Below are 288,358 nucleotides of genomic sequence, written 5' to 3' on the forward strand. Positions count from 1 at the left end.
AAAGTAAAGCCCTCATAAAATGTCTAAAACAACAAGATGTCTGCAGCCCAGCCTACATCATTGAAACACCAACATCTCTGGGAAAGTCACAGAAATTTCACAAAGATAAAACTTATACTACAACACCACCCACTAGAAGAAAACAAATCAACCCCTAAAAACTGAATTTTTCCTACTATTTTCCTTTTTTATTTTTTATCTTTTGAATTTCAGGGTTTTTTTGTAGAACTCTATCATATTCAAAAAATTTTGAGTCTCTCTTCTTTTTGTAGCATATCTAGTTGTCTGTGTTTGATGTTAGTAATTCTCTCCTCTATCAGTCCTGTTCTATTAACTAAAATTGCTACCTCCATTCTCAATTCATGTATTGCATTCTTTACTCTGTTTTTAAAGTTTCAATCTCTTTGGTGAAGAACTCATTTTATTTATTCATTTAATTTTGAGTTAATTAATTTGATGTGGTTTTTTTGCATCTCATTGGGTATTTCCAGAACTTTAATTTTGAACTATTTATTCTTTAACCCCAAGGTTTCCACATGATTATGATTGTTTTCTAGAGATTTTTCATTTTCTTTCTTACCTATGTCTCTTTTTTGTGTAGCAATGGTACTCATTTTCTTCTTCCTTGATGGTATTTCAGAGTGGTATTGCTAAGAAAGATAATAAAAATAATTTTTAAAAGTACATTAAAATAGAAAAAATTTAAAATACAAGAGAAAAACTGTAAAATCAGAGCAAAACCAAAAAAAATCAAAAACACCCACAAAAATTAAGAATAAAAAATATAAAATAGAGAAAGTGTAATTCAGAAAAAAAATTATTTTTGAGAGGGTTTTCTGTTTGGTCAGTAAATAATGCTGTATTACAAGTTAAAGTTATGTGGTATTCCTAGGCTAACCTCCTCTCAGATGTTTCTGCTGCAATGACGGAGGTGGGATTATAGTTTTGATGATGGGTGGGATATGTTGTGAGCATTTTACTGCTTTAACAATGGAGATATCAGGACTCCAGTCTCTCCTCCCCATGTCTCAACAGTCCAGGGAACCAGACACAAAGTACTTCTGTTCTTCAGTGGAGAGAGTGACCTGAATAGCTAGCTGTGGTATAAGTCTCTGCCACTCTCCATACCCTGTGAGGTGTAGGAAGCAGGATCTGGGAGACTTGGGGACTGTACTTTGTTTTCTCTGTCTCTGGGCTAAGTGCAGGTTGTTGGCCTACTGAAGGAACACTGGCCAGGACCCCTCATCCTGCTGCCACCTTGGTTTGGTACCTCCCTCACTGCCCTTCAATTTCACCACTCCTTCCTGCAGAAAAAGGCCCAGTCACTCTGGGTTTCCTTTCTCTCTGGAGACTCAGCTGACAAAAACCTAGACATTCCAGGTTTCTCTACTCTCTGGATTCAACTGCAAGTGAATCTTATCTTCTGCTCCCTTTCTCAACCCTTCCCACCTTTCATTGATTTCATGTGCAGATATTTTCAGACAAACTTGCAAGCCCAGCTGGGGTTTCTTCAATGTGTTATAGATGTTTGAGGGGAGAGATCAAGGGTATCTCTCATACCACCATTACTCTGAAGTTATCACTCACAACAAGATGTTTTGTGTTGCTGGAGAGGAGTAGCAAGGGAAGGATCATTAGGAAATGAGAGCAGAGAAGTAACAGGGAACTGGATCTAAGGAGATAGATGGCTTTAACTTTTCCTCTGAAAGTGATAAAAAACCATTGGAGTGTTTGAAAAGAGGAGTTACATGACATCACTTAAGTTTAAATGAGGTCACTTTGATTACTATTGAAAAATAAACCTTGGGATCAAGATGGGGAGCAAGAGAAAAAGCATAAAGACCAGGTAATAGGCTATTGCAATAATACAGGGAAGAAATGATGGTGCCTTGCACTAAATTAGTAGAAGTAGAATTGGTAGATAGTATAAGAGTTATTGGATAATAAATATATTTTGAGATAGAGCCAATCATTTTTATTAATTAACTTTTAAAAAAAGATTGTAAAAGGGAGGAATCAAGCATGACTCTGGGATACAAAGGCCATAAGCAACTAAAAGAATGGAGTTGCTATTATTGAGATAAAGAAGACTGAGAAAAGCAATTTCTAGGGGACTAGATCAGGAGTTCTGGACATGTTAAGACTAAGTTGTCAATTAGCCATCCAAGTGGAAATATCTAGTAAATGATTGCATATGTAAATGTAAAGTTTTATAGAAGAGTTCTGCGATGATATAAATGTAAGAGCTAACAACATGGTTGTAGCACTTACAAAAGAGAAGTGGTCCCAAGATAGAGTCTTGTGAAACTCCAATGTAGAGAGGTCAGAAAAATAAGGTGGAAATAGCAAAGGTGTTTGAGTGATAATAGTCAGAGAGGTAAAATGTGGTGTACTGCAAGCCAAGCAAAAGGAGAGTTCAAGGAGGAAAAAATAATGCATTTTGTTAAATGTTGCTTATAGAACAAATCAGGTGAAAAACTGAGAATTAGTCTTTGGACTTGGCAACAAATAGGTCATTGATGACATTGTAAGTACAATTTCAATGGAGGAAAAGGGGAAGTGCTAATTAGAATGAGTTCAGGAGAGAACAATTGGACAGGAATTCAATACATGGAATATAGATAACTTCCAAGGAGTTTTGTTATAAAAGGAATGGGCAGTACATAGAGGGAGGAAGTAGAAAGACATTTTTTCTTTGTTATGTTTTTAAGATAGAAGTATTGAGAATATGAAAGCTCTAGTAAAGACAAAAATACTGAGGATGTCTGAGAATGAATAATTATTAGAGTAACATTTTTAAATAGGGGAGAGAACATTGGGTCTGGTGTATAAAGAGAGAAACTTTCTTAGGAGCAGGCCAGTGCATTAATAGTAACAGGAAAGAAGGTTGACCATAATGGGCACAGATGTCAGAAGGTGAATACATATAATGACATGAACCTATGAAAAATTTGTTATGAGTGCTTCTGTATTCTCAGTGAAATAGCTTAAGTAACAAGTAAAAGCATCAACTAAGTGTGAGGATGGGAAAGGAGATGTTGGAGTTTGAGGAAAGAGGATATGAAATAGTTGTGTGGGAAAGTGAGTAGGAGAGTGAATGGACTAGGAAAATGTACTGTAATTGGCAGCAAGGACCCACTTGCAGTTTATTGACATAAATATAAAGTGAGATAATTCCCTAAGGTTCTGTGCTTTTCTCCAGCCATATTCATCCAGGTTTCAGGCTACATGTAATTAATGTATGGTTCTTAACCATTTCTGGAAGCAAATTATATATATATTATTCACCAATAAAACTATTGAGAAGTGGTATTGGGAAAATGAATCAGCCAATGATCTCTTTTTCCAAAAGGGAGAGCTATAGCCCGGCTAGATCATAAGGTTAAGAGAACAAAAACCTGGTGAAAGTTGAGGGAGAACATTAATCTCCCACCTTTTGAAGATCCATGTAAAGAGATTTCTTAGACTTCAGAGAAATGGCAGTGGGAGAGATACTTTTGATCCCCCCCTTTAAAATGTCAACAAATCTAACAATTATAACACAGCTAAAGAACCTCAGCTGGATTTGCAGTCATACCTAAAAGATCTGTGCAATGAGCGGATGGAAGGTGCAACAGGTTGAAAAGGGAGGCAGAAGATAAAACACATCCACAGCTGGCTCTGAAGAGGAGAGAAAGCAGAGCACTGAATTTTTCTCTTTCCTTCCTGGACTCAGACAGAGTTTTATTTTGAGCCAGGAGAGGCAGAGAGATGGGGGGGCAGGGAGGAAGGGACTGAACTAAGCCAGGCATAATCAGACACATGGCTATCAAGGACTGCCCATGTAACTTGGCTTGTGATCAACTAGTGCAGGCCAGCACTCAGCCTGCAGAGTTCACTCCATAAGTGAGTGCTGAGCTCAAAGTGCCTGGCTTTCATGGCAAGGTGCACACTCTCTCAGTGGGTGCTTCACCCACAAAGATCAGCCCACATAGCACTGTGCACTCCCCAAAGCTGGTGCCAGTACTCTGCCAGCTGCCCACACTCTCTGCAGTGTCAGGGAAAACAAAAATGTGCACCCTCAGCCTCCCAGATCACACCTCCTTCCTCAAGTGGTACAAAAGGGGTGGTGGTGGGCCCCATACAGCTGACTTTCTGAGCTACTCTCTCCCCTGAAAGGTGGAAATGCTCTGCATATGATCCTCCTGATCTACTGAGATGTAGGGAAGAATGACAAGAAACTTGAAACTGCCACTGCTAAAGACATAAAGCCAGCCACAAAGCAGCCCCCCAAAATGTGACTATGACTCTGCCTACATCACTATGACAGATGAGGTCTGCCCAAGAATTTCACAGAGACAATACTTGTAGTATTGCAACAGCTACTGGAAAAAAAATTTAGTTCTTGTTAGGATTCTTAACCATACCACTCTCAAATGTCATCAAGGAAGAAGAAATCATACATCATGAAAACACAAGGTAGAGACATGGTTCAGATAGATAATAAAAAATCTCCAGGAAAAAAAAAATCTCAATTACATGTTAACTTTGAACTTAAATGACAGAAATTTCAAAATTGAAGTTCTAAAAAATACTCAGTGAGATTCAAGAAAACACTAATAGGCAATTTAAGAAGTTCAAAAAAATAACAAAAAACAAATTAATGAACAAAAAGAGTACTTCACCAATGAGACTGAAACTTTAAAAAAGAACCAAACAGACATGATGACTTCAATACATGAACTGAAATATGAGGCAACAAGTTTAGCTTAGAGAACAGGCCAGAAAGTAGAAAGAATCAGTGACATCAAAAACAGGCAACTATATATACCACAGAGAGAAGAGAGAGACTCACAAACTTAAAAAATGACAGAGCTTTACAAGCACTTTCTGACTCCATCAGAAAGGGCAATATAAGAATAATGGGTATATCAGAAGAAGAGAGGTAGAAGGGAATGGAGAGCATATTCAAATGAATAATTGATAAGAATTTTCAAAGCCCATGGAAAGAGTTAGCGCCTTGAATTCTAGAAGCTAAAAGAACACTGAGCTACCTCAACCAAAACAGACCTACTTCAAGGCACATCATAATGAAATTGTCACAGATCAGTGACAAAGAAAGAATCCTCAAGGCAGCCAGAGAAAAGAATAATATAATGTACAAAGGAAAGCCCATTAGGTTATCATCAGATACCTTAGAAAAAAAAACCATACAAGTCAGAAGAGAGTGGATCCAAACATTTAAAGAGCTGAAAGAGAGGAATTGCCAGCAAAGAATACTATATCCATCAAACCTATCCTTCAAACATGAAGGAGAAATAAAAACTTTTAATGACATACAGAAGCTGACAAATTTTATCACCAGAAAACCACCACTACAGGAAATACTAAAGGGAGTTATTTGACCGAATACAAAGAACAATCCAAAACAAAACTACAAGTAAAATCTCCAACAAGATCACAATAATAATAAGGATAATCTGCAACAAAAAATAATATAAAAGGGGTCAGGATAAAGATCAGTAATAACAAAGGAGGAAGGAGTACAGAAGCAGTCATATGATATCAGACTCTTGTAAATAAAACAACTTTTCTCTTAATAACTTAAAGGGAACCACCCATGAAAATGCCAGTACTGAAAAAATGTAGTTTCAAAAAATAAAATGGGTAAAAAGAATGGAATAACACCAAACAAAAACAACTGACAAAATAAAAAAGAGAAAAATCAAATGAGATACAGACCTATCAGAAAACAATACACAAAATGACTAGGAAATCCTCAAGTGTCAATAATTACCCTAAATGTAAATGGACTGAAGTCATCAAAAAAGAGACACAATGTAGCAGATTGGATAGAAAAGAAAAACCCAACCATATGCTGCCTTTAAGAGAAACATCTTAGCTGCACGGACAAAAGTAGGCTCAAAGAGAAAGGTTGGAAAATAATTCTCTAGCAATTTATACCCAAAGAAAAGCAGATGTAGCCATACTTGAGAATCTGACCATGCTGACTTCAAGATAATAAAGGTGACCAGAGACAAAGATGGTCATTTCATAATGATAAAGGTGAGATTGTATCAAGAAGACATAACACTTCTTAATATATATGCACTGAATCAGGGAGCACCAAAATATATAAAACATCTACTAACTGATCTAAAAATAGAAACAAACAAAAACATATTTATACTTGGAGATCTCAATACAGACATGAAGAACTGAATACATGAAGAACACTATTGACAGCTCTAGATTGATCATGTGAACATAAAATTAATAAAGAAATATTGTCCTTAAACAGCACACTAGACCAAATGGACATAATAGATATCTACAAGGCATTTCATCCCAGGACTTCAAACTACACATTTTTCTCCAGTTTACATAGTACATTCTCAATAGACCATATGTTGGGTCACAAAACTAACAACAAATTCAGGAAGATTGAGATTTTACCAATCACATTCCCTGACCATAAGCCTTTAAAATTAAAATTCAACTACAAAAAAGAAGTAAAGAAACCCATAAAAATGTACAAATTAAACAACATACTTCTAAAAAATGATTGGGACAAAGAAGAAATACAAACAGATATCAAAAGATACATACAAACAAACGAAAATGACAATATGGCATTAAAATTTCTGGGATGAAGCAAAAGCAGTAATAAGAGAGAAGTTTTATATCATTACAGGCTTATATCAAGAAACAAGAAAGATCACAAAAAACAGCTTAACATCACATCTTAAGGAACTATAAAAAGAGGAACAAAAGCAACTAAAATCAGTAGAAGAAAAGAAATAGTAAAAATTATAGCAGAAATAAATAAAATAGAGAACAGAAAAACTATAGAAAAAATTAATACAACAAAGAACTGGTTTTTTGAAAAGATCATTAAAATTGATAAACACCTGAATAGACTCATTCAGGAAAATAGAGAATGGATTCACATAAACAAAATTCAAAATGAAAGAGGAGAAATTACCACAGATATCATAGATATACAAAGGATCATTCTAGAATACTATGAAAAATTATATGGTAAAAAATTCAACAATCTACAAAAAAATGGATAAATTCCTAGAACTATACAATCTTCCTAGATTGAGTCATGAAGAAATGGAAAGCATAAATAGATCCAAAAGCAGAGAGAAAATAGAAACAACTATCAAAAACTTCCCCAAAAATAAAAGTCCAAAGCCAGACTTCTACACTACTGAATTCTGCCAAACATTCATAAAAGAGTTTGTTCCTATCCATCTCATATCTTTTAAAAAATAGAAGAAGAAGCAATACTTCCTAACACATTTTAAGAGGCCAACATAACCCTCATACCAAAACCTGGCAAGGACATTACAAAAAATAACAAAAAACCCGATACTGCAGACCAATATTTCTAATGAATACAGATGCAAAAATTCTAAACAAAATACTAGCAAATTGAAAACAGTAACACATTAAAAACATAATTCATCATGATCAACTGTGACCCATTCTAGGAGCACAAGGAGGGTTCAACATAAGTAAATCAATTAACGTTATACAACACATCAACAAAACAAAGAACAAAAATCATATGATCCTATCAATAGATACAGAGAAAACACTTGATAAGATACATCTCTTTATGTTTAAAAAACTCAATAAAATATGTATAGAAGGAAAATACCTCAACATAATAAAGATCATATGTGACAAACCATCAGCTAATATCATACTAAATGGTAAAAAACTAAAAGCTTTTCTTCTAAAATCAAGAACAAGGCAAGGCTGCTCACTCTTTACATTCCTATTCAACATAGTGCTGGAAGTTTTAGCCAGAGTGATCAGACAAGAGAAAGAAATAAAAGGCATCCATACTGAGAAAGAAAAATGAAGATTTGAGGTTTTGCAGATGATATGATCCTGTATTTAGAAAACCCCAAAGACTCCACAGAAAGACTAATAGAAACAATAAACCAATACAGTATGTGCACAGAATACAAAATCAGTATACAGAAGTCTATTGCTTTCACATATGCAGATAATGAAACTTCAGAAAATAAACCAAAAAATTAATCCCTTTTACAGTTGCAAAAAAAAAAAAAAAAATACCAGAGGATAAGCTTAACAAAGCATGGAAAGGATCTATACACTGAAAAGTACAAAGCATTATGAAAGAAAATTGAAAAAGACACAATGAAATGGAAAAATATTCCATGTTCATGGATTGGAAGAATCAACATAGTTAAAATGACCATATTTCCCAAAGCAATATACAAATTTAATGAAATTCCCATCAATATTCCAATATCATTTTTTAAAGAAATGGGGTGGGGGAGTAACCAGGTGTGTTTGGAACCATAAAACAACCTGAAATAGCCAAAGTACTCATGAGAAAAAAAAGAGCAAAGCTAACTTCAAATTATACTACAGAGCCACAACAATCAAATCAGCATGATATTGACAGAGAAATAGACACACAGCTGAATGGAACAAAATTGAGAGCCCAGAAATAAAACCACACATATATGGTCAAATCCTCTTTGACAAAGGAGCCAAACACACACAATGGAGAAAAGAAAGCCTCCTGAATAAAGGCTCTGGGAAAATTGAAAAGCCACATGAAAAAAAAAAAAAAAAAAAAAAAAATGATACTTTACCACAGTTTGTCCCCTTGAACAAAAACCAATTCAAAATGTATCAAAGACCTGAACATAAGATCTGCAATGATAAATTATATAGAAGAAAACATAGGTATTGAACTCATGGACTTTGGCCACAGAGAATAATTTTTGAATTTGACCCGAAAGGCAAGGAAAGTAAGACAAAAATAAATGAATGGGACTATATCTAACTAAAGAGCTTCTGCACAGCAAAGGAAACTGACAACAAAACAAATAGCCAACAAAATGGGAGATAATGTTTGCAAACAACAGCTCCGATAAGGGGTTAATATGTAAAATATACACAGAACGCACAAAGCTCAACAATAAACAAGCAAGCAATCCAATTAAAAATTAGGGAGAAGACCTGAAAAGACACTTCTCCCAGGAAGAAATACAAATGGCCAACAGATATACAAAAAGATGCTCATCTTCATTAGTTATTAGAGAAATGCAAATCAAAGCTATAATGAGATAACACCTCATACCTGTTAGAGTGGCTATTATCAACAAGACAGGTAATAACAAGTGTTGGAGAGGCTGTGAAGAAAAAGGAACCCTCATTCAATTCCAGTTGGAATGCAAACTATTATAACCATTATTGAAGAAAGTATGGTGGTTCTTCAAAAAATTAAGAATAGAATTACTTTATGATCCAGTAATCCCTCTACTGGGTATATACCCCCCAAACTCGAAAACATTGGTACGTAAAGACACATGCACCCCCATGTACATTGCAGCATTATTCACAGTGGCCAAGACATAGAAACATTCAAAGTGCCTCTCAATAGAGGATTGGATAAAGAAGAAGTGGTACATATATACTATGAAATACTACTGAGCCATAAGAGCTGCTGACATATTGCCATTTACAACAGCATCGATTTACCTTGAGAACATTCTTCTAAGTGAATTAAATAAATCAGAAAATGCTAAAAAACTAGGATTTCACACATAGGTGGCATACAAAACTGAGATGCATGGACATAGATAAGAGTGCAGTGGTTACCGGGGGAGAGAGAAGTAGGGAACAAGGTGGTAAATTGGGGGAAGGGTGTAAAAAGGGACTAATATAAGTGAATGAAAGTGATTTGGTGTTTAGGTAATGGATATACAATATAATTGACTACTCAAATGATGGAGTGTTGTTTGCCTGAAATCTATGTACACTTATTGATCAATGTCACCCAGTTAAAATTAATTTTCCAAATAAAAAAATAAAAATAAATGAGATTTCTTAATCATCCCCAGCCTCTTTCCTCACTTCTTATTCATTGCTCCCCATAGGAGAAGTGAGTTAATTGCTGAGCTTGAATGAATAACCTGGGCTTTGGCCTTGGCTCCTCCTCTGTTCTCTTTTGGGATCTGCCTGTCTCCACAGGAAGGTGCTTTCTGGTCAGGTTGCTCTACTTTTCCCATAGGCTTAACCATGCACACTGAGCCCCTGTTCGGTAGACCTGAAATGTGGGAGATGGTTTCAACTAAGGGAAGCTCAGGTAGTACAGGTAAGGTTCTCAAACCTAAGTACATTCTCCCATAAACTGTATACATAGTAAAGCTGATTATTTTTATTTCTGTTTACCTGATCCCTGGCTCTATCTCTCAATTATTTTTAACCTCAGGTAGGAAACATAAAAATACTTATCAATTTTCTTAAATCATAACATAAGTGTTTACATTGTTCCAAATAAAACTGATTATTTAAGGTGATGGGAATACAACCATATATTGTGAAACTATATAACTATGTAATAAGGTAAAAAAAAAAAATACAAATCTTCCTGAAACACAGTAGGTGCTCATTAAATAAATGTTGAATGGATTTTATACATAGGTACACCCAACACAAGATCTACTATAGCCTCATTTTTACTAAAAATAAAGATTTGGGGGTAAATTTTTACTTCATTGTTAAATATTCCATTAAAAAGTTATAAAGCATTTATACTTTATAATAATTTCACTTTGAAAACAGAATGGAGTCTAATAAGGAGAGGATTAGCTATAACTTTCCAAATGGTCTTAATAGTGATAGTAATAATAATGATAATCCCGTAAGACCTAACATTTGAGTGTTTTGCTTTATGCCAAACACTGTTTTCTGTGATCACATTCATTATCTCATTAATTCCGACACCTATATGAGACAGGTACTATTATCACTTCTATTTTAAAGCTGAAGGAACTGAGGCAGAGTTAAGTAACTTGAGTAATAAGATCAGACTGCTAGTAAGATGACACAGTAGGACTTCAAACTGAGGAAGTCCGATTCCAGAACTGCCTTCTTAATCTTTAAATTACACTAACCAATAGTCAGTAATTGAGCAGGCAATATATGCTTTCTACTTACAGTAAGAGTGCTATAGCACATACCATGGGAAATTACTAAAATCCATAGAAACAAGCCCAGGGTTTTGATGTCATTCCTAATCTACTCTAATCAACAAGAATGTATATTTCATGGATAATTGGACTATGTAAATATATTTGCTGACACTCAGAATATATTTCTTAGTTGAATAGGTCTGGAAATAGAAATTCTTAAAATGAATTTAAAAATTCTGACTTCTTATCTTTAGTGGATAAAGTGAACCCTTATCTCCCTAATTTATAAAACACCAGTGACTGAGAGGGAAAATCTTAATTTTACAGTTTAGATCAGCTGAAAGTGGGATTATATCAAACTGCAGAAATCCTGCTAATGTTTCTGGGTTCATGGAAAGATGCTCCTAGAAAAAATACCTGGACTGTGCATTATAAAAACAGCATTGCTCTAAATCTCCAGGTACTGCATGTTAAAGTGACATTGCCATTCTCATATTTAATACTCCATTTACACTAATTCACGGCTGCACATAGAAGGAAAGAAATAATAAAGAGAAATAAGAAGAAAACTAATAATCGCTGAGTTCTAGCATTTTGCTTGGTATTTTCTGTTATGCTCTCTCATTTGGAGAAGTAGGTCTTATATCCAATTTACAATAAGAAAACTGAGGCTTGTAATTGTTTTGTTCAGGGTCACTCTGCCACTGAGTAGCAGAGACATGAATGAAATCTGCATTTATCTATTTCTATTTATCTATTTGAAACACATATGTTTTCAATATTGTCTCTTCACAAGATCCTAAGATCTCAATATGCCCAATTTCTTTATTTTAGAAATGCAGAAATTGAAGCCCAGAGCGTGAATCAACTTGTCCAAGGTCACAGGTTTAACTCAACTTCCCACGGTTGGATATACTCTAAGGAAGCAGAGTGAGGACACTGGCAATCCCTGCAGGGCCCTATATAATAGAAAAATGTGCTGTATTCTTCAGATGGTGCACTTCACCACTCCCCTAGCCACTGGGGCAGAGTAGAAGCAATAGCAGTATCTGAACACCTTTTGGAAAGTTTTTCACAGCATCATGAAAAACACTTTCCATGTATGACTCACTGGCTAGTATTACTTTCCCATTTTCTGAGGAGAAAAAGACACTTTGCTGCTGGAACCAATTTTAACTGAGAGTTCTATTTAAACTGAATTTTAATGTGTGGACAGCTCTGAGAGTCCAGGGCAATGAAGGTTTAAGCTGGCCTTCACTCCAAGCCTGGGAAAGAAAGGAATGCAAATGGAGTAATGCCCCTTTTCATATCTCACGCCACAGCAAGTCAAGCTATTTCTTGTAAATAATTGGTGTGGAGGCCTTGCTAGACTATTTCAGGGAATTATGGAACTCTTTAGAAATGATCTAGGCAAAAATTTATGAATTTGCACCATTAGATCTTTAGGCTCCTGGTGAGGACCAGCCTGGGTTCCAATACTCTTCAGTTTCTGTGACTCCTTATAAAAATCCTGAGATTTAATAGTCATTTAGTGACCAAGCAGATACCATATACCTGAATGTATTTAATAGGAAGTAGAAATATGGATTGCACAGTCAGTCAGTAACTTAAAATACATTTATTGAATGCCCACTCAGGGCCAGGATCTATGCTAATAAACTTAGGTTATATGACCCTGAATATCAGAGATGTGTCTCTATCCTCATGGGACTTTCAGTATATCATATTCATCACCAATAAGACAATGGAAAATGCCCCATGCTTGGGAGCATAATTGAGATAAAATTACTGAACTCAGTGGAGACCATGCAAGAGAAAAAACATTCTGTGCAGACAGACTGAGGTGATATAACATTAACATATTTTTTCTTGGTTTTGTTTTTTTAATTTTATTTTTCAATTACAGTTTACATTTAATATTATTTTATATTAGTTTTACATTAATTTCAGGTTTATAGCATAGTGGTTAGATAATCATATACATTATCCCCTTATATTTCCAGTACCCACTTGGCTCCATACATGCTTATTATAATAATATTGACTATATTTCTTATGCAATACATTACATCTCCATGACTATTTTTAATTTAATTTATTGGGGCGATATTGGTCAAGAAAACTATACAGGTTCCAACTGTACCATTCCACAACATATCATTTGTGCAATGAACTGTGCATTCACCACCTTATGGCAAGTCTCCTTCCATCCCCATTTATCCCTCCTTTATCCTTTTCTACAGCTCCCGTACCTTCTTTCCCTACTGTGATCAGTGGGGAAACCACACTGTTGTCAGTGTCTGAGTTTGTTTGTTTGTTTGTTTGTTTGCTTTTTTGCTTAATCCCTTTAGCATTTTAACCAAGCCCCAAACCACCTTCCCTTCTGACAACTGTTAGTCTATTCTATTTATCTATGAATCTGTTTCTATTTTGTTTCTTAGTTTATTTTGTCCATCTCATCCCACATATTATTAAAATCATATAGTACTTGTTTTTCTATAACTGGTTTATTTCACTTAGTATAATAATCTCCAGGTCCATCCATGCTGACACAAAAAGCAAGATTTCCTTCATTTTTTTAACAGCTAAGCAATATTCCACTGTGTATATGTGCCACAGCTTTTTATCCACACACCTACTGATGTCACTTGAGCTGCTTCCAGATCTTGGCTATTGTAAATGATTCTGCAATGAACAAAGGGGAGCATATATTCTTTTGAATTAGTGTTTCAGGCTCTTTTGGATATATTCCCAGAAGACAAATTGCTGGGCCATAGGCATTTCCATTTTTAAAGTTTGGCATATCTTCATAATTCTTTCTATACTGGCTGCAACAATATGCATTCTGACTAATAGCGCAACAGTACTCCCATTTCTCCACACCCTTGTCAACACTTGGTGTTTGTTGATTTATTTATGACAGCCATTTGGGAAGGTGTGAGGTGATATCATGTTGTGGTTTTAATTTGCATTTTTCTGGTGATTAGTGATGTTGAACATCTTTTCATATGTCTACTGACAATCTGTATGTCCACTTTGGAGAAGTATCTATTCAGGTACTTTGCACATTTCTTAGATTCTTAGCCTTTTGGTTTTGAGTTTTATAAGTTCCTTATAAATTTTGGATATTAAACCATTATCAGATGTATCAGAAAATATGTTCTCCCATTCAGGGAACTGTCTTTCATTTTGTTGATTGTTTTCTTTGTTGTGCAAACTTTTTGGTTTCATGTAGTCCCATTTATTTTCTCTTTTGTTTCCTTTGCCTGAAGTCACATATCAGAAAAAAAATATTGCTACAAGAAATGTTCGAGATTCTATTGACTAACTTTTCTTTTAGAATATTTATGGTTTTGAGTCTGACATTTAAGTCTTTAATCCATTTTGAGTTTATCTTTGTATGTGGAGTAAGAAGGTAGTCTACTTTTATTATTTTGCATGTATCTGTCCAATCTTCCCAACACCATTTATTAGGTAGACTATCATTACCCCATTGTATGTTTTGCCTCCTTTGTCAGGTATTAATTGAATAGGTTGTCAGAGTAATGATGGCATAAGAGACACCCTTAATCTTTCCCATTGAAATTTTAACAAATTGAACAGCTATAACTCAATAAAGGAAACCCAGATGACCTCACAAGTTGGCCTGAAAGATCCACAAACCAAATGGACTAAAGATGAGAAAGATTGAGAAGAGGGGCAGAACATAAGATGTACTTGTGGTTGACTATAGGGAGGAGGGAAACCTGAACTTTCTGGATTTTTGTCTGCTGGGGCTCCAAAGAAAGGATAAAACTGGAGTGACTTGGAAATGCTGAGGTTGCCGGTTCAAAACCCTGGGCTTGCCTGGTCAAGGCACATATGGGAGTTGATGCTTCCTGCTCCTCCCCCTTCTCTCTCTATCTCTCTCCTCTCTCTCTCTCTCTCCCTCTCTCTCTCCTTTATAAAATTAAGAAATAAAATTAAAAAATGAAAAAAAAAACTGGAGTGATTCTGTCTACATCAGCTGGGAGTAGCAGAGAGATTGGGGAGAATGTGGAGAGATACTGAACCAAAACAGTTGCAGGACTAGGGGTCACAGCCAGTATTCCCACAGTCTGCCAGTAGCTCACACTTGGTCAGAGACACAAAAATGCCAAGTGCATAGAGGCTGTCTCCCTCCCTTTGTGGGTACAGAGAGTGGCAGAGACATATGCCACAGCTAGTTTTACAAAGTCACTCTTTCCCAGAGGAGCAAAGGTGTTCTGTGTCTTGTTACCTGGTCTGTTGTGAATCAGGAAGGAGCACCTGGAGCAGCATTGCTAAAGTTATAACCTCACAACATGGTTCACCTATCAAACTCATGCAGCCTGTCCATCATCCCAACAACAGCTTGTCCACAGAGGCCAGGTGGAAATTACACAGAGCTAAAACTTATGGCCCAGCAACACCTTCTAGAAAAAAAAATAGGAAAACCTCTTTTTGCTTGTATGTTGAAGGGATTTTTCTTTTCCTCTAAGTTTTCCTTTTTTTTCTAGTTGTTTTTGTTGCTGTTTTGTTTTTGATTACTATTTTTTGAGGAGAGGTTGCTTTTTGTTTATTTTCTGGTTTCTCCATTTCCTTTTTCTTTTTTATCTTTCATTTTATTATCAGTTTAATCTTTTTAGTTTATTTTTATTCTTATTTTTTCATTGTTGCTTTTTGCTTGATTTCTTAACAACACCACTCTCAAGTGCCATCAAGGAAAAAAAAAAAAAAAAGAACACTGTGGCCACCCAAGAAAGAGATGCAGTTCAGAAAGAAAATAAAATATCTTCAGAAAGCCATCTCAATCACAATGAAACCTTGGAGTTAAATGACAAAATATTAAAAATTAAACTTTGAAAATACTCAACAAGATGCAAGAAAACTCTAACAGGCAACTTAATGAACTCAGAAAACAAAATCAGTACCTCACAAGGAAACTGAAACTTTAAAAACAGAGAGGAAAAATACATGAATTGAAAAATGAGGTAGAAAGTTAACCTAATAGAGCAGGCCAGTTAGAAGAGACAATCAATGACATTGAAGATAGGCAATCAGAGATGAAACAGAGGGAAGAAGAGAGAGACTCAATAACTTAAAAAAATGAGGACTCTATGAAAATTGTTTGATCCCATCAGAAAGAGTAATATTAAAAAAATGGGTATTTCAGAAGAAAAAAGAGAGAAGAGAATGGAGAGCTTATTCAAACAAATAATTGATAAGCATTTCCCAAGACTATGGAAATAGTTAGATCCCAAATCCAAGAAACAAAGAGAATGCCTAGTTATGTCAAGCCAAACAGCCCATCTCTAAAGCACATTGTAATAAAACTATAAAAAAATCAATGACAAAGAAAGAATCCTCAAGGCAACTAGGGAAAAGAAGAACATCACATATAAAGAAAGACACATCAGGTCATTATCAGACTTCTCAGCAGAAATTCTATAAGACAGAAAGAGTGGATCCAAACTTTCAAAGTACTGAAAGAGAGAAATTAACAGCTAAGAATACTATATCTATCAATGTTATCCTTGAAATATAAAACATATACAAACTTCTGCAGATGTACATAACCTGAGAGAATTATCAACAGGAAACTCTAACTGCAGGAAATACTCAACGGGTTACTCTACTAGATACAAAGAACAAAACAATACAAAACTACAAGTAAAAGCTCCAACAAGGTTACAATATAAAAAAAATAATATAAGACAAAAAAAGGATAAATTTCTGCAGTAGCAAAGGAGGATGGAGTGCAGAAGTACTCATATGACAAATGTCTCTTGTATGTATAAACATTTTTTTTCTTAACTTAATGGTAAACACCCACAAAAAGGCCACTACTGAAACACACAGCTTAAAAAAGAAGAAACAGGGGAAAGAAGTATTGATACCACCAAACAAAAACAACTGACAGAAACAAAAAAAAAGAGAAGAACCAAACAAGACACAGAGCTACCAGAAAACAAAACATAAAATGGCTATAGGAATTCCTCTAGTATCAATAATTACCTTAAATGTAAATGGACCAAACACACCAATAAAGAGGCACAGAGTAGCAGATTGGATCAAAAAGCAAAACCCAACCATATGTTGCCTTCAGGAGACACATCTAAGCTTCAGGGACAAAATTTGACTCAAAGTGAAAGGTTGGAAAACTATTCTGCAAGAAAATAATACCCCCCAAAAAGCAGGTATAGCCATACTTATATCTGAGAATATTAACATCAAGACAACAAAGGTAACAGGAGATAAAGATGGGCATTTCATAATGGTAAATGGGATACTGTATCAAAAAGATATCACACTTCATAATATGTATGCACCAAATCAGAGAGCACCAAAATATGTAAGAAATTAACAGAACAACCCACAGAAATGTGAAAAATTAAACAACATACTTCTAAAATCTAACTAAGTCAAAAAAGAAATAAAAGTTGAAATCAAAGGATATATACAGACAAATGAGAATAAAAACACAAAATATCAAAACTTTTGGAATATAGCAAAAGCAGTAATAAGAAATAAGATTATTATCATTATAGGCTCATATGGAGAAACAAGAGAGATCCCAAGTAAACAATCAAACAGCACATCTGAAGAACTAGAACAATAAGAATAAATTAACCCAAAGTCAGCAAAAGAAAGGAAATAGTAAAAATTAGAAAAAAACTAAATTAAATAGAGAATAAAAAACTATAAAAAATATTAAAAGAACAAAGTGCTGGTTCTTTCAAAAGATCAATAAAATTGACTAACTCCTGGCTAGACTCACTAAGGAAAAAAGAGAAATGATTCATATAAACAAAATTCAAAATATGATGAAAGAACAAATGACCACAGACATCATAGATATACAAAGGATCAACTAGAACACTATGAAAGATAATAGGCCACCAAATTCAACTCTCTTGAAGAAAAGAATAAGTTTCCAGAACTATATAATCTTCCTAACCTGAGTGATGAAGAAGTAGAAAACGTAAATAGGCTTATAAGCAGAGAAGAAATAGAAACAACTATCAGAAACCTGCTCTAAAATAAAAGTTCAGGACTAGATGACTACAGTAGTGAATTCTACCAAGATGATTTGGTACCTATCTTTCTCAAAGTCTTTCAAAAAATAGAAGAATAAGCAATACTCCTTAACACATTTTTTGAGGCCTACATAATCCTGATACCAAATATGATAAGGGCAATAGAAACACACACAAAAAAAACCTACAGACCAATATACCTAATGAATAGAGATGCATAAATTTTATACTCATAAAGCAAATACAACAACACATTTAAACAATAATATATCATGATCAAATGGGATTCATACCAAGAGCACAAGGATGGTTCATCATATGCAAATCATTCAACAAAATACACTACATCAATAAAACAAAGACAAAAATCATATGATCCTAATTATAGGTGTAGAAAAGATATTTGATAAGATACAAAATCAATTTATGTTTAAAACACTCAAGAAAATGGATATAGAAGGAAATTACCTCAACATAATAAAGGCCATATATGACAAACCATCAGCCAATATCATAATAAATGGTGGAAAAATGAAAAATTTTCCTCTAACTGAGGAACAGGACAAAGATGCCCATTCTTTCCACTATTATTCAACATAGTACTGAATGTTCTAGCTAGAGCAATCAGGCAAGAGAAAGAAATAAAAGGCATCCATACTGGGAAGAAGTAAAGGTATCACTTTTTGGAGATGACAGGATCCTGTGTATAGAAAACTCCAAAGACTCCACCAAAAAACTACTAGAAAGCATAAACCAAGACAGTAAAGTCACAGGATACAAGATCAATATACAAAATCTACAACTTTTCTATACACTAACAATGAAACTTCAGAAAATGAACTAAAAAAACAATAGCAACAGCAACAATAAAAATATCTTGGAATAAACTTAACAAAAACGTGAAGGACGTATATACTGAAAACTATAAAGTATTATTAAAAGAAGTTGAAAAAGACAAAACAAAATTGAAAAACATTCCATGTTCATAGATTGGAAGAATCAACACAGTTAAAATGGCCATATTACCCAAAGCAATATAGAAATTTAATGCAATCCTTATTAAAATACCAATGTCATTAAAAAAAATAGAACAAAAATATCAACAGATTTGTATGAAATCATAAAAGACTTAAAATAGCCCAAGAAATTCTGAGAAAAAAGAATGAAGCTGGAAGAATCACACTATGTGACTTCAAATTATACTACAGAGTCATGATAATCAAAACAACATGGAATTGGCAGAAAAATAGACATACAGACCAATGGAACAAAATAAAGATCCCAGAAATAAAACCACATATATATAGAGAGAGACTAATAATCTTCAACAAAGTAGCCAAAAACACACATTAGAGAAAAGAAATCCTCTTTTATAAATGGTGCGAGAAAAATTGGAAAGCCAAATACAAAAGACTGAAACGAGTACAGTTTGTCCCCCTGCACAAAAATTAATTAAAAATGGACCAAGACCTAAATAAAAGATCTGAAACAATAAATTATATAAGCAAAAACATAAGTAATAAACTTATGGACCTTCGCCATAAAGAACATTTTATGGAATTAACCCCAAAGGCAATGAAAGTAAAAACACAAATAAATGAATGGGACTATATCAAACTAAAAAGCTACTGCACAGCAAAAGAAACTGTCAACAAAACCAAAAGGTTACCAACTGAAAAGTTGATATTTGCAAACAAAAGCCCTGAAAAAGAGTTAATATCCAAAATATATGAAGAACTAAGAACTCATAGAACTCAACACCAAACAATCCAATTAAAACATAGTCAGAGGACCTGAAGACACTTCTCTGAAGAATACATACAAATGCTCAAAAGATCTTTGAAAATATGTTCATCTTCACAAGCTATTAGAGAAATGCAAAACAAAACTACAATGAGATACTACCTCACACCTGTTAAATTGGCTATTATCAACAAAACAGGTAATAACCAGTGTTGGAGAGACTGTGAAGAACTAGTAACCCTTGTTCACTGCTAATGAGAATATAAACTAGTACAGCTATTATGGAAGAAAGTATAGTGGTTCCTCAAAAATTTAAGAATAGAACTATCATATGACCTAGCAATCCCTTTACAGGGTATCTATCAAAAAACTCGAAGACATTGTATGCAAAGACACATTCATTGCCATGTTCATCACAGCATTATGCACGGTGGGCAAGACATTGAAACAAGCAAGGTGTCCTTGGATAGAGCATTGGATAAAGAGGAAATAGTACACACACACACACACACTGAAATACTACTCAGCCATAAAAAGTGATGAGACATATCCATTTACAACATGAATGAACCTTGAGAACATAGTAAGTGAAAAAAGTAAATTATAAAAAGCTAAGGACTATATGACTTCACACATAAGTGGGATATAAATGATACTCATGGACATAATAAAAGTGAAGTGGTTATTGGAGGAGGCAACAGCAAAGGGAGTAAAGAAGGATAAATATATGGTGAAAGAAAATGATTTGACTTTGGGTGATGGGCACAAAATACAATCAATTTTTTTTTTTGTATTTTTCTGAAGTTGGAAACGGGGAGGCAGTCAGACAGACTCCCGCATGCGCCCGACTGGGATCCACCCGGCATGCCCATCAGGGGGCGATGCTCCGCCCATCTGGGTCGTTGCTTTGTTGCGACCAGAGCCATTCTAATGCCTGAGGCAGAGACCATGGAGCCATTCTCAGCACCTGGGCAACTTTGCTCCAATGGAGCCTTGGCTGCGGGAGGGAAAGAGAGAGACAGAGAGGAAGGAGAGGGGAAAGGGTGGAGAAGCAGATGGGTGCTTCTCCTGTGTGCCCTGGCCAGGAATCGAACCCAGGACTCTTGCATGCCAGGCTGACGCTCTACCACTGAGCTAACCAGCCAGGGCCTACAATCAATTTTTAAATGCTATAGAGATGTTTACTTGAAACCTATGTACTTGCAGCCCCATGTTCATTGCAGCATTGTTCACAGTGGCCAGGACATGGAAACAACCAAAAAGCCCATCAATAGATGACTGGATAAAGAAGATGTGGCACATATACACTATGCAATACTACTCAGCCATAAGAAATGATGACATCGGATCATTTACAGAAAAATGATGGGATCTTGATAACATTATACGAAGTGAAATAAGTAAATCAGAAAAAACCAGTAACTGCATTATTCCATACGTAGGTAGGACATAAAAGTGAAACTAAGAGACATTGATAAGAGTGTGGTGGTTACGGGGGGAGGGGAGAAAGGGAGAGGGAAAGGGGGAGGGGAAGAGGCACAAAGAAAACTAGATAGAAGGTGACAGAGGACAATCTGACTTTGGGTGATGGGTATGCAACATAATTGAATGACAAGATAACCCGGACATGTTATCTTTGAATATATGTATCCTGATTTATTGATGTCACCCCATTAAAAAAATAAAATTATTTATAAAAAAAAAAGTAAAAAAAAAAAGAAACCTATGTACTGTTATTGTCATTTCATTAAACTCAGTTCTTTTCTTCTTTTTTTCTATTTTTCTGTGAGAGAAGCGGAGGCAGAGACAGACTTCCACATGCACCCAACTGGGATCCACTTGGCAAGTTCACTAGGAGGCCATGCTCTGCCCATCTTTGGCATTGCTCCATTGCTCAGCAACTGAGATTTCTTAGTACCTTAGGCAGAGGCCATAGAGCCATCCTCAGTGCCCAGGGCCAACTCACTCCAATTGAGCCATGGCTGCAGGAGTGGGGGGGGGTGGAGAAAGAGAGAGAAGTGCAAGAGTGGGAGGTATGTAGAAGCAGATGGGCCCTTCTTCTGTATGCCCTGACTAGAATCAAACCTGAGACAACTAAACGCCTGGGTGATATTCTACCACTCAGCCAACCAACCAGGGCCAAATTTAATTTCTATATAAAATCAATTTCCTCTGTGATTCCATCCCTGGAGCCCAGAATAAGAAAGAAGATGGTCCTCTCTATGGACCCATGATACAAACAGGTTAGTACTGGAGAGAAAAAGAAGGAGGCCAAAATCCAAAGCTGTGTAGTCTGTTTTAGAGGACTATATATGACCTTAGGTGGTGGCAAGAGAACATTAACTGAAGGGTGCCCTAAATGTAGGCAAGCCCAGATCCAAAGGATCAGGGAAGTAGGCCTTGGCTGTCAGGTTGTCCCAATACTTCTGATACTGGTCATTGCATTGTTTCACTTGCCCTAAGACTGATTTGGAACCATAGACTATTAAAAGCAGAGGGGTCATTTTAAATTTTCTAGAATAATCATTCTTAACCTAATGATTCTTTTTAATAATAAAAAATTAACTTCTTCCTTTATCCTGAAATACGAAACACAGGTGATTCAACCTGCCTCTACATGTAATTTGAAAAATAAAATGTTCTATTAAAGGAGTTTATTATAAATCAATATTTATTTTTATATGTAAAGATTGGGAAAAAGCAAATATGCTCCAACAAATTTCCAAAACTTCTTACAGAGAGCAGTACTAGGCCTTGTTGAGAACCACTGTTCTGTAGTGACCTCAGTTCTTACCTGGGCAAACTGGATCTCGGAGAAAGGAATGATCAAATCATGGTGCTTTGGTTTTGTTGGATCATTACAGCCTTTCAGTGGGGTCCACTTAGAGTTTCTGGAGACATTCTGGAACCCCAAGCCAAATACCAGAAAGCTCGTGGTCTCTTTGGCAACTCTTGTTATCATATAGCCCAGGGATTAAGTTCATGGGAATTGGACTTAAAAATTGTCCAACTTGGCTGTCTCTCAGAAACTATGTGACCCTGTGCCAGATATGTACCTCTCTGACTCTTCTGTCATATGTAAATTGGAGATAAACTAGTACCTCCTCCATAGGATTAGTGAAAAATATAAAAATGGCTTGATACATGTAAACCTCAATAAGTGGTGGTTATTACTATTAATATTTGTATCACTGCTAACTGCTTCCAGAACTATTAATGCAATTTTCACCACTCCATTACTGCTGTTGCTGCCAACACACCTGCTATAGGAGACCCCAATAGGGAGCATCTCTTTCATTCAGTAACATTATTTTGACCAGACAAATATGATTTATTTTCATATGCATACTTTCCTGTTTTAGGAAAGGTATCCTGACTATTTTGGTTTTGTTCTTTCATTCACTGCAAGATAAAGAATCAGGCTGGAGGGCATATTAGGGTGGATGTCCAGTGTCCTATTAAATGCATTTTTCAATGCTCCCATCTGGTGTCACAGGAAAGAGCCCAGGGACATCTTAAACTTTCAAGTGAGTTCCTGTTAAACCCCCATCTTGGAATACTCTTTTTCTATCCTTCTTTGTTTATACTTTTAATCCTGCTATGCTAAGAAACCTATGTATCCCAAGAAACCTATATATCCTTACACTAATAAGACTTCTAGTAGTTCATCCTTCTTACCACAAAGTTCCCAAAATAGAAAGTTGAATTTGGTCCCCACTGTGACCCTTGTCACAGTAATTTGGATAAACCCTGTGATTCTTTTCAACAGTAATGAACTTCTGATTTGAGACATAGCCAGCTTGCAAGACTGCCAAGCTCACACTTACCAGTCTGGTTTCTCACAATAGGGGAAGAAGAAGTAGGGTTGATTATACATAGAAACCTTGGGCCTTGGCAAACAACTGACTTCCACAAGCAACTATGTCTTCACACAGCTGTAGAGACACCTGAACATACACTTTTTCTCCTCCAACCCCTTCTGCCCCTCAAGTGAAAACACATTTCCCAACTAATAATATAAACAAGGGCTCTTGGAAAGTGTTTGCAAGGCATAAGTGTGGGAAAGAGTACTATTTCTTATCTTTTCCATTTGATGCTGAGGTTAGATACTTGCATGAATTTTATATCCATGCATATTAATATACGTCCTAAGGTCCTAATAGATTAAAAATGTTTTTTCAACATTATTTCTCAAGTTTATTTTTCACAAATCTGAGAAGATCACACTACTAGTAGCCCTAAGGGTATCTGCCAGCTTCCTGTTTAAGATTGCTCGGTAATTTTTCAGTCACAGCAACCCATGGAATGGGGAGAAGCAGCATATGTGTACACATGCACAAACACAGCCACATACCTCCCAGCATAAAAACATAATTCTCATGCTGTATGCCAGTGGTTCTCAAACTTTTTGAAGTCAGGGCACATTTAAAATCCTAAAAATAATTTTGGGTGCTCTATATACAAATTTCTGAGAAATATGTTATAATAATTAAGTCAAATATTAAAGATAAAATATAAAGACCAACAGTGCTTTTATGGTAATTAAATAAAATATATACCACAAAATTAAATTTATTCTGACTTTAAAAAACATTTTATGTTACATTTTTTGAGTTATGCTATTTAGAATTCATAAAAAAGAGGGGTTCAGAAATTAAAAAATGACAAAAAAGTTATATTTTTATATATATAGATACATTCTTAGTAAGATTTAGTAAAGTCAGCAAGTCCCGGCATGAATATGTTAAGTTTTTTCATTCTTGTGTTTATGAGAAACATGAGCCTGATGTGTCTTAGAGATTTCTTCAATGTTTGGGCATATATTTGAAAGGCAAACTGTCATTTCCTCATCAATACATTGAAGAATTCCTCTCTTTTTACTCTTAATTGTGTGGAGCGCATAAAACTCCCACTATACATATCATCTTAACTTTACACCAAACAAAGGATAGAAGAAACTTGCCTCCAGTCTTTCTGGAGAACATGGGGGGTAGTGTAAAAAGTCCAGCACCACAGCTGAACAGCCTTTTGCAACCTAATCAGGCAAGTGAGGTGGGGGGTTGGGCAGACTGTCTGCTTACAGCCAATTCCCCACACTTCTGTCCCCCAAAAATCTAAACTCCAAAAACCCTGTTGGTTTTTTGGTCACCAACAGGCACATATTTCTCTGGAATACCATAAGGTGCACCTGGAAATCTTCTAGGGCACACCGATGTGCCCTGGCGCACACTTTGAGAACCACTGCCATATGCAAAAGCAGCTTTTCCAAACCCTTAGAAATTCAAAAAAAGAACATCAAAAATCACTGTTTTTACATTTCAAATATGCAATTCACCATTATTAGAACCTGTAAAGCACATATATTTGAACTAGCATTTTAAATATGATTTTCCTATTAACAGAGATGTATGAAATCAAAGAGAAATAAGTTGAGACACAGTATGCAAGCATGTGTGTGCACATAGGTACATAAACACACATGTGCATGCACCAAAACATTACCTAAATTTTGGCACAGTATAACTTAGAGCAGCATGGTAGAATGTTTAAAAAAAGAGTTAAACAATATAAATTGTTCTTGAGGGATGAGGAGGAAAACAAACTTGTAAGGTCAAGATTCCAATGAGTTTTGTAAAATCAAGAAATCAACAAAATATTGAATAACATAATGGCAGGAGGAAATAGAGGATCCAGCTCCTTTAAATTCACATAAGCAACAGAAAAGCATACAGCACTTTCAACACAGAACTCTTCATCTCTAATTGCATTATTCTTCCACACTTTCTCCTAAACTGGTTGATCACCCTTCCTGCAACATCTAATCATTCAGTATCTCCCATTTCACCTGAATCATGACCATATGGCTTGATCACATGAACTTCCCTTCATAGGTAACACTCTGTGTTGATCCAATTTTATGATGCCCTTGGACACTCTTGCTTTCATGAGTTTCAGCTAAGCTCATAAAAAATTTGAATGTCTGGCTATAGGAAGCAGCATCCCACCATGATGGTGAAGAGTTCAGACTCTGGAGTCACACAGAAATGGATTTGAAGCCTAGCTGTTTGTTCTTTGGCAAGTTTCCTAACTTCTCCAAGCCTCACTTTTCTCTCCTGAAAAATAGAGATCATAATAGCACTCAGACTGCAGGATTGTTATAAAGATAATTATATCACAAATGTCTGGCCCAGAGTAGTCATTCAGTAAAAATTTGTCATTACCACCTTCATCAACATTATCATCATAATCATCATCATCATTCCTGCTTCCATTAGGATGAAACTGTCCAGATGACCCTTATACAAAACTCTTCTGTTTTTAACTCAGAAACATTCTACTTCTTACATACATGGAAGTAAAGAAGCTTCTTCCTTTTATCCTCTGATTCTATGATTCTAGATTTATTTCAGTTGCGATCCTATGCTCCAAATTTTTCATAGTTGTGCAAATTAATTCCAGGAATTCCCTTACATTACATGTTTGGCCCATGGCTACAAAGAGTGTGGAGATCCTTGGGGAACTGTAGTGAAAGGTTTCCACTAAAATGACATGCGATTGGAAAGTCCCCCAAAGAGATACTGGGACACTATTAACTAGGAGGATATGTTGGATTGCCAATCCATGACAAATGTCTAGTATACTTGTGAATGTAATATGAAAATTACTGGCCTAGAACTGAGGAAAGGAAATGTTAGTAACTGTTGGCCAACTTCCTCCTTCTCCCAACATCCCCCATCCACACTGAGGAAGGGTAGCACAGCAATACAGTCATCAAATTCCAGGACACTGTATTGGTCTATTGTACTAGGAGTTCAGGAGTCTGACTTTTCCTTGGGATCTCCTCTCCAGGCAATCCCTTGCTTCCATCAGGTTAAACAGGTATCGGCTCTGTTCTCTTTGTCACCTCTTATCGCTTTCTCTCTTTTTGCTTCATTCTTCCCATGAGGTAAGGAGAGAAAAAGAGTGGGGCGAGTTGTTCTAGGTAGAGGGAAATGTCCTTGCTCTGATTATTTGCATCTCTTTCTCTATATTTGCCCCTAAGATCATCTAAATTATTAGGTATTACTACTCTGGTAGCAAGAAAAAACATGTCAGCCAGTGAGAAGTAGAGTAGAAGATTATGGCACACGATAAAAGAGCCAGATTCAGAGTCAATGCTTAGAATAAACCTTAGCCCAGTATCCCTAAATCCCATGGCATCAAAGCCCACTTGAGCTTCTCTTCATATAACAAGTGTTGTCAGAGCTCTACCTATATCCCTTTGACCTTTCCATGTGCTCAGACCAAGTTCCAACTGTCAGTATTTGCATGTCTGCTCGAGAGTTGTTTTTCTACAACTGTAGATCTTAGAACTGTATACATGTGCAACGATTTTAAAAATGCCAATTAAGTTACACTCCCCATAAGTGATGAGATGTGGCTCATAACTTGGTGTATAAAATATCAGCTCCGTTGCCCCTTGAGTGGTATAATTCTGAACTTTCTGTGTTGTACCATTTTCCCAAAATTTCCCTGTATAATTCTTAGTCCGCCATCATGATACCTGGCTTACTGGCACACTCTTTACTGACTGCTTTCATTTTATTTATAAATATCCCATCCCTTTACAGGTGTTATCTACAATTCCCAAACAAACCAATTTTATTCAATACCTTTGTCTCTGGGTATGATTTCTGGAAATTCCAAGCTAAGATTGCATGATTATACTTGAATCAGTTGAAAAAAAGCTCTGAATGACCTGGCCAGCTAGCTCAGTTGGTTGGAGCATCATCCTGACATGCCAAGGTTGTAGGTTTCATCCCCGATCAGAGCACATACAAGAATCATCCAATGAATGCATGGATAAAAGAAATAAGTCAATGTCTCTGTCTCTCTTTCTCCCCTTTCCCCTCTTTCTAAAAATAAATAAATTTTCAAAAATTTATATATATATTTAAGACTCCTGAATTAGATAGTAATTTTCCCAAAGTGTCTTTGCTATTTCATCTTACTATAATCTGGATAATTAAACTTTGGTTATTTTTTTAAATTTATTGAATTTATTGGGGTGCTAGTTGTTAATAAAATTATTTAGGTATCAAGTGTACAAATCTATAGTACATCATCTGTATATTGTACTATGTGTTTTGTTCTTAAATCATAGATTAATGAGGACTTACTAGCTAAATGAGATATACAGAGTATAATTATTGATCAGATATAGTATAATACACCTAAATAAATTCCTCTTCAAAATATCAATCTTCTAAATGTTAGAGATGTGAAAAGTCCGCATTTTATTATGGAGTAGAAATGTTGGGACCGTGTCATTTTCACACAAATTGCCAAATTAAGGCATTAGAAGTGCTACTCTTGTTCACAAAAGGAAAATAGAAATCTTCCCTGAATAATCCAAATAAATACAGAAATGCTTGCTAAGGTTTCTTGGAAAAAGTTGTTTGAAAAATTTAAGAATAAAGATTCCTGGAACAAATTATATATATTGAAAATAAAGTATAAATGTAACAATATATTATCATCTTCAACAATAGATGAATGAAAAAATCAACAACAAAATAAAACTCGTTTTTGAGCACTTAAAAATAGACAGTTTGCTCAATATTTTATGCACAGAATTTCACGTAATCTTTAAAATAACTCAAAAGTATTATTTTATCCACATTCTGTACAGGAGAAAACTAAAGCATAGAAAGTTCAAGTAACTCTTCTAGGGTCACACAGCTGGTAAAAGGTATTAATGGGATTTGAAACCATGTTTTTCAACTCCAAAGTGTATGCATTTTCTTTGCTTCTCATTTATATACATTTTTAGTGCTGTATATTTATTTTTTCAAGTGACAACTGGTTTCTTTTATTTTTTCCTTTTTTTATTAATTTTAATGGAGTGACATTAATCAATCAGGGTGCATATGTTCAGAGAAAACATCTCCAGGTTATTTTGACATTTTATTATGCTGCATTCCCATCACCCAAAGTCCAATTATCTTCCCTCACCTTCTAACTCGTTTTCTTCGTGCCCCTCCCCTCTCCCAACCCCCTCACTGTACTCTCCCCCACCCCATAACCACCACACTCTTGTCCATGTCTCTGAGTCTCATTTTTATGACCCACCTATGCATGGAATCATATAGTTCTTAGTTTTTTCTGATTTACTTTTTTCACTCAATATAATGTTATCAAGGTGCATCCATGTTGTTGTAAATGAACCAACGTCATCATTTCTTATGGCTGAGTAGTATTCTATAGCATATATGTACCAAAGCTTTTTAATCCATTCATCCACTGACAGACATTTGGGGCTGTTTCCAGATCTTCGCTATTGTGAACAATGCTGCCATAAACATGGGGGTGCATTTCTTCTTTTGAAACAGTGATATGATGTTTTGGGGATATATTCCTAAAAGTGGGATAGCTGGGTCAAAAGGTAGTTCAATTTTTAATTTTTTGAGGAATCTACATACTATTTTCCACAGTGGCTGCAGCGGTCTGCATTCCCACCAGCAGTGTAAGAGGGTTCCCTTTTCTCCACATCTTCACCAGCACTTATTCTGTGTTGTTTTGTTGGTGAACGCCATTTTGACTGGTGTGAGGTGGTATCTCATTGTGGTTTTAGTTTGCATTTCTCTAATGATTAGTGATGTTGAGCATTTTTTCATATGACTATTGGCGATCTGTATGTCCTCTTTGGAGAAGTGTCTATTCATTTCTTTCACTCATTTTTTGATTAGATTGTTTGTGTTTCTGATATTGAGTTTTACAAGTTCTTTATAAATTTTGGTTATTAACCCCTTATCAGACGTATTGTCAAATATGTTCTCCCATTGTGTAGTTTGTTTTTTTTATTCTGTTCTTATTGTCTTTAGATACACAAAAGCTTTTTAGTTTAATATAGTCTCATTTGTTTATCCTGTCTTTTATTTCACTTGCCCGTGGAGATAAATCAGCAAATATATTGTTGCGAGAGATGTCAGAGAGCTTACTGCCTATGTTTTCTTCTAAGATGCTTATGGTTTTAAGGTTTACATTTAAGTCTTTTATCCATTTTGAGTTTATTTTTGTGAATGGTGTAAGTTGGTGGTCAAGTTTCATTTTTTTGCAAGTAGCTGTCCAATTTTCCCACAACCATTTGTTGAAGAGGCTGTCTTTACTCCATTGTATGCTCTTATGTCCTTTGTGAAATATCAGTTATCCATAAAGGTGTGGGTTTATTTCTGGGTTCTCTGTTCTGTTCTATTGATCTATTTGCCTATTCTTATGTTAGTACCATGCTGTTTTGAGCACAATATTCCTGTAGTATAATTTTATATCCAGAGGTGTGAAACCTCCCACTTTATTCTTTCTTTTCAAGATTGCTGAGGTTATTCTTGTTCTCTTTTGGTTCCATATAAATTTTTGGAATATGTGTTCTATATCTTTGAAGTAAGTCATAGGTATTTTAATTGGTATTGCATTGAATTTATAAATTGCTTTGGGTAGTATAGATATTTTAATGATGTTTATTCTTCCTAACCATGAGCACGGTATATGCTTCCCCTTGTTTGTACCTTCCCTGATTTCTTTTATCAATGTTTTATAATTTTCTGAGTACAAGTCCTTAAACTCCCTAGTTAAATTTATTTCTAGGTACTTTATTTTTTTGGTTGCAATGCTGAAGGGGATTGCTTCCTTAATTTCTATTTCTGACAGTTCATTGTTAGTATATAAAAATATCTCTGATTTCTGACTATTAATTTTATATCCTGCCACTTTGCTGAATTCATTTATCAGGTCCAGTAGTTTCTTGACTGAGACTTTAGGGTTTTCTATATACAATATCATATCATCTGCAAATAATGATAGTTTTACTTCTTCTTTTCCTTTTATTTCTTTTTCTTGTCTGATTGCTGTGGCTAGAAATTCCAGAACTATATTGAATAAGAGTGGTGAAAGGGAGCACCCCTAATCTTGATCTTTAGAGTATTGCTTTTAATTTTTATCCATTAAGTATGATGTTGGCTGTGGGTTTGTCATAGATGGCCTTTATCATGTTGAGGTATGCTCCCTGTATTCTCACTTTGCTTAGAGTTTTGATCATGAATGGGTGCTGGATTTTATCAAATGTTTTTTCTGCATCTTTTGAAATTATCATGTTGTTTTTCTTCTTCCTTTTTTTTTTATGTGATGAATCACATTGATTTGCGAATATTGTACCAGCCTTGCCTCCCCAGAATAAATCCCACTTGAGAATGGTGTATGATTTTTTTATATATTGCTGGATACAGTTTGCTAATATTTTGTTGAGGATTTTAGCATCTAAATTCATCAGGTATATTGGCCTATAATTTTTTTTCTTTGTGTTTTCTTTGCCTGGTTTTGGAATCAGAATTATGCATGTCTCATAAAAGGAGCTTAGAAGTCTTCCTTCCTCTTGAATTTTTTGAAATAGCTTGAGAAGGATAGAAGTTAGTTGTTCTTTAAATATTTGGTAGAATTCACTTGTGAAGCCATCAGGCCCAGGACTTTTCTTTTTTAGGAGTTTTTTGATAATTGTTTCGATCTCATTTGTTGTAATTGGTCTGTTTAGGTTTTCTGATTCTTTCAGATTAAGTTTTGGAAGATTATATGTTTCAAGGAATTTGTCCATTTCATCTAGGTTGTCTACTTCTTTGGCATACAGTTCTTCATAGTATTTTCTTACAAAATTTTGTATTTCTGTTGTGTCAGTTGTTATTTCTCCATTCTCATTTCTAATTTTATTTGAGTCCTCTCTCTTTTTTTCTTGGTGAGTCTGGTTAAAGGTTCATTGATCTTGTTTACCTTTTCAGAGAACCAGCTCCTGGTTTCATTGATCCTCTGTATTGTTTCTTTAGCCTCTATGTCATTTATTTCTGCTCTGATCTTTATTATTTCCTTCCTTCTATTACCTCTCGGCTTTACTTCATGTTCTTTTTCTAGTTCTTTAGAGGCAGGGTCAAGTTGTTTATTTGAGCTTTTTCTAGCTTCTTAAGGTATGCCTGTAATGCTATGAACTTCCCTCTCAGGACTGCTTTTGCTGTGTCCCATAAATTTTCTTTTGATGTATGCTCATTATTGTTCATTTCTAGTAATTTTTTTATTTCTTCTTTGATTTCATTGTTAACCCATTCATTATTTAATAATATGCTATTTAGTTTCCAAGTGTTTGAGTATCTTTCAGTTTTTCTGTTGTAGTTGATTTCTAATTTTATGCCACTGTGATCAGAGAAAGTGCTCAATATGACTTCAATCTTCTTAAATTTGTTGAGACCACTTTTTTGCTCTAACATGTGGTCTATCCTAGAGAATATACCATGAGAAGTTAAAAACAATGTGTATTCTGCTTCTTTAGGGTGAAAGGTTCCAAAGATATCTATTAAATCGTGTTAATCTAGTGTGTCCTTTAAGTCTGTTGTTTCTTTGTTAATTTTCTTTCTTGAGGAATTATCTAGCAATGTTAGTGGGGTGTTGGAATCCCCTACTGTTATAGTATTGCTGTTGATCTCACCCTTTAAATCCATCAAAGTCTGCTTTATATTTTTAGGTGCTCCTATATTAGGTGCATAGATATTTATAAAAGTTATATATTCCTGTTGGATTGCTCCTTTTATCATTATGTTGTGCCCTTCTTTATCTTTTATTATATCCTTTGTTTTAAAGTCCATTTTGTCTGATATAAGTATTGCTACCCCAGATTTTTTTATTTTCATTTGCGTGAAATATTTTTTTCAACCTTTTATCTTCAGTCTATGTGCATCTTTTGTTTTAAGGTGTGTCTCTTGTAGACAGCATATGTATGGGTCCTGTTTTTTTATCCATGCAGCTACCTTATGTCTTTTGATCAGATCATTTAATCCATTTACATTTAAGATTATTATTGATAAGTAGTTTATTTTATTCTTTAAAACTTTATTCCTCTTTTGCTATATTCTTTTTCCCCTTTGATCTATTTACAACAGGCCCCTTAGCATTTCTTGCAGCATTGGTTTGTTTTTAATGAATTCCTTGATTTTTATTTTTTATTTTTTTTTGGTCTGGGAAGCTTTTTATTCTCCTTCAATTTTAAACAATAGCCTTGCTGGATAAAGTAATCTTGGTTGTAGGCTCTTGTTCAGCATTACTTTGAATATTTCTTGCCATTCCCTTCTGGCCTCAAGTGTTTCTGTTGAGAAGTCGGAAGTCATCCTTATGGGGGCCCCTTTGTTGTTGATAGCCTTTTTTTTTCTCTAGCAGCTTTTAATATTTTCTCTTTATCACTTAGCTTTGGTATTTTAATTATGAAGTGTCTTGGTGGAGATTTCTTTGGGTTTCTCTTTAATGGAGTTCTCTGTGCTTCTTGAACTTGTGAGATGTTTACCTGCCTTAATTTAGGGAAGTTTTCAGCTATGATATGTTTGAACAAAGTCTCTGTACCTTGTTCTTTCTCTTCTTCAGGAACTCCTATCATGCGGATGTTATTTCACTTCCTGTTGTCACAGAGCTCTCTTATATTTTCCTCAGACTTTTTTATTCTCTTTTCTTTTTTCTGCTCTGCTTCCATGCCTTCATTTATCTTGTCCTCTAACTCACTGATTCTATTCTCAGTTTCATCCATCCTGCTATTAATTCTTTCCATTGTGTTCTTCATTTCTGTTATTAAATTTGTCATTTCTGACTGATTCTTTTTTGTTTTTTCAATGTCCTTTTTTATATTTGCTTTCTTTTTAGGTGTTTGTAATGACCATCTATTGTTGTTTGAAGATATTTGAGCATCCTAACAATCATTATTTTAAACTCTGCATCTGGTAATTTGGTTATATCTGACTCATTCACGTCCTTTTCTGGAGATTTATCTTGATTCATTTGTGTTGCATTTCTCTGCCTTCTCATTTTGTCTGTGTAAAAGAAGGTTTTGGCCACTGGGGTCCACTGAGTGTAGCCTCTGTGTTCCCTAGGTGTGGTCTGTCTGCAGGCCCACCACCCTCTCTGCTGCTGCTGCCTAGGGCATTCAGGTATGGGTGTTGCCGGTGCCAGCCCACTGGGGCTGTTGCTGTGGTTTCTGCCTCTCCTTCACAGAAGGGGCTATGATCCTGTACTCGGGTGTACAAGCCTCAGTGGCCTTGGCCTTCATCCCGCCCCTGTGGGTGGGGTTATGCACCATGCCCAGGAGGCAAGCCTCCACCCTGAGGGCAGAGGTGAGCATCTTTGCTCAGCTGTGGGTCTCTGCCTGATTCCGGGCTTTTGCCCCACCCCTGCAGGAGGAGCCCACTCACCAGACGGCTGCAAGCCTTAGCTCCACGGGTGGCATAGGGCTGCATGCCCACGCTCATTCACAGGACTCTGCCTGTTCTGGGCTTTTGCTCCACTCCCACAAGGAGCCAGCTCCTGCATCAGGCCACAAGCTTTGATTCCCTGGGCAGGGCGAGGCTATACTCCTGTGCCCTTGTTCAAGGGCAGGTCTCTGCCCCTTCCAGGGCTCCTGTCCTTCCCCCACAGGCTGGATTGCAGGCGGCCCACAACTGAGCTTAACTACTTTCGCGCATCCCCTCCTCCCCAGCTGGGCAAGACTGAGCTCACAGTTGGGCCTCAGTGGTGGCCAGCTGGCTTCCACCCTTGCTGATAGAACCGCGCTTCCGCGTGCCACTGCCATCCGCCCTCGGGCGAGCCCTGAGCCGTGTGGGTGGGGGCGCTGCAGCTCAGACCCTAACACTCACTACTATAGTCCCGAAAGCTCCTTTCTTCTAAGCGACTTTGCTCTAAGTACCGTGGGAGAGTTTATTTGGCTGGTGTCCTGCTTCCCTTTGCTGGTATTGCTGTTTTCAGGGGAAATATTCACTTCAGATTTGGGGAGTGACTTGTCCCAGGAGTTAGGGTGGCTGTCTCTCAAAGTGTTTCTCCCTATGTTTCGTAGATTACACTTGCTTCCCTCTGCTCCAGTCCTCTCCTCTCTCCCCATCCCCCAGAGCCCCGGGTGAGTGGTTGTGAGAGAGGTTTTCTGTACAGTCCCTTTAAGAAGAATCCTGGGTCTGAGAAATCAGTCTTTTTCTCACAAACAGTATCCTGGCTTGTTTCCTGCTAAATACTGTTCATACACCTCTTCTAACCTCTGGGGCTGCAGGCTGGGGCTTTGTTCCTGGGACTCAGGACCCTCCCTTGTCTGCTAAACTCACTTTCCGCCACACAATTCTCTCCCGGCTGCCATTTGCTCCAGGGAGCTGGGCAGCCCTCTCCGCATTTCCACTTTTCCTACTAGTCTCAGTGTGGCTTCCTCAGTGTTCCTTGGTTGAAGAGTCCTCTTAATTTAGTCTAAAGTTGGTTTTTCCAGATGATGGTTCTTAAAATTAAGTTGTAATCCACTTTTGTTCTGGGAGGTGGAAGTTGGTACATCCATCTACTCCATCACCATCTTGTCTCCCCCAACAGGTTTTTTTTTAGCTGTGACCTGCTGTATATTGCTTTATGTGTGTTTATTATTTTCAATTAAGATCTATTGTAAAATGTACAACTAAATGTGATAGTATTTTTAATATTTTAATACTTTATAATAACTGTATGCAAATAAATTCAATCATGAGGAAAAATCCTTAGTCAGATCATATTCTGATCTAGGATTCATAAATTATAGTTTTCATATTCATAATGAGTCTACAGCACATCATATGTCCAAATAGATCTATTGATTCCATACTCTTGGCTTTCTGACAGAATCAAATCTGGCATTGTTTATACTCTTGATATGACTTTTGAGTTCCAAATTTATCACATTCCTTATTCAAAAACTAGCAGAGTAATTTGCACATAGTAGCACTCAATAAATGATTTGAACTGAGTCCCAAGTTTTGTTTTGACTGGTTTTCAGGCTCAAAGCCCTCACTTAAGCTTGAAACTGTAATCACCCCATCACTGGGATTTGAGGTAATTGCTTTTCCCCTCTGAAGTCAATGATGAGAAGCTCTTTCCTTGACACCCCGAACCCCAGCCCTGGACAATATTCAAGGTGTGCTTCTGGTTCTTGAAGCTTGATTCCTAGGTCCTCAGGTTACTATCTCCTCCAATTCCTGGCACTGACAACAGATCCTACCATGCCTCTGAAGTTCTCTATGCTTTCCTGTCTCTTTGCTTTTGTTTACAGTATTCCCTTGGTCTGGGATATCTCTCCTCCCCCGTGTCTTGGCTTCTGCCTGGCTCTTGTCTCAGATTCCTGAACCTTGCCTGAACCAGGTGCAGATGTAATTCCAGCCCCAGGCTTCAGCTCTTGCTCTCCAGACCAGCTGGGAGTACTTATTTCAGCCTACTAGGGTCTCCAACCCTAATCTGGCTCCTCAGATATGGTGGCTGGCCAGTGTGAGCCTAATAAGGAGGCATAGAGCCCTGAGAGGTAACCACCAGTATGTCTACGTCAGCTGGAGACCTGGTTTCCAGCATGTGCTTGCAAATAGCTAACCTATTTACTCATTCTGCCTTTTGTTTGAGTTCTTTCAACACAGCAAGTTTCCCCAAATGTTTTCAGACAGCGTAGAAAGAACCTTGCCCTCATCAGTCCATGAGTGAAATGGCAAGTCAGGTCTCTAAATAGGAGTATAACTTTTTGTAAGGTTTAGCTGCTTATAGAGACATGTGCCCCACAGCACACCATGGCAGAGACACATAGCTGGGATAGGAGGTGGTAATATGAGCATTGACATGGTTTGTGCACCTCTAGATATATGATTCTATTTGAAATGGAGACTAGATTCTTGATGAGCAGTGATGCCATATATTGAAATGAGGATCGTACTGGATATTTAGAAAATGCAGTCAGTTGGGCTGATCCATTCCAGCTCTTAGCATATATTGTCAATAATTTTCACAATCTCCTTTTTTATTGTCTTCAGAAACTGAGAGTATTATATATATACTTCTGGAATATAAAAGAGAAAAGGACTTCTGTGTTTGTCTGAATAGATTTTCACTCATGGTTAATGAAAGAAAAGTTTGAGACTTTCTTCTTGCTACACTTGAACTTTTAGCTGGAAATGAGAGCTCCAGGTGGTTGGAAACTTCTTTCCCTGATAATGGGCCAACCCAGCCCAACATATAGGCTCCTTTCCATTACTGTGCCCCTACAGAAGCACATGTCCTTATTCGCCTGGATGCTTGTTCTTTTGTAATTGCCTAACCCTGACCATTATGTCCCATCCTCACCAACTCTTCAACCCCTTGCACTCCTAATAATAATCTACACTTCTATCATTGCCTTTTAAAATTATAATAGCACATATATAATGATTGGTTTTATCTTTACATTTCAACAAGTTAAAAGAAAATTGTTGATTTTTTTTCCCAACATGTTGGCATTTTTTTTTCAATAGAGTCAAATCACATTTGTTAATGCTGTACTACTCTATTAACTGAAAATATCAAGGGGTCATATTTCCTAAAGCATCTCTTTACATAGTAAAGGGCAACCCAAATTGGAGTAGTTTATTTAGCAAGGGTGTCAGTTCTTCTCAGATATCAGTATCTTTGAGACAAGACCTTCCATTTTAAGTTATTATTCTTAAGAAAGTTAAGATCCCTTTGAATAATGTGAGATGTGTGAAATAAGGTTAGTCACAGGATTTCCTGCCACTAGAGCTCACAAACAAACTTTCTTCACTTCCTCTTTTTTAAAGTTCAATTTGGGCTCACTGATCTAGTTGCTTTTGTTTTAGTGGTTATAATCTCTACCCTGTTGCCAATGGTTAAATGGGTTAATGAAAGTTCTCTCAATCTCTCTCTCTCTCTCTCTCTCTCTCTCTCTCACACACACACACACACACACACACACACACACACACACCAGATATTATTCTATCTAATAGAAACTTAGACTCAGAAAAACTTAGTTTCCTCCAGTTCTGGCTTTCCCCCCTCTCTTTTCCTTATAGGCTTTGTTGTCTGTCCTCCAGTCCACAGAATTTACCATAGTATCCCTTTTTTTCTATCATCCTCTTCGTACCCCTTCAGATATTTTGGTTGTCACCCCTCGTGGAGCTCCAGGCTCTAAAGTTTTCTTAGCCTCTTTTTAATACTCTCTCCCTCTCTCTGTCTCCCATGTGGCCTTATCCCACCTGTACCTCCCCAGGAGACACATTTTCCTATACCATCTTCATGCAAGGCCATGGGCTCAGTTGACCTGTGAGCTTCTTGAAAGGAGGGATTAGGTGTTATACATATATGTGCATCCCCTAGCATTGTGCAGGCTCCAATGTTTGTTAAATGAATGGAGACAAAAACAAATGAATCAGATAAAGTCAATCGTCTCATGTAACAGGGTGAGGGGGCAGGAAGAGGTATAGGATGGTGAAGGGGGATAAATGGTAGTGGAAGGAGACTTGACTTGGGATGGTGAACACACAGTGCCATATACAGATGATGTGTTATAGAATTGTATATCTGAAACCTATATAATTTTATTAACCAATATCACCCTCCAAAATTCAATAAATAAAATAAAATGTCTGTTTCTATAAAGCCATAATACATAGAATCTAATGGTAGGAGTTTCAGACCCTGAGGCATGGTTTCCCCCTCTTAGACATATCTCAGATTTTTTTTTTGAGAGAGAGAGAGAGGAGAATGAAGAATGAGGGGGTAAGGGAGAAAGAGAGAAAAGCATCCACTTAGTTGTGTACCCACTGATTGATTTTCATACATGCCCTGACCAAAGCTTGAACCAGCAACCTCAGTTTTGGGCCCCAGTATCTTTGGGATTGACCCAGGGACCTGAATCAAGCCAGTGACCCTGGCGTTCCCAAGGGATACTCTAACCACTGCACCACTGGCCAAGGTAACATATTTCAAATTCTTAAGATGCTATGTGTGATGGGGTTAGAGATTTCCTTATTCGGAGTTAGAGGTTCACCATTTTCACCAGACTGTCCAGATTTTCCAGCAGCATTCCTCTCCTTCCACGTTGTCCGCTGAGGATCAGATGCACAACATGTAGTTTAGATTTATAACAAAATCTTTCTCTTTTTTTTTTCTTCTTTTCCAAGTGAGAGGAGGGGACACAGAGATACAGACTTCCATGTGCACACCAATCAGGATCTACCTGGCAACCCCCCTCTGAGGCCGATTGTCTGCCCATCTTGGACCATGCTTGCAACCGAGTTATTTTTAACACCTGAAGCAGAGGATCTGGGGAGCCTTCCTCAGTACCTGAGCCCAATGCACTCGAACCAATTGAACCATGGCTGTGGGAGGGGAAAAGAGAGAGTGAAAGAGAGAGAGAGAGAGAGAGAGAGATAAGAGGGAGGGGTGAAGAAGCAGATGGTCGCTTCTCCTGCGTTCCCTAACCAGGAAATGAACCCAGGACATCCACATGTTGGCCAATGTTCTACCACTGACCCAACCAGTTAGGACCAACAGAATCTTTCTCTAATACAAAGAAATTATAAGCTAAGTACTATATCCCAGTTAAGCTTTTCCCAGGTACAGCTGACATGATTCATTTTGAACAAATGTAAGTCTTAGGTGGATTCCATTCAGGATCTATCTGCTGGCATTTGTTTTTAACCCACAGACCTTTTCTTAAGAATGATAAGTTTCTGGTTTCAAACACCCTCTCCCCCTGCCTCCATCCAGGGTGGAGCTATTATCTTTGTTTCTTATTCTGGTTTCTGGAAGAGTCAGGTTCTGCTTTGTTTGAACCCTAAATCAAATCTATTTGCTTCTGGTAGAACCCATTTTTTTGTATGCAGTCTACACTTTCATTACCACCACAACTGGTGCATTCTGACTATTCTGCTCTATGAATTGTGCTTTTCTGTTTTTAACCTTCCTGCCCTAGCCCACAGCACAGGTCTTGCTCTCTCCATGAACTTTCCCATGTATTTTTCTGTCTTAGAAGGTTCTGACATTCTGACCACAATGCATCTAGTCTCCTCTGCTTTGGATCTTCCTTTTTTCTCTTATTAACTCTTCAGCCAGTCTGTTTCTCCTGCCTATATATTCTCCTATCATAGCTTCTCTGCTCTGTTTTCTTTAAATGCTTCAATTAATTATTCATAACATACCAGCTAAGGGTAAACTTCACCTTCTTCTCCCATCCCTGATCTAGTTAAGGGATTCCTGAACTACTTAACTAAACATTTTAAGAGCAAGGGCCATCATGTATGCTTCTGCATGTCCCACACAGCAATAAAAACAGGGTTTTACACATAGCCAATACTCAATAAAAATCTGTTGATTTGATTTTCTTGAGTATTATCTCCCATTTAGGTTCTACAATGTGCATCTGAATTGTAAAGACAATTCAAATTGACTTCAAGTTAACTAGAAAAGTACTTAATGTCCTACTTTTTAAAAAAAGTATTTTATTGATTTTACAGAGAGGAGCAACTCAGTTGCTTCACTTTAGTTGTTCATTGATTGCTTCTCGTATGTGCCTGACCAGCAAGTTTGGTGTTTTGAACTAGCATCCGCAGCATTCCAGGTTAATACTTTATCCACTGTGCCACCACAGGTCAGGCAGGTCCCACTTCTAAATGAAACTGCCTGACCAGGCGGTGGCACACTGGATAGAGCATCAGACTGGGATGTTAAGGAACCCATTTTCGAGACCCCAAGGTCGTCAGCTTGAGCATGGGCTCATCTGGTTTGAGCAAAGCTCACCAGCTTGGACCCAAGGTCGCTGGCTGGAGCAAGGGGTCACTAGGTCTGCTGAAGGCCCGCAGTCAAGGCACATATGAGAAAGCAATCACTGAACAACTGAGGTGTCGCAACGAAAAACTGATGATTGATGTTTCTCATCTCTCTCCGTTCCTGTCTGTCTCTCCCTATCTATCCCTCTGTCTGACTCTCTCTGTAAAAATAAATAAATAAATAAATAAATAAATAAATAATAATATTTTTTTTAAAATTAAAAATTAATGAAACTACTTCTAATTCTCTGTAAGGCTTGTTGGGGGGCTGTTCAGAATCATTTTTGAAGGAATACACATAGCTTCCCAGTTAGCTGATAGTGCAGGGAAACATTTATGTAGGTTGTGCAAATTATCACAAAAAGTGTAAGACATAAACAGGAAAACTACTTTCATCATATTCTGTTTAAGTGTAAAGGGAGACTTGGTAGTGCTGGCCTGGGGAAGGCAGCCAATTGTTAGCACCAAATATCCACAGTATTTTATCCAAATTTTGACTGTGTAAATAAAGAGCAAGTCTGTATTCCTGTAAATAAAAATAATTGGCACGCATTCCCTTAAAGAAGGTATTCCAACCAGGTCACATCCCAGCCAGGTAGAATTCTGCCTCCTTACACTCATAGGAATTTAGTGTCAATTTCTACGTACTTTCCTTGAGTCAGTCTCCTGGGGGATGGTATTTCTCCTTTAAAAAAAAACAAAAAAACAAAACAACAACAAAAAAAAAACTTCACTTTTTAATTTTAAGCAGGAGAGAAAGAGGAGGAGAGAGAAAGAGAAAGGAAGGGACAGACAGAGACAGACAGACAGACAGACAGGAAAGGAGAGAGATGAGAAGCATCAATTTTTCATTGCAGCACTTTAGTTGTTTATTGATTGTTTTCTCATGTGTGCCTTGACCAGAAGGCTGCAGCTGAGCCACCAACCCCCTTGCTTAAGCCAGCAATCCAATCTTGGGCTTCGAGCCAGCAACCTTGAGGCTCAAGCCAGCAATCATTGGGTCATGTCTATGAGCCAGCCCTCAAGCCGGCAACCCCGGGTTTTTAAAACTGGGTACTCAGCATCCCAGGGTGTACACTCTATCCATCGCACCACCACCTGGTCAGGCAAAACACCTTAACTTTTTTTTAAAAAACTTGCATTTATTAAATATTTATTTACAATGAGTACTGTGACAGCTGCTCAATGGCAAATATTCAATTGTTGTTGGCCCTACGTAATCATCATTTCTAAAGGAAACAGGTACCTCCCTAGTTTCAAATCTTAACTGCTATAGGTTTTCAGTCAGTACTACATGATATCTCAATTATAAAATGTGTTATATTGTTCCTTAACAAAATAAATTGTGTAATTATCCTTTGTTTAGTAAGGTTTGAACCTAGTATCTCCATACATGTCATAGATTTTGGCATATGACAGAGAATTAATCAGTTCTTATGTTTCATATAACAAACATTTTTTTTTAACTTTCTACTATGTTCTAAATGCTTTGTTAGACAAAAGGCTGGTTATACATTTTAGAAGACAAATCTTTGACCTTTATATCAGAGTCTAGTGGGTCAGATGTACATGCCAACTAATAATTACAAATAAATTTGTTAAATGCCATACAGGAGTTTATATGAAGGCTAATGGGACATGCCATCAGGATTAGACTATCTTACTGAAGACAGCTGTTATAGGCTCTTCTTATATACTAAAGTAGACAACAGGAGAAAGAAGATTTTCCACTTGAATGAAAAACATAGAAACAGCAAAGGTCATTGAGGTTCAAGTTAAAGAAGAAAGCTAGTTCTGTTCAGAGAATAGGATATACAAGAAAGAGAGGAGAAAAGGGATGAATTAAGATTTCATTTAAAGGTGTTGAGGAGCCACTATGGTGAGTTTTAAAGTGTCATGTACAGATTTGCATTTTTTGTGTGTGTGCGTGACAGACAGAGAGAGGGACAGATAGGAACAGATAGACAGGAAGGGAGATAAGAAGCATCAATTCTTCATTGCAGTACCTTAGTTGTTCAGTGACTGCTTTTTCATATGTGCCTTGACCAGGGGTAGGGAGCTACAGCAGAGCCAGTAACCCCTTGCTCAAGCCAGCGACCTTAGGCTTAAGCCAGAGACCTTTGGGCTTAAGCCAGCAATGCTGGGGTCATGTCTATGATCCCGCGTTCAAGCTGGTGAGCTGGTGCTCAAGCCCAATAAAGCAGTGTTCAAGCCCAATGAGCCAGCGCTCAAGCTGGAGACCTTAGAGTTTCGAACCTGGGTACTCCACATCCCAGTCCGGTGCTCTATCCACTGTGCCACTACCTGGTCAGGCCAGATTTTCATTTTTAATAGCCCACTTTAGCAACAATATGTAGAACAGATCAGAAGCTCATGAGTGGAATAGTTGGAGGACTATTAGAGTCACTCAGATGAGAAACAGTGGTGGCCTGGGCTACGGCCATGGGAGTGGGGATAGGAACTTCAATAGTGGATATATTTGAGAACCATTATGGAGGTAAAATAAATACTGCCTCATGACTAGTAGAAGAAAAGGTTTGAAGGAGTGTCAGACACACTGGGAACCTTGATAGATGGTGGTAGCATTAATCAAGATTAGGTGGGAGGTCAAGAGTTTAGAATTTGAAGTCAATGCTGGACTGTTCATCACTTATCAGCTATGAGGTTTAGGGCAAGGTTTTTCATCCCTTCAAACTTAGTTTCTTCACAGTAGAAACACAAATAGCTATGGCTTTCCTAATAAATCTGTCATAGAAATTAAATGAAAACATGTATGAACATATAGTTTATATGCTTGAAAGTGTTATATAAAAATGTTAATTATTATTCTGTTGACTTGAAAAGTCAACATTTCTTGAATTTAACAGAACCAAACTATGACCTTTTTCCTTAGGGCCAAATACTGGCACTATATTGGTCATAATTAAATAAAACATTGGGCCTTGGCCGGTTAGTTCAGTCAGTTAAGAGTGCTGTTCAGAAACAACAACGTTGCAGGTTCCATCACAAGTAAGGGCACACATGTGAAGCAACCAATGAATGAAAGACTGAGTGAGACAACAGGTGAATGCTTCCCTTTATGCTCCCCTCACTCTCTCCTCTTCTTTGTAATCTCTCAACTAAAAAAAAATAAGCCCTGGCCAGGTAGATCAGTTGGTTGGAGCATACTCCCAGAGCACCAAGGTGGCTGGTTTGATCCCAGGTCAGGGCACATACAAGAGTAGCTCCATGTTCCTGTCTCTCTCTCCCTGCCTCTTTATCTCAAAAAAAAAAATTGTTGCTTGTGCAGGACAGGTAAGCAGAAAGATTGAGTCATAATGATGGAATTAGGATTGAAAGTCAATCACCCACATTCTCCAGCCCTCTCCCTTATGCTGCCAAGCAGGAAGTAGTTGTCAGGAGTTATTGTGTAGGTGATAGTTAACAGCCATACTTTTAACATTCCATCAAACCTAGTGCTTGGGCCTGCTTTTATTCACATACCTAAGGAATTATTCTTTATGTCCTAAAAAAGCAACAGTTATAACTTGGTTATTTAAGATTTGTTTATCTCAGCTAATCAGCTATCTCTGAACAAGGAAATAGGCCAAAGGAGGATGCAAACACAAATGATATTTTCTCTAAATTGTAAAAAATCTACATAAATAATAATAAACATGACTTTTTAATTGGACTGTATTTCCCTCAAACTCCTATCTTAAAATAAGTTGTACCTTTATTCTCTTGCTGAAGGAAACCACCTCTTAATAAAAGTGGTCAGAGATTGTATCCAGTTTCTAGGCAAATAGGTAACGTTTGCTTTTGCTTCCAGCTTTCTTTCATCTGTTTACCTTCTACACTGCTCTGTGTTCTCATGGTACAAATTAATTTATCAACTTATACATACAAAATTTGATTATACCTCATATTTCCATAGTATGACTTTTGAGTCTCTGTTGGGAAGCAAGGACCCTTCTATCCAGTTATATTTCTTTGGCTTAATTTTTATGCTCATAAGATTTATTTCTTTTCAACATCAAATAAATTTGCTAGAGTTCTTATTTTGAATTGACATACATCTGGCTCCACTAAGGTAGTCTTTTACTGAAGATATATATATATATTTGAAAATAAACAACCTTAAATTTTGACTTACAGAGTAAGAGTTAACGTTTTTTTATTACTTACAATGTCTCAGACATTCCACTAAGTGTTTTACATGAACTATCCCATTTAATTTTTCAAGACAACCCCATATGGTAAGTACTACCATTATTTTCAAGGCTCAGAATGATTAAGAGATTTGCCTAAGGCCACACAGGTAGAAAGAGGCAGAACTAGAATTTCAACCCAAGTCTGATGTCAGAATTTGGTTTCTTAACCAGATAAGATGTTTTTAATATAATACCATTTCATATATTCTTTTTATTTTTAATTCAATTTATTGGGATAAAATTAGTTAATAAAATTTTATAGGTTTCAAGTGTTCAATTCTATAACACATCATCTGTATAATGTATTGTGTGTTTCATATATTCTTAATTACTACTGGCTTAAAGTCAAATGGGCATGTAAAATAAGCTTATTTTCTGGTACTGTTTTTTGCTTCTCTCTTTTAGAAGTATTTCTACTTTACCCCCAGGTTTTCTACAACCTTTGTCTTCACTATCTTTCCATCAAAATATATCAGTCAGGTATCTTCCTTAAGGCATCTCTTTTAGCTAAGTGTTTGGTAGAAAGGATTTGACAAATTAATTCATACCTAGGCCTAATGACTGACAATAATTTATTACTCCTTTCAGAGATATTTGCATATTTGCCTTAACCCAGAGTAAATAATAGGTAATTTGAAAATTTCCAGTCAAGGTTTTCTCAATGATGCCGTAGAGACAATTTGTAATGCAATCCGTATATAAGGTTGAAACTGATGCTTTCATCACATCTCTATAAATCAGAAAGCTAGTATAATCTGTACAATGTTGTGTTAATCATTCAGTAAAGAATGTAGAAGTTAATAAGTGGAATTACTACAGGATTTATCAGAAGCTCTGTTAGTAATTGTGATCAGTAGAGATGGAACTAACATGATTATACAGGAATTGTATAATTAGGAAATTACTATTGCCATCAGATATTTATGGAGCATCCGTTAGGGTCCTCAAAGTACCATTTTGGATAATTATAGTGTCTCTTTGTCTAAATAATTATTAGTAAAATTCCTTTGTATAACTGGATATACAAAAAATCTGTATAACACTGAAGAGTTACCATTATATTCAAGTTTTCGAGTAACAGATAGAGTCATGACAGAGATTTATTCACATTCTGTTACCCATGTTGCATTGGGACCTGAAATTCCAAAATATCTGGCTGAGGTTAGGGTTATAGATTATGTCCATGAATCTGTATGAGGCTAACTTAAACAAATGGGAATTGAACTGCCAACTTAACCTTGGTAACTGCATGCTCTATACAGCTAAAATCTGCCATATCTGAACAGATTTAACAAATTCAGTCTTTGTAACTAAAAGTTTGAAAGTTCTTTAAAAGTAACTAACTATTCAATTAACCAAATATATTAAGTACATATTTAAATGTTAATATATCTACTTGTAAAGCCAGTATCCAGGGCCACTGTCACAGCAGCCCGGCCCATGCAGGTTCGCATTGGATTCGGACAGTCGGTAAAGAAACCATGGAGCCAAAAACTGGTGGGCCATAGCCTTTAATCCTACCTTGCACCCGGCGGGCAAGTAAAAATACACACTGGGCTCCAAAACCCAGTCACACTCAGGGCTCACAAAGCCACTGACTTATCCGAGTTTCCTAGAATCAAAGGTTTCTAGCTCACCAGACTTATTCTCCTCAGTTCCCCATCTCCTTCCTTATCCCAGATACAAACTCTACACAAACTGGCATCTCACTCAGCACTCCGCCATCTTGGCTGCTTCTCCTGGCCTCCTCCACATGGCCTCCTTTAGCTGCTGGTTCTACTCTCTCCACTCTCTCATGCTAACCTCAGGAACCAAGAGCCAAACTCCCGCTCCGTTCCCATTTTATAGTGTAGAAATCCAAACCCTTAATCCAATATACATAATAGGGAAGTCTCTTAATACAAAGTCACTTCTCTGAGGCATGATAGGATTGTACCACCTTACACCAAAAAGGGTAGGAAAGGCTTAATCCCAAAACCAAGCCCCAGGCTACAATGATCCTGCCTGCCTCCAACGCACATTAATATCACCTGGGCGATGGCATCTTTAACAAAGTGAGCATAATACATTTTATCCGCCCAACACTACTTCACAATTATGTACCATTCAATATAAATAAGCGTTAAACTTTCTCCTCAAATATAGAGATACAATATTTAAGTCACAGGATTATTGTTGAAAATTATATGAGAGCTGTGAAAACATTCTAAAGTACTATACAGACATAGCATAGTAGATCAACATTATTGTCATAATTAGAACAGTGTATCTTTTAGAAAAACAGAATCATATGTATAATAACAGTCAGATACATATATGGGAATAAAAAGTATTAAGAGTAGGGCCCTGGCTGGTTGGCTGAGTGGTAGAGCATAGGCACGGCATGTGGAAGTCCCAGGTTCGATTCCCAGTCAGGGCACACAGGAGAAGCCCATCTGCTTCTCTACCCTTCCTGTTCTCCTTCCTCTCTGTTTCTCTCTTCCCCTCTCGCAGCCAAAGTTGCTGGAGTCAAAGTTCCACTGGAACAAAGTTGGCCTGGGCACTGAGGACGGCTCCATGGCCTCCACCTCAGGCACTAGAATGGCTCTGGCGAGACAGAGCAACAACCCAGATAGGCAGAGCATCACCTCCTGGTAGGCGTGCTGGGTGGATCCCAGTTGGTTGCATGTGGGAGTCTGTCTGACTGCTTCCCTGCTTCTAACTTTGGAAAAAATTAAAAAAAAATTAAAAAGGATTAAGAGGAGTAACATGATTAGATCTGTGCCTTAGAAAGATTACTTTGGCAGATGTGTGGAGACTGGATTGGTAGGGGATGAAGGGTTGCAACAGTGGGACCAGGAGAGAAAGAGACCCTGGCTACAGGTAGGCCAATTATTAGATACTATTATGGCCTTGGCCAGTTGGCTCAGTGGTAGAGTGTTGACTTGGCATTTGGATGTCCCAGGTTTGATTCCCAGACAGGGAACACAGGAGAAGAACCCATATGCTTCTCCACCCCTCCACATCTCACTTCTATCTTTCTCTCTCTCTTCCCCTCATGCAGGCATGGTTCAGTTGAAGTGAGTTGGCCCTGGGCACTGAGGATAGCTCCATGTCCTTCATCTCGGGTGCTTAGAAGAGCCCAGTAGCTGAGCAACAGAGCAACACCCAAGATGGGCACACTATTGTCCCTAATGGGCTTGCTGGGTGGATGTTGGTCAGGGCGCATGTGGGAGTCTGTTGTTCCATCTCCTGTCTTCTCACTAAATAATAATAATAATAATAATAATAATAATAATAATAATAATAATAAAATATAATAAAAGATACTATTAAACACAGTTCAGGAAAGAGATGATTGATTCAAGAGACATTATGGAGGGTAGAATTAATGTCTTTGAAATAAATTAAAGGATATGTTGTTGGGGAGAGGTGAATATAAAGGAGAGGAAAAATAAATAGTAATTCTTCACATCTGAGAAGTTAGAACTACTAAACAGTATATACTAAAATCTATTATTTTTTTTCCTCATGTACTTTTAAAAATATTCAGTTCATTCTTTTGTATATAATGATTGGGCAATCAAAAATTTTATTCCATTTCATTTGTTTTCTGCTCCTTCTGAGAGCAGTATCAAGGAGCAGTATCTCAAGCCTGAGTTCCGCTCTAAGGACTTGGTTTATTTTTCAGTGGTACCTTCCATGATGACTTGTGTAAAAGTCCCTGGTAATGGGTTGGCCCCAGTGAGGCACTCATCCTAGGATGCCAATAGCTGTCTAGTCAAGTGGGGAATCTGATTATCGTCTAAAGAGGACTGCAAAGGTTCAAGTTTGAGAAGTAACACCAAGTGCCAGTCCCTAGGATGAAGCAAGATGATAAGAGGAAAGATGAGTCACAAGGTCAGTAATTAGAACAGACCGCAAATGAGTTAGAAATGTGTATGAGATAAACTGGAATGAATGGTTCAGGCCAGAAATCATGAATTCAAAAAAAAATGTGTGAGGACTGTTTTCATGTAATGTGGGCAGGTTGGAACAGGTACTGAACAGACCCAGACAACCTATGTGGAATTCCTACTTTAAAGTATCTGTGCCTCAAGAGCTGAAACTTACATTTTTATAATTATAACATTTTCCTATCTGTATTTCAGTTTCTTTAGATTTGCAGTTAAAAATATATGTTCTCAACAAGTAAAACTACAGTTGTTTCACCCTCTTCAAATTCAAGGAACACAGGATTTCTAATCCAGAAGTCTAAATCCCAGGCTATCTTTCTCATTCTATTGGGTTACTATTTTCAAAGACAAATGCTCTAATTTATAAAAACATACTGATTCATTAACTGTATTTAACAGCTAGTGAAGGCTTAGTTACTGACAACTGCCAGACGCTGATTTGGAACACAGCCCATGGTTTTTAATTTTCTGTAACGTGATACAGAGTACAGAGCAAATATTTTACTTCAAGAGAGATGTCCAGTTTCATTAAACTTTTTGCTCAGACTTCCATAACCTGTGCATGCACCAGGCTCTTCAATAAGTTCGTACTGGCCTTGTGTTTGACAAATTGTAAAACAAAGGCGTTGGGAGAATACAAAAAGAAAATAGAGTGACACTTTCCCCACTCCCCAGAATAGGTGAGATATAAAATTGAGACTCATGGACATAGATAAAAGTGAAGTAGTTGCTAGGGGGAATAGAGTATGCGGGAGGAGGATGTAAGGAATGGGTGGAGAGAAGGGTGTAAAGAGGGAAAAATAAAAGGTGACTGAAAATAATTTGACTTTGGGTGATGAGTATACAACATAATCAACTGTTCAAATGCTATAGAAATGTTTACCTGAAACCTATGTACTCTTATTGAACAATGTCATCTTGATAATTATCTAAATAAAATTTAAAAAATAATAAACTTTAAAAAAAGTTTGTGAGAGAAAGGTCAAGCTGGTAAAGGCTCAGTAATCACAGCTCTTTCTGATTCTTTCCAAGCTGAGTTTTCACCCTTGTTCAGCTCTAAGTCTTTTCTAAGCTTTTTAGCTGGGGCAGTAACTGCCACCACCATCCCTGGTTTCCAGCAGTCCTCTGATTGCTCTAGCTTTTCTGGACCAGTTACGGGTTGCTCTAGTGCAATCGAATTAATGCTTTCCAAAGAGATTTTTACTAAAAAGGAAAGAGAAAACAAAAGCAAGGAAACTCTGTGGCCTAGACCTAGACAGGATTATTTTTTAATTCTAAGACAATGATTCTCAAAGTGGTCTCTTAAGAACACTGGTATCAGCAGCACCAGGGAACGCCTTAGAAATGCAATTTATTAGACCTCTACAAAGACCTTCTGAATCAGATATTCTGGAAGTGAGGCTTAAACATTAAACATCTATCATTTAACAAGCCCTTCAGATTGAGAAGTTCAAATTGGTTGTTACAAAGTAGTCACAGGAATGTCAAGTACAGCATAGGGAATATAATATAGTCAATAATATTGTAATAACTAAGTATTGTACCAGCTGGGTACTAGAAATGTCGGGAGGAATACTGTAAAATATATGAATATCTAACTACTATGCTGTACACCTGAAACTAATACAAAATAATATTAAATGAAACCTGTAATTGAAAAAAATATTAAAAATGTAAAACAAAACAAACAAACAAAAAACACAAGCCTTTCACATTATTTTAATACTGGCTCCAGTTTGAGAATCACTGCTCTAAGGAAACTGCAATCTACTCTTGGGTGTGTTGACCAATCCCACCTGCAGAACACACAGTCTCCTCTTTCTTTTTCTTTTTAAGTGAGAGGAGAGGAGATAGAGAGATAATTAACTGAGCTATCCTCAGTGCCTGAGGGTGCTGCTCAGACCAACCCAGCTATCCTTATTGCTCAGGGCAGATGCTCGAACCAATTGAGCCACTGGCTGCAAGAGAGGAAGAGGGAGAGAAGGGGAAGAGAGAGGGGAAGAGAAGTAGATGGTCATTTCTCATGTGAGCCCTGACCGGGGATCAAACCCAAGACATCTGCACACTGGGCCAACACTCTATCCACTGAGCCAACTGGCCAGGGATCCTTTGTTTCTTTGTGTCAGCTATGTTTGGCTTTGTTTGCCTGTGGCCTTGTCACTAGTGGCTAATTTGGCCTTTGGGCCAATGAACTCCATTTTGGGGGCTAGCAGGTGCAAGTATTACTACTACTAATCATCTCAGGAGCTTCCAATTTTTTTGACTGTTTCTCATGTGCTCTGCACTGTACTAAGTACATTACACTCAGTGTTTCACTTAATCCTCACAACAGATTTATAAGGTAGGCATTATTATCTGCATCTTCCAAATGAGGAAATGTAGACTTCAAGCAGATCAAGAAGATGACTTGCTCAAGGGATGCCAGGTAATAATGGGCAGGGCCAGAGTTCACACCTAGGTGTTTATGACTCCAAAGCCCATGTCCATAAACTTGGTTTCATATTATTTCTAAACACTCATATGGCTCCCATTGTTTGGGCAGCTTCCATCATCACATGTCAACTCACTGTCCTTGTTTTCTGACCCTTTTTCTTATGCACTGGGCTTCTCACATGTTACCCAAAGATATGTTATTTAACTTCACTGTGCTTCAGCTCCCTTGTCTGTAAAATGGAAAAATAATTCTTCTCTCAGATGATGGCTGTGAGGATCAAATACAAAAATGTCTGTGAAAGCACTGTCAATTGTAATAGAAATAAAAGACATCTCTATTCTACATATAAGAAAACACAAGGTCAGTGTGGTTACCTCACTTAGACAAAAAATGTTGCCTTTTCACCTCTTATTTGAGGCTACATAGAAGCCACTACTCCCATAATATCTCTACTTGAAACTAGAAGCAGAGATTATATTTAAGAAGTATTTTCCTGAAGATGAAAATCTTCTCAGGCTAGGGTTTAAAATAGGCAGAAAACACATACATTTTATTGCTTTTGTGTGTGAGAGAGAGAGAAAAAAAGACTGAGAGAGACAGAGACAGAGAAAGACACACAGGAAGGGAGAGAGATGAGAAGCATCAACTCATATTTACAGCATTTTATTCATTGAATGCTTCTCATATGTGCCTTGACCAGGGGGCTCCAGCCAAGCCAGTGGCCACTTGTTCAAGCCAGCGACCTTGGGCTCAAACCAGTGATCTTGGGCTTCAAGTAAAAGACCTTTGGGTTCAAGCCAGTGACCAAAGAGTCATGTCTATGATCTCAAATTTAAGTCAGAGAACCCACACTCAAGCTGTTGAGTCTGTGCTCACGCTGGCAACTTCAGAGTTTCAAACCTGTGTCCTCAGTGTCCCAGGTCGATGTTCTATCTACTGTGCCACCACCTGAAAAGGCTATTTTATTTCTTAATGCTTTTAAAGTTTATTGATTGATTTTAGAGAGAGGAATGGAGAGAGAAACAGAGACAAAAACATTGAGCTGATCCTGTATGGGCCCTGACTGGGGATCAAACCCACAACCTTGTTTTGGGATGACACTATTGACCTACTGAGCAACTGGCAAGGGCTTAATTTTTCTTTTCATACTTTTTTTCCCACAAATAAAGTTAGTTCTTTGTGAACTAGGTGTTTACTTTTAGCCTTTCTTCTCTTCTCTGTTTCTTTTGCATGGTGTTCCCAGAGTACTTACAATGTTTCTATAAGGTGGATGTCAACAAGCCAAAGGAGGATGGTAGTAGATTTGGGGAAAATGAGCAGTGTTATACCAATAATACAGAAGAAGATGCAAGCAACACTGAATTAATCTGTCTTTGGGTTCTGTGAGAATTGATGTGCCATAGAAGGTATTATGTAAACTTTCATGGGAGGGTTTTGTACACAGGGATACTGTTTTAAGCTCCTTTCCTATTTTTCCTGTGTGAAATGTATTTTCCCTCTAATGTAATTTCTTAAAGAAATATGGCATAAAATAACCCCAAATAAATGCTTACTAGTAGATGGTTGTTAAAGGGAAACCCTCTACCTACTCTCTTTGTGGCAATTCATTGTTCTGCAAGTTATTTTTTTTAACCAGGGGGACCAGAAGAGAGGAGAGGGAGGGGGTTGGGGGAGGGACTTAAAAAAACAAATAAAAGGTGACAGAGGATGATTTGACTTTGGGTGATGGGTATACAACATAATCGAATGTCAAAATGATCTGGAGATGTATTTTCTAAATCTATGTACTCTAGTTGACCAATGTCACCCCGTTAAAATTGTCTAAATAAAATTAAAAAAAATAAAATTCTCATTTCTAATGGGCAAAACTTTGCTTTACATAGATTTCTGTGTAATTTAGCTATCAATGAAGATAGATCTAAATAGACTAAAATTACAACTACGTTGAAATGCCCATAAGAAATTTATATGCCATTCCACTACGTGTGTCATAATGTATAAGGAAAAGCAACATTTGGGCAAATTTCTGGTTCATCCAGCCCAGAATTTTTATAGGCAAATTCAGAGACATGCTGACCAGTAGTAGTGAAGAGGGTGTGGCTGTCCTTAACAACAACCTCAAAGTTTAAAGACAATTTATAAGACTTTCTTGCCTGACCTGTGGTGGCGCAGTGGATAAAGCGTCGACCTGGAAATGCTGAGGTCACCGGTTCGAAACCCTGGGCTTGCCTGGTCAAGGCACATATGGGAGTTGATGCTTCCAGCTCCTCCCCCCTGTCTCTCTCCCTCTCTCTTCTCTCTAAAAATGAATAAATAAAATAAAAAAAAAACTAAAAAAAAAAAAAGTCTTTCTTAGTAAGCTACTTTGGTTTTATCTCCACAAATATAGTTCTAACTACTTCTAGACTCTCTTTTCAGCTCAACTTGTACTGCTGCTTGAGGTGGTGAGTTCCCTAGGTTTTACTGACCTCTGTGTAAAGTCTCGCTTCCTTTTGTTTGTATTGGACTTGATTCTCTTGAGTATGAAGTTCTGTGCTGATCTTTAGTCAGTAAAAACAGCTTTGACCACTATTTACTCTGTACATACCCTTCATGTACTATTAGCATGAACTTTGGTCATTGCCTCTATCTTCATGATTTTGGGTTAAGGGTTCTTAATACATAGAGTCTGCCTCAGTATAGTGCCTTCTCATTTTTTCATTCTTTTATTTAATTTTTTTAAATTAATTAATCTATTTTTATAGGAACAGAGAGAGAGTCAGAGAGAGGGATAGATAGGGACAGACAGACAGGAACGGAGAGAGATGAGAAGCATCAATCATCAGTTTCTCATTGCGACACCTTAGTTGTTCATTGATTGCTTTCTCATATGTGCCTTGACTGGGGGGCTACAGCAGACTGAGTAACCTCTTGCTCTAGCCAGCGACCCTGAACACAAGCTGGCGAGCTTTTTGCTCAAGCCAGATAAGCCCGCGCTCAAGCTGGAGACCTTGGGGTCTCAAACCTGGGTCCTTCCGCATCCCAGTCTGATGCTCCATCCACTGTGCCACCGCCTGGTCAGGCTCACTTTTTCATTCTTGCTGCCCATCTCTATACCACTTTGCACTCCATTTTACCTCTTGATTTATGGCCTCCTGGATTAAACACTATGTTCCAGGTATAGCTGCTCCAGGTTTTATTTTTATAAATACAATAATGTGTTATTCTGTATCTAGTATACCTTCTATAGATGCACAACATTTTGTTGACCATTTCAGCCAAAATGGCAGGGAGAGCTGATATTGTTCCAGAAATATCTACAACTCCCAGATCTCTATGATGTCCCAGAGCCATACATAACATCACATCTTATTATTTGTATTGTATAGTTAGAATTTCTTTATATTCCAAATGTTTTATGTTGCTGAGAATCTACTGTTTCTTTTTTTCCCATTCCTCCAGTTTTCAAAGCTTTATTTTTGCCACTTTTTTTTCTACACCAGCTTGGTATTTCGCTACTGAGAGAAGCTTAGTGTCAGCTACAAACACAGAAATAACAATCTGTATACATTATTTTACACCACTTGTAACACTTAAATAAACCTAGGACCGTGATAATCTTAGTGCTGACACTTCTCCACCCAGGGAAGCACCTACTTTTTCCTGGTCTCCATTTTATTCTTATAGCTCACCTTCCATGAAAAAAATGTTTCCCCAAATCCCATAGGAATTCATTTAATGACAAAAAATGTCAACAGTTTGTAAGCTTATCAAAAGCTTTTTGAAAAGTCTGTACTAATTCTATACCCTGGTTCCTCCTTGAGGAGCACTAACAGATTAATCAGACATGATTTTCCCTCACAGAAATCCTGCTGCCTTTCTTCTGAAAGGTTATGTTTGACTGTGACCCTAGATGTATCATTTAACTATAAAACAATGGTTCAGAGATTTCCGGATTTTCCTTTTTAAGAAATTTTTCTCATAATTATTAAATGTCCGTGCTAGAAAGAACCTTAGTGACAGCCTAATTCCCTTCACTTTACAATGAAGAATCTGAGGTCTAAAAAGGCTTCTGTCAAACTCATTTTTTACTTATGTTAGTTAACAATTTGAATGCTTATTTTGGATTGTGCTAAAATGTTTGGGCATATGTTTTCTCTGGTGTTTTAATCTGAATGTGTTTCCCTAGCATGGACTATACAATAGATATAATTTATGAAAGCAAAAAGTTTTCAAGAACTCAAACTTTTTTTAAACAGGCTTGTTACACTTAAATTTATTGTCTTACTTTAACTCAGAAGTTTGCTTTTAATTTTGTTATTCCTGTTAATAATTCCAACCGCAAAAATTACTGCTTTCTTGTTATTGTTAAAATCACATTGTTAAGCTTATATTTACTGTGTGCCAGGCACTGTTCTACGTACATTACATAGATTCTCATTTTAAGTTCAAAGGTAAGCAATATGAATTCACAATGTTAGAAGATAGTAGTGTTTTGATAAGAACAACCAAATGACTTCTAGGATCCTGGCTGGTTGGCTCAGTTGATGTAGCGTTGGCCCGGAGTATGCACATCCTGGGTTTGATTCCCAATCAGGGCACGTAACAGAAGCAACCATCTATTCCTGTTTCCTTTCTCCTTCCCCATTCTATCTCTCTTCCCTTCCCACAGCCAGTGGCTCAACTGGTTCCAGTCTCTGCCTGGGAGCTGAGAATACCTCCATTGGTCTGAGTGCATCAACTTCAGGTGCTAAAAATAGCTCAGTTGATTTCAGCATGGGCCCCAGACCAGGGTTGCGCAGTGGATACCAGTCAGGGCACATGTGGGAGTCTGTCTCACTATCTCCAGTCTTCTTACTTAAAAAAATGACTTCTGAGGTACAGTTAGTACTCTATTTCTTGGTCTGGGAGACAGATACATGAATGTGTTAACTTCGTGAAAACTTATTAAGCAGTTTGACACCTATTTGTGAAGCTTTCTGTATGCATATCATAATTCAATAAAAGATTAAAGAAAGAATAATACTCAGTTAAGTCCTTAAATTAACTTGATTGGGTAGGTGTTTTTATTACCTACCCTTGACAGATGAGGAAATGGGTAGAGAGAAACTAATCACCTTGATGAAGATTATAGAGGAAACAAGATGGTTTTGAAATTAAGCATTCTGGCTCCACATCCATGTTTTTAATTAGCATACTATATACCAACTCTCAGAATTGATTTGTTTCAATACCAAGATTATTTGCTTTCTAATCTTATGATGACTTTACCATTGACCCCTCGCTGCACTTAATTTTGTACTTGCCCTCATTATATATCACAACTCCTTGCTTCAATGCACATGCACACACATAACACAGGAAAATATTTTAATGACATAATTTTCCTATCCTTGCCATACCTTTTTATGACTCTCTGTATCCCTAAGAGATGTCTATGGTGAGTTTCTTCATAAGATTAAAATGTATAAATTCCAACCTGAAGCTCTAAGATCTATTGTCAATGTAAAAAACAAACAAACAACAACAACAAAAAAACATCCCCCTAAAAGTCTTTGCAACTAATTGCTAAGAGGAGAAATCACACTGTAGTCTTTGGTTCTTACCTAAACATTTTAGGGGTCCACAAAATCACAGAAGGACTGGAAATATTTTAGGCACACTGGATTTCAATTGACTCTATCTCTGATTGCAGTGTAGCTTCTGGGCAAGGCAAGATGCTTTTGTAAATAAGTATTAGATTTTTAAAGAGTCATGAAGATTGCTGAGAGTGGTGGAGGCTCAGAAGAGGCACAAGGACAGGGAAAAGAACTTACCACCATATTTGACAAGTCAGTTCTGTGCCAGATATTGCATTAGAGGAGTTTATGTTCATTATCTCACTTCATCCTCACCATTACCATTTGAAGGAGGTATTAATAATTTCCATTTTTCAGATGAGGAATATGAGGCTCAGACATCAAAGTTCACACAGCTAATAAGGTCTATATGGCTCTAAAGCCCATTTTTTCTACATTAAATTGCAGTGCCTTTCAAAAAGTAGATGCCCTTTTGCCTAATTTAGAGTAAATATATCAAAGGAAGAGAGAAAGAAAATGGTCTAAGTAAATATATCATATATTTGTGTTTTCAAAACTCCTTACAAAAAAAAGGAAAGAAAAGAAATTCTTACTTTTTATCAATAACACAAAGCTGCTTTGTGAAGGGGGAAAAAAGGTATTTTGAACAACAGTACTTACCAGTTAATTCCACTGATTACAGTGAATCATACTTTTTCTTTAATCTCCCAGCTTAGAAATCACTGAAGAAGGATAGTTTTAAAATGTTATGGATCTCACCAATTTTAGAACAAAAGTTCTCTCTAAAAATTTTGTGACCAAAAATAATAAGCAATTATAATAAATTATAATTAAAACATATAGACCTATGATCCTGCTCAGGCGATATCAATTAGTCTTGATTTCTTTCAACATTCCATATATATATCTATAGATAGATAGATAATGCAGCACTCTGTGCTCTGTTCCTTATAATCAGTAGCAGTATAGTGGTTAAAATCACAGCTGCTGATGTCACACTTCCTGGGATCAAATTCTGGCTCCATCCCTTAATAACAGTATGACCTTGTCTTGTAGGGTTGTCAGATTTAGCAAATGAAAATATAGGAGAGTCGGCCCTGGCTGGTTGGCTCAGTGGCAGAGCATTGACCTGGTGTGTGGAAGTCCTGGGTTCAATTCCCAGTCAGGGAACACAGGAGCAGTGACCATCTACCTCTGCCCCCTTCCCCTTCTTTCTCGCTCTCTCTCCCTCCTGCAGCCATGGCTCGATTTATTCAAGCATGTCAGCATGGGGGTTGAAGATGTTTCTGTGGAGCTTCCACTTTAGGCACTAAAAATAGCTCAGTTGCAAACAGTGCCAGATAGGCAGAGCATCAGCCCCAGACAGGGGCCGGTGGGTGGATCCTGGTCGGGGTGCATGTGAGACTCTGTCTCTCTAGGTCCCCTCCTTTCACACACACACACAAAAAAAATACAGGAGAGTCAGTTAAATTTAAATTCAGATAAATAATATTTTTAAATATAAACATGTGTCATGTAGAATTATTCATTACTTATGTAAAATCCAAATTTAACTAGATATCCTGTATTTTATCTGATAACTCTAACTTGGATTAGTTACTTAGTCTTTCTGTGCCTCAGTTTGGTCAATTGTAGAATGGGAATGATATTATGGATATTATGATAGTACCTAGTTCATGGAGTTGTGGTAAAGTTTACCTGGACATATATGTAAATTACCACAATGCTTGGATACAGAGTAAGTGCTATATAAATAAGTGTTATAATTACTTAATTTCTCTATTTACATTAATATGAGTTTGCTTTGGGTTTCTGCTTTAAAAAGGACAACAAAAGGCCTGATTTGTGGTGGCACAGTGGATAAAGCGTTGAATTGGAAGGCTGAGGTCGCCAGTTCGAAATCCTGGGCTTGCCTGGTCAAGGCACATATGGGAGTTGATGCTTTCTGCTCCTCGCTCTCCTCTCTCTCTCTCTCTCTCTCTCTCTCATCTCTAGAATAAATAAATAAACTCTTTAAAAAAGATAATGAAAGAATTACTTTATACTTCACTTGCTATGTGCAGAACCAGAGTAGAAGAGTGGTACTGAATGTATTGTTACATATACTCACATTGAATACCTTATTTTTTTTTTACCAGGAAACATGTTCAATAACTGACACTTTATAACCCAGAAACAGTTTCTTCTGCTTTTGTTCATATAAATGATTCTAAAAAAAATCCTCTATTTGTATATATTTTGTGAACCAAATCCATCCTTTACAATGTTGTAAGCATTCATTTCTTTCTGTATGCATAGCAGGAATCTGTATATTGTCAGATGCAAAAGTTACATTAAAATTTAAGAGCTGGTATATTTTAGTTTCTTGTCACACTTGAGAAAACCCCAAACACATAATAAAAGGTATTGTAGAAAACATTTAAAATATAATCTATTTGTATCTGCTTTCATGATCTCAGACTGTAGATGTCTACCACTATTTTTATAACTTATACAAAAAGCATGATTTATCTATGCTAATTTCAAGTTGGCACTTAGCCATTTGAATGCTTACATTCACATTTGGTAAGCTATAGGGATGTGTGAATTTTCATAAAAAGTCAATAGCACAGAAAGAATGGAAGAACCAGAATGGTACAAATGATTCTAAAAAACTGGGGAAATATTAACTAAAGTTGCTGTGCACTTTCATAGCAGGCAAATATCATGCCTTTGCCAGTAATCTGTGCTTTAGATCACAATAATTTGTTCCTGTTTTTCTTTCCATTGTGGAAGACACTAACTTGGCTTCATTAAACTAGGCATGCATATCAACTCCCACCTCATTTTCTTTTCAGAGTAGGAGGGGAAATATAATACAAACTGTTCCGATGCACAATAATCTGTTTTACAGTTGCATGCAAGGAAACCATCTTAGAAAATCTGGCAAGATAGCATTCAGATCTTTTCACTTCATTTCTGTCCTTTATTCAATTGCTTCATTTATTGTCATTATCATGCATGCAAAGGCCATTCTATATATACAGAGCAGAAATATTTAGTAATACAATATTATAGGCAGGAGATCAACAATCATTACTTTGAAAAATATGATAGGCTTGTTGCAGAAAGATATGATATCAGTGAACATAGGAAGTATCTGGACCAAAACATAAGGCAATTGCTCAAGAAGTGATTTTTTAAATAGGAAGTGTATGTTTCCAAACTAGTTTTTACTTTTTATGTTCTTTATTGACATTTTGCTCTAAAGTTACAGAGAATTTCTGTCCATAATTCTCAAATCTATATTTGCAATCTGATTTATTATTTTTAATTGAAATTATTAGAATGACACTGGTTAACAAAAATATACAGGTATTTTAAATTTTCTTCTTCACTTAGATGTCATACAGGCATCTCAAACTCAATGTACCCACATTGAATTACTTATGCTCCCCCTAAACCTGGTCTTCCTTCTGAATTCCCTGGCTTAGTTCCAGGCATCAAAATTTACCCATTTCCCTAAGCTAGATATCTCTGGTATTTTAAACTTCTCCCTCTTATCTTGTCCACATCATATCAGTTGAATGTTGTTGATTCCACCTCCAAATTGCTACTGAAATCTAACCACTGATCTTTATTCTTACAGCCATTAATTTAGTTCCACCTTCCTCTTGTACTTTTACAATGACTTACGAATGGCCTCTTAATAGGTTGTTCTGCTTTCAGTCTCTTCCATATTCAATTTATCCTTTATGTACAAACCAGAGTTTTGTTTGTTTCTTTCTTAATAGGTTGTTCTGCTTTCAGTCTCTTCCATATTCAATTTATCCTTTATGTACAAACCAGAGTTTTGTTTGTTTCTTTCTTTTTAATAGAAATCTGGAGCAAATTCCTCACTTCCTTAAAACAATTCAGTACTCCCAAGAGCCTACAGCATTGAGACCAAGGTCTTTAGAATGGCATGCAAGGCTCTCAGTCTTCTCCTTTCAAACTTCCTTCTCCTTCCAAACTCATTGCTAGGATTCCTCATATACTGTTTCTGCCTGTTAAACTGAACTACCAGCTAGTCCTCAAAGAAAGCTTGTCATTTCTTTAATACAGTGGTTCATAACCAAGAAGATACATTATAATCACCTGGGATTTAAAAAAAATAAAATTCAAAGGTCCCTTTTTAATCCCAGATCAACAAAATCAGAATGTTTGCAAATGGAGTACAGTATCTGTGTTTTAATCAGGTTATCCGGTGATGGCCGATACACGTGTCTGGTTTAGATATTTGTTCAGGATGTTTTTTCTATCTGGAATGCCCTCTCTTCTCCAATCCATCTCTCTTGTTCTCTACTTGGCTACTTCCTACCCATTATCAAGGCTTAGCTCAAACATCATCTCTTTTGTGAAGCCTTCCAGGATCTACACCGGTAAAATTAATATATCTCTCATGCCCTGTTGTAGCATATTTTAATGTACTGCTACTATAATCACATATCATTTTTAGTTCTCCCTGTTTTAATGGTGTTCTCCACTGACAAAGTAAACTCCTTTTGTTTCTGTGTATTCTCAGCCCTTAGCACATATCCTGGCACTGCCCTCAAGAAATGTGTGAGAATAAAAAGAAGGAAAGAGAAAAGAAAGGAAAAAGAGAAATCTGGTGTGGCCCAGGATGGCTGTGGGGTCTAAGTGAAAATATCAAAAGACATTCTGTCTTCTACCTCTCAGCAAAAATCCCCTTTTATTGTCTATAGTTGGATGCTGTGGTGGGCCTCATGGTAAAACATATTGAATTTTAACTAATCTTAAAATATCTACTTGGCACACAAAAAAGAAATGAGTAGGGTGGGAGCTTTGCTTGTCTACAATGTTGATTTTCTGCCCCAGAAACTTCTGATAACAGTCCTGCGAGGGGTGACTGCTATTCCCTTGCCCTGTTCATGTTCTCTTGAATATAGCAGTAACAAAATTGTAAGAGCTTTTACCACAGGATGAGAGAAACTCAGTGAGCAAGTCAAAGGGTGGTCATTTTACACAACTGCCTTTCTTAGAGGTCCTGGCAACAACTTCCTTTTCGTCAGTGTGAGCGATGGCATAGTCACTTCCTATTTGGTCTCAACTGCCAGTTTTTTTCCTGTTTTTAACTGCCACCTTTGACTAGAACTGTTTTTCTTGAGAAGCCTACAAATTAAAAAACAAGTGGTCAATTCAAGATATTTTTAAAAGGTAATTCAGAAGGAAAAAATATCACCCAACTTGTTTGTTTGGCATCCTTTCATGGTAACACATGAAGGGTTCTCCTGTGACTAAAAACATCACACTAAGCACAAAGAAGTTACCTGACTTCATTACAAAGAGGCCAGTCACTCAAAGAATCTGTCCAAAGAAACTCCCCAGTCTCTTCATGACCCTCTATGGCAACACAAAACTATCATTATAAGATGACTGGTATAGCAAACAGTGGTTTGTTACCACTTAAGCAATTGTGAGTGCATGCAGTCTTCTGAGGTGCTTTCACCTCAGGCCCAAGGCATATAAAGATCAACAGTGGAGTTCTGTAAGGATTTAGGCAGGCAGAAAAACTGAAACCAGGAAGATTTTCTTAACATTTCATCTTTTGACTCCTACCTCTACATCTGAATGAAATTGTTTGGGTCATGTTTACCTCTATAAGTTCTGTGACCAATTGGTAAAGGCAAGAAATTATGAGGTCAATTCTTTTGGATACTAAATGCAGATATTTCAAAGTAAGTAAGTATATATGTAAAGAAATGTAATAAGCAGGAAAACACCTGAGCAGCATCTGCTTACCCCCACCTCCTCTGTTGCTCTCTTTCCATCAGTAGCATCAGGAATTAAAGTTAGCAAGAAAATTCAACTGTACTGACTTTTAGATATTACTTTTTGTTATAAATGATACAATGGTAGAGTATTTTCCAAGCCCCCAAAAGTGCAAAGTTACTCAGAAGAAGCACTTGCATAGGTTTAATGCTCCTTGACCAAGACTCCATTCAATAGGTTTTCCCTTGGGATGCTTTGCTGGAACAATATAGCAAGGAAAAACATGTGCAAGAACTTAATTATATCATGGTTATCAATTTGGTACCTACAAGGAGTAAGAGGAGACTTGACGTGTCACATAGGCTTTTATGTAAAACCAAAGATAAAAGCAACCCTTGAATGTTGTCATTCCAAATATCAGTACAGAATCCAGTAATTGGAATAAAAATATTCCTATCACCAGATGATGAGCTTCTAGAATTACTCAGATAAGTTATTTTAGTTTTAAATAAACAGATAATTGAAATTTAGATAACTGTATCAATCACCCTTAAGCTTCATACATTTATTTACTTTGTGCATTTCAACGTAGTTATCAGGCTCAAAATATGAAAGTCCAAAATGTGAAAACCCAACTTTAATTTTATAAAGTGGAATAAGAAGTCAAATTTATCTCAATGAAGTATTACATTTGACTGTTACTAGGTAATGCCCGGTACATTAGAAAATGTTTCATGAGCCTGACCAGGTGGTGGCACAGTGGATAGTGTCGGACTGGGATGTGGAGGACCCGGGTTCGAGACCCTGAGGTCACCAGCTTGAGTGCAGGCTCATCTGGCTTGAGCAAAAAGCTCACCAGCTTAGACCCAAGGTCGCTGGCTTGAGCAAGGGGTTACTTGGTCTGCTGAAGGCCCACGGTCAAGGCACATATGAGAAAGCAATCAATGAACAACTAAGGTGTCACAACAAAAAACTGATGATTGCATCTCTCTCTGTTCCCATCTATCCCTCTCTCTGACTCTTTCTCTGTCTCTGTAAAAAAAAAAAAAAAAAAAAAAAAAAAGAAAATGTTCCATGATTAAACATTTTTTAAATAAACCATTGCATTCTCTTAAAGTTAAAGGTAGTTTATGTTCAATACTATTTTTCATTGTGTAATATTCACTCTTTGGAGCAGATGATCTACAATTTAATGCAAAAGTAATATGAACATACTGCTTTGTTTCCGTATCCCATTGATGAAGCCCAATATGTTATGTTGAAGAGGCACAACCACCAATCTGAGCTGTAATCCTCAAGTAACAGTGATCCTCAAGTCTATTTCTTGGTTAGTAACCCCTAATTCACAGAGTGTGTGGAGCATGGATTTTCAAACCTTGGGACCATTTACATTTTGGGCTGGGTAATCCTTTGTTGTAAGGGCTGTTTTGTGCATTGGAGGATGGTTAGCAGCATTTCTGGCCTCTATCCACTATCAGTAGCACCCTGTCCTAGGCTCTGAGGATACACCGATGAACAAAACACACAAGAATCTTGCCCACTGAAAGCTGGCATCCTACCTGAATAATTCTTATGTAAGAGAAGTAGGATTTCTGGCCTCAAGGACCTAATAGTCTTGTTGGGGGAGATTAAACAAATTAAATAAGAACCTAAATACAATGCAAGTGCTGCCTCCACTGACATACAACAGTATTTTGCAGGAGGGCTTGGAGCAACAAGGAAGCTCAATGGGTGTGGGATATGAGATGAGACTTACATGATGAAACTTGATTCAGACTCTTACTACTCAAAGTGTGGTCTAAGGATCAGCAGTGTTGGTACTGCCTGCAAAACTGTTAGCAATGCAGAATCATGGGCCCACTCCAGAGTTGCTAAATCAATATTTGCACTTCAAGGAGAATATCAGGGGATTTTTATGGACATTAAATTTTAGGTGGCCCTGCTGGTTTCTTGTCAGACTGGCATTGTTAAGTGTGAGCTGGGCTAGTGGAAAACAGATACTGGATTGGGGTTTATCATCATGTTAGAAGTAGTGAGGGCCTGGACTTGTGGAACTAGGAGTAAGGAAAATGTAATTATATCCTTTGTCATCTGAATGGATAAGATGATGTGGTATATACAGTGCATATACATGAAAAGGAATATTACTCAGCCATAAAAAGGATGGAAATTCTGCCATTTGCAACAATGTGGATGGATCTTGAAGCCATTATGCTAAGTGAAATAAGTCATACCAAGACATACAACTACTATATGATCTCACTCATATGTGGAATCTAAAAAATACCAAACTTGGCACTGGCTGTTTGGCTCAGTGGTAGAGTGTCAGCCGGGCATGTGGATGTACCTGGTGTTCAATTCCTGGTCAGTGCACATAGAAGAGGCACCCATCTGCTTCTCTACCCCTCTTCCTTTCGCTGCTCCCTCTCTTTCTCTTTCTCTTCTCCTCCCCTCCTGCAGCCAAGACTCAATTAGAGTGATTGGCCCCAGATGCTGAGGATGGTGCCATAGCCTCTAACTCTGGTGCTAAAAAATGGCTCTGGTTGCAACAGAACAAGGGCCCCAGATGGGCAGAGCATTGTCCCCTAGTGGGCTTGCTGGGTGGATCCTGATGGGGGCGCATGCAGGCATCAGTCTGCCTCCCCTCATCTCACTAAAAGTAAGTAAGTAAATAAATAAATAAATAAAACTTATAGAAACAGAGAATAGACTGGTGGTTGCTAGGGGCAGGGGATGAGGGAAATTGGCAAAGTTGGTCAAAGGGTACAAACTTCCAGCTATAAGATGAATGAATATTGGGGATTTAATATACAGTGTTGTAACTATAGTTACCAATATTTTGTATACTTGAAAGCTGCTAACAGAATAGATCCTAAAAGTTAGAGGTACCTAAGTTTTAATTCTCAGCTCTACCATTTTTTAATTGTTTGAAATTTTGCATTAAATTACTTAACCTCATTGAACCCTTTTTTTTTAATTTGTAAAATTGGGGTGGGATAGACCTCAGAGGGCCCTTGTAAAGATTCAGACGATAGCACACACACACACACACACACACACACACACACACACAGCATTTAGAAGTCTTTGATACAAAGACAATGACATCCATTAATAGCAACTATTGATAACAATCATAGGTTATCTTTTGAGAAAGATTTAAATGGAACTAAATAAACATTATTTGAGTGTCTACTACAGCCCCAATGTTGTGTGTGTACAGACTTATAATAACTTTGAAGGCAGCGAACTTCGTCCTTATTTTAAACTAGCGCTTGGATATTATATTTTTAAAATGTTAAGTAACCCCCCAGGGATTCCTGGAGCTCCTTTATAATGAGATTCTTTGAAGTGCTATTATCATTGCTACTGTTATTATTAGCTTTACTCCCTCTTGTAGTGAAACTTAACATGGGGTGGAGGCCGGAAGTTGCTGAAACCACTACTGTGTATCCTGAGTTCTATAATATGTACTGCTACTGATCCATTCTCATGTTCCATGCCACTATTATCCTGACTAAATTTTCTATGCACGTACCGTCTGTTTTCCAACTTCCCTCTCGCTTATATGTGCATAACTTGTGATGAAGAGAAGCGTCAGTCTGGCCGCCCCCCCCCCGAAATGCTAGCACAAGAGGTAGGGGTAGCCTCATATTTAAGCCACCTGAAACATGTCTGTGGGCGGGGTATTGGAAAGCAGGAGAGTGGCTAGGGATCTGCCCCAAGGTGCGCTGGTTCGAGGCTGGGGAGACTAGACTAGACTGCAGAAATAGGCAGGGGTCCTTCAACTCGGTGGTTCTCTGTGCCCCCACCCTTTACCAGATCAGGGTGCCAAGAAGAATTTCCAGCACTCCCCATGTTTTAACTGAAGAGGCCTTCCGAAGCTGCATGCTGCCTTGCAACGTGGCCGTGTCCAGGACGCCCTCATACTCTTAGAGTCACCTAAATTCTTCCATTATCTCTCCAGACCGAACCATGTTCCAGGTTCGTCAGGACTTGGGTTTTCCTCTCCTTCTCCGCGTGCCGAGAGTCTCCACCTTCTCAGGATCCAGCAACCTCTAAGCAAATCTCTTCACATGGAGCCTTAGCTCCCCTGACACCGCCCGGCTACGGGGCGGGGGCAGGGCCAATGACGGAACCGCCCCCTACTGCCTCCCGGGCCAAACGAGCCGGCGAGTTGCTGGGGCGCCTCCACCTCCTCTTCCTAAAGCGGCGAGGCGCAGACGAGCGGCATCACTCGAGCCCAGGTCCCAGCCGCCACCACACACAGCACAGCGCATTAAGGAGTAGGAACAGCAGCTGAGACGGCGGCAACAGCGGCTATTGGGCGCTATAAAGGTAGACTGAGTCCCAGGGAGGTCCGCCGCGAAATGCCCACCTCCCAGCTCGAGGCTTGGCGCCACTAGTCCAGTAACCCCACTTCTGTGTGTCCTTTCAGGCCCAGGTCGAAAAGCCTGGGAGGGCCGCTGAGCTACCCCTGGAGGAGGAGCCAGCCTCAGCTCAAGGCGCCACCACCGCAGAAGCAGCGCGAAGCAGCAGTCGCCTTCATGGCCCACTCACCGGTGGCTGTCCAAGTGCCCGGGATGCAGGTGAGGAAGCCCAGGCCGCCCACGTAACTGCCTGGGAGCTGGGAACCCACTCTGCTGTGGGCACTGGCGTGGAGAAGCGGCCCCAGGGCTCCTCTGAAGGCAGGGCTGGGCGCTCTGGCCAGGTGACCTGGGAATTGGGCTCTAAGTGTTTCCTGGTGTTCAGGTGGTGCACGGCGCTGGCAAGGCGTGGAAAAACTTGAGTGTGCATCGATGTGGGGTGAGGAGGGGGTGGTCATAAAAATAGGCCAGAGCGAGACACCTGCGCCTGCTGAGCGTGGTACTCTTGGGTACTGGAGACGGAAGGACTTAAGTTGGGAGAGATGGAGGTGTCTCTGAATTAGTGGGGTAAAACGAAAGTTGTGCTGCCCTTCCCCCACCGCACACACGTTGGGGCGGAGCAAGACAAGAGGGTGGTGGCGGCGGCGGCATTGAATTGGGCTCTTCCTGTGTGAGTAGAGTGAAGAGCAAGGTGACTTCGTTTATCTTTTTGGTGCTGCTTAAGGGCGAAATTTTATCAAGCTCCCCAACCCTCTCCTTCTCATAGTGGAGTGAGAAATGCAGAGTCCCATATCAGAGTTACCTAAGAGACGACTCTCGAGCCCACTCCCCTGCCTTTCCCACAAGATGAGTGTTGCATGTGATTAAAAGAAACTTTTTTGTACTGGACATGGGGCTACTGCATGGAACCCAACTTCTTCCTCAAGATCTACCCAGCCCCCCAATATATTTTCATTTTATTAAAGAGGAAATCAGCTACGTTTATACTTTTTATTCTGTTATGGTTTCAAATTGGTGCATTTCAAGCTATCTACTAATGCTATTCAAGTCTACTAACTTTTAAGTATTCACATTTTATTTTTCCTTTGTTACATAGCCTAAACAAGCTATTTATGAACAACTCAAAGACTAAAAACTCTAAGTCTCATTACCTCATTATTTTCAACAAAAGTAAAAGCCAATTTTTTTACAGGTTCAGAAAAATGTTTCGATTAGTGAATAACTTATGTTTCTAATAACAATCAAAGTGCTATGGATTGGGGCCTCAATTTACTAATTGATGCGTGGACTTCATCCTTTTTCTTCAAGCAGTTAGTCAAATTTTATCACAAAAGAAAAGTGATTTTAAGATGCTTCCTGTTAGGTTTGCTGAAAAAAGGCAAAATAGAGCTACTGTTTGTTCTACCTGATACTTCCCCCCAAAGGACCTATGTGTTAGGCATATATCTAATTTAAGGACCCCAGTGTGTCCTAAGCACCAGGTCTTTTCACTGAATACAGGGCAAGTCTGTGTTAAGTCCAAGGAAGTCAGTGTGTATTTAATTTAAAAAAGGGGGGGGGAAGAAAAGTGAAAAATATTAAGGTTTCTGAAAAGATTAATCCATTCAAGCTCTACAAAATGCTCCAAACTTTTTCCTTTTCAGACCAAACCCCCTTACCTCCCTCTTTTCCCCATTTAAGCTACCCCACATCCCAGTTATTCATTTCTGCTTTTGATTGTTTTAAGGGAATTAGTAGTTTGCAATATTAACAACAGTTTTGCTCTGTCTGATTTGGAAAAAAGTGAAAAATTATCACTATACCTTCTTTTCCTTTATGTGAAGAGAAGATCAATACAGAGGTCAAGTTTGTCTGAGGGTTTCCATTGTGCACACCAGAGCCTGCTTGTATTTGTCAGCAGAGTCAATGCTTCCCCTACATCAAGTTTATGATCATGGAAAACTCTGTACTAAGGGGGAAATAGTTTCTAGTCTTTATTTTATTTGTTTTGACTTTATTTGATATATATGGTTTCTGGTCCTTATTCAGTTTGTTTTTATTTGCTTTATATGATTTAGGAACTGCTTGCTGTTGTTAAGTACTTCTTACTGCTCCCAGATTTGTGGAATTAACTGAGTTTCCTAGATTTTGAATTTCTAAATGTTAATTAAGGCGGTCTGAATAACGTATTTTAAATGACAAATTCTGCCTTTCACTTTATGCCTTCCAAAGTTGTGATTGCTTTGTTCAGTCTAGTTTGGAAAGGGAAATTATCTCAATATTAGCAAAGAATAGAGGACTACTTGTTACTTTCTCTGTCTTAATGAAAATGGTAAATTCTTAACTTCTTATTTCCACTTTCTTTGTAGATGTGGTAGTTCTTAAGCATTCGGTACAACACAAACGTTTTCTATAGCTAAAATTATACAGTACCTAAAAATAAATTTGATGGCATGCAGTGTGACTCTTGAGCCTAGATGGCTTTAGGCGACCCCTGTGTTTTGGTCATTCGACCCCCCCCCCCGGGGTCACGACCCACAGGTTGAGAACCGCTGTTTTAGACTTTTAGACTAGTAAGAAAACTTTAATTAGCCATGTGTTCTTGAAATTAATTTATAGCAAGTATTTCTACAAATCAGGGTGAACTGGTCAACTGGCCTATAATTTTTTAGCAGTTTATTTTAAATAATGATGAAGATTGGTGGAAAAAATGATTTTTCTAGAAATAAAAACAAAATTACTTTATACACAGTGTTTTTTCTCCCTGCCCCCACCTTAGGAGAGATATGAAGTAGAAGCTGAGCTACCTGTTCTATCACTTAAGACTTTCAGCATTCCTGACATTCAAACAAAGAAATTGCTGTTGCCACTAGTGTAAAATTGAAAAGAAACTTGGAATGATGAAAGAAAATTCAGGACTTAGTCCAGTTCAAACTTTACCCTATTAATTAATTGTTCAAAATCATTGTTGATATTTCTTAATATGAACATTTTTGCCAGATTACACCAAATGTTGAGGATATTAATATTTTTGTATTTAATTGTGCTTACTTCTTTAGTATATAACTAACGGAATTTTCCATACCAAGAACTAAACTCTTGAAAAATATTTAAAGCACAACTTTAAATAAACTGAACCAATAAACCTGTTTCTTTCCACTGAAATATTTATTCTTTAATAATTTAAAGCATGTTTTTTTTCTTTCAAGTTTTCATTTATAAATCATACTTAAGTTCAAGATATTCCCCCTTAGAACCTGCATTAGCATTTATGAAGACAAATTTTTTTTGTACAAAAATATTACAGATGAGATGAAGAAATGTATCATGGCCTTGTAGTTCAATGTATCATAACTGATTGTTAAATCGTTCATAAAATGTAGGTAGAAGAATAAAGTCAACTGTTGAAATCGGGTACTAAGTGTTATTATGTTATACTTTATGTTATGTTTTTTTTTGTGTGTGTGTGTATGTGTGTGACAGAGAGAGACAGAGATGGGACAGAGAGGGACAGACAGGCAGAAAGGGAGAGAGATGAGAAGCATCAATTCTTTGTTGTGGCTTCTTAGTTGTTCATTGATTCCTTTCTCATATGTGCCTTGACCCGGGGGTGGGGGGCTATAGCAGAGTGAGTGAGTAACCCCTTGCTCAAGCCAGCAACCTTGGGCTCAAGTGAGTAACATAACCTTGGGTTCATGTCTATGATCTCATGCTCAAGCTGGCGACCTCGGGGATTCAAACCTGGGTCCTCTGTGTCCCAGTCCAGCACTCTATCTACTGTGCCACCACCTGGTCAAGCTATGTTATGCTTCTTATGAAAAAAAGTTTTTAAGTTTCTGCTAAAGAACTTAAAAAATTAGATGTTATATATCTTTACATATGATCAAATTGGTACAGTTTTTTAAATGATTATTTGAGGTGTGAGTTGGAAATGAAGTTTAAGGATTAATGAACATTTTATCAAAGACTACTATCTAAGATGTAAAAAACGTTGCCTTGCATTGGTGAACTTAGTTAATGGGTTCTGGAAAGAATACAGAAATATACTATATTTCCCCATGCATAAGACCCTCTCATGTATATATATAAGATACACCTTTATATTGGGCCCCGAAATTTGAAAAAAAAATTATTACATGAAGTTATTGAACTCAAGTTTCATAAAATTCATACAACTCCTCATTAATGTCACAACTCCCATCCATTAGCTTGTCCTCATCTGTGTCTGATGGCGAATCACTGTCTTCAACAATGAGTGCAAAAACAAGTGCAAAAAAGGAAGTAAAAAATCTACAACTACTGCAGCAGCCTAGCGGGGGGGGGGGGGCAGGGGGATCTGTTATGCCCGGGGCGAGGGGCGCCAAATGGTCCCCAAGACACACAAGAAAAGCATAGTAGAAGTGTAGTTAGGGGGTGGGGGAGCCAATAAAGTCATGCCCCGGGCACCAGTTATGTTCGCTATGCCACTGAACCACTGTATAAGACACCCAGTTTTTAGACCCCAAATTCTTAAAAAAAAAAAAGGTGCATCTTATACATAGCGAAATAAAGTACTACATTATCTCCACCCTTAAAAATCTTAAAATGTTGTCAGGGAGTTACATCTAGCACATGAAATATTAACTATGTAATGCCAAAATCTGTGATACTGACTCTATAATAGAAGTTTCTGAGTGGAAAATTTGAAGGGTTATAGATGGTAAGCTGATTCCAAAGGACTCTTAGAGACTATATTAAGGAAAGTGTTTCCAAGCAGGGAAATACTGAGCAAAAGCATAAAGATGGGGAAGGGGTCACCACCTGCCAAGTGTGTGTGCACACAGTCTTTAAGAGTTGGCTAAAAATCACTTGGATTATGATGAAGAATTCCTCTAGAGATATAATAAGAGATAAAATTGAAAAATTGTATTAGGTCCTGATCATGGTGGTTCTTGAATGCCAGGGAAAGATTTTGGTCTTTGGACTAGCCATTATACATTTCTGAGTAAGGGAGACTCAATGAACAAAGGTATATATAGGGAGATAAATCTCAAGATTGGGTGAATGCATGCTCAAGGATTGAGAGTCTTGAAGCAGTTTAAGCTACTAAGGCTATCTCAGTGGGACAATAATATCAGTCCATATGCAATGGACCTTGCATTAAGTACCTTTCATATGTTTAATACTGTGAAGAAAAAATATATAGTTATGAGACTTAATAATTAGCCAGTTAAAGAAGGAGGAATCTAAGCCTTTGTGTTGAATATGGGGAACTTGGATAAATAGAGTATATCTAAAGTAATTGGAAAGTCAGGGAGAAGAGACAGATCTAGTAGGAAGTTAATGAAGTCTGTTTAATGGGAAGTATTTTAAACTGAAGTATGATTTATAACTGAAAACTTAAAAGAATGAAACATGTTTTAAATTATTAAAGAAGAAATATTTGAATGGAAATAAACAGGTTTATTGATTAATTTTTTAAAAATGTTTGTGAGGCTTGAGGTAGCAATAGGGATGACAAAGTAAAAATGTAGAAAAATGTGTTTGTTACCTTGATTGTGGTGATGGCTTCACAGATATATGCATATGCCCAAACTTAGCAAATTGTATACATTAAGTTTGTGCCTTTGTTATTATATCAGTATGCTTCAATTAAGCTGGGTTTTTTTAAAGGTCCAGCAAATACTTGAAAATGTAGATTTGATGCTTTGGTCATTCATTAGACATTTATTGAGCATTTACTTTATGCCAGTTTCTTTACTTGAAACTAAAGTATGTGAACCACCAAGGAGGGAGAGGGTAGTAATACTAAAGAAAATATGTAGAAGTTAGAGCTCTCATGAGACAGGAAGCATAGGTGAAGAGTAAGCTATGGTAAAGGTAAGGAATGGACCAGTGACTTCAGGGTGCATGGGAGGAAGAGAAAATGTGTCAGGATTCAGAGGGAGTCAACAGGGCGGAATTCTTTAACTGTTTAATGCTTAGCATAAAACATAATTTGGAGAAAAGGAATTCAGAATGGTGCCAGAATCTGGTATGTTGAGTTCTTACCTCACTTGCACCTTATGAAATAATTAGCTTTGCAACTTAAGGTGGAAGTGGAAAGCATTGCCTTGCATTGATAAACGCAAACCATTGTCCTTGTTGGTGAATGATTGATACTGAAATGTTTAATGTGCTAAGACCACCAGCTGGAACAGAATAATTCAAGACAACTGTTAGCTAGGAGAGTTGGAGGTAGTTGGAAGATATGGGGTTCGGGGGCTAGAAGCTATAGGAAGAGTAAACAATAGCTGAGTGTGGTAAGACATGTGTCTTGAACACTAATGAGGATCTAGAAATAGTACTTGACAGAAAATGTTCATCATTTTCCTCCCTTGCTTGAGTCATAGAAAATGAGAGATTATAATTTAGCAGGTAATTAAGAAACATTGGACATTATACTGTTTTTTATTTATTCTGTCTTTCATTTATTTAGTGATCCTGAGCTAATCATCTACAAGATGAAGAGTAATAAAAACTACACTTTTCTTTGTCTTGATCAAATATTATTAAGATGAGTTAGCTATCATCTGTGGAATATATTTTGAGCTTCTTTATGAAAGGTGTTATGATGTATTTGGGCAGTTCATCCTGTAAAACAACACAAGGCCAATCTCATGAAAACACTGTCATTATCTCATCTCTCTCTTCTGCATGATAACCCACATGTTCCTACTGAAATCCAGTTCCCCTGAAATTCACACATTACCACCACTATCACCACATCCTCTGCTCAGCTTTCCAGACTTTATAGCCCCTCTATACAGATATAAACTTAGTTAATTATCACTACTTTTCAACAGGAAATTTCTTTTGTTCTACCATGCCAGTTACAATTCAGTAGTAACTGACAGACCAAATCCTACCTGATTTTCAAGGTCTCCATCTTACTTTCTCCATGAGCTTTTTCTGAATGTTCCAGGCTGTAGAAATCTTGCCCATTTCTAAGCACCTATTGTATCTATTGACAGTAGCCAGCAGTCCAATCTTTGATTTATATGCTGCCTAAGATTTTCTCTAATTATATATGTTATCCTTGTCTTCCAAACTATGTTGTAAATTTTGTGAAGTCAAGGACCACATACTTTACCTTTTTTTAATACCTTTAGGTATGATTTATATGTAAAAGTGTTGGTTGAATGCAGTATAGATTAGACTTTTCTTTTTCCATTATGTTTCTTTAAATATATTGTGTGATGCTTAAAGTCTTATAGTTCATGAAAGCCACTTTATATGTATATAGTGTTAACTTTTTGTACTTACTAAAATGATTTGAATGTTTTATGTCTAAGAAAATATATTTTTAATTAATCAGCTGTTAACACACTGAAACTCTCATCCCTTTGCCTTCCAAGGCCTTTTAGAAAATGAGCCCCACTGTTTATGTGGTAAATAGGGCTGATTTCAGACAACTTTGTCTCTGGGAGGGAAAAAAAAAACACTCTTGTCTCTTCCGTCTTTCAACCCCTCCAAAAAAATAAACACAAAAAAGAATCTAGCCTGACCTGTAGTGGCACAGTGGATAAAGCATCGACCTAGAAATGCTAAGGTTGCTGGTTCGAAATCCTGGGCTTGCCTGGTCAAGGCACATATGGGAGTTGATGCTTCCAGCTCCTCCCCCCGTCTCTCTCTTCTCTTCTCTCTCTCTCTCTCTCTCTCTCTCTCTCTCTATTTCTCTCTCTCTCCTCTCTAAAATGAATAAATAAAAATTAAAATTAAAAAAGAATCTAATTTTCTGTCCCAGTTGTCATATTAGAAAGAGTCTCATAAATTTCATTCACAATAAGGTCTTTTTGATTAATGGCTTAGTGTATGACCTCTCCCGTGGATGTGTATATTTTACAAGGAATAGTGCCTTTAAAAAAGAAAATCTGATAGTAAAATTTTGGGCAGCTTAATGATAGCTTTAGACTCAGGTGTATCTTTTGAAAAAATGGTTGTTTTACTTGTTTCTAGAAACTGGAGTTATGAAAACAATAACTAACACTAGTATTAAGTGTGATGCAACAAACTCCATTTTTTTTTGTATTTTTCTGAAGTTGGAAACGTGGAGGCAGTCAGACAGATTTCCACATGCGCCCGACTGGGATTCACCTGGCATGCCCACCAGGGGGTGATGCTCTGCCCATTTGGGGCTTTGCACTGCTGCAGCCAGAGCCATTCTAGCACCTGAGGCAAAGGTCATGGAGCCATCCTCAGTGCCCGGGCCAACTTTGCTCCAATGGAGTCTTGGCTGCGGGAGGGGAAGAGAGAGACAGAGAGGAAGGAGAAGGGGAGGGGTGGAGAAGCAGATGGGCGCTTCTCCTATGTGCCCTGGCCGGGAATCGAACCCAGGACTCCTGCACACCAGGCTGAGGCTCTACCACTGAGCCAACCAGCCAGAACCTCCATTTTAATTTTTGTCATTAATTTCCAAAGAATTTCCACAACAGCGACATATAACATAATGTCTCTAGAGGAATGCCACTCATTTCTATTGTTTTTTTTCTTTTTTATTGAGTTTATTGAAGTGATCCTGGTTGACAAAATTATACAGGTTTTAGGTCCACAATTCTACAACACATCAACTGTACACTGTATTATGTGTTCACCACAGCAAGTCAACTCTCCATCCATCATCATTTATCCTCCCATACCATCCCCCACTTCCTCTGTGCCTTCCTCCAGCAATCACCACACTGTTGCCCATGTCCACACACAACTAACATTTGATTTCATCTTAAGTACATCTCTCATTTGGTCACCTGCCATTTTAGACTAAGGTGTTATATGGTAGGGACAACATCTTTGAATTAATGGTTATAGAAACCAAACATTTTTAAAAGATATCAAATAATTTCTCTCAACAATCATATGAAATAACAAGAGTTATCTGATAGGAAAATTCCTCAAAATCTAGATTTTAAAACAAAACAGGATTTTCCTAGATGGCTACAGAGTAAGTTGAAGGTACACTCACCTGACCCTGGCCCCAAACCAGATTTACAGCTAAAGTACAGACCAACAAACCTGAATAACTAACTGGCAGCTAACTGAACTGGAATATTAAAACCAAGGATATACAGAATAAACCATATAGAGACTGGTAAGAAGGGTGGAGATGTTAAAAGTGCAGTTGCTAAGAAACCAGAGTGATATCTTTTCTACAAAATGTTCTTCTTCTAGGAATATGGGACCTCAACCCCATGCAGAGATCCCCAAACCAGAGCAACAGAGATGATGGTAAAAACAAGTGGAGATTCAACCCACCTGGGAGACATAGAACACCCTAAGCAGGGAAGAGCACTCCTATTATTATAGCACTAGCCTGGGAGTACACTGCCTGTTCCTTCAACTGCTGGTGAGGCTGCTCTGTTGTGCTTGGGTCCTGCAGTGGGTCTGCTGACTACATCCAGTAGTGACATTTGGGGCATTCTTTTTTCTGAGGATGCTCTTGGCAGAGACTCAGAGAGGCTGGATTGTGTGGCTTTGGAAAGGGTACTGATAGATGAGGCAACCTCAGGGGGCAGAGTAACTGACAGGTGAAGGCCAACCTCAGGGAGCCTTGAACATTTTACAGATCTGCCACCAGATCTAAGCTGGAGGAAACTAACCCTTGGACACAGATTGGCCCTTCCCACATACATCCAAGCTCAGTAGACCCGGTTACAAATAGTGAAAAGCATGGTAGCTCCAGACAGGTAGCCCAAGGCCAGTTACACACAACATGTGACATTGACCTGTACCTTAACCCTGACCAAGTGGACCTCAAGCCAATACAACCAGTGATGGGCTTCAGACAATACCAGAGCTTGACTCAACTAGCCACACTACTGGCATACCCAAAGAAGGATTCCAGCAGGCACTGAACCCAACAAGGCACATTCATCATAAAGCTATCGTAACAAATTTGTAGTAGTAGTAGCAGATCTTCCTAATAAACAGTGACAAAATGGGAATACAAAGAAAAATGCCCCAGAAAAATGAATAATAGAAATCCTCAGGAAAAGGATTAAATGAAATAAAAGCAACAAAAATACCATATGCAGAGTTTATAACAATGGTTATAAAAATGCTCAAGGACCTTAGGGGAAGAATGGATGGATTTCAATGACAATTTAAATGACAGCATAGTAAGCATTAAAAAAGGCATGGAAACCATAAAAAGGTCCAATCAGAAATGAAGAATACAATATCTGATATGAAGACTACATTAGAAGATATAAACAACAAGTTAGATGAAGGAGAGAATCACATTAGTAATTTAGAGGACAAGATAACAGTAAACTCCCAAGCAGAGCATTGAAAAGATTTTTTTTTTTAATGAGGAAAGTCTAAGAGACCTCTGGGACAACATCAAGTGTAATAGCATCCACATCAGAGGTGTACTAGAAGGAGGAGATAGTGAGAAAGGGATAGAGAAGCTGTTTGAAGAATTATTAGCTGAAAACTTCACTGACTTGGTGAAGGAAAAAGGCACACAAGTTCAGAAAGTAGAGTCTCATTCAAGATGTACCCAAAGAGAACCACACTAAGACACCATGTTTAGAATGGAAAAGGTTAAAGACAAAGAGAATCTTGAAGCAGCAAGAGAAAAGCAATTAGTTACCAACAAAGGAGGTCCCACAAGTCTGTCAACAGATTTCTCAACACAGAAATTGGGACAGAAGGGATTGGCATGAAATATTCAAACTGACGAAAAGGAAAGACCTACAAACAAGATTACTCTATCTAGCAAGGCTGTCATTTAAAATTAAAAGTGAACTAAAGAGCTTCACAGGCAAGAAAAGAGTAAGGGAGTTCACCATCATGGAACCAGTTTTTCAAGATATATTAAAGGGCCTGCTTTAAGAAGAAAAAATAAATAAATCAAGAGAGAAGAACAGAAATATATAAAGAATAAAATGTCAAAAATAAGTACCTATCAATAACAATCTTAAATGTAAACAATTAAGTTCTTCAATCAAAAGACATAGGGTAGCTGAATGGAAAAGGAAACATAACCCATATATATATATTGATATATGTTGTCTACAAGAGATCTACCTTCAAACAAAAGGAATATACACACTGAAAGTGAAGGTATGGAAAAAAATTCAATGGATATAGAAATTAAAAAAAAATGCTGGTGTAGTAATACTTATATCTGGCAAAATAGACTCTAAAACAAAGTCCATAACAAGAGACAAAGAAGGTCATGACATAATCCTAAAGGGATTGATCCAACAAGAGGATATAACCCTTGTGAACATATATACACCCAACATAGGAGCACCTACATATACTGTATAAAGAAAATCTTAGTGACATTAAGGGGGAGATTGACAGTAATGTAGAGGGTTTTCACATCCGACTGACATCAGTGCATACATCTTCTAGACAAAAAACAAGGCAACAACAACCTTAAAAGACACACTGGATCAACTGAATTTAATTGATATTTATAGAACATTTTATTCTGAAGCAGCAGAATATACATTCTTCTCTAGTGTACATCTGACATTCTCAAAGACCAACCACATGTTAGGACAGAAGATACATCTTAATAAATTCAGGAAGATTGAAATGATATCAAGCTTATTCTCTGACCACAATGGTATGAAACTAGAAACCAACTACAGTAATAGTAACTTTAAAAAAATCTGAAAAACCTTTAAATGCATTGAGGCTAAATAACATGTTATTCAACAATGAATGAACAATTTGATTTCTTAATCAAAAGTTATCTAGAAACAAATAAAGGAACACACAACAACCAAAATGTATGGATACAGAGAAAACAGTCTTGAGAAGGCCTACTTCAAGAAGCAAGAAAAATTTCAAATAACCAATCTAACCCTACACCTAAAAGAACTAAAAAAAGAATAACAAATGAAGTCTAGAGTAAGTAGAAGAAAGGAAATAATAAAGGTAAATGGAAATAAATGATATAGAGACTAAGAAAACAATACAAAAAAATCAATGAAACCAAGAGGTGGTTCTTAGAAAAGAGAAACAAGGTTGATACATCTCCAACCAAATTCATCAAGAGAAAAAGAGAGAGGGCCCAAATAAATAAAATCAGAAATGAAAGAGAAGTAACAACTGACACCACAGAAAACACTACAAGAAATATATAGACCACTATCCCTTATTAACATAGATGCAAAAATGCTTAACAAAATATTAGAAAATTGGATCCAGCATACATTAAAAGGATCATACATCATATTCCACAACTACAAGGTGGGTACAACATTCACAAATCTATAAAAGTGATACACCATGTAAAGAAAATAATGGAAATAAGATTATATTAGTAAATGCGGAAAAAGCATTTGATAAGACTCAGCACCCATTTATGATAAAGACTCTCAGTAAAGTGGGAATAGAGGGATCACACCTCAACATAAAAGGCCAAATGTGACAGACCCACAGTCAATATCATACTCAATGGGCAAAAACTAAAAGTGTTTCCCTTAAGGTTAGTAACAAGACAGGGATGTCCACTTTCGCCATTTTTATTCAACAGAGTACTGAAAGACCTGTCTACAACAATTAGAAGAAGAGAAAAAATAAAAGGCATCCAAAAGGAAAGGGGGAAGTAAAACTGTCATTATTTGCAGATGACATGATGTTGTACATAAAAAATCCCAGAGATTCCACCAAAACACTACTAGATCTGATAAATGAATTTGATACAGTATCAGGACACAAAATTAGTATTTCAAAATCTGTGTCATTTTTATACATCAATAATGAACTATGAAAAAGAGAAATTAAGAAAGCAATTTAATTTACTATTGTAACACACACACACAAGGATACCTAGGAATACATTTAACCAAGGAGGTAAGTCAGCTGTACTCAGAAAATTATAGAATATTAAAGAAAGAAATTGAAGGAGATACAAATAAGTTGACGAATATACCCTGTTAATGAATTGGAAGAAATAACATCATTAACATGTCCACACTACTGAAAGCAATCTATAGATTCAATGCAATTCCTGTTAAAAATACTAATAACATTTTATAGATCTAGAACAAATATTCTAAAAAGTCATATAGAACCAAAAAAGACCCAAAATAGCTTCAGCAATCTTCAGAAAGAACAAAGTTGGAGGTATCACACTACCTGATGTCAAACTATATCACAGGGCTATTGTATTCAGAATAGCCTGGTACTGCCATAAAAAATAGGCATAGAGACCAATGAAGGAGGACAGAGAGCCCAGAATTAAACCTATGCCTTTATGGTCAATTACTACTTGGCAAAGGTTACAAGAGCATACAATGGAGTAAAGGCAGTCTCTAATAAATGGTGTTGGTAAAATTGGACAGGTGCATGCCAAAAAATGAAACTAGACCACCAGTACACCACACAGAAGAATAAACTCAAAATGGATAAAATGCTAAAATGTGAGTTGCAAAGCCATAAAAATTCTTGAAGAAAATATACTCTCAGACATCTCTCATAGCAATATTTTTGCCAATATATCTCCTCAGGCAAGGGAAACAAAGGAAAAATAAATGGGACTACATCAAACTAAAAAGATTTTTTACAACAATAGAAAACATCAACAAAATGAAAAAGGAACCCACTGAATGGGAGAACATATTTGCCAATGATACATATAATAAGGGGTTAATTTCCTAAATACAGTGTATCCTTAAAGTCATGGTGCACTTTCAACCGGTCACAGGAAAGCAATAAAACATGATAGAAATGTGAAATATGCACCAAATAAAAGGAAAACTCTCCCAGTTTCATACCTATTCAGTGCAGTTCGATGTGGGCTCACGCACAGATTTTTTAGGGCTCCTTAGGTAGCTATCCCGTATAGCCTCTACAGACTTGTCACTGACTGATGGCCTACCAGAATGGGGTTTCTCCACCAAACTGCTGGTTTCCTCAACTGCTTATCCCACCGAGTAATGTTATTCCTATGTGGTGGTGCTTCGTTATAAACGCGCCAATATTCACGTTGCACTTTGGTCACGGATTTGAATTCAGCGAGCCACAGAACACACTAAACTGAACTTTCCTCTGTACCGTCCACATCTCGACTGGCATGGCTGTGGGCTGCTCCGCTGTATACATGGTGTTACGTCATCATCTGCACATGTGCACATGCTGCCCCATCATCCTACAGAAACTGAGAGGGTTTTCCTTTTATTTGGTGAGATTTTACATTTCTATCGTCTTTTGTTGCTTTCCTGTGACTGGTCAAAAGTGCACCATGACTTTACGGACACACTGTATATAAAGAACTTATACAACTCTACACCACGAAGAGAACCCAGTTAAAAAATGAGTGAAGATGGAATGGACACTTCTCTAAAGAGGACATTCACATGTCCAATAGACATGAAAAACTGCTCAACATCTCTAATCATCAGAGAAATGCAAATAAAAGCCACAATGAAATATCACCTCATACTTGCCATAATGGCCATCATCAATAAATCAATATACAACAAATGATGGTGAGGATGTGGAGAAAAGGGAAACCTTGTGTACTGTTGGTGGGAATGCAGACTGTGCAGTCACAGTGGAAAACTATTATTTTTTCTCTCAAAAAATTCAAAATGGAATTGCCTTTTGACCCAGCAGTCCCACTTCTAGGAATATATCCTAAGATTCCATAAATACTAATTTGAAAGAATACACACTTCTATGTACATTGCAGTGTTATTTATAATAGGCAAGATCTAGAAACAGCCCAAGTACCCACTAGCAGATGGGTGGATGAAAAAACTGTGGTACATTTACACAGCGGAATACCTAGTGCAAAGCAGATCCTATCTTCCTCTGCTATTCCTGCCTGTCTCTCCCCACCACTTCTCATTAGCATTTACCTCTAGAGACAGAGCTACCCTCCCAATCATCCTTTTCTGAACTTGTTCTAGCATTTACCTGACAGCACCCCACTGGCCTTTAGTTCCTTTCATTTATTATGGATTAGAATGACACATATCCTAAAATCTCAGATTAGCAAATTTGTATGGCATAGCTCTGGATATTTTGGCAAAATTAGAACAAAATTGTGGTTAATACTTCTTGCAAACATGAGTAAGCAAAATTGTAGACAGCTTAGGTTAAAGGGTTGAAAATATTCTAATTATATTCTTACCTGTCCACTTTCTCCTTTTTGGTCAGGTAATTTAATATGTTGTTAAGGACATTCAAGGCATTATGTTTTTTGTCTTTTTCTTATGAAAAATGTTTACAGAAAAATTTCTCAGCTTTTTTTTGTGATCCTTCTATGGAGATTATGTGTTCTTAGTGATTTTTTTTCCTGATCTCACCTTTTTCACCTGTTTTTGTTTGTTTGTTTGTTTGGTTGGTTGAGGTTTTTTTTAGCCAGAAAAGAAATCTGTACATCCTACATAATTAAAAATGCAAAGGGCTGAAAAAAAAAAAGTAGGATTCAATTCCACCATCGGGTTTTTCAATTTGTTATTACAGAACAATAGAGTATCTTGCTAAGGAATCACAGTTGCTTTGAATTATAGAAAAAGTTTCCCAGTATCAATTTAATTAAGCTTTCCTGTATTTGAAATCCATACCACACTAGATGTGTTAGGGAATTTCTAAGCACCCTGATGAATTACTCTACCAGGTTTCAATAGTGTAGTAACACAATCCTAGAAGTGAATTTTAGGCAGGTGGAAGAAATACTTCAAGAACATCTAGTCCTATCCAGATTTCTCTTTGAAAATGCATTTTTTTACTTGCTCTGTTAGTGCCTTTTTATCTCCCTTCCCCAGCTTTCCATTAAACAATTGGCTTTGGACATATCACTTCACAATATATTATATTAAATTAAGATTTAATTTATTCATGCAGAATAGCATAAATAACAGCAATGGGTGAAGGGAAAGGGATGGCAACATAGATAATTAGGTAGGGCATAAGCTGTTATTAATGCAATAAATTTTGAGGGAGCTGAGCCAGTGGAAACCATAGTCATGATTTCTTCCTAAAGCCCCTGCCTCATCATTATGACTTCCCACTAGAGTTGGGAGAGTTTCTCTACTCCCTAGCCTCAATTTCCTCCTGCCTGCCTTAACCTTAAGCAGAGGCACAAAAGAAACCATCAACAAAACATGCACACATGGTACTAAGTGCGGTGATAGAAAATAGAACTTTGACCTCTTGTGGTTAAAGAGGCTATAGTCAGTGTAAGGTATTTTTCCCCACCGAGAAGGAAGGAAGCCACAAAGTGTGGAATAAGTAAACGGCTTTATTGAGTACAGAGCACACACCCCGCCCGGCAAGGTTCCCTGGCCCCGAGGAAAGAAACATGGAGGCTAGGGAAGTTGCAAAGATTAAACCGCGTGGCAGATATTTAAAGGGTCCCTCTAGGGAAGTGGAGCTACTATGACATGATAAAATTTCACTGGCTGGCAGACAATCACTTCTTTCCAAATGGTTCCTGGGAAGCTTCCTTTGGTGGGCTTGATTGTGGGCGGTCCTAGCCAAAGTGGGCGGGTCTGAGTCCCTACGTCACCATCCCTCCATCCACCGACCTTACATTCTGACCTTTTGTGTTAAATAGAAAAAGGGGCGCCGTTTATTCATCTGGCTACTTCCTGCTGAATAGGGGCGTCGTGGGGAGGGGGAGATCAGAAGGTGGTGGCTTTGAGGGGTGTTAAGAGGAACATCTGTGTGGCTGTGACTGGAGAAACTTCACAGATGCGGTCCTGTAAGGATTTAAAAAAAAGAGAGGAGTAATAGGGGAATTTGCAGGATCCAGCCTTTTGGTGAGCTGGAGGTGGATGAAGTCCAGTGGTTCCGACTGCCAGAGGTCCTATAAGGAGGCAAGCTTGAGGCAAAACTGCATGCCAGGAGTGGTGTAAAAAGGGGAAAGGAAGAGGGTCCCATCCATTCCCATAGCCAAAACCTGTGAGGGAACTAGAGGTCTAGAGTATGAAGGCAAAAACAGAGAAGGCAGCCCCCATGTCCACAAGAAATGAGATGGACTGACTTACCCACTTGTTGCAGAACCCTGGGTTCTTCGAGTCCAGGCCGTGTCCTAGGAGTTCGAGCGATGCACCCACCTGGCTGGATTGGCCTTCCATTTGGGCGGCTTGTTCTCCACGTAGAGGCGCTGAGGAAAAAACCTGTTGCCCAAAGAGGCAATCTCTCTGCCAGTGACTGGGCTGCTTACAGTCAGGGCAGGGCTCAGTGGGCAGCCACCGGCAGGGGCCCTGAGGGACCAGTGGTCCTGCTTGCCACACTTAAAGCAAGCTGCTGGTGGCTCTGCTGGTCTCAGGGTTGCCACAAGAGTCGGGGTTTGGAGCGTTACCTTCTGCTACATGGGGGGCCTGGCAAACAGGCCTGTTTTTACTAGTTGGGACCTTTAAAAACTTTAAATGCCATGTTCACAGGTTCTGGATAGGGGTTTGGGGGATTGGGAATAAGTAGAAGGGGGCTCATGTGGAGCCCGGCACCCAGATCCTGCAGGAAACGCTGAAGCCAAAGGCAGGAACGGGCAGGAACTTCCTGTAAGAAAATTGGGCTTGGGCGTCCTGAAAACCAGTGTAAGAGCCAATGCCAGGTTGAGAAAGTCCTGACGGAGGCGGGACTAGAGAACACAGTGAAGGGAGGGGCCCCTGGCCAGCAGGGGAGGAGAAAGAGAAGGTAGTTAGTAGATGGCGAATAAGAAACAGGTTTTTTTGCGAAGGGAGGGTAGAGAGAGTTTGGAGTCTGCGGAGAAGGAAAGATTAGGAATAGAGGTTTCAGGTGAGGTTTCTCTGGCCAGAAAAAGGCCTGCGCGGTGGAACAGGCAACACAGAGATTAAGGACGGTTGCGCAAATAATTAGAGGCCGTGAATGTAAGAGATCTCCAATCGGTTCCCAGCTTTTTTGGCGATAGTTAAATTGGTGAGGGTGTTAACACCGAAAGTCCCTTCAGGAGGCTAATTCAGTGGGTTTTGTGGCCTGGCCACAGCGGAGAAGAAGAACAGTTTCTTCTTCCTTAGGGAGGGAAATTCCTGTGCCCCAACAGCCGCACTCAGTTCTCGGAGTGGTCAGACCTGAGCATTAGCGTCCTAAAAACTCAATGTCCAGCCATGGATGAAAGTGGATGTGCTTGGGGAGGTCTCCACAAGCACACGCTCACTCAGACGGACGGACGGACGGAAAAGACTTCCCTGACATAGCTACGGTTTCGGACAGGGAGTCTCGGAGGAAAGAACTGAGAGGAAAGCTGGAGGCAGGGGACTTACTGCACCGAGCGCCGAAGTGGGTTGGAGATCAGAGATCCTGGTTCTTTCTCCTGGTTCTTTCTTGGAGGGGAGAAGAAAGGAGCGGTCCTTGCAGACTTCTAACTCCTTCCCGGGTTTCGGCACCAAAAATGTAAGGTATTTTTCCTGGGTGGGCGGCGGCTGCCTGGCCGCTCCCGGGTTTCGGCACCAAAAATGTAAGGTATTTTTCCCCACCGAGAAGGAAGGAAGAGGGCTGGAGCCACAAAGTGTGGAATAAGTAAACGGTTTTATTGAGTACAGAGCACACACCCTGCCCGGCAAGGTTCCCTGGCCCCGAGGAAAGAAACATGGAGGCTAGGGAAGTTGCAAAGATTAAACCGCGTGGCAGATATTTAAAGGGTCCCTCTAGGGAAGTGGAGCCACTATGACATGATAAAATTTCACTGGCTGGCAGATGATCGCTTCTTTCCAAATGGTTCCTGGGAAGCTTCCTTTGGCGGGCTTGATTGTGGGCGGTCCTAGCCAAAGTGGGCGGGTCTGAGTCCCTACGTCACCATCCCTCCATCCACCGACCTTATAATTAGTGTGTCTGGCAGCCTCAGGGAAAAAGCATATTTCAAATGTATGCTTTTTAAGTGCTGCTGACCCCATGGGAAGGACAGTTAGCAAACCCATTAATTAGGCCTCTGCTTCTCTAGGTTTAGTTCAAATCTTTGTTTGGAAATTAACTCTGAGCCTTCCTATGTGCCTGTCAGTAATTGGCAATATATTGGCTTTCCCTGTATGGACACTGGTGATCCAGGTTTAATGTTTTGACATGCTTAGTTTTCATAAAACAACTGGGTGTGCCTTAAAATAGAAAAGTATTTGCAACAAAGTTTGAAAGGCCTAGTTTGTATAGGTCATGGTGCTTGATGCCTATCTTTGAGATAAAAAAGGTGTAAAATTCCCTGACCTCAAGCAGTTTGTACTATAATTTGAGGAACTAGACACCAGTACATTTAGAAATCTGAAAACAGAGCAATACTGATGAATCCCAAATAAAACAGAAACTGCCATAGAAGCATTCCAAGGAAGACTGGACTAAGGAAAGGAATTCTTATTTACAGAGTACCTTTCTACTAGGCACTCATTCTTTTGCCACTGTAATAATTCATTGCTTCTAGAAAGAGCAGCCTTCAACAGACCCTTAAAGGAGAATGGGAGACAGGCAAGAGAAAAGGACAAAAGGGCACACACAGGGTTCTCTCTATAACAGAGCTTTGAAGTAGGTAGGTGCTTATTGCCATGAACTTGTTAGGAGAAAAATATAAAAGGCCTTGAATGCAATACATTTTTTTTCTTTCTTTTTTTTTTCTGAAGCTGGAAACGGGGAGAGACAGTCAGACAGACTCCCGCATGCGCCCGACCGGGATCCACCCAGCACGCCCACCAGGGGCGAAGCTCTGCCCACCAGGGGGCGTTGCTCTGCCCCGTCCAGAGCCACTCTAGCGCCTGGGGCAGAGGCCAAGGAGCCATCCCCAGCGCTCGGGCCATCTTTGCTCCAATGGAGCCTTGGCTGCGGGAGGGGAAGAGAGAGACAGAGAGGAAGGGGGGGTGGAGAAGCAAATGGGCGCTTCTCCTATGTGCCCTGGCCAGGAATCAAACCCGGGTCCCCCGCACGCCAGGCCGACGCTCTACCGCTGAGCCAACCGGCCAGGGCCGAATGCAATACTTTTAACACAATTACAAGGAGTTTTTCAGAAAGGAAAAAAATGACGAGAGCAATGATTTTTGTTTGTTTTTGGAAGGTTGTGTTAGGCTCCAACCCAACAGGCTTAGTTGGAGAAGTAGAAGGCCAGATATAATACGTGAATATTGTAATAACCCAGGCTTTAGATAATAAGCATTTGATTTAGGGCAGTAATGGTCAATCTTGAGCATACCCAGAACCACCTGGTTTGTTAAAACAAAGACTGCCAGGCCCTATCTCCAGAATTTCCCATTCAGTAGCTCTGCTGTAAGGTATGTGAATTTGTATATCTAATGAGTTCCCAGCTGCTCTGCTGGTCTGAGGATCACTTTGCACATCACTCAAAGAAGTCTAACAAACCTTGGTGACTAATTGGATATGGAAGTGGTGAAATATGATGGGAGAGTCAAGACTCAAAGATATGACTGAGTTTGAAAGAAAATTAGTTCATTTTTAGAAATGTTAAATTTTAAGTGCTGGCCACATATCAAAGCAAAAGTAATTAGTAACAGGTTAGGTTTGTTAAGGAGTAATGATCGAGAGTAGAGGTCGTGCATGGAAATAGATAGATGAAATAGTGAAAAATTAAAATAACATTTTTCCAGTCATCATTCCAAGAAGCCAAACTCAATTTTGTGTTAAATTCTACACTTCTGTTATTTTTTGTTTTTGTTTGTTTGTTCTTATCTAGGTGGCTTTGAAAACTCAGTAAATGCTCATATCTTCAAGTGCAAACAGTTTTATTTTTAAAAAACATAAAATCTATTTGTGTTTATAGTTGTGAAAATGCAGTTTGGCTAAAGTAAAATAAAATGCCACTATTCTAAATGCCAGTAAGTGGCAATATTTTTGTCAAAGATTGACATCTTTGAGACTTCTTTTTTTCAATTTTGATACATCTCACCAATTTTTGTTTAGAATCCCATTCCCTTACCCTGTTATTACTCTCACCACCACTCCAGAAAGAAAAAGTCCTGGACTTAATAACCTGGGCTACTATTGTGTCAAAAATACCCATTCACAGTCATGACTTTGGAAGTTAACTTGTGTTTACATATGTAAATTACTGGAGGGCAGAGGAAGTTACTTCTGAATCATTAAGGAAATATCAACCCACTTCCTAAATGGGCTTTCTAACTCCAGCATCTCTCTCCAAAGTATTCTGTATACCCATCAGACTAATAATGTATTATGTTTTTCCAATAGGTACCATGTAGGAGAGCTCATAGCTTAGTTCAAACATAGGATTAGAACTGAAAATAGTAGATGCAAATACGGCCTACTTAATGAGTTTGCCAACACCAAACAATAAGAATAGATTTGATTGCCTATCTTATTTATCACCTCGGACCTAAATCACTTTTCAGTTTCTAAAATAAACACATAACCAATAAAAATAAAATTATCTCTCAGAATCAGTGATTTGCCACCAAGGAGGTTGTTCAAAAGCATGTCCAGAAATGTACCTGTAAATGTTAAAGGATGTTTAATTATTATGAGAATAAATCCCTTGAATCCTTAAGAGGCTTGCTCCCCCATTAGGGAATACAATCTGTTTGGCTGTAAAAATTTTGATGTTTACCTTATACATCACACCTCTTATGTAGTAGCTGTCTGTTTTTCAGGATACCTGTTTACTCTTGTGACCCATTTTTCATTATTCTGGGAGGTAGATTAAGTTTTTGTTAAAGAAAATTGATGAGGGCGTGTATATATGCACTAAATCCTGTGCCATCGAAAATCCGAGTATAATTGTTGACTCCCCCCAAAATCAACTTCAATTCATTCCTTGGTATTCATAGGAGATTGTTTCCAAAACCTCCCGTTCAGATACCTGTATCATTGGGTGTATCTTGAGTCTCTTATATAAAATGGTGTAAAAAAAATGCATACAGAAAGCACACAATCAGCCCTCTGCATCCAAAGATTCTCAGCTATGAATGGAAAACAGTTTTGCCTCAACCATCAGTTGCTTCCATGGATACAGAAGGCCAAGTGTATATTTATTTTTTAATCTGCATATAAATGGAACAGTGTCATTCAAACCTGTTGTTGTTCAAGGGTCAAATGTATATTGTATAGGCAGTATATTTTATGTTTGAAAACAGTTTTAATTTTCAAGAAAAAAGGCTCAACACTTGCTCATAAAGTTTTTAATCAACTCTACTAATTTTAGCCATGACCCTCTTTAAAAAGTAAAAAAGTGAATTGTAATAGAAATGAGTAAAAGAAAAATGATCATTAAGTTCAGGAAACAGAAAATTAAATTTGACATTATTTAAGAAGGCCTTTGTATAACAAGAATTTATTAAAATTATGTATTCAATAAAAATTATGGTATCCTTGGATTTGCTAAATATTTTTATTATAAAGAAAATATATAGGCCTGACTAGGTGGTGGTATAATGGATAGGGCATTGGACTGGGATGCAGAGGACCCAAGTTCAGAATCCTGAGGTTGCCGGCTTGAGCGCAGGGTTGCTGGCTTGAGCGTGGGATCATAGACATGACCCCATGGTTGCTGGCTTTAGCCCAAAGGTTGCTGGCATGAGCCCAAGGTCGCTGGCTTGAGCAAGGGGTCACTTGCTCCACTGTAGCCCCCCCCCCATCAAGGCGCATATGAGAAAGAAATCAATGAACAACTAAGGTGCTACAGTGAATAACTGATGCTTCTCACTTCTCTCCCTACCTGTCTGTCTGTCCCTCTCCCAGTCTCTCTCTCTATCTCTGTCACAAAAAAGGAAAAAAAATATAGCATTCTTTACCCGTTTAAAAAATATTTACTCTAATGTAAATACATATTATACGTATGTTATACTGTGCATTCTAAGGTGATAGGTAATGGAGGAAATGGGGCATTAGATTATCTCTCAGTGATAAAATCTTGTATCCAGAGAGCTGCTTTTAAAAAAAATAAAAACTACTCTGTACAAAAAAAAAGATAGTGACTGTCACTGAAAGATATTTTTTAATGTGTCACAGGCTTCCCAAAGGACACAGCAAATTAAAATGTGGGATTTGACTAGTTAAATATTGAATCAATTTCAAGGTTTTAGCATCGGTGAAACCTCCATGGTCATCTTTTGGACTGTGATTTCTGGTCATAGCAAGTGAATAAAACTATTACTGCTGTTGCAAAGGATGTTCTATCTCCTGAGGGTCAGGTTTCATTTCGGAGGCTGCAAACCCTGCTTAGGCAGTGTAAACCCTGCTTTGGAAATGTAGAATTTCATGATGCCAGAGGATTACTGCTGTTTCATGAGCAAACAAAATATGTAGATGTGCAAAATGGTGTTAGACTCTGGAAGATGAGAAAGTAATTTCTAAGAAAGGAGAAAAGTTGTCTTTGGCTTTAAAGGTCTGAGAATTCTTTCAATATTTTTTTTAGAATGGGAAATTACTTTCTGCAGAAAGGAGAAAAAGCTAACAGAAAAGGAAATTGGGGAGGTAATAATGATTCATTTCCTTTTTCTTGCTTATGACTTCTGTGATAAGAGTTATGTTTACATAATTGATTTGTTATGGCCAGAAAATGTCTGAAGAGTATGGTTAGCAGAAAGCTTGTAAAAAGACCAGGGTAAAGGCTGACATCTTAGCCTGTTTTTTTTTTTTGTTTTTTTTTTTTAAGTTATGCAGTGTTAGTGGTGTGTGTACTGGTCCAGTAAATTGTTTCTATACATTTGGAGTCATTTCGGGTGGCCTTTTTTTTTCCCTTGTAGGCAAAATGAACACATTCCATTAATAAGGAAAAGTGCCAGATTATCATTCAATTATATTTGGCTAATTTAGACTTATTTGGGGGAGGGGAGTGGTTGAAGAGAAGAAATTTTTCTTTCAAATGACTGTACTTACTATTGTTACTTTTCTAGTAGGGTCTGGCCTTAAAATTCTCCCTCAGGAAATGATTAAAACAGTTCTTTGGAACCTTCAAAGCTGAATAGTACCTGATATTTACTTTAAAATAAGTTTGCTTAATAACTTTTTACCACTACATGATTTATGTTTGCTTAACAACATTTTAGCACTACTTGATTTATGTCTTAACTGAGGGAAGAGTTCAAAGCAGTATGTAGTCCAGTACCTTTTTTATAAGAACACTTATGGATACTAAATACTGTATTTATTCTGTCATTGGTTTTTAACTTTCCGATGATTTACAGGGGTCTCCAAACTTTTTACACAGGGGTCAGTTCACTGTCCCTCAGACCATTGGAGGGCTGCCAAATACAGTGGTCCTCTCACTGACTGCCAATGAAAGAGGTGCCCCTTCCAGAAATGCAGTGGGGGCTGGATAAATGGCCTCAGGGGGCCGCATTGAGGCCCGTAGTTTGGGGACGCCTGAGATATGTCTTCACACTTAAAAACCAGGCATTGTTCTCTGCCCAGGGATTAAAGCCTCCTCCCCACATTTCAAGATAATAAATACAGCTCTCTCTTGTTGTCCATTCACATGCATGAGGTATTTGGGAGCGTCAATCTGTATGAGTAGAAGCATATTATTTTGATTCTTCTTTTGTGTATTTTTGATGACAGTGTGCCATGCAATTATAATGTGTGATCCTGAATGAAAGATCAAGCAAAGTTTTGGACAATTTTTTTAAAACTCCCTTAAGTGAAAAGATGGTCTGTATATTTTAAAAGAAAAGTCTTATTTAATATGGCCAAGTGATTTCAGAGCTTGAGAATGTAATTACTTTTTCCCAGTAGGACACTAAATTGTTTTTTCTAACTAGTGGAATGCAGAAAGTAGTATGTTATGTTCCTCTTTACTATAAAGTAATGCCTGCATGTATCTTCTCAAATATAAAGTGTGGAGATTGTGTAGGTAACCCTTAAGCTCTAAAACTTAAGTTTTGGTGATTCTTCTCAGGAGTCTAGACTAAGTTATTATTTATAAAAGATAAGGTCCATATGACTATTGAAAGTAATTGGGTACCCATTCCAAGCAAAATTTAAATTAGATGTAATTACTTTTATGCTGAAGCAATTAATGTGTAATTACTTCTCTACTACCTATAATTAATTTTCTACTAAGGGATAGTGAGGCTATAACATTTGGCTTGTGCTTTGGACAAAATGAAAGTTTCTTGACATTTTAGATTTTAAGTTCTCTCTAGTAAATATTTTTGAATGCCTATATTTTTTGAAATAATAAAGAGCATCTACAGTAGTATATTTGGAGTTTTGTTAATTTAATGAAACCCTTTCTCAACAAGAGTTTTCATATGAACCACAAAACAGAGAAAGTAATTTAAGTTAATTTTCTCAATTCTCCCAGGAAAGGCACAACGAGGACCATTCTAGATTCACTGGAGAGGAGTTTATTTATTATATACAATGGATTCCTAGAGCAGCAGTCAGCAAACCAAAGCCAAGGGCTGAATCCTGCTTACAGTCTGTTTGTGTATAGCCAACAAACTAAAAAGAGCTTTTACATTGTTGGGCAGATAAAATACATTATGCTCACTTTGTTAAAGATGGCACTGCCCACATGGAAGCCCGTTGCCCAGGTGATACTAATGTGTGTTGGGGGCAGGCTGTGGGCAGGCAGGATCCTTGTAGCCTGGGGCTTGTTTTTAGGAAAAAGCTTTTCCACCCTTTTTGATGTGGGGCGGTGCAATCCCAACATGCCTCAGATAAGTGACTTTGTATTAGAGACTTTCCTATTTTGTATATTGGATTAAAGGTTTTGATTTCTGTACTATAAAGTGGGGCAGACCGGGAGCTTGCTTTCATTTGGTTCCTGAGATTATCATTAGAGCAGAGAGCAGAGAAAGGCCACATGGAGGAGAGGAGAGAGGCTGTCAATATGGCAGAGTGCTAAAGGAGAAGCCAGTTAGTGCAGAGTTTTTGCAGAGAGAAGGAGATGGGGAACAAAGGAGAATGAGGTTGGTAAGGTAGATACTTTTGATCCTAGGAAACTCGGATAAGTCAGTAGCTTTGTGAGCACTGAATGAGTGGGTTTTGGAGCCCAGTGTGTGTTTTTACTTGCCGGCCGGGTGCAAACTAGGATTAAAGATGATGGGTCACCAGTTCTTGGCTCCATTGTTTCATTACCTACCGTCCGAATTCAATGCTAACCTGCATGGGCCAGGCGGCTGTGATGGTGGCTGTGGCTACTGGCTTTACATACATCTTGAAAGAGTTGTTGATAAAGAAGAATATGTGACAGAAACTGAAGACTTTACCTGGCCTACAAAGCCCAAGACATTTACTATGTGGCCCTTCAAAGAAAAGTTTGCCAATCCCTGTCTTTAGGCATGGAACTCATTGAGAATTGCTGATCTAATGAAAGGAAGCTTCTTATAGTATTTCCTCTGAGATTAGGAATGCAGTAAGATTTCATTTTATTAAGGTAAATGATTTGTATGTTGCTCTCATTATTGTAATGTTTAATTTAAGGGGAGACTCCAGATTGTAGTAAAGAGATAGATACATTTTTGTTTGTATTATAGACATAAATTTTAATGGTTGAATTATATAGAAAGTTGTATTGGTAACTCTAATGAATAACAGCTTTTAACACTTTTTGTAGATTCCCAAGCAAGAAAAATAAAACTGGACAAATTTAATATAGGAATATAAAGGACGACATTGATTGTTTTGATCACTTTTAAATTAGTACAAGGCCATATGTATTAGAGAAGGAAAGTGACTAGGGAGTGTTAAGTGTTTCCTCCTGTGCTGAGTAAGTGTCTCCACTCTATAATTAACATCTAAGGTACCTTCTCAGCAGTAAGGAGAATAGTACTTAATAAAAAATTCATTAAAATTATGAGATCATAGCATATGAAATAATCAGGCTGGTACCAAATGCCATTTAACTACGTGATTTAGTGGAGAAGGTGCCATCAGCCACAAAATATATATTGGTAAATCAGAAAGTTATGAAGGAAGAAAAGAAAGACATTATTTGTAATTAGCTACTGATTTCTTTTATCTCCATATTCAGTTAATCATTAAATTCTATCAGTGTTTTTCTCCGAAAAATGACAGATACCATCCCTTTATTTTTTATGATGCTATTCAGTCCTTTGTTGCTAAGTAGTCATGATGCAACTTCCTGAAATGAAGACTTTATTTTTTCAACTTCATCTGATGAATGCTTCCAGTGGTTCCCTATTACCTGAGCAGAAATTCCTAGGAGAGATGAATCAAGACAGGCTACTGAAATGGTCAGGAAAGTCATCACTGGCTAGCTAAATTCACATTGATACTAGATGAAAATAAGGAAGAGAAAGGAAGTGAATGATACTAGCCAAAGCAAATAAAGAAAAAGGGAGTTCTAAGGTGGTGTTTTTCAAAATGGTTATGGGTCCTTTTGGGGTGGGCAGTGAGGCCTTGATTTATGAATAGTACTTTCTCTCTGGTTAGGGCTGTGAAATGATAGGGTATAAGTAATTTCAAGTTGTAGATCACAGATCTTTTTGGGTAGATCACTGTTTGAAGTATTTTAATTACTTTGAATTGCTCGTCAAGCTTCTTTTTTCTATGGCAGTTCAAGAACTAATGAAGAACCTTCGTTATTTGTCTCCATCCTGAAATTCCTTGTTTGTCATTGCCCACACCAACCCCATCTGGAAATTACTCTTTTTTAAAAAAATATTCAAGTATTTTATAAGGAGCATTTTCAGTTCTAAAATCCTATGGTCTTTAAAAATTCTTTAAAATGGAGAATTACAGTTTTGTTAACTTGATTTACAAATGAACAAGAACTATACATATCAGCTAGTAAAATATATTATCCTAATCATAGTTTTGTGGAAACACATAAACAACTTTGTTTATTATGGTTATTTCCTAAAAATTGAAAGATTCAATTTATATTAGTAGGTATCTCTTAATTCCAATAGCATTTCTCCCCTTTATTTGAACATTTAGGTTGACAAATGTTGTGCTTTGGTAATGTGAACAGATTTCAGCAATATCAGCACAGATAGTTGGGGGTTAAAAACTGGTGAATCTCTCTAGCTTTAAGTGTAGGAATTAGGATATTCACAAGTGCTATTAATAATGGGATGTATGGTAAGATGGAGATCAATTTGAGAAATTTCAGTTCAGGAAAAGTTGATGAACTTTGAGAGAAGATAATTTACAACAATAAGAGTTATCTAAGCTGGAATTCTTTGAAAAGATGGCAATATAAAAATATTTTGGATTCATCTTTACCCAAATGAACTGATATTCCCTGTGCAAGGGAAAGAGAATAATAAAATCATCAGGGTGGATGTTAAAATCTAGCCCCTGTTTTGTTAATGTAACAAATTTGTTGGTGTAAGCTTATTTTTTATATATGTTGGGTATATTGCGGTCCTAAGTGCAGAGTTAACTTGTATATTCATTTTTAGTAGTTCTTAAATTAGGTTTTCAAGTACAACTATCACACACACACACAAACACACACACATCTTATTTTACTTGGTTTCTGAGTTTATGTTTATTAATGCACCACTTCAAATCTTTTAAAGAAAAAGAAAGGGTATAAAAATAACAGTAAGCATTATTTTGTAGCTCTGCACCCATACATACACATAAACACACACTCTGATATTATTTTTCATTTTTGGAAACTGAAAAGTAGATTGTTGAAAATACTAGAGACCATTATTTCATAAGACCCTCTGCTCCATTCTTATTAGTGTTTGCCAAGATTAAAATTGCTTGCTATTGACTACATCATGCCACCAGTATTATTTTCTTAGGATCATAGAATGTTATAGCCAGCAGAACCCAAGAGATAAGTTTCCTTAGTCCTAAGATTCCAGTGGGTAACTCCTTGTAAATACTATTTGATTAAATTCGTTCAAAGTGTAGATTTTATTGAAGAGGTAAATTATACTGCAGCCACTTTCTCATTAAGAATGTAAGTTAAGGCTGTGTAAAATTCCACTTTTTCAATCAGTGTTAATTTTCTAAAGAACTCCTTGTGTTAATAATTCAGTGTTGTGCCTATGAGCTTCAAACCTATTGATTTTAATTGACGTTCTGCATCTAGAAGGAAGATAAGCAGTGAGAAAATCAATTTTGTTTTAATCCAACACACTTTAATAAGCGTGCTAAAGATTTACCATAACATCATCTGTGATAGTTCAATATTTGCTATTAGGAGCCTCTGCTTTAGATTTTCTACAAAGATATTTATTTCTGAATACTAGAATGACATCCTTTAATGACATCCTCCAGTATGGATAGCATAAAATCAGGCTCTCAGTGTTCATCATATTAACGTGCCCTTTGTGGGTTTGATTAAATAATGCCCTGAATAAATTACAGTACCTGTTTATCACTTATATATTAGTAGAATTTTTATCTTTCTTTCATCGCATGACCTTGTCTCCCTTCTCCAATGAATATTTTATAGTTAGGGCTTGTTATCAATTCCCTCATAATTATATAACTACCTGTCTAGTCAAAAATAATACCTTTAATTTTAACATGAATTCTTATGGTTAAATCTGATCCCTGATTGAATTGTGTATTTTTATATATGTTTAGCCCAATTAAATTGAAATGTACAGCAGAGTGATGGACAGACTGTAATCTTTGAGGCCACTAATCTTTGCGTTTGAGTATGAAATCATACAAGACTTTATAGGACGTACAGTAGTCATATGGCTCTGGTTAATATTGTTTGCAGGTGTGCTTTCAAAATCATATTTGCATATAGTACTGATGCTTGTGTTTATGGTTACTACCAATTCTCCTTTGAGTATAGCTCCATATTACTTCAAGACCTGCTGTTTTGCCTGACCAGGTGGTGGCGCAGTGGATAGAGCGTTGGACTGGGATGGTGAGGACCCAGGTTCGAGACCCCGAGGTTGCCAGCTTGAGCACAGGCTCATCTGGCTTGAGCAAAAAGCTCACCAGCTTGAAACCAAGGTTGCTGGCTCGAGCAAGGGGTCACTCGGTCTGCTGAAGGCCTACGGTCAAGGCACATATGAGAAAGCAATCAATGAACAACTAAGGTGTCGCAACGAAATGATTGATGCTTCCCATCCCTCTCTGTGCCTGTCTGTCTGTCCCTGTCTATCCCTCTTTCTGACTCTCTCTCTGTCCCTGTAAAAAAGAAAAAAAGAACTGCTGTTTTGCAAACTATAGAGCTGGAGAGCATTATGCTAAGTGAAATAAGCAAGTCAGAAAAAGACAAGTACAATATGTTTTTGCTTATATGTGGGATCTAATGAACAAAATAAACTAACAAATAAAATAGAAACAGACTGACAGATACAGACAACAGACTGAGAGCTGCCAGAGGGGAGGGGTTTGGGGTGCTGGGTTAAAAAGAAATGGACTGGCCTGACCTGTGGTGGTGCAGTGGATCAAGCTTCGACTTGGAATGCTGAGGTCGCCGGTTCAAAACCCTGGGCTTGCCCAGTCAAGGCACATATGGGAGTTGATGCTTCCTGCTCCTCCCTCCCTTCTCTCTCTCTCTCTTTCTCCCTCACTCTCTTTCTCTCTCTGTCTCCTCTAAAATGAATGAATAAATAAAAATTTTAAAAAAAGGGATTAAGCAAAAAGAAAAAATCGTAGATACAGGCAACAGTATGGTGATTACAAGAGGGAAAGGGAAGTGGATGAAGGTAGAAGAAGGTAAAGAGGGAATAAATGGTGATGGAAGGAGACTTGACTTGGGATAGTGAACATACAATATACTATACAGATGATGTATTAGAGGATGGTACACCTGAAACCAATATAATTTTATTAACCAGTGTCACTCAAAAAATTTTAATAAAAAAGTTCTTCGGTAGAAAGAAAAATATCTCAAAGTTGTCACTTTGGAAATTTTTTTATTATGTCAATCACATGTGTGAAAAGGAATTGACTTAGAATTTCATATGTATTTTAATATCCTTGAGTTTATTGAATATAATATCCCTTGCACCAAAACTCAGAAATTAAATAACAAATGAAATTACAACCTCATGTCAATGATTTTATCTTAGGAAGGCAGGCCTCCAGGTATACCCTGCAATATCTAAGATCCACAGTATACAAAGCACTATGCTGGGTCCTGTGAGATAAGTGGTGCTTAGTGAGACAGAGCACCATCCTTAATAAACTTACCCATTAGAAAATAGAAAGAAAATGAAAAGTCATGACAATGAAAGAAAATGCAAAGATAATAAAATGTGTGCTGTAAGGGGAGGCTCAAGCAAAGGGATGTGGGAGGGCAGAGAAGGAAGCGACTGATTCTGTTCGGGTGGTTGACTGCCCCTGTGAGTTGGATAGGAATTTTTAAAATATTTTATTGAATTAATTGGGGTGACATTGGTTAATAAAAATTATACAGGTTTTAAGTTTACAGTTTTGTAATATATCATCTGTATATTTTGTCTTCAACACCCCCAGTCAAGTCTCCCTCAGTTATCATTTATCTCTTCTCTACCCTCTCCACGCCATTTGCCTCCTGAAATCCCCAGACTGTTTTCTGTGTCTGTACATTTCTGTTTTCCTTTGCTTAATCCCTTCAGAGATGGAGGAGAGGTAAATTTATTGTCGATGTAGAAAATGGCATGACCCAAAGATTCAAAATTTAAGAAGTAGAATTGTTCTCCTGTGGAACATTTCATTTAAGTTTGCGTGTCTAGACTGCTACTCACTGAAGTTTTGGGTTGGAGATATGCTAAGCCATCCTTGCAGTTTTCCTTTTCTGTACTTAGTTGTTTTTTTTTGTTTTGTTTTGTGTTTTTTTTATAATTTTATTTTTTAATGGGGTGACATCAATAAATCAGGGTACATATATTCAAAGAAAACATGTCCAGTTTATCTTGTCATTCAATTATGTTGCATACCCATTACCCAAAGTCAGATTGTCTTCTGTCACCTTCTAACTAGTTTTGTTGGATGTTCTACTTCTGTATGTGATCAAATATAAACTAGGTTACTTTCTAGAAGCTACTTTATATTCTGAATGAATTTACTTTACAATAGAAGAAGAGGAAAATAATAGAAGCATAGGCCCTGTATGAACTGAATTCTGCTCTCCTTGATTTCCTTGGAGCAGCCATTCATACAATGGGACATAGGCAGTCTGAGGGGTGAGAGGTCAGCCTGGACAGTATTCACTCTGTTGCTTTTTACCCATCCTTGGCTCCTGAGCCCACTTCATTGTAGTATGAGATAATTGGGACTTGATTGCAGTTAACTAGTGATTCTGAATTTGTTACTTAAACGATAGGGTAGTATTTATATACTTGCCATTTGAGCCATTGTATATCATTATAGAATTAGCCAAGTGACCAATGGCAATTTATCCCTTATGTCATAATTGCTTCAGAAATAGAATTGCAACTGCTAATGATTCAAGCAGGGGACCAAAGGGACTTAGCTTTTGACTTCTAATACTTCACAAATTCACAGTGTGAGAATAGGAGATCATTTAGAGATAACTGAACCCACCTCTCTCCCTCATTATATAGATGGTGAAGCTGACATTTAATCGCTGATTTCTTGTAATTTCCTGGATAAGCAAAATTAAGCCAATTTTGCCTGACCTCTCTCCTCTCTTTACCTCTGTAATACATATAAGAAACCAGGTCTCCTTTTTCCTTTGTAATATGGTTTAAGGTCAGAGAGAAATGAGTTAAATGATGCAATGGAGTTTATATCCAGCATTTATTGTGATGATAGCCTTGCCTTTGGGTTACAGCTAGTGCTTGACTTACGACCACGATTGGGTCCAGACCCGTCGTAACACGATTTGGTCGTAAGTTGAGTAGGCTATATGTATAGTACTATGAAATGATGTTATAAAAACCTTTAAGTCATATTTTATCATAATTTTCTTTCATTATTGTTATATATCATAATTTTCTTTGTTCATTTTATGCCATTTTATCATCTCTACACCATTTTGTTTCTTATTTTTACATTCATCAGGTTTAAGTAAAATACTGCATTACCAGTACAACTGGTTTAATATTTGCAAAGACAATTTCCTCTTGGCAGACATCTTGGGAGGGGTTTGATGAAAAATATCCAGGACACAAAACACAAATTGCTGTACTGAGTCTGGGATAACAGTTGAAATGGTGCTTGCGGAGATGGTAGTGCTGCCAGAAGCTGTTCCGCACTGCCATACGTCCAGCTGGGCAACGCTTGCGCTGCCAGATGTGGAGCAGTCATGGCTAGTAATTGTGGCCGTAAAGTCGAATGGTCGTAAGTTGCATAGGTCGTAAGTCGATCAATATTTGTATTGAGAGAAGAAAGTGATTGTTTGCAGGATGTTTCCTTCCCCTTATCCATTAATATAACTAAAGGTTTAAGGAAACTTCACAGCCCAGAAAGTTAGTTAAAAAAATTTGTTATTTCCTTTAATTTAAGAGGTCTTAGATCCAAAGATAATTTACCTGGCTAAACAAAATGATCTGACATGTCTACTTTCAATGAAAATAACAGAAATTTTAAAACATGGGAAATTGCCTGACCTGTGGTGGCGCAGTGGATAAAGCATCGACCTGGAAATGCTGAGGTCACCGGTTCGAAACCCTGGGCTTGCCTGGTCAAGGCACATATAGGAGTTGATGCTTCCAGCTCCTCCCCCACTTCTCTCTCTCTGTCTCTCCACTCTGTCTCTCCCTCTCCTCTCTAAAAAAAATGAATAAATAAAAAAAATTAAAAAAATTTAAAAACAAAAACAAAAACATGGGAAATGGAGCTAATAAAGGTGCTACCTATTATCACTAGGTTTCTCATTTCAGGATTTCTAATGTGGAGGATGTTATGGTTAAATTCCTTATTATCCTTCCTGTGATTAATTTTAAAAATGTGGTTGATGGTAAAGTGATAATAGAATCAAAGAAATGTTTCCTTCTTCATTTCCAGACTGTCAACTGAACTGTCTTACAAAAATATGTAAAGAAATGCATTCTTCACATCCTAGAATCTGCTCTACTTCATTTTTTCTCGCTCTGATCTAACCTTGGATAGACAGAAGAGTGCTAGTTAGGAGACAGAGGAAGTGCTTCTCTTATCCCATCTTGAGTAAGAGTAATTAAATTGAAGGAATATTACTAATTATTCTTTTGTTCTTAAGTATGAAACAGACTCAAATTATTAATCAGGAGAATCTCTGTTATTCATGTAGCTATATCAAAACCTTTTGTAATAAATTTTAAAATGTTATACTTTACTAAAATATTTGCATTCTAAGTACTTTGACAGTGTTCATCTAAACATAAGAATAAGAAATGAAAATACTTATAAATTTAATTTTATTTCTGCCTTATAAATATGTTTTTCTTATTGCTATGCACAGTACTGCTAAAATGTTAAATTGTTGCCTTAAGAGTAGAAAATAATGCTTTGTGAGACCTTTGAATTTATGCTTTGCCAGCCCCAGACTGGGGCTACCTTCCTACTGCCTTATCTATCTCAAAACTCTTTTATAAGTGAATTGGTTAAGATAGGATCTCAACTGTGAGTTGATAAAATATTATCTGATGATCAGAAGGAAATTCGGGTTTGTTGTGACTACATCTCATTTGTTTCATTGCATATACATAAAATCGAACAATTTGACTTCTACTTTATGTTGCAAAAGCAAGTTATAATAACCTTTGAGAGAGATGTAAAAATGTATATCAAAAAGTAGATAAACTAAGACAGTTTTTCTTATTGTGTTTCGATAAATATTTTGAGCTCTCATAAACATGGAAATACAAACACACTGACCACCTAAAGAAATTTGACCACAAGCCCAATTCTTCATGTTTAATTTTGAAACATACACAGACAGACTTAAGTTTTATCTTAAGTCTTATTCTATTACCTGCAAAATATAATGAAGCTACATATATTATTTCAAGAAGGTAAATCACAGAGGTCTCTTAAGAGTTCCATAAAATTTTATCACATATGTATAATATGAACCTGAAGTTGTACAAAGTAGAGAAATAATCTTCTAACATCACATTCTCAAAAGTTTAGAAAAACTTACAGGTTTTTTTCTTTTTCATTATTAAAATAATCTGAGTATTCACACAGTCATTTTAACAATTCTATGTTTATAATAAAGCCTATTGCAAAAATATTTTATTCTTTTTTATTTATTCATTTTTAGAGTGGAGAAAAAGAGAGAGGAGAGAGAGAGAGAGAGACAGAAAAGGGGGGAGGAGCTGGAAGCATCAACTCCCATATGTGCCTTGACCAGGCAAGCCCAGGGTTTTGAACCGGCGACCTCAGCATTTCCAGGTCGACATTTTATCCACTGTGCCACCATGGGTCATGCCAAATATTTTATTCTTGTAAAATTTTATCATGTTGAGGTTTTCTGGGTTTCTTTTTAATGAACAAAACTGAAAATCTTAGTGTTAAGGTTACTGAAGTCTACATTAAATTACTGAAAAGCAGCAATTGGAGCTGTTGACTTTTGGACATTGGATTCTATGGAAATCATGGTATTCCACACTGTAAAGGTTAGCTCATTCCAGTCTACTATTGACATGGAAAAAAAAGAAAAGAAAACGAACTGAGTATAGTACCCTTGCCAAAATTAAAGATTACATACAGCTCATTTCTCTATAAAATTGTAATATTAAATATTTGCTAATTGTACATGAATACAAGTGTCAGCCATTCAGAGAGTGGTTCAATATGTGTAAGTAATCAATCTTATCATTCAAAGAATAGGAGAGTTCTATTATAAGTTTTTCAAATACTTTTAAGTTTCTATTTTTTTCAACTTTTGAAATGTAAGTCTGTTTCTAAATAGGCATTGGGCAGTTGTGTGATTTGATTATGATGGAAAATAATTTTAGTTTTATAGAAAAATAATACAATTTAAGTTACAACTTAATCTAAAATATAGTGAAAGAACCTTAGACTTAAAAGTTAGGAGTCCTAGGTTCAAGTTTGAGCCTGCCACGAATGAACTCCCTTAAAACCTTAAACAATTGAGAGATGACATCAGAGTAATGGTGGGGTAGGAAGCAATACCAATAAATCTCCCCCAAAACTCAACAAGATCTTCAACCAGAAACAGAAAAACCTATCCTTGGAGCCTCCAGATGTTTCGCAATACACCCGAAGGTATGGTCGAGTGAAAAATTGGCTAAATATATAACCAAACCCAGAAGGAAATAGGGAGTAAGAAATGCTCTGCCTTCCTCACTAACCTAAACAGGGCGGCTTTCACTGGGAACTGAGAATATAGAAACTAAGGCGGGAAAAGGGGGTGAATAGATCCAGGCCACGGCACAAACGGCCGAACCAGGCTGTGGCACGGAGATCCAAGCTGAGGAAAAACTGTTCCTGTGGCAACCCAGGCAATACAAGCTAATACTCACGCCAAACCCAGACAAAGACAAGTGGGGCAGCCATTTTTCCCAATCTCCTGGTCAGCGCACACAGATAGTGGGCGAGAGATTCCTTCCAAAGACCCCGGAGTGGGCGCCCGTGTTATCCCACAGAGAGGCAGAGTCAGAGGCCTTTGTGTGGGCCGAAAGCGGAATCTCCGGGCCGCCCCAGCGCCCTGGGAAAGCCGCGCACGGGGAGGGAGCGAGAACTAATTCCAATGCTGGAACTTTTCCGTGCGGGTGGGGGTTTCACTCAGAGGGTGAGGTGGCCGGCCTGATATCCTGGTCTGCGCGCACAGATAGTGAGCAAAAGATTCCTCCGAGTGCCTCAGCAGTGTGTGCCCATGTTATCCCAAAGAGGAGCAGAGTCAGGGGCCTTTGTGTGGGCCAAAAGCGGAATCTCGGGCCGGCCCAGCGCCTTGAAAAAGCCATGTACAGGGACGGAGCGAGAGCCAATTCCAACGCTGGAACTTTTCCGTGCGGGTGGGGGTTTCACTCAGAGTGTGAGACTTCCGGCCTGATATCCTGGTGTGCGCACACAGATAGTGAGCAAGAGTTTCCTCCAAGCGCCCCAGGAGTGGGTGCTCGCCTGTGTTACCAGACAGAGTGGTAGAGCCAGAGGTCTTTGAGTGGGTGGAAGCCCCGCCTGATTTTGCTAGCAGCTCTGACTGACTGAGCCTTAGCCAGAGCCCTGCACTGAGTGGGAATAGAGTGGGGAGTTGCCAGCTCTTTGAGCCTCTTACTATCCAGGAAGAGGCAGCAGCAACCCATTAGCTGGATTATCAAACTACTAATTGAGGAAGGAAAGACTAGGAGAAAGGCTTCAGAAACACAGACTCTCACTGTCGGAGCCTATAAATGCTAATGAGCCTCGACTGCCAACGAGACTAAAGCACAATACATGACATTGCCATAGAGACTTATCAACTGCAAACCTCTACCTGAGCATGCCAAAGGGGCAGAACCCGGGGTAGAGTCACCGACCAGGAAAGGGAGAGAAAAGAAAAAGCAAGAAGATAACCTCTGAAAATCAAGAATAATCCGCAGACATTATAACCTATCCCATTTTATTATATTTGTTTGTTTGTTTCTCTTATCTACACTCTTGATTTTTTTTTTCCTCCTCCAATTTGGTCGTTTAACTCTCTGCCGGTCTTACTCTCTCCTCTCCTTGAACTACACTACTCATAAGTGTTACATCTCCCTTTATCTTTTCTTTCCTCTTGCTTTCTCTCTATGAGGGTTGCACTCCAAAACCCTTAACTCTCTCTCTCTCTCTCTCCTCTTTTTTCTTTTTTCTTCTTTTATTGGTTCCCTCTTTTTTTCTCTCTCTCTCTCTCTTTCTTTTCTTCCTCTATATTAGTTTCTTCCTTTCTCCTTTATTTCTCCTCGCATTCAAACCTCAATAACGAACAAATTATCTTATCTGGGACTCAAACTTATGTTTGTGGCATTTTGGGCGGGTTTTACTTCATCTTTTTAACTCACTAGGAGAGCTCCCATCCCTGGCTCTCCATTTTATCTAGTTCTTGTTCCACTAAATACAATAGTAATTTTTTAATTAGTCCCCCCATTTTCCTGTTCCCCTCTTATTCCTCTCATCAAAACTCTTAGTCAACCAACACCTAAAAGCAAATCATTTTATTCTTGACCCAAATTTTTTCCTTATTTGCTTTTTGTGGGTCCATACCCCCTTTTTTATCTTTTTTTCTTTTTGCCACTTTATTACTTTTCCCCAATTCAGGCCCTCCATTACAGGCATTGTTTGTTGTATTTAATACAATATAATTCACAGTTCACCACAAGATTTTCTCAAGAAAGAGGGGAGAGGAGAGGAGAGGAAAAAAGGAGGGGGAAATAATTTCCTTTTTTAAATTTTTATTTTATTTTTCTTTATTTCATTATTAATTTTTTTGAAAAACAACTTTTATAGATTTTTTATTTTTTTAACTTTTTATTCGTTATTAAATCTCATTAATACTATCAACAAAACCACCCTCAGATGCCATTAAGGAAGAAAAAATTGAATATCATGGATACAAAAGAAAGAGAGGTAACAGAGCTAGATGAGGAAAAATCTATAGAAAAAAATTTAATATATTGGAAACCTTGGAGCTAAATGACAGAGAATTCAAGATGGAAATCCTAAAAATCCTCCGAGATATACAAGAAAACACAGAAAGGCAATTTAGGGAGCTCAGAAAACAACTCAATGAACACAAAGAATATATTGCCAAGGAAATTGAAACTATAAAAACAAATCAAACACAGATAAAAAACTCAATTCACGAGCTGAAAAATGAAGTAACAAGCTTACCTAATAGAGCTGGCCAGATAAAAGAGAGGATTAGTGAAATAGAAGACAAGCAACTTGAGGCACAACAGAGAGAAGAAGAAAGAGACTCAAAAATTTAAAAAACTGAGATAACCCTACAAGAATTATCTGACTCCATCAAAAAGGATAACATAAGAATAATAGGTATATCAGAGGGAGAAGAGAGAGAAAATGGAATGGAGAACATAACCAAACAAATAATAGATGAGAACTTCCCAAGCCTGTGGAAAGAACTAAAGCCTCAAATTCAAGAAGCAAACAGAACTCCGAGTTTTCTTAACCCCAACAAACCTACTCCAAGGCATATCATAATGAAATTGGCACAAACCAATGGCAAAGAAAAAATTCTCAAGGCAGCCAGGGAAAAGAAGAATACAACATATAAAGGAAGGCCCATTAGATTATCATCAGATTTCTCAGCAGAAACTCTACAAGCTAGAAGAGAGTGGACCCCAATATTTAAAGTCCTGAAAGAGAGGAACTTTCAGCCATGAATACTATACATATCAAAGCTATCCTTCAAATATGAAGAAGAAATAAAAACATTCACAGATACAGAAAAGATGAGGGAATTTATCATCAGAAAACCCCCACTCCAGGAATTACTAAAGGGGGTTCTCCAATCAGATACAAAGAACAAAACAAAACAAAGCAACAAGTAAACGCTCCAAGAAGAACACAATAAAACCAAATTTAAACTGTGACAACAACAAAAAAAAAAAAGGGGGGGGGAGTGGATGGAGATTAACAGTAGCAAAGGTCGATGGAGTGCAAAAGTACTCACAAAATAGTGTGGGACAATGAACAGGGTAGGAACCCTTTTCATTATGTAATGGTAATCACCATTGAAAAAACCACCACAGAAGCATATGAGATAAAAAAGATAGCAACAGAGGAAAGATGTATGGAATACAAACAAATAAAAAGAAAAGATAGAAAAACGAAGGAGAAGGATCAAACAAGACACAAAACTAACAGAAAGCAATATATAAAATGGCAATAGGGAACACACAAGTGGCAATAATTACACTAAATGTAAAGGGATTAAACTCACCAATAAAAAGGCACAGAGTAGCAGAATGGATTAAAAACGAAAATCCAACTGTATGCTGCCTACAGGAAACTCATCTAAGTAACAAGGATAAAAACAAATTCAAAGTGAAAGGCTGGAAAACAATACTCCAAGCAAATAACATCCAAAAAAAAAGCAGGCGTAGTAATACTCATATCTGATAAAGCTGACTACAAGACAGCAAAAGTACTCAGAGAAAAAATGGCCATTTCATAATGGCTAAGGGGACACTGAATCAAGAAGACATAACAATTCTTAATATATATGCACCAAAAAAAGGAGCACCAAAATATATAAGACAGCTACTTATTGACCTTAAAACAAAAACTGACAAAAATACAATCATACTTGGAGACCTCAATACACCACTGACGGCTCTAGATCAGTCATCCAAACAGAGAATCAACAAAGATACAGTGGCCTTAAACAAAACACTAGAGCACCTGGATATGATAGGCATCTACAGGACATTTCATCCCAAAGTTACTGAGTATACATTTTTCTCCAGTGTACATGGATCATTCTCAAGAATTGACCATATGTTGGGCCACAAAAACAATATCAGCAAATTCAGAATAATTGAAGTCGTACCAAGCATATTTTCTGATCATAAAGCCTTGAAACTAGAATTCAACTGCAAAAAAGAGGAAAATAATCCCACAAAAATGTGGAATCTAAACAACATACTTTTAAAAAATGAATGGGTCAAAGAAGAAATAAGTGCAGAGATCAAAAGATATATACAGACTAATGAAAATGACAATACGACATATCAGAATCTCTGGGCTGCAGCAAAAGCAGTGATAAGAGGGAAGTTCATATCACTTCAGGCATATATGAACAAACAAGACAGAGCCCAAGTGAACCACTTAACTTCACATCTTAAGGAACTAGAAAAAGAAGAACAAAGACAACCCAAAACAAGCCAAAGAAAGGAGATAATAAAAATCAGAGCAGAAATAAATGAAATAGAGAACAGAAAAATTATAGAAAAAAATTAAAAGAACAAGGAGCTGGTTCTTTGAAAAGATCAACAAAATTGACAAACCCTTGGCAAGTCTTACCAAGGAAAAAAGAGAAAGAACTCATATAAACAAAATCCAAAATGAAAGAGGAGAAATCACCATGGACACCATAGATATACAAAAATTATTGTAGAATACTATGAAAAACTTTATGCCACTAAATTCAACAACCTAGAAGAAATGGATAAATTCTTAGAACAATACAACCTTCCTAGACCGAGTCAAGAAGAAGCAGAAAGCCTAAACACACCTATTAGTAGAGAAGAAATAGAAAAAACCATTAAAAACCTCCCCAAAAATAAAAGTCCAGGCCCTGACGGCTATACCAGCGAATTTTATCAAACATTCAAAGAAGACTTGGTTCCTATTCTACTGAAAGTCTTCCAAAAAATTGACCAAGAAGCAATACTTCCAAACACATTTTATGAGGCCAACATAACCCTCATACCAAAACCAGGCAAGGATGGCACAAAAAAAGAAAACTACAGACCAATATCTCTAATGAATACAGATGCTAAAATACTAAACAAAATACTGGCAAATCGAATACAACTACATATTAAAAAAATAATACATCATGATCAAGTGGGATTCATCCCAGAATCTCAAGGATGGTTCAACATACGTAAAACGGTTAATATAATACACCATACCAACAAAACAAAGAACAAAAACCACATGATCTTATCAATAGACGCAGAAAAGGCTTTCGATAAAATACAACACAATTTTATGTTTAAGACTCTCAACAAAATGGGTATAGAAGGAAAATATGTCAATATGATAAACCATCAGCTAACATCATATTAAATGGCACTAAACTGAAGGCTTTCCCCCTTAAAGCAGGAATAAGACAGGGATGTCCACTCTCTCCACTCTTATTTAATGTAGTACTAGAGGTTCTAGCCAGAGCAATCAGACAAGACAAAGAAATAAAAGGCATCTATATCGGAAAAGAAGAAGTAAAGGTATCACTTTTTGCAGATGATATGATCCTATACATCGAAAACCCCAAAGAATCCACACAAAGACTACTAGAAACAATAAGCCAATACAGTAAGGTCACAGGATACAAAATTAACATACAGATGTCAATAGCTTTTGTATATGCCAACAATGAAACAATTGAGAATGAACTCAAAAGAATAATCCCCTTCACGATTGCAACAAAAAATGTAAAATACTTAGGAATAAACATAACAAAGAATGTAAAGTACTTATATAATGAAAACTGTAAACCATTGTTAAGGGAAATTGAAAAAGATATAATGAGATGAAAGAATATACCTTGTTCTTGGTTAGGAAGTATAAATATAATCAAGATGGCCATATTACCCAAAGCAATATACAAATTTAATGGAATTCCCATCAAAATTTCAATGACATTTTTTAAAGAAATAGAGCAAAATATCATCAGATTTATATGGAACTATAAAACCCCTGAATAGCCAAAGCAATCCTAAAGAAAAAGAATGAAGCTGGGGGCATTACAATACCTGACTTCAAACTATATTATAGGGCCACGACAATCAAAATAGCATGGTATTGGCAGAAAAATAGACACTCACACCAATGGAACAGAATAGAAAGTTCAGAAATAAAACCACATATATATATAGTCAAATAATTTTTGATATAGGGGCCAACAACACACAGTGGAGAAAAGAAAGCCTCTTCAATAAATCCTCCTGGGAAAACTGGAAAGCCACATGCAAAAGAATGAAACTGGACTACATTTTGTCCCCTTGTACTAAAACTAACTCAAAATGGATCAAAGATCTAAAGATAAGACCTGAAACAATTAAGTACATAGAAGAAGACATAGGTACTCAAGTCATGGACCTGGATTTTAAAGAGGATTTTATGAATTTAACTCCAAAGGCAAGAGAAGTGAAGGCAAAAATTAATGAAGGGGACTACATCAGACTAAGAAGTTTTTGCTCAGCAAGAGAAACTGATAACAAAATAAACAGAAAGCCAACTAAATGGAAAATGATATTTTCAAACAACGGCTCAGATAAGGGCCTAATATCCAAAATATACAAAAAACTCATAAAACTCAACAACAAACAAACAAACAATCCAATAAAAAAATGGGAAGAGGACATGAACAGACACTTGTCCCGGGAAGAAATACAAATGGCCAACAGATATATGAAAAGATGCTCATTTTCTTTAGTTATTAGAGAAATGCAAGTCAAAATGGCAATGAGATACCACCTCACACCTGTTAGATTAGCTATTATTAACAAGACAGGTAATAGCAAATGTTGGAGAGGTTGTGGAGAAAAAGGAACCCTCATACACTGTTGGTGGAAATGTAAAGTAGTACAGCCATTATGGGAGAAAGTATGGTGGTTCCTCAAAAAACTGAAAATAGAACTACCTTATGACCCAGCAATCCCTCTACTGGGTATATACCCCAAAACTCAGAAACCTTGATACGTAAAGACACATGCATCCCCATGTTCATTGCAGCATTGTTCACAGTGGCCAGGACATGGAAACAACCAAAAAGCCCATCAATAGTGACTGGATAAAGAAGATGTGGCACATATACACTATGGAATACTACTCAGCCATAAGAAATCATGACATCGGATCAAATACAGCAAAATGGTGGGATCTTGATAACATTATACGAAGTGAAATAAGTAAATCAGAAAAATCCAGGAACTGAATTATTCCATAGGTAGGTGGGACATAAAACTGAAACTAAGAGGCATTGATAAGAGTGTGGTGGTTACGGAGAGAGGGGGGAAAGGGAGAGGGAAAGGGGGAGGGGGAGGGGCACAATGAAATGTAGATAGAAGGTGACAGAGGACAATCTGACTTTGGGTGATGGGTATGCAACATAATTGAACAAGATAACCTGGAGTTGTTATCTTTGAATATATGTATCCTGATTTATTGATGTCGTCCCATTAAAAAAATAAAATTATTTTTCAAAAAAACCTTGAACAATTAATAACATCTCTAGGTTACAGATATTTGCTACATGCCTGTTCACCTTAAAGAGTTTGCAATTCTTTCAATTCCAAGACTGACTTTTCTCTTCATTACCTTTTTCTACTACTACCATTATTTTTACCATAAGTGACGTTAAATTTCATAGCTTCCATTTGATATTAATTTAGGACACAGAATTCATACAATAAATACTTCTGGCTGATGGTGGTTGTAAGGAGTTAGATCAAATGACCTATACATTCCCTTTCATCTCTACAAGCGTGTGACTGTTACAATTCTATACAGAGAGAACTTAATTGTGCTTGGATTATTTACAATACTTTAAAAAAATACTATCCTGCAATCTTGAATGCAAACAGTGCTAAAGATTATATGGTTATTGATTAAATCTTTATTTTTCTTCTGGCAGTATCTTGATTAGGAAGCACTCAATAAGCTTATAAGGCAATATTCTTAAGGCAATTGAAAATCTTAACATAGGCAATCATAATGGAACTAAACTGAATTTGAGGCTCATGGAATTACCAGAGAATGACTTTTATTTAGATGCATTCTACTTGTTAGATGACAAGTAATAGTGTAGTCATGGTAGTAATCCAGAAAAGCATTTTATTTTTAGCTGGGGAGAACTAATCTGAGCAATTTAAATACAAGGTAGCTAACTGACTATATAGCTCAATTTTTTAGTATTTGTTAGGCTGAAGATTTTAGTTACTCTCTCAGATTGTCAGGGTATTCTAAGTTCAGTACAGGTCATTCCTGGTATTAACTCTTGAAAATATGAAGGGGGTAAGAGGTCTTCCTTTCTAAAATTTGATAGCATTAGCACATTTTTGGTTCATTATTTCCTGTATACCCCTCTTCATCTGTGAGTCACTGTGTGACCTGTATACATAATCATTTTTTGTAAAAGTGCTAATCCTCTGAGAAATCTACCTTTCTTCCCTAAATCTATTAAGTTTTCATTACACCCTTCAAATCAGACTAGAAGTCTGACTTAGCTTCCTCAGATTCAAAGAAATTAGATTTGTTACATTTAGTTCTTTCCAGCCTTTGGGTCTCTGTGTCTCCATTCTGGAACCCCAGGGCAAAATCTAACTCTGTCTACAGTTTTCTTGTTTCTCTTTATCACCTATTCTTAATGCCCCCAATGGTTTCAGGATAGGCTACCTCTAAGTATGGCACCTTGGAATATTGGATATTTTAAATCTAGGGTGTTTAAGAAAAATGATAGAAGCAGGAAGGTTACTTTGCCACACCACACTCCTTCCATTCCCCACTCTTCTTCCCTGAAACACGTTTTAGACCCTCTTGTGAGAGGTTCTCTTCTTATATTGGGAGGAAAAAAGCATCCAGATCTCCAAAGACAGGGGATACCAAGAAGAATCTGAACAAACTGGCCTTACCATGTTTTCCCCAGTTTATGACAGTTAACTCACATCTTTCCACAACTTTCCAGTCTTCATCAAAATGAACATAAAAACACATAGGTTTAACCATTTCTTTGAGTCTTTATTTCCTTATAGAGGCTCTAGTGTCATATAAAACTTATATTGAATAAATGTATATGCTTTTCTTCTGTTCATAGGCCTTTGTCAGTTTAATTTTTAGACTCAACCAGGGAGCCAAAAAGGGTCAAGAAAATCTTTCTTCTCTCCTACACCATTCTCCACAATTTGTACCTGTTTTCTACTAGTTAATTAGAACTAGGTTTTTACTCTTTGTTAATGTTGACTATTAACTCAAAACTGTCATCAGTTAAATCTGAACCTGTTTTACACTCTATTATTATATAGACTTTATTTGGTAAAAAAAAAAGTTTAAAATACATATACGAAGTGTGTGGGACACATTGTATACGTTTTTGTAAATATATTTTCTAGCCTTTTTTTAAAAAAAGATTTTATTTATTTTAGAGAAGAGAGAGAGAGAGAGAGAGAGAAAGTGGGGGAGGAGCAGGAAACATGAACCCCCATATGTGCCTTGACCAGGCAAACCCAGGGTTTTGAACTGGTGACCTCAGTGTTCCAGGTTGTCTCTTTATCCACTGTGCCAGCACAGGCCAGCCTTATTTGAGAGTAGGTACCAATTTTAGAGATGTATCCTTAGAAGAAGTATTGAAGACCTAATTTTCAAAACATAGGTATGTATTTATAAATACCAAGATGTTCTTGGTTTTATTTTAATTTAAAAGTTGTCCTCCTAGCTTGCCAAGTTTGAAGAGAACCACAGGCTTGCTGCCTGGGAAAAATAGTGGTAATGAATTCCATATAATCAAGGATATAAATTCAAGATCCGTCTGTTCAATAGTTTGCAAATGCTGATCTTAAAACTGGTGCCAAAATGACTACACAGAAAATAGTTTGGAGTAATTTCTTTAAAAATAAATACTAATTTATGGACCCAATCTCAGAGATTCTGAATCAGTAGTTTTGGAATGATGCCTAGGTATCTGCATTTTCAAAGTTGTACTGGTGATTATGTGAAGCCAAGACTGGAGAGCACTTAGAGAATCTTGAAGAGTTCTTCCAGCCCTTTGATTCTGTGATTTAAGTATGCAAGAAGTCTTCTTTCATCTGCTCCTGACTTTACACAGGAGACAAGCAAAATTTAATCTTAATGTTTTTCCCTTTTGGACTTCCTGATAGTATTTCCATACTAAAAAGTTACTGCATTGTTATTGTTCTAATAATAATGGTATCTCTGCTTAAGACTTAAAGAAGAGCTGAAGAGTCCAAATTTAAGTAAAAGAAAGGGAAAGACAGCCAAGGAATAATGTAAATGGTCAGAGGTGGATCTATGAGGTTTTTATTTTCACAGACCCATCTTTATGGGGTATGGATAAATCATGTACCATTCATGGTATATAATTATGAAATTAATTACCTGTTCCTCCTATTTGCTGCTGTAGAACTTAGAGCTCCTTCTTGGGCTACAGCTTTGAGAAGGTAATACAAATACAGATATAGTAATAAACTGCAATTTTGCAGTAGCAGTACAAGATTTGGAAATTTTAATATTCTTAAACATTTGATTTGGGTAGAGAGGGAGCTGACTTGGTTTTATCAGAGTCTCTGAAGGAGAGCAATATGAATGGGTTTGGGCAAATCATCTTCTTTGTACAGGTGGTTTTTAAGTTGTATTACTTGAAATATTTTCCACTTATCACCTGACTTTTGCCTTTGCATCAAAAAGAAAAAGGAAATCTGTCATAATATTAAGAGGCAGGATACTTTGGTGTAAGAAGTTAGTGAAATGTTGAAGGGGTGTTAGAAGTTAGGTATTATCTATCCAAAATTCAGGAATTGGAAAATAGGGCAGGAATTTCTATCTTCAGATAATTAGGCAGGTAAGGTTATAGTAGTGGAAACTTGTTTTTATGATTCCCTCCATTCTGGAAGTTAGGATTTTGTTATGAGAACTTTTAGTCACCCAATAAAAGAGTTGGAAGTAAACATAGTGTAAATGATAGATTTTTCTTTCATCAACTTTTTTTTTGTTTTTGTTTTTTTTTAGTGAGAAGAAGGGAGGCAGAGACATACTCCTACATGGGCCTGACCGGATCCTAGGGGACGATGCTCTGCCCATCTGGAGCCCTTGTTCTGTTGCAACCAGAGCCATTTTTTTTAGTGCCTGAAGTGGAGGCCATGGAGCCATCCTCAGTGCCCAGGGCCAACTTGTTCAATCCAGCCTTGGCTGCAGGAGGGAAGGAGAAGAGAGAGAGAGGGAGAAATAGACGAAGAGAGAAACAGGGCAGAGTGGAGAAGCAAATGGTTGCTTCTCCTGTGTGCCCTGGCCTGGAATTGAACCTGGGACATCCACATGCCAGGCCGATGCTCTACTACTGAGCAAACTGGCCAGGGCCTCAACTTGGTATTTCTTGATTTAAAATTTTAAACTATATTGATGAGTTAGAATTCACTTCAGAGCTCCTTTAAAATACAAAATGGGACTTGATTTTCAAATCTTTGTTTTACATACTTTCAGGAGCCCATTTGCTATAGAAAGCAAGAAGGGCTATGTTCTCCCTGAAGTGGATTGTTTCAGTCAAATCCTTTTAAAACATGAATTAGGAAAATTGCAATATAATCTTTTTTGCTTACAACAAACACATTTTGTTATCAAGTTAATGAATATGCTTTCTAGTTGAGAGTATATCAGAAAGTACCTACTATGTATTTTTTAATCATGCCATATTTACAACTTTTAGATTTGTTTTATAATCAAAATGGTGGAAAGATTTATTCTTTTTATTTTTACAAATCCACCAAATTTAGGAAGTTATAGAGAGAGGAACATGTCACTAAGCTGTTTGTTGAGGTATCTTTTTATTTTGTTTTGTTCTGTTCTGTTTTGTTTTGTTTTGCCACAAGGTACTAGAAAGATAAGAGCCATCACCAAAAGTAGGAAGAAAAGTAGCTATGGTTTAGCTACTATGTAATGGTAATCACAATGAAGTACAATGTCTGCTAAGAAAGAGAATACCAAGGACATCAATGATGATGGTACTCAACTTTTGGAGAACATATAACAAAATGTTAACATTAAGAAGACATTTCCAACCTACTGAAAGTTTAAACTATTTTTAAAAGCTTATATGGGAAGCCCAAGATGTATTCGTTTCCTGTAGGTACTCCAGATGCGTCGGAATAAGGAGCTTGCAATATCAAAGACACTACATACTACATAGAAAATACAGCTTTTAAAAAAGGAAAAAAAAAGGTCTAACCAGGGAAAATGGGAAAGCTTAAAAACAAAGCAAGTCATGTGCAAACTGTATTTAAGCAGGATGAAAAAAGAAAAGTTGGTGAAAAAATTTTAAGGCAATCATATTTTCAAGTTACTCAAAATTAAGCAGTTTACGGGAACACTAGTGAATCTATCTGGTGATGATGGTGCAAAGAACTTGATGAGAGAAAAATAAACTTTAATGAGCATGTTGTATAATAAAAGAAGTTATAAGGGAACATGCTAACTGTATATAATTGTCCTATGAAATTGAAGACTAGGTAAAATTGTAAATGATCAGATGATCTAGGTCCAAATGACAAGTTAAATATAGGTACCTCACCAGAACTAGATAGCATTCTCCTATATTCTGAAGGAACTCAAAGTAAAGTTGTAGGTTTAGAGCAATAAAGCACTTAAATATAAATTAACTGGAAAGCCCAGCGGTCATACAAAATGACCGCTGTTCTAGATAGTATAAATTGTAATTAAAATGATTTGTGCAAAGGTGTCTGCTAATTCAAACTGAATTACCCAGGGCAAGCGGCGAGGACGCCCCTTTGCTTACTGCCCCATGAGGTTTCCCCCTTCTATTTGCTTAATTGCTTAAAGTAGAGTGCAATGAAGGAAACCACTGGCGGTACATTTCTTAAGAGCCACTGCTAGCTCAATAAATAAAGGTGATTTAAATAATAAAATGTTAATTCACATGTCAAAGATCTCTTTGTACACAACATTTCTTGTGTAGATCTTTCCATCATTTTTAAGCTCACCTTGCAGAGGACCATCAATTATTTTTAATTTTACGTCTGTTCTTTCACGAACTCTTGGACAGGCAACATAAAGTTGACCGTGTCCAAATGCAGGCTCAAGTAAAAAAATGCCAACACGCTTAAGTGTTTGGCCCTGAGACTTATTGATGGTCATAGCAAAGGCAAGTTTTACAGGAAATTGTCTACGTCTCAATTGAAATGGCAACCCTGTTAGAAATGGAGCCAAATCAATTCTTGGAATGACATGTATTTCACCTTTAGAGGAGCCAAAGACTTAACTATTATGACATTATTTTTCAATTGGAGAACCTCTAGTCTTGTACCATTGCAAAGACCCCTTCTGGTGTTAAGATTTCTTAACAGCATACTAATTGCTCCAATCTTTAACCTCAATTTGTGAGGTGGCATGCCAGAAGGCGAGACTATTTGAATGCCGTGGCAACTTCACCCCATTGGCTAGTACAGTTACGCAAGCAACCAATAAGCTATCGGCGACAAACAGACACTTAAGCCGCATATAATAAAAATTATGTACCATTTGGAAAGCTTTAGAGATCTTCTGTTTCTACTTGATTAGAAATATAATATATATTCAGCAAAATGAACTTAAGTAAGATTATAAAGGTTGTCCTGTGGTAATAAAAATTTAGTGAAAACTTGTATATGATAGATAAAGGATAATTCTAAATCAGGAAAGGAGAGTGACTATATCTAAGTCATGCCTATACAGTTAACCTACAATGTATACTGGACTACAAATTTTATGTCGACTTCCTTTGGATTTCCACTGTAAGATTAGTTGTGAAAGTTATTTCCATTTCCTCATGAATACTAACAATTTTGTTAAGGGCATAGAATCTTATTTCAGCCATTGATGAGAACATTGCATGTAGTAATATCTCAAGTAAAGAAAAAATGTATAGTCCTAGATTTTTGAGTCTTTTGTGTTCTGTGTTGATTGCATGGAGGTCTAGAACTGTATGTGGGGTAACTGCGATGCCCAAGTTGGAAAGATAAATGGAGAGTAAAAAGGTGACATGTTGCTGGTGTAATGTGAGAACTTTTAATGATTCACCTACCTATAGCTCAGATTAGGACTCTCACTATTGCTACCATAGCATTAATGTGCAGTCTCTAAGCAGCTGCTTTATTCTAAAATGTGTCTGGCCTTTTGGCAGGCATCAGAGACATTTTCTCTATAATACTGTTTGTGGTAGCAGGATCAGCTAAGCCCAGGAAATGTGTGTGATCCAATAGAATATGGACTGGCTGACCATTTGGTATTACTTTTGTTCTAATGAAGCACATGTGAAGACTCAAGGGATTTTGTATGCTTAAAAAGTGTGATAAAATCCTATGTGGTTTATTTTCGTTCACTTAAAAAAATGATGCAATACATGTGTATTTTTTTTCTTTCTTTCTCTCCCTCCTCTTAGAATAACATAGCTGATCCAGAAGAACTGTTCACAAAATTAGAACGCATTGGGAAAGGCTCTTTTGGAGAAGTTTTTAAAGGAATTGATAACCGTACCCAGCAAGTGGTTGCTATTAAAATTATAGACCTTGAGGAAGCCGAAGATGAAATTGAAGACATTCAGCAGGAAATAACTGTTTTGAGTCAGTGTGACAGCTCATATGTAACAAAATACTATGGATCATATTTAAAGGTAATGTAGGTGCTGTATTTCATGTCATAATGTATTTTCATTATAAATTTTTCTTCTTTTTTAAAAATTCTATTTTTTGGAAGGCAATGTCTTAAATTAGAATTTGGCGGTCTTTAGCCTCCAGGCAGAATCCACCTCCATTGAGAGTGCCAAATAGACCATAGATTTAGCAGCTGTATCCTCAGTGTATCCTAGTGCTCAGCTGCACCATTTTTTCCATACCTGAACTTTTGGATTGATAGAGGAGCAGAAATGAAGCTGGTGCTTGAGAAACACAGCCTTAGTTAAGAAGAAATTTCCCCCTGTGCTTTCATACATTATTCTCAGTGGTCTCGTCTGTCTCAACCTCAGAATTAATAGAATATGTAAGTAACTCACTTATTCAATTGAGGTATGGTTGAGAGATGTGTCATTTACATATCTCTCTCTCCCTTCAGGTTGTGAGCTCCTTGATGGCAGAGTGTTTAGCTCAACCAGTCTTAGTTTTAATATGACTTAGCACAAGGCATGGCACATCTTAAGCACATGATAAATATTTGTTTAAATGGAATGAAATAGAATAATATCTGTTCCCTCCTCCTCCAAAAAACAGTTGGATTTTCAGTTTCCAGGATCATGGAATTAGCAGACACCTAAATTTCTAGCAGATGGGGGATGTTACTATATAACAGAAAACTTTGATTAGCAAATCCAAGATTTCATGGGTTCCAAAGTTAGAAGTTCAGTCGTGTCTACTGAATGTGAAGCATAAATAATTAGAAAAATCTAACTTAGGTTAGAGTTTAAATTATAATAACATTGTTTTTTCTAAGGTTGATATCTTTCAAAGGAAAGCACTATTAAATCTTTGCTTTTCAGTGTTTGCAAGGGGGGAATGTTTTTCTGTTGTTGTTTGATATTTTTCTTCATCTCTGGGCCAAAAAGGGATCAGGATTTGGCAGTCTTTAACCTCCAGGCAGAATCTACCTCCATATAGAACATCTCAAGCTGTTGATCTGCATAAAAATTAATCTATCTTTTTATTTTCTGCTAACCAAATAAACCCTAAGATAATCTATCTGTATTAGTTAATACTGATACAGAAATTCATCATCAATTTCCTGCCTTTTTACAAGGTTTGATTTATTGTCATTGTAAATGAATTATATATAAATGTGGAAAGAATGCATAGAATGAATCATTAAACAGCCAAACAGTCACTATTTGTCTTACACTTTGCTAGGTGCTAGATAAAATGTGAACAATTTAATCATGCCATTAAGGAGCTCACTGTTCCATATTGTACTAAAACGGTGCAGATTTTGTGATTAAATATGTACAAGGTAAAATAGAGCACAAATTAACAAGTAGTCACTTTTATCCTCTTTGGGTGGTGGTGTGAAGGCTTCAAGAAAAAGTTTCCAAGAAAAGGTGCTTCTGATGACAATTTCTGTTTGATTTACTTCTTAGTGTGAGCCATTATTTCATTTTACTATTTACATACTTATTCGATTATGTGTAACATGCATACAGTTATATTCTTTTCTAGAAATCTTATTTAGCAATCAGATTCTTTTTTAGTAATCCTATGGTCACTCACTCTTAGTAGTTTGTAATAATTCCCATAGCAGACTTGGTTGTAGGCAGCCCCAATAATTTGTTGTTTTTGTATATGTATGTGTGTATGTGTGTGTGTGTGTGTGTGTGTGTGTGTGTGTGAGAGAGAGAGAGAGAGAGAGAGAGTATGTGTGTGTGTGTGTGTGTGTTTCCTCGTTCTGGTTTACATTTTTCTGAATTAAACCTGGTCATTTCAGACCCACTCTAGAATAGACATGAACCTTCCTATTTTTAGTTGTCTCTAACAGATAAGCTATATTTGGTAAGTAACTTTAAAAATTAAATAAGCCCTATTTAACATGGGCTACTCTATATTATATTGAAAATGGGTACTGAAATGGTATTGATTGTTTTATTGGTTGCCTACAGCCTTTGTTTATTTATATTCAGTACTCTCGTGGAAAATAAATTGCAGCCCTCTTTGTATTATATATTCCTAAGATTTCAATCTTTTAAAAATTTCCCCTCACTGTATATATGTACCAGTCACAGAATAAATACTTATTTTTTAAATAAGTAAAACTGATAGTTTTTTTCTAGATCTTAACTATATAGCATGTTCTTCCTCTAGTCAGTGATATATAACCATTATCTAAGATGCCTTCTTAATAGATTAAACTGAATTATTTTTATTTCCTTTATTCATCATTAATTAAAGTCCATGATGTAAAAGACTACTTTGAGAAACAATTTCACTTCATGATAGAATCGTAGAAATTCACAGCTGCATATATTTGTATCCTGAATATACTTACTTACAGTAAATAAATATGTGTGTATTAGCTAGATTATGATTTTATAACATTTTAATATCATTTATTTAAATTCTTAAATTGACCAACTTGTTTAACCATGGAGTGCTTGTAATTAAAGTGTACAATTTGGATCATATTTATAGTGCATTCCCAGGAAGTACTTTTTCTAGTAGAGAAAAATGTTACTGTTATTATCATCAGTAAACATCTCTGGGTTCCAGAAAAACATTGTGTGGCTACATGGGCTTGTGCTTAACATCATATCAAATATAACAGGGTTCTGTTTAATGAAGTCAATGCGATTCAAGGCTACACCCTTTAAGTGCCATCAGGTAACTGCATTATCAATTAAATTACGTCCTTATTGTGACCCATCCTCCCATTTCAGATGACATGGGGAATTTTGTGAATCAATTTAATGGAGTGAAGTAGGATATGGGGTTTTCTTGGGTTGTCCTTATGCAGAATATCATACGTAACCAAGCCCTCACTGTATGCTAAAAGAAAAGTCATTGCATTTGAGAGAAAATTATACGCTCTTTGGAACTGTATGCAGTTGTAATGATTTCCTTGAGACATAAAAAATATACTAGATGTTTATTTTGACTGAGATTACTGTATAACTTCATTTTTAAAAACAAGAGTAAAAACTAGACAAACACATCAGTATGACCACAGTGTTTTCCTTTAATTTTAGTTCACTGAAGATTTTCTTGAGGAACAAAGTTAGCCTTTATAAAGTATACTAAAATAAGCAAAACCTTCCTTTCTGATATCATAATACTGGAAGAATCTTTTATAATCTTTAAATATTTTTTTCTAGTTCAATGTAAATATTAAAATGAAGCTTTCTCAGGCATTGAATAAAATTTAAATCATGTCTTTATTTGTTGTTGAAAAATACCTTTAGATCTCTGCTTATGTTAAGGAAATATGCCCCACTCTACATATTACAACCACAAATATGTATTAAAAACAAAACAAAACAGAAAATTGAATGATTTAAGTACAATATTACAGAATAGAGTCTGTACAATTTTGTGGCTTTCTCATTTTTCCTGAGATATTTTTATGTGCATACTGTGCATACTTAAAGCATTTGGTAAATATTTCTGGAATATTCTTTAATTTAGAGATAATTGAAGTGTTTTAATGTTCCTTTCTTTTTATTGCATTTATTGGGGTGACACTGCTTAACAAAATTATAGAAGTTTCAGGTGCACAATTCTACAACACATCTCTGTACACTGTACTGTGTGTTCACTACCCCAAGTCAAGTCTCTTTCCATTACAATTTATCTCCTTATACCCTCTTCCACCTCCTCCATGGCCTCTTCCCCAACAATCACCATACTGTTGTCTGTGTGCATGAGTTTTTTCTTATATAACATGAAGGAAACTGAAGTAGGAAAACTCTCCTTACGATGTTTTTTCCCCCTTCAAAATAAGAATAGCTTTAAACTTCATATAATACACCTCTAAGAAGCCTCATGTTAGATTCAATTCAGCAGACATTTATTTATATGTATTCCCCTCATTCTGCATATGTTCCCTGTTCTGTCTCTGGTCCAGCTTCTCCTCTTAGCCCCAGATAGAGATATATAACTTGCCTCATATTCTGCACTTATATGTACAATAACCCTAAAACTAGGGAGCAACATTTGAACTAAGTCTTGAATATGATTTTGATGGGGGTTGAGATGTGAAGGTGAGTTATAAACAAGGATTCTAGACTGAAAGAAAAACAATTCAGAGGTAATAAAGTATCTGCCAAGATGATCTCTATTGTCACTTTCAGTTCTATAAAAGTATACATTCTATTTTTTATTGTAGTAAAATATACATAATCAAATTTGCCATTTTTACCATTTTAAGTGTACAGTTATTTGGTATTAAGTGCATTCAGATTGTTGTACAAGTATCACCACAGTCTATCTCCATAACTTTTTAATCTTCCTCAACTGAAACTATATATTACATAGTAACTGCTCATTCTCTCCTCATCACAGCCCTTGGTAACCACCATTCTACTTTCTGTATGAATTTCACAACCTAGGTTTCCTATATAAGTGGAATCATACGTCATTTGTCCTTTGGTGATGGACTCATTTTACTTATATATGCTTGTTTATGTGGTCAACATCATGATTGACTATTGGATTTATATACCAATTTACTGCATTCAATGTGTACTTGATATAGAATGATTTCTTAAATACATTAATTAGTATATTAAATCGATTACCTATGAACAAATTAATTCCAAGTTCCACAGCAACATTTTTCTCCTTTTTGTTCAAATGTCTGCTTTAGCAGTAAACAATGAGGTTCAAAGGTCTCATGGTGTGACAGAGTTGATATACTGCAGGCACCAGTAATTAATACTAGGCTACAACCCCTCCTCAGTAAATTGTACAATTTTGGTACAGAAAGTCACTTCCTAACCCCTAGGTAATTAACTATGTTGATGCAGGACTTTAAAATTATTCCTTCAACCCATTGTTAAAATGTGTGGATTAATTTATAAGTGGAGAACTGAAGTTTTTCTTTCAGGGACTTCTGATGCCAAAATGTGCTAAATGTGTATAGTTATGGTGTCCAATCACTTGGCTTTTCTGGAATTGTAGACCAGTATGTAGATATCATCTTAGCTTTTTTTAAATTATTTAAAGGCAAACCAAACATACTTATTTGTGTTCCCCAACACAAATATCTTTTATCAGAAATCAAAGATAGACATTTTAGTCCCTCCAAAAGAATACAAACATAGGATCAACATTATTTTTTGTTTTGTTTTCCTTGTGATTGGTGTTTTCATTGACACCTAATGTGGCCATGGAACCTGTCAAAAGAGCCTCCCTGCCTTAAGCTTTCTTGAGGAGGAAAGAACCCCACCAGTTTCCAGTTTATGCCTATGTACATTAGGCTTTACTTCAGCACTCATGCCTGCACATCAGTCTTCTGAATGTGGAGACCTATGGCCATCCTCCAGTGGGGCTTGTCTCTGGGAGTGAAGATCAGAAGGAAGCATACAGAAAAGCTGTTGGACAGTTCTGATTCTCTGCCTATCTCAGAAGAGTACTAGTTTTACTGAAAAAAAAAAAAAACTTGCTTACTAAAAGGAAGCCATTTTTTCAGATCTAGAAATTGCTTAGTCATAATTTAATCATATTTTTTGCTGTCTATGAATACTATTTGGTGAAGAAAAGACAGTTGGTAAGGATCTGTTTTAAATTGGTACCAAACACACACACACATTGTTTTTAACTTGGAAAACAAGTGCTTTTAATCACACAGAATTTCAAAAACAGATAAGAATGTTTTATAAGATCCTTTTATTTTTTCTTTTAAATTTCAGGAGAATGGAAAGATTCTGAATTTATAAGGTAAAAATATAGTGCTTATTAGAAACAAAACTTGTGCAAATGAAAAAAATTACTCAGGCTATATGGCATTATGAAAAACACTTTTTCTCTTGAAAAGAGTATAAATACACATCAGGTTCATAATAAGTCTGAGGTTCAGAGTACCTAATTTCTATATATTAACCCTTTGAGTAGTGAGTTTTTTTCAAGCTCAAAGTGAGATTTTTTTCAAAAAAAAAATGGAATTCCAGTTAGTTTTTTTTTTCTTTTATTTTCTTTAGTATTTTGTTGGGTTTTTTTTTTCTTTTTTGTGTTCTATTTTATTTTTTTATTTTTAATAATTTTAATTTATTATGTTTACATGGATTTAAGTGTCCCACTTAATGTAACGCCCTCACCCCTCACCTCTGTGTCCCTTTTTATACCCCCTCTACCCCCCCACCTCCTTCCCCCAACTTCCTCCCCCCAACTTCTTCCCCCGAACTTCCTCCCCCCTTCCATCTAGGATTTGCTGTCCTGTTATCTATATCTCTGTTTTATGTATATATAGTTTCACTAATCCCTGTACCTTCACTGAACCCATCCCCTCATCCCCCTCCCCTCTGACAGCTGTTCCTCTGCTCCCTGTGACCCCACCTCTGCCTCTATTCCGTTCCTCAATCTTGATCATATTACACACTGTGCAGTGTCCATCTTGTTGGGCGTATTTATTTTCCACAGTGTCTGATGCCTCCAAGACTCCACATTTCAGTATATTGCTTGTGTAAGTAGTTGAGTCTAGGGTTGGTGTTGTCTGCCACCCACTACCAGTAGTGTTGTCTCTACTTGTTCTTGGGTTGATGTCAGCTGTTGTTTGTAACCCGCTGTGAGTTTCAGTCTGCAGCTACTATACTCTTGCTGTTTGTGTCTGCGTTTTTTGTGTGTGGATACTGTGATCTTTTGTATAAAGATCAGTTTCCTCCTACTTAGAGATGACAATAGCGCCATGGAAGCCCCAAGCTCTGTAAGATTTTTCTCTACTTCTTTTTTTGGGGTATTTTTCGAAAGTTAGAAGCGTGGCGGCAGTCAGACAGACTCCCACATGTGCCCGACTGGGATCTAGCCAGCATGCCTTCCAGGTGCAATTCTCTGCCCATCTGAGGTGTTGCTCTGTTGTGGCTGGAGCATTCCAGAGCCTGAGGCAGAGGCCATGGAGCCATCCTCAGTGCCTGGGCCAACTCTTCTCCAATGGAGCCTTGACTGCAAGAGGGGAAGAGAGAGATAGAGAGGAAGGAGAAGAGGAAGGGTGAAGAAGCAGGTGGGCGCTTCTCCTGTGTGTCCTGGCCAGAAATCAAACTCAGGACTTCCCCATGCCAGTCCAACTCTCTACCACTGAGCCAACTGGCCAGGGCCAGATTTGTCTCCACTTTGCAGCTTCTCCTCCTTCTCTTTCAGCTGCCTGGTCTTCCCACAGAGTCTTCTGTAGTAAGACTGTAGTGTGGGCTCAGATTGATCTCACCCAACAAACCCCTCTACAGATTGCACGCTTGGTGGGTTAGCGCAGATGAGGTTGTGAAAACAAAGTTTGTGAGAGCCCCTACTTCAGGGTTCTCTTGGTCAGGAGCTCAGTACAGGGAATGTGACCCCTACTCCAGAGCTTGATCGCTCAGCCACTGCTGGAAATTCAAATTTTATTTCTCCGCAACAAAGTGAGCTGTAGGTTTAGACTGAGTCTAGCCAACCGGCTACTCAGCTGTTGAGACCCTGGTCTCAGGGAGAAAGAATGAGAGAGTCCTCTCCTGGGGCTGACTGTGCCCCTCCCAAAGGTGGCTAAGCCCCTAGATCAGATCCAACAATAGGCTCACAGGGACCCACACTTTAAATGTCCATGCTCCAAGCCTCTCTACCTTCCCCTGTGGAATCTAGCCTAGAATAACAGAATATCCAGCACCCTGGCCGGCTGTTTGAGAAGCTCTACCGTATACAATGCACATGAGCTACTGTGCTGGTGCTGATCACAGAGAGTGGAACTCACCTCAGTTAGGCCAAGTGTGAGGTGCTTTTCCTTAGGATACCACTCTAATAAGAGTTGTTAGGTCCTGAACATATGCTTTCCACAGCTGGCCCTTGCATGTGCCAGCCCTGGGCCTCCCTGCCAGGAGCCCAGCACAGACCATTGAGTGACACTGTCTGTGACTGGCCCTCAGCAACCTTCTTGAAGCTACAAGCAATTAAGGGTTTGTGGCTGACTCTGCTAGGCCCAAGTGTACATGGAAATACCTAACTGCATGCCTATGTTGACTTTTACCCACTCTGTTCCTGGGGGAAAGTCCACTCAAATGGCCAAGGTTCCCTGAGTCCCGACTCTTCCAGTGTGTCTGCTGGCTGCTTGTTAGGCTCAGCTGCTGAAAAATCCTCTGCTAGAGTCTAGAGCCTGGGGTAATTCAGGGATTAGGAAGGGTGGTGGGTTCGGCTTGGCCTCTTGGCCCCAGGAGTCAGTCTGACCAGACTTTTTTCACAGACTTTAGTAGGGTGTGGCCCCAGGAGTCCGGTGGGTATGGCCTCTGAGTCTCAGAGGTGTGGACTGCCCACTCTCTGGACAGACTCAACTGAGTCTCCTGTGAGGTGGAAGCATCAGTCATAGACTCAGGAGAGTGTAGTGGGGTGCTCCAGTCTCAACATCAGAAAATTGAGTCACTGACAAGCCTCCTGCTTCCTGGCCTCTCAGAACGACCTATCACCATGTCTAGTATATGAGAGACTCCCATGGGCATTGCAGCTGCTTTTCCCCAGGCTGATGCCACTCAGCCAGGAAAGATGGTGACTGCAGAACTGGAGAATGACTCAGCACAGGGGTTCCAGTTTCCATCCCTCACAGTGTCTCTCCCTGGGCCTCCAACTTTACACTCCACTCATGCAACTCCAGTCCTCTCAACTCTCCCCTGCTTGAGCGTTGGGTAAGTGGCTGTGAACGAGGTTTTCTGCATGGGCCTTTAAAACAGAATCTGTGTCCGAGAAGTGTGTCTATTTCTCACAGATAGAAACCCAGCTCCTTCCACAGCTAAATGCTGTATGGGCACCTCTTCTAGGCTCTGGGGCTCTAGACTGGGGCTCTGGTCTTGGGGCTGAGGAACCACACCTCTCAGGGCAACCCACCCGCTGTGAGAGTCCCTTTGGGCCACTGCTTGCTTCTAGGAGTGGGGCAGCCCTTTCCGCATCTTCGCCCTTCTTACCAGTTTGTGTGGCTTCCTCGGTGATCCTTGGTTATAGATCCTCTTAGTTTAGTCTAGTGGTTCTCAAACTTTTTGACGTCGGGGCACATTTAAAATCCTACAAATAATTGTAGGTGCACTATGTACAAATTTCTGAGAAATATGTTATAATAATTAACTCAAATATTAAAGAAAAAAAATAAAGTCCAAGTGTGATTTCTGGTAATTAAACAAAATAAATACCACAAAATTAAATTTATTCTGACATTAAAAAAATTTTTTATGTCACAATTTTGAGTTATGCTTTCTAGAATTCGTAAAAAAGAGGGGTTCAAAAATAAAAAATAATGACAAAGTTAACTTTTTATATACATAGATACATTCTTAGTAAGATTTTGTAAATTTGGCAGGTCCTGGCATGAATGTGTTATGTTTTTTTATTCTTGTGTTTATGAGAAACATGAGTCTGATGTGTCCTAGTGATTTCTTCAATGTTTGGGCATATATTTGAAAGGCAGACTCTCATTTCTTCATCAATACATTGAAGAATTTCTCTCTTTTTACTCTTAACTGTGTGGAGTGCAGAAAACCCCCACCATACATATCTTCTTAACTTTACACCAAACAAAGATAGAATAAACTTGCCTTCTTTCTGGGGAACATGGGGGTAGTGTAAACAATCCAGCACCAAAGCTTAAGAGCCTTTTGCAACCTAATCAGGCAAGTGAGGTGGGGGTTGGGCAGACTGTCAGCTTACAGCCAATTCCCCACACCTCTGTCCCCCAAAAATCTAAACTCTAAAATCCCTGTTGGTTTTTTGGTCGCCAACAGGCACATATTTCTCTGGAATACCATAGGGTGCACCTGGAAATCTTGGCTGCACCAGTGTGCCTTGGCACACACTTTGAGAACCACTGATTTAGTCCAAATTTAGTTTTTCAAGATGATTGTTCTTAAATGAAGTTATAATACAATTTAGTCCTGGGAGGTGGCAGTTGGAACGTCTGCCTACTCTGCCGCCATCTTTTTTCCAGTTACAGTTTTATTAACTTAAAATCATGTTTGTTTGATAACCAATATATGGAAATAAGAAGAACATACATTTGCCTTTTTTTAATGTTGCCTTACACATTTTTAAAGTAAATTGATCATACTCTGGATGGTCAGAAGGCATGAGGACATACATGAACGTTCGTACTGCTCAAAGGGTTAAAACAAATTACATGACCCTATCTGGAAACTCCTCTCTCCTTCACATCGTAATGGGGAATTATTTCCTCTCTTTTATTCTCTAGACCAGTGGTAGTCAACCTCGTCCCTACCTCCCACTAGTGGACATTCCAGCTTTCATGGTGGGCGGTACTGGAGCAACCAAAGTATAAATAAAAAGATAGATTTAATTGTAGTAAATTGTTTTATAACGATTGATTCTGCCAAACTTAGCAAAAATCCGACATAAAGTACTTGGTAAGTAATTATTACTATATGCTTTAACTTGCTGTAACTCTGCTTTATAAATTTTATAAAGTGAGGTTACGTCCCTACTTTATAAATCACCATTACTGTGGAACCGGTGGGCGGTTAGAAAATTTTACTACCAACAGAGATACAAAAGTGGGCAGTAGGTATAAAATGATTGAATACCCCTGCTCTAGACACTGCTGCTAGCAAACACTCTCAGCTCTTTCTTTCCTCAGTTCAGGCTGACATGTTGTGACAGGAAAGAGTAAATCTCAAGGTTGGGGGTGGGGGAGGTGCATTGTTGCTCTCTTTCTTTTATATACCCTAGATCAGTGGTCCCCAACCATTTTGGGGCCACAGACTGATTTAATGTCAGAAAATATTTTCACGGACCGGCCTTTAGGGTGGGACAGAAAAATGCACAAAATAAAATTATGTGACCGGTGTAAAAACTGTGGTATTTTTAAATATAATTGTTGAACTTACGAAACAAACATCAAGAGTGAGTCTTAAACGGATGTAACAGAGGGAATCTGGTCATTTTTTAAAAATAAAACATCATTCAGACTTAAATATAAATAAAATGGAAATAATGTAAGTTATTTATTCTTTCTCTGCGGACCAGTACCAAATGACCCACGGACCGAGGTTGTTGTCAGCCTCAAGAATGTAGGGAAGAATTCTTCATTTTAAATTAACCAAGCCCTCCCTCCTTTGTCCCTAACCCTATGCCTCATCTTATTCCCCACACTACAGTCACATAGACACTCATCATCATGTTCCTGGAATCCATTCTCTGCCATGATAAAGCCCAAGCTTCATGAAGATGCTTGTACATTTTGAATAAATCTACTGAGTACTTTACATGGATTTTAGTATTTGAGGGCTACTGACAATAGCTTGAGAATCTTCTTACTGTAGCTGGGGCTGTAAAGGTGAGAAAGCTTTTCCTGACATCCCAAGTTGAAGCACAACTCTGAATATATGTTTTCCCCTAGAAACATTGTTATGGTACATAGTAGTTAGTGTCTCTGTTAAACTAGTTTATTATGGCTACCATTGCATTAAATTGTCTTTTCAGGGACTACCTCAAGAAACTAGACATATGTTTTATGGGAAAATGCTTGTTTTCAAAATTCTAAATATCTACTTAAAAATGTTCTTTTGGAACACAATCCATTCACAACTTGGCTACTTGCCAGTATAATAAAACTATTCCTCTTTCAATCAACTCTGTGGACCCACAAAAATTTAGAGAGTAAAACTCATGAAGTGGTATGGAGATAAAGACATCCATAGTATTTTAAACTGTAGTTGAAAGAAAAAAGTAAAAGGATATAATGGTTTATTCCAAATTTTATCTGACAGAGCTGACTGATGTGTGTGTGTGTGTGTGTGTACACCACTGTTTTAGAATTTACATACATATACTATCCCTATGTGCCACATTTGCTCTTATACAACTTACAGTGAAGTGAACTCTACCGGGAGCAATCACATTCTTTTAAAGCTGTACACTTCCTTTCTCTTATCCATTTAGCTGGGGAGGGGGACAGTATTCTTTCTATGTTCTGTGTGTGTACCAAAAATACCCATTAATCATGGCTGAATAAAGATGTAAAGTACATTAAAACAAAAGCCAGAAACTGAAAGAAGACAAAATATCCAGTGTCCTCAAACTCTAAAATCACATGAAAGCATCCGGAAGCCCCATTCAAATTTTCTGCAAGTTTCCATTCACTTCCTCATTCTTTAATGTATCTTTTTTTTCCCTTTAATATTATCATTCAAAATAATATTTTAAAGCTATGGTTTCTTTTGGAGGGGATTTATAAAATTGCTAATAGTGTCAAAATAAATTATAATTAGCTATTTATTTAACTGTATCACAAGCTAACTAAATTTGGAGGACATTCAAGTCTCAGAACTTTACTTTCATTTGTAATGTTCTATAGAGAAATATATTCAGGGTTCCAAACACCTAATTTTATACCTTCATTTTAAAACCAATACATTAGTATCTCAGATTTAAAGGCTATGCTAGTTATATTATTAGGCTCAAGTTTGTAATGACAAATTGTTTCCTGGCTTTTGCAGGGTTCAAAATTATGGATAATTATGGAATACCTGGGTGGAGGTTCAGCGCTGGATCTTGTAAGTGTTTTTAAATGAACACACACATCTATGCCATAACTTTTTAAATAGAGTAAACAACAAATTTGGGGCAAGCTTTGTGGTTGCTTTAGTTACTCTGTTCAAATTAAACTCTTTGTTCAGGACTACTACCCTTAAGCAGATTTAGTTGTTTTGAAGAATTGAGCATATTGCTAACATTCTTAGAGAATATGAGAAATGCAAATAGCTTAATAAAATCAAGCCCCCAAAGTTAGGAATGAGTGTTTGACAGTTGCTGTCAGTTTAGAGTTTTACTTTGTAAGCTTATCCCTGAAAAGACTGAGTGTTCTTAGATTTTAAAAAATATGTAAATCAGGTAACTATCACTAAAAGTAGTTCTTGGATTCTAACCAAGTAGACCTGTAGGCCCAGTTCTCTATAGAGTTTTGAGCTTCTTTATAGGTCATTTGGAAATGTGATAGGATTTTGGTTGCCATAATTACTTGGAAGTGCTATAGCACTTTTAGTAGGCAAGGATGAGGATGCTAAAATTCTTCAGTATGCAGGAAGAGTTCCATCCTATGAATATGTGTTCATACCCAAAATACCTTTGAGAAACACTGGTTGTTTTTCCCAAATTAATGTGATTCTGTCAATGTTTTTTTTTTCCTTGATAATCTTTATTAAGATGACATTGTATTTAAAATTCAGTGTGAAGCCTGACCACGTGGTAGAGCGGTGGATAGAGCATTGGACTGGGACGCAGAGGATCCAAGTTCGAAATCCTGAGGTTGCTGGCTTGAGTGTGGGCTCATCTGGTTAGAGTAAGGCTCACCAGCTTGAGCTCAAAGTCGCTGGCTTGAGCAAGGGGTCACTTGCTCTGCTGTATATTTCCGGTCAAGGCACACATGAGAAAGCAATAAATGAACAACTAAGGTGCTGCAACGAAGAATTGATGCTTCTCATCTCTCTCCCTTCTTGTCTGTCCCTATCTGTCCCTCTCTCTATCTCTGTCATACACACACACACACACACAAAAAAAAATTCAGGATGAAGTACTAAAAGCAACTTTGTATAGTAGAAAGACTACTAGGTTGGCCTATGGGAGTTTAAATTATAAGACTGGCTTTATTGATAACTGAATTGATGACTGTGAAGTAAACACATAAAAGCCTTGGACTTTGATGTCATATAAAACAAAGAAGTGGCACTAAGTTATTTAAGTTATCTTCCATCTTTATTATTTTTTTTTACTATTTTTTTCTTGAATTTATTAGGGAGATACCAGCTACCATAATTATACAGGTTTCAGGGGCCCAATTCTACAACATATATCCTATATACACCATATTGTGTGTTCACCTCCCCCATCTTTAAAATTATATATTTTATTAGTATGTTTCTGCCTCTGAAATGATAGAATATGCTGTTTCTGAAAATAACAGTTTTTGATAATTAAAGTCAAGTAATAGTTTAATTCTTATTTTTAAAGTAGAGATGAATTTTCCTAACTGCAAGTGATTAAATATATCTAAAATGGTTAAATCCTGCCAATAACTCAAAGTTTCCAATAATCCTATGAACAGAAATGGTCATAAGGTTCATTCCTTTAAAATCAACCATATTTATACCATTCTAAAGAAACAGTAATTAAGCTTGATGAGAATTCTCTTCTCCTACTAAGAATTCATCTCAGTTTCATTGGTTGCTGAGTTAGGTAATCCTTCCTTGTGTCTGATCTAATTCTTATATCCTAAAGTTTGAGTTCAGTTTTTCTTTCTGTTTTCTCTCTAGTGATAGAACATAAGAGGTGTTTCTTTGTATAATAACCCTTCATACATATGGAGTCGGATCTCATTCTTGGGTTGAAGTTAAGTGATCTCATTTCTATTTGTCTTGTCACAGAATTTTGATATACAATAGTTTTTTTTTTCTATTAGCTCAAAATGAAGCTTTACAGATGTTCATGATTCTCCTTCCAGTTTTTAAACAATAAGGTCCCTTTCCACATTTATCACAGTTAATTTATCCTGTCTCCCAAGTTGCTCACAATATCTCTTCCCTGTTTTGTAGGCGTTGACAAAACTAGTCCACTGATTTCATCAGGATCACTGATTGCTGTGTTAAGCATTGGATACCGGTCCAACCCTAACTAACACAATCTGTATCCCCTAGTAGTAGTTTGGTCAGTTTTATGAAATCTCTTAATGAAATGTTTGTGAGATCTTAATCTCATCCTGCCATTCTGATCTCTGCCTACTAATACAAATGTGAATTAGTGCAAATTCAATGAACTTAAATATTTCTTAGCCTTGTGGTAGCTAAAAATCAAGAGACCTAGGTTCCAGTCCTGATTCTACTGACTAGCTGCCTAATGTATTGCAAGCCATTTAACCTCTTTGCCTTAATTTCCTCAAATGTTAAATAAAGATAATAAGTTAGTAATCTCTCTGGTTTTGTTTTTCTAGTTCTAAATAATAATAATGTGATTTAATTATAAATCTCATTTAACTGGGCTTTCTAGAGAGAGAAAGTGATGAGAAACTGTGCTGTTGCTTTTCTATGTATAGTCCTGTACAAATCAGTGCTATCATTTGGGGACTCTAATAAAGGATAAGCTTAGAGACTTAAGTTAGCAGGAAAAGTGAAAACAAGAGGGATGCTGAGCAGAGAGTACTTATTACTTTAAACTGGCCCCTGATTAATATGACTATGACTTTTCACTTATATTAACATGATATAGTGTATACCTCAAGATTCTTTCCCATTCTTGAAAAATTTTTGTTGTATATCCACCAACTTTGAGCATACTTTGATATTTTATTAAATTTATTACACCTCACTTCTCTTTGATATGAATTGCAATAATTTACAACAAAAGCACATGTAATAAGATTAATAGAAGAAAACAATAGCAACGAAGGAAAAAAGGTGGAAGCAACATGCTAACTGTAAGAAGGAATAACATAGGATGTTGCATCAGGGACAGGCTGGAAGTCAAAGGAATGAAAAAAAAAATCTTAAATGCACAAGTATACATTCCTTAAAAGAACAAATGGATTTCCTCGATTAACAAAAGAGGCAAATTATCTAAGGCCAGTACACTGCCCTGAAGGCAGAGGTATTAGCTATTAGAGAAATGACAGGGTCTTTAGTCATTGGAGAGAGTTCAATTATGCACTCCAAGTATGGTGGATCAAGATTTTTGCATTATCTCTCCCAAGGTTGCATTGGAAATAAAAATTCTCTATCCCATCTACTTTACTTTCTTTCTCTTCCCAACTTGTTTTTTTCTCCTTTTCTAATCATTATTAACATGACTAAGGAAACATTTGAACCACAAGGTTTGGGATTCTGTCTGGTAAGGAGCCATAAAAACTCAACCCTCCCACCACCCCATTCTCATTTCCCTGCCACAACATCTCTCCCTCCTGTCCTCCTTTAGTGCCCAGTTCAATGAAATTTTACTTTTACTGAATTGAATTTGAAACTAGAACTAAACATACCAGAAAAGCAAATGGGTCTTTAGAAACCTTTTTTGTTTGTTTGTTTTTACTTATATATATTTTTAAAATCCTGTTTTAGGTAATACACTGACTTAACCAGACTACTTTTAGAAGTCCTTCAGAATAATAGCTAGTACCCTTATATGGATCTTCCCTAATTTCTTAAGTAACTGAGAGCGTACCTCTTCTGGCCCTGTCAACATTTTATGATAGTGATACTAAGTACTAATCTTTAGTAGTATGGTGTTTGCCTTTCAGTTACTTTGTATACCTCAGAATGTCATTGCCAGTAATCAATAACATAATATGCCACTTTTACCTTTAAGAATGACTGTAATCACTACTGTTTAAATAGAAACTTCTGGGTGGGAGTTGATAGATTTGAAAATAAATAGATAATGTTACATAGGAAAGGCATCTATTGAATTATAGATATGACTCTACCCAGACCACAGTTAATGTTAAATGGTGAGACTGAAGTATGGGTTCTATTTTAAAGTGTTAAATTTCAACATGAAAGTACCATTTATTCAGAATAAATACGGCATTCATGAAGGATGAAATACACAAGGTGCCTAAGGCTGTGGATCCCTCCCAATGGGAGGCAGAGTAGGCAGTGTTTGATTTTCACCACCTCTTTCCTCTTTCCAGCAAACAGAACTTTACTTTAGCTCTGACTTTAGCTTCCCACCCTTTCCTGTAAATGTTGTACAGTCTACTGTTTGTGCTTTACAAGGTAGCAGAATTTTAAAATAACCATTTATTTTAGAGAAAGATTTTCCGATATTCCATTACAGGTTCTCCTGAAACCTCATCATTGCTTCCCTTGTATTCCCTTTGGAACTATTGGCTTTGGTACAGGGATGGGGAGAGAAAGGGAAATGTGTTACATTTATTTGAAAAAAGCATATCCTTCCATAATTTGATATTTTTTTACAGTGAAAGTCTGAATACTTTAATTATTAGACTCCTAACTAAATTTTAAATCTGAGTCCCCAAAATCTCTGCTTTTACAATGCTATTAAAATACATATATGCTAAGAACACTGCCACAGGTGACCTATATGATCAAACGGGGTTGCTGTGAAAACCTTATGGATTGTCTGAGGTAAAAATAAGTTCAGCATAAGTATTAAATAATTTTTAAACCACAAATGTCAAATTTTAGGTAGCAGATTTCTTTTTTTCTAGCTGAAAAAACAAAGCGAGTTTTGTCATTTAAATATATCTTAAGTTTTTCAGTAAACCTCAGGATTCAGAGTTAGTGTATAAGTAACCCTGCTTGTAATTATTGCCTTCCAAGATTAAATACATTTAAAAACCTCTCTAGCCCTTTGATTTAACATTTTTACTCTCTTCTCTCAACTTTTAAATTTTTCTCATTCATTTAAATATTGGATTAATAAACAGAACTATGTCATACATCTAAGTGATTCCCTTATTTCAAAGACAATATCAAGTTTGAATTTTATTGTTTTAAACTTTCATATGTGTATGTATGTGTGTGTTTCCTCCTAAGCTGCGAGCCGGTCCATTTGATGAGTTCCAGATCGCTACTATGCTAAAGGAAATTTTGAAAGGTCTGGACTATCTGCATTCAGAAAAGAAAATCCATCGAGACATAAAAGGTATACAGAAATTTTATATGAACCTAATATAAACAGATACATTCTGAGGAAGCTGAGGTTTTTTTTTTCATTGTTTTTCCCCACCCCCACCCTGCCAGCTGCTAACGTGTTGCTCTCAGAACAAGGAGATGTTAAACTTGCTGACTTTGGAGTTGCTGGCCAGCTGACAGATACACAAATTAAAAGAAATACCTTTGTGGGAACACCATTTTGGATGGCTCCTGAAGTTATTCAACAGTCGGCATATGACTCAAAAGTAAAGCATTACCCGTACAAACTGTTTTGTTTTTGATAATAAGCTTTATATAACATACTATCCAATTTAATAAACTTCCTTAATTTTTCTTCCTTTTAAAGTATTTTTAAAGCTAGAGTTGTCAACTGTTGCTCCTAACTTTTAAGTTCCCTTAATGCTGATAATATTCAAACCCTATTCCTTTCAATTTCCTTCCATCCCACTTGGAATAAAATCCAAAGTCTGTACTATCCCATGCACAGCTCACTAGGATCTTGCCCTTGTCTACCTCTCCAGCTTCATCTCATATCACTCTCCTCTATATTCTATCTGGTGTTTCACATAGCAAGTACACTCTGACCTCAGGACTTTTGCACTTACCCTTCCCTTTATTTGGAATAACCTTGCCTCCCAATCAGTTACCTGCTTCAAGCATTACCTACACATAGTAGTCTTTCCTAGTGGTCCTGTATAAATCTGTAGCTCCTTGATTCCATCATTTATTATTTTCGTATCCCGAGTTATTTTTCTTTACAGAACTTAGAACCATCTGACATCAGATTATTTATTTATCTGTCTCTTCTACTAGAACATAAACCCCTTGAGAACAGGGATTATTGTCTGGTTTATTCACTACCTGATTCCTTCGTACCTAGAATGTGGTACCTGGCACAGAGTAGGGAATTTGATAATTTATTAAATGTATTAATTTTATTAATGAAAATTATTAACATCACATTTCTTGAGATACTTTAATATTATTGTTACCATTAAATTCCACAGGCTATTTTGTGGCAGTATTTTGAAATGGAATTTCAAGTGGTTTTTGTCTTTCTTTCTTCCTCTTAACCTTAGGCTGACATTTGGTCATTGGGAATTACTGCTATTGAACTAGCTAAGGGAGAGCCACCTAACTCCGATATGCATCCAATGAGAGTTTTGTTTCTTATTCCAAAAAACAATCCTCCAACACTTGTTGGAGATTTTACTAAGTCGTTTAAGGAGTTTATCGATGCTTGCTTGAACAAAGATCCATCATTTGTGAGTATATGTGGCCACTGTTGTCTATCACTAGATTTAAATAGAACAAATGTGATTTTTTTTTCCTACAGTGAGGAATACAGTGCATATGAAAATTGTCTAAGATCCATCCAGAAACCTGGTCCTTCCCTCTATATTGCTAACTCTTCACTTCTTAAAAAGATCCTTCGTTTCTTTTTTTCTTCCTCTCTACCTATTTTCTTTTCTTCACGGTCCATAACTTTTTCCTTATTCTATTGATCATTTTGTATTTCAGGGGGAAAGAAATTTGAGAAATAAAAATCATTTAATAGGATGATGTTATTAAAGTATATGTGTGACTATTCCCAATAATTTTTCAACTGTTTTACTTTTTTAGAAAAGTTGTGATTTTCCTTTTACTATTTTAAATTAATGTTTAGAAATTCCAAAATGAAGTTGCCCACTTTTCCTGAAGTTTAATGAGCTTAACTCATTTCCCTAGCAATTTTTTTTTTAATTTTCATCAAGTGAGAGGCATGGAGGCAGAGAAGTAAACTCCCACAGGCACCCCGACCGGGATCCATGAGGGAACGCCCCTCTGGGGCTGATGTTCTGCCCCTCTTGGGCCGTTGCCCCATTTCTCAACAATGGAGCTATATTAGCACCTGTGGCAAGGCCATAGAGCCTTCCTCAGCACCCAGGGCCAACTTGCTCATTCGAGCCATGGCTACAGAAGGGGAAGAGAGAGAGAAAGAGAGAAAAGGGAGAGGGGTGGAGAAGCAGGTGGTTGCTTCTCTCTTGTGTCCTGACCAGGAATCAAACCCAGGACTTCCACATGCCAGGCCAAGGCTCTACTTTTGAGCCAACTGACCAGGGCCTCTCTGGAAAATTTCATTACAGTTGTTTTACTGTTTTTAACATAAAGCTAACTGGCAACTTCTAGAAACTAGAAATATATAAGAACTGTCTAAGTTTGATGATGTAATTATTTTTAAGTTGATAATAATTATTCTGATATTAAAAAAATAATAGGGAGGGAATATCCCCCACAGCATCTGGAAATTTTGTTTAAATGCAATATGTATTAATTAATCAGGGGATCATACAATGTGTGCAGCTAATAAGAAAGTTATAGCCTTGATAGTTTTCATCCACTTTTTTTCAATTTACACTAAATACAATAAAAGTATATTAAAGCACAATTTTGAAATGTTTATAAATTTTGGTTTATTTTTAAAATTCTGCCATGTGTTTCTTTGCTTTTGAGAAGGCTCTACATGCCAGTATGCTGGTAGATAGGCCATCTTTTGCATATTGAGCTTTAACAAATGTGTACCAAAGCAATGAATTTAATTTGGTTGCCTTGAGCCATTTCATAAATAGTATTAGCTATTGTTTTGTAACATTTTAGTTGACTTCATGTCTATAGACATACTTTTACACCTTTCAACATAATAATTGAAATGAGTTATTATCCCCCTCACTCATAAAGAACCTAGAAATATTTTGCATGCTTCATTTTTTCCTTAGCGTCCTACAGCTAAAGAACTTCTGAAACACAAATTCATTGTAAAAAATTCAAAGAAGACTTCTTATCTAACTGAACTGATTGATCGGTTTAAGAGGTGGAAGGCAGAAGGACACAGTGATGATGAATCTGATTCTGAAGGCTCTGATTCGTATGTACACATTAATTTACTTTTTTATTCAGATAGCCCAATTTAATACTGTGTATCTTTTGATTATGATATAATGTTTTCTCTAGCATAAAATACAAACCATATTCTAAAGTTTTAATGTAGAAGCTGTGAAAGTCTTTTAAAATCAGTCTGGGAAGTATAATGAATGTGAAAACATATTTTTCTTAGAAGCGAATTGTTCTACTTTTAAATGGTCTCAGTCTAACCCCTAGTGGATACTTGGGTATATTACAAAGTTTTGGTATAAAATTTGTTTAAAGGTGCTATAATAGTTTGCCCAAAGTAATAAGGGACTATGTATGCTTATATTTTCTTGTCAACCTGCAAAATCCCTCTGGAAAACTTACCTGCAGGCCTTTCCCACCTCTTGGCTATGGACCAAACCATAATCAGACGGGTACATTTAAATACAGTAAGTCCTCACTTAACATCATTGATAGGTTCTTAGAAACTACAACATGAAGCAAAATGTCTTATAATAAAACCAATTTTACCATAGAATAATCAATAAAAACAAGATTTAAGTTGCTATGATATATGACTTGTGACAAAAACATCACTAAACTTAAAAGTAAAGCATTGAAATAACTGTGAGGTATACATGCTTAAGAAACATGAAACAAGTCAGATAATGATTTCCCAGCCTGCTTATTCCAGTTCAGGATATGGGGTGGCTAGAACCTCTTCCGGCAACTCAGGCTTTAAGATGGGACCAACCCTGGACAAGTAGGGCCCCTTCCACCATAGGGCACTCACTTATACTCACACTGATTAATACTGGGACAACTGAGATATACCAGTTCACCTCACATGTACATCTTTGAGATGTATGAGGAAACTGAAGTATCAAGAGGAAACCCAGAGATACGGGGGAGAACCTCAAACTCTGCAGAGATACTGGCCCCAGCCAGGAATCTTTTTTTAACCCTCATCAGCATTATAATGCAACAATGTTATTCGAGGACCAGCTGTATAGATTTGTACCCCATAAAGAGTTGTGCTACTTTTTAACTGCAGCATTTATATTAACATTTTAGCCTCTAAGTTTATAATTTAGACTAGAAAAGTCTGTAGGCTATACCAGAATTTACTCTTCCACTGGTTGAAATACTGTCAGTCTTACATTGATGATAAATTGCCTAACTTTTGAAAGGCATAAAACAATACCAGGATATTTTTTGTACCTTATTCTAATGGTTTTTGGCCTTGCTTGCCCATGAAAGTTGCCCATGAAGCCTTAAAAAAAGTAAAAGCCACACTACAGAAGATCCTGATCCATTCAGTGAAGAGAGGTAGGTGCAGAGCTTAGTATATATATGTAAGGGGTATCCATATGAGAACGTGATGCACACTTAGAGTTGAGAACTATTACTACTCTTCAGTAAAATGTAGTATTTACCTGAAATTGAGATCAAATGCTTTCTTATATTATGATTTTTTATACATTTGATTTTTTTATACTCTCTTCAGAGTGTAGCTGGATTGATTTGGCATTTTCACCAAGCTGAATTACTTAGGCACTTATCAATGTATCTTTGGCAATATTTTAGGGAATCCACCAGCAAGGAAAATAATACTCATCCTGAATGGAGCTTTACCACCGTGCGAAAGAAGCCTGATCCAAAGAAACTTCAGAATGGGGCAGTATGTACATGGAGATGATCACTTCCTCCTGATAGACTCCTTTGAACTATGTAGTGAGATTTCAGTGGCCAGAATTGTCAGAGTTTAATACCCCTAAGTGCCTGTCTACCTCACTGTGTCCCTAGTATGCTTCATTTGCCATTAATTATGAGCTAATGAAGAAAAGGTTATAGAAGTAATTTGTGTGGCTACTGGTATAATTGTAAATGCGTTTTACATATATATCCAGTGGAATTACGGATATCTACTGTAATCCTAGATGTTAGAAGCCTTCTGGATGATGGATAGGAAGAAAGCATGGATATTTTTCTTGTATGGGGTCTTTTGGGAATAAAGATTCAAATTAATACATATTTACTATAGAATAACTAAAAACATGAATGAATATTTTAATTTTATGTGTAAAATCTGTTATTTGTTCAAAGGAGAAAGGACTTGTACAAACCTTGAGCTGTTTGTCTATGATAATCACACCTGCTTTTGCTGAAGTAAGTAGAGATTCATCATCGTTGGATATAAATCATAAGAAATATAGTAATTTTCAATGTTATACCTATTGATTTTTCTTAGCTTAAACAGCAGGATGAGAATAATGCTAGCAGGAATCAGGCAATTGAAGAACTTGAGAAAAGTATCGCTGTGGCTGAAGCTGCCTGTCCTGGCATCACCGATAAAATGGTGAAGAAATTAATCGAAAAATTTCAGAAGTAAGCTTGAAATGTCATTTAAAAATTATTTTGACATTTTCTGTTGGATGTTAATTTAAGATGTAATGTAATAACCTTGATTCAGTCATTTTATTTATTTCCAACAAAGTCACTTTTTAATAGTCGTATGCTTAAAAATGTTTTGTTCTATAATATATCAACTTTATATTGTATTGTGTGTTCACCAACTCAAGTCAAGTCTCCTCCATCACCATTTATGCCCTCTTTACTCTCTTCTACCTCTTCCTAAGGCCCCTTCCCCTCTGGTAATCACTGTGCTATTCTCTGTGTCTATGAAGTTCCTTTTTTTTATTTCTTAAAACTATAGATTTTTTTTAAGGAAACAGAGAGTCAGAGAAAGGAACAGATAGGGACAGACAGATAGGAAGGGAAGGAAATGAGAAGCATCAATTCTTCATTGCAGCTCCTTAGTTGTTCATTGATTGCTTTCTCATATGTGCCTTGACCTGGTGGCTACAGCAGAGCAATGACCCCTTGCTCAAACCAGCAACCTTGGGCTTCAAGCCATTGACCTTTGGACTCAAGCCAGCGACCATGGAGTCATGTCTATGATCCCACGCTCAAGCTGGTGAGCTTGCACTCAAGCTGAATGAGCCCGTGCTCAGGCTTTCAACCTTGGGGTTTTCGCTCTGCATCCCAGTCCAATACTCTATTCACTGTGCCACCGCCTGGTCTGGCTATATAATTTATTAATCAGTATCACCTCAATATATTAAATTTTTAAAAGAAAATTAAAAAGAACCCTTGTATTTTTGCCCATCTTTTGGAATTATTATCTTCAAGCATTACAAAGTAGTTTCTCACTGAATGAAAGGGCTTGGTTATTTTCCCCCTTTCCTGCTGATATGAGTATAGACAAAAGGTTATATATGGAGAATATTTTTATTTGGGCTTTTATAAACACAATTTAGGAATGCTTTCATTTTTTCCAGTACTCTCATCGCACCGCTATTTACATAGTTTCCAGTGCTAAAGGTCATAAATTTAATCCCCATAAAAAAGGTAAGGAAAGGATTTTAGGTAAAGGAACTCAATGAAGACTTTAAATGTTCTTTGTAATTAACTTCATTTTCTATACTGTATCTTAAACTGTCGATTTAATTTTTGTTCACATTCAATAAAGTTCTTACATTTAATTTTAGAATTCTCTTTTTAACAAGGCTTTTGTATGCATACCCAAACTCCTTGGCTCAAGCAAGTTATAAAACACTAATTTTAGCTTTAATCCCATTATATCACTTCTCAGCACATCTTTATATTTCTTTGTATTTGTGATGCCACTGGAATCAACTAGGAACAAACTATATTGCCTGTAGAAGCACACACTCTCATAGATCTTTTTGTCTGATAAAGTCTACTTGTACTTAGAAACTAAAGCCCCTCTTAATGTCCCTTAGAGTTTAATGGAAAACTCCACTGTCTTTTTAACTTGTAAACAAATCAATTGGCAGTTATAAAATCAGATGCAAAAAGGATTTTTAAACTTCTTTATATTTTAACATCTAAACAATAGGATTTAATAGAAAGGATCTAGTTTGCTGAATCAGTTCCTTTATTGCCAATTTCATACAGATACTAAATATGAACATGCAGAATTGTATATCAATTTAAGTTTCTCTTAATTTTATAGGTGTTCAGCAGATGAATCCCCCTAAGAAACTTCGTGTTATTGGCTCTTACTTCATACGGACCCAGAGATACCCACCAAAGTTACTTCAAGCTTAATGATGCTTAATTCATGAGCTCCATGTGCCTTTGAAGATCTTTGCAACATTGAAGATGTGGAAGAAGTTATTCAACTATTTTGTGATAGTGTTTATCATTTTATATTTTAAAGAGATCCTTTTGTAAGGAATGATTTTTAATACTATAGTTTCATCTGTTTTCTAGTAAATGTTTAGTTATAGTTTTGCTTTTAGATACCATTATTACTTACTAGGATGAATACCTTTCATGTTTTGATCTTAATTAACTATACACTGATGAAGCATACAGGTCTTTCAAAATCATCCAAGTATTCGACTTACGTAAATCATCAAGCCTCAAAAAGCTTCTTTCTTTTAACACAAACATATTCTGAAAATGACTGTGGGTAGGGAAATAAAAATAAGGCATACCTTATTAAAACCAAAGTTTTTAATAAACTCTTGGAAATTTACCTGGAAAAAGAGTGACTCTTCTACAAAGTTGGTATGATATTCCAGGTAGCTCAATGACAATCACATTGAAGAGTCCTATGTTTAAAGCATCTATAGGCAACATGCAGCAACAGAGTTACTTTTTTTGGTGTGCAGTATTTACCTTCTCTTTTAGAAGAGAAAATTAACCTTTATTTAACATTGTTGTAGATTTAATGCAATACCAATTAGCCACAGATGGGTTTTTGGTAGTACTATAAGAATCAGTCAGGCTTCATTTTTTTAAATCTTCAATTCAAACAGCATATTACATGCTTGGATTTGGGAAGCTTAAAAAACTGATCATCATGAGATTAAATACCTGATCACCAGGTAAGAATATAATTTACACCAGCATATTTTTGTCATGGTAGTAAAAGAGCCTATAAACTATTTATATATTTTTGTTCTTCATAATTATCCAGTACATAAGTATCATTTGTTAATTTTTGAAAGGGTATTTAAATAGCCATTTTCTAGTTCATATGAAAATAACCATAGTACAGGCTGATTTGTCTTTACAAAGGTAAGTTAGACTGTACAGTTAATTTTCAGTTATATTTATGGTACTGTTATGTGGGTAATATATTTTTAAAGCCCAGTATATATATTATACCTGCCATAAGTTCTGAAATGTAGTTATAGAATTATTGATATCAGTTAATTTTGACAGTTAATGTTTTATTGTTTGGAGCTGCACAATTTGGTTTTTGCACAAAAGTCATTTTTTTAAAATCTGAATAATTGCCAAATATTAGAAGAAAAATATTCTTCACATATTCAGTTTTTAGTTAAAGTGGCCATTGCCTCATCTTTTTTTGTAATAATAAAGACACTTGAATAAGTTGTTCTCGTGTCATATGCCAAGAAAAAATTTTTTATTGGTGCCTATACTTTAACAATTACTTTTAACACATTGTATTGTGAAGTAATGGTTCGGTTAAAATGTTCCCCTTCTATGTAACTGAAACTCAATTACAGTTTATAATCTATAGAGGTCAAGAAATAAATTCGCTACTCATATCATTAATTAAATGAATATTTTTGTAAGAGTAAAAGCAACCAATTTATAAATTATTTGCATGTTTAAAATACAAAAGTGTATTGCTTATTCATCATAGTTGTTAATCCCCTAAACTGTTTCTAGATGAAGCATACTCCAATGTTTCTTTTTGGTGGGGGTTAAAATAAATATTTAAATTTCATGGTCCTCAATGTTGGTTGTTTTGAGAATTGTATGGTGTGGTATTTTAATTGTTTCAAATTATATTTCCTTTGCCCTTAAATTTTGTTGGAACTTTAACACCAATATTTCCATTTGAAACTAATAGATATTCTTTATATTTTATTAAGAATTGATTCTTATGTATTCTACAGTGACTATATGTCCTCATTTCTGCCTCCTGTCCTGACAAAATTATCAATAGAGTCTTTCACTCAAAAATGTCCTATGTTGGACAATAAATTATGTGGTCACCCACCCTGATTACAATTTTATTAAGAAATCATATAAGGATTTGAATCCTGTAGTTCTCTGGGAAAACAAATTTTATAAAGACTTGCAGAAATTGAAACAAGAAATAGTATATAAGCCTAAATGAATTTGAGTTTTTCCTACAGAAAAAGGTTAAAATGAACTTAATATATCTTTGAGGATGTATAGGATTAATATATGGGTGACTGGATTTTAATAGAGGGGTTGGCAAAAGTAGGTTTACAGTTGTGACTATCCAAAACACAGAATTAATAAATCTATTGTAATAATCATAACCTGCATGTTGTTTTCCAGACAAACAACTGTAAACCTGCTTTTGCCCATCTCTGTTTATTATTATTAACTAGCTGTTCCAGACTTGTGAGTTATTGCATACAATTCCAGGAGTAAGAAAGAAAGTACAAGAATCTTGGAAAAGAGTAGAAAGAGGTGTATTAAAAGGGATTTTAGGAAAGTAAGGAAACTATTCCATCCATCTTTTCTCCATTAAGTCATATATACAAATATCTTGTTTATATAATTATATAATTTTTAAGTTAGTGCTACATTATCTGAAGTATATTAATTTATAAATATACTTCATTAAAATCAATAAACAAAATGATTTTCTTAAATAAAATGCTGTGCCTTCCAGGGGGAATAGTTTTTGGTTTATTAACTCAGTATGGTTTTAGTACTATCCTTTTTCTCTTCAGGTATCCCAATTCTTCCAGTTCTTTATCCCTGACTATACATTTTCACCTGCATCCCTCCTTTTACTTGTTCTCTAACTGTCACTTCTATTAGTAACAGGATAGAACCAATCACTCCTGAAATTTATTAAAACAAAAGGAAGATAATACTTGTACTTACAATATATATTTGAAATAAATGAATTCCCATCACTCTTCATTAAAATACTATTCATCTCATTTTTTGCCTGCATACATGCAACGTGATATAGCAAAAAAAATTAAATAGGTAAATGAAAATTCCTTGCAGAAGATTAGATAAACAAAGCAACATTTAGCTTTTATTTTTCACTATAATAGTCAAGAATAGAGAAGTAATGTGAAACATTATAATATATTTAACAGGCATAATCTGGCTTTAGAAATTGATTAATTCATTAATTTCTGAGGTTTAGAATTCTGCCAAGTCCTAGATAAATTATAAATTTGTGTTCTGTTGAGAGAATCCGTGACACCATCTTATTCCTGAACTTCAGAAATGCCATTCTTCTCCTAACATATTATAAAAATTGAAGTTGTTAACATATTACAGGACCATTTTTACTGGGCTCCACACAGATAACTAAAACGTTTAGTCATAGTACAGTCTAAGAACAATATGACTAACACAGTCACGATCTACTAAATCACTAAATGACATCAGAAGCCAACTCCATATGCCAACCCATATTGTCACCATCCTTGAATATTAAAGGAGGCTGACCTTCATTTATAATGGCTCTATGGGGAAATGTATCATGGAGATGACAAATACCCACCTTACCTCACAACAGTACTAATGAGGAGAGGGCATGCTCCACAGTCCCATCGGAGGGAGTAGAAGAGTGGAGCTTGACAAACAAGGCAGTAGTCGGTCCTTTTATAAGCTAAGTGCCTAAACTTAGATTTCCTTAATACTAATGAATAGGAACTTAGAAAATGGTTTATGCAGAACTTGCCTTCTTTTTACCTAAATTTATAACAAAACTGACCCAGAAGTGGTCACAGAGTTTACATTTTTAAGCTAAAAAGTAATTACTTGGTTTTAACAAAGCCCTGTCTTCAGCAGTTGGTGTATTGAAAGAAACATTTTCATCTTCATCTAGCTGAAGACTGCCAGAAGACAAGCGGATTCTGGCCAAAGGTGACCTCATTCCTCTACCATATAATGAGTAATAGTCTGGTTTAAGAGTTTCTGGTTCAGAATCACTGGATTCACTAGTTACGTACCTTTCTGCCACTCCCTGATCCATTAAAACTGTTGGAAACTCCTGCTCTGCCAACATATAAGTAAACAGGTCAGCTTTACAACTCAGAGCAGGACAAGGCCCTAAAGGTCTAAATTCTGATCCAAAAGGAAAATGAATAGTTTTCATATCTGATTGGCTTTGGGACCGTTTAGGGGTTTGCTCTTGAATATTATATGCAAATGAATTGTCTAAATTTGGGTTTTCTTCTAGATCTACATTAATGTTACTCCTACCACTAGTCCTGGCCATAATTTCTTTGAGTTCATGAAAGTCTTGCTGAGAGCTCTTCATTCTGATATTTCTTGGGCTTCTTTTTGCTGCCTTCATTGTAGTAAGCGCTGGACAGCTTTCTGGCTGTTCACTTTCCTCTGCCATTATTGGAGATGATCTGGGCACCTGGGGTGGTTTGTCCACGTAAAAAAAGACTTGGGGAGGCAAAATACCAACCTGCTGACCACTACAAGGAATAGATGGCACATCTGTGTATGTTAGCCTCCTTGCTGAACTCACTTTGCTCCCAAGGCCAGAAAATGTGCTCATGTGGTTGTCAGCCAACTTACAGCTTCTTTGAAAGGAGGTCAGAGGACTTCTTTCCTCAAGATAGTCTCTGAGATCAGTGTCAGGATCAGGGTCAGTGTTAAAGACAGTTTCAGTATAAATAAAAGGGAAAGAGGAACTGCTTTGCAACTGATGTAACAATATGGGATCTGCCTCTGGTTTGGAACGCTCTAGCTCGGCTGCAAACATCACCTCTACTGCAGAGTTTCTCCTCCTACTGTCTAACACAGGTTCAGATGCGTGCACTCCATTCACATTTCGGTAATACCCACTGCCATATGCCAGTCTCAAATCTTCCACCTTGAGAGAAAGGACATGTTGGTAAAAGAAGGAAAAAACCATTTAGTTGGGATGGAATCAGTGGTCTAAATTAGCCTTATGTTTTATAAAGGTGATTTTTCACAAAGTTATTTCTAATCATGTATTCCAGGATTGAGATATATATATATATATATATATATATATATATATATATATATATATATATATATATATATATATATATATATATATATATATATATATATATATTACTAACTTGTGCCATATCCCAATTCATGTACAAAAAAACACACATGACATTATCATTTCTTAATGCCATTTCAGTCCCAGCCTCCAACTTCTCTATGTTCAGGCAGTATGGTTTAGTGGCTATATCAATGAGCCAGGGGTTTTTACTTCTGGTCCTGACTCTGCCTTTGACTTGCTGTGTGACTTTAGGCAAGTCTTCTAACCTAACTACTTCAGCCTCCCCCCTATTTTCTGTACAATGATGATGATGAGGGCTATGAATGGCATGAGAGGGCCATATATTAGATGGTACCTTTCAACATTATACTTTTGTGATGCCTTTCAGATAAAAACTACCTATAACCTAAATAAAGACATGAGAGTTTGTGAGACCTATAATTAATTTTTTAGGGAGAGTAAAAGAAAAATTAGCATTGTTTATGATGTAACATTCAAATGAAGCTATCATCTTATAGTTAGAGGAGAATAGCACTTTGGTCTTAAATTACATTATAACTTATGCAGCAAAAGTACTTGTAAACTCCTTAACCCAGTGGTTCTCAAAGTGTGCACCCTAGAAGATTTCCAGGTGCTCCCTATGGTATTCCAGAGAAATATGTGCCTGTTGGGGACCAAAAAAACAACAGGGTTTTTGGAGTTTAGATTTTTGAGGGACAGAGGTTGTGGGGAATTGGCTGTAAGCTGTCAGTCTGCCCAACCCACCACCTCACTTGCCTGATTAGATTGCAAAAGGCTGTTAAGCTGTGGTGCTGGATTGTTTACACTACCCCCCATGTTCTCCGGAAAGAATGGAGGCAAGTTTTTTCTATCCTTTGTTTGGTGTAAAGTTAAGATGATATGTATGGTGGGGTTTTTCTGCACTCCACACAGTTAAGAGTAAAAAGAGGAATTCTTCAATGTATTGATGAGGAAATGAGAGTTTGCCTTTCAGATATATGGCCAAACATTGAAAAAATTGCTAGGACACACCAGGCTCATGTTTCTCATAAACACAAGAATGAAAAAACTTAAAACACTCACGCTGGGACCTGCCAAATTTACTAAATCTTACTAAGAATGTATCTATATATATATATATATATATATATATATATATATATATATATATATATATATGATAACTTTTTTGTTGTTTTTATTTTTGAACCCCTCTTTTTTACTAATTCTAAAAAGCATAACTCAAAAAATGTAACATAAAAATGTTTTTTAATGTCAGAATAAATTTAATTTTGTGGTATTTATTTAATTACCATAAAAGCACGCTTGGACTTTGTATATATATTTTTTAATATTTGACTTAATTATTATAACATATTTCTCAAGAATTTGTATATAGTATGCCTACAATTATTTGTAGGATTTTAAATGTGCCCTGACTTTAAAAAGTTTGAGAACCACTGCCTTAACCCAATACCTTATAGCTTCCTCTAAGCCTTAAAATTTTTATAGGGAAGAAAAACAGAGCTTTGACTTTTAAAAATGCAAAGCCGTAGAAACTCATTTGGCTCTACATTTCTTCAAGATGTTAGCCCTACAGATTGCAATTTAAAGATGTGTCAGATCCTTCCAGTCTGTATGGTACACACCAGTGGTACCAAATTGTCTTCTATTGGCTGGAAAGACTGAGCTGACTGACCTCCCCAGGAGACTAATCTAGCTTTTTACATACTGGCAGAATCAATTCTTGGAAGATTTTGAAATGATGCATTATATTTATCTAAAGAAAAAATGCATTTTAAGAAAACTTACTTGTTTTGAGACATCAGATAGGAGGTCTGGTGAAGACCTGCACTGTCTTTCATGGTACTGAGATGGGTAATATTTCCTGGAATTACCAAATGAATAGTGAAATGAAATGGACTTTATGTGAATACAGGATAAATATAATTCTCTAAATTCAACTTAAAGTCACCATGAGAATGACAGAAACAAAATCATGTACCTTTCAAATGGCAAGCTCTTCAACTGCCCTTTTTTCCCACATTCCAAAAGTTGCCTCTGAGTTCTTCCACTAGTATAAGAGCAAGATAAAATTTTATTAATGCTAGTTGTAATCCAGTAGGCTACTAAAACTCAAAAGCCTCATTTATTGTTGAAATCAAGAGTCTGAATTAATGATATATCCTTTGACCATCACATTAATGATAATACCCCCTAATATCAGGCATAGAGCAACCCAGAACCCACCTATCCCCCAAAAAAGTAAAGCTTCTGAACAGGGTTATATAACAGTTAAAATTTCTGACCTTCAAAACAAATATACTTTATAGGCATTTTCCCTACTTCCAAATTAACACGTGGTTTCTAATGAGGTTATTTAACTGGTTTCCCTGTCCACAACACAAGAAAAACAGCTAAATAAACAGTATAAGAGGGTTACTCCAGTCAGACATACACTAGGAAAAAAAGCCTGCTGACTGCTGGGAGAAACACAAGCCAAAAACATAATCACAAGAATAATAAACCCCAAAAAGTCTGGGCCATTTATCACTGAGGTATATAGGGTCTGACTTGCCTCCCCCACACTGAGGTCATCACTACTATTGAATACATCTGCATGCAGGGATAATAAGTGATAGTTATAATTACTTAAGCTACTAAAAAGGGGCAAACTACAAATAGATTTATCTGTTTAAGAAGGTGGGAAACAATACATTTTGGAAAAATTTCATCAAAATATGTATGTTTTAAAAATATTCTTACTGGATCAGGCTTCCACTATTTGAAAAATCTCTTATGGAAAGCATTCAATTTGAATATTTTTGTCTTAGCAAGGAGATTTGAAAGGTTCTTCCAAAAAATTCCTAGGTTGGTGTCTTCAAGTAAAAAGATCTTATTTTGACTTTGCTTCCATTCCTCCAAGGTGTTACTAGTAGTAACACCTACTTCTTCTACTGCAATATTGTTCAAATGTCTTAATCTCTTGGTCCTTCTCATGCTTTCTCACATTTTATTTTGCTTAACCACCACCCAGAGGATGTTGGTAAGCTTTCTTTTCCATGGTTTGCATATAAGCAAAACAATAGGTTCATTGAATACATTATCTCAAACTGCATATGTACCCTTATCCTTGGGGAGATTCTGATCTAACCTCTAAAGTAGGGTGTTCCCCTCCCCAGCCTCCCATTTTAAAAATGTTGACTTAATATGTCACACAAAGAATGAGCAGTAAAGAGTATCATTATTTAAGTAATTGAAATGAAGTCTCTGTTGATTCTAGAATTCAAGCTCCTCCTACTGACTTCCATGTTATTGAAGAGTTGTGTATATAGTTTACCTATGTGTAATATTAAATTACCTATAGCGGAAACTGGAACCCTTACTGCAGAGTAGGTTTTTGGGCTTTGATTTAGGCTCTTCAGAGAGTCTGAAGAAAGCGTGGTATTCCACACAAGTCTTCCAGAACGCCTTGCAGGCATCTCGGCTGGCCATGGTAAACTCCAAGGTGTCCTTGCACAACACCTGTATAAACCAATTTCCATCAGGCAAAACAACCTTCATGAATATGGAGACCTTCAAATACCTACACCTTCCAAACTATTGGTCCAGGTGTTCATGAAGCTTCTAGTTTTCCACTTGGCTCCCTATAGGCTTCACACCTACCGAAACCAAATGATTGGCAACCTTCCAAGAAACAGCCAAGGCCACTGCTCCAAAACAGAGCCTTCTCTAAGAAGTAAATCTTAACTTTGCACACCTCCTCACCTCAAACACCTTTTTACTCCCTCTTCTCTGCCAGAAATACTTCTTATGAAGTTGTAAAGTAGGTTAAAATGAACATCACAGGGCAACTTTTCAAGGTAACAAGAAAAAAAAAATGACCAACAAGAAAGGGGAGGGGAGAAGAGATTTCCTTGCAGGTGGCAGGCTTCATAGAACGATTACATGTACATGAATCTTTTTAATATACCAGCTAGAGATACTTCTTCCTCTCTAGGCTGCCTTGTTCTATGATGATTTGTATTGTTCATTTAGTACAATATATTCTAATATGCTCTGTGGGAGCTGAGCCTTCCAGACTTAAAAATCAATTTTTTCCCATTCCCTTGACTCACTATATACTTCCATTTTTTCATGCATGTGTGTAGCCATGTTCCAATCTATGTACAGCCTTGGGACACCCTATAAGCTTTATATTGGATACAGTCTCCTGATTTTCTATATAAGAATGAAGCCCAAACTACTTGATCTTCTGCAGGTCAAAAAATTAGTTGATACATATTTTTCATTTACTTTATAGTCATAAAAGAACATCCTTTCTAGCACCTTTGTCTTACCCTGTACAATGCAACCTTGACCAATAGTTGCTTCTTTTTCTTAATATACACCTATCCTCCACATCCTGCTTTGGTAAATTGTAGGTGTTCAATTATTTGGCATGTAGTGAGACTTTGATTATTCTCACTTAAGGAAAGAAGATGAAAATACTTTATAAAATGGAGCAGACATCAGTGAATGAATATATTCATAGTCCTAGATCTGGTCACTTCTCTGACTCATCAGATCCTTCAAAAATGGTTTCTAAGGAAACTTGTCTTTCATCCCAGCCACCCCATTTTCCTATGACTTTATTTGTTCTAAATTGCTTTCTATATGTTTTGCTTTTAGTAAAAATATGACTAAATAAAATTCTGGTTTATTTACGTACAGGCAAAAGAGGGAGCACATCACCCTTCAGTGCCAGCTAGCTATCATCACTCACATTCAAACCATTTGCAGATATAACCAAGACATATAAAGTGAATGTAAAGCAATACAATTTATTAGAAATCTACTTACCAAGATGTTAGTATGAAGTTTGATGAGAAAATGCTTTCTCTTAAAACTCAACTTGCGGATTTTAGCCCAGTTGAAAGTATTAATCTTTGTGTTTCCCTATAATAAAACACATGTAAGATTTCACATTGAATGTCCGTACAAGCTGGTTTGTAAGACAATGCAAGTCTGTTAGAAAATGCACTTCATGAATGACACTACACTTGATTGAGACTACACTTGATCTATCTCTTGAACAAGCTGATCCTGTCAAAGCTAGGGCCAATGAAGGCATTCCAGGAATGACACAAGCCCATTTCACATGTTACATAGCATCCCATGCTTCTTCTAGCACAAGGCATATCACATTGGCTTATAATAACTTGTCTTGTTGTCTGTCTTCCCCCTTTTAGAATGCAAGCTCCATAGGTCAGGATCATTCTTATTTATCTCTATAGCTCTAGTCCTGGTCACAGAGTGAATGCACAGTAAATAATACATTGACAGAAGGATGAATAAACATATTGCTGCCCAACTCTGTAAATACATTCAAATCTATTGAATTGTACAATTAAAACATCAGTTTTGTGGAATGAAAGTGATATATCAATAAATGTGTTTAAAAAATACAACAGTGAAGAACACAGGGAAGGTACTCAATACTAAATATTCTTTGACTGGGTTTGTTAGGACAAAATAGACCAGCTATATTGTTCTCAAGTATCCACAGAAGTATTGTATTCACACTGAAAGAGATCAAAAGTAACATTATGGCCTTGTTTGCCTACCCTCCTCATCTGCTCCCTTACAGTAGGAAATACCGAAGATCAAGGGTTAGAGTTGAATGGGTAAAAATTCCCTCCAGGGTGAACTAGAATGCTTCTGATCCTTTGGCCTTTTGCCTGCAAATGTGACTCTCATGATCTAAAGCAGGGGTCCCCGAACTTTTTACACAGGGGGCCAGTTCACTGTCCCTCACACCGTTGGAGGGCCGGACTATATAAAAAAAACAACTATGAACAAATCCCTATGCACACTGCACATATCTTATTTTAAAGTAAAAAATCAAAACGGGAACAAATACAATATTTAAAATAAAGAACAAGTAAATTTAAATCAACAAACTGACCAGTATTTCAATGGGAACTATGGGCCTGCTTTTGGCTAATGAGAAGGTCAATGTGCTCCTCTCACTGACCACCAATGAAAGACGTGCCCCTTCTGGAAGTGCGGCGGGGGCCCCTCAGGGGGCCATATGCGGCCCACGGGCTGTAGTTTGGGGACGCCTGCTCTAAAGTTTCCAACCAAATAAATGAGCAGGCAAAGATTATTTTAGCCAAATCTGTATCTAACCTGTTTGTGACTTACTTCAGTGCTCTAATTTGGACTTTCAGGGCAGTGGGTGTGAAGTTAGCCCTTTCTTTCTCACATGTGATTCATTCCCAAACTTGCCTAGGTATCTGCTTTTCATTTCAAAGTTTAGGCAGTTCTTATTGAACCTTTACTTAAGTTTAAATTCATTGAAAGTTCACAGATCTGAGTAGATATAATAGACTGAAAAAATAACTTTGTCCACATTCCCTGGAGTGAGGATTAATGACAAAAAGAGCCATTCATTTGTTTCTAGCCTGAAAAACAAAGTCTTGAGTAAAGATGAGACAGTAATCAGGAATAGTTGCTGGCAGGACTGGGCACCAATTCCTTACTGGCTTACACTGAGTGCCTCCAATGAAACCAGTAACTAAATGAGAACACCACATTTTGGAAACTCTGAGTTTCTGATGGATTTTTCAAAGCCTAAGGTTTTAGGATGGCAAAATTCGTATTCTTATTTATAGCCTAAAACTTCGAAAGAGCCTCTTGACTTCCTCTCTTGACCATGCTGTCCTGATCTCATGTATGAGCTCCTAAGAATCAAAACCATCTATTATAGATTGCACATGGAAGCAAACCACATTGAAGGGAGAAAACTGACCCAAAACACTTCTAAGCCTTACGTCCCTTTCTGGATGGTGATAAGACTGAACAACTCGGTCATCTTCGGGACAGACACTCAGGTTTGAACAAAGATAATGCCCAAAGCTGAAGGACTTAAAAAGAAAGTATTGTTACCCGCAACACCAGTACTCCCATGTGAGCAACAGCCAAGTGGATTTGCATGCCTTCCCCATCACTGGCTGGGTGAGGTCTGATGCCGTACATATCCAACTTCCTTGCTATGTCCAGTAGCAAAATGTCAGATTCAGCTGGGCTCCTGCCACTGCAAGGGAAAAGAATTTATGAGTCTAATATAATACATGCAGCAAGAACAACAGCTTTGCACTGAGAGCTTCATGAGTTCAGTGTTTTCCTGGACCTGAAGCTTCTCTGACTGAAGGGTTGCTTTTAAGTGTCTGTCCCCAGCTGTGGTGTTAGTTCCATGCTGGTAGAAGCAGGTGCCAGTTAATGTACTCACATGTGTTTCTGATGAAAGTGCATGATCTTGCTCTTTAAACAGTCTTGGTTTGGTAAGTACTGGGCTTGTGCCAGATGTTTCCTATCTGTTTCTTCATGAAAGTCTCCCAGTTCTGCTGCATAATAGAAAAGTGACACTTTTCACATTATTGTTGAGGAGTTAAGTAGTGGAGCTCCCTATAGATCTCTAACCTTCCCCAAATAGTCCTTTCTTTGCATCCAATGAAACCTGAGGTCTCCCACGCCATGCTTTATGTCTATTCATGTTTTGGCCTATGGGGGGTCCTGTTTTTCTCGTTCAAAATCAGAAGCAGTGAAGTCCCTGCATAATAATTCATAAATCAAATATAGGTCATAAAACCCCACGATCACAGATGAGTATTTTATTATTTTCTCCTCCTGCATACTGTTTATGGTCTTTTCTACATCTGATCAGTCCCTGTTATAAGGTAAATTGTGTTCCTGCCTCAAATTTATATATAGATTGCCCTAACCTTCAGTACCTCAGAATGCCACTGTATTTGAAGATAGGGCCTGTACAAGAGTGATTAAGTCAAAATGAGGCAGAAAGGTGCCCCAAATCCAATCTGAGTGATATCCTTATAAAAAGAGGAAATTCAGACATGCAGAGAGACACCAAGAATGCAGGTACCCAAAGGGAAGACAAGGTAAGGACACATCATGAAAGCAACAATCTGCAACACAAGGAAAGAGGCCTCTAAAGAAACCAAAATTTTAGTCTTGGAATTTAGCCTCCAGACTGTTAGAAACTAAATTGCTGTCCTTCCGTCAGCCTACTCTGTGGAATTTTGTTATGGCAGCCCAAGCAAACAAATTCAGGCCCCTAACTACAATGCAAGCCAGTCACAACTATTCATCATTCTCTACATTAAGAATGTAGTAAAACCCCAGCTATCTGTAACCACCAGTAGATAAATCATTCTGGAAAACAGTCTGGCTTTTTCAAACCACTTTCAGTTTATCCTTGATCACAATCTACTCTTTTCTAGATGTTCCCAGTTGTTAGAAACCTCTACTATAGCACTCTCTACAAAGGGATTTGAGATATATAAGACTATCTTCCCCTATGGCTTCAAACTGTTTTGCTTTTGAATTCTTGCATCTTCTTTATTATTTTTATGCTTTCTCCCTCTCTTTCAGATTGATATGTATCACTTTTCAGTCATTGACTTCCCCAAAAGATGTAGGTTTCCACTTGGTTCTGAATTGTAACTTCTAATCTACCATAAAATGGGAATAAAAAAACTATTTTCAAATTAAAATTTACACTGTAACATTTAAAAGCAGGAATACAGTTATTCAAATCCATTAGCAGTTTATGAATTATAAGAGTAAATAGATTTTCTATGGAATCCTGTGGTGCTCTCTTATTGGATAAAATACATGGATATGGGGGCACCCAAATTGGGTTCTAGAAAGTTATTATTTTTTCTTTTGTCTTGATTTTCTATTGTATTTTATACAGAAGACATATTCATTTTTAGACAGTTAAGATATATGTACATATATTTTAAAAAATCACATTATAATGAAAATCTCTATATAACAAGTTTTTTAAAGAAAAAGGAAGGCCAAATTAATGGCTATTATTTATTTGTTGCCAAGAGTGATAACTATATAAATCTCTTTAAAATTCCATCAGGTATATATGGTTTTACTGATTAATTCTATCATATTTTAAAGAAGTTATAAATAACAATTCTTCTCAAACTCTTTGAGAAAATAAAGGAATAAATACCTGCCAACTTATTCTATGAGGTTGGTGTTACTGTGATACCAAAACCAGACAAAGTCTTCACAGGAAAAACAAACAAAAAACTACATACAGATCAAATTCCTTCCTGGACAAAGAGGCTTAAAAATCCTTAACAAAACACTAATAAACTGAGTCCAGCAACATAAGTAAAAAAAAAAAAAGAGAGAGATTATATATTATGAGCAAGTAGGAGTTATCCTGAGATCATAAGGTCAGTTCAACAGGTGAAGATTAATGTAACATACTATGTTAATAGAATAAAGGACAAAATTACATTATCATCTCAATAGATGCAGAAAAAAAACATTGAGCAAAACCCAACATCAATTTATGATAAAAATGTCCAACAAACAAAGAATAGAAGGAATTTTTTCAACCTGAAATAAGTTCATTAGTAAAAAACTTTGCAACTAACATTATATTTACACTAAATGGTGTGAAACGGAATGCTGTCTCTTAAGATCAGGAACAAAACAAGGATGTCTGCTTTTGCCATTTCTGTTCAACATAGTACTGGTGATTCTAGTCAGTGCAATCAGGCAACAAGAAGAAATATGAAAAATTTGTACTGAAAAGAAAAAAGATAAAACTCTCTTTATTTATAGTCAACATGGTCATGTGTGTAGAAAATCCTAAGGAATACACACACACACACACACACACATGCACACAAAAACCTACTAGAACAAGTATATGTGTTCAGCAAGGTAGTGAGGTAGAAGATCAATACACAAAACACCATTGTATTCGCATATAATAGCAACTAAATAATACAGAAATAAAACTACAATAAAAATTTCATCTATAATAGCACATAAAGAATAAAATACTTGGGACTAAATTTAACAAAATATGTGTAAGACCCATATGCCAAAAAGTACAAAACATTGCCCAGAGAAATTATTAAAAGATCTATACATTGTAAATTGAGAGACATTGCTGGTTCATGAACTAGAAGACTTGGCATTGTGAAAAACATAATTCTGCCGAAATTGATGTACAAATCTAATTCATCCCCATCAGTATTCTGTAGAAATTGACATGTGATCTTAAAATTTACATGGAAATGCACATGATGCAAGAATAACAAAACAATTTTGAGAAAGAACAAATCTGGAAGATGTACATTTTTCCATATCAAAGTTTACTATAAAGTTGCAGTAAATAAGACAATGTGGTAATAGCATAAATACATATAAATGAATAGAACATGGTTGAAAATCCAGAAATAAGCCCTTAAATTTTTGGACAATTAATTTTTTACTAAGATGCCAAGATAATTCCATGGGAAAATAATAATTGTCTTTTCAAAAAATGAGTCAAAATAGACATCCAAAAGTGGAAAAAAAGTGAAGGCAGATTCCTATCTTACAACATGTACCATGTAAGCATGCAAAATAATTCAAAATGGATCATAGACCTAAATTAAAGAGGTGAATCTATAAAAGTTCTGGAAGAAAAATTATGAGAAAATCTATATGACCTTAGGTAAAGAGTTCTTAGATATTACACTAAAAGCATGATCCACTAAACCATAATGAGAATGTGGGGCTCCATCAAAATTAAAAACTGTTGCATTCCAACCAAAAGACAACATTAAGAAAAAATGTCAAGGTCTAGATTGGGGGAAAATAGCAAATTACATATCTCATAAAGGCTATATCAGAATATTCTGATATAAAAATTTCTTAAAGTTCAATAAGACTGCCTGACCAGGTGGTGTCGCAGTGGATAGAGCATCGGACTGGGATGCGGAAGACCGAGGTTTGAAACCTGAGGTCACTGGCTTAAGCACAGGCTCATTCGGCTTGAACATTGGCTTACCAGCTTGAGCGTGGGGTTGCTGGCTTCAGCGTGGGATCATAGACATGACACCGTGGTCTCTGGCTTGAGCCCAAGGGTCGATGGCTTGAAGCTCAAGGTTGCTTGCTTGAGCCTAAGGTCACTGGCTTGAGCAAGGGGTCACTTGCTCTGCTGTAGCCCCCCGGTCAAGGCACATATGAGAAAGCAATCAAGAACAACTAAGATGCTGCAACTAAGAATTGATGCTTCTCATGTCTCTCCCTTCCTGTCTGTCTGACCCTATTTGTCCTTCTCTCTGACTCTATCTGTCTCTGTCAAAAAAAAAAAGTTCAATAAGACTATAACCCATTTTAAAATGGGGAAAATATTTGAATAAGCATTCTACCAAGAAAAACAAAGGAATTGTTAATAAACAATTCCTTATTAACAATTGTTACTAAGCAAATGAAAAGGTATTTGACATTGATCAATAGAAATGCTAAATATAACTATAATGATATACCTCTTCATGTCTATTAGAATGGTCACAATCAAAAAGATAACATCAAGTGTTGGTGAAGTATGGAGAAATTGAAAGCCACATGCATTTCTGATTCTTTTGTCATAATCTAAAAAATAGTTTGACAGTTTCTTAAAATGTTAAACATAAATTATTGTAAGATGAAGCAATAATTTCACTCCCAGGAATCTACCCAAGAGAAATAAAAGCATATGTCCACATGAATGTTAAAAATATTATTCACACAGCTGTCAGAAGGAAGGGGAGAACTGAATGAAAGAAGGTGAAAGGATTAGCCAAAAATACATATATACCTAATACATAGACACAGTCAACAGTGTGGTGGCAGCCGGAGAAAGGGGGGTGGGAACTAGGTGGAGGTGGGCAAAGTGAGGGGGATGTGGACAGAAAGAGATGTTGCTAGGGGCAGAGGACACACAACAAGATGGGCAGATGGCAGTTTGTTGAGTTGTGCACATGAAACCTGTATAGTTTTGCAAACCAACATCATCCCAATAAATCTAATAAAATAAAATAATAAAAAAGCATTATTCACATTACTTAAATTGGAAAAAACCCAAATGTCCATGACCAGGTAAATAGAAATAAAATGTGAAAAATCCACAAACTGATACTTCAACAAGTATCAATTTTTGAAAAAAATGTTGTGATTCGTGCTAGAACATTCATGAATTTCAAAAATATTATGCTGAGTGAAAAAAAAGCCAGATGAAAAAGGCCACATATTTTATCATTCTAATTACATGAAATGCCCAGAAAAGACAAATCTATAGAAACTGAAATTAAGCTAGTGGCTGCAGAAGGTGAGGATGAGAACAGGGAGTGACTGCAAATGGGAACGAGAGCTCATTTAGCGTAATTCAAGTGTTGTAAACTTGGATTGTGCTAATGGTTACACAACTCTGTAAATTTACTAAAAACTGTTGAGCTGTACAACCTCTATTAACACTAAGAAAAATATTAGAACACATATGACTCCATGTTTCTCTCCATATAAGACTATGACAATCTAGGAAGAAACCTAAAATATACAAATGAGTAAATATCAGTTACAGATGTACGAAATGTTATGAGCACCTTCACTGTTACTAGGCTGGTCCAACTACAATTATTCATCTACTGCAATAGCCTCTTATCTGATCTCCCCACTTCCACTATTCTCTCATAAGGTCTATTTTCCTTTTCTTTTCATTGAATAAATTTGATAGAAAGCATTGTACAAATTTAAGATGTACAGGGTGTTACTTTGATATATTTATATATATTATAACATGATCAACTGCATTGAAGCAATATTTCCACATTACATAATTATAGTACAGTTTGTTGTCTCTATTCATTATACTGTGTGTTATATCTCTATGGCTTATTTACTACTTCTTACAAGTTTCTCTTTTCACTATAACAGCCAACATGATATTATTAAAACCTAATTCAAATCATTTTACTCCTGTGCTTTAAATGCTTCAATAGCTTTCCATTTTAGAGTACTGTTCTAGGTTTTTAATATGCTTTTACAGCTCTCCATGACTACTTTCCCCTCTCTCAGTTCCAGGCAGCCACAAAGCCTGCTTAATATTTCTTGAATATTCCAACATGCTCCGACCTCAGGCTCATTGTGCCAGATGTTCCCTCTGCCTGGAATTTACTTCCACTGGGTTTCTACATGGCTTGCTCTCTCATCTTTTTCAAGTCTTTGCTTATCTGTCACCTTCACAGTTACTCTTATCTTCACTACTTTATTTAAAAATTCAGTACCTACCCCCAGAATTCCCCACCTCCTTTTCATACTTTATTTTCTCCAACACATTTATCACTTTCTAACATAAAAGATATATTTCCTTATTTTGGTTATCTTGGTCCATGTTACAATAGCCTGATTCTCTTACATTGCTAAAATGTGAGCTCCATGAAGGCAAGAATTTTTCTCTGCTTAATTCATTGCTATGTTCCCAGTGCCTATAATAGGAACTGGAAATGTAGTGGGTTCTCAATAAATTTTTGTTGAATGAATGACAAAGTGTTCCTAAGGGCATTCATAAAAATGAAGATTGATTTGAAGTGCACAAATTAATTGCTTCTCAAACTTTTGAATAAGATCAAATGAAATGCACAAATTGTGTTTGGAAAGGAGTGTCTGGCTAGAGCCAAAGGGGTATATAAGAAAGTATTAAGCAGATGAGAAGGTCAGAATTTGGAGGTTCTTGAATGCTGAAACATAAATATTGTATGAATGAATAAATTAGTAAATAAATGAGCGATCTGGTTATGTTCTGCACACTGCTTTAGCATCCAGTGAAATAATCTGGCATAGATGGATTATCAAGAGCTGACTCCTTGAAACTTTAACTTTTTTCTCTCGAAAAAGCAGCTATTGACAAAATATCCTTTAGAAAAACTAAAATGTTCTGTACTGTGTCTGAAATGGCCACCAGGGAATGCTCAAATTTATAATGCTGAACCAGTAGCACTGGAATTGGCCTCCCTTATCACAGGCTGTCAGGAAGCTTCAATCCTCTGACTTCTGCTTTAATAGGCAGCTAATGGAGAAGGATGAGTCTTCCAACATTGTTTTCTCCATTTTCTCTACTGTGTGACCCCCACCAACCTAAGCACAATACTGGACATATGGTTAGTGTCCCTAGCATTAAAGGCCCTTCAAAATGATGTTTAGTTTTCTGCCACCTCTCCTAAATAGACACTACACTTGAGCTGCACCCTCTGTTTATATGACTTTTTGTTCCACTACCATTTTTTCATGCAGTTTTTCCTGCCTATTGCTATCTATCCAACTCTTACATGTCCCTTTAAGACCCAGCACAAAAGCTACATCCTCCATAAAAAGTCCCTGATTACTATTACTTTCACTTCTCACTGTTTTCCTGAAATTCTGGAGCTGTCATCATTTGCCCCAATCAATAGTCACTGGTAAACACTGATTCAGACACTGTCCCTATCCAAGCACTTCATTGTGGAGTTCCCAGTGAAAACAGAAATCTCCCCATTCTTGACTTTCAGGAATGTAAGGGATAGGAATAAATAGATAAACTGGTAAAACAAACAAAAATTAATTTATGATCCTGCTGGAATGGTAAGGAATAGCCTATTTTTGGAATGTATCTGTGGAAGAGAAAGCACAATGAGCCCTAGAAGAGGAGATACTATCTCTAACTGCCTCAGCCCTGTCCTTAAGAATACAGAAGCATCCTTATCTGCACAGCTTCACCCACTCCCAAGCAAACCCTCATTCTTTTCCAGGATCCTTCCTGCCTTCATTTTTCAGCCTAGTCCAACTGCTTGACTGCTAGTGTATTGGGAACTCTAATAGATACCTTGGGCCTTTTTCCCTTTTAGCCTCTCTACCTGGTATACTCCGTGCTTTGTTCTCTGAAATCATGATACAGAGCAACACACTAAATGTGACAATGTGCCACAGAAAGTGCATGCCAGAAATGTACCCTGGGGCAAGTAGGAAGAGTGTGGCCTGCTTGGCAAAGTCCATACCTGGATCAGTCCAAACATGTTCCTGGACAGCAAGCCACAGGCAATGAGAGGGGAAAGTTAGACCCAGATAGAAGAAAATTACTTTTAATCTACATAAACACAGCCTCTCTGACAAAATTGTCTTTTGTCACTATTTTAAAGACTAGGAATCTTAGGCATTGAGAACGTAGAGGACTTTATCCAAGGCTACAACAGTTAGGATGTAGTAGAGACAGGAGTTGAATTCATATTTCATTGACTACAAAGACAGCCTCTTTCTTCGGAGCCTGCTGTTTCTATTTATCTTATCTAGCCTTTCTCTCCTAACATAGTGATGGGCACACTGAGGGTGCTCAGCTCTTTTGCTTAGTTCTCTGCCTGGTTGATAGACCCCAAAACTAACATTTGCTACTTACATTGTAAGATGTGAGATAGCATCAACGCTGTACAGTTGTCACTGCATGGAAGCCTTCCTAGAGACAAATCCTTCTTTATTTGGAGAGTAAAAAGATACCTGTAAAGAAGTTGTGGAAAATCTCTTCAGAAAGAAACAGAAACAAGAAAGAGTGTGTCCCTTCTCCAAGATCCAAAATGTTCCAAGGAAGAAATGGCACCCCCAGTCAGTGAGATACTTTTTTGGGGTGGTGAGTAATACAAAGGTTTTGCTTCAGCCCCAAACCCACACTAGACCACAACTCAACTGATTCAGCACTTTGGCAGTCCTCATAGCCATTAGGAATCACTCCGGTCAAATCTTCCCGCCAACTTGAAAGAGTTGGCCTATTATCTTCTGGTGGTTTTTTGCCATGTAGCAAAGTCACATATCCAGGCAAAGAGAAAGGGAAATTCAGCAAGAATCAGCCTGCTCGGGAGGCTGGTAGTGCTCTGTTTACAAAATCCAATCAAGTATTCACTATCAAAACAACTTAAGGGGTTGACAGGAATAATCACCCCATTTCACAATTATGGGAAGACAAATGTTAGGTAATTTAGGCAAGGTTGTGTCACTCAAAAATAGTGAAACTGTGGCCAGAACTCATGTTTGACATTGAATTTAGACCTCCTCTTATCCAAAAATTGTGTTTAAGAAATCAAGGACTTGAGACCATGCTTCCATCCCTTTGCCTAGACCACCTACTCTGTGTCACTTTGCACAGAACCAGCATTTTGCACAGAGAAGATATAGAATTACTATATGACAAATGGAATGAAACACCCTGGCCAGTTAACTCAGTCATTTAAAAGTGTCATCCCAAGACAACAAGGTTGCAGGTTCAATTCCTCGTCAGGACACATACAAGAAGCAACCAAAAAATGGACAACTGAGTGGAACAGCAAATGTTTTCTTTCCCCTTCCTTTTTTTCTACCTTAATCTCTCTATCTCTATAAAAATTAAGCTCTGGCCGGATAGCTAGGTTGGTTGAAGCGTTGTCCCGGAGAGAAGAAGTTGTCATGTTTAATTCCCCAGCCAGGGGCCATATAGGAGCAGATCAATGTTCCTGTCTCTCTCTCCCTGCCTCTCTTTCTCTCTATCTTTCAAAAACAATAATGGAGTTAAACTGTCCTTGTCCCACCAATAGCTCATCAGGCATCCATGCAGCGCTAGTTGGTATCTAGGGCTTTGCCAAACAGATAGCATTTGAATCATAATTTTAAGCCAATATCAAAAGAGAATCAGCTTTTGAAAATATGTGTATAATTAAGATTTGGTGACTAGATGCTTTATTCCATGGTCCAAACTTGGTTCTAATATTTTATTTTATACATAAAAGCATTTATTGAGTATCTCCTGTGTGTGTTTCCTTTTTTAAAATATTTATTTATTTATTCATTTTAGAGAGGGAAGATAGAGAGAGAGAAAGGGGGAGGGAGCAGGAAGCATCAACTCCCATATGTGCCTTGACCAGGCAAATGCAAGGTTTTGAACTGGCGACCTCAGCATTCCAGGTTGACACTTTATCTACTGTGCCACAGCAGGTCAGGCTGTGTGTGTTTCCTTTTGTTTAAATAAATCTATATAAACTTATCTTTAAAACAAACAAAGCCTTGAAGGCAATATGAGAAACAAAATTAATTTTAGATGATAGATGAAAATCCAGATTAGAAAAAAAACAGGTAAATTAGCAGGTAATTATTCATTTTACAAAAATATTTGTCACTATAATTCTGCCAGTTGTAAACTCCTCTAATAAATTAGAGATGATTCAATTATAAAACTATATTTGCACACCAGTCTCATAAGCTCATGTACTGGAACCAAACAAGGCATCATTCTCAAGCCAACAATAGCTAAGTTTGCTTAGATGGATCAATGGGGAAATAATATAGAAATTCTAACCTTTGCCATTGTTTGCTTTCTAATATAGATGTAAATACAATCATCAACCTCAATTGCTAAAGGAAAAGTAAATTTCATTTTGCTCCTAGCAAGAAAAAAGGGAAACTTCTTGTCATTTGACACATTCATTGCTGTTAAGAAAGCAGGTCTCTGCTACAAATACCGAATCCTTGTTCTGAACAGCTGATGAATCATTTATCATCACATAGATTTTCTCATTCTTTGGAGGGACAAGGGGAGAAAATTGATCTCTATCAAAATTGGCCACAAATTGAGATTCAACTGAAATGGATTAGCAAATGCAAATTGATATAGATACCAAGATATCAAGTTATCTGGGAAAGTGGCATACAACTCACAAATGTGGAGAGAAGAGAGGCTGATTTGTAAAAATGACTTCTGCAAAGATTACTCAGGAAAGAAAAAACCCAGTAGAAATGGATGAAAAGAGCTGGCCTTAAACCATGTGGGTTGGAAGACCTCAGGGAGAATAACTGCCAATATCCTGTGATTTTGGCTAACTCACACTAGCTCTCAAGACCTGTTTTCTCATCTATAAAGCAAGAGGGCTGGACTACATTACTTCTTATATCATTTCTAAATTAAAGTCTGGAAAGTAGAGTAAGGTTTTGTGATGTTGAAATGTGTTTTTTCAGAAGTAAGTATACATTATAATTTTATTTATTTTATTATTTATTAATTTTTAGAGAGGAGAGGGAGAGACAGAGAGAGAGAGAGGAGAGACAGAGATAGAGAAGGGGGGAGGAGCTGGAAGCATCAACTCCCATACGTGCCTTGACCAGGCAAGCCCAGGGTTTCGAACCAGCAACCTCAACATTTCCAGGTCGACACTTTATCCACTGCACCACCACAGGTCAGGATATAAGTTATAATTTTAAAGGGCATTTTAATAAGTATAAAAACACTTTTTAAAGTGTTTTATACCTTTTACTTTTAACTTTTTAAGTTTTAATAAATATAAAAATATTTTATTTTTATAAATCATAGGAATGTATTATGGAGACCTGAAGATGGTAGCAGAATAGGCAGACACACAGACTGCCAGCTCACACCACCAAACTGGATTATAAACTAATTTATGAACAATCAGCATGAAAAACCAAATCTGGACTACAAGAACAGCTTTCAAAAACCAAGGAGCAAAGAAGAAGCCACAAAAAACCTGGTAGGGAGCGCCTGAATCTCCCCTGCTTACAGGAACAGAGGGGGGGGTGAGGCTGGGCTCTCACCCCAAGGAAAAGAGCAGTAAATACTGCTCACAGCCACTTGCCTGGCGACCAGGGAATGAGGTGTGTTGAAAGGGCCCACTTGACTTCCAAAAAGAAAAGAGAGAGAGAGAGAGAGAGAGAGAGAGAGAAATGGTGAGGGGGAGAGGAATAGAGGTGATGACATGAAAACCTGACTCATTCAGTGCTGGAGGCAGCCATAACTGGGGGAGGGGCTGACCCTTCCACAAAGCAAAATACAAAAGTACTTCCATGTCACAGAGATACAAACATCTCCCCAGCTCCAATCAGTGCAAAAAGACACAGCTGAAAACAAGAAGTGGGGAGGAGGGGCAGTAACTCAGGTCTCCATCGAGATCTGAGATACACCTCCCCCTACTGAAGCTGAGAAAGCAACCCACCCCCAGAGAGATTAACTGGCAGAAGAGGACTTCAGAGCCTCAGGTCACAACCACATCATTCCTGGATAGTTTCAATAAGCCCCCTGCTGAGATCAGCAAACAAGACAAACACCTGTTAAGAAAACAAACAAATCAAGACTTCAAAGTGGCCCAAATCCTAAAGTGGATTACAAATAATAGCTGATGCCAACCCAAGAAGACCTAGAAACAACACAAGTAAAAACTGGAAGCAGACAACACCAAGCCTAGACTCAACCAGCTCTACAAAGAAAACACTCAAACACCCAGACACAATGAGAAAACAAAGAAGTGCAATCCAAATGAAACCACAAGAGAAACCTTCAGGAGATGAACTGAATGATATGGAAATAATCAAACTTCCGGATGCGGAGTTTAAAATAATGATTGTAAGGATGCTTAGGGATCTTAGAATAACAATGGATAGTATTCACAAACACCTAAATAAAAAAATAGCAAGTATAAAAAAGGATATTGAAATATTAAAAAAGAATCAGTCGGAGATGACAAATACAATATCAGAAATGAAGACCACAATGGAAGAAACTAAAAACAGGATGGATAGAGCTGAGGATCAAATCAGCGAGTTGGAGTACAACTGGAATGAAGGCATGAAAGCAAAGAAGAAAAAAGAAAAGAGGCTCAAAAAGTCTGAGGAAACTCTTAGAGAGCTCTGTGACAACATAAAGAGAAGTAACATCCGCATCATAGGGGTTCTTGAAGAAGAAGAGAAAGAACAAGGGATAGAGGCTTTGTTCAAACATATCATAGCTGAAAACTTCCCTAAATTAATGCAGGAGAAACTCTCACAAATTCAAGAAGCACAGAGAACTCCACTAAAAAGAAACCAAAAGAAACCTACACCAAGACACATCATAATTAAAATACCAAAGCTAAGTGATAAAGAGAAAATATTAAAAGCTGCTAGGGAAAAAAGACTATCACCTACAAAGGAGCCCCCATAAGGATGACATCAGACTTCTCAACAGAAACACTTGAAGCCAGAAGGGAATGGCAAGAAATATTCAAAGTAATGCAGAACAAGAACCTACAACCAAGACTATTTTATCCAGCAAAGCTATCATTTAAAATTGAAGGAGAAATAAAAAGTTTCCCAGACAAAAAAAGCTCAAGGAATTCATTACAACCAAACCAATGCTGCAGGAAATGTTAACGGGCATGGTGTAAACAGATTAAAGTGGGAAAAGAATATAGCAAAAGAGGAATACAGCTTTAAAGAAAAAAAATGGCAATAAACAACTACATATTAATAATAACCTTAAATGTAAATGGATTAAATGATCCAAACAGAAGACATAGGGTAGCTGCATGAATAAGAAAATAAGACCCGTACATATGCTGTCTACAAGAGACACACCTTAAAACAAAAGATGTACATAGGTTTAAGGTAAAAGGATGGAAAAAATACATTTCATGCAAATGGAAATGAAAAAAAAAACTGGGGTAGCAATACTTATATCAGACAAAATGGATTTTAAAACAAAGAATATAGTAAGAGATAAATAAGGCCACTACATAATGATAAAGGGAGCAATCCAACAGGAAGATATAACCATTATCAATATCTACACACCTAATATAGGAGCACCTAAATATATAAAGCAGACTTTGATGGATATAAAGAGTGAGATCAACAGCAACACTATAATAGTAGGGGATTTTAATACCCCACTAACATTACTGGAGAGATCCTCAAGAAAGAAAATTAACAAAGAAAGAGCAGACTTAAAGGACACACTAGATCAACTCGATTTAATAGATATCTTCAGAACCTTTCACCCTAAAGCAGCAGAATATACATTCTTTTCAAGTGCTCATGTACATTCTCTAGGATAGACCACATATTAGGTCACAAAAGTGGTCTCAACAAATTTAAGAAGATTGAAATATCAAGCATTTTCTCTGATCACAATGGCATGAAACTAGAAATGAATCACAGCAGAAAAGCTCAAAAATTCTCAAACACATGGAAACTAAATAGCAGGTTGTTAAATAATGAATGGATTAAGAATGAGATCAAAGAAGAAATAAAAAAATTCCTAGAAACGAATGATAATGAGCATACAACTCAAAATTTATGAGACACAGCAAAAGCAGTACTGAGAGGGAAGTTCATAGCACTACAGGCACACTTTAAGAAGCTAGGAAAATCTCAAATAAACACCTTAACCCTGCATCTAAAAGAACTCGAAAAAGAACAGCAAGTAAAGCCCAAATGTAGTAGAAGATAGGAAATAATAAAGATCAGAGCAGAAATAAATGACATAGAGACTAAAGAAACAATGCAGAGGATCAATGAAACTAGGAGCTGGTTTTTTGAAAAGGTAAACAAAATTGATGAACCTTTAACTAGACTCACCAAGAAAGAGAGAGGACTCAAATAAATAAAATTAGAAATGAGAGGCGAGAAATAACAACTGACACAACAGAAATACAAAAGATTGTAAGAAAATACTATGAAGAACTGTACGCCAAAAAACTAGACAACCTAGATGAAATGGACAAATTCCTTGAAACATACAATCTTCCAAAAATCAATCTGGAAGAATCAGAAAACCTAAACAGACAGATTAAACCAAAGGAGATCAAAACAGTTATCAAAAAACTCCCAACAAAGAAAAGTCCTGGGGCAGATGGCTTCACAAGTGAATTCTACTAAATATTCAAAGAAGAACTAACTCCTATCCTTCTCAAGTTATTTCAAAAAATTCAAGAGGAAGAAAGACTTCCAAGCTTCTTTTATGAGGTGAGCATAATTCTGATTCCAAAACAGGCAAAGACAACACAAAGAAAGAAAATTATAGGCCAATATCCCTGATGAATATAGATGCTAAAATCCTCAACAAAATATTAGCAAACCAGATCCAGCAATATCTTGAAAAAATCATACACCATGATCAAGTGGGATTTATTCTGGGGAGGCAAGGCTGGTACAGTATTCACAAATCTATCAATGTGATTAATCACATAAACAAAAGAAAGGAGAAAAACAACATGATAATTTCAATAGATGCAGAAAAAGCATTTGATAAAGTCCAGCACCCATTCATGATCAAAACTCTGAGCAAAGTGGGAATACAGGGAACATACCTCAACATGATAAAAGCCATCTATGACAAACCCACAGCCAACATCATACTCAATGGGAAAAAATTAAAAGCAATCCCCTTATGATCAGGAACAAGGCAGGGGTGCCCCCTTTCACCACTCTTATTCAACATAGTTCTGGAAGTCCTAGCCACAGCAATCAGACAAGAAAAAGAAATAAAAAGCATCCAAATTGGAAAAGAAGAAGTAAAACTATCATTATTTGCAGATAATATGATATTTTATATAGAAAATCCTAAAGTCTCAGTCAAAAAAACTACTGGACCTGATAAATGAATTGAGCAAGGTGGCAGGATATAAAATCAATACTCAGAAATCAGAGGCATTTTTATACACCAACAATGAACAGTCAGAAAGAGAAATTAAGGAAACATTCCCTTCACTATTACAACCAAAAAAATAAAGTACTGAGGAGTACATTGAACCAAGGGAACTAAAGACTTGTACTCAAAAAATTATAAAACATTGATAAAAGAAATCAAGGAAGATACAAACAAGTGGAAGCATATACCATGCTCATGGTTAGGAAGAATAAACATAATTAAAATGTCTATATTACCCAAAGTAATTTATAAATTCAATGCAATACCAATTAAAATACCAATGACATACTTTAAAGATATAGATCACATATTCCAAAAATTTATATGGAATCTAAAGAGAACACGAATAGCCTCACCAATCTTAAAAAAAGAAGAATAAAGGGGGAGGTATCACACTTCCTGATATCAAGCTATACTACAAGACCATTGTACTCAAAACAGCTTGGTGCTGGCATAAGAACAGGCACATAGATCAATGGAACAGAATGGAGAACCCAGAAATAAACTCACAGCTCTATGGACAACTGATATTTGACAAAGGAGGTAAGGGCATACAATGGAGTAAAGACAGCCTCTTCGACAAATGATGTTGGGAAAATTGGACAGCAACCTGCAAAAAAATTAAACTAGACCACCAACTTACACTATTTACAAAAATAAACTCAAAATGTATAAAAGACTTAAATGTAAGGCATGAAACCATAAGCATCTTACTAGAAAACATAGGCAGTAAGCTCTCCGACATCTCTCCCAGTGATATATTTGCTGATTTTTCTCCACGGGCCAGGGAAATAAAAGACAGGATAAACAAATGGGACTATATCAAAATAAAAAGTTTTGCACAGCCAAAGACAATAAGAACAGAATAAAAAGACAAACTACACAATGGGAGATTATATTTCACGGTACGTCTGATAAGGGGTTAATAACCCAAATTTAAAAGAACTTGTAGAGATGACGTCAGAGTAATGGCGGGGTAGGAAGCGATACCGATAAATCTCCCCCAAAACTCAACAAGATCTTCAACCAGAAACAGAAAAACCTATACTTGGAGCTTCCAGATGCTTCGCAATACACCCAAAGGTATGATTGAGTGAAAAATTGGCTAAATATATAACCAAACCCCGAAGGAAATAGGGAGTAAGAAATGCTCCGCCTTCCTCACTAACCTAAACAGGGCGGCTTTCTCTGGTAACTGTGAATATAGAAACTGAGGCGGGCAAAGGGGGTGAATACAAACGGCCGAACCAGGCTGTGGCACGGAGATCCAAGCCGAGGAAAATCTGATCCTGTGGCAACCCGGGCAATACAAGCTAACACTCGCGCCAAACCCAAACAAAGAAAGACAAGCGGCGCGGCCATTTTACCCGGTCTCCTGGTTGGTGCGCAGTTAGTGGGCGAGAGATTTCTTCCTAGGCCCCGGGAGTCAGTGCCCGTGTTGCCCCACGGAGAGGCAGGGTCAGAGGCCTTTCTGTGGGCCGAGGGCAGAGTCTCTGGGCAACCCCAGCGCCCTGGGAAAGCCACGCACGGGAGGGAGTGAGAACTAATTCCAATGGTGGAGATTTTCCTTGCCGAGGGTGTTTCACTCAGAGGGAAAGCGGCCGGCCTCATATCCTGGTTTGCGCGCGCAGATAAGGAGTGAGCGATTCCTCCGAGTGCCTCGGCAGTGCGCGCCCGTGTCATCGCATAGAGGAGCAGAGTCAGGGGCCTTTGTGTGGGCCAAAGCGGAATCTCGGGCCGCCCCAGAGCCTTGCAAAAGCCGCACACGGGGACGGAGCGAGACTCAATTCCAACGCTGCAACTTTTCCCTGCGGTTGGGGGTTTCACTCAGAGCGTGAGACTGCTGGCCAGATATCCTGGTCTGCGCGCGCAGCCAGTGAGTGAGAGTTTTCTCCAAGCGCCCCGGAAGTGGGCACCCGCTTGTGTTACCGGACAGAGTGGCAGAGCCAGAGGTCTGTGAGTGCGTGGAAAGCCCGCCTGATTATGCTAGCAGCTCTGACTGACTGAGCCGTACCCAGAGCCCTGTGCTGAGTGGAAATAGAGTGGGGAGTTGCCAGCTCTTTGAGCCTCTTACTATCCAGGCAGAGGCAGCAGCAACCCCATAGCTGGATTATCAGGCTACTAATTGAGGAAGGAAAGACTAGGAGAAAGGCTCCAGGAACACGGACTCTCTCACTGTCAGAGCCTATAAATGCTAATAGCCTCGACTGCCAACGAGACTAAAGCACAATACATGACATTGCCATAGAGGCTTATCAACTGCAAACCTCCACCTGAGCGTGGCAAAGGGGCAAAACCCGGGGTACAGAGTCAACGACCAGGAAGAGGGAGAGAAAAGAAAAAGCAAGAAGATAACCTCTCAAAATCAAGAATAATCTGCAGACTTTATAACCTATCCCATTTTATTATATTTGTTCGTTTGTTTCTCTTATCTTCATTCTTGATACTTTTTTTTTTCCTCCTCCAATTTGGCCGATTAACTCTCTACCGGTCTTACTCTCTCCTCTCCTTGAACTACACTACCCATAAGTGTTACATCTCCCATTATCTTTTCTCTTCTCTTCCTTTCTCTCTATGAGGGTTGCACTCCAAAACCCTTAACTCTCTCTCTCTCTCTCTCCTTTCTTTTTTCTTCTTTTAGTGGTTCCCTCTTTTTTTTTTTTCTCTCTCTCTCTTTCTTTTCTCCCTGTATATTAGTTTCTTCCTTTTTCCTTTACATCTCCTCTCATTCAAACCTCAATAACAAACAAATTATCTTATCTGGGACTCAAACTTATGTTTGTGGCATTTTGGGGGTTTTTTACTTCACCTTTTTAACTCACTAGCAGTGCTCCCATCCCTGGCTCTCCATATTATCTAGTTCTTGTTCCACTAAATACAATAGTAATTTTTTAATTTGTCCCCCCATTTTTCCATTTTCCTCTTAATCCTCTCATCATAACTCTTAGACAACCAACACCTAAAAGCAAATCATTTTATTCTTGACCTAAATTTTTTCCTTATTTGCTTTTTGTGGGTCCATACGCTCTTTTTTTTTCTTTTTTCTTTCTTTTTTTTTTTTTTTTTTTTTTGCCCCTTTATTACTTTTCCCCAATTCAGGCCCTCCATCACAGGCATTGTTTGTTATAATTCACAGTCCACCACAAGATTTTATCAAGAAAGAGGGTAGAGGAGAAGAGAGGAAAAAAGGAGGGGGGGAATAATTTCCTTTTTTTTTTTTTTAAATTTTTATTTTATTTTATTTTTCTTTATTTCATTAATTTTTTTAAAAAAAACAACTCTTTTCGATTTTTTTTATTATTTTTTTAAACTATTTATTCTTTATTAAATCTCATAAATACTATCAACAAAACCACCCTCAGATGCCATTAAGGAAGAGAAAATCGAATATCATGGATACAAAAGAAAGAGAGGTAACACAGCTAGATGAGGAAAAATCTATGGAGAAAAAGTTTAATATATTGGAAACCTTGGAGCTAAATGACAGAGAATTCAAGATAGAAATCCTAAAAATCCTCTGAGATATACAAGAAAACACAGAAAGGCAATTTAGGGAGCTCAGAAAACAACTCAATGAACACAAAGAATATATGTCCAAGGAAATTGAAACTATAAAAACAAATCAAACAGAGTTGAAAAACTCAATTCACTAGCTGAAAAACGAAGTAAAAGCTTAGCTAATAGAACAGGTCAGATAGAAGAGAGGATTAGTGAAATAGAAGACAAGCAACTTGAGGCACAACAGAGAGAAGAAGAAAGAGACTCAAAAATTAAAAAAAATGAGATAGCCCTACAAGAATTATCTGACTCCATCAAAAAGAATAACATAAGAATAATAGGTATATCAGAGGGAGAAGAGAGAGAAAATGGAATGGAGAACATACTCAAACAAATAATAGATGAGAACTTCCCAAGCCTGTGGAAAGAACTAAAGCCTCAAGTTCAAGAAGCAAACAGAACTCCAAGTTTTCTTAACCCCAACAAACCTACTCCAAGGCATATCATAATGAAATTGACACAAACCAACAGCAAAGAAAAAATTCTCAAGGCAGCCAGGGAAAAGAAGAATACAACATATAAAGGAAGGCCCATTAGATTATCATCAGATTTCTCAGCAGAAACTCTACAAGCTAGAAGAGAGTGGACCCCAATATTTAAAGTCCTGAAAGAGAGGAACTTTCAGCCATGAATACGATACCCATCAAAGCTATCCTTCAAATATGAAGGAGAAATAAAAACATTCACAGATACAGAAAAGATGAGGGAATTTATCATCAGAAAACCCCCACTCCAGGATTTACTAAAGGGGGTTCTCTAATCAGATACAAAGAACAAAAAAAAACAGAGCCACAAGTAAAAGCTCCAAGAAGAACACAATAAACCAAATTTAAACTGTGACAACAACAAAAAGAAAGAGGGGGAGAAGATGGAGTTTAACAGTAGCAAAGGACGATGGAGTGCAAAAGTACTCACAAAATAGTTCACTATAATGAACAGGGTAGGGACCCTTTTCATTATTCAAAGGTAACCACCATTGAAAAAACCACCACAGAAGCACATGAGATAAAAAAGATAGCAACAGTGGAAAGATGTATGGAATACAACCAAATAAAAACAAAAGATAGAAAAACAAAAGAGAAGGATCAAACAAGACACAAAACTAACAGAAAGCAAGATATAAAATGGCAATAGGGAACTCACAAGTATCAATAATTACACTAAATGTAAACGGATTAAACTCACCAATAAAAAGGCACAGAGTAGCAGAATGGATTAAAAAAGAAAATCCAACTGTATGCTGCCTACAGGAAACTCATCTAAGTAACAAGGATAAAAACAAATTCAAAGTGAAAGGCTGGAAAACAATACTCCAAGAAAATAACATCCAAAAAAAAGCAGGTGTAGCAATACTCATATCAGATAATGCTGACTACAAGACAGGAAAAGTACTCAGAGACAAAAATGGCCATTTCATAATGGCTAAGGGGACACTGAATCAAGAAGACATAACAATTCTTAATTTATATGCACCAAACCAAGGAGCACCAAAATATATAAGACAGCTACTTATTGATCTTAAAACAAAAACTGACAAAAATACAATCATACTTGGAGACCTCAATACACCGCTGACAGCTCTAGATAGGTCATCCAAACAGAGAATCTACAAAGACATAGTGGCCTTAAACAAAACACTAGAGCACCTGGATATGATAGACAACTACAGGACATTTCATCCCAAAGTGACTGAGTATACATTTATCTCCAGTGTACATGGATCATTCTCAAGAATTGACCATATGTTGGGCCACAAAAACAACATCAGCAAATTCAGAAAAATTGAAGTTGTACCAAGCATATTTTCTGATCATAAAGCCTTGAAACTAGAATTCAACTGCAAAAAAGAGGGAAAAAATCCCAAAAAAATGTGGAAACTAAACAACATACTTTTAAAAAATGAATGGATCAAAGAAGAAATAAGTGCAGAGATCAAAAGATATATACAGACTAATGAAAATGACAATACGACATATCAGAATCTATGGGATGCAGCAAAAGCAGTGATAAGAGGGAAGTTCATATCACTTCAGACATATATGAACAAACAAGAGAGAGCCCAAGTGAACCACTTAACTTCACACCTTAAGAACTAGAAAAAGAAGAACAAAGACAACCCAAAACCAGCCGAAGAAAGGAGATAATAAAAATCAGAGCAGAAATAAATGAATTAGAGAACAGAAAAACTATAGAAAAAATCAATAGAACAAGGAGCTGGTTCTTTGAAAAGATCAACAAAATTGACAAACCCTTGGCAAGACTTACCAAGGAAAAAAGAGAAAGAACTCATATAAACAAAATCCAAAATGAAAGAGGAGAAATCACCACAGACACCGTAGATATACAAAGAATTATTGTAGAATACTATGAAAAACTTTATGCTACTAAATTCAACAACCTAGAAGAAATGGATAAATTCCTAGAAAAATACAACCTTCCTCGACTGAGTCAAGAAGAAGCAGAAAGCCTAAACAGACCTATCAGTAGAGAAGAAATAGAAAAAACCATTAAAAACCTCCCCAAAAATAAAAGTCCAGGCCCTGACGGCTATACCAGCGAATTTTATCAAACATTCAAAGAAGACTTGGTTCCTATTCTACTCAAAGTCTTCCAAAAAATTGAAGAAGGAGCAATACTTCCAAACACATTTTACGAAGCCAACATAACCCTCATACCAAAACCAGGCAAGGATGGCACAAAAAAAGAAAACTACAGACCAATATCTCTAATGAATACAGACGCTAAAATACTAAACAAAATACTAGCAAATCGAATACAACAACATATTAAAAAAATAATACATCATGATCAAGTGGGATTCATCCCAGAATCTCAAGGATGGTTCAACATACGTAAAACGGTTAATGTAATACACCATATCAACAAAACAAAGAACAAAAACCACATGATCTTATCAATAGACGCAGAAAAGGCTTTCGATAAAATACAACACAATTTTATGTTTAAGACTCTCAACAAAATGGGTATAGAAGGAAAATATCTCAACATGATAAAGGCCATATATGATAAACCATCAGCTAACATCATATTAAATGGCACTAAACTAAAGGCTTTCCCCCTTAAGTCAGGAACAAGACAGGGTTGTCCACTCTCTCCACTCTTATTTAATGTGGTACTAGAGGTTCTAGCCAGAGCAATCAGACAAGACAAAGAAATAAAAGGCATCCATATCAGTAAAGAAGAAGTAAAGGTATCACTTTTTGCAGATGATATGATACTATACATCGAAAACCCCAAAGAATCCACAAAAAGACTACTAGAAACAATAAGCCAATACAGTAAGGTCGCAGGATACAAAATTAACATACAGAAGTCAATAGCCTTTCTATATGCCAACAATGAAACAACTGAGAAGGAACTCAAAAGAATTATCCCCTTCACGATTGCAACAAAAAAAAATAAAATACTTAGGAATAAACATAACAAAGAATGTAAAGGACTTATATAATGAAAACTATAAACCATTGTTAAGGGAAATCGAAAAAGATATAATGAGATGGAAGAATATACCTTGTTCTTGGCTAGGAAGAATAAATATAATCAAGATGGCTATATTACCCAAAGCAATATACAAATTTAATGCAATTCCCATCAAACTTCCAATGACATTTTTTAAAGAAATAGAGCAAAAAATCATCAGATTTATATGGAACTATAAAACCCCTGAATAGCCAAAGCAATCCTAAAGAAAAAGAATGAAGCTGGGGGCATTTCAATACCTGACTTCAAACTCTATTATAGGGCCACGACAATCAAAACAGCATGGTATTGGCAGAAAAATAGACACTCAGACCAATGGAACAGAATAGAAAGTCCAGAAATAAAACCACATATATATAGTCAAATAATTTTTGATAAAGGGGCCAACAACACACAATGGAGAAAAGAAAGCCTCTTCAATAAATGGTGCTGGGAAAACTGGAAAGCCACATGCAAAAGAATGAAACTGGACTACAGTCTCTCCCCCTGTACAAAAATTAACTCAAAATGGATCAAAGATCTAAACATAAGACCTGAAACAATTAAGTACATAGAAGAAGACATAGGTACTCAACTCAGGAACCTGGGTTTTAAAGAGCATTTTATGAATTTGACTCCACAGGCAAGAGAAGTGAAGGCAAAAATTAATGAATGGGACTACATCAGACTAAGAAGTTTTTGCTCAGCAAGAGAAACTGATAACAAAATAAACAGAAAGCCAACTAAATGGGAAATGATTTTTTCAAACGACAGCTCAGATAAGGGCCTAATATCCAAAATATACAAAGAACTCATAAAACTCAACAACAAACAAACAAACAATCCAATAAAAAAATGGGAAGAGGATATGAATAGACACTTCTCCCAGGAAGAAATACAAATGGCCAACAGATATATGAAAAGATGCTCATCTTCTTTAGCTATTAGAGAAATGCAAATCAAAACGGCAATGAGATACCACCTCACACCTGTTCGATTAGCTGTTATTAGCAAGTCAGGTAACAGCAAATGTTGGAGAGGCTGTGGAGAAAAAGGAACCCTCATACACTGTTGGTGGGAATGTAAAGTAGTACAACCATTATGGAAGAAAGTATGGTGGTTCCTCAAAAAACTGAAAATAGAACTACCTTATGACCCAGCAATCCCTCTACTGGGTATATATCCCAAAAACTCAGAAACCTTGATACGTAAAGACACATGCAGCCCCATGTTTATTGCAGCATTGTTCACAGTGGCCAGGACATGGAAACAACCAAAAAGCCCATCAATAGATGACTGGATAAAGAAGATGTGGCACATATACACTATGGAATACTACTCAGCCATAAGAAATGATGACATCGAAACATTTACAGCAAAATGGTGGGATCTTGATAACATGATACGAAGCGAAATAAGTAAATCAGAAAAAAACAGGAACTGTATTATTCCATACGTAGGTGGGACATAATAGTGAAACTAAGAGACATTTATAAGAGTGTGGTGGTTACGGGGGGGAGGGGGGAATGGGAGAGGGATAGGGGGTGGGGAGGGGCAGAAAGAAAACAAGATAGAAGGTGACGGAGGACAATCTGACTTTGGGTGGTGGGTATGCAACATAATTGAACGACAAGATAACCTGGACTTGTTATCTTTGAATATATGTATCCTGATTTATTGATGTCACCCCATTAAAAAAATAAAATTATTTTAAAAAAAATAGAACTTGTAAATCTCAACACCAGAATGACAAACAATTCAATCAAAAAATGGGCAAAAGAAATGAATAGACACTTCTCCAAAGAGGATATACAGATCTCCAAAAAGGATATGCCAATAGGCATATAAAAAATGCCCAACATCACTAATCATTAGAGAAATGCAAAATAAAACCACAATGAGATATCCCCTCACACCAGTCAGAATGGCGCTCATCAACAAAACAACACAGAATAAGTGCTGGCAAGGATGTGGAGAAAAGGGAACCCTTCTACACTGGTGGTGGGAATGCAGACTGGTGCAGCCTCTGTGGAAGACAGTATGGAGATTCCTCAAAAAATTGAAAATCAAACTGCCTTTTGACCCAGCCAGCCCACTTTCAGGAATATACCCCAAGGACACTATAGAACAGTTCCAGAAGGAGAAATGCACCCCCATGTTTATAGCAGCATTGTTCACAATAGCGAAGATCTGGAAACAGCCCAAGTGTCCGTCAGAGCATGAGTGGATTAAAAAGCTTTGGTACATATATACTATGGAATACTACTCAGCCATAAGAAATGATGACATTGGATCATTTACAATAACATGGATGGACCTTGATAACATTATACGGAGCGAAATAAGTGAATCAGAAAAAACTAAGAACTATATGAACCCATGCCTAGATAGGACATAAAAATGAGACTCAGAGACATGGACAAGAATGTGATGGTAACAGGGAGTGGGGTGGAGGGGTGGGGAGAGGGCGAGGAAGGAGAGGGAGGGGGTGGGGTGAGAGTAAAGGCATAAAGAAAACCAGATAGAAGGTGACGGAGGACGATTTGACTTTGAGTGAGGGGTATGCAGTATAATCAAAGGTCAAAATAATCTGGAGATATTTTCTTGGAACATATGTACCCTGATTTATCAATGTCACTGCATTAAAATTAATAAAAAATAAGATTAAAAAAATGTAAGATTTAAAAAAAGAATGTATTATGAATTATTATTAAATTATATTAATTTTAGTAACAGTATTAAATAACTATAATAACATTATCAATAATTTATATTATACATAATTTATAATAATTTCAAGTTTTTACTTTTTTATCTTTTTAATTCTTTTTAAGTGTGTCATCATCATCACTTTCTACCTATGGAACATACATACAGACTATTTTCAGTATCAATGTAAATTAGGTGGCATTACACTTGTTCTGTCATGCTGCCCTCTGATTTGAACACAGATGCAATGAAAACAACCATTCTGTTGCAGCTGTTAATGGCATAACCTCCAAGTGGGTAGCCATGCCTCTACCATTTCTAGAACACATCTCTCCTTCTCTGTGAAGTCTCTACTCTTTGGAAAACTAGCACTTCTGGGTACCAGCCAGGTCTTTCTTCTCTGCAGCTCCTCACCATCTCCCAGAGAGAGACTGACAGCCAAATTTTCCAAAGAGGAGTAGAAGCCCATTCCCTGATAAATGGAAATGATGATTCTTAAGTAACATCATGTAAAAGACACACAGGTAAGTACTATACCTTGTAAGCTCTTCACGCAGATGTCCAGGGTCCACTGGGAAAAATTTCACCATAAATTTGAAAACAACCTCCTTAGGATCTTAAAACACAATATCTCCATAAGTTTTATTTACATGTCCATCACAACAGTTACACGTGTTTACACACACAAACACACACACATATTTTTCTTTCCTCTACCCTCCTCTCTCTATCACTCCCTCACAGACTTTTAAGTTTTAATTTTCACATTTGTAAGATGATGCTATTCCTGGACTGTGTCTCTCTAGATAGCAATTCGGAAAGTTCTCCTGGCCTTTTTCTACCCTTTTTTCCTTTGAGATTCTTTTTGTCAAGATGTGACTCTTTGAGGCCTATTGTGTCCTCTCTTAAAAAGTGTTCCATTTTAAAAAATATTCCATTTTCTACTTGGGATTTGCATTCCTGGTTGAGAGAAAGGTTCTTTCTTAGAATCAAGTGAATGTCATATGGCTGAATGATATCATAAAAGGAACTAGAAGAAGTATGATTAATGCTTCTATGTATCTTAAAATCTACATTAAAACACATCTACTTGCCTTCATTTCTACTTGCATTTGAAAATAAGAAGTTCTACATCTAAAGCAAACACATACATGCAGAATTTAGCATCATTTAGCAAATATTTTTGAATGCTTATTATATGCCAAGCATTGTATTAAGCAAGTATTGGGAATAAAATGACAATTAGCCACTTATATTCTAGTATAAGAGACAGATATCTAGACAGACAATTGTAGTACCAGAAGATATTACAAGCACTGATTACTGAAGAAGCACAAGAGGGGAAAAGAGTTTGGAGGAGGTCAAATAAAGCTTCTTATAGAAGTTCAAATCTGAGTAGGGCTGCCATATTTAGCAAATAAAATATAGGACTCTAAGTTAAATTAGAATTTCAGATAAATAATTGCATGGGACATACTTATAGAAGGAAATTATTGTTTGTTAATTTAAAATTCCAATTTAGTTCAGCATCCTCTATTTTATCTGAGAAGCCTATAGCTAAGGTTAGTTTAGTCAAAGTCAAGACAGGTAGGGATATAAAATGACTAGTTGCTAGAAAGGCACGCAGAGTCCAGTGTTTTGTGGATAGTGCTAACGAGTTTGTACTTTGTTCTAAGTGAAATATGGAGCCATGAAATCATTTTAAGAAGAACAATGATGTAGTCAGATTTGTATTTTCAATAGTTCCCTTTGGGAGTAGTGTATATGATGGGTCAGAGGAATCAGTTCAGAACCTGCTGGAATAATATGATGTTATCATTTTGTGGTGGGAAAGAGACAGTTGTGGAAAACACCAACACATAAAGAGCAGGTGGAGGAAGAGACACTATAAGAGAAGATTTTCAAAGAAAACCAGTTAGAAGGTGACGGAAGACAATTGGACTTTGGGTGATGGGAATGCAGCATAATCAAATGTCAGAATAACCTAGAGATGTTTTCTCTGAACATATGTACCCTGATTTATCAATGTCACCCCATTAAAATTAATTAAAAAAGAGAATATTTTGCAAAGTGTTGACTAAAATCCACCAGTATCAGAAACACCAGTGAAATGTGTTGAAAACAGAGGTTGCTGCTCCCCAACCCAGGAATGGGGCCCAGTAGTCTGTATTTTAATAAAAACCCCAAATGATCTTAATACACACTAAAATTTGAGAACCAACACATTATATTGTGAAATATAGGGCCAGGGGAAATATTTCCTACTTAGTAGGTACTCAAATATAAACTGAAACAAATGAACAATGGCTATGACAGGATAAAAATAAAATATCTGCAGGCAGAAGGTGAATGGCATTGAAGATCGAAATCAAGGATGCTGAAAGACTTGCAGTGCTAGAACCTGGTTATATTCCAAGAGCCTATCCACAGAGTCTTATAATTACCAAGGTTCTTCAAATTCATTCAAAGATTTGGCAGCATTATTTTCTTCTCTCAGGGAAAGTTAAAATAATTTTTAATTGTTAAATCCACTAAATATATGGATTAATCATATCAAAGCTCTTTTCTCCCCTTATACTGAGGTGAGGGATAGTGTGGCATGCTGAATACTGAAATCTTTTCTAGTATTAACTTGAAATTATATTCCTTAAATGATTTTCCATACTTACTTTTTAATTGTTTTGTGATTGGCTTCAGAAGTTCCAACCAGACCTGTGATAATAATGAAAAATTTGGTAGAACATGGCATTGAGTACAGCATGTGTGTGTGTGTGTGTGTGTGTGTGTGTGTGTGTATCATATTGAAGTAAATATGAAATAAACAAATACCAAGACTATTTAGACTTCTAAAGATAGTTAGAAACAGTAATGTTTAAGAGCTGACATACTTCTACCACACACAATCTGCTCCCTTGTATTTACTCAATGACAGTGAATATTGTTGATCTATAACCTCCTTGTTGTTGACATTTAAATCACTACTCCTCTGCCTGTAGGATAACAGAAGTGTTACAGACAGAGCTTGTTAGTTGCTACAAAAACTAACAAAAGCATTTGGCTCCTTGTTTGAATGCTATAGCTCTTAAATGCCAGTTTAATAGGTATAATGAACCTTTCTGGGAAGGTAACAGGTAATAATCAGGACCCAACAGGAAGAACATTGGGAATATTAAGAATCTAGGAAAGACAAGTCTTCTGAATATTCATAGTGCAGTGAGGAAACAATTCTGGAGGTTGAGGTCCAGCTTCTTGAAAGTCAAAATAGATAAAGTTCACAGAGTGACAAAAGAGGAGCATAGAGTGCAGGAGTTTATGTTTGGCAAACTGAGGTGACTTAATAGAAAGGTAGGAGGGAAGATAGTTATTAAATCCAGTCATTTTGCAAGGGTTTCAATGTTTTGTTTTTTCTATTTTTCAATTAGGGGTTGGAGTCATACATACCTAGCTGCAAACTGCATTTACAAGCAATTATAAACACAAAGAATCTTATACAAAATCAACTTACATTATTTCCAGAATGAGTACAGAATTCTAATCCAAAATATTCTTTTTCAGCAAGATTTAGATGGCTGCAGCTCAGGTTAAAGAGCGCCTTCCCCGATGATTTGTGCTAAATGAAACAAAGAGATCATAGCATAATTTGCATTCCTAACCTGATATTGTGAAGAATAAATGCAGTATAAATAAATGGTAGAAGTGACAAGACTCTCTTTACTGTTTCCTTTAAGCACTGTTTAGAATCGCTGAGACTCCCCAAATGATGTTGAGTTTTGCAGAAAGATATCATATATCAATCCGTAAATTGTTTTGAGAGATGCCCCTTAAAAAGCCTCAGACGGCCCTGGCCGGTTGGCTCAGTGGTAGAGCGTCGGCTTGGCGTGCAAAAGTCCCGGGTTCGATTCCCGGCCAGGGCACACAGGAGAGGTGCCCATCTGCTTCTCCACCCCTCCCCCTCTCCTTCCTCTCTGTCTCTCTCTTCCCCTCCCGCAGCCGAGGCTCCATTGGAGCAAAGATGGCCCGGACTCTGGGGATGGCTCCTTGGCCTCTGCCCCAGGCGCTAGAGTGGCTCTGGTCGCGACAGGGCGACGCCCCGGAGGGGCAGAGCATCGCCCCCTGGTGGGCAGAGCGTCGCCCCCTGGTGGGCATGCTGGGTGGATCCGGGTCGGGTGCATGTGGGAGTCTGTCTGACTGTCTATCCCGGTTTCCAGCTTCAGAAAAATACAAAAAAAAAAAAAAGCCTCAGACTAGGCCCTGGCTGGTTGGCCTGGTGTGCAGGAGTCCCGGGTTCACTTCCTGGCCAGGGCACACAGGAGAAGCGCCCATCTGCTTCTCCACCCCTCCCCCTCTCTTTCTTCTCTGTCTCTCTCTTCCCTTTCCACAGCCAAGGCTCCATTGGAGCAAAGTTGGCCCGGGAGCTGAGGATGGCTCTATTGCCTCTGCCTCAGGCACTAGAATGGCTCTGGGTGCAAAGGAACGATGCCCCAGATGGGCAGAGCATCGGCCCCTGGTGGTCATGCCAGGTGGATCCTGGTCGGGCACATGTAGGAGTCTGTCTGACTGCCTCCCCATTTCTAACTTCAGAAAAAAAAATTTAAAAAAAGCCTCAGACTAATGACAAACCTTCTTGGAAAAACAGAGCCTTGAGCTTAACCATAGCGAGATCTGCAAATCTACCCTTTCAGTAGAATTCTTAATTCATCTCTTAGGTAATTCGAATGTTTTCCCCAAAATTGACAGATAGTTTAATCAAAATGCAAATTTGACTTGCTTAACATGCTTCCATGGCTCACCTAAGAATAAAGTCTATACTCCGTAACAGGGGAAGCTGGGCCCTCTCTCCCTTGTATAGCTCTGCTTGCCCCTCCAGCCTCATCTCTTGCTCCACCCTCTTCCCCAACACTTCCCTATAATAATGGCAGCTTCCTCTTAGTTCTCCATACATGCCAAGTAGTTTCACGCCTTCATGCCTCTGCTCATGTCCTTCCTTCTACACAGACCGCCTTTCCCACTTTTCTCTAGTTTGCCTTACTCCTACTTAACTCAGATGTTATCTCCCTGGGACAGTCTTCTCAGATCTCTACCAACAGCAGGTTGGGTCAATGACAACCTCCGTGCTCCTAAATATTCTTGCTTACATCAAACATGTCATTTCTTAACATGGGATGCTTATTAGGCTGAATTCCTTCATAGCAGGGGGCCTTGCTTCATCATTTTTGTTACTTACCAGGTCTAATTGAGCCTGGCACACAGTAGGGATTCTTGAATGTTGTTATAACCCAACATAAAACTTACCAAATTACTCATATGAGTTTTGTTGGTCAAATAAGTTTGTAAATATGATACATATGTTTGCTCTCTTATAGTTTGTAGTGGGTGTGGGGGACAGGCTGTAAGCAGGCCGGGTAGTTATAGCCAAAGGCTTAGTTTTAAGCTTAAACTTTTCCCCACACCCTTGACTGATTGCATGATGTGGGGTTGTGCAGTCTCATGAGGAATCCCATTATGCCCCAGATAAGTGACTTTGTATCAGAGACTTCCTTGTTTGATTATTGGGATATAGGTTTGGATTTCTACATTATAAAATGGGGGCAGACCGGGAGCTTGCTCTCTCTCAGTTCCTGAGATTAGCATTAGAGGAAAGAGCAGAGAGGAGAGCAGAGAAAGGCCACGTGGAGGAGGCCAGGAGAAGCAGCCAAGATGGCAGAGTGCTGAAGGAGAAGCCAGTTTGTGCAGAGTTTGTGCAGAGAGAAGGAGATGGGGAACAGAGGTGAATAAGGCTGGCGAGCTAGACAACTTTGATCCTAGGAAACTCAGATAAGTCAGTAGCTTTGTGAGCACTGAATGAGTGAGTTTTGGATCCCAGTGTGTGTTTTTACTTGCCCACCAGGTGCAAGCTAGGATTAAAGGTAATGGCCCACCAGCTCTTGGCTCTGTCGTTTCATTACCATCTGTTCAAATCTAATGCAAACCTACATGGGCCAGGCAGCTGTGATGGTGGTGGTGGCTACTGGCTATACAAGCTCCTTGAGTAGATTTCTTTTTGTAGCTTTTCCCTTCTTTACATAAAGCCACACATTTTTTTCTTCATAAATCTTATACACACTGTGAGTGAAAAACAGACCCTTTCTTATGCTTCTCTGAGAGCTGGAGCCTTGAAGAACTCTCTGTGAAAATATCTTTGAGCTGTGTATGGCTAGGGCTGATCTGCAGCAGCATCCATTGCTAAACCCCAGAGTTAATGTTTGTAGGGAGGACTGTGATGGGAAAATTGGGCACTGTCTGTTAAGCACAAAGACATGCTGCTGAAAATTCTTTTTTAAAGTCAAATCACACTGTACTAGAGTGTTGCAAAGGAAGCTAGCTGCCAGGAAATGTAGCTGGAAATCGCCTATAGAATTAACAGCAACCTTGAGGATCACGGAGTTCAGCCACCCTCCTCTACAACCCTTGCCCGTTCCCTCTAAGCAGTACCACACTGAACAAAGCTCACATCTGGTGTTGAATAGCATCCAGGAAAGTGGCGTACGCCTCCCCCAGCACCCAAAATACTCCTCTCTACCTTCAACTTCTCTCCACTTAGTTACACTGCCCCAAACTTCTCAAACTCCAGATACATGTACGTTAACCAGGATCTTATTTTTAAATGCAAATAGGCCGGAAAGGGTGAAACCTATAGTGTGTCTAAGTGCCTGGAGTGAGCTGTGGGAAAGGGGATTTGATTGTATGTGGAAAGTCACACTGGAACTGTGGTCCAGGAAAAGGCAGTCAGCCCATGGCAGAGGTTGCAGGGCATGGAAGGGGGCAGTGGGGGAGATGTCATCTGGTAGGTAGGATGGAGGAAAGTTTTTGCTGATGTAACAACCTTGCCTAGGGCAAGTGCTGACACAGATCATTCCAGATAGAGGAAATCACTCCTATTTTTAAAGTCCTCCAGGCAGGGAACTGCCACGAGATCTTTCTTATGAAAGAAAAAAGAAAGAATTTCTAAAGACAGATATGACTGCGATACTTTTTCCAACACCAAAGAAACATTTCAGTCTTTAGAACCAAATTCTGTCATAGACTCCAGTTTCTTTGCAAACAACTTAAGTAACCCAACATTTTTTTTCTTCCTCATTTTTATTCCTCCTATTTCCATCCTGGTGCTTAATCTTCTCCATCAAGGCCACCACATACCATGTGTTTGCATATATGTAAATGTTTCTTCAGTCACAAAGAATATATAGCCATTCTTGTGAAGTTTTCTATAAAGGCTTCCTTTTCGCTTCCTTATATAAGATCTTATAACATGTTTATAAGAATAATCCCCTGCTTCTTTCATCCTTGAAAATGTTGCCAACTGGCTCTAAAAGCCTTTGGCATTTATGGTTTTAGAGGTCAGACACTCATGTGGTTCAATTTCTCCACCCCTGCCTCAGGGAGAGGCATTTCCCTTCAGTCCTCCATAGTGTAAGTTGAAATTGGCCAGCATTATGGAATGTGTTGTGTAATAGGTAAGGTCTTGGTTCTGTCTCAACAAGCACTTTTAAATTTTTTTAACCATTTGATTTAATTCTTCATTTTTTATGTTATGATTCTTTTTTTCATAATATTTCTTTATATACAACTTTCCTATTTTCTCTTTTTTTAGACTTCTGCTTTTCTTTTCAATTGCTTGTTCTTGTATAAGCTGCTACATTTCAACATTTTAACAAAGATCCTTAGTGGATTTAAACTCTTTATCATCAGTCCTCCCACTTAAGGAATTAGAACTCCAAATATGCATCTTGTCTTATCTTCATCACCCTTGGATTACAGTACAGCAGTGTTTGCATATATATGTAATTTAAACCATTTCAGAACTTGTATTTATGGTTTTCTATTTACAAATTTGTTTTTCACCATTGGATGCTGATTTCTGGGAGCTCCAAACTCATCTTCTCATGAAAACAATAATATTCAAGGTGAGTACCTCTAAAAAACAATCTACCAAAACTTTTATGTACCTACAGGAATCATACAACAATTGTTAAAACATACCTGAATTGTAATCCTGCCCTACCCACTTATTAGCTGAATGAATTGGGGACAATCTTAGTTCAAAGATTGGCCTGCCTTTTCCAGGTATCTGAAAACAGAAACCATGTGTTTGAATACCTGGATTTATATACAGTACTTGGCAATAAGTGGACATTCAATAAATGATTACTGAATAAATGAATGTATCCAAACTTTTAACTTGATTTATTTACATTAGTAAGAAAGTTTCTTCAGGAGGAAGAACAAATTAGTCACTTTGTGGCTTAGGGAAAATTATTGAACCTTTCTGAGCCTCAGTTAAAGAATCTATAAAATAAAGATAGCAGTAGTATTATCTCATAGAATTATTGTGAGGATTAAACAAGACAATTCAAATCTTGAAACAATTCAGGCACTGGCAAATCATGGAAGGATAGATAATTAATGTTAACAGCATTTTCCCTGGAGAGGGGAAACCTTAAGAGAAGTTTAACTTTTTACTCTGTAGATACCTAGACTTATTTTTTTATATGAGCAAGGACTGTAGAAACCCTTTTAACCAATTTCTATACAATGCACAGATAACTCATTCCATTCCCTCTTTGAAACATTGGCTGATGCTTATGTCATGATGAGAGCTCATGATTAATAGGCTACTCAATATGATCGTGCACTTTTATACCTATCAATGGAGTCCAATGCTTAGTAATAATTATTTTTGAACAAATTTTGATAATTCTACTTGTTATTGTAATTACACAGATTAATTAAATTATGGATGTCAAAGAATTATGAGTACTAAAAACAAGAGTGCTTCCATGAAAACTAAGTTTATCACTTTGCTAAAACTCAATAAGGAGAGAAGTCTTTCAAAATGTGCATTCAAATTAGTTTTGAATATGTAACAGTAAAATATCAGAGGAGAAAACTCTGGAAAGACTCTATTCTCAAATTGCTTTGCAAGCATCTACATCCTGTTCCATGTTAAATAAGAAAATGCTGGAAATTATAGATGATGCATAATGGGTATGGTTTATGGAAGAAAAACAAAGGGAAGAACACTTAGAAATCCTTACTTAGAAAAAAGCTTTGACTTGACATCAAAAGATTAGCAAATGGATATAAAAGTATATGTTTTGGGTCTAAATAAAAAAGTTTAATGTGTTTGTATGTATGAATATATTTATCATCTTTTAAAAAATATCAATTAATTAACCAACAACTACCTTTGATCACATTAGATAAAAGACAGTCTAATGTATCTATGTGTTAATTGTGTAGTTAACAAAATATAAACTTAACAATTAAAATTTCAGAAAATGATAAACTGAAACAAAATATAGCATATTCTTAACAGTAGCATAATAAGTTATTTTTACTTTTTTCTTGTAGTTGTTATATTTTCCAGATAAACGCAATAGATATTATAAAATTTAATTTTTAATCTTTTTTTGTGAGAGAGACAGAGAGAGGAACAGAAAAGGTCAGACAGACAGTAAGGGAGGGAGATGAGAAGTATCAATTCTTCATTGAGGCACCTTAATTATTCATTGATCGCTTTCCCATTTGTGCCTTGACTGGGGGGTTCCAGCAGAGCAAGTGACCTCTTACTCAAGCCAGTGAACTTGGGCTCAAGCCACTGCCCTTGGGCTTCAAGCCAGCAATCTTTGGGCTCAAGCCAGCAACCATGGGGTCATGTCTATGTTCCTACATTCAATCTGGTAACCCAGCAGTCAAGCCTGATGAGCCCACGCTCAAGCTGGCAACCTTGAGTTTTCAAACCTGTGTGTCCCAGGCTGATGCTCTATCTACTGCACCACTGCCTGGTCAGGCCAACATGATAAAATTTAAAAGCATAATGCCACCTTACCACTAGTGTACACTACTGCATCTGGTAGTGCAGTGCATAAAGCAATAACCTGGGATGCTGAAGACCCAGGTTCAAAACCCCAAGGTCGCCAGCTTGAACATAGGCTCATAAATATGACTCTATGGTCACTGGCTTGAGCCCAAAGGTTGCTGGCTTGAAACCCAAAGTTTCTGGCTTGAGCAAGGGGTCACTGACTCTGATGGAAGCCCCCAGTCAAGGCACATATGAAGAAAGCAATCAATGAACAACTCAAGTGCCACAACTACAAGTTGATGCTGCTCATCTCTTTCTCTTTCTGTCTGTCTCTCTCTCTCTTTCACTAAAAAGTATAGTGCCATACAAAAAGTTTTATAGATGTTTCCATTTCTAATGCTGACTCCAACATTCAAAATATTTCTTTTGCTGGAGAGTGACGTCATGGAAATGGCACCATGAGCAACGCGTCCTATGGATCTCCCCAAAATTTCAACTAATTCATCAACTAGAGACAGAAAAATCTATCCTTGGAGCATCTGGGAGTTCCACACACACTGAAGGCGAAAGGGCTGCTTTCACTTGGAACTGAGAGTCGGGAGGGAGCTGAGGGTGTGGAGGAAGCTAACTGCGGCACGGATGTTTGTTCAAGCCGAGGAGGGAGTGTGCTTGTGGCGAGTCAACCCACGCGAGCAAATGCCCACACACAGTCCGGGATAAACAGCCCGCGCGCCGCGAGCAGCCACCCACATGCTGTGAGAAACTGCACGCCCTGCACCCGGGCCAGCACACACCAAGCTTCTCTCTGTGGGCGGGGCACTTCACCCAGCCATTCAAGCTAACAATCAAGTGTCAGTGAAGGGGCGTGTGGGCAGCTTGCAGTCCGTTCTGGAGCACATCTGTGGATCCAATCACTGAAATTAGCTTAACCCACAGTCTGTGCACCTCCCAACTGACCTCTGGGGCTCTAATTGACAAGATCTCTCTCAGTTCAGCAATCCAAGACAAGAGGCATGATATTCTTTAGTGCCTCTTGCAAAAGGGGTGGGGGCAACTTCTCATTGACAGAGCTTTCATACTCAGGGATATACACTAAAAAGAGGGACTTGGTAGATGTTAATACCTGTACTGCAGGCAGTGACTAGGGCATCTTCTTCCCAGTCAAAACAGGCTACAAAGTACAGAAAGCCTGGGGAGAGTGGTCCCACAGAGTGCTAGGCGTGCTGAACAGGCTCATTTAAAGTCACCTTGAGAACAATTGGCTCCCAGCCCCGCCTGACTACGCTGGCGGCTCTAACTGCCAGAGCCTTACCCAGAGCCCTGCATTGAGTGGGGTTAGAGTGGGGATTTGCCAGCTCTTTGAGCCTCTTACTCCCCAGGCAGAGAAAGCGGCAGGCTCATAGCTGGATCACCAGGGTGCTAATTCAGGAAGGGGAGACTAGGAGAGAGGCTCCGGGAAAACAGACTCTCTCATTGTCAGAGCCTGCAAACGCTAACAAGCCTTGACTACCAACGAGACTGAAGCCAAATATATGACATTGCCGTAGAATCTCATCAACTGCAAATCCCTACCTAAGCATGACACAGGGGCAGAGCCTGGGGTACAGAGTCACCGACCAGGAAGAGGGAGAGGGGAAAAAAAAGGAAGAAGTTAACCTCTCAAACTCAAGAAAAATCCACACACTTTATAACTTGTCCCACTATTTTTTGTTACTTTTATCTTCTTGCTTTATTATTATTATTTCTATTTCCTCCACCTTGGTCCTTTTATTCTCTGCCCATCTTATTCTTCCCTTTTCTTGAACTACACTACCCATAAGTGTTACATTTTATTTCTTTTCTTCTTCCTTACTCTCCATGAGGGTTACACTCCAAAACCCTTAACTCTTTCACTCTCTCTTTTTGTTTTTATTATTTTCCTTTCTTTTTCTTCCTTTCTTTTTCCCCTTTTAATTATTTCTCCCCTTCTATTAGTTTCCTCTCTTCTCCTTTTACTTTTCCTCTCATTCAATCCTCAATCATGAACAAATTATTTAATTTGGGACTCAAGTTTTTTTTTTTTTTTTTGTGGCATTTTGGGTGCCTTTTACTTTGCTTTTTAACTCAGTAGCATTCCTCCCAACCCAAGATCTCCATTCTATTTAGTCGTTGTTCCACTTAATACAATAGTTTTTTTTCTCCTTTTTTCTGTTTCCCTCTTATCCCTCTCATTATATCTCCTAGTCGACCATCACTTACAAGCAAATCATTTTATAGTTGACAAAGATTTTTTTCTTTTTTGCATTTTGTAGGTCCCTACTTCCTTTTTTGCCCCTTGAACACTTCCCCCCAAATCAGGCCCTCCGTTATAGGCAGTTTTTGTTCCATTTAGCATAATGTAATTCACAGGCCATCACAATATTTTCATAAGGAGGAAGGGAGAGGAGGGGAAGAGAAGAAAGAAAAGGGGGGGGGATAATAAATTATTATTGTTTTTTTTATTTTTTTATTTTTTCTGAATTTTTGTTTCCAATTTTTTTACTTTTTATACTTTATTAATTCTCATTAGTGCTATCAACAAGACAACCCTCAGATCCCATTAAGAAAAAGAAAATCGAATATCATGGATACAAAAGATAGAGAAGTAACACAGATAGATGTGGAAAAATATATGAAGAACAAATATAATATATTGGAAACCTTGGAGCTAAATGACAGAGAATTTAAAATAGAAATCCTAAAAATACTCAGAGATATAGAAGAAAACACAGAAAGACAATTTAGGGAGCTCAAAAAACAACTTGATGAACACAAAGAATATATTACCAAGGAAATTGAAACTATAAAAACAAATCAAACAGAAATGAAAAACTCAATTCACGAGCTAAAAAATGAGGTAACAAGCTTAGCTAATAGAACAGGTCAGATAGAAGGTAAGATTAGTGAAATAGAAGACAATCAATTTGAGGCGCAACAGAGAGACGAAGAAAGAGACTCAAAAAAAAAACGAGAGAGACCTACAGGAATTGTCTGACTGCATCAAAAAGAATAACATAAGAATAATAGGTATATCAGAGAGAGAAGACAGAGAAAATGGAATAGAGAATATACTCAAACAAATAATAGACAAGAACTTCCCAAGCCTGTGGAAAGAACTAAAGCCTCAACTTCAAGAAGCAAACAAAACACCAAGTTTTCTTAACCACAACATACCTTCTCCAAGGCACATAATAATGAAGATGGCACAAACCAGCGACAAAAAAAAAAAAAAAAAAAAATCTCAAGGCAGCCAGGGAAAGAAGAATACAACATATAAAGGAAGGCCCATTAGATTATCATCAGATTTCTCAGCAGAACTCTACAAGCTAGAAGAGAGTGGACCCCAATATTTAAAGCCCTGAAAGAGAGAAACTTTTGGGCAAGAATACTATACCCATCAAAGCTATCCTTCAGGTATGAAGGAGAAATAAAAACATTCACAAATACAGAAAAGATGAGGGAATTTATCATCAGAAAGCCCCCACTTCAGGAAATACTAAAGGGGGTTTTCCAACCAGATTCAAAGAACAAAACAAAACCACAAGTAACAGCTCCAGCAAGAAAACAAAAAAAACAAATTTAAACTGTGACAATAAAAGAAAAAAAAGGGGGAGAGGATGGAGATTAACAGTAGCAAAGCCCGATGAAGCGCAGAAACACTCATAAGATAGGGTACTACAATGAATATGGTAGATACACTTTTCAATACTTAATGGTACCCACACTTGAAAAAACCATCACAGAAGCACATGACTTTAAAAAGGTAGCAACAGAAGAAAGAAGTATGGAAGAGAAACAAACAAAAACAAATGATAGAAAAACAAAAGAGAAGAATCAAACAAGATACAAAACTAACAAAAAGCAATTTATAAAAGGGCAATAGGGAACCCAAAACTGACAATAATTACACTAAATGTAAATGGATTAAACTTACCAATAAAAAGACACAGAGTAGCAGAGTGGATTAAAAAAGAAAATTCAACTATATGCTGCCTACAAGAAACACATCTAAGCAACAAGGATAAAAAAAAAATCAAAGTGAAAGGCTGGAAAACAATACTTCAAGCAAATAACATCCAAAAAAAAAAAAAAAGCAGGTATAACAATACTCATATCTAATCATGCTGACTACAAGACAGAAAAAGTACTCAGAGACAAAAATGGTCATTTCATAATGACTAAGAGGACATTAAATCAAGAAGAAATAACAATTCTTAATATATATGCATCAAACCAAGGAGCACCAAAATACAATATATAAGACAGCTACTTAATGACCTAAAAACAAAAACTGACAAAAATACAATCATACTTGGAGACCTCACTACACCGCTGACGGCTCGAGATCGGTCATCAAAACAGAGAATCAATAAAGATATAGTGGCCTTAGACAAAACACTAGAGCACCTGGATATGATAGACATCTACAGGACACTTCACCCCAAAGCAAAAGAGTATACATTTTTCTCTAGTGTACATGGAACATTCTCAAGAATTGATCATATGTTGTGCCACAATGATAACATCAGCAAATTCAGAAAAATTGAAATTGTACCAAGCATATTTTCTGATCATAAAGCTTTGAAACTAGAATTCAACTGCAAAAAAGAGGGAAAAAAACCCACAAAAATGTGGAAACTAAACAACATACTTTTAAAAAATGAATGGGTCAAAGAAGAAATAAGCACAGAGATCAAAAGATATATAGAAACAAATGAAAATGACAATATGACATATCAGAATCTAGGGGATGCAGCAAAAGCAGTAATAACAGGAAAGTTCATATCACTTCAGGCCTATATGAACAAACAAGAGAAAGCCCAAGTGAACCACTTAACACCATAAGGAACTAGAAAAAGAAGAACAAAGACAATCCAAAACCAGCCGAAGAAAGGAGATAATGAAAATCAGAGCAGAAATAAATGAAATAGAGAACAGAAAAATTATAGAAAAAATTAATAAAACAAGGAGCTGGTTCTTTATAAAGATAAACAAATTTGACAAACCCTTTGCAAGACTCACCAAGGAAAAAAGAGAAAGGACGCATATAAATAAAATCCAAAATGAAAGAGGAGAAATCACCACAGACATCATAGATATACAAAGAATTATTGTAGAATACTATGGAAAAGTATATGCCACCAAATTCAACAACCTAGAAGAAATGGATAAATTCCTAGAATACAACCTTCCTAGATTGAGTCATGAAGAAGCAGAAAGCTTAAACAGACCAATTAGCAGGGAGGAAATATAAAAAACTATAAAAAATCACCCCAAAAATAAAAGTCCAGGCCCAGATGGTTATACTAGTGAATTCTATCAAACATTCAAAGAAGACTTGGTCCCTATTCTACTCAAAATCTTCCAAAAAATTGAAGAAGAAGCAATACTTCCAAACACATTTTATGAGGCCATCATAACACTCATACCGAAACCTGGCAAGGACAGCACAAAAAAAGAAAACTACAGACCAATATCTCTAATGAATACAGATGCTAAAATACTAAACAAAATACTGGAAAATCGAATACAACAACATATTAAAAAAAATAATACATCATGATCAAGTGGGATTCTTCCCAGAATCTCAAGGATGTTTCAACATATGTAAAACGGTTAACATAATATACCATATCAACAAAACAAAGAACAAAAACCACATGATCTTATCAATAGATACAGAAAAGGCATTTGATAAAACACAACACAACTTTATGTTTAAGACACTCAACAAAATGGGTATAGAAGGAATATATCTCAACATGATAAAGGCCATATATGATAAACCATCAGCCAACATCATATTAAATGGCATAAAACTGAGGACTTTCCTCCTTAAATCAGGAACAAGGCAGGGTTGTCCACTCTCTCCACTCTTATTTAATGTGGTGCTAGAAGTTCTGGCCAGAGCAATCAGACAAGACAAAGAAATAAAAGGCATCCATATTGGAAAAGAAGAAGTAAAGGTATCACTTTTTGCAGATGATATGATTCTATACATCAAAAACCCCAAAGAATCCACAAAAAGACTACTAGAAACAATAAGCCAATACAGTAAGGTTGCAGGATACAAAATGAACATACAGAAGTCCATAGCCTTTCTATATGTCAACAATGAAACATTTGAGAATGAACTCAAAAGAATAATCCCCTTCACGATTTCAACAACAACAACAAAAAATACCTAGGAATAAACATAACAAAGAATGTAAAGGACTTATATAATGAAAACTATAAACCATTGTTAAGGGAAATCAAAAAAGATACAATGAGATGGAAGAATATTCCTTGTTCTTGGTTAGGAAGAATAAATATAATCAAGATGGTCATATTACCCAAAGCAATATACAAATTTAATGCAATTCCCATCAAAATTCCAATGACATTTTTTAAAGAAATGGAGCAAAAAATCATCAGATCTATATGGAACTATAAAAAAACCCATATAGCCAAAGTAATCCTAAAGAAAAAGAATGAAGCTGGGGGCATTATAATACCTGACTTCAAACTATATTATAGGGCCACGACAATCAAAATAGCATGGTATTGACAGAAAAATAGACACTCAGACCAATGGAACAGAATAGAAAACCCAGAAATAAAACCACATATATATAGTCAAATAATTTTTGATAAAGGGGCCAACAACACACAACGGAGAAAAGAAAGCCTCTTCAATAAATGCTGCTGGGAAAACTGGAAAGCCACATGAAAAAGAATGAAACTGGACTACAGTTTGTCCCCCTGTACTAAAATTAACTCAAAATGGATCAAAGATCTAAACATAAGACCTGAAACAATAAAGTACATAGAAGACATAGGTACTAAACTCATGGACCTTGGTTTTAAAGAGCATTTTATGAATTTGACTCCAAAGGCAAGAGAAGTGAAGGCAAAAATTAATGAATGGGACTACATCAGACTAAGAAGTTTTTGCTCAGCAAGAAAAACTGATAACAAAATAAACAGAAAGCCAACTAAATGGGAAATGATATTTTCGAACAACTGTTCAGATGAGGGCCTAATATCCAAAATATACAAAGAACTCATAAAACTCAACAACAAACAAACAAACAATCCAATAAAAAATGGGAAGAGGACATGAACAGACACTTCTCCCAGGAAGAAATACAAATGGCCAACAGATATATGAAAAGATGCTCATCTTCATTAGTTATTAGAGAATTGCAAATCAAAACGACAATGAGATACCACCTCACACCTGTTAGATTAGCTATTATTAACAAGACAGGTAATAGCAAATGTTGGAGAGGCTGTGGAAAAGAAGGAACCCTCATTCACTGTTGGTGGGAATGTAAAGTAGTACAACCATTATGAAAGAAAATATGGTGGTTCCTCAAATAACTGAAAATAGAACTACCTTATGACCCAGCAATCCCTCTACTGGGTATATACCCCAAAAACTCAGAAACAGTGATACATAAAGATGCATGCTGCCCCATGATCATTGCAGCATTGTTCACAGTGGCCAGGACATGGAAACAACCAAAAAAACCCTTAATAGATGACTGGATAAAGAAGATGTGGCACATATACACTATGGAATAGTACTCAGCCATAAGAAATGATGATATCGGATCATTTACAACAAAATGTTGGGAACTTGATAACATTATATGGATTGAAATAAGTAAATCAGAAAAAAACAAAAACTATTGATACATGATTCCATACACTGGTGGGACATAAAAACGATACTAAGAGACATGGACAAGAGTGTCGTGATTACCAGGGGTGAGGGGAGGGAGAATGCGGGAGGGAAGGAGGGAGAGGGAAAGAGGGAGGGGGATGGGCACAAAGAAAACTAGATAGAGGGTGACGGAGGACAATCTGACTCTGGGCGATGGGTATGCAACATAATTGAACGACAAGATAACCTGGACATGTTTTCTTTGAATTATTAATGTCACCCCATTAACATTAATAAAAATTTATTAAAAATAATTTTTTTGCTTCCTCAAAAAATTATTCTTGAAGTAACCGATGATAATCACTTAATTTCCTAACTGTATGGATATACCTTATTTTTTATCCCAAAATATAACTACATTATCTCCACCTGCCATATCAAAATATAATAGACTGTGTTGCTTAAACAATAGGAATTCATTTCTAATACTTCTGGAAGCTGGAAGTTTGAGATCAGGATGTCAGAGTGGTTGGGTTCTGGGAGACTTCTTGTCCTGTCTTACAGATGGCCTCCTTCTTGCTGTGTCCTCACAAAGCAAAGGGAAAGGTAACTCTTCTTCTTTCTCCCTCTTCTAATAAGGCCACCAATCTTATTGAATTAGGGTTCCACTCCTGTGACCTAATGTAACTTTAATTATTTCCTAAAAGCCCTATCTCCAAATACAGTTACTTTAGTCATATTTGATGGTTAGAGTTGCAATGTATGAATTTAAAGAGGACACAATTCAGTCCAAATCAATTACCCAGCTGTATAGCTTAGTTTAGTTACCATTCTTGCTCTTACTGACATGTGACTCTTTCCAAAAATTACATCCACTCTCAAATATTGAAAATTTATGAGGCATTTTGGAAAGAATGTTCCCAGTTACAGAAGGCCATAAAAAGAGTTCCAAGAATGTGTTGAGTACCTGCAATAAATATGAGGAAGCACCACATCATGGCTAGAAACATGTCTCTGGAGCCAGACACACCTTGATCTAGTTCTGATATCTCTACTCACTGAAGTGTGACATTGGTCAGGCTATTTCATTTCTCTAGGTCTCAGTTTCCTCAATTGTAAAATGGAAATGTCAGAAGCCACACACAGAAGGCCACATATTATGTGATTCCAGTTATAAGAAATGTCCAGAAATGGCAAATCAATTGAAACAGAAAGCAGATTGTTAGTTTTAAAGGACTTGGGGGTGGAGGGGTGTGTGAGTGACTGCTAATTAGGATGAGATTTATTTTTTGGAGGATAAAAATATTTTGGAATTAGATAGTTGTTGTGGTTGTACAAAAAGTGAATATACTAAAATCCACTGAATTATATATACTTTAAAAAGGTGAGTCTTATGGTATGTGGATTGTATCTCAATTTAAAGAAAGAATTATGGTGAGCATCTAACAAGAATATTTATGTCAAGTACTTTACACAGTGTTTGGTCCATAGGAAGAGCTTAAGAAGTGTTGGCTGTTTGTAAGGTGACCATATTTTATCATCCAAATCAGGACACGTTGAAGGTTGATGAGGGTACTAGTAATTATTACTTTGTCACAGTAGGTATAAACCAGTTCTTTCCTAGACAATCTTTGATGTCTTGTTACTTAACTATTAGCATTTGGACCACCCAAGGGGTCTGTTTTGATAAGGGCAGTATTGAAATGTTTCCCTTCATAGAAAACAAGGCAGGTTGATCATTCTCCCAGTGGCAAGTAAATGAGTTCCCTTTTAGTCATGTTAACTTTGATTCCACATTTTCATAGATAAGGCTTAACCATAAAAGTCACACACAAAAAAGACAGAAACAAAAACTACTTCATCAGTCTCAATCTTATCTTTAAATACTTTAAAAGCAAAGCCTCACCTCACCTTTAGCATGTTCTTTTTACTTTCTTTGTTCTCTTTTTCCAATTATTTTTATTTTCCTGTTGCAATCAAAAGCCTACTTTTGATATGGTTGATTTTGTCCTTATGTACATGTACTTAGTCTTTGGTGAATTTTCCACTGTCCCTTCAATTCAGCACACATTATTTAGCACCTATTCTGTGTCAGGTATTATCCGGGGCTCCAGACATACCCAGATGAGCAAGAAACAGGCATTACTATCAAGAAATATGTAGGTTGGCAGGCAAGGCAGACACATCAATAGGTAATCATAGTAATTGAAGCTAAGTTCCCTTGTGGAAGCATACATATAGGGAGTTATATGAGATCATATCCAAAGGTCACTTAACCCAAAAATATGGGCATAGGACAATGAAATCTTAATAGAGGGGGCACCTAATCTGAGACATGAAGCAAGAATTGAAGTTACCCAGGTGAACAGAAGGATGAAAGAGTGTCAGGGGCAAAGAGATTAGAAAACCTGGTGCAAACAATGAAACTGCAAGCAGTGTGGCATTCATACAGGAGCAAATGAGATGCAGTCACTGGAAAAATAGGTAAGAGCCTTGCCAAAGCAGGCCTTTTATGCCAGAAGCTATATAACTGAAGGCACAATTTGGGGTGAAGGTAGCTGAATGATTTTCAGCAGGGAATTGACATGATAAGAGTTGTGTTTTAGAAACCCCATCTTGGCAGTAGGGAGGGAAGACCCTTTCAAACAGTAGAGTGCATATAAATCACCTGGGCACCTTGTTAAAATGGTGCTCAAATTCAAACTCAATAGGTGGGAGTATGACCTTATAATGTGAAGTCCTCCCCACCTCCCAGGTAAAAGTGCTGCTACTGCTGTTTTGTGGACCATACTGAAGAACAAGTCTTTAAGAAGCGGATGGAGAATGGAGCAAAACAGGTGATGGGTGGACGAGGTGAGCCTGTTGCAGCATTTCAAGTGAGAGAAGATAGTAACATGGACTACAGCAGTGGTAGTAAGATGTGAGATGTGAGACCCATCTTCATAGGAAGTGCAATTGGACTTGAGATCAGGGAGAGGAAGAGGCCTGGAGATCCTGATATTCTCTTTATTTCCCTTTTCCTTTTGGCCAGGGTCAGGGCTTAGATAATTATGGCTGGACTTAGGTTATATTTGGCTGTCTTTTATTCACCTTTGTGCATCATTTGGCTCATCTCAGACATTTTCCTCCCATATCCACCGATCTGAGGATGGGAGTACTTGGAACATTCCTCATCAATGTCTGCACATATGTGAGCCCCTCCTTCATCACACCTTATTATTTGTGCTAGTATGGAAAGAAATCCACAGCTTGTCTTATCAAAAGTTTTCTGCTGAGATAAACTTATACAATATCTTTTCGACAGCCCATCACTGAAGTGTCACTGATTCCTTTAATAGTCACCCACCTCGAATTTCCTTTCTGATTTTTAATGGTGCATTTGATAGCTTTCCACCTGTAAGCTATCCCAACCACCCACTCTGGCACTGATCCAGAATCAGTTTCATCTAGGATAGTATAGTATAAATAAATACATTGCCACTCACTATTTTCATGGAAGCAATATTGAACTAATTCTTCTGTCTTCCCTAATGGCTAATTTTCATATCTTCTTTCCCTTTTCCTATACAGAAATCTGATTAATATTTTGAAAGCTAGAATTAAGCAGAACACTCTAGCCAGAGGATATGACTTTTTATACATAACACAAGAAGCCTGTAGATATTGCTGCATTTCTGGTACCATTTGGTGCAATTCCAAGCTAAGCATGTTTTTGGTGACTCAGATTTAACTTTATCTATATAAGAAAATATTGTTCTGCAGTTTGCTACACACTCCTTCATCTCAATTCATCTACTTGATTATAAACAACAACAGGCATGTACCTCATTTATAGAGAGTTTTAAATCTTCCAAAGGTAAGTCTTTCTCCTTTGTTATCATCTACAGGCCACTTACAGCAATCTCAGACTCCTGTAGGGATTAAACCTTGGAACCACTCCTGTTAAAGGACTGTTTGACTTTTCATTAAAAAAATGCAAATATGAGGATTCCAAGATGGTGATGGAGTAGAAAGATGTTTGAACTGCCACCTCCCAGGACCAGATTGGATTACAACTTAATTTAAGAACAATCATCTTGAAAAACCAGCTTTGTACAAAACAAAGTAGAGTTTATAACTGAGGATCACAGAAGAAGACACACCAAGACAGGTAGGAACGGTGGAGATGTGGAAAGGGCTGCCCCACTCCCAGCAGTGAGAGGCAGGTGAGGGTCCCAAGGGACTCTCACTCTAGGGAGGTTCTCTCAGAAAGGTATGGGTCCTCAGCCCCAGGACTGGAGCCCCAGCCTAGGGCCCCAGAGCCTAAAATAAGTGCCAAGACAGCATTTGGCAGTGAAAAGAACTGGGTTTCTGACCGTGAGAAAGAGACAGAACTCTCAGAGATGCAGGCTTCATCTTAAAGGGCCTGCACAGAAAATCTCGTTCACAGCCACCCTGTGGATCCAGTGGAAGGAGAGCTGAGAGGATCAGAGTTGCATGAGGAGAATATAAAGTTAGAGGCCCAGTGAAGGAAATGATGGGAGACAGCACCAGAACCCCTGTGCTGACTCATTCTCCAGTGCTGCAGTTGCCATCTTTCTTGGGTGGAACAGTCCCGTCTGAGTGGCATCAGCTTGGGGAAAAGCAACTGCCCCACCTTTGGGAGTCTCTAGGGGCCCAGTCATGGAAACTGGGTCATCTTGAGAATCCAGGAAGCAAGAATAACTTCAGTGACTTAGTTTTCTGGTGTTGAGGCCAGAGAATTTCCCCACACATTCCTGAGTCTAAGACAGGTAATTTAGCCTCATGGGAAGCTCAGTAGAAACTGTCAGGAGTGCAGGCAGACCACACATCTTGGTCTCAGAGGCCACATCCACCGGAATCCTGGTGGCCACACCCTTCTGAGGTCTGTGAAAAAAGTCTGGACAGACTGGTACCTGTGGGTGGGGGGGGGGTTGGAGCCACACCCACCACCTTTCTTAATCCTTAAATTGCCCCAGGCTCTAGGTTAAACCAGAGGGTTTCTTTTTCCACCAGTGCCTGAGCCCAACAGGAAGATAGCAGACACGGGCTGCAGGAGACGTTTCTCAGGGGACCTTGGCCATTTACAGACCTTTCCCCAGGCCCAGTGTGGGTAAAAGCCAGCCTAGGTGTGCATCTTGGTATTTCCATGTGCACATGGGCCCAGCAGAGGCAGCCACAGACTCTGGATGGCTTGTAGCTTTAAGAAGATTGCTGAGGGCTAGTCACAGGCAGCGTCTTCCATTGCTCTGCACCAGGTTTGTGCCAGGGAGGCCCAGGGCTAGCAGATCCAGTGGCCAGCTATGAAAAGCATTGGTTTAGGATATAACAACCATTGCTAGAGTGGTATCCTAAGTAACAGCACCTCAAACCTGGGGCAAGTTTTGCTCTCTGTGATCAGCATTGGCACAGAGGTGCCTGTGCATTCGATATGGTGGAGCTTCACAGTCAGCTGGTCTGGGTGCTGGATATCATGCCCTGCTGTGCTAGATTCCACAGGGGGAAGGGAGAGAGGCTTGGAGCTTTGACATTTAAAGTGCGGGTTCTGAGTGACATCAGAGAAATGGCACCATAAGGAGCGATACCGATAAATCTCCCCCAAAATTCAACAAGATCTTCAACCAGAGACAGAAAAATCTATCTTTGGAGCCTTCAACAGTTCCACACTAAACGCCAAGGTATGATCAAGTGAAAAATTGACTAAAAATATAATCAACCCCAAAAGAAATAAGACGGAGGAGGAAACACTCCACCTTCCTCACTAACCTAAATAAAGGCTGCTTTCACTGGGAACTGAGAGTATAGGAACTGAGGCAGGCATAGGGTGTGAATAGTACCAGGCTGTGGCACAAACGTCCAAACCAGGCTGTGGCACAGACATCCAAGCCGAGGAAAAACTGTGCTTGTGGCAACCCAGTCAACACAAGCTAACGCTTGCGCCAAATCCAGACAAAGAAAAAAAAGTGGGGCAGCCATCCGCCCTGATCTCCTGGTCGGTGTGCGCAGATAGTGTGCAAAAGATTTCTCCTAGAGTCACAAGAGTGGGCGGCCGTGTTACCGCACAGAGGGGCAGAGTCAGAGCCCTTTGTGTGGGTTGAAACCGAAGTCTCAGGGATGCCCCTGCGCCCTGAAAAGTGGCATGCAAGGAGTGAGCGGGAGTGAAATTCCTTACGCTCAAACTTTTACATGCGGGCAGGGTGCCTCACCAAGAATGAGACGCGGCCGGCCTGATATCCTCGTCGGTGAGCGCGGATAGTGGGCGAGAGATTCCCCCAGGAGTGGACACCTGTGTTCCCGGACAGAGGGACAGAGTCAGAGGCCTTTGCATGGGCTGACACTGGAGTCTCACTGTCATCCCTGCGCCCTGAAGAGTGGCACGTGAAAGCGAGATTCCCTATGCTTGAACTTCTCCGGTCAGGTGGGGTGCCTCACGCAGCCATACAAGCTAACTGACCCGTGAAGGATTAGCTTAACCCACAGTCTGTTTGCCTCCCAACTGACCTATGCAACCCTAACTGACAAGATCTCTCTCAGGTCAGTGATCTAAGACAAGAGGGGAGATACTTTTTAGTACTTCTTGTTATGCTATGCACATAGGGGTGGGGGCAACCTCTGATTGGCAGAGCTTGCATACTCAGGGCTATATGTTAAAAAGAGGGATTTGGCAGCTTGTAAATCCTTCTGCTTTGCAAACACTGACTAGGGCATCTTCTACCCAGCCAAAACAGGTTACAAAGTGCCAAAAGCCTGGGGAAAGGGGTCTCACAGAGTGCTAAGGCATTTGGGACATGCCTAGAGGTGCATAGAAAGGCACCTTGAAAATAATTGGCTCCAAGCCCCACCTGATTATGTTAGCAGTTCTGACTTATTGAGCCTTACCCAGAGCCCTGTGCTGAGTGGGAATAGAGTGGGGATTTGCCAACTCTTTGAGCCTCTTACTCTCCAGGCAGAGGCAGCAGCAACCCCATAGCTGGATCATCAGGCTGCTGATTCAGGAAGGAAAGACTAGGAGAGAGGCTCAGTGAAAACAGACTCTCTGATTGTCAGAGCCTACAAATGCTACTGAGCCTCGACTACCAACAAGACTGAAGCCCAATATATGATATCACCATAGAGACTTATCAACTGCAAACCTCTACCTAAATGTGCCACAGGGGCAGAACCCAAGGTACAGAGTCACCGAACAGGAAGAGGGAGAGAAAATAAAGAACAAGAAGATAACCCTTCAAAATCAAGAATAATCCACAGACTTTATAACCTATCCCATTTTATTATATTTGTTCATTTGTTTCTCTTATCTTCTTGTCTTGATTATTTTCTTCTTCTTCCAATTTGGTCGTTTAATTCTCTGTCAGTCTTACGGTCTTACTCTCTCCTCTTCTTTAACTATACTACCCATAAGTGTTACATCTCTCATTATCTTTCCTTTCCTCTTCCTATCACTCTATGAGGGATGCACTCCAAGACCCTTAACTCATTCTCTCTTTACTTTTGTTCTTTTTTCTTCTTTTTGTGTTTTCCTCTTTTTTTTCTCCCTTTATATTAGTTTCTTCTTTTCTCCTTTACTTATCCTCTCATTCAGTCCTCAATCATGAACGAATTATTTTTTTTCCAATTAACTTTTTATTTTTTTTTAATAATTTTATTTTTTAATGGGGTGACATCAATAAATCAGGATACATATATTCAAAGATAACATGTCCAGGTTATCTTGTCGTTCAATTATGTTGCATACCCATCACCCAAAGTTGGATTGTCCTCTGTCACCTTCTATCTAGATTTCTTTGTGCCCTTTCCCTCTCCATCTCCCCCCTACCTCCATAACTACTACACTCTTATCAATGTTTCTTAGTTTCACTTTTATGTGCCACCTATATATGGAATAATGCAGTTCCTGGTTTTTTCTGATTTACTTATTTCACTTCGTATAATGTTATCAAGATCCCACAATTTTGCTGTAAATGATCCGATGTCATCATTTCTTATGGCTGAGTAGTATTCCATAGTGTATATGTGCCACATCTTCTTTATCCAGTCTTCTATTAAGGGGCTTTTTGGTTGTTTCCATGTCCTGGTCACTGGGAACAATGTTGCAATAAACATGGGGCTGCATGTGTCTTTACGTATCAATGTTTCTGAATTTTTGGAGTATATACCCAGTAGATAAATTGCGGGGTCATAAGGTAGTTCTATTTTCAGTTTTTTGAGGAACCACCATACTTTCTTCCATAATGATTGTACTACTTTACATTCCCACCAACAGTGTATGAGGATAAACAAATTATTTTATTTGGGACTCAAATTTTTCTTTGTGGCACTTTGGGTTTTTTTACTTCACTTTTTTAACTCACTAGCATGCTCCCAACCCTAGCTCTACATTTTATCTAGTTTTTGCTCCACTAAATACATTAGTAATTTTTTTTTAATTTTTCCCGATTTTTCCTATTTCCCTCTTATTCCTCTCATTGTATCTCTTAGTTCACCATCACCTAAAAGCAAATCATTTTATTCTTGACCCAAATTTTTTCCTTTTTTGCATTTTGTAGGTCCATACCCCCTTTTTTCCCCCTTTATCACTTCTCCCCAATGTGGGCCTTCCATTATAGGAAGTTTTGGTTCTATTTAGCACAATATAATTCACAGTTCACCACAAGATTTTCTCAAGAAGGAGGGGAGAGGAAAGGAGTGGGGAAAAAAAGGGAAATAATATTTTTTTAAATTTTAAATTTTTTAACATTATATTATTTATTAATTCTAATTAGTACTAGCAACAAAACGACCCTCAGATGCCATTAAGGAAAAGGAAATAGAATATCATGGATACAAAATACAGAGAGGTAGCACAGATAGATGAGGAAAAATCTATGGAGAAAAAATTTAATATATTGGAAGCCTTGGAGCTAAATGACACAGAATTTAAAATAGAAATCCTAAAAATACTCAGAGATATACAAGAAAACACAGAAAGGCAACTTAGGAAGCACAGAAAACAACTCAACGAGCACAAAGAATATATCACCAAGGAAATTGAAACTATAAAAACAAATCAAACACAGATAAAAAACTCAATTTACGAGCTGAAAAATGAGGTAACAAGCTTAGTTAATAGAACAGGCCAGATAGAAGGTAGGATTAGTGAAATAGAAGACATGAAACTTGAGGCACAACAGAGAGAAGAAGAAAGAGACTCAAAAATTTTTAAAAATGAGAAAGCCCTACAAGAAATGTTTGACTCCATCAAAAAGAATAACATAAGAATAATAGGTATATCAGAGGAAGAAGAGAGAGAAAATGGAATGGAGAACATATTAAAACAAATAATAGATGGGAACTTCCCAAGCCTATGGAAAGAACTAAAGCCTTAAATTCAAGAAGCAAATAGAACTTGGAGTTTTCATAACCCCAACAAACCCTACTCCAAGGAACACCATAATGAAATTGGCACAAAACAACGATGAAGAAAAAATTTTCAAGGCAGCCAGAGAAAAGAAGAATACACCATATAAAGGAAGGCCCATTAGATTATCATCAGATTTCTCAACAGAAACTCCACAAGCTAGAAGATAGTGGACCCCAATATTTAAAGTCCTGAAAAAGAGGAACTTTGAGCCACAAATACTATACAAAGCTATCCTTCAGATACGAAGGAGAAATAAAAACATTAACAGATACAGAAAAGATGAGAAAATTTATCATCAGAAAACCTCCACTCCAGGAATTACTAAAGAGGATTTTCCAACCAGATACAAAGAACAAAACAAAACAAAACCACAAGTAAAAGCTCCAGCAAGAAAACAATAAAAACAAATTTAAATTGTGACAACAAAAACAAAAAAAAAGGGTGGGGGGAGAGGATGGAAATTAACAGGAGCAAAGGACGATGTAGTGCAAAAATACTCACAAGATAGTGCATTACAATGAACAGGGTAGGAACCCTTTTAATTATTTAATGGTAACCACCCTGGAAAAAACCACCACAGAAGCACATGATTTTAAAAAGTTAGCAATAGAGGAAAGAAGTATGGAATACAATCAAACAAAAACAAAGGATAGAAAAAGAAAACAGAAGAATCAAACAAGACACAAAACTGACAGAAAGCAATTTATAAAATGGCAATAGGGAACCCACAAGTATCAATAATTACACTAAATATAAACAGAATAAACTCACCAATAGGATGGCACAGAGTAGCAGAGTGGATTAAAAAAGAAAATCCAACTGTATGCTGCCTACAAGAAACTCATCTAAGCAACAAGGATAAAAACAAGTTCAAAGTGAAAGGCTGGAAAACAATACTCCAAGCAAATAACATCTTAAAAAAAAGCAGGCATAGCAATACTCATATCTGATAATGCTGACTACAAGACAGAAAAAGTACTGAGACAAAAATGGTCATTTCATAATGATTAAAGGACACTGAATCAAGAAGACATAACAATTCTTAATATATATGCAACAAACCAAGGAGCACCAAAATTTATAAGACAGCTACTTATTGACCTTAAAACAAAACTGACAAAAATACAATCATACTTAGAGACCTCAATACACTGCTGACGGCTCTAGATCTGTCATCCAAACAGAGAATCAATAAAGATATATTGGCCTTAAACAAAACACTAGAGCTCCTGGATATGATAGACATCTACAGGACATTTCATCGCAAAGTGACAGAGTATACATTTTTCTCTAGTGTACATGGATCATTCTGAAGAACTGACCATATGTTGGGCCACAAAAATAACATCAGCAAATTCAGAAAAATCGAAGCTGTACCAAGCATATTTTCTGATCATAAAGCTTTGAAACTAGAATTCAACTGCGAAATAGAGTGAAAAAAACCCACAAAATTTGGAAACTGAACACTATACTTTTTAAAAATGAATGGGTCAAAGAAGAAATAAGCACAGAGATCAAAAGATATATAAAGACAAATGAAAATGACAATACGACATATCAGAATCTATGGGATGCAGCAAACGCAGTGAGAAGAGGGAAGTTCATATCACTTCAGGCATATATGAACAAACAAGAGAGAGCCCAAGTGAACCACTTAACTTCACATCTTAAGGAACTGGAAAAAGAAGAGCAAAGACAACCCAAAACCAGCCGAAGAAAGGAGATAATGAAAATCAGAGCAGACATAAATGAAATAGAGAACAGAAAACTATAGAAAAAATTAATAGAATAAGAAGCTGGTTCTTTGAAAAGATCAACAAAATTGACAAACCCTTGGCAAGACTCACCAAGGAAAAAAAAGGAAGGACTCATATAAACAAAATCCAAAATGAAAGAGGAGAAGTCACCACGGGTATCATAGATATACAAAAAATTATTGTAGAGGCCTGACCTGTGCTGGCGCAGTGGATAAAGTGTCGACCTGGAAATGCTGAGGTCGCCGGTTCAAAATCCTGGGCTTGCCTGGTCAAGGCACATATGGGAGTTGATGCTTCTAGCTCCTTCCCCTTCTCTCTCTCTGTCTCTCTCTCCTCTCTCTCCTCTCTGTCTCTCGCCCTCTCTCTCTCCTCTCTAAAAATGAATAAATAAATAAAAACATTTAAAAAAATTATTGTAGAATACTATGAAAAATTTTATGCCACTAAATTCAACAATCTAGAAGAAATGGATAAATTCCTAGAACAATACAACCTTCCTCGACTGAGTCAAGAAGAAACAGAAAGCCTCAACAGACCAATTAGTAGGGAAGAAATGGAAAAACTATTAAAAACCTCCCCAGAAATAAAAGTCCAGGCCTAGACGGTTATCCTAGTTAATTCTATAAAACATTCAAAGAAGACTTGGTCCCTATTCTACTCAAAGTCTTCCAAAAAATTGAAGAAGAAGCAATACTTTCAAAAACATTTTATGAGGTCAACATAACCCTCCTACCGAAATCGGGCAAGGACAGCACACACAAAAAAAGTACAGATCAATAACTCTAATGAATACAGATACTAAAATACTAAACAAAATACTGGAAAATCGAATATAACAACATATTAAAAAAATAATACATCATGATCAAGTGGGATTCTTCCCAGAATCTCAAGGATGTTTCAACATATGTAAAACGGTTAATGTAATACACCATATCAACAAAACAAAGAACAAAAACCACATGATCTTATCAATAGGTACAGAAAAGGCATTTGATAAAATACAACACAATTTTATGTTTAAGACTCTCAACAAAATGGGTTTAGAAGAAAAATATCTCAACATGATAAAGGCCATATCATATATGGCATATATGATAAACCACCAGCAAACATCATATTAAGTGGCACAAAACTGAAGGCTTTCCCCCTTAAATCAGGAACAAGACAGTGTTGTCCACTTTCTCCACTCTCATTTAATGTGGTGCTAGAGGTTCTAGCCAGAGCAATCAGACAAGACAAAGAAATAAAAGGCATCCATATCAGAAAAGAAGAAGTAAAGGCATCATTTTTTGCAGATGACATAATCCTATACTTCGAAAACCCCAAAGAATCTACAAAAAGAGTACTAGAAATAATAAGCCAATACAGTACGGTCGCAGGATACAAAATTAACATACAAAAGTCCATAGCCTTTCTATATGCCAACAAAGAAACAATTGAGAATGAACTCAAAAAAATAATCCCCTTCAGAATTGCAACAAAAAATAAAATAAAATACATAGGAATACACATAATAAAGAATGTGAAGGACCTATATAATAAAAACTACAAAGCATTGTTAAGGGAAATCAAAAAAGATACAATGAGATGGAAGAATATTCCTTTTTCGTGGATAGGAAGAATAAATATAATCAAAATGGCCATATTACCGAAAGCAATATACAAATTTAATGCAATTCCCATCAAAATTGCAATGACATTTTTTAAAGAAATGAAACAAAAAATCATCAGATTTATATGGAACTATAAAAAACCCCAAATAGCCAAAGCAATCCTAAAGAAAAAGAATGAAGCTTGGGGCATTACAATACCTGACTTTAAACCATACTATAGAGCCATGAAAATCAAAACAGCATGGTATTGGCAGAAAAATAGACACTCAGACCAATGGAACAGAATAGAAAATCCAGAAATAAAACCACATATATTTGGTCAAATAATTTTTAATAAAGGGGCCAGCAACACACAATGGAGAAAAGAAAGCCGCTTCAACAAATGGTGCTGGGAAAACTGGAAAGCCACAGGCAAAAGAATGAAACTCGACTACAGTCCCCTTGTACTAAAAGTATTTCAAAATGGATCAAAGACCTAAATATAAGACCTGAAACATTAGAGTACATAGAAGAAGACATAGGTTCTAAACTTATGGACCTTGGTTTTAAAGAGCATTTTATGAATTTGACTCCAAAGGCAATAGAAGTGAAGGCAAAAATAAATGAATGGGACTACATCATACTAAGATGTTTTTGCTCAGCAAGAGAAACTGACAACAAAATAAACAGACAGCCAACTAAATGGGAAATGATATTTTCAAACAACAGCTAAGATAAGATCTTAATATCCAAAATATGCAAAGGACTCATAAAACTCAACAACAAACAAACAATCCAATAAAAAAATGAGAAGAGTACATGAACAGACACTTCTCCCAGGAAGAAATACAAATGGCCAACAGATATATGAAAAGATGCTCATCTTCATTAGTTATTAGAGAATTGCAAATCAAAACTACAATGAGATACCACCTCACACCTGTTTGATTAGGTATTATTAACAAGACAGATAATAGCAAATGTTGGAGAGGCTGTGGAGAAAAAGGAACCCTCATCCACTATTGGTGGGAATACAAAGTAGTACAACCATTATGGAAAAAAGTATGGTGGTTCCTCAAAAAACTGAAAATAGAACTACTTTATGACCCAGTAATTCTCTACTGGGTATATACCCCCAAAACTCAGAAACATTGATACATAAAGTCATATGCAGCCCCATGTTCATTGCAGCATTGTTCACAGTGGCCAGGCCATGGAAACAACCAAAAATCCCTTCAATAGAAGACTGGATAAAGAAGATGTGGCACATATACACTATGGGATACTACTCAGCCATAAGAAATGATGACATCGGATCATTTACAACAAAATGGTGGGAACTTGATAACATTATACGGAGTGAAATAAGTAAATCAGAAAAAAACAAGAACTGCATTATTCCATACGTAGGTGGGACATAAAACCAAGACTACGAGACATTGACAGGAGTGTGGTGGTTGAGGGGAGGTGAGGTAGAGGGGCAGGGGGAGGGGGAGGGACACAAAGAAAACTAGATAGAATGTGACGGAGGACAATCTGACTTTGGGTGATGGGTATGCAACGTTATTGATCAACAAGATAACCTGGACATGTTTTCTTTGAACATATGTACCCTGATTTATTCATGTCACCCTAGTAAAACTAATAAAAAATGTGAGTCCCTTTAAGTTTATTGTTGGATATGGTTGAGCAGCTAAGCCATTTTATTGGGGGACACAGTCAGCCCCAGGAGAATTTTCTTTCACCTTTTCTCCCTGAGACCAGGGCCTTACCAGCTGGAAGAACTTCTGCAGAGGAGACTATTGGCCCTACTTGACCTGAACCTGCTGCTCAGCTTGTTTAGGAAAAATAAATTTGAGTATTTAGCAGTGGCTGTGGGATTAGGCTCTGGAGTTCAGGTCATGTTGGGCAAATGAGTTTGAAAAATTTGTATTATTTGAGTTTGCTCACTTTTAGAGTTAAAAATGGTGCTGGGCAGTGCCAGGTATGTGATCTGTAAAATTGCAAATTATCTTCCTGCTTGAGAAGGGCCATTGTCTTGCTAATGTGTACTGTAAGAGAGAAAAGCCATTCTTCATGCAGAGTGAGAGCAGAGAGAAAGTAGAATGCTGAAGAAGAATCTGGGGAACCAGAGGTGAAGGGCTTTGGGACTAGTGAGGCCTTTGATTCTAGGAGAAACTGGAGAAGATTCTCTTGGTTGTGGAACCAGATACTGTATCAGCACCTTTGTGAGCTCTGAATGAAGAATGAAGTGTTTTCCCTATGTGTGTTGATCATCAGCTGCTATGAATTTTGGATAAAGGAATGGCCCACCATTTTTTGGCTATAATATTTTTTTTTTACTGTCTGTCCAAATCTAATGGGAATCTCCATGTGAATGGACAGGATTGCAGTAGCCCCTAGCCTTACAGGCCACATTACTCATACTGAGCTCTTGACCAAGAGACCGCTGACATAGGGGGTCCCGTTACCATTATATTCCCAATCTTAGCTGCCTTAACCCAACAAACTTGCAACCTGGAGAGGGATTGGTTGAGTGAACCCAGTCTGAGCCCACACTATAGTCTTTCTACAGAAGACTGTGGAAAGACTAGGCAGCTACAAGAGTAAGTGGAGCAACTGACAAATGGGGGGAAATCTTAAAGCACTTGGGGCTTTTAAGGAGCTGCTGTAATTTCTAAGCAGGAGAAAGCTGATCCTTATACACAAGTTTGCCACTCCCACACTACCCAGGCACAGAAAATGCAAAAAAGAACAGCAAAAAGAACAATAGCTGCATTTAGGTAGCCCACAGTGGGTTACAAACAACAGCTGATGACTGCCCAAGAAGATCTAAAACCAACACAACTGGTAGTGAGTGGCAGAGAGCAAGAAGCCTAGACTCAGCTAGCTGCACAAACAGCATGTCCAAAGGTGGAATCTAGCAGGCACCAGACACTGTGCTGAATAAATACACCCAACAGGACAGACATTGCACAATGTGTAATATACATGATCAAGGTTGATTTCTAAAGCCAACCAGCCTGAAGAGATAACTGTTCCCATGAAAAGACCAACTGCATTCAATACACACATACAAGAGGAGAAAAATAGTACCTTCAAGAAGCATGCCTAGAATAAAGAAAATAGGTGGCCTGAAGGTTAGTACCACTGAGCCCAAGTCTTCATCATAAAGACCTAAAAAATTTCAAAGTCAGACAACACTATCTAATAAACAGACAAAGTGGGTAGAGAAAGTAATATGACCCAAATGAATCAACAAGAGAAATTCTCATAAAAAGAACTGAATGAAATGAAAGTAATCAAACTACCAGATGTAGAGTTGAAAATAATGCTTTTGGGGATGTTCAAGGAACTTAGAGCAACAATGAATAGACATAATGAGCACCTAAATAAAGAGATAGCAAGTATCAAAAAGGACATTGAAGTCATAAAAAAAAAACAGTCAGAAATGACAAATACAAGGTCAGAAATGAAGAGTGCACTAGAAGGAATCAACAGCAGGCTGGATGAAGCAGGGGATCAAATCAACAATTTAGATGGCAAGATAAACATAAGCACAGAACTAGAGCAGCAAAACAAAAAGAGGTGCAAAATGACTGCAGAAACTCTAAGAGAGCTCTGTAACAACATGAAGAGAACCAAGCTCTACAACATAGGGGTTCCTGAAGGAGAAGAGAACAAACAAGAGATAGAGAACTTGTTTGAAAAAATCATTGCTAAAAATTTCCCTAATTTGATAAAGGAAAAAGTCACACAATTTCAAGAAGCACAGAGTGTTCCATTAAAGAGGAACCAAAGGAGGCCTACACCAAGACACATCATAATTAAAATGCCACAGTTAAGAGACAAAGAAAGAATGCTAAAAGCTACAAGAGAAAAGCAGTTAATTAACTACAGAGGAGCCGCCATAAGAATTACATCCAGCTTCTCAACAGAAACACTTGATAACAGAAGGGATTGGCAAGAAATATTCAAAGTGATGCAAAACAAGAACCTACAACCAAGACTAATTTATTTAGCAAGGCTATTGTTTAAAATTGAAGGAGAAATAAAAAGGTTTCCAGAAAAGAAAAAAATTTTTTAAAAAGCAAAAACAAAGAATTCATTAAACTCAAAGCAATATTGCAGGAAAAGTTGATAGACCTGCTGAAAAAAGAGCAAAGGGGGAAAAAAAATTGAGGAAAGAAGATTGTAGTTTTAAAGAATAAAATGGCAATAAATGAGTACATATCAATAATAACTTTAAATGTAAATGGATTAAATGCTCCAATCAGAATACAGAGAGTATCAGCATGTATAAAAGAACAGGACCTGTATACAGTATATCCATTCTACCAGAGACCCACCTCAGAACAAAAGATACACATCAACTGAAAGTGAAGGGATAAAAAAAATATTTAATGCAAATGGAATTTAAAAAGAAGCTAGGGTAGAAATACTTATATCTGACACAATAACCTTTAAAACAAAGCCTTTAATAAGGTATAAAGAACGTCACAACAGCCTGACCTGTGGTGGTGCAGTGCATAAAGTGTCGACCTGGAAATGCTGAGGTTGCCGGTTCAAAACCCTGGGCTTGCCTGGTCAAGGCATGTATGGAGTTGATGCTTCCTGCTCCTCCCCCCTTCTCTCTCTCTCTCTCCTTCTTAAATTAATAAATAAAATTAAAACAAAAGAACATCACTACATAATGATAAGAGGAACAATTCAACAAGAGGATATAACCATTGTAAATATTTATGCCCCCAAAATATAGAACATGATCAACAGCAATACTATAATAGTAGGAGATTTTAATACCCCACTAATATTATTGGATAAATCCTCTGGACAGAAAATTAATAAAGAAACAGTGGCTTTAAATGACACAATATCAACTGAATTTAATTGATATCTTCAGAATATTTCACCCCAAAGCAGCAGAATATACATTCTTTTCAAGTGTGCATGGTACATTTCCTAGGGTAGACCACATGTTAGGACACAAAACAAGTCTCAATAAATTTAAGATTATTGAAATCATATCAAGCATTTTCTCTGATCACAATGGAATAAAACTAGAAATCAACTATAATAGAAAAACTGAAAAACATTCAAACACTAGGAGGCTAAATAGCATGTTATTAAATTACAAGTGGGTTAGCAACAAGATCAAGGAATAAATAAAAAATTTTCCTGGGAAGACAAGATGGCGATGGAGTAGGTAGACATACCAACTTCCACCTCCCAGAACCAAAGTGGATTACAAACTAATTTTAAGAACTATCATTTGGAAAAACCAACTTTGGACTAAACTAAGAGGACTCTTCATGAAGGAACACTGAAGAAGCCACATTGAGACTGGTAGGAAAAGTGGAAACACAGAGAGGGCTGCCCAGCTCTGTGGAGCAAACAGCAGCCGGGAGAATCGTGTGGCAGGAACTGAGTTTGGCAGAGAGGGGAAGGTCCTGAGTCCCAGGAACAAAGCCCCAGCCTGCAGCCCTAGAGCCTAGAAAAGGCATATGGACAGTATTTAGCTGGAAACAAGACAGGATACTGTTTGTGAGAAAGACAGATTTCTCAGACCCAGGATTCTTCTTAAAGGGACCACACAGAAAACCCCTCTCACAACCACTCACCAAGGGCTCCAGGGGACAGGGAGAGAGGAGAGGACCAGAGTAGCAGGAAGAGAGTATAATCTAGGAGGCACAGGGAGAAACATTTTGAGAGGCAGCCACCCTAACCCCTGGGACATGTCACTCCTCAAATCTGAAGTGAATATTTCCCCTGGAAACAGCAATACCAGCAAAGAGAAGCAGGACACCAGCAAAACAAGCTCTCCCGTGGCACTCAGAGCAGAGTCGCTTAAAAGGAGGGAGCTTTCAGGACTAGAGTAGTTAGTCTTAGGTTCTGAGCTGCAGCGCCCCCACCCATATGGCTGAGGGCTCACCCAAAAGCAGGCGGCAGAGGGACACGGAAGCTCGGTTCTGTCTGCAAGGGCAGAAGCTGGCTGGCCACCACTGGGCCCAGGTGTGAGTTCACTCTTGCCTAGCTGGGGAGGAGGGGGCATGCAAAAGCAGTCAAGCTCAGCTGCGGGCCGCCTGCAATCCAGCCTATGGGGGAAGGGCGGGAACCCCAGAAGGGGTGGAGACCCACCCTTGAGCAAGGGCACAGGAGCACAGCCTTGCCCCACCCGCGGAACCGAGGCTTGTAGCCTGACTTGGGAAACAGTTCCTCCCATGGGAGTGGAGCCAGAAACCCAGAATAGGCAGAGTCTCACTACTGAGAATGGGCACACAGTCCCACCTGGCCTTTGGAGCCAAGGATTACAGCCATCCCACGAGCGGGCTCCTCCTGCAAGGGTGGGGCAAAAGCCCGGAAACAGGCAGAGACCCACAGCTGAGCAAAGGTGCTCACCCCAGCCCTCAGGGCCAAGCATAATGCCACCCATGGGGGCAAGGCAAATGCCAAGGCCACCGAGGCTTGTACAACTGAGCAGTGATCACAGCCACTCCCAGAAAGGAGAGGCAGAAACCACAGCAAAAGTCCCAGTGGGCAGGCAACAGCAACACCCATAACTGAATGCCTTAGGCAGCAGCAGCAGAGGGGGTGGCAGGCCTTCAGAATGACCACACCTAGGGAACACAGAGGCCACACCCAGTGGGCCCCAGTGGCCCAAACCTTCTTTTACACAGACAAAATGAGAAGGCAGAGAAATTCAACACAAATGAATCAAGAGAAATCCCCAAAAAAGGACCTGCATTAGTCAGATATAACCAAATTACCAGATGCACAGTTAAAAATAATGACTGTTAGGATGCTTAAAGATATTAGAACAACAGTATATGGTCACTACAAACACCTAAATAAAGAGATAGCAAATATAAGAAAGGACATTGAAATAATAAAAAAATTCAGTCAGAAATGGCAAATACAATATCAGAAATGAAGAACACAACGGAAGGAATTAAAAGCAGGATGGATGAAGCTGAGAATCAAATCAGCGAGTTAGAGGACAAGAAAAATGAAGGCACAGAAGTAGAGCAGAAAAAAGAAAAGAGACTCAAAAAGTCTGAGAAAACTCTAAGAGAGCTCTGTGACAAAATGAAGAGAAATAACAGCTGTATCATAGGGGTTCCTAAAGACGAAGAGAAAGAACAAGGGATAGAGACTTTGTTCAAACATATCATAGCTGAAAACTTCCCTCAATTAAGGCAGGAAAATGTCTCACAAGTTCAAGAAGCACAGATAACTCCATTAAAGAGAAACCCAAAGAAATCTACACCAAGACACATAATAATTAAGCTACCAAAGCTAAGTGATAAAGAGAAAATATTAAAAGCTGCTAGAGAAAAAAAGACTATCACCTACAAAGGAGCCCCCATAAGGATGACTTCCGACTTTTCAACAGAAACACTTGAGGCTTGAAGTGAATGGCAAGAAATTTTCAAAGTAATGCAGAACAAGAGCCTACAACCAAGACTACTTTATCCAGCAAGGCAACTGTTTAAAACTGAAAGAGAAATATAAAGCTTTCCAGACCAAAAAAAAAAAAACAAAAAAAAAAAAAACCAAAACACAAAAAACTCAAGGAATTCACTACAACCAAACCAAAGCTATAAGAAATGCTAAGGGGCCTGTTGTAACAGATCAAAGGAGAAAAAGAATATAGCAAAAGAGGAATACAGTTTTAAAGAATAAAATGGCAATAAACAGTTACATATCAATAATAACCTTAAATGTAAATGGATTAAATGATCAAATCAAAAGACATAAGGTAGCTGCATGGATAAGAAAACAGGACTCATACATATGCTGTCTACAAGAGACACACCTTAAAACCAAAAATGCACATAGACTGAAGATAAAAGGATGGAAAAAAATATTTAACGCAAATGGAAATAAAACAAAAGCTGGGGTAGCAATACTTATATTAGACAAAGTGGACTTTAAAACAAAGGCTATAGTAAGAGATAAAAAAGGTCACTACATATTGATAAAGGGAGCAATCCAACAGGAAGATATAACCATCATAAATATCTATGCACCTAATATAGGAGCACCTAAATATATAAAGCAGACTTTGATGGATTTAAAGGGCAAGATCAACAGCTGTACTATAACAGTAGGGGATTTCAATACCCCACTAACATCACTAGATAGATCCTCAAGAAAGAAAATTAACAAAGAAACAGCAGACTTAAAGGACAGACTAGATCAACTTGATTTAATAAATATGTTCAGAACCTTTCACCCTAAAGCAGCAGAATACACATTCTTTTCAAGTGCTCATGGTACATTCCCTGGGATTGACCACATGTTAGGGTACAAAAGCGTTCTCAACAAATTTAAGAAGATTGAAATCAAATCAAGCACTTTCTCTGATCACAATGGCATGAAACTAGAAATCAACGACAACTGAAAAACTGAAAAATACTCAAACACTTGGAAACTAAATAGCATGTTATTAAATAATGAATGGGATAACAATGAGATCAAAGAAGAAGTAAAAAAATTTTCTAGAAATGAAAGATAACGAGCATACATCAACTCAAAATTTATGGGACACAGCAAAAGCAGTCCTGAGAGGGAAGTCCATAGCATTACAGACATATGTTAAGAAGCTAGAAAATGCTCAAATAAACAACTTGACCCTGCAACTAAAAGATCGAGAAAAAAAAAAAAAACAGCAAGTAAAGCCCAGAGGAAGTAGAAGGAAGGAAATAATAAAGATCAGAGCAGAAATAAATGACATAGAAGCTGTAGAAACAATACAGAGGATCAATACAGGAGCTGTTTCTTTGAAAAGGTAAACAAGATCAATGAACCTTTAACCGGACTCACCAAGAAAAAAAGAGAGGACTCAAATAAATAAAATTAGAAATGAGAGTTGGAGAAATAATAACTGACACAACAGAAACACAAAATATTGTAAGAAAATTCTATGAAGAATTGTATGCCAAAAAATTAGACAACCTTGATGAAATGGACAAATTTCTTGAAATATATAATCTTCCAAAAATTAATCTGGAAGAATCAGAAAACCTGAGCAGAAAAATTACAACAAATATATTTGTTGATTTATCTCCACGAGCAAGTGAAATATAAGACAGGATAAGCAAATGGGACTACATCAAACTAAAAAGCTTTTGCACAATTAAAAACAATAAGAACAGAATAAAAAGACAAACTATATAATGGGAGAATATATTTGACAGTACGTCTGATAAGGGGTTAATAACTAAAATTCATAAAGGACTTGTAAAACTCAATACCAGGAAGACAAACAATCCAATCAAAAATAGGCGAAAGAAATGAATAGACACTTCTCCAATGAGGACATAGAGATGGCCAATAGGCTTATAAAAAAATGCTCAACATCACTAATTATTAGAGAAATGCAAATTAAAACCACAATGAGATATCACCTCACACCATTCAGAATGGCGCTCATCAACAAAACAACACAGAATAAGTGCTGGCGAGGATGTGGAGAAAAGGGAACCCTCCTGCACTGCTGGTGGGAATGCAGACTGGTGCAGCCACTGTGGAAAACAGTATGGAATTTTCTCAAGAAATTAAAAATCGAACTGCCTTTTGAGCCAGCTATATCACTTTTAGGAATATACCCCAAGAACACCATAGCACTCTTTAAAAAGAAGAAATGCATCTCCATGTTTATGGCAGCATTGTTCATAATAGTGAGGATCTGGAAACATTCCAAGTGTCCGTCAGTGGATGAGTGGATTAAAAAGCTTTGGTACATATATACTATAGAATACTACTCAGTGATAAGAAATGATGACATCGGATCATTTACAACAACATGGATGGACCTTGATAACATTATACTGAGTGAAATAAGTAAATTAGAAAAAAACTAAGAACTATATGGTTCTATACATAGGACATTGGGTGATGGGAATGCAGCATAATCAAATGTCAAAATAATCTAGAGAAGTTTTCTCTGAATATATATACCCTGATTTATCAATGTTACCCCATTAAAATTAATTTTTAAAAAATCTTGAAAGAAAGGAAAAAGAACATATAACAACTCAGATTTTATTGGATACAGCAAAAGTCCTCATAGAAAAGTTCATAGCATTACAGGCATAGCTTAAGAAATGAGAAAAAGCTCAAATAAACAACTTAACCCTGCATCTAAAAGAACTAGAAAAATAACAACAAATAAAGCCCAGAGGAAGTAGAAGAAAGGAAATAATAGATCAGATTGGAAATAAATGACATAGAGACTAAAATAACAATACAAAAGATCAATGAAACCAAGAGCTGGTTCTTTGAAAAGGTAAACAAGATTGACAAACCTTTAACTAGACTCATCAAGAGAAAAAGAGAGAGAACTCAAATAAATCAGAAATGTAAATGGAGAAGTTACTGACACTGCAAAAATACAAAGGAATGTAAAAAATACTATGAAGATCTTTATGCCAATAAATTGGACAATCTAGGTGAAATGGATAAATTCCTAGAAACATACAATCTTCCAAAACTCAATCTGGAAGAATCAGAAAACCTAAACAGACAAAATACAATCAATGAAATTGAAACAGGTATCAAAATATTCCCAGCAAACAAAAGTCCTGGCAATTTTTACCAAACATTCAAAGAAGAACTAACACCTATCTTTCTCAAGCTATTTCAAAAAAAATCAAGATGAGGGAAGACTTCCAATCTCCTTTTATGAGACAAGAATTATCCTCATTCCAAAACCATGTAAAGACACTACCAAAAATGAAACTATTGGCCAATATCCCTGATGAACATAAATGGAACATTTTCAACAAAATATTAGTAAAATGAATCCAGCAGCACATTACAAAATACATCTTGACCAATTGAGGTTCATTCTGGGGAGGCAAGACTGGTACAACATTTGCAAATCAATAAAGGTGCTTCATCACATAAACAAAAAGGAGAAAAATCACATGATTATATCAATAGATGCATAAAAAGAATTTGATAAAATCCAGCACCCATTTATGATCAAAACTTTCTGCAATGTGAGAATACAGAAAGCATACCTCAACATAATATAGGTCATCTATGACAAAGCTACAGCCAACATCATACTCAATGGACAAAAATTAAGAGCAATCCCCATAAGATCAAGAACAACATCAAGGTGCCCCTGTTACCACTCTTATTCAACGTGGTTCTGGAAGTCCTAGCTACAGCAATCAGACAAAAAGAAGAAATAATAGGAATCCAAATTGGAAGAGAAGAAGTAAAACTATCATTATTTGCTGATGACATGTTAATGTACATAGAAAACCCTAAATTATCAGTCTGAAAACTACTAGACCTAATAAATGAATTAGGCAATGTGGCAGTGTAAAAAATCAATATTCAAAAATTAGTAACATTTTTATAAACCAACAATAAACTGTCTGAAAGAGACATTAAGAAAAACATCCCATTTACTATTGCAAAAAACAATAAATAAAGTAGCTAGGAGAAAATTTAACCAAGGGGTAAAAGACTTGTACTTGAAAAATTATAGGACATTGAAAAAAGAAATCAAGGAAGATACAAACAAGTGGAAGTATGAACTGTTTTCATGGATAAAAATAATCATCTTTAAAATGTCTATATTACAGCAATCTCTAAATTCAATGCAATTCCTATTAAAATACAAATGGCATACTTCAATAGTATAGAACAAATATTTCAAAAATTTATTTGGAACCGAAAAAGAACACAAATAGCCTCAGCAATTTTGAAAATGAAGAATAAAGTGGGAAGGATCACACTTCCTGATATCAAGTTATACCACAAGGCCATTCTACTCAAAGCAGCTTGGTACTGGCATAAGAACAGGCATATAGATCAATGGAACAGAACAGATAACCCAGAAATAAACCCATGCCTTTATGGGCAATTGATATTTGACAAATGAGGTAAGTAAAGACAGACTCTTTAATAAACAGTGTTGGGAAAATTGAACAGATATATGAAAAAAAAAAAAAAGTGACACTAGACCACCAAACTACACCATTCACAAAAATGAACTCAAAATGGATAAAGACTTAAATGTAAGTCACAAATCCATAAAAACCTTGGAAGAAAACATAAGCAGTAAACTCTCCAATATCCCCCATAGCAATATTTTTGCTGATATATCTCCATGGGCAAGTGAAATAAAGGACAAGATAAAGAAATGGGCCTGACTAGGTGGTGGCGCAGTGGACAAATCTTCACATTGGGATGCAGAGGACCCAGGTTTGCAACCACGAGATCACAGGATTGAGTGTGGGCTCATCTGGTGTGAGAAAGGCTCACCAGCTTGAGCCCAAAGTCGCTGGCTTGAGCACGGGGTTTCTTGGTCTGCTGTAGCCCCCCCCTCCCATCAAGGAATATATGAAAAAGCAATCAATGAACAACTAAGGTGCTGCAATGAAGAATTGATGTTTCTCATCACTCTTTCTTCCTGGCTGTCCCTATTTGTCTCTCTCTATGTCTGTCTCAAAAAAAAAAAAAAAAAGATAAATAAATGGGACTATATTAAACTAAAAAGATTTTGCACAGCAAAAGACACCATTAACAAAATAAAAAGACAACTCACACAATGGAAGAACATATTCACTAATACATCTGATAAGGGGTTAATAACAAAAATTTATAAGGAAATTCTAAAGTTCATCACCAGGAAAGTATAGAATCCAATTAAAAAATAAACAAAAGAACTGAATAGACACATCTCCAAAGAGGACACGCAGATGGCCAATAGTAATTATGACAAAATGTTCAACGTCACTAATCATCAGAGCAATGCATATTAAAACCACAATGAGGGGGGATGACATCAGAGTAATGGCGGAGTAGGAAGCGATACCGATAAATCTCCCCCAAAACTCAACAAGATCTTCAACCAGAAACAGAAAAACCTATACTTGGAGCCTCCAGATGCTTCGAAATACACCCAAAGGTATGGTCGAGTGAAAAATTGGCTAAATATATAACCAAACCTCAAAGGAAATAGGGAGTAAGAAATGCTCCGCCTTCCTAACTAACCTAAACAGGGCAGCTTTCTCTGGTAACTGTGAATATAGAAACTGAGGCGGGCAAAGGGGGTGAATAGATCCAGGCCGTGGCACAAACGGCCGAACCAGGCTGTGGCACGGAGATCCAAGCTGAGGAAAAACTGATCCTGTGGCAACCCGGGCAATACAAGCTAACACTCGCGCCAAACCCAAACAAAGACAAGCGGGGCGGCCATTTTACCCGGTCTCCTGGTTGGCGTGCGCGCAGTTAGTGGGCGAGAGATTTCTTCCTAGGCCCCGAGAGTGGGTGCCCGTGTTGCCCCATGGAGAGGCAGGGTCAGAGGCCTTTCTGTGGGCTGAGGGCAGAGTCTCTGGGCAGCCCCAGCGCCCTGGGAAAGCCACGCACGGGAGGGAGTGAGAACTAATTCCAACGGTGGAGATTTTCCGTGCTGGAGGGGGTTTCACTCAAAGGGAAACGCGGCCAGCCTCATATCCTGGTCTGCGCACGCAGATAGTGAATGAGAGATTCCTCAGAGTGCCTCGGCAGTGCGCGCCCGTGTTATTGCACAGAGGGGCAGAGTCAGGGGCCTTTGTGTGGGCCAAAGCGGAATCTCAGGCCACCCCAGCACCTTGCAAAAGCCGCGCACGGGGACGGAGCGAGACTCAATTCCAATGCTGCAACTTTTCCCTGCGGTTGGGGGTTTCACTCAGAGCGTGAGACTGCTGGCCGGATATCCTGGTCTGCACGTGCAGCCAGTGAGTGAGAGTTTCCTCCAAGTGCCCCGGAAGTGGGCGCCCACCTGTGTTACCGGACAGAGTGGCAGAGCCAGAGGTCTTTGAGTGGGCGGAAAGCCCGCCTGATTATGCTAGCAGCTCTGACTGACTGAGCCTTACCCAGAGCCCTGTGCTGAGTGGAAATAGAGTGGGGAGTTGCCAGCTCTTTGAGCCTCTTACTATCCAGGCAGAGGCAGCAGCAACCACATAGCTGGATTATCAGGCTACTAATTGAGGAAGGAAAGACTAGGAGAAAGGCTCCAGGAACACGGATTCTCTAACTGTCGGAGCCTATAAATGCTAATGAGCCTCGACTGCCAACGAGACTAAAGCACAATACATGACATTGCCATAGAGACTTATCAACTGCAAATATCTACATGAGCGTGCCAAAGGGGCAGAACCCGGAGTACAGAGTCACCGACCAGGAAGAGGGAGAGGAAAGAAAAAGCAAGAAGATAACCTCTCAAAATCAAGAATAATCTGCAGACTTTATAACCTATCCCATTTTATTATATTTGTTCGTTTGTTTCTCTTATCTTCATTCTTGATACTTTTTTTCCTCCTCCAATTTGGCCGATTAACCCTCTGCCGGTCTTACTCTCTCCTCTCCTTGAACTACACTACCCATAAGTGTTACATCTCCCATTATCTTTTCTCTTCTCTTCCTTTCTCTCTATGAGGGTTGCACTCCAAAACCCTTAACTCTCTCTCTCTCTATCTCTCCTTTTTTTTTTCTTCTTTTAGTGGTTCCATCTTTTTTTCTCTCTCTCTCTTTCTTTTCTCCCTCTATATTAGTTTCTTCCTTTCTTCTTTACATCTTCTCTCATTCAAACCTGAATAACAAACAAATTATCTTATCTGGGACTCAAACTTATGTTTGTGGCATTTTGGGGGGTTTTTACTTCACCTTTTTAACTCACTAGCAGTGTTCCCATCCCTGGCTCTCCATTTTATCTAGTTCTTGTTCCACTAAATACAATAGTAATTTTTTAATTTGTCTCCCCATTTTTCCGTTTTCCTCATATTCCTCTCTTCATAACTCTTAAACAACCAACACCTAAAAGCAAATCATTTTATTCTTGACCCAAATTTTTTCCTTATTTGCTTTTTGTGGGTCCATATGCTCTTTTTTTTTTTTTTTTTTTTTTTTTTTTTTTTTTTTTGCCCCTTTATTACTTTTCCCCAATTCAGGCCCTCCATCACAGGCATTGTTTGTTATAATTCACAGTTCACCACAAGATTTTCTCAAGAAAGAGGGGAGAGGAGAGGAGAGGAAAAAAAGAAGGGGGGGAATAATTTCCTTTTTTAAAATTTTTATTTTATTTTATTTTTCTTTATTTCATTATTAATTTTTTTTAAAAAAACTCTTCGATTTTTTATTTTTTTATTATTATTTTTATTTTTTTAACTTTTTATTCTTTATTAAATCTCATTAATACTATCAACAAAACCACCCTCAGATGCCATTAAGGAAGAGAAAATCGAATATCATGGATACAAAAGAAAGAGAGGTAACACAGCTAGATGAGGAAAAATCTATGGAGAAAAAATTTAATATATTGGAAACCTTGGAGCTAAATGACAGAGAATTCAAGATAGAAATCCTAAAAATCCTCCGAGATATACAAGAAAACACAGAAAGGCAATTTAGGGAGCTCAGAAAACAACTCAATGAACACAAAGAATATATGTGCAAGGAAATTGAAACTATAAAAACAGATCAAACAGAGATGAAAAACTCAATTCAAGAGCTGAAAAACGAAGTAACAAGCTTAGCTAATAGAACAGGTCAGATAGAAGAGAGGATTAGTGAAATAGAAGACAAGCAACTTGAGGCACAACAGAGAGAAGAAAGAGACTCAAAAATTAAAAAAAATGAGATAGCCCTACAAGAATTATCTGACTCCATCAAAAAGAATAACATAAGAATAATAGTTATATCAGAGGGAGAAGAAAGAGAAAATGGAATGGAGAAAATACTCAAACAAATAATAGATGAGAACTTCCCAAGCTTGTGGAAAGAACTAAAGCCTCAAGTTCAAGAAGCAAACAGAACTCCGAGTTTTCTTAACCCCAACAAACCTACTCCAAGGCATATCATAATGAAATTGACACAAACCAACAGCCAAGAAAAAATTCTCAAGGCAGCCAGGGAAAAGAAGAATACAACATATAAAGGAAGGCCCATTAGATTATCATCAGATTTCTCAGCAGAAACTCTACAAGCTACAAGAGAGAGGACCCCAATATTTAAAGCCCTGAAAGAGAGGAACGTTCAGCCACGAATACTATACCTATCAAAGTTATTCTTCAAATATGAAGGAGAAATAAAAACATTCACAGATACAGAAAAGATGAGTGAATTTATCATCAGAAAACCCCCACTCCAGGAATTACTAAAGGGGGTTCTCCAATCAGATACAAAGAACAAAAAAAAAAAACAGAGCCACAAGTAAAAGCTCCAAGAAGAACACAATAAAACCAAATTTAAACTGTGACAACAAAAGAAAAAGGGGAGAAGATGGAGATTAACAGTAGCAAAGGACGATAGAGTGCAAAAGTACTCACAAAATACTTCGCTACAATGAACAGGGTAGGGACCCTTTTCATTACTCAAAGGTAACCACCATTGAAAAAACCACCACAGAAGCACATGAGATAAAAAAGATAGCAACAGAGGAAAGATGTATGGAATACAACCAAATAAAAACAAAAGATAGAAAAACGAAAGAGAAGGATCAAACAAGACACAAAACTAACAGAAAGCAAGATATAAAATGGCAATAGGGAACTCACAAGTATCAATAATTACACTAAATGTAAATGGATTAAACTCACCAATAAATAGGCACAGAGTAGCAGAATGGATTAAAAAAGAAAATCCAACTGTATGCTGCCTACAGGAAACTCATCTAAGTAACAAGGATAAAAACAAATTCAAAGTGAAAGGCTGGAAAACAATACTCCAAGAAAATAACATAAAAAAAAAAGCAGGTGTAGAAATACTCATATCGGATAATGCTGACTACAAAACAGGAAAAGTACTCAGAGACAAAAATGGCCATTTCATAATGGCTAAGGGGACACTGAATCAAGAAGACATAACAATTCTTAATATATATGCACCAAACCAAGGAGCACCAAAATATATAAGACAGCTACTTATTGATCTTAAAACAAAAACTGACAAAAACACAATCATACTTGGAGACCTCAATACACCGCTGATGGCTCTAGATCGGTCATCCAAACAGAGAATCAACAAAGACATAGTGGCCTTAAACAAAACACTAGAGCACCTGGATGTGATAGACATCTACACGACATTTCATCCCAAAGTGACTGAGTATACATTTTTCTCCAGTGTACATGGATCATTCTCAAGAATTGACCATATGTTGGGCCACAAAAACAACATCAGCAAATTCAGAAAACTCGAAGTTGTACCAAGCATATTTTCTGATCATAAAGCCTTGAAACTAGAATTCAACTGCAAAAAAAGAGGAAAAAAATCCCACAAAAATGTGGAAACTAAACAACATACTTTTAAAAAATGAATGGGTCAAAGATGAAATAAGTGCAGAGATCAAAAGATATATACAGACTAATGAAAATGACAATACGACATATCAGAATCTATGGTATGCAGCAAAAGCAGTGATAAGAGGGAAGTTTTTATCACTTCAGGCATATATGAACAAACAAGAGAGAGCCCAAGTGAACCACTTAACTTCCCACCTTAAGGAACTAGAGAAAGAAGAACAAAGACAACCCAAAACCAGCCGAAGAAAGAAGATAATAAAAATCAGAGCAGAAATAAATGAATTAGAGAACAGAAAAACTATAGAAAAAATTAATAGAACAAGGAGCTGGTTCTTTGAAAAGATCAACAAAATTGACAAACCCTTGGCAAGACTTACCAAGGAAAAAAGAGAAAGGACTCATATAAACAAAATCCAAAATGAAAGAGGAGAAATCACCACGGACACCGTAGATATACAAAGAATTATTGTATAATACTTTGAAAAACTTTATGCTACTAAATTCAACAACCTAGAAGAAATGGATAAATTCCTAGAACAATACAACCTTCCTAGACTGAGTCAAGAAGAAGCAGAAAGCCTAAACAGACCTATCAGTAGAGAAGAAATAGAAAAAACTATTACAAACCTCCCCAAAAATAAAAGTCCAGGCCCTGACGGCTATACCAGCGAATTTTATCAAACATTCAAAGAAGACTTGGTTCCTATTCTACTCAAAGTCTTCCAAAAAATTGAAGAAGAAGCAATACTTCCAAACACATTTTATGAGGCCAACATAATCCTCATACCAAAACTAGGCAAGGATGGCACAAAAAAAGAAAACTACAGACCAGTATCTCTAATGAATACATATGCTAAAATACTAAACAAAATACTAGCAAATCGAATACAACAACAAATTAAAAAAATAATACATCATGATCAAGTGGTATTCATCCCAGAATCTCAAGGATGGTTCAGCATACCTAAAACGGTTAACGTAATACACCATATCAACAAAACAAAGAACAAAAACCACATGATCTTATCAATAGATGCAGAAAAGGCTTTCGATAAAATACAACACAATTTTATGTTTAAGACTCTCAACAAAATGGGTATAGAAGGAAAATATCTCAACATGATAAAGGCCATGTATGATAAACCATCAGCTAACATCATATTAAATGGCACTAAACTGAAGGCTTTCCCCCTTAAATCAGGAACAAGACAGGGTTGTCCACTCTCTCCACTCTTATTTAACGTGGTGCTAGAAGTTCTGGCCAGAGCAATCAGACAAGACAAAGAAATAAAAGGCATCCATATCGGAAAAGAAGAAGTAAAGGTATCACTTTTTGCTGATGATATGATCCTATACATCGAAAACCCGAAGGACTCCACAAAAAGATTATTAGAAAAAATAAACCAATACAGTAAGATCGCAGGATACAAAATTAACATACAGAAGTCCATAGCCTTTCTCTATGCCAACAATGAAATATTAGAAAATGAACTCAAAAAAATAATCCCCTTCACGATTGCAACAAAAAAAATAAAATACTTAGGAATAAACATAACAAAGAATGTAAAGGACTTATATAATGAAAACTATAAACCATTGTTAAGGGAAATTGCAAAAGATATAATGAGATGGAAGAATATACCTTGTTCTTGGCTAGGAAGAATAAATATAATCAAGATGGCTATATTACCCAAAGCAATATACAAATTTAATGCAATTTCCATCAAAATTCCTATGACGTTTTTTAAAGAAATAGAGCAAAAAATCATCAGATTTATATGGAACTATAAAAAACCCCGAATAGCCAAAGCAATCCTAAAGAAAAAGAATGAAGCTGGGGGCATCACAATACCTGACTTCAAACTATATTATAGGGCCACGACAATCAAAACAGCATGGTATTGGCAGAAAAATAGACACTCAGACCAATGGAACAGAATAGAAAGTTCAGAAATAAAACCACATATATATAGTCAAAAATTTTTGATAAAGGGGCCAACAACACACAATGGAGAAAAGAAAGCCTCTTCAATAAATGGTGCTGGGAAAACTGGAAAGCCACATGCAAAAGAATGAAACTGGACTACAGTCTCTCCCCCTGTACAAAAATTAACTCAAAATGGATCAAAGATCTAAACATAAGACCTGAAACAATTAAGTACATAGAGGAAGACATAGGTACTCAACTCATGGACCTTGGTTTTAAAGAGCATTTTATGAATTTGACTCCACAGGCAAGAGAAATGAAGGCAAAAATTAATGAATGGGACTACATCAGACTAAGAAGTTTTTGCTCAGCAAGAGAAACTGATAACAAAATAAACAGAAAGCCAACTAAATGGGAAATGATATTTTCAAATAACAGCTCAGATATGGGCCTAATATCCAAAATATACAAAGAACTCATAAAACTCAACAACAAACAAACAAACAATCCAATAAAAAAATGGGAAGAGGATATGAATAGACACTTCTCCCAGGAAGAAATACAAATGGCCAACAGATATATGAAAAGATGCTCATCTTCTTTAGCTATTAGAGAAATGCAAATCAAAACTGCAATGAGATACCACCTCACACCTGTTCGATTAGCTGTTATTAGCAAGACAGGTAATAGCAAATGTTGGAGAGGCTGTGGAGAAAAAGGAACCCTCATACACTGTTGGTGGGAATGTAAAGTAGTACAACCATTATGGAAGAAAGTATGGTGGTTCCTCAAAAAACTTCAAATAGAACTACCTTATGACCCAGCAATCCCTCTACTGGGTATATATCCCAAAAACTCAGAAACATTGATACGTAAAGACACATGCAGCCCCATGTTTATTGCAGCATTGTTCACAGTGGCCGGACATGGAAACAACCAAAAAGCCCATCAATAGATGACTGGATAAAAAAGATGTGGCACCTATACACTATGGAATACTACTCAGCCATAAGAAATGATGACATCGGAACATTTACAGCAAAATGGTGGGATCTTGATAACATGATACGAAGCGAAATAAGTAAATCAGAATAAAACCAGGAACTGTATTATTCCATACGTAGGTGGGACATAATAGTGAAACTAAGAGACATTGATAAGAGTGTGGTGGTTACGGGGGGGGAGGGGAGAATGGGAGGTGGAAAGGGGGTGGGGAGGGGCACAAAGAAAACAAGATAGAAGGTGACAGATGACAATCTGACTTTGGGTGGTGGGTATGCAACATAATTGAACGACAAGATAACCTGGACTTGTTATCTTTGAATATATGTATCCTGATTTATTGATGTCACCCCATTAAAAAAATAAAATTATTAAAAAAATAGACATTTTAAAAAAGAAAAAAAAAAACCACAATGAGATATCACCTCACACCTATCAGAATGGCACTCATTAACAAATCAACACACAATAAGTGCTGGAGAGCGTGTGGAGAAAGGGGAACCCTCCTGCACTGCTGGTGGGAATGCAGACTGGTGCAGCCACTGTGGAAAACAGAATGGTATTTCCTCAAAGTTAAAAATGGAAGTGCTTTTTGACCCAATTATCCCCACTTTTAGGAATATATTCCAAGAATACCAACTCACTGATGCAAAAGAAGATATGCACCCTCATGTTTATTGCAGCATTGTTTACAATAACCAAGATCTGGAAACAGCCCAAGTGTCAGTCAGTGGGTGAGTGCGTTAAAAAGCTGTGGTACATATACACAATGAATTACTACACAGCTCTGTGAAAAAGAAGAAAATGTTACCTTTCATGTTGGCATGTGCAGACCTAGAGATAATTATGCTATCAGTGGTAGGCAAACTCATTAGTCAACAGAGCCAAATATCAACAGTACAACTATTGAAATTTCTTTTGTGAACAAAATTTTTTAAACTTAAACTATATAGGTAGGCACATTCCTTATTGAGGTATTGCCTGTGTGTGGTATTTTGTGGAAGAGCTACATTCAAGGGGCCAAAGAGCCACATGTGGCTTGCTAGCTGCAGTTTTCAGACCAGGGTGCTAGGTAAAATAAGCCAGACAGAGAAAGACAAATATCATAGGATCTCACTTATATGTGGAATCTAACGAACAATGTGAACTGAGGAACAGAATAGAGGCAGAGACAGGATCACAGGGAGCAGAGAGACAGCAGTCAGAGGGAAGGGGTATAAGGGGATGAGATCAGAGAAGGTGAAGGGATTAGTAAAATGATATACAGCTACTGCTCGACTTATGACCACGATTGGTTCCAACAGACCGGTCGTAACAGGATTTGGTCGTAAGTTGAGTAGGCTATATGTACAGTACTGTGAAATGATGTTATAAAAATCTTTAAGTCATATTTTATCATAATTTTCTTTCATTATTGTTATATATCATAATTTTCTTTGTTCATTTTATGCCATTTGTATCATCTCTACACCATTTTGTTTCTTATTTTTACATTCATCAGGTTTAAGTAAAACACTGCATTACCAGTACAACTGGTTTAATATTTGCAAAAATTACAAAATACAGGTGCATACAAAAATACAACATACAGGTGTAAAAAATACTTGGCTGCAGATCATTGATGTAGTCATCTGAGGCAGCGGTTGGGGTTACCGGAGTTTGTTTTTTCATAAAAATGTGTGATCACATTCACTTTCTTTCTTCCTTCGTACTTATTCATTGATTGCTTTCTCATATGTGACTTGACCAGGTGGTTACAGCAAAGCGAGTGGCCCCTTGCTCAAGCCAGTGATCTTGGGCTCAAACCAGCAACCATGGGGTCATGTCTATATCCCCATGCTCAAGCCAGCACCCCTGCACTCAAGCTGGTGAACTCATGCTCAAGTCAGATGCGCCCACACTCATTTTCGTGTGGAGATCAATGGCCTTTCTTTCCTTCTTGGCAGGCTAAGGCGTAGACAAAGACAATTTCCTCTTGGTAGACATCTTGGGAGGGGTTTGATGAAAAATATCCAAGACACAAAACACAAATTGCTATACCGAGTCTGGGATAACAGTTGAAATGGTGCACGCGGAGATGGTAGTGCTGCCAGAAGCTAGTCCGCACTGTCGTACATCCAACTGGGCAATGCTTGCACTGCCAGACACGGAGCAGTCGTGGCTAGTGATTGTGGTTGTAAAGAAGAACGGTCGTAAGTTGCATAGGTCATAAGTTGATCAATATCTGTATCCATGTAATATCTGTATCCATAACACATGGATACAGATAATAAGACAGCAGATCCCAGAGGGATGGGTGGAGGGATTTAGTGTGAGGGGGCAAAGGGTGTGTAATAGGGTTCATAGATTTGGGGGTTGATGTTGTTATATAGAGTGGGACACTTGAATTCATGATAACACAATAAATTAAAATTAATTAAACATTTTTTAAAATAAAAATATTCTGACATTGCAAAAAAAAACAGGGCACCTATCTTACACATTTACCAATATAGTCAGATGCAACAAGTTTTCTACGAAAGAAGTCGAATATAATTTCAAAGTTTGCATTGAGTAATCCACTCAGGGACCAGGAAATAGAACTCCTTTGGGGCAGGCAGAAGAAATTGTTGGCCAAGCTGACACTTTTCTGTGTGTGTGAGTGGGCGGGGTGGGGGGTGAAGTCCTCCTGAACAGAGAATTGCTGAAAATGATGAGAGTCTAATTACCAGGTGGCAGCAGTTCATTCTAAAAAGGAGCCCTCTCTGCAGGCAGTGCAGATTTTCAGCATCTGGTGGACAGCAAGGTATATTTAAATACATCAAAGAAGAAAAAATAAGTAGGGAGTCAGTGGAGACACTTTCCCCAGAGCCCATAGGATTTAGCAATAAACCCTGGAGGGAAGTAAAGTTTAACTGGGTACTTAAGATTTCATGGGAGCAGTAAGCAGAGAGACCAACCCTTGTAATTGCTTGTGCATGTGTGAAATTCACACCAAATTACAACTTGTTTTTTATTTCTGAAAGCACAAAGCAATTCAAAATACTGCATGTGTGATAAATGGAAGGCTTAGAGTTTCTCAGAATTAACTGCTGAGAAAGCACCCTAAGGGGGTGCTCGAGAATGAAACTGAGCAACTGCCTGACCACCACCCTCTTTATTTTTAGCCATGTTGATCCTAAAGTTTGGAAGAGAACTTTGCAATCTAGTTCCTGATAAATGATCCTTTCTAGAAGATATCTTTTTAAATCTATAAAAAAGGGATTTCTCATTGCCCCAGGCCTTCTAGAAGCCTGGCAATGACCTAGACAAGTTCCATTTGATTCATACCCTTTGTTGGATGATGTCTACCAAATTCTAATTGCTCAGAGTTACCCTTCATACTAAGGGGGAACAAAAAGAAAGAAAGAAAAAACAAGATTACCACCTTAATAGCAATCTTGCCCCCACTCCTGGGATATTGAAATTACCATGCTTATATTGTAAAAGCTGTTGAAAAGTGACAGTGTAATAATAGCATTGCCAAGACAGTGCTCCCATGTCTTGTTGAAATTACTGGCTTCTTTGGGTAATGAAACCTATAATTGTTTATTTCCATGTAATGCTTTAACATTAAATCCATGTGGTTCACATCAGGTACAACCAGACTCCAAATGGTAGTTGAATTTTTTTTAAACTTACTTTCGATAAAACATATTTTGTCTACTTAGCAATATAAGACATTCAGGACACAAAAGAGACCATTAGATGTCACAAAATCCAAGTCCTTCATTTTACAGTGCGAGATTTATATTCAGAACAGAGACATGCCCAAGGTCTTCCAAATCTCCTGGCCTCCGGTAATGAGCTCATTTTATTACACCAGTTGGTCCTTAAATATAATGGGAAAACTAATAGCTAAGTGAGGGATAAGAAAGAGATAAACAAAACACTTAAAACTTGTTCCTTTGGCCTTGGCTGGTTGGCTCAGTGGTAGAGCGTCGGCCTGGTGTGCAAGGGGTCCCAGGTTCGATTCTCGGCCACGGCACACAGGAGAAGCGCCCATCTGCTTCTCCACCCCTCCCCCTCTCCTTCCTCTCTGTCTCTCTCTTCCCCTCCCACAGCCAAGGCTCCATTGGAGCAAAGATGGCCCAGGCGCTGGGGATGGCTCCTTGGCCTCTGCCCCAGGTGCTAGAGTGGCTCTGGTAGTGACAGAGCGACGCCCTGGAGGGGCAGAGCATCGCCCCCTGGTGGGCAGAGCGTTGCCCCCTGGTGGGTGTGCCGGGTGGACCCAGTTGGGCGCATGCGGGAGTCTGTCTGACTGTCTCTCCCCGTTTCCAGCTTCGGAAAAATACAAAACAAAACAAAACAAAACAAAAAAAAACACTTGTTCCTTTAGTTCTCTCTTTCCTTTTGTATTCATTATTTTTTAACATCTTTTCTCACCTTTTGACTGTACTGTTGACTTATTTTTCTCCCCTTCTGCTTATTACTTCAATGTCTCTTCTTTAGCATCCCTTTCTTTGCTTGTTGTCTATTCCTGTCTCTTCCTTCCTAGAATTAGTTTTACTCTATTTATAAAGAATGTTCAGTGTAATGCCCAGCAGGAGTGTGAGCAGGTTGAAAGGCACTCTGTTCTGACAGGTTGTGAATTTTACAGAAACTCTATAAAGAAGCCATTAAAGAATAATGACTTTTAAAACATCTACTTAATAAGAGTCCATGAAACACAATGTATTTAGGTTACTGTGGAGACTCTGTGTTGAGTAAATAGAAAATCTTTTTAAAAATATATTTAGGAAACTATTCCAAAATGAATGGAATGAGAAGGCACATGTGGAGTTTAGGGATCCCTAACAAAGTAGTATTTTAATGTATAAAATATACACCAAAATTTTAAAATCTGAATGATGGGATTACATTTGAATTTTATCCTCATCTTCCTCCTCCTCCTCCTCCTCCTCCTCCTCCTCCTTCCCCTTCTTCTTCTTCTTCTTCTTCTTCTTCTTCTTCTTCTTCTTCTTCTTCTTCTTCTTCTTCTTCTTCTTCTTCTTCTTCTTCTCCTTCTTCTTCTTCTTCTTCTTCTTTTTCTTCTTTTTTACCAGAATGTTCTAATCTTTCTATAATAAATTTATATTCTATCATATATTGGAGTTGGATTTGAAAATTTCAAAAATTGAAACTTTAAAGAGATTCTGATTAATAAAATAAAAGATCTTGTTAATTACTCTGTCACAAATGGTCTCCATCCTCCACCTTCTTAATACCTCTACATTAGCCAAGTGTGTTTGTTTGTTGACACCTGTGGACTACACTAAGGGACCAGCTCTGCCGTGAAGAAAGAATGTTATAAAGGGCTCCTACCTGAGCCTTAACTTGGCTTCTTGCCAAGCTCCACATTTGTGGAAGTCTCTTAAGATCTGTTCTTTCACTCTTCTCTCCTTATGTACACATTTGCTTGACTTCCCGGCCCTTATTCACTTATGTTGAATTTTGGGAAAACCTGAATCAGAGCTTTTTTCATCTCTTACTTACAACCCTTGTCTAGTGATTGAGGGCTTACATCTATGCAGGGCTGGTCCAGGGAAAATTTGTTACTGTGACACATACAATCTTTGTGCCACATCCCCCCGGGCTTAAAACTTGACTTCCTAGAATGTTCTATTAGCTAACTGGCATTTTATCAGCTAACTCATTGGAGAAAAGATTAGCTGCCTGGCAGCTGAGAACAAGAAAATTCATTCTTTCATTGCTTCAGCAGATAGTTATTGAGTACCTATGTTTCAGGTTCAGTGCTGACTATACTACAAACATTCACTGACTTTACTGAATTAAGAGAATTCACTGAGATAGAACATCAACCATGGATGCTGAGCTCCCAGGTTCAAAACACCGAGGTTGTGAGCTTGAGCACGGGGAAGCTGCTTGAGCACAGGATCATTGACATGACACCAGGGTTGCTGGCTTGAGGCCAAAAGTTGTTTACTTGAAGTCCAAGGTTGCTGGCTTTAACCCAAGGTCACTGGCTTGAGCAAGAAGTTACTGACTTGGCTTGAGACCACCAGTCAAGTTATATATAAGAAGCAATCAATGAACAACTAAAGTGACACAACTACAAGTTGCTGCTTCTCATCTCTCTTTTCCTGTCTCTGTCTCTGTCTCTCTTTTGCTAAAAAAAAAGAAAAGAAAAAAGAACCAACTCTATTCTTTTGGATGCATAACCACTCCCCAACATTAAACCCTAAAGAATAATTTATCCTTTTCAACCTCATGCAATTCTAAATGCTATATCTTATCTTTTTAATCCTATTAATTTATCCAAACCATTTTTCATTGTTCAATTCTTCAATGAACACTTCCTAACAGCTCTTGTAGTTCCTACTTACCCCAAGTCAGTTCTTCTCTGAAACTACTGACCTTGTTTTCCATATCACCACTCCCAATACATGTAAGAGCTAACTGCTTAAGATGTGAAATTCCGAGGTAACTCCAACACAGAGTCTCTCTCTCTTTTAAATGTATTCATTGATTTTACAATGAGAGAGAGAGAGAGAGGGACAAAAACATCAATTGGCCCCTGTGCGTACACTGACCAGGGATCATACCCACAAAGTTTGTGTATTGGGACGATGCTCTAATCAACTGAGTCATCTAGCCAAGGTGACCAACACAGAATCTCTTGAAAAACAAGCTTTAAAGAACAAATATAGTGGTCAAGTGCATGGGCTCTTAAACCAGAGTACCTCATTTAAATTCTTTTCTTACCACTGACCTGTCTGTGACTTTGGGCAAGTTGCTTCACATCTCTGCCCAATTTGCTGCACACTCAAATGGGGATATTTGTAGCACCTACTTCACTGAATATTTCAATGAACTAAATCATATAAAATACTTACATTAGTGTCTACTGCATAATTTTGATATATTAGCTATTATCATTACTATTTATATTGGAAAGGAATTGAGCAGTAATTGTGGGCCAGTGGGCAATAGGGTTGACATTTTACAGTAGGTGCCTGTAAACTTCATATATCATATGATGTGGATGTGAGCAGATTGAGATCTCTGGCCCTGTCATTTTGTTAGGAGTCCTCTATTTTTATTGCTGTAAAGCCAGTAGCCATGGCCACCATCACAGTTGCCTGGCCCATGCAGGTTTGCATTTGATTCGGACAGACGGTAATGAAACAATGGAACCAAGAACTGGTGAGCCATTACCTTTAATCCTAGCTTGCACTTGGTGGGCAAGAAATACACACAGTGGGAAAACAGTTCCCTTTCCAATCAGGGCTCCCAAAGCCATTGATTCATCTGAGTATTCCTAGAATCAAAGGTTTCTACCTCACCAGCCTTATTCACCTTTGTTCCCCATCTCCTTTCTGCACAAACTGGCTTCTCCTTCAGCATTCCACCATCTTGGCTGCTTCTCCTCTGCAATGCTAATTTCAGTAACCGAGAGAAAGTAAGACCCCAGTCTGCCCATTTTATAGTGTAGAAATCAAAACTTTTAAGTCAATATACAAATAAGGAAGTCTCTGATACAAAGTCACTTATCTGAGGCATAAATGGGATTCCTCATAAGAGTGCACCACCCCACATCATGCAACAGTCAAGGGTAGGGGAAAAGCTTAGTTTTGAAAAGATCTTAGTATGAAAAGGGCAAGAAAGGCTTAGTCTTCAAAGTAAGCCTTAAGCTATAATGACTTTGCCGGTTTATAGCCTGTCTCCCACACCCAATACAAACTATAAGCAAACAAACATATATATATATAATATATATAATATATATAATATATATATATATATGTCAAATAAGTTTATATCATATTTATTTGACCAACAATTGCTTATATAGGAAATGGAATTTGTATAGCAACCACTTTTTAAATGAAGTTTTTTTTATTGTTTTGTTTCTGAGGTTTTCTTTCTCATTCAGAAAGGTAAAAAGAAACAGAAAAGCAAGCAGAAATAAATAAAGTGCTTGTAATACCACACATTAAGAGATAGACAATGTTAGAACCTCAGGATAAAGTGTTTGGATAATTCTCAAAATATGTGATACAACACTTTTTGGTGACCAGATTTTTTTAAAAAACTTAGTATTTTATTACTAATATCATTAGTTATTGTATAGAAGATTACCTTGGTATATGTGTAAGTCATTTTCTCTTTTCAGCTACTGAAAACAACATTAAGATAGCACACAAAGATGTACATCCATCTTTATAAACAACTTTAATCATTTCCTTAGGATAATGTTTTCCTAGAAATTAAATTCTCCATTTTATTTAGGCTGCATTGTTGGTTGTTTGTTTTATTTTTGTTTGAGATTTTCGAATAGATACTGATATACATATTTTTGTATAAATTATTATTTAAATACTAAAATACTATCTTGGTTAGAGTGTCATCCTGAGGCACAGAAGTTGCCGGTTCGATCCCCTGGTTAAGGCACATATAGTAACAGCTATATGTTCCTGTCTCTCTCTCTCCCTGCCTCTCTCAATAAATAAATAGATAAATTAATTAATAAATACTGAAATAAAAATACAAATATTAGGGAAGATTCATGACAGTGATTTTCCTTGCTTGATAAAACAATGAAATTATTTTATGAACCCAAACTTTTGACTGAGTATCAAAAATTTGGAGGCAGCAGGCTGTAGGGAAATAGTATGGGCTCTAGATTCAATACATCTACTTTTAATTCCTGGCTCAAGTATTTATTTGAAGCTTTATGACATTGAGCTCATATATAACCTTGCTGAACCTTGATTTCTTCACATGAAAAATTCTTTTTATGACTTGGCACATGCTTGTCTCTCCTAGCTCATCTCTTATTCTCTCACCACTCTCATAACATTATTGTCTCCCTTCAATTCAGATTTAGCTACTCCACAAGACTTTCTTTATGTTTCTACTTTTGTCTGGGTAAACTTTCAACTCTGTTCCTTCTTATTGTCCTAAATCTTCAACACATACCTAATAATTAGTACTAGTCATTAGGGCTCAGGTTAGACATTATCCTCCTCAAGAAAACCTCAACATATACACTTCAATCTAAGTTAGGTGCCCCTCCTCTCCTGTGCTATTACATAACTGTCCTTGCCAATGTCATTTGTATCTATCACACCATAGTGTATATACCTGTTTCAGTTTCTAATTCTTCTATTAGTCTATGAAATCTTTAGGATATTATACTATTTTTTTTAATTTTTCTCTCCTTGCCTCTTGAAGCAGTTAGGGCTCATAAGAATTTGTTAAATGAGTGATGAATGAATAAAATGGTAAAATTATTTGTATTTAATATACTTATTAACTATTAACTAATGATTACATGAAATAATGCAAGCAAGAATCCCTAGAACAAAGTTAGATCAGGAAATATTTCATAGCATAAAAGGTAAATGACAGTAACTTTGTTACATAGCTCTTACAATAACTTAAAATATTCTCAGTGTGAAACTCTGGAGAACTTTTGTCTAAATCTGTTGAAAGGTGAATTCTATCATCATAAATGGAATCTGAGAGGAAAAAGGATCTTTTGTTTAAGGCAGCTCAAACCATTGATTAATGGTGAGCCTCCATGCATAAGTGCTTCCAAGGCCTGAGGTCAACTCACCCAGACAGATGACCCCTCTCTGGCCTCAAGCTTTGGACCCAGAATAGAATGAGGAAGTAGGTGAAGAAGAGAGGCAATAAAGAAAAGAGAGCTAGAATAAGATTTTGTACGGGTAATAATTGTAGCTTTTGAACAACTGTGTTTAGAACAGACCAGCTATGTATTAGAGAGTTCTACAATCCCCAAAGAAGTGACCCCGGTCACCTTCCATTTTTCCTAAGTTTTGCAGCCTTCAGCAGGTCTTCCCCTGGCATCAAATTGGCCAATTTCCCACTAACTCCTGTGGTGCAAATGACCTATTAATGGTGGATCTCTCAGAATAGAAATGGCCTTTTCTGTTTTTGTTGTTTTGTTTTGTTTTTGTTTTTCAGTTCTAACAGTCTAGCACAAAACTATTTAGTGGCACTCCAATTGCTGGAGCCATCCAGCCACCTCCCAGGTGGTTCCTCAGACCATAGTATGCTGAACCTATGAGTTTGAACTCAGTTCAGTCAGTCTGAAGAATTTTTCAGTCTCTCAGTTGCAATTGACAACTTCACTAGCTTAAAGAACCAGTTAAGACACACTCATATTTATGTAATATAATTGTATTTGTGACAGGTCAAACAATATAGTAATACAGAGTACATGACATTTAAAAGAAAGAAAGAAACCCCTATTGAATTCAGGAGAATGTTGCCCTTCAGCAAGTTTCACTCAGAAGTTCTGGTGAGAGCTCTAGCCTCAGCTAGTCCTTCCCAGCTCCCAGGCAGCAGATGGAGCTCTGCCCTGTGATGAAAAAAGGAAAGGTGTCGAGGCCCCAACTAACTGAAACTCTTCATAGAGATTCCTATGAGTGCATTCTAAAACAAACACCCAGCCACCACCCATCCAGTTCCAAAGATAGCTCCCCTATTCCTACTCCAGTGTGTTAAATGTTCTTGGGTTCACATTCCCTCCTCCTTTCAAGCTGTGGGAATGGGAAGAGCAAGGGAGTTACAAGTGAGAAGGCTTGAGTCCAGTCCTTATATTTGAGCTTTAAAATCAGGACAGCAGCCTTGCAGCCAGGTGACAGCAGAAGATATGGAGCCCCTGGTGTGGTGGGAGAGGCAGCACTTAAACCACACTTGGTCATTGCTCAGCCTGGCCTCAGGCCAGACAAAGCACAAGCACTTTTTTCTTTGTTCAATTTATTCTCTGAATCAACAAACTTCAGGCTACAGAAGGGCAAAGCAGACTGAGTAATTTTTTTTTTTTTGTATTTTTCTGAAGCTAGAAACCGGGAGAGACAGTCAGACAGACTCCCGCATGAGCCCGACCGGGATCCACCCAGCACGCCCACCAGGGGGCGACACTCTGCCCACCAGGGGGCGATGCTCTGCCCCTCCGGGGCATCGCTCTGCCGCGACCAGAGCCACTCTAGCGCCTGGGGCAGAGGCCAAGGAGCCATCCCCAGCGCCCGGGCCATCTTTGCTCCAATGGAGCCTTGGCTGCGGGAGGGGAAGAGAGAGACAGAGAGGAAGGAGAGGGGGAGGGGTGGAGAAGCAAATGGGCGCTTCTCCTGTGTGCCCCAGCCAGGAATCAAACCTGGGACCTCTACACGCCAGGCTGACGCTCTACCACTGAGCCAACCTGCCAGGGCCAAGACTAATTTAAACAAAGGCATTCATCATGCAGCTGTGGCCCCTTGCAATGACAACTAAATTCCTAGCCAAAAAGGAAAAAAAAAAAGCAGATATTGGAATATTGGATAGGGCTAGGGCTAGGGTGGGACATGATGATTCCATAATGATTTTTCTAACATGATTTAGAAACTCTATATATTGAATTTCTTTGTACAGGCAGGGGGCTGGTGAAAAGTTGTTAAGGTGAGTCTGTTGGTCAGCCTGTCATCAAACATTAAGCACCTAGTGTAGGACTGGCTGTGTGGGACCAGAGGATACATCAGGAAGTTCTGAAAAACCAGGAAGTTTTACAATACATATAGCAATTCCACTTGAGTCATAAGTCTACTACCTAACCAATAACTAGCCAGGGTTTTGAAACTTAACTGGGGCTAGAACAGCACCCCCACCAACTCATCTATTAACCTAAATAGCAATGTTCCCTTGGATAACTTCAGTTTACATGCCTATAAAATAAAGATACAAATAATATTCCTGGCCTCATCCACTTATATATTGCTGTTTAGACAGGAGTATTAAGATGTACACTTACCATCTAAATTTGGAATCAAATTCCATGGGGCATCAGTGTAACAAATGCTTTTCTAGCACTTACTGATGCTTTTCTAAGTGTTTTAGATATATTAATTCACTTAACTTTTATAAAAATTCTATAGAGTGTATATTAATATCATCCCCATTTTACAGATGAGAAATCCCAAAACAGAGAGAGTTTCTATAACTACCCTAGATAATAAGACTCATTTGACTTTTGTGAACATTACATGAGATAGTGTATGCAAAACATACCTATAGCATGTCAGTAAATACTATGATTATTAGGTAGTGATATTGTTTTCATCATTATTATGAACTGTGTTAGCATTACTATAAGTAGTTACCACAAAGCAATTATCTTTAGGTTTTTATTTTTTATTTTTAAAATTAATTTTCTAATTACAGTTTACATACAATATTATATTAGTTTCAGGTATACAACATAATTATTGGACATTTATATACCTAATAAGTAATCATCTCAATAAGTCTAATAATGCCCATCTGACACCATACTTAATTATTACAATATTATTTATTGTATTCCCTATGCTGTACTTTACAACCTAGAAGGGAGAATGGATGAAATAAAGGTAAAAATAATTAAGAAAATAACCAGAGAGTAATTGAAAATGTAGTTAAATCACAAAGGGTTTGGTTATTTCCATCAGCTTCCTTAAAGGAAGCTCAATATTATTTTAGGTAACTCTAGACAGTTATTATGGACCCTCCCAGGATTGATGACTACAAGGGGAAGAGCAAATCCCCTGGGACTGCTAACTAAGCAAAGGCAAACTGCTCAGAAAGGCAGGATAAATTAACCATGGAAAACCCAAAAGGAAGTGCTGACCTGGAGAAACAAAGTTCTATTGCTTGGAAGTGGGATGCAAAATCAAGCTTAGCAAAAGAAACAGCAGGTTGAGGGTGAAAGGATATTTTACATTGATTTGTCAAATATAGAAATAAAAAGGTCTGTAAGCAAGGGAAGGAAAAATAAATATGCTTTGAGCACCCACTTTGTGTCAGAAACTTCACCTCTGGAATTCCATTTATATTCACAATGACTTTGTGAGGTATGTGCTACGATTATCCTTATTTTAGTGATAAGGGCACTGGCTCAATAGAGGTGGAGTGACTCAATTGAGGTTCCAAACTTCTGGGCTGGGATTAGGATTCAAATCTGCTCAACTCCAGATATATTTATTTTTTGATTATCTATATATCCAATACAAAAATCATTGTTACCCATCTTAAACTTGCTCCTTTTATTCTGTTCTCTGTCTAAAGTGGGGGCCACCATCCAGTCACCTGCACCAGAAATATGAATTAGATTCCTTCTCATTCAACTTCTATATCTAGATCAGTATCAGATGTGTCTAGAAATTCTACCTCATTACCATCTGCTGTATAAACCCTTCCTGCTTGTATCCACCATTCACTTTCAGGCTGAAATATTGGTGTTTGGTCATGTTAGGAGATAGGCTGACTATCTAAAATTGGAGCCATGGAACTTGAAGCTATTATTTAGATTATACCTGGAATATCTAACAATTAAAACACATTTCATTAAATACTGGTTGAGTAAATGAATACATAAATTAATGAATAAGCAAAAGCTAATATTCCCATTTTGTGGTTATTAAATTTTAGTGATTGTCTATCACTTTCTGAATAAAATGAAAACTTTATATATAGACCACATAGCCAGAATTACCTGGCTTCTGGCTGCTTCTGCATCGTCTTGATTTCCAGCTACTCTCCATCTTCCTTTCAATACTGTACTATTTACTCAGACTGACCTTTTTTTTTTTTTTTTTGGTGAAAAAGTCATGTTCTCTTTTGCATATTGGATTTCAACTTTTTCTTTGTCTAGACCACCACAAATGCCCCTACATCTTAGCTCCGACTGTTTACCTCCTTAGCTACTACTTAGGAACTTAAATTGTTTATTCAGAAAGATTTTTCTGACACCTCAAGTCCAAGATTTTAGAGTTGACATAACTAAGTCTCAGATAGGCTAAGTGTCTTGCCCAAGGCTACTCAGTTTGTAAATTGCACAAATATATCCTACTTTATCAGATGCTTAGTGTACATTATATAATTTATATTACACCTCCCAACAACTCAGAGAGCTAAGGGGTTAAGTGAATGGCCCAATATTACATACCTAAAATGCTGCAGTATCTGTAGCCCCAAATCCAGGTACGTTCTACTATACCAGAACAATTTCATCATTGGAGTTGGAAAAGCTTTTACTTATGAAGGGGAGCAGTGTCTATTTCATCACTGACAAACTGCAAAAGATCTATCATTGTTACAGATTGAAAACCAGCTCCTGGACAATCATCCAACAGTAATTTTTTTTCTCCTACAAAGAAAAAAAATCACTAGGCTGTTCTCTGCCTTGTTACTTGTCTTCAATAGTGCTCAGTCTTTGTACTGCCTCCCCTTTACTTCCTTTTTAAAATGTGGCCTCGTGGCCTTTATGATGGGCTCTCAGAAGACTGAGGTAAGCTGGCTCACCATCCTCTTTTACTTGTAAGCCACTAGGTACCCACTGTACTTCCTGATGCAGTCAGTTAGCAATCAGGTAAATGTAAATATTGAGATGTTTTAAACCTCTTATTTTGACTTTAGGTTTCAGAAACCATTAAAATGAACTATGATTTTGAGAAAATTCACAAAAAATAGCTGTGCCTTCTCTCCATTATACTTCTATAGAAACAGGATTGCCACAGAAGGGAGGATGACAGAACTGTGTCAAATATACGGATGGGGAGATGACGTCAGAGTAATGGCGGGGTAGGAAGCGATACTGATAAATCTCCCCCAAAACTCAACAAGATCTTCAACCAGAAACAGAAAAAACTAACCTTGGAGCCTCCAGATGTTTTGCCATACACCCGAAGGTATGGTCGAGCGAAAAATTGGCTAAATATATAACCAAACCCCGAAGGAAATAGGAAGTAAGAAATGCTCCGCCTTCCTCACTAACCTAAACAGGGCAGCTTTCTCTGGGATCTGTGAATATAGAAACTGAGGCAGGCAAAGGGAGTGAATAGATTCAAGCCGCGGCACAAACGGCCGAACCAGGCTGTGGCTCAGAGATCCAAGCCGAGGAAAAACTGTTCCTGTGGCAACCCGGGCAATACAAGCTAACACGTGCGCCAAACACAGACAAAGAAAGACAAGCGGGGCAGCCATTTTACCCGATCTCCTGGTCGGCGTGCACAGATAGTGGGCGAGAGATTTCTTCCAAAGCCCCGGGAGTGGGTGCCCATGTTACCCCACAGAGAGGCAGAGTCAGAGGCCTTTGTGTGGGCTGAAAGCGGAATCTCTGGGCAGCCCCAGCGCCCTGGGAAAGACGCGCACAGGAGGGAGCGAGAACGAATTCTAACTGCAGAACTTTTCCATGCTGGTGGGGGTTTCACTCAGAGGGAAACGCGGCCAGCCTGATATCCTGGTCTGCGCACGCAAATAGCAAGAGATTCCTCCGAGTGCCTCGGCAGTGCGCGCCCGTGTTATTGCACAGAGGGGCAGAGTCAGGGGCCTTTGTGTGGGCCAAAGCAGAATCTCGGGCCACCCCAGCCCCTTGCAAAAGCCATGCACGGGGACGGAGCGAGAGCCAATTCCAACGCTGGAACTTTTCCATGCGGTTGGGGGTTTCACTCAGAGTGTGAGACTGCCGGCCGGATATCCTGGTCTGCGCACGCAGATAGTGAGCGAGAGTTTCCTCCAAGAGCCCCGGGAGTGGGCGCCCGCCTGTGTTACCAGACAGAGTGGCAGAGCCAGAGGTCTCTGAGTGGGCGGAAACCCCGCCTGGTTATCCTAGCAGCTGACTGACTGAACCTTACCCAGAGCCCTGTGCTGAGTGGAAATAGAGTGGGGAGTTGCCAGCTCTTTGAGCCTCTTACTATCCAGGCAGAGGCAACAGCAACCACATAGCTGGATTATCAGGCTACTAATTGAGGAAGGAAAGACTAGGAGAAAGGCTCCAGGAACACGGACTCTCTCACTGTCGGAGCCTATAAATGCTAATGAGCCTCGGCTGCCAACGAGACTAAAGCACAATACATGACATTGCCATAGAGACTTATCAACTGCAAACCTCTACCTGAGCGTGCCAAAGGGGCAGAACCCAGGGTAGAGAGTCACCAACCAGGAAGAGGGAGAGAAAAGAAAAAGCAAAAAGATAACCTCTCAAAATCAAAAATAATCTGCAGACTTTATGACCTATTCCATTTTATTATATTTTTTCTTTTGTTTCTCTTATCTTCATTCTTGATATTTTTTTTCCTCCTCCAATTTGGCTGATTAACTCTCTGCCGGTCTTACTCTCTCCTCTCCTTGAACTACACTACCCATAAGTGTTACATCTCCCATTATCTTTTCTTTCCTCTTGCTTTCTCTCTATGAGGGTTGCACTCCAAAACCCTTAACTCTCTCTCTCTCTCCTTCTTTTTCTTCTTTTAGTGGTTCCATCTTTTTTTTCTCTCTCTCTTTCTTTTCTCCCTCTATATTAGTTTCTTCCTTTCTCCTTTACATCTCCTCTCATTCAAACCTCAGTAACAAACAAATTATCTCATCTAGGACTCAAACTTATGTTTGTGTAATTTTGGGTTTTTTTTTACTTCACCTTTTTAACTCACTAGCATTCCTCCCATCCCTGGCTCTCCATTTTATCTAGTTCTTGTTCCACTAAATACAATAGTAATTTTTTAATTTGTCCCCCCATTTTTCTGTTTCCCTCTTATTCCTCTCATCATAACTCTTAGTCAACCAACACCTAAAAGCAAATCATTTTATTCTTGACCCAAATTTTTTCCTTATTTGCTTTTTGTGGGTCCATACCCCCTTCTTTTTTCTTTCTTTCTTTATTTTATTTTATTTATTTATTTTTTGCCCCTTTAGTACTTTTCAGCAATTCAGGCCCTCCATTACAGGCATAGTTTGTTATAATTCACAGTTCACCACAAGATTTTCTCAAGAAAGAGAGAAGAGGAGAGGAGAGGAAAAAAGGAGGGGGGGAATAATTTCCTTTTTTTAAAAAATTTATTTTATTTTTCTTTATTTCATTATTATTTTTTTTTAAAAAAAAACAACTCTTTTCGATTTTTTATTTTTTTAACTTTTTATTCTTTATTAAATCTCATTAATACTATCAACAAAACCACCCTCAGATGCCATTAAGGAAGAGAGAGTCGAATATCATGGATACAAATGAAAGAGAGGTAACACAGCTAGATGAGAAAAAATCTTTGGAGAAAAAATTTAATATATTGGAAACCTTGGAGCTAAATGACAGAGAATTCAAGATAGAAATCCTAAAAATACTCAAAGATATACAAGAAAACACAGAAAGGCAATTTAGGGAGCTCAGAAAACAACTCAATGAACACAAAGAATATATGTCCAAGGAAATTGAAACTATAAAAACAAATCAAACAGAGATGAAAAACTCAATTCACAAGCTGAAAAACGAGGTAATTGCTTAGCTAATAGAACAGGCCAGATAGAAGAGAGGATTAGTGAAATAGAAGACAAGCAACTTGAGGCACAACAGAGAGAAGAAGAAAGAGACTCAAAAATTAAAAAAAAGAGATAGCCCTATAAGAATTATCTGACTCCATCAGAAAGAATAACATAAGAATAATAGGTATATCAGAGGGAGAAGAGAGAGAAAATGGAATGGAGAACATACTCAAACAAATAATAGATGAGAACTTCCCAAGCCTGTGGAAAGAACTAAAGCCTCAAGTTCAGGAAGCAAACAGAACTTCAAGTTTTCTTAACCCCAACAAACCTACTCCAAGGCATATCATAATGAAATTGGCACAAACCAAAAGCAAAGAAAAAATTCTCAAGGCAGCCAGGGAAAAGAAGAATACAACATATAAAGGAAGGCCCATTAGATTATCATCAGATTTCTCAGCAGAAACTCTACAAGCTAGAAGGGAGTGGACCCAAATATTTAAAGTCCTGAAAGAGAGGAACTTTCAGCCACAAATACTATACCCATCAAAGCTATCCTTCAAATATGAAGGAGATATAAAAACATTTACAGATACAGAAAGGATGAGGGAATTTATCATCAGAAAACCCCCACTCCAGGAATTACTAAAGGGGGTTCTCCAATCAGATACAAAGAACAACAACAACAAAAAAAACAGAGCCACAAGTAAAAGCTCCAAGAAGATCACAATAAAACCAAATTTAAATTGTGACAACAACAAAAAGAAAGGGGGGGAGAAGATGGAGATTAACAGTAGCAAAGGACAATGGAGTGCAAAAGTACTCACAAAATAATTCACTACAATGAACAGGGCAGGAACTCTTTTCATTACTTAAAGGTAACCACCATTGAAAAAACCACCACAGAAGCCCATGAGATAAAAAAGATAGCAACAGAGGAAAGATGTATGGAATACAACCAAATAAAAACAAAAGATAGGAAAACGAAAGAGAAGGATCAAACAAGACACAATACTAACAGAACGCAAGATAGAAAATGGCAATAGGGAACTCACAAGTGTCAATAATTACACTAAATGTAAATGGATTAAACTCACCAATAAAAAGGCACAGAGTAGCAGAATGGATTAAAAAAGAAAATCCAACTGTATGCTGCCTAGAGGAAACTCATCTAAGTAACAAGGATAAAAACAAATTCAAAGTGAAAGGCTGGAAAACAATACTCCAAGCAAATAACATAAAAAAAAAAGCAGGCGTAGTAATATTCACATCTGATAATGCTGACTGCAAGACAACAAAAGTACTCAGAGACAAAAATGGCCATTTCATAATGGCTAAGGGGACACTGAATGAAGAAGACATAACAATTCTTAATATAAATGCACCAAACCAAGGAGCACCAAAATATATAAGACAGCTACTTATTGATCTTAAAACAAAAACTGACAAAAACACAATCATACTTGGAGACCTCAATACACCGCTGATAGCTCTAGATCGGTCATCCAAACAGAGAATCAACAAAGATATAGTGGCCTTAAAGAAAACACTAGAGAACCTGGATATGCTAGACATCTATAGGACATTTCATCCCAAAGTGACTGAGTATACATTTTTCTCCAGTGTACATGGATCATTCTCAAGAATTGACCATATGTTGGGCCACAAAAACAACATCAGCAAATTCAGAAAACTCGAAGTTATACCAAGCATACTTTCTGATCATAAAGCCTTGAAACTAGAATTCAACTGCAAAAAAGAAGAAAAAAATCCCACAAAAATGTGGAAACTAAACAACATTCTTTTAAAAAATGAATGGGTCAAAGAAGAAATAAGTGCAGAGATCAAAAGATATATACAGACTAATGAAAATGACAATACGACATATCAGAATCTATGGGATGCAGCAAAAGCAGTGATAAGAGGGAAGTTCATATCACTTCAGGCATATATGAACAAACAAGAGAGAGCCCAAGTGAACCACTTAACTTCCCACCTTAAGGAACTAGAAAAAGAAGAACAAAGAAAACCCAAAACCAGCCGAAGAAAGGAGATAATAAAAATCAGAGCAGAAAGAAATGAAATAGAGAACAGAAAAACTATAGAAAAAATTAATAGAACAAGGAGCTGGTTCTTTGAAAAGATCAACAAAATTGACAATCCCTTGGCAAAACTTACCAAGGAAAAAAGAGAAAGAACTCATATAAACAAAATCCAAAATGAAAGAGGAGAAATCATCACGGACACCGTAGATATACAAAGAATTATTGTAGAATACTATGAAAAACTTTATGCCATTAAATTCAACAACCTAGAAGAAATGGATAAATTCCTAGAACAATACAACCTTCCTAGGCTGAATCAAGAAGAAGCAGAAAGCCTAAACAGACCTATTAGTAGAGAAGAAATAGAAAAAAACATTAAAAACCTCCCCAAAAATAAAACTCCAGGCCCTGGCGGCTATACCAGCGAATTTTATCAAACATTCAAAGAAGACTTGGTTCCTATTCTACTCAAAGTCTTCCAAAAAATTGAAGAAGAAGCAATACTTCCAAACACATTTTACGAAGCCAACATAACCCTCATACCAAAACCAGGCAAGGATGGCACAAAAAAAGAAAACTACAGACCAATATCTCTAATGAATACAGATGCTAAAATACTAAACAAAATACTAGCAAATCGAATACAACAACAAATTAAAAAAATAATACATCATGATCAAGTGGGATTCATCCCAGAATCTCAAGGATGGTTCAACATACGTAAAACGGTTAATGTAATACACCATATCAACAAAACAAAGAACAAAAACCACATGATCTTATCAATAGATGCAGAAAAGGCTTTCGATAAAATACAACACAATTTTATGTTTAAGACTCTCAACAAAATGGGTATAGAAGGAAAATATCTCAACATGATACAGGCCATATATGATAAACCATCAGCTAACATCATATTAAATGGCACTAAACTGAAGGCTTTCCCCCTTAAATCAGGAACAAGACAGGGTTGTCCACTCTCTCCACTCTTATTTATTGTGGTAATAGAAGTTCTAGCCAGAGCAATCAGACAAGACAAAGAAATAAAAGGCATCCATATTGGAAAAGAAGAAGTAAAGGTATCAATTTTTGCAGATGATATGATTCTATACATTGGAAACCCCAAAGAATCCACAAAAAGACTACTAGAAACAATAAGCCAATACAGTAAGGTCGCAGGATACAAAATTAACATACAGAAGTCAATAGCCTTTCTATATGCCAACAATGAAACAATTGAGAATGAACTCAAAGAATAATCCCCTTCACGATTGCAACAAAAAAAATAAAATACTTAGGAATAAACATAACAAAGAATGTAAAGGACTTATATAATGAAAACTATAAACCATTGTTAAGGGAAATCGAAAAAGATATCATGAGATGGAAGAATGTACCTTGTTCTTGGTTAGGAAGAATAAATATAATCAAGATGGCTATATTACCCAAAGCAATATACAAATTTAATGCAATTCCCATCAAAATTTCAATGACATTTTTTAAAGAAATGGAGCAAAAAATCATCAGGTTTATATGGAACTATAAAAAACCCACAATAGCCAAAACAATCCTAAAGAAAAAGAATGAAGCTGGGGGCATCACAATACCTGACTTCAAACTATATTATAGGGCCACGACAATCAAAACAGCATGGTATTGGCAGAAAAATAGACACTCAGACCAATGGAACAGAATAGAACGTCCAGAAATAAAACCACATATATATAGTCAAATAATTTTTGATAAAGGGGCCAACAAAACACAATGGAGAGAAGAAAGCCTCTTCAATAAATGGTGCTGGGAAAACTGGAAAGCCACATGCAAAAAAATGAAACTGAACTACAGTTTGTCCCCCTGTACTAAAATTAAGTCAAAATGGATCAAAGATCTAAACATAAGAACTGAAACGATTAAGTACATAGAAGAAGAAATAGGTACTAAACTAATGGACCTTGGTTTTAAAGAGCATTTTATGAATTTGACTCCACAGGCAAGAGAAGTGAAGGCAAAAATTAATGAATGGGACTACATCAGACTAAGAAGTTTTTGCTCAGCAAGAGAAACTGATAACAAAATAAACAGAAAGCCAACTAAATGGGAAATGATATTGTCAAACAACAGCTCAGATAAGGGCTTAATATCTAAAATATAAAGAACTCATAAAACTCAACAACAAACAAACAAACAATCCAATAAAAAATGGGAAGAGGATATGAACAGACACTTTCTCAGGAAGAAATACAAATGGCCAACAGATATATGAAAAGATGCTCATCTTCTTTAGTTATTAGAGAAATGCAAATCAAAACTGCAATGAGATACCACCTCACACCTGTTACATTAGCTATTATGAACAAGACAGGTAATAGCAAATATTGGAGAGGCTGTGGAGAAAATGGAACCCTCATACACTGTTGGTGGGAATGTAAAGTAGTACAACCATTATGGAAGAAAGTATGGTGGTTCCTCAAAAAACTGCAAATAGAACTACCTTATGACCCAGCAATCCCTCTACTGGGTATATACCCCAAAAACTCAGAAGCATTGATACGTAAAGACACATGCAGCCCCATGTTCATTGCAGCATTGTTCACAGTGGCCAGGACATGGAAACAACCAAAAAGCCTGTCAATAGATGACTGGATAAAGAAGATGTGGCACAAATACAGTATGGAATACTACTCAGCCATAAGAAATGATATCGGAACATTTACAGCAAAATGGTGGGATCTTGATAACATGATACGAAACGAAATAAGTAAATCAGAAAAAAACAGGAACTGCATTATTCCATACGTAGGTGGGACATAAAAGTGAAACTAAGAGACATTGATAAGTGTGTGGTGGTTACAGGGGGGGAGGGGGGAAAGGGTGAGGGAAAGGGGGAGGGGGAGGGGCACAAAGAAAACTAGATAGAAGGTGACAGAGGACAATCTGACTTTGGGTGATGGGTATGCAACATATTTGAACGACAAGATAACCTGGACTTGTTATCTTTGAATATATGTATCCTCATTTATTGATGTCACCCCATTAAAAAAATAAAATTATTAAAATATATATATATATATAATTGTGGGATTATTGATTTGAAAATTCTTTATCTAAACCTTAGATAAGGAGAGAGTCAGATTTTTAAAAAAATGTTGTCCTTCAAGGACATTCATTACTGCTACTGGTTTGTGTGGGTATTGGGAGGTTTCATAATCAAGCAGGAAACTATCTTCTCCACTCTTTTTAAGAGTTAAAACACAACAAAAGAAAAAAGACTTAGATTTGGTCTTATCCTTTTTTTTCTATCAAGAAAAGTTCAGCCCTGGCTGGTTGGCTCAGTGGTAGAGCATCGACCTGGCATGCAGAGGTCCCGGGTTCGATTCCCGGCTGGGGCACACAGGAGAAGTGCCCATCTGCTTCTCTGCCCCTCCCCCTCTCCTTCCTCTCTGTCTCTCTCTTCCCTTCCCGCAGCTAAGGCTCCATTGGAGCAAAGATGGCCCGGACGCTGGAGTGGCTCTGTGGCCTCTGCCTCAGGCGCTGGAGTGGCTCTGGTCGCAACATAGCGACGCCCAGGATGGACAGAGCATCGCCCCCTGGTGGGCAGATCGTCGCCCCTGGTGGGCGTGCCGGGTGGATCCCGGTCGGGCGCATACGGGAGTTTGTCTGACTGACTCTCCCCGTTTCCAGCTTCAGAAAAATACAAAAAAAAAAAAAAAAAAGAAAGAAAGAAAGAAAAGTTCCAGTCCCCATGTGGAAAAGACAAATTGAATTTATGCTAAAATATGCAATTATTTTTTAAATCATTACCTTATTCCATATCCCCTGCCTACCCATTCCCATCATTAATCTAGAAAATCTGCCTTGATTATCTAAAGATATGAAGTCCATGATTTTATTAAATAAATATGAGACTTGAAAAGTAAGATGAGGTTTATACTAAATACATTTTCTTTATTAGATTCCACTTTAGTAGATGTTAAGCATAATTCTGAGGGACCCAAAACATGGAAGACACGAACAAGGTCCGTGGATTACACATCAAAGCTTTATTGTCTAGCTTGGCCAAGTGGCGGCTACTCCGACAGAATTCTGAAGGAAAAAGCGTGTGCTGGCCCTTTGTTCTACTTAGTTTTTATAGTTTTGTAAGTGGGAAGTACAGAAGAAAAATTGCAATTAGGAGCCCCTTACCACTATTGGTTATAGTCATATGTCCTTTAACATAATAGGACCACGTCCAATTTGCAAGCCATACATCCTTTTGGGAAAAACAAAGTTTACAAGCCAACACAATGGTAGAAAGATGTCTCTTTACATATTAAAAGGCATTCCTATATTATCTAGTGTTCATCTGCTACCTCTCTGTCCAGAGTCACACATGTTAACCACACGCATTTACATAGGAGAGGTAGTTTCCGTGGGGACAAATGCCTGCAAATGGCTCATTGCTATGAGAAAAGGTTTATTTTGGTTTTTCTCTCCCTGTACCTGGCTAGCCATTCACCCTTTTCCCCACAGGTGTGGTGGAATGTCTGGGGATCCATGTTTCCCTCCCCTTTGCATTTACAATACAATGCCAAGGGCCATCCTGACTATGACAATCACACAGTACAGGGACTATTCTCACAATTTCTCTCCACACCTTAACCCAAATCAACAAAATGTTTCTCAAGCCTCCCAAAATATTAATATTAATTCTGTAGCTTTTGGTACTTTACAACACCTATGGGTGAAGTGGCTCAGTGGCTCCTCATAGGCACGTTCCAGCAACTCTGAGGTCCCTTATCTATTCTGTATTCCCCAAATATTTTTGAAATTCAGAAAAGGAAAGGTTGACAAATATTCTCACAGTTCACCTGTAAAATTAACACACAATCCCTCAAAGCACAGATACTCAAAGAAACTTTAAAAAAGCAGGATGTTTCTGGAGCCAACCATTCTTCTCAGTAATCTAATTGAAAGTTTTAGCAAGTTAAAGGCAGGTCAATCACGAATGGAATTTTTTAAGCATGCAATGAGACAAAAAGGAATCCCTGAAGCCACAGTTGGAGGCTAACAGCAAGCACTGCTCAGATGAGATTGTGCCCTTGTTCAAGAAGTTTACATACCCATTGGTACAGTCTAATGTGCCAAGAACAGGAGGGCCTGGAACATAATTTCAACAATAATTTGTTAACAAAATAACTAAATGAATAAGTGAATGAATAAATGACTAAAGGTATTAATGACAGAGCCTTTGTGGAGGTGGATATATTATCAGGCCTTCAAATATTAGAATCATATATCTAATTCCTTTAAATTTGACTTTTTGACATTTGGCATTTGATGTACCTAAGGAGAGGACCTTAGTGTCTCTAATCCTACAGTAAATGGTGACACTGCCATCTTGATTTTAAATATCAGTTTTTGACTTCAGGTCTTGTAGAGTGCTAACAAATCATGCTTCTGAGTATGTAACCTTGAGCCAGATCTTGGGCACCAGCAAGTTCACCAAGATAATGCTACTGTGAGTAGAGTAAAGGGTGCTAGATGCTAATTAGACTTACCCAAGAGACATTATTCTATCTGATCATGTATCCTTTTCATATTTCCATTACTGTACTTTCTGTAAAATCAACACCAATGCCAAGATTCCATTATTTCTCCCCATGCAGCCAATTATATTTTAAATCTTATCTTGAAGAACAATTTTCCTAGAGACTGACACATGGCTCTTGAGGTTTCAGTCAATTTTTGTATTAAAAGCCCCTTCATGTGGCTTTCCTTAGCTGCTAATGGTTCTCTCAATTACAAGTCAAAGCATTTCTTTATCTTGTTTAAGACATTAGTACTAATAAAAGAAAAAATGCTTAGGTTATCAATTAAGCTTTTAATCAGTGAAAAGATTCAGCCTATGTTCTCCCTGACCTCTAAGAACCACTTTCTCATGTAGATCCCCAGGAGAGACCAGTCATCAAAGACTCACTTTATGTCAAATTCTATGCCCTTTGAGAACAACAGAAAATAAATAATGTGCATGAACAATGTTACAGGGCTTAAAAGGCTATTAGCAGATGAGTTCTTCCAGATACAACTCTACATTGAATAGTGGAGAGACTTCTGGACTGGAACCCCAGATTTGCATTTATTTGCTTTGTAACCTTGCATAAGCCACTTAAGCCCCCTGAGCCTCTATCTCTTAATTTTCAAAATGGGAAAGGAAAATCTTCTACCTACCGTCAGTCACAGGATCGAATGAAGGATAAAATAAACTAATTGATTTGGAATTGCTTTTTAAATATTAATGTGTTATTCATTTTTGACTCTATTACTGCTATCATCACCATCATCATCATCAGTTTAGTATTGTTAAAGAGAAAAGATACTGTTGGATAACTGGCTGCTAATTTAAGGTTCCTTTCCTCTCAGGAGAAAGCTGATTATGGGACTGTTGCCATGCTCTGTAACACCATGATTGCTACTTACAGAGTAGCTTTCCATAGAGCAAAAAAAAGATCAGGTGCTGTGACACCTGAATTGCTGGGTATCTATCTCTCCCATTATCTTTCCAAGGCATACAATGTGTTGCAGCTGGAAAGAAACAATCTGACTTGAAGCCAAATCATGCTGCTTTCAAATTGTTGTAATCCCCTCCACAGAAGGAAAATTTTGTGAAACTATGGTACTGTACCTCCCCCCATTTAATTGGATCTGAATTTGAACTCCACATTCAGAAAGCTCTCCTGTCACTTTTTGTCAAAGATTTTTCTTTGAGTTGCTTGAAATATCTATTTAAAAGTTAGCCTAAAGCAGTGTCTTTTCAATACCCAGCTCACTAATTCAGGTACTGAAGCACTGTGAGTGTATACCACCAGCCTACAAATGGATACACTACTCAAAAGACATTTTCCACTCCTTAAATATAGTTTCAAGAAATAATAAGAAATGTCTCATACCTCTAATGGAAGCTATTTGCTACAAAAACAAATCATTCAAGTCTGTGGACCTAGAAATGTCTTTTGCAAATAAAAGTGAAAGGAGAAGAGCTCAAAACAACATCTGAAGCCATGAAGTCATCACCCACAAAGCTCATGATTCAAATAAAAATGAAACACTCATTTGAAAAATAGGTTACCCACACCAGCCATCAGCAGTTGTTAGTATATGTATGAAAAACTCCAGCATTTTACAAGCATTTAAAGGAAAATGAATTATTTGTTCTTTGATAGCAGCTAATGTAAATACCAGAGCAAATTGCATTTTTGTTCTAGTAAAATCAAAGAAGATTTCAAAATGCGTATGTGTAAAACCTGACATCAAAATGTACATATCTTATGATATTGGATGATGAGTCCCTAATGATGTGCTTAATACATTTTTTTTCTTGAATAGATGAGCTATAATTATATGCAATCATCTTGTAGCTAGGAATAATATGTATTAACAACCCTGAATACAAGTACAAAATCAAACTAGCCTCTTATCTTAGTTTTCTTTCATACTTATCATTACTTCCTGAAGTTCTCATTATAACTGCATCATTCTACCCCCACCTCAAATCCCATTAATTTTCTTGAGAAAATAGGATAGCTTTACCCTTATCCTTTCTCTCAGAACCACAATATTTCCTGATAAGTATTCATGAGGTGAAATTCAGGCAAATTATTTCAATGAGCAATAATACCTTTTTGGGTGAGACAACTAAGTTATTGCTGCTTTGTCTTTTTACAAATACTTAGCATATCTTTAAACATTGCTTTTGTTTTCCCTTAAGAAACTAGAACTCAGTCTAGAAAAAAGGTTAATTGGAAAAATATGAGCTATATTTTGATATTAAATACGTATTTCTTTTTCCAAAGCTAAAAATCATAGTCCTCAGTCATTCAGTACTAAAGAAGACATAACATTTCTGGCTAATGGACTATCCACAAATGACCATTACTGAATTAATAATAAAAATAATAACAATGTAATTTCCACTTACATCAACCACAAAAATCTTCTGGGAATCATCCAAAAACTGTACTTTTAATTGTAGCATTCTTGGAGGGGCTGTTGGGCTGCAAGCAGGCTGAGAGTGCTGAGGGTGTTGTGACAGGAAGGGGGATTTCTCAAGGAATCTCACTCTCAGCTGGATACAGTGCGCTCAAGTCCGCCCACCCCTACCCAGGCACCCCACCCTCATCAGGGCACACTTCTGTTTGCTTGAAGTGATGCACACCCAAGGGCATTTGTGCTGGCAAGTACTGGTGATCAGTAGCATCTTGGTAATCTCTTATTTAGTCAACATCAAATCCAACTGGACTCTCTTTAGTCCTCTTAAATCCAGTTTCTTTCTTCAAAGAAAATTAAAAAGAAAGAAGACATTTGAATCCTTAGGATTTTCTTTATTTCACAAGAGCACAATGTGAAAACCCTAGATGTAGCTTCAACAAATATAGTTATTAAAAGTAAAAAGGACTACAGTTAGTCTCATATTGAATCAGAAATTTCGTGGCTGAACTAAGAAGCTTAAATATAATAATTTTAATTGCTTTTGAATTTACATAATTTAGGAATGAAGACTTTATAAAAGTGGATATATAGAAAAGCCTCACTTCCACTTATATCGCCCTCTATTCTGTGCCCCTATTGTACCCCATCAGTAATCAATTATACTGCTTTTTTTGGTCATTGTTATTTAGCCTTCAGCATTTCGTGGTGCAGGTACTATACCAACAAATATGAATGTACTTCTCAATGTAGGTGGCATGCTATTACATGCTATGCATGGAAAGCTTTCTCATTTTTTTACAGCTGCATAATTTTACACTGTGTCAATGATGCAGTTTACTCACACAGTTCCCTATTACTAGACATGAGTTGTTTTCAACCTTTTGCTATTATAAACAAGGTTGAAATGAATATCTTTGGATGTATATCATTTTGCATGTGTACAAGGATAGTTGTCGGGTAGGTTTCCAGAAGCAAAATCTGGTCCAGTATAAAGTATTGGTCATTTTGATAGCTACTTCTCAATTACCTTCCATAATAATTATGTCCCCCAAAACTCATGCATTGAAGTCATAATAACCTCCAGATATTCAGAATGTGGTTGTATTTGAAGATATGGTCTACAAAGAGGTAATTAAGTTAATATTAAGTCATTAAGGTGGGCTCTAATCTAATCTAACTGGTGTCCTTATAAGTAGAGGAAAATAGAACATAAACATACACAGAGGTAAGACATTTTGAAGACACAGGGGAGAGAAGATGGCCAACAACAAGCCAAGGAGAGAAGCTTCAGTAGAAACCAGTCCTGCTGTTATCCTTATCACAGACTTCTATTCTCTATACTTGTAAGAAAAGAAATTGTTTAAGTCATCCAGTCTGTGGTACTTTCTTATGGCTAATCTACCAAACCAATTTTTACTCTCACCAGCAATGTATGTGAGTGCTTATTTTCTTCAGGCTCACCAACAGAGAGTGATGTCGAATTTTTGGAATTTTGACAAATTGATAAGTGAGAAAAAGAATCTTAGTGTAGTTTTAAATTTGAATTTTTATATTATTAAAGAAGTTGGGACTTTTTTCATAAGTTTAAAGACCATATGGATTTTTGTCTGAAGAATCTGTTTGTGTAGTTTCATACCCCCTTTAAAAAATATAAGTTATTGAACATCTTTTCATGTGTTTCTTGGCCATTTATATGTCTTATTTGGGAAAACGTCTATTCAGGGCTTCTGCCTTTTTTTTTTTTTATCAATCAGATTGTTTGGTTTTACTTTGTTGTTATTATTGAGTTGTCACAGTTCTTTGTATGTTTTGGATATAATTCCTTATTAGATGGATGATTTACAAATATCTTCTCCTATTCAGTATGTTTCCTTTTCATTTTGATGATATATTCCTCCACTGTGAAGAAGCTTTTTAGTTTAATGTAGTAATATTTGTTTATTTTTGCTTTGTTTCCCTTGCTTTTGGAGTCATACCTATAAACATGTCACTAAGATCAATGTCAAGGAGTTTACTGCCTATGTTTTCTTCAAGAAATTTTAAAGTTTTAGTTCTTATATTCAAGTAGTTAATCCATTTTGAGTTAATTATTGTGTGTGGTAATTGAATTAAAACCACAATGAGATATCAGTTCACACCTGTTAAAATGGCTATTAACAAACAGACAGGAGCCTGACCAGGAGATGGTGAAGTGGATAGAGCATTGGACTGGTATGTGGAGGACCCAAGTTAGAAAGCCTGAGGTCACCTGCTTCAGTATGGGTTCATTCAGCTTGAGCGCAGGCTCACCAGCTTGAGTATGGGGTCGCTGGCTTGAGTGTGGAATCATATACATGACCCCATGGTCACTGGATTGAGCCCAAAGGTCACTGGCTTGAAGCCCAAGGTTGCTGGCTTGAGCAAGGGGTTTACTTGATCTTGATCTGTGGTAGCCCCCCCAGTCAAGGCACATATGAGAAAGCAGTGAATGAACAACTAAGGTGCCACAACAATGAATTATGCTTCTCATCTCTCTCCCTTCCTGCCTGTCTCTGTCTTTCTCTCTGTCTCTCCCTGTGTGTCACACACACACACACAAAAAAGACAGGAAATAATTGTGGAAAAATATGTGGTAAACAAGGAACCCATATACACTGTTGGTGGAAATGTAAATTGCTGCAGCTATGAAAAAGAGTATGAAAATACCTTTAAAAATTTAGACTAAATCTACCATATGATCCAGATATTCCTATCCTGGCTATTTATTTGAAAAATACAGAAACATTATTTCAAAATGATATGTGAATCTTAATGTTCATTTCAGCATTATTTACCATAGCCAAGATAGAGAAGAAACCTAAGTGTCCATCAACAGATAAATGGATAATGAAGATATCACACACACATATGCACATACACACTCAGTCATAAAAAATAAAATACTGCCATCCGGGACAAGGTGGAAGGACCTTGAGGGTATTATGGAATCTTAAAACAAACAAATGAACAAACAAAACAAAAATTAACTCAGAAAACAGATAGGTGGTTACCAGAAGATAAGGCAGTTAGTGGGTGGGTGAAAGGGGGTAAATTCCAAGATCGTGAATAATAACTGAAATTTTGGGGGTGATAATTTTGTAGTGTACACAAATATCAAATTATATTGTTATACACCTAAAACATATAATAAAAAATAAACAAAAATATATTGGCAATTGTCTTTTCTCCTCAATTTAAGAATACTATAAACATTATGAATTAGCTCTTTGTGATGTGAGTTACAAATAGTTTCTTCCTTCTGTCATTTATCTTTTGAGTTTGCTTATATTTTATGTGTGTGTTGTATGCTGTGAGAAGTTTTCAATTTTCATGTAGTGAAATTTGTCAATCATTTTTTTTTTGTGCATGTGTGTGACAAAGAGAGGGACAGATAGGGACAGACAGGCAGAAAGGGAGAGAGATGAGAAGCATCAATTCTTCTTTGAGGCCGCTTGATTGCTTTCTCATATGTGCCTTGACAGGGGCAGGGGGTCTACAGCGGATCAAGTGACCCCTTGCTCATGCCAGCGACTTTGGATTCAAGCTGGTGAGTTGTGCTCAATCCAGATGAGCCTGTGCTCAAGCCAGGGACCTCGCGGTTTCCAATCTGAGTTCTCTGCATCCCAATCTGGTGCTCTATCCACTGTGCTACTGTAGGAGACAACCCTGCACCAATATAAATAGCAGTTAACTGCAGAGCAAGGGTTACTTGGAGACAACAGATCTTGGAGTATATTAGCCATAAAAAGACATTGGCCTGGGTTACTTGAATGCAAGTATGCAGGAATTTTGGAGGAATGCCTCCAAGAACCAGATGTCCTTTATTATTGATAAGCTCTGAGACTCTGACTCTTTTCGTGTCCTTGTTTCATGAAAGAAACAGTAGACGTGCAGGGTTGGGGATGATACGGATGGGAAAAAAGGCTTGTGTAACTTTCTAGTTTTATCTGCTGAGCTATGGCTTTTGGAACTCAATAAATATGCAGTGGCACAGTTTCTCGGGGCTGATTCCACCTAAAAGTTTCAGCCCTCTGCCCATTAACTTACATCTGGTGTATCTTTTGCCTCGTGAGTCAGAACCATGAATAAATTTGTAACATGCTACCACCTGGTCAGGCTGTCAATCATTTTTAAATGACCTCTGAATTTTCAGATGTAGTTAAAAAGGCCTTCTTCACTTCAAGGTTTTCTTTTACTACTTTTTATTATTTCATTTTTTAAAATTTATATGTTTGGTCTATTTGAATTCTATCTCGATATATGATGCAAATTATGAATCAAATTTAATCATTTTCTCAAATGGTTACACAATTTTCTATCATTAAGTAAAATGTTCATTTTTTACCCCCACTGATTAAAGAAGTTTTCTTTATCATATATTAAATTGCTATATACATTTGTGTCTATTTTTGGATTTATATTCTCTTTTATTTATGAACCAACTCAACACTTTTGACTTTTGAGGCTCTGCTACACACCATATTGCCTTTCACTTATAGAGTTTTCCTAGATATTGTTGTTTACTTATTTTTCTATATGGGCTTGTTTAGTACCAGGAAAGCAATGTAGATATAGTTATTAGAATGTATTAAAATTATAAATTTACTTATGTAAAATTGCTATCTTTCTAATTGTAAACTTTATTCATGGGACATATATGTCAATTTGTTCAGTATACTTTTATGTTTTCTTTTGAAATGTTCTTTAATGTATATTTTTAAACATACACAAAAACAAAGAGTTTGGTACAATAATCACACAATTATCTAGATTAAATAGTGTTATGAGATGAACTGTGTTCTCCAAAAATTAATATTTTGGCGTTCTAACTCCCAGTATCTCATCATGGGACTGTATTTGATTCCACATATAAGTGAAATCATATGGTTATTGTCTTTGTCTGACTAGCTTACTTCACTTAGCATAATAGGGATGGACCAAAAAGAAAAAAGAAAAAGTTAAGCTCATGGACACAGATAACAGCGTGGTGATTGTCAAGGTAAGACGGGGTGGGGGTGGGGTTAGGTGGAAGAAGCTATAAGGAAGATAAATGGTGATGGAAGGAGACTTGATTTGGGGTGATGAACACACAATACAGTGTACAGATGATGTGTTATGAAACTGTGCACCTGAAACCTGTATAATTTTGTTAATTAATATTACCACAATAAATTCAATGTAAAGGAAAAAAATGGAATTGTATTGGGAGATGGGGATTTTAAGAAAGAAAGTTAAAAAGGGCTCTAATTCAATATGACTGGTGTCCCTTTAAAAAAAAATTGTACGCACAGAGATACCAGGAATGCGTGCACACAGAGGAAGGACCAATTGAGTACACAGTGAGAGGGTAACTTCTGTAAGCCAGAGAAGCCTTGACTACCCTCTTCTCTCCTTCCCTTCTCTCATGAATTACTTTTTTATTAAATTTATTGGGGTGACATTGGTTAATAAAATTATATAGGTTTCAGGTATATAGTTCTATAATATATTGTCTGTATATTGTGTTGTGTGTTCACCACCCCAAGTCAGGTCTTCTTTCATCGCTGTTTATCCCCTTTTTATCTTCTTCTACTTCCTCCACCACCCCTTTTCCTCTGAATCACAACATTCTTGTCTGTCTTTAAGATATTTTTTTCCTTAGAACCTTCTCTTTATTCACCAGCTCCCTAAACCCCCTTTCCTCTGTCAGTTGTCAGTTTGTTCTCTGTATCAATGAGTGTTTCTACTTTGTTTGTTAGTTTATTTTGCTCATTAGAGTCCACATATAAGTGAAATCATATAGTATTTGTCTTTCTTTGACTGACTTATTTCACTTAGCATAATAATCTTCAGATCCATCCATGTTGTCCCAAAAGTAAGATTTTATTCCTTTTTATGGCTGAGTTGTATTCCATTGTATAAATGTACCCAGAAGTGGAATCATGGGGTTATATACCAGTTTTATTTTTAATTTTTTGAAAAGACTCCATAGTATTTTCCATATTTGTTACTCCAATCTGTATTTTCAGCAACAAGTGTGCAATGGTTCCCTTTTCTGTATATCCTCGCCAACACTTGTTGTTCATTGGTTTATTGATGATAGCCATTCCAACAATTTTTATGTAATATGTCACTGTGGATTATTTTTTTAATTTATTCATTTTAGAGAGGAGAGAGAGAGAGAGAGAGAGAGAGAGAGAGAGAAGGGGGAGGAGCAGGAGGCTTCAACTCCCATATGTGCCTTGACCAAACAAGTGCAGGGTTTTAAACCGGTGACCTCAGTGTTCCAGGTCGATGCTTTATCCACTGCACCACCATAGGTCAGACAGTGGATTTAATTTTTATTTCTCTGCTGATTAGTAATTTTGAGCATCTTTTGACATGTCTATTGGCCATCTGTATGTCTTCTTTGAAGAAGTGTTTAATTAGGCCCCTTGCCCATTTTGTAATTGAATTGTTTGTTTTTTGGTGCTGAATAGTACAGCTTTTTTTTATAGAGTTTTGATGTTAACCTTTAATCAGATATATAACTGGTAAATGTGTTCTTCCATTCAGTTGGTTTTCTTTTCATTATTTTTTACCGAAGGTGATGCAAAAATTTTACATTTGAATTTCTTTTCCACCAGTAAGTCCTGTCAATTTCACTCCTAAAATAGTTCTTAAATCTTCCCACTTCTCTCCATGTCCACCACCATCAGCCTGTACAATCTCTCACATGGACTACTCCAAAAGTCTCATAACAGGGCATTGCAGTGGGGTCCTGGTACCAGCTCCTCAGAGATGATTGTTAAATATTTAGAAATTCAGTGAGAATTGGTTATTAAACTGTCAGTGGCTCGGAGGGAAGAAAGATGACAACAAAGTAGGCAGACGTTCCAACTGCCACTTCCCAGGAACAAATTGGATTACAACTTAATTTAAGAAGAATCATCTTGAAAAACCAACTTTGGACTAAACTTAAAGGACTGTATAACCAAGGATCACTGAAGAAACCACACTGAGACTTGTAGGAAGGGCAGAAACGCAGAAAATACCTGCCCCACTCCCAGGAGTGAGCGGCAGCCTGGAGGGACTGTCACAGTGGGTGGGTTGCCCTGAGAGGCGTGGGTACTCAGCCCCAGGACCAGAGCCCCAGCCTAGAGCCCCAGAGCCTAGAAGAGGTGCCCAGAGAGCATTTAACTGTGAAAAGAATCGGGTTTCTGTTCAAGAGAAAGAGATACATCTCTCAGATTCAGATTCCATTTTAAAGGGCCTGCACAGAAAATCGTGTTCATAGCCAGTTAGCCAGGGATCTGGCAGGGGATAGCTGAAAGGACTGAAGTTGCAGGAGGAGAGTGTAAAGTTAGAGGCCCAGGTACAGACACTGTGGGGACAAAAACTGGAAACCCTGTGCTCAGACTCCAGTACTGCAATCACCATCATTCTTGGGTGCAGCAATCCCCTCTCAGAAGCACCAGCCCAAGGAAAAGAAGCTGCTCTTCCCTCAGTAGTCTCTCCTGCTCCAATAAAAGTGAAGGGTTGTTCAGAGAGGCCAGGAAGCAGGAGGCATGTCAGTGATTCAGTTTTCTGGTGTTGAGACTGGAGCTCCCTCCCACCCTCCCGAGTCTATGACTGATGCTTCCACCTCACTGGAAACTCAGTAGTAACTGTCCAGAGAGCAAGCAGACCAAACCTCTAAGTCTTCGAGGCTGCACCCACTGGAATCCTGGGGCCACACCCTATTGATGTCTGTATAAAGAAAGTCTAGACACATTGACACCTGAAGCCGAGAGGCAGAGCAAAGTCACCACCCTTCTTAATCCCGGAATTACTGCAGGCTCTAGACCAGTGGTAGTCAACCTGGTTCTTACCGCCAACTAGTGGGCATTCCAGCTTTCATGGTGGGCGGTAGCAGAGCAACCAAAGTATAAATAAAAGATAGATTTAACTATAGTAAGTTGTTTTATAAAGATTTATTCTGCCAAACTTAGCAAAAATATGATGTAAAGTACTTGGTATGTAATTATTATTATTATATGTTTTAACTTGCTGTAACTCTGCTTTATAAATTGTATAAAGTGAAGTTATTTCCCTACTTTATAAATCATCATGACTGTGGAACCAGTGAGTGGTTAGAAAATTTTACTACTAACAGAGATACAAAAGTGGGCAGTAGGTATAAAAAGGTTGACTACCACTGCTCTAGACACTAGCAGAGACTTTTTCAGTGGCTGAGCCTAACAAGCAGCCAGAAGACGGAGGCTGCAAAAGGCATAACTTAGGGAAACTTGGTCGTTTGAGTGGATATTCCCCCAGGACCAGAGTGAGTAAAAGTCAGCCTAGGAGCGCAGCTAAGTATTTCTATGTACACCCAGGCCTAGAAGAGGAAGTCACAAACACTTAATTGCTTGTAGTTCCAAGAAGATTTCTGAGGACCAGTCACTGACAATGTCATCCATTGGTCTGCACTGGGCACCTGCTAGGGAGGCCCAGGGCTGGTACATCCAGGAGCCAGCTGTGGAAAGCATTGATTCAGAAAATAACAATCCTTGCTAGAGTGGAATCCTAAGGAAAAAGCTCCTCACACTTCACAGAGATAAGTTCCACTCTCTGTGATCAGCACTAGCACAGCAGCTCATGTGCATTTGATAGGGAGGAGCTTCACAAACAGTCAACCTAGGCACTGGATATTCTGTCCTGCTAGGTTAGATTCCACAGGGGAAAGAGAGAGATGCTTGGAGCATGGACATTTAAAGTGTGGGTCTCTGGGAGTCTATTATTGGATCTGTCCAACAGGACAGACATTGGGGCTTAACCACCTTCAGGAGGGGCACAGTCAGCCCCAGGAGAGGATTCTCTCAGACGTCCTCCCTGAGACCAGGATTTCAACAGCTGAAAGAACTTCTGTAGAGGATACTGTTGGCCAGACTCAGTCTAAACCTACTGCTCACCTTGTTCGGGAGAAATAAAATTTGAGTATCCAGCAGTGGCTGAAGGACCAAGCTCTAGAGTAGGGGCCACATACCCTGTACTGAGCTCCTGACCAAAAGACTCCTGAAGTAGGGGGTCTCACAAACTTTGTTTTCACAACCTCACCTGCATTAACCCACCAAGTGTGCAACCTGTAGAGAGGTTGGTTGGGTGAGGCCAATCTGAACTCACACTAGTCTTACTACAGAAGACTCTGTGGGAAGATCAGGCAGCTGCAGTAGGAGGAGGAGAGCCTGAAAAGTGGAGACAAATATTGCACAGCTTGGGGCTTTTATGGAACTGTTGTCATCTCTAAGCAGGAGAAAGCTGACCCTTTTGCAAAGGTTGTTCCCTCTCACAGTATAGCGACACAGAAAAACAGACACAAACAGTAAAAAGTACAGTAGCTGCAGACTGGTAGCCCACAGCGGGTTACACAAAACAGCTGACCTCAAACCAAGATGAAGTAGAGACAACATTACTAGTACTGGGTGGCAGACAGCACCAACCCTAGAGTCAATTACCTACACAAACAACAAACCCCTAGGTGGAGTCTAGCATGCACCAGACACTTTGGAGAATAAATATGCTCAACAGGACAGACATTACACAGTGTGTAATACACATAATCAAGGTTGACCTTAAGAGCCAGCCAGCCTGAAGGAATAAATGTACCCATGGAAAGACCAACTGCATCTAATGCTCACATAGAACAAGAAGGAAAACAATACACTCAAGAATCATTCTTAAAACAAGAAAAACAAGTGGCCTAAGGGACAGTATCATCGAGAACATCTTCTTCATAAAGACCACACAAAATTTTCAGTCAGACAGCACTACCTAATACACAGACAAAATGAGCAGACAAAGAAATGCCACTCAAATGAATCCACAAGAGAAATCTCCAGAAAATAAACCAAATGAGATGGAAGTAACCAAAATATTAGATACAAATTTTAAAACAATGATTTTTAAGATTATCGAGGATCTTAGAGCAACAATGGATGGAAAGAATGAGCACCTAAATAAAGAGATAGCAAGCATCAAAAAGGACATTGAAATCATAGAAAGGACAGGTCAGAAATGACAAATACAAGATCAGAAACGGAGACCACACTAGAAACAATCAACGGCAGGCTGGATGAAGCAGCAAACCGGAACATCAATTTAGAGGTCAAGATAAATGAATGCAGAGCTGCAAAAAGGAAAGAGGCTCAAAAAGTCTGAGGAAACTATAAGACAGCTCTGTGACAACATAAAGAGAAACAACACCTACATCATAGGGGTTCCTGATGGAGAAGAGAGTAAACAAGGACTAGAGAAACTGTTTGAAAAAATCATAGCTGAAAATTCCCCTATATTGGTGAAGAAAAAAGTCACATAAGTTAAAGAAACACAGAGAATACCATTAAAGGGGAATCAAAGAAGGCCTATAGTAAGACACATCATAATTAAAGTTTCAAAGTTAAAAGAAAAAAAAAGAATACTAAAAGTGGCAAGACAAAAGCAGTTAATTACCTACAGAGGAGCCCACATACAGATGACATCTGACTTCTCAACAGAAACACTTGAGGCCAGAAGAGATTGGCAAGAAATATTAAAAGTGATGCAAAGCAAGAACCTGCAACCAAGACTTATTTATCCAGCAAGGTTATCATTTAAAATTGAAAGAGAAATAAAAAGCTTCCCAGACAAACAAACAAACAAAATACTCAAGGAATTTATAACAACAGAACCAGTACTGCAAGAAATGTTAAGGGGCCTGCTGTAAAAAGAGCAAATTAAAAAAAAAAAATGAGAAAAAAAGGATTGTAGATTTAAAAAATAAAATGGCAATGATCAACTACATATTAATAATTACTTTAAATGTAAATGGCTTAAATGCTCCAATCAAAAGACATGAAAAAGCTGCATGGATAACATAACAAAACCTGGACACATGCTGTCTAAAAAATACCCACCTCAGAACAAAGGATACACATAGACTAAAAGTGAATAGATGGAAAAATGTATTTCATACAACTGGAAATGAAAAAAAAATGGGGATATCAATACTTATATCTGACAAAATAAACTTTAAAACAAAGACTAAAGTAAGTGATAAAGAAGGTCACTACATATTGATAAAGGGAGCAATGCAACCAGAGGATATAACCATTGTAAACATCTACGCACCTAATATAGGAGCACCTGAATATATAAAGCAGATATTAATGGACATATCAACTGCAATACAATAATAGTAGGGGATTTTAATACCCTACTAACATCAATGGATAGATCTTCCAGGCAGAAAATTAACAAAGAATCAGTGGCCTTAAATGACATCCTAGATAAACTGGATTAAATACATATCTTCAGAAGCTTTCACCAAAAAGCAGCAGAACATACATTTTTTTCAAGTGCTCATGGTAAATTCTCTAGGTTAGACCACATATTAGGACACAAGAAAAGTCTCCATAAATTTAAGAAGATTTGAAATCACATCAAGTATCTTCTCTGATCACAATGGCATGAAACTAAAAATCAACTACAATAAAAAAAAATTGAAAAACATTCAAACACTACAAAGTTAAATAGCATGTTATTAAATAAAGACTGGGTTAACAATGAGATCAAGAAAGATATAAAAAAATTCCTTGAAACAAATAAAAATAAACGTACAACAACTCAAAATGTATGGGATACAGCAAAAGCAACCCTGAGAGGGAAGTGCATAGCATTACAAGCATAACTCAAGACGGAAAAAAAAGCTCAAAAAAACAATTTAACTATTCATCTAAAAGAACTGGAAAAAAACAACAAATAAAACCCAGAGGAAGTAGAAGAAAGTAAATAATAAAGATCATATCAGAAATAAATGACATACAAATTAAAATAACAATACAGAAAATCAATGAAACCAAGAGCTGGTTATTTGAAAAGGTAAACCAGATTAATAAACCTTTAACCAGACTCATCAAGAAAAAGAGAGTCTGTGGATGATGTCAGAGAAATGGCACCGTAAGGAGTGATACCAATAAATCTCTCCCAAAATTCAACAAGATCTTCAACCAGAGACAGAAAAAATCTGTCCTTGGAGCCTCCAGAATTCCACACTAAATGCGAAAGTATGATTGAGCAAAAAATTGACTAAATATATAATCAACCCCAAAGGAAATAAGGAGGAAGAAACACTCTGCCTTCCTCACTAACCTAAAAAAGGGCTGCTTTCACTGGGAACTGAGAGTATAGGAACTAAGGCAGGAATAGGGTGTAAATAGAAACAGACTGTGGCACAAACGTCCAAACCAGGCTGTGACATGGACATCCAAGCCTAGGAAAAACTGTGCTTGTGGCAACCCAGTCAACACAAGCTAACGCTCGTGCCAAAACCAGACAAAGAAAGGCACTTGGGACACCATTTGCCCCAATCTCCTGGTCGGTGCTCGCAGATAGTGGGCAAGAGATTCCTCCTAGAGCCCCGGCAGTGGGCGCCCCTATTACTGGAAAGAGGGGCAGGGTCAGAGGCCTTTCTGTGCACCAAAACTGGAGTCTTGGGGTTGCCCCTGCGCCCTGAAAAGCAGCCCATGGGAAGTGAGTGGGAGCAAAATTTCCTACGCTGGAACTTTTCCGTGCGGGTGGGGCACCTCACCAAGAGTGAGAGGCGGCTGGCTGGATATCCTGGTCGGTGAGTGCAGATAGTGGGCAAGAGATTCCCCTGGGAGTGCGCACCCATGTTCCTGGACAGAGGGGCAGAGTCAGAGGTCTTTGTGTGAGCCGAAGCCCTGCCAATTATACTAGCGGCTCTTACTGATTGAGACTTACCCAGATCCCGGCACTGAGTGGGAATAGAGTGGGGATTTGCTAGCTCTTTGAGCCTCTTACTCTCCAGGCAGAGGCAGCAGCAACCCTATAGCTGGATCATCAGGCTACTAATTTAGGAAGGAAAGACTAGGAGAGAGGCTCCGGGAATACAAACTCTCTCATTGGCGGAGCCTGCAAATGCTAATGAGCCTCGACTGCCAACGAGGCTGAAGCCCAATATATGACATCACCATAGAGACTTATCAACTACAAACCTCTACCTAAGCGTGCCACAGGAGAAGAACCCAGGGTACAGAGTCACCGACCAGGAAGAGAGAGGGAAAAGAAAAAGGAAGAAGATAACCTCTCAAAATGAAGAATAATCCACAGACTTTATAAACTATCCCATTTTATTATACTTCTTCGTTTGTTTCTCTTATCTTCTTGTCTTGATTATTTTCTTCCTCTTCCAAATTGGTCGTTTAATTCTCTGCTGGTCTTACTCTCTCCTCTCTTTGACTACACTACCCATAAGTGTTACATCTCCCATTATCTTTCCTGTCCTCTTCCTTTCTCTCTATGAGGGTTGCAATCCGAAACTCTTCACTCTCTTTATCTCTCTCCTTTTATTCTTTTTTCTTCTTTTTGTGTTTTCCTCTTTCTTTCTTTTTTCTCCCTCTATATTAGATTCTTCTTTTCTCTTTTAATTTTCCTCTCATTCAATCCTCAATCATGAACAAATTACTTTATCTGGGACTCAAATTTTTCTTTGTGGCACTTTTGGGGTTTTTTACTTCGCTTTTTTTTTATCTCACTAGCAGTGCTCCCAACCCTGGTTCTCCATTTTATCTAGTTCTTGCTCCACTAAATACAATAGTAATTTTTTAATTTTTTCCCTTTTTTCTGTTTCCCTCTTATTCCTCTCCTCATATTTCTTAGTCAACCATCACCTAAAAGCAAATCATTTAATTCTTGACCCAAATTTTTTCCATTTTTGCATTTTATGGGTCATACCCTCTTTTTGCCCTTTTATCACTTCTCCCCAACTCAGGCCCTCCATTATAGGTAGTTTTTGTTCTATCTAGCACAATATAATTCACAGTTCACCACAAGATTTTCTCAAGAGGGAAAGAAGAGGAGAGGAGAGGGAAAAAAAAAGGGAGGGGAAAATATTTTTTTTATTTATTCTTTTTTATCTTTCATTTTTTAACATTTTATTCTTTATTAATTCTCATTAATACTATCAACAAAACCACCCTCAGATGCCATTAAAAAAAAGAAATCAAATATCATGGATACAAAAGACAGAGAGGTAGCACAGATAGATGAGGAGAAAAATTTTAATATATTGGAAGCCTTGGAGCTAAATGAGAAAAATTTTAATGGAGAAAAATTTTAATATATTGGAAGCCTTGGAGCTAAATGACAGAGCATTTAAAATAGAAATCCTAAAAATACTCAGAGATATACAAGAAAACACAGAAAGGCAATTTAGGGAGCTCAAAAAATAAAAAATGAACATAAAGAATATATTACCAAGGACATTGAAACAATAAAAACAAATCAAACAGAGATGAAAAACTCAATTCACGAGCTGAAAAATGAGTTAACAAGCTTAGCTAATAGAACAGGACAGATAGAAGGTAGGAGTAGTGAAATAAAAGACAAGCAACTTGAGGCACAACAGAGAGAAGAAGAAAGAGACTCAAAAATTTAAAAAAATGAGAAAGCCCTACAGGAATTGTCTGACTCCATCAAAAAGAATAACATAAGAATAATAGGTAAATCAGAGAAAAAAAGAGAGAAAATGGAATGGAGAACATATTCAAACAAATAATAGATGAGAACTTCCCAAGCCTGTGGAAAGAACTAAAGCCTCAAATTCAAGAAGCAAACAGAACTCCAAGTTTTCTTAACCACAACAAACCTACTCCAAGGCACATCATAATAAAATTGGCACAAACCAACAACAAAGAAAAAATTTTCAAGGCAGCCAGGGAAAAGAAGAATACAACATATAAAGGCAGGCCCATTAGATAATCATCAGATTTCTCAACAGAAACTCTACAAGCTAGAAGAGAGTGGACACTAATATTTAAGAGAGATAAACTTTCAGCCAAGAATACTATACCCAATAAAGCTATCCTTCAAATACAAAGGAGAAATAAAAACATTCACAGATACAGAAAAGATGAGTGAATTTATTATCAGAAAACCCCCACTCTAGGAATTACTAAAGGGGGTTTTCCAACCACATACAAAGAACAGACCAAAACAAAACCAAAAGTAAAAGCTCCACCAAGAACACGATAAAACCAAATTTAAACTGTGACAACAATAAAAAAACAAACAGGAGGGGAGAGGATGGAGATTAACAATAGCAAAGAACAATGGAGTGCAAAAGTACTCACAAGATAGTGCACTACAATGAACAGGGTAGGGACCCTTTCCATTACATAATGGTAACCACCCTTGAAAAAAACATCACAAAGGCACATGATTTAAAAAAGATAGCAATAGCCTGACCTGTGGTGGCTCAGTGGGATAAACCGTTGACCTGGAACACTGAGGTCGCCGGTTCGAAACCTTGGGCTTGCCCGGTCAAGGCACATATGGGAGTTGATGCTTCCTGCTCCTCCCCCTTCTCTCTCTCTCTGTCTCTCTCTCTCACTCCTCTCTCTCTAAAAAATCAATAAATAAAAATTATTAAAAAAAATAAAAATAAAAAAAGATAGCAATACAGGAAAAAATTATGGAATACAACCAAACAAAAACAAAAGATAAAAAAATAAAAGAGAAGAATGGTGACGTCACGGAAATGGTGCCGTGAGCAGCGCGTCCGACAGATCTCCCCAAAATCACAACAAATTTATCAACTAGAAATAGGAAAATTTATCTTCGGAGCATTCCGGAGTTCCACACAAACTGAAAGCGAAAGGACTGTTATCACTTGAATCTGAGAGACGAGGGTGTGGAGGAAGCTACCGCAGGGACGTTCATTCAAGCCGCGAGGAAGTGCGCCTGTGGTGAGTCAGCCCGCACTCGGGAGCCGCGAGCCGCCGCCGCGAGCCGCCGCCGCGAGCAGCCGTGAGCACCGCCCGGTTCGGTTGCAGAGCGAGCAGCGCCCACACTCCGGAGCGACGAGCAGCCGCTGGCGCGCGCCCGGTCCAGTTGCAGACCAAGCACCACTAACGTTCCCAGTGGCCCGCGCACGGGGAGCGGGAGAGGCCCCAGGGTGGTATTCCCTACTTGGGAGATTCTCTCCGCAGGCGGGGCACCTCACCCAGCCATTCAAGCTAATAATCAAGCGTTGGGGGAGGGGCGCGCGCAGGCAGCCTGAAATACCTTCGGGAGCACAGCTGCGACCCAATTACTGAAATTAACTTAACCCGTGAAATCTGCGCACCCTCGGTTCTAATTGATAAGATCTCTCTCAGTTCACCGACCCAAGACAAGAGGCGTGATATTTTTTAGTGCCTCTCGCTAAAGGGGCGGGGGCAACTTCTGATTGATAGAGCCTCCATATTCAGGGATAAACGCTAACAAGAAGGACTTGGCAGATAATAAGATCTATACTACACTAGTCGCAAGCAGAGACTAGTGCCTCTTCTTCCCAGCCAAAACAGGCTACAAAGTGTGGAAAGCCTGGGTTGAGAGGTCCAACTGAATGCTAGGTGCTGAACAGTCACCTTGACAACAACTGACTCCCACCCCCGCCTGATTACACTGGAGGCTCTGACTGCCAGAGCCTTTCCCAAAGCCTTGCACTGAGTGGGGATAGAGTGGGGATTTCCCAGCTCTTTGAGCCTCTTACTCCCCAGGCAGAAGCAGTAGCAGCCTTATAGCTGGATCACCAGGCTGCTAATTCAGGAAGGGGGGACTAGGAGAGAGAATCCAGGAAAGCAAACTCTCTCATCGTTGGACCCTGCAAACGCCAACAAGCCTTGACTACCAGCAAGACTAAAGCCAATTATATGACATTGCCATAGAATCCCATCAACTGCAAATCCCTACCTAAGTGTGACACGGGCAGAGCCTGGGGTACAGAGTCACCGACCAGGAAGAGGGAGAGAAAAGAAAAAGGAAGAAGTTAACCTCTCAAAATCAAGAAAAATCCACAGACTTTACAACTTGTTCCACTAATTTTTTTGTTGTTGTTGTTGTTGTTGTTTGTTTCTTCTATCTTATTGCCTTTATTTCCTCCACCTTGGTCCTTCTATTCTCTGCCCATCTTATGCTTCACTTTTCTTGAACTACACTACCCATAAGTGTTACATTTTATTTCTCTTCTTCATCCTCACCCTCCTTTGGGGTTATACTCCAGGACACTTAACTCTCACACTCTCCTCTTTTTTTTTTTGTTTTGTTTTGTTTTGTTTATTTTGTTTTTTTCTCTTCCTTTTTTATTTCTTCCTTCGTTTTTCTCTTTTTCTTATTTTTTCCTTTCTATTCGTTTTTTCTTTTCTCCTTTTACTTTCCTCCCATTTAATCCTCAATCACGAACAAATTAGTTAATTTGGGACTTAAGGCTTTTTTTGGCTTTATTTTTCTTTTTCGCTTTTGTTTTTGTTTTTTTCTTGTTTGTTTATTTTTGTGGCATTTTGGGTCCTCCCAACACAAGGTCTCCATTGTATTTGGTCTTCGCTCCACTTAATACAACAGATTTTTACTTATTATTTTTATTTTTTTCTTCTTTATTATTCCTTTTTTTGTCCTTTTTTCTGGTTCACTCTTATCCCTCTCATTATTTCTCTTAGTTGACCATCACTGGCAGGCAGATCATCTTATGCTTGTCTAAGATTTTCTTCCTTTTTTTTTTTTTTTTTTTGCATTTAGTAGGTCCCTAATCCCCTTTTTTTTTGCCCCTTGAACTCTTCACCGAAAACCAGGCCCTCCATTATAGGCACAATATTTCCCTGAGGAGGGGAGAGGAGGGAAAGAGAAGAAAGAAAAAAAGGCAGAAATAATAAATTATTACTGCTTTTTTTTGTGGGGTGTTTTACCCTTTTTTTTTTTTTTTTTACTTTTTACTCTTTATTAATTCTAATTAGTGCTATCAACAAGACCACCCTCAGATGCCAATAAGAAAGAGGAAATAGAATATTATGGATACAAAAGAAAGAGAGATAACACAAATAGATGTGGAAAAATCTATGGAGAAAAGACTTAACATATTGGAAGCCTTGGAGCTAAATGACAGAGAATTTAAAATAGAAATCTTAAAAATACTCAGAGATATACAAGAAAACACAGAAAGGCAATATAGGGAGATCAGAAAACAACTCAATGAACACAAAGAATATATTACCAAGGAAATTGAAACTATAAAAACAAATCAAACAGAAATGAAAAACTCAATTCACGAGCTGAAAAACGAGGTAATGAGCTTAGCTAGCAGAACAACCCAGATTGAAGATAGGATTAGTGAAATAGAAGACAAACAACTTGAGGCACAACAGAGAGAAGAAGAAAGAGACTCAAAAATAATAAAAAACGAGAAAGCCCTACAGGAATTGTCTGACTCCATCAGAAAGAATAACATAAGAATAATAGGTATATCAGAGGGAGAAGAGAAAGAAAATGGAATGGAGAATATACTCAAACAAATAATAGACGAGAACTTCCGAAGCCTGTGGAAAGAACTAAAGCCTCAAATTCAAGAAGCAAACAGAACACCGAGTTTTCTTAACCCCAACAAACCCACTCCAAGGCACATCATAATAAAGATGACACAAACCAATGACAAAGAAAAAATTCTCAAGGCAGCCAGGGAAAAGAAGAGTACAACGTATAAAGGAAGGCCTATTAGATTATCATCAGATTTCTCAGCAGAAACTCTACAAGCTAGAAGAGAGTGGACCCCAATATTTAAAGCCCTGAAAGAGAAGAACTTTCGGCCAAGAATACTATACCCATCAAAGCTATCCTTCAAGTATGAAGGATATATAAAAACATTCACAAATACAGAAAAGATGAGAGAATTTATCAGCAGAAAGCCCCCACTCCAGGAAATACTAAAGGGGGTTTTCCAACCAGATTCAAAGAACAAAAGAAAACAACACCACAAGTAACAGCTCCACCAAGAACACAATAAAACCAAACTTAACCTGTGACAACAAAGGAAAAAAAAGGGGGGAGAGAATGGAGATTAACAGTAGCAAAGGACAATGAAGTGCAGAAATACTTATAAGATAGGGTACTACAATGAATATGGTAGGTACCCTTTTCATTACTTAATGGTAACCACCCTAGAAAAAACCACCACAAAAACACATGACTTAAAAAAGGTAGCAACAGAGGAAAGAAGTATGGAACACAAACAAACAGAAACAAATGATAGAAAAACAAAAGAGAAGAATCAAACTAGATACAAAACTAACAGAAAGCAATTTATAAAATGGCAGTAGGGAACCCAAAAGAGTCAATAATTACACTAAATGTAAATGGATTAAACTTACCAATAAAAAGACACAGAGTAGCAGAATGGATTAAAAAAGAAAATCCAAGTATATGCTGCCTACAAGAAACACATCTAAGCAACAAGGATAAAAACAAATTCAAAGTGAAAGGCTGTAAAACAATACTCTAAGCAAACAACACCCCAAAAAAAGCAGGTGTAGCAATACTCATATCTGATAATGCTGACTACAAGACAGAAAAAGTACTCAGAGACAAAAATGGTCACTTCATAATGATTAAGGGGACACTGAATCAAGAAGACATAACAATCCTTAATATATATGCACCAAACCAAGGAGCACCAAAATATATAAGACAGCTACTTATTGACCTTAAAACAAAAACTAACAAAAACACAATTATACTTGGAGACCTCAATACTCCGCTGATGGCTCTAGATCGGTCATCCAAACAGAGAATCAATAAAGATATAGTGGCCTTGAACGAAATACTAGAATACCTGGATATGATAGACATCTACAGGACACTTCATCGCAAAGCGACAGAGTATACATATTTCTCTAGTGTACATGGAACATTCTCAAGAGTTGACCATATGTTGGGCCACAAAGACAATATCAGCAAATTTAGAAAAATTGAAATTGTACCAAGAATATTTTCTGATCATAAAGCCTTGAAACTAGAATTCAACTGCAAAAAAGAGGGGGAAAAACCCACAAAAATGTGGAAACTAAACAACATACTTCTAAAAAATGAATGGGTCAAAGAAGAAATAAGCGCAGAGATCAAAAGATATATACAGAAAAATGAAAATGAAAATACAACATATCAGAATCTCTGGGATGCAGCAAAAGCAGTAATAAGAGGAAAGTTCATATCACTTCAGGCCTATATGAACAAACAAGAGAGAGCCAAAGTAAACCACTTAACTTCACACCTTAAAGAACTAGAAAAAGAAGAACAAAGACAACCCAAAACCAGCCAAAGAAAGGAGATAATAAAAATCAGAGCAGAAATAAATGAATTAGAGAACAGAAAAACTATAGAAAAAATCAATAAAACAAGGAGCTGGTTCTTTGAAAAGATCAACAAAATTGACAAACCCTTGGCAAGACTCACCAAGGAAAAAAGACACAGGACTCAAATAAATAAAATCCAAAATGAAAGAGGAGAGATCACCACAGACATCATAGATATACAAAGAATTATTGTAGAATACTATGAAAAATTATATGCCACCAAATACAACAATCTAGAAGAAATGGATAAATTCCTAGAACAATACAACCTTCCTAGACTGAGTCATGAAGAAGCAGAAAGTCTAAACAGACCAATCAGCAGGGAGGAAATAGAAAAAACTATTAAAAACCTCCCCAAAAATAAAAGTCCAGGCCCAGACGGTTATACTAGTGAATTCTATAAAACATTCAAAGAAGACTTGGTTCCTATTCTACTCAAAGTCTTCCAAAAAATTGAAGAAGAAGCAATACTTCCAAACACATTTTATGAGGCCAACATAACCCTCATACCAAAACCTGGCAAGGATGGCACAAAGAAAGAAAACTACAGACCAATATCTCTAATGAGTACAGATGATAAAATTCTAAACAAAATACTGGCAACAACATATTAAAAAAATAATACATCATGATCAAGTGGGATTCATCCCAGAATCTCAAGGATGGTTCAACATACGCAAAACGGTTAACGTAATACACCATATCAACAAAACAAAGAACAAAAACCACATGATCTTATCAATAGATGCAGAAAAGGCTTTTGATAAAATACAACACAATTTTATGTTTAAGACTCTCAACAAAATGGGTATAGAAGGAAAATATCTCAACATGATAAAGGCCATATATGATAAACCATCAGCCAACATCATTTTAAATGGCATAAAACTGAGGACTTTCTACCTTAAATCAGGAACAAGACAGGGTTGTCCACTCTTTCCACTCTTATTTAACGTGGTGCTAGAAGTTCTGGCCAGAGCAATCAGACAAGACAAAGAAATAAAAGGCATCCATATTGGAAAAGAAAAAGTAAAGGTATCACTTTTTGCTAATGATATGATCCTATACATCGAAAACCCGAAGGACTCCACAAAAAGATTATTAGAAAAAATAAACCAATACAGTAAGGTCGCAGGATACAAAATTAACATTAGAAGTCCATAGCCTTTCTCTATGCCAACAATGAAATATTAGAAAATGAACTCAAAAAAATAATCCCCTTCACGATTGCAACAAAAAAAATAAAATACCTAGGAATAAACATAACAAAGAATGTAAAGGACCTATATAATGAAAATTACAAGGCATTGTTAAGGGAAATCGAAAAAGATACAATGAGATGGAAAAATATTCCTTGTTCTTGGATAGGAAGAATAAATATAATCAAGATGGCCATATTACCCAAAGCAATAAACAAATTTAATGCAATTCCCATCAAAATCGCTATGAGATTTTTTTAAAGAAATGGAACAAAAAATCATCAGATTTATATGGAACTATAAAAAACCCAGAAAAGCCAAAACAATCCTAAGGAAAAAGAATGAAGCTGGGGGCATTACAATACCTGACTTTAAACTATATTATAGGGCCACAATAATCAAAACAGCATGGTATTGTCAGAAAAATAGACACTCAGACCAATGGAACAGAATAGAAAGCCCAGAAATAAAACCACATATATATGGTCAAATAATCTTTGATAAAGGGGCCAACAACACACAATGGAGAATAGAAAGCCTCTTCAACAAATGGTGTTGGGAAAACTGGAAAGCCACATGCAAAAGAATGAAACTCGACTACAGCCTGTCCCCATGTACTAAAATTAATTCAAAATGGATCAAAGAACTAAATATAAGACCTGAAACAATAAAGTACATAGAAGAAGACATAGGTACTCAACTGATGGACCTGGGTTTTAAAGAACATTTTATGAACTTGACTCCAATGGCAAGAGAAGTGAAGGCAAAGATAAATGAATGGGACTACATCAGAATAAAAAGTTTTTGCTCAGCAAGAGAAACTGATATAAAAATAAACAGACAGCCAACTAAATGGGAAATGATATTTTCAAACAACAGCTCAGATAAGGGCCTAATTTCCAAAATTTACAAAGAACTCATAAAACTCAACAACAAACAAACAAACAATCCAATAAAAAAATGGGAAGAGGACATGAATAGACACTTCTCCCAGGAAGATTTACAAATGGCCAACAGATATATGAAAAGATGCTCAGCTTCATTAGTTATTAGGGAAATGCAAATCGAAACTACAATGAGATACCACCTCACACCTGTTAGATTAGCTATTATCAACAAGACGGGTAATAGCAAATGTTGGAGAGGCTGTGGAGAAAAAGGAACCCTCATTCACTGTGGGTGGGACTGTAAAGTAGTACAACCATTATGGAGGAAAGTATGGTGGTTCCTCAAAAAACTGCAAATAGAACTACCTTATGACCCAGCAATCCCTCTACTGGGTAAATACCCCAAAACCTCAGAAACATTGATACGGGAAGACACATGTAGCCCCATGTTCATTGCAGCACTGTTCACAGTGGCCAAGACATGGAAACAACCAAAAAGCCCTTCAATAGAAGACTGGATAAAGAAGATGTGGCACATATACACTATGGAATACTACTCAGCCATAAGAAATGATGACATCAGATCATTTACAGCAAAATGGTGGGATCTTGATAACATTATAAGGAGTGAAATAAGTAAATCAGAAAAAAACAAGAACTACATGATTCCATACATTGGTGGAACATAAAAATGAGACTAAGAGACATGGACAAGAGTGTGGTGGTTACCAGGGGTAGGGGGAGGGAGGACAGGGGGAGAGTTAGTGGGAGGGGGAGGGGCACAGAGAACTAGATAGAGGGTGGCGAAGGACAATCTGACTTTGGGCGAGGGGTATGCAACATAATTTAATGACAAAATAACCTAGACATGTTTTCTTTGAATATATGTACCCTGATTTATTAATGTCATCCCATTACCATTAATAAAAATTTATTTAAAAAAAAAAAAAAAAGAAAACCAGATAGAAGGTGACAGAAGACAATTTGACTTTAGGTGAGGGGTATGCAGCATAATCAAATGTCAAAATAATCTGGAGATGTTTTCTCGGAACATATGTACCCTGATTTATCAATGTCACTGCATTAAAATTAATAAAAATAAGATTAAAAAAAATAATAAATAAATAAATTAATTAAAGAGAAGAATCAAACAAGACACAAAACTAACAGAAAACAATGTATAAAATGGCAATAAGGAACTCACAAATGTGAATAATTAAACAAAATGTAAACGGATTAAACTCAGTAATAAAAAGCACAGTGTAGCACAATGGACTAAAAAAGAAAATGCAACTGTATGCTGCATACAAGATACTCATCTAAGCAACAAGGATAACAAAAAATTCAGATTGAAAGGCTGGAAAAAATACTCTAAGCAAATAACATCCAAAAAAAAAAACAGGCATAGCAATACTCATATCTGATAATGCTGATTACAAGAAAGCAAAAGTACTCAGAGACAAAAATGGCCATTTCATAATGATTAAGGGATGCTGAATCAAGAAGACATAACAATTCTTAATATATATGCACCAAACCAAAGAGCACCAAAATATATAAGACAGCTACTTATTGACCTTAAAAAAAACTGACAAAAATATAATCATACTTGGAGAACTCAATACACCGCTGACAGCTCTAGATCGGTCATCCAAACAGAGAATCAATAAAGATATATTAGCCTTAAACAAAACACTAGACAACCTGGATGTGATAGACATCTACAGGACATTTCTTCCCAAAGTGACTGAGTATACATTTTTCTCCAGTGTACATGGATCATTCTTAAGAATTGACCATATGTTGGGCCATAAAAACAACATCAGCAAATTCAGAAAAATCGAAGTTTTACCAAGCATATTTTCTGATCATTAAGCCTTGAAACTAGAATTCAACTGCAAAAAAACAGAAAAAAATACCCACAAAAATGTGGAAACTAAACAACATACTTTTATAAAATAAATAAGTCAAAAAAGAAATAAGTACAGATATCAAAAGATATATTCAGACAAATGAAAATGACAATAGGACATATCAGAATCTATGAGATGCAGCAAAAGCAGTTATAAGAGGGAAGTTCATATCACTTCAGGCCTATATGAACAAACAAGAGAGAGCCCAAGTGAACCAGTTAATTTCACACCTTAAGGAACTTGAAAAAGAAGAACAAAGACAACCCAAAACCAGCCGAAGAATGGAGATAATGAAAATCAGAGCAGAAATAAATGTAATAGAGAATGGAAAAACTATTTAAAAAATTAATAGAACAAAGAGCTGGTTCTTTGAAAAGATCAACAGAATTGACAAACTCTTGGCAAGACTTACCAAGAAAAAAAATAGAAAAAACTCATAAACAGTATCTAAAATGAAAAAGGAGAAATCACCACGGACATCATCAATATACAAAGAATTATTGTAGAATACTATGAAAAACTTTATGCAACCAAATTCAACAATCTAGAAGAAATGGATAAATTCCTAGAACAATACAACCTTCCTACACTGAGTCAAGAAGAAGCAGAAAGCCTAAACAGACCAATTAGTAGGGACGAAATAGAAAAAACTATTACAAACCTCCCCAAAAATAAAAGTCTAGGCCTAGACGGTTATACGCGCTAATTCTATCAAACATTCAATGAAGACTTGGTTCCTTATTCCACTCAAAGTCTTTCAAAAAATTGAAGAAGAAGCAAAACTTTCAAACACATTTTATGAGTCCAACATAACCCTAATACCAAAACTGGGCAAGGACAGCACAAAAAAAGAAAACTACAGACCAATATATCTAATGAATACAGATGCTAAAATACTAAACAAAATACTAAAAAATCGAATACAACAACATATTAAAAAAATAATACATCACGATCAAGTGGATTCATCCCAGAATCTCAAGGATGGTTCAAAATACGTAAAATGGTTAACGTGATACACCATATCAACAAAACAAAGAACAAAACCCACATGATCTTATCAATAGATGCAGATAAGGCATTAGATAAAATACAACACAATTTTATGTTTAAGACACTCAACAAAATGGGTATAGAAGGAAAATATCTCAAGATTATAAAGGCCATATATGATAAACCATCAGCTAAAATAATATTAAATGGCACAAAACTGAAGGCTTTCCCCCTTAAATCAGGAACAAGACAGGGTTGCCCACTCTCACCAATCTTATTTAATGTGGTGCTAGAGGTTCCAGCCAGAGCAATCAGACAAGACAAAAAAATAAAAGACATCCATATCGGAAAAGAAGAAGTAAAGGTATCACTTTTTGCAGATGATATGATTCTATACATCGAAAACACAAAGAATCTACAAAAAGACTACTAGAAACAATAAGCCAATACAGTAAGGTCGCAGGATACGAAATTAACATACAAAAGTCCATAGCTTTTCTATATGCCAACAATTAAACATTTGAGAATGAATTCAAAAAAATAATCCCCTTCACGATTGCAACAACAAAAAAAATACCTAGGAATAAACATAACAAAGAATGCAAAGGACCTATATAATGAAAACTACAATCCATTGTTAAGGGAAATTGAAAAAGATACAATGAGTTGGAAGAATATTCCTTGTTCTTGGCTAGGAAGAATAAATATAATCAAGATGGCCATATTACCCAAAGCAATATACAAATTTAATACAATTCCCATCAAAATTCCAATGACATTTTTTAAAGAAATGAAACAAAAAAATCATCAGATTTATGTGGAACTATAAAGAACCCCAAATAGCCAAGGCAATCCTAAAGAAAAAGAATGAAGCTTGGGGCATTACAATACCTGACTTCAAACTATATTATAAAGCCAAGACAATCAAAGCAGCATGGTATTGGCAGAAAAATATATACTCAGACCAATGGAACAGAATAGAAAGTTCAGAAATAAAAGCACACATATACGATCTAATAATTTCTGATAAAGGGGCCAACAACACCCAATGGACAGAAGAAAGCCTCTTCAATAAATGGTGCTGGAAAAACTGGAAAGCCACATGCAAAAAAATGAAACTTAACTACAGTTTGTCCCCTTGTACTAAAATTAATTCAAAATGGATCAAAGACCTAAATATAAGACCTGAAAGAATAAAGTACATAGAAGAACACATAGGTTCTAAACTCATGGACCTTGGTTTTAAAGAGCATTTTATGAATTTGACTCCAAAGGCAAGGGAAGTGAAGGCAAAAATAAATGAATGGGACTACATCAGACTAAGAAGTTTTTGCTCAGCAAGAGAAACTGACAACAAAATAAACAGACAGCCAACTAAATGGGAAATGATATTTTCAAACAACAGCTCAGATAAGGGCCTAATATCCAAAATATACAAAGAACTCATAAAACTCAACAACAAACAAATAAACAATCCAATATAAAAAATGGGAAGAGGGCATGAACAGATACTTTCTCAGGAAGAAATAAAAATGACCAACAGATATATGAAACGATGCTCATCTTCATTAGTTATTAGAGAAATGCAAATCAAAACTGCAATGAGATACCACCTCACACCTGTTAGATTAGCTATTATTAACAAGACAGGTAATAGCAAATGTTGGAGAGGCTGTGGAGAAAAAGGAACCCTCATACACTGTTGGTGGGAATGTAAAGTAGTACAACCATTATGGAAGAAAGTATGGTGGTTCCTCAAAAAACTGCAAATAGAACTACCTTATGACCCAGCAATCCCTCTACTGGGTATATACCCCCAAAACTCAGAAACATTGATACGTAAAGATACATGCAGCCCCATGTTCATTGCAGCATTGTTCACAGTGGCAAAGACATGGAAACAACCAAAAAGCCCTTCAATAGAAGACTAGATAAAGAAGATGTGGCACATATACACTATGGAATGCTACTCAGCCATAAGAAATGATGACATCAGATCATTTACAACAAAATGGTGGGATCTTGACAACATTAAACAAAGTGAAATAATAAATTAGATAAAAACAAAAACTGTATTATTCCATATGTAGGTGGGACATAAAAAGGAGATTAACAGACATTGATAATAGTGTGGTGTTCACAGGGGGAGAGAGAGGGAAAAGAAAAGGGGGAGGGGGAGGGGCATAAAGAAAACTAGCTAGAAGGTGACAGAGGACAATCTGACTTTGGGTGATGGGTATGCAACATAATTGATTGACAAGATAACCTCGACATGTTTTCTTTGAACATATGTACCCTGATATATTGATGTCATCCTAGTAAAATTAATAAAAACAATTAGGGAAGTGGTAAAAAAAAGAAAAGAAAGAGAGAGAAGACTTAAATAAATAAAATTAGAAATGAAAGTAGAGAAGTAACAACTGACACCACAGAAATACAAAGGATTGAAACAAAATACTATGAAGATCACGTATGCCAAAAAATTGGACAACCTCTGTAAAATGGATAAATTCCTAGAAACATATAACTATTCAAAACTCAATCTGGAAGAGTCAGAGAACCTAAACGGACCAGTTAAAACAAATATAATTGAAACCATTATCAAACATTCCCAGAAAACAAAAGTCGAGGATCAAATGGCTTCCCAAGCAAATTTTACCAAATATTCAAGGAAGGACTAACACCTATCCTTCTAAAGCTATTTCAAAAAATTCAAGAGGAGGGAAGAATTTCAAGCTCCTTTTATGAGGTGAGCATAATTTTGATTCCAAAACCTGGTAGACACTACAAAGAACAAAAAATATAGGTCAATAATCCTGATGAAATTAGATGCTAAAATTCTAAAAATATTAGTAAACCGGATCAGTAATACATTGAAAAAGTCATAAAACCTGATCAACTAGGATTAATTTCAGGGAGTCATGGCTGGTGTAATATTTGCAAATCAATCAATATGATTAATTACATAAAAAGGAAGGATAAAAAATCACATGATTATATCAATAGATGCAGAAAAAGCATTTGATAAAATTTAGCACCCATTTATGATCAAAACGCTCTGCAAAGTGAGGATACAGGGAACATACCTCAACATGATGAAGGCCATCTATGGCAAACCCAGAGCCAACATCATACTCAATGGGAAAAAATTAAAGCAATGCCCTTAAGATCAGGATCAAGGCAGGGGTGCCCCCTTTCACCACTCTTAGTCAACATAGTCCTGGAAGTCCTAGCCACAGCAATCAGACAAAAAGAAGTAATAAAAGGCATCCATATTGGAAAAGAAGAAGTAAAACTATCATTGTTTGCTGATGACATGATACTGTATATAGAAAACATTAAAGTCTCAGTCAAAAAACTATTGAACTTGATAAATGAATTTAGCAACATGGCAGAATATAAAATTAAGATTCAGAAATCAGTGGCATTTTTATAGACCAACAATAAATTCTCTGAAAGAAAAATTAAGAAAACAATCCCCTGTATTATTTAAATAACAAGAAAAAAAGTATCTAGGAGTAAATTTAACCAAGGAGGTAAATAAAGAACTTGTACTTGAAAAATTGTAAAACATTGATAAAAGAAATCAAGGAAGATACAAACAAGTGGAAGCATATACTGTGTTCATAGATAGGAAGAATAAACATTATTAAATGTCTATATTACCTAAAGAAATCCATAAATTCAATTCAATTCCTATTAAAATACCAATGGCATACTTCAAAGATATAGAACAAAAATTCCAAAAATTTATATGGAAACAAAAAAGAACACAAATAGCCTAAGCAATCTTGAAAATGAAGAACAAAGTGGGAGGTATCACACTTCCTGATATCAAGTTATACTACATGGCCATTGTAATCAATACAGCTTGGTACTGGAGTACCAAAAGGCCTACAGATCAATGGAACAGAACAGAGAACCCAGAAATAAATCCATGCCTTTAAGATCAATTGATATGTGACAAAGCAGATAAGAACAAACAATGGAGTAAAGATAGTCTCTTTAATATAAATAAATGATGTTTGGAAAATTGGACAGATACATGCAAAATAATGAAACCAGACCACCTACTTACACCAGTCACAAAAATAAACTCAAAATGGATAAAAGACTTAAATATAAGTCATGAAACCATAAATATCTTGGAAGAAAAGCTAATCAGTAAACTCTGAGGTATCTCTAGTATCAATATTTTTGCTGATTTATCTCCATGGGCATTGAAATAAAGGACAAGATGACCAAATGGTACTATATCAAAATAAAAAGTTTTTGCACAGCAAAAGATACCATGAACAAAATAAAGACAGCCCACATCTGGTAAGGTGTTAATAACCAAAATTTGTAAAGAACTTCTAAAACTCAACATCAGGAAGGTAAACAATCTAATTTTATAATGGGCAAAAGTACTGAATAGACACTTCTCCAAAGAGGACATACAGATGGCCAATAGGCATATAAAAAAAATTTCAATGTCACTAATCATCAGAGAAATGCAAATTAAAACCACAATGAGATACCTCCTTACACCTGTCAGAATTGCGCTCAATTACAAAACAACACATAATAAGTACTGATGAGGGTGTGGAGAAAAGGGAACCCTCCTGCACTGCTGGTGGGAATGCAGACTGGTGCAGCCACTGGAGAACTGTATGGGGTTTCCTCAAAAAATTAAAAATTAAACTGCCTGTTGACCCAGCTATCTCATTTTTAGGAATATATCTTAAGAATACCAAATTACTGATTCAAAAGAAGATATGCACCCCCATGTTTATGGCAGCATGTTTACAATAGCTAAGATCTGGAAACAGCCTGTGTCCATCAGTGGAGAAGTGGATTAAAATGTAGTGGTACATATATACCATGTAATACTATGCAACTATGAAAAAGAAAGAAATCTTACCTTTTGTGACAGCATGGATGGACCTGGAGATTATAGCGGTATGTGAAATAATCCAGGAAGAGAAAGAAGAATATCACATGATCTTACATATTTGTGGAATCCAATGAACAAAGTGAACTGAGGAAGGGAATAGAGCAGAGGCAGGATCACAGTGACCAGAGGAACAGCTTTCAGAGGGAAGGGGGATGAGAGGATGGAATCAGAGAAGGTAAAGAGGTAAGTAAAACTATATATAAATAACACAGAGATATAGGTAACAGGACAGCAAATTCTAGGGGGAAGGGCGGAAGGAGTTAGGGGGAGGGAGTTAAAAGGGGTTTAAAAAGGGATACAGGGGGCCTGACCAGGCGTTGACTCATTGGATGGATAGAGCGTCAGACTGGGATGCAGAAGGACCCAGGTTTGAGACCCCGAGGTTGCCAGCTTGAGCGCGGGCTCATCCGGCTTGAGATAAAAAGCTCACCAGCTTGGACCCAAGGTCGCTGGCTCCATCAAGGAGTTACTCTGTTTGCTGTAGCCCCCCGGTCAAGGCACATATGAGAAAGCAATCAATGAACAACTAAGGTGTCGCAACGAAAAACTGATGATGCTTCTCATCTCTCTCCATTCCTGTCTGTCTATCTTTATCTATCCCTCTCTCTGATTCTCTCGCTATCCCTGTAAAAAAAAAAAAAAAAAAAAAAAAAAAAAGGATACAGGGGTGGGGGTGAGAGAGTTGTATTCAGTGAGACACTTGAATCCATGTAACCACAGTAAATTAAAATTTTTTAAAAAATGGTCGCCCTGGTGGGTTGGCTAAGTGTTAGAGCTTCGGCCCGGCATGTGGAAGCCCCGGGTTTAATTCCCATCCAGGGCACACAGGAGAAGCGCCCATCTGCTTTTCCACCCCTCCCCCTGACAATTCTCTCTGTCTCTCTCTTCCCCTCCTGTAGCCAAGGCTCCCTTGGAGCAAAGTTGGCACAGACACTGAGGACGGCTCCATGACCTCTGCATTGGCCGCTAGAATGGCTCTGACTGTAATGGAACAATGCCTCAGATGGGAAAAGCATCGCCCCCTGGTGGACATGCCAGATGGATCTTGGTCGAGCACAAGCAGGAGTCTGTCTTACTGCCTCCCTGCTTTTAAATTCGGAAAAATAGGCATGACCTGTGGTGGCGCAGTGAATAAAGCATCGATCTTGAAATGCTGAGGTCGCCGTTTTGAAACCCGGGGCTTGCCTGGTCAAGGCACATATGGGAGTTGATGCTTCCAGCTCCTCCCCCCTTCTCTCTCTGTGTCTCTCTCTCCTCTCTCTCCCTCTCTGTCTCTCTCTCTCTCTCTCCTTCTCTCTCTCCTCTCTAAAAATGAATAAATAAAATAAAATAAATAAAAATAAAAATAAATTTGGAAAAATACAAAAAAAAATTGATAATCTCATAAAAATAATTTTCTTTTATATAGCCTTGTTCATTTTTTCTTTTGTTTCCCTTGCTGAAGAAATACAGATACATTGGGGGGAAATATTGCTAA

At 37.3% G+C, this 288,358-nt stretch overlaps 2 protein-coding genes across 2 annotated transcripts; one reads left to right on the forward strand and one right to left on the reverse strand.

Annotated features, from left to right (window-relative positions):
* The first annotated feature begins 66,404 nt into the window (after window positions 1-66,404).
* STK26 (serine/threonine kinase 26) lies at window positions 66,405-142,847 on the forward strand. The gene is made up of 12 exons (XM_066356985.1): window positions 66,405-66,577; window positions 66,678-66,828; window positions 117,149-117,379; window positions 129,845-129,901; window positions 134,888-134,996; window positions 135,095-135,252; window positions 136,087-136,272; window positions 137,764-137,912; window positions 139,484-139,577; window positions 140,003-140,065; window positions 140,148-140,284; window positions 141,936-142,847. The coding sequence occupies exons 2-12, from the start codon at window positions 66,787-66,789 to the stop codon at window positions 141,958-141,960; spliced, it is 1,251 nt and encodes a 416-aa protein (XP_066213082.1). The 5' UTR covers window positions 66,405-66,577; window positions 66,678-66,786; the 3' UTR covers window positions 141,961-142,847.
* A 2,699-nt stretch (window positions 142,848-145,546) lies between these two features.
* On the reverse strand, window positions 145,547-202,887 carry FRMD7 (FERM domain containing 7). The gene is made up of 13 exons (XM_066357881.1): window positions 202,739-202,887; window positions 191,864-191,876; window positions 182,528-182,632; window positions 181,692-181,734; window positions 179,560-179,638; window positions 162,235-162,332; window positions 154,237-154,351; window positions 153,894-154,041; window positions 151,806-151,901; window positions 150,325-150,488; window positions 148,969-149,037; window positions 148,776-148,851; window positions 145,547-146,795 (listed from the first exon to the last, which is right to left on the reverse strand). The coding sequence occupies exons 1-13, from the start codon at window positions 202,885-202,887 to the stop codon at window positions 145,707-145,709; spliced, it is 2,244 nt and encodes a 747-aa protein (XP_066213978.1). The 3' UTR covers window positions 145,547-145,706.
* Window positions 202,888-288,358: the final 85,471 nt, after the last annotated feature.

Source organism: Saccopteryx leptura, chromosome X (assembly GCF_036850995.1).
Source record: "Saccopteryx leptura isolate mSacLep1 chromosome X, mSacLep1_pri_phased_curated, whole genome shotgun sequence".
NCBI lineage: Eukaryota > Metazoa > Chordata > Mammalia > Chiroptera > Emballonuridae > Saccopteryx > Saccopteryx leptura.

Excerpts from the sequence above, each read along its gene's own strand:
- STK26 (XM_066356985.1), top strand. The coding sequence starts at position 66,787 with ATGGCCCACTCACCGGTGGCTGTCCAAGTGCCCGGGATGCAG. Across the intron at positions 66,829-117,148 it reads TCCAAGTGCCCGGGATGCAG|AATAACATAGCTGATCCAGA; the intron begins GTGAGGAAGCCC and ends CCCTCCTCTTAG. Across the intron at positions 140,285-141,935 it reads TTAATCGAAAAATTTCAGAA|GTGTTCAGCAGATGAATCCC; the intron begins GTAAGCTTGAAA and ends TTAATTTTATAG.
- FRMD7 (XM_066357881.1), bottom strand. The coding sequence starts at position 202,887 with ATGACAGTGAGACTCCAGTGTCAGCCCATGCAAAGGCCTCTGACTCTG. Across the intron at positions 162,333-179,559 it reads CTGCGTGAAGAGCTTACAAG|GTATCTTTTTACTCTCCAAA; the intron begins GTATAGTACTTA and ends ACTTCTTTACAG. Across the intron at positions 148,852-148,968 it reads AAGAGCTTGCCATTTGAAAG|GAAATATTACCCATCTCAGT; the intron begins GTACATGATTTT and ends TGGTAATTCCAG.